General features: G+C 42.9%; 3 protein-coding genes and 1 long non-coding RNA gene across 9 annotated transcripts; 2 read left to right on the forward strand and 2 right to left on the reverse strand.

Annotated features, from left to right (window-relative positions):
* Nucleotides 1-28,279: 28,279 nt before the first annotated feature.
* TPK1 (thiamin pyrophosphokinase 1) lies at nt 28,280-236,160 on the forward strand. 6 transcript variants are annotated; one of them, XM_060280546.1, is made up of 11 exons: nt 28,283-28,707; nt 28,796-28,881; nt 33,334-33,405; nt 49,588-49,660; nt 63,166-63,240; nt 106,698-106,767; nt 134,934-135,006; nt 159,590-159,685; nt 164,544-164,690; nt 189,119-189,230; nt 233,826-236,160. In XM_060280546.1, exons 7-11 carry the CDS (start codon nt 134,974-134,976, stop codon nt 233,954-233,956), a joined length of 519 nt encoding a protein of 172 aa, XP_060136529.1. In that variant the 5' UTR covers nt 28,283-28,707; nt 28,796-28,881; nt 33,334-33,405; nt 49,588-49,660; nt 63,166-63,240; nt 106,698-106,767; nt 134,934-134,973; the 3' UTR covers nt 233,957-236,160. The 6 variants fall into 6 exon arrangements, 5 of the variants coding, with proteins under 5 accessions (XP_034957248.2, XP_060136529.1, XP_060136527.1 ...); XR_009558356.1 differs by lacking the exons at nt 28,796-28,881; nt 49,588-49,660 and adding an exon at nt 228,794-228,868 and having other exon boundaries at nt 28,282-28,707; nt 233,826-233,931; XM_060280544.1 differs by lacking the exon at nt 49,588-49,660.
* LOC132592840 (uncharacterized) lies at nt 78,013-78,385 on the reverse strand. Its single transcript, XR_009558357.1, has 3 exons — nt 78,338-78,385; nt 78,152-78,248; nt 78,013-78,065 (listed from the first exon to the last, which is right to left on the reverse strand). It is a non-coding gene; the product is annotated as an uncharacterized LOC132592840 (long non-coding RNA).
* On the reverse strand, nt 235,850-242,953 carry SEC61G (SEC61 translocon subunit gamma). Its single transcript, XM_035101369.2, has 5 exons — nt 242,836-242,953; nt 242,448-242,535; nt 241,373-241,472; nt 236,486-236,588; nt 235,850-235,983 (listed from the first exon to the last, which is right to left on the reverse strand). Exons 3-5 carry the CDS (start codon nt 241,464-241,466, stop codon nt 235,974-235,976), a joined length of 207 nt encoding a protein of 68 aa, XP_034957260.1. The 5' UTR covers nt 241,467-241,472; nt 242,448-242,535; nt 242,836-242,953; the 3' UTR covers nt 235,850-235,973.
* A 3,334-nt stretch (nt 242,954-246,287) lies between these two features.
* On the forward strand, nt 246,288-253,055 carry LOC118077672 (trichohyalin-like). The gene is made up of 2 exons (XM_035101370.1): nt 246,288-252,344; nt 252,711-253,055. The coding sequence occupies exons 1-2, from the start codon at nt 246,288-246,290 to the stop codon at nt 253,053-253,055; spliced, it is 6,402 nt and encodes a 2,133-aa protein (XP_034957261.1).
* Nucleotides 253,056-288,358: the final 35,303 nt, after the last annotated feature.

Here is a 288,358-nt window from a genome sequence, read left to right on the forward strand (position 1 = left end):
CCCACCAACCCTTGACAAAGGAAGCTGGGAAAGATTTCTGGAGGGCAGGTTTGATCCATAGAAATGGAAAGCGTTAACCAGCATAAATGCTGGTGGTCTTTTCATTTGACCTGCAATTTCATTCTACCCTTTGTGTAGGATAAAGACACAGCATTTCTACTTGAACTATAACTGCATTTGCATGTAACTGAGTACTGGTTGTGGACTGGGATGAGATTCAAGGAAGGAATTTAAGTTGAACTTTGTTGTAACCTGAAAGCTGTCAGTAGGAAGTGTTCTAGTTTAGTCTTTTCCCTGGTGTTTCTTTATGGAGACCAGTCATAATTTATATCATGGATGAAGGAATGAAGGAAACAGTAGTAAAATTGTGACAAAAGATTGACTGGGTGCTAGTTAAGATCAAGCAAAAGATGGGAATACGGATAATGCTAGTTTTCTAATGAATATGAATATGAGCACATTTTCTTTCTGTTCTAATCATGATAAACATTTCCTAGATGAACTATTCAACAGATACTTTCCTGAAGAATGTATGTACTGGAGAAAAACCAAACCAGTTATAATATTTGGGTTATACATAATTAATTCTATTTGCAATGCTCAACATATATCTCAGAACATTAAGTTGCTTCTCTTTTCAGTCTTGCTGTGGGGATTTTTTAAAGTCCCTGTGGAAGCAGCCATGAAAAGCCCTAAGGGTTGCTTCTCAGGCTCCCTGACAATGCGCAGAACAGACACTGCAGAGAAACCATGCTCTAAACCCAGCTACACTCAAATATACACCAGAAACAGAGGGTCATTTATGTGCTGACACCAGCTGTAAAAGGTGGTACTGTAATAGCAGAAATGGCTGCTGCTTCCTTGGGACTGCATCCTTGGGTGGCCTTGCATGGCTCCTGCGGAGGTTTCTTCACACACTCCCAGACACTGAAGAAATCTTGCTTGCAGATATGAACTGCTCCCCAAAGATCATGAAAAGTACAGCCTCTCTCATTAGCCTCATTTAGCAGCATTTTAGTGCATGGGTACTGGGGCCATAACCAGAGCTCACCCACTCAAGAATAGCTTGGCCAAACCCTCCAGGACAACCTTCTGCCAGGCCACACCAAGCTGTGCGGTATCTCCTGACACTGCAGAAGAGGACAGTGGGGGGTGGGAGGTGAGTGATCAGGTTGTGGCAGCAAGCAGGTGGGCGAGGAAGTGGTCAGCAACAGGGAGGGGGCAAGCGATGGGGTCAGTGGGGTAGTGGTGGGTGCCACAAATTGCCCTCCATGCCTGCCAAGTTGCTGTCAGAGAAATAAGGGACCGGGCCGGAAGTAGCAGACCAGAAGTAGCGCTGCCGCCATTTTGTAACTGGCGCCAGAAGTCGTACTGCAGCCATTTTGGAACTGGGCAGAGCAGCATCAAAAGTCATTTCTGAGCATGCTCCGCCCAGTTCCAAAATGGCCGCTGTGCCAGAATAAACCAGGGAAAAACAAAAAAATCGTTTTTTCAGCTAGGAACAGCTGGAAAAACGGGGGTTTCCCGGGGAAAATGGGAGACTTGGCAGCTATGTTGCCCTCCCAAAATATTTTGGGATATGCTTATATTAAGACATGGCTGTACCTACAGTTTGTGGTACGAAAGACTACATCCTTGTACAAATTTGTGAAAGGATGGGAAGAGTGCAGCTTATAAAGCTGTCCCATAGGTAATGCTTAGCTGTGAGTGGATTGTTGATTCCCTGGACTGCGCTCAAAGGATGCAATGGAAAGCTCAGGCCTCTCCCACCAATTGCCAAGCAACCCCCTCAAGCAGGCTCCTTCACAATCTGAGCATTGTGATGAACAAGCACTAATTCCCCTCGAGAACTAATTTAAGCAAGACTTTAAAATCCTCACTGGTTCTTTATTATTAAACTAATGAGTTTTGAAGTTTATCACTGTAGGTCCTTCAAAATATTTTCCCCATGACAATGTATTTTGTGGTACTCACCCCGCCTCTTGAACAAGGGCATGAAGCCCTTGACCTTTCCCACCCCTCTGGCGGATGGATGTCCCATCATCAGATAACAGCTTTCCATATACTTTGCCCTCTGAAAATAACTGTTTAACAAATCTCCTGTGCCTCTCATGGCCTCTACTTCTTTGCTATCATTTTTGGTGAACCAATTTTCTCTTTTATGTCAGCTGGAGATTTTATATATCTATATCTATACAGTGGTACCTTGACTTACGAATTTAATCCATTCTGAATGCACATTTGTATGTAGAAAAAATTGTAAGTCAAATCGCAGTTTCTCATAGGAATCCATTGGAAATGGATTAATTTGTTCTGGAGCCTAGAAAAAAGCCCCAAAGCCGCAGAAAAAAACGGCCGCAGCAGTCTCGCACCACGGAGCAGGAAGCGCAACAGCGGCAAGGGCAATGGTCCGGCAGGAGGCCAGCAGGGCAGCCTCCCTCGGCGAAGCCAGCAGAGCGGCGGTGGCAACAATCCTCTCGCTGCCCGGATCGTTGCCCTCGCCACCGCCGCTCTGCCGGCTTCGCCGAGGGAGGCTGCTTTAAAGCCGCGGAACAGCTGGTTGGTGGTCGCATCTCAGCGCTCCGCTTTTCGCCCGCCGCCGCCATGAGCTTCCTGCTTCTTTGAGGGAGCCTTTCATCTGGCCCTCTTCACCGCCGCTGCCCTGCTGGCCTCCTGCCGGATCATTGCCCTTGCCGCTGTTGCGCTTCCTGCTCCGTGGTGCGAGACTGCTGCGGCCCTGCTCCCTTCAGATGTCGAAAAAATTCGTTAGCCGCGGCCATTTTTTCCCTTCGTAAGTAGAATATTTCCTAAGTAGAGTCATTCATAAGTCGAGGTACCACTGTATCTATATCTAATCTCTATATTTCTATCTCTATCTCTATCTAATCTATATCTATATCTATATATCGATCTATGAAATAGCATTGTTAGCTGAACATCTGCTTGGGAAATCCTACTAATTTTGAAAAATAAGTGAGGGAACAGCTGGCTGGGCTAGGGAGGTGATCAATGCCTGTTTGAAGGAGGCATTGGTAAAACCACTCCTTAAGAAACCTTCCCTGGTTTCAGAAAACCTAACTAACTACTGGCCAGTTGGTAATCTCCCTTTCCTGAGCAAGGTTCTGGAGTGGGCGGTCACAGACCAGATCCAGGTGCTTTTGGAAGAAACTGGTTTTCTGAATCTGTTTCAATCAGGGTTTAGGCCCAGTTTTGGCACAGAAACTACTTTGGTCGCCCTGTATGATGACCTCTGTCGAGAGAGAGAGACAAGGGAAACATGTCCCTGTGAATTCTTCTCGACCTCTCAGCAGCTTTTGTTATCATCGGCCATGGTATCCACACCCACCTGCCCCAAACTTGACTTCAAATATGTTTGTACTTTTTGTTTAACAGCAGCAGATAAAAAATTCTAAATAAATAATATGTGATGCCCTGTATGGGGCAGGTAGAGACATGGCTTCTGGTGTACAATCAGGAGCCTAAAAGTGGCACTCCCAACCATGCACTGGCAAGGGAGGAAGGCTGTCTCTGCCAAACAGCCACTAGGCTCTGGCTGCAAGCTCTGCTTTTTTCAGGGATCCACTGTGCTTCAGAGTCCCCCCCAGCCACCCTGCCCCCCATTATTGAAGGGGTTTGCGAAGAGCTGAGCCTGGCTTGCCAAGAGCTCTCCTCAGTACATTGACACACGGATGATCAGCTGATTGGCGATGCCTTTGAAGTCCCAACAATGACGTCCTTGTGACGTCAGGTTATTGGCAGGTGGTGCCAATTCCTACCTTTAAGAAAAACAGTTTAAACGGGTTTTCTAGCTGCATTCTTCTCGTTATCTGTAGCATCATGTGAGCCTTAGGGTTTTGTTTGCTTTTTGAAATTAGTAGTAGCCACTGGAGCATCCAATCTGTTTTGATTCAGGACTGCAGCACGCGAGGAAAGGAGGCCCAACCAACAATCCCAATGGCGACAAAAGGGGCAAAACCTTGATGGGTGGTGTAAGCAGCAAGAGACTGTTTTATACTTACAAGCTGGAGGTGGACCATGATCCCAGAGCCCCAGTTTTATGGTCTGCAACATTGTCCAGAGGTGTGGACAGCATGCATGTTCTGTGGCTGGATTCCGGCCAAAGTCTGTTGAGAGAACTGTTTCTCTCTCCTTTCTGCAAAGTTACAATGGAAAATCATTCTCATTTCAGTATGCAGGCTCTCACAAATAACTTTTTTTTAAAAAAAACAATCTCAGTATTGTTTCATCCTTTCAAAGTTCAGGCTCTCTATCAACAAGGGCATATCAACCTTTTAAATAAAACAACAGAAGTCGCTTCTTCCAGAACTATCATTATAGTCTTGAGTTCTTGACAAACTTGATTGCAGCTGTAAGGACAGCTCATTAATTTAATTAGCAGCATAGGGAGTTCACTTTTAAATATTTTTTTAAATTTAAGCAGGGTTAGATTTTATAAATAAATGATAATAGTTTTTTAATAATATCGGGAGCTCCTTTGTGATTCAATTTATTCAGATTAATTTATCCTTAAAACTTCAACTTGAGTGTCATTCTGATGCCTTTTATTACCATCTTTGTTCCTCTAACAATTGCCTTTAACAGCAGCATTAATAGAACAATCCAATCTGTGTCTGAGGCACTGCAGAGTGTTTGGATGCACCACTGCAACTATATCCCCACAGGCCAAGGTAGAAAGATGAGGCGGAGGTAATTCACCACGTTTTCACTGTGCCAGATCCATGTTGGCAAATCAGAGATGTCAAAAGTCAGGCTCCTTTAGGACCAGAGGCCACTCCCAGTCACCAGTCTAGCTGCCACAATCTGGGTCAGTTGTAGTTTCCGAGTCACCTTCAAACGTAGCCCCACTTAGAGCATGTTGCAGTACAAGCAGGAGATAACTAAAGCATGCACCACTCCAGCAAGACAGTGCGCAGACAGGTAGGGTTTCAGCCAGCATACTGAAAGACAGGCAGACAGCCATGCTGGACACAGAATTATCCTGCGCCTCCATGGACAGCTCTGAGTTCAAAATGACTCCCAGGCTGCACACCTGGTCCTTCAGGGGCACAGTTACCCAATTCAGGGCCAGAACTTCTGTCTTGGTGGAATTCAAAGTCAAACCATTAGCCACCATCCACTCTCCAACCACTTCCAGATACTCACACAGGACCTTCACCGCCTTCACTCGTTCTGATTTAAAAGATAGGTAGAGCTGGGTATACTGATGAACACCCAGCCCAAACCCCCTGATGATCTCTCCCAGCAGCTTCATAAAGATGTTGAAAAGCATGGAGGAGAGGACAGAACCCTGAGGCACCTCATAAGTGAGAGCCCAGGGGTCTGGACACTCATCTTCCAACACTACTTTCTGGACACAGCCCAGGAGGAAGGAGCAGAACCACTGCATAACTGTGCCCCCAGCTCCCAACCCCCTAGAAGATCCAGAAGGATACCATGACCAATGGTATCAAAAGCCACTGAGAGATCCAGCACAATCAGGAAACAGCTTTCACCTCGGTCCCTAGTCCACTGGAGATAATCGACCAGCACAACCAAGGCAGTTTCAGCCACATGATGGGGCCTGAATCCTGACTGGAAGGGATCCAAATTGTCTGCATCCTCCTGCCATGCCTGGAGTTGCCCCATGACCACCTGCTCAATCACCTTGCCCAGGAATGGAAGATTTGAGACTGGGTGATCATTGTCCAGCAGATTGATATAGAACAGTAGATTGGTTTACTAGTTTGGACAGGATGTTGGGTTTCATGTAGTAACCTTTCAAACATGTATGCACCCAGTCCAAAATCCCACTCTACGCTAGGATGCACATGGAACTCCTGTGTGGGCAGGGTCTCTCATTCACATGGCAATGGAAGGGACATTCATTGTGGCTGGGTGCACTAGAAACTGCATCTACAGCAGATTGCTAACACAGCGTGTGAATAGGCTGATTTGCACATGCAATTATATCACCTGTAAAGTGACTTGGGCCCTGCCTTGAGGTCTGAGCCTTTTTGACATCAGAATCTCAATCTTCAGCCCCAAGGAAGCGCTATGAGTGGTGAATAAAAGGAAGAGAAAGCAGGATGAAGGAAAGGTGAAAGAACTGCAGAGCTTGAATTATTTCCATCCTCTCCACTTGCTGTTCAAGTGGGAAATTACAACTTTTATTGCTATGTTTTTGTCTCTTGAAGACAAAACTGTATTTCACAACTGCAGAGTCACCCTCATTGTCCTTTAAAAAAATGAAATCACCTAACCTATTTTGCATGGCTCAGAAAAGAAATGGAGGTAATGAAAAACAGAATTATAGTAGCTTCCTCTTCATACATTTTGTGCTTTCTTTTGTCATTTTAAATTCTGGAAGATGCTTAGCCAAGCAAAGGCTCCAATCACTGCAAACTTGTAACTAGGCCAATTTGTTCCAAACTCACCAGGAGAGGATATAATCTGGGATTATGGAAAGCTGATCTACCCATAACTCATGTCTGGCTACACAAACACATCTCACTGAGTGTGACAGAAAGTGGTGGAATGGATTGTACCACATTAGATGATAGTCCTCTACCTTGGGCTTCCTATTTTGAATGCTCCACCACAAAATTTCTAGAAACAACAACACACCAGGAATAAAGATCTCAGCTCTTTGCTCTGTTTTTCTTCTTTGGGAGTGTTTTAAAAAATGTGACTACCCACCTGCAGTCAGAATTGATACAGTTTATTCTACTCACCACCTCAATTTGCTGCATGTGCAGCAGTCAAATGGGTTTTCGTGACCTGTGCTTTTAAATTGGTGAATAAAGGAGATAGATGTGGGTAGGCAGCCTGTATCTCCTGCACCTGTAAACACCTATCTTAATAATGGCATTTAAATCAAGATGTCACAACATCTCAGAAGCTTGCAGTGCCACACTAAGCTGTTTGATTATGATTCCCCCCCCCCGCTTTAGCTTGGCTGCAGCCAAAGTCACCCCCAGACATTTGACCAATTTCCATTCAGACGCTGCTGGTGAATGCGGTATTCTTTATATGTCCGGGAAATTCCAGATGTATGGCAGCCCTATCTGTGCTTTGGGAGTCCAGTCCATCACATTGTCTCAAATGGCTGCTGTGGCTAAGTTTATGCTCAACTTTGGCCTTCCATTCCTGCCCTCAGTGTCCATGCACTGGTGATGTCCTGTCTGGACTACTGCTATGAGCTCTACATGGGGCTGCTATTTAAGTCAGTCCAGAAGGTTCAGCTAGTGTAGAGTGTGACTCCTAAGTTGGTGAGTGGGGCAGCCAGGTGGGACCATGTGACACCAGTCCTGAATACACTGCCCTAGCTGCCAGCGTGCACTGATCTACACACATAAAACAAATTCATGCACAGGCATCTTCCATAAACCCAACCGAAACCCCCAAAGTCCCATGGCAATCGGCAAATGGTAACAGGGGCAGGATCATGAAATCTGGAAGTCCCTAGTCATGAACCAGCACATGGGCGGTGGATACAGATTCAGTTGTTCTGACTCAAGGTGTAGCCTTATTATTATTATTATAAAATTATCCTCCTGGGTGATTTTAATGCAAGAGTTGGGTGATATTTTGATCTGTGACCTGGGACTATTGGGAAAGAAGGAGTTGGAAACAGCAACCAGAACAGAATCTTACTTTTGATGATATGTGCAGCACACAACCTTGTTATTACCAACAGACTCTTTCGACAGAAAAATAAATTTAAAACTTCATGGAGGCATCCTCGGTCAAACCACTGGCATAGAACTTCAGTATGCTGATGACAACGTAGTGTGCACATGCTCAGAGGATGACCTCCAAACCATCCTAAATATATTTGCAGAAACTTACTAAAAGCTTGGCCTATCACTCAACATCCAAAAAACCAAAGTGCTACACCAACAAGTAGCACTTTGTTGGTGTAGCACTGGTGGGATGAGTCTCATGACTGGAATGTAGTAATAGAGGGATACAATCTATTTAAGAGAAATAGACCAAACAGGAAAGGAGGAGGAGTAGCTTTATATGTTAGGGATATGTATACCTGTTAAGAGATCCAGGATTTAAAACTTCAAAGCCAAATTGAGAGTATCTGGGTCAAAATTAAGGGAGAGAAAAACAACAGTGATCTCATTGTGGGAGTTTACTATAGATCCCCAAGCCAAACTGAGGACACAGATGATGCCTTCCTGGAACAGATGGCCAAGCATTCCAAAGGAAGTGAGATAGTAGTAATGGGGGATTTCAACTATCCTGATATTTGTTGGATGTCAAACTCAGCCAAGAGCATAAGGTCGAACAGATTCCTCACTGGCCTTGCAGACAACTTCATTGTCCAGAAAGTGGGAGAAGCAACAAGAGGATCAGCCATTTTAGATCTGGTCCTAACCAATAGTGATGACTTGGTTAGTGGGGTAGAAGTGGCAGGATCATTAGGTGGGAGTGACCATGCTCTTCTGGAGTTTATTATCCAGCGGAAAGGAGCAACCAAGCATACTAAGGTCCAAATTCTAGACTTTAAGAAAGCCAACTTCAGAAAACTTAGGGAAACGCTGGGTGAAATCCCATGGACAGTAATACTAAAAGGGAAGGGAGTTCATGATGGTTGGGAGTTTGTTAAAAGGGAGATATTAAAAGCACAACTTCAGGCAATACCAATGAGACGGAAACATGGAAGGTGCCTAAAGAAGCCAGGCTGGCTATCTAAAGAACTTTTGACTGAGTTAAGATTTAAAAGGGATATGTACAAAAAATGGAAAAGGGGGGAAATCTCCAGAGAGGAATTCAAACATATAGCCAGCACGTGTAGAGACAAAGTCAGAAAAGCTAAAGCACAGAATGAACTCAGGCTCGCCAGAGAGGTTAAAAGCAACAAAAAGGGCTTTTATGGGTATGTCCGTAGCAAAAGGAAAAACAAGGAAACAGTGGGGTCACTCAGAGGAGAAGATGGTGAAATGCAAACAGGGGACAGAGAAAGGGCAGAACTCCTCAATGCCTTCTTTGCCTCAGTCTTCTCCAAGAAAGAAAACAACGCCCGACCTGAAGAATATGGAGCAGATGATTCAGCAGGGGAAACACAGCCCAGAATAAGTAAGGAGGTAGTACAAGAATACTTGGCTAGTTTAGATGTATTCAAGTCTCCAGGGCCAGATGAACTACATCCAAGAGTATTAAAAGAACTGGCAGAGGTGATTTCAGAACCACTGGCAATAATCTTTGAAAATTCCTGGAGAACAGGCGAAGTTCCAGCAGACTGGAGGAGGGCAAATGTTGTCCCTATTTTCAAAAAGGGGAAAAGAGAGGACCCAAACAATTACCGCCCAGTCAGCCTGACATCAATACCAGGAAAGATTCTAGAACAGATCATTAAGCAAACAGTCTGTGAGCACCTAGAAAGAAACTCTGTGATCACTAAAAGTCAGCATGGGTTCCTGAAAAATAAGTCATGTCAGACTAATCTGATCTCATTTTTTGACAGAATTACAAGCCTGGTAGATGAAGGGAACGCTGTGGATGTAGCCTATCTTGATTTCAGCAAGGCCTTTGACAAGGTGCCCCATGATATTCTTGTAAAGAAGCTGGTAAAATGTGGGCTAGACAATGCTACCATTCAGTGGATTTGTAACTGGCTTACTGACCGAACCCAAAGGGTGCTCATCAATGGCTCCTCCTCATCCTGGAGAGTAGTGACTAGTGGGGTGCCACAGGGTTCTGTCTTGGGCCCAGTCTTGTTCAACATCTTTATCAATGACTTGGATGATGGGCTTGAGGGCATCCTGAGCAAGTTTGCAGATGACACCAAATTGGGAGGGGTGGCTAACACCCCAGAGGACAGGATCACACTTCAGAATGACCTTAACAGATTAGACAACTGGGCCAAAGCAAACAAGATGAATTTTAACAAGGAGAAATGTAAAGTACTACACTTGGGCAAAAAAAATGAAAGGCACAAATACAGGATGGGAGACACCTGGCTTGAGAGCAGTACATGTGAAAAGGATCTAGGAGTCTTGGTAGACCACAAACTTGACATGAGTCAGCAGTGTGATGCAGCAGCTAAAAAAGCCAATGCAATTCTGGGCTGCATCAATAGAAGTATAGCATCTAGATCAAGGGAAGTAATAGTACCACTGTATTCTGCTCTGGTCAGACCTCACCTGGAGTACTGTGTCCAGTTCTGGGCACCACAGTTCAAGAAGGATACTGATAAGCTGGAACGTGTCCAGAAGAGGGCAACCAAAATGGTCAAAGGCCTGGAAACGATGCCTTATGAGGAACGGCTTAGGGAGCTGGGTATGTTTAGCCTGGAGAAGAGAAGGTTAAGGGGTGATATGATAACCATGTTCAAATATATAAAAGGATATCATATAGAGGAGGGAGAAAGGTTGTTTTCTGCTGCTCCAGAGAAGCGGACACGGAGCAACGGATTCAAACTACAAGAAAGAAAATTCCACCTAAACATTAGGAAGAACTTCCTGACAGTAAGAGCTGTTCGGCAGTGGAATTTGCTGCCAAGGAGTGTGGTGGAGTCTCCTTCTTTGGAGGTCTTTAAGCAGAGGCTTGACAGCCATCTGTCAGGAATGCTTTGATGGTGTTTCCTGCTTGGCAGGGGGTTGGACTGGATGGCCCTTGTGGTCTCTTCCAACTCTATGATTCTATGATTCTATGATTCTAAGTACAAAATAACTCCTCTGCGGCGCCACAAATCCAACTCAGTGGTGTAACGTTGGAAAATGTTGATCACTTCTCCTACATAGGCAGTTATCTTTCCACAAGGGCCAACATTAATGCTAAAATCTAGCATCGCCTGAGCTCTGCGAGTGCAGCTTTCTCCCTCAACTCACCATGCCATACCCACCAAGATGATAAAACGGAACACTTGGCAAATATCTCACGCTAATGCTGCTGAAGCCAACCTTGGCTTTTGAGAAAGGGACCCACTTGCAGCTGGGTCTTTCTCTAAGCTGAATCCAAACATGTGGATGGGCTCCTCAACACCTGGCCCAAGCGTTTGTGCCATTTCACCATTTTTTTTTCCAAATTACACCAACAGTATACAGTTGGCCGGGGACTTGGGAATGCCCCTCTGTGCATATCAACAGTTAGGCACGGTTCACATGTTAACTCTCTCTTGATTCCCCGCAGTGCTTATTCCCATTCTGCTCAGCCGACATGCCCCCTTCCTGGAGCTTCTGACTGGGCTCAGGATCCAGCCTCATATGTGCCAGTGTGCTCTGCACCAGCATCTTGTGCATAGGATTATGCAGCCAGTCTCCAGATCAATGGAATCACTCTTGAACAGCTGAAGTTTATGAAGACCAAACAAACATGGTAGAGTGGTGAAAATGGATCACCTACATCTAAGCTAATCCTTGTGGTATTTATTTATTTAAGAAATTTTATATCCTGCTCTTCCACAGTAAAAATTGCACTCGGAGTGGCTTGAATCATTTATAAAATAGATGCCATATCTTCTAAACAATTGTATATCACATATTTTTATGACAATACATAATAAAAACAAGGGCTTCTCTTTCCTCCCCTTAAAAAAATATTGTATTTTTTAGCAGAAAACAGGGATAACAAGCTATAAGAACAACAGAGGCTTCCACTGGTTCAGAAAAAAGGATGTACATAAGAAACAACTAGAGTTAAAACCATAGCTGCCAAGTTCTCCCTTTTTTTAAGGGAAATTCCCTTATGCTGAATAGGCTTCCTCGCGAGAAAAGGGAAAACTTGGCAGCTATGGTTAAAACATCCAAGTAGCTAAGGATCTACAGAACAAAAGGGTAAGGGATCAAAGGCAGAACCAGAATTATGATGAAATGTCACAATAATTTTCAAATAAGTCATATCTTTATTGGAGAAATAAAGTTCCCTGCATGGTGACCACTTATGTGAGTTATAAGAGTCCATTATGCAGCTGTGAAGTCCTTAGATTCAGTTTCAAATGGCTGGTGAGCATATGGCTTTCTCAGACAAGTTACAGCTGAGGCATCTTTCTGTCTCTAGACTCCCACCAGGTAGGCAACCACTAAAACGGAGGGCACAAGAGGTTTCAATAGAATAAATGAATTGTCTCTTTAAAAATAGATAGCAGACACAAGGCAAAGGCCAGGTCCCTCTCTCTTACACATTATAGAGTTCTGAGCGCATTCTAACATGGCAGGAAGGTGGGGTGTGCAACTGAAACTTGATTTCACAGATGCCCTGCATAATTTGTAGAACTTCAAATGTGACCCATCATCTACATTTTGATTGCCCATGTCAGCACAGCTGATATAACCCATCAGCCTAGACGAATTTAATTCGTTCCACAGGTCTTTTCTTATAACGAAAAATTCGTCTAGCGAATCCCATAGGAATGCATTGAATTTTTTTTGAATTTTTTTTTGCCCATAGGAACGCATTAATTGAATTTCAATGCATTCCTATGGGAAACCGTGATTCGCTAGACGGATTTTTCATAAAACGAATTCGTCTAGCGAGGCAACCTCCGCTCGAAAAATCCTTTCGTTAAGCGGAAATTTCGTTAAGCAGGGCATTCGTTAAGCGAGGCACCACTGTAGTTAAATTGCACTTGTGGATATGGATGCCTAATAGGTCTCTGAGTCTCCCCTGATACGCTACATTTTCAAAGTTGACTTGTTTCCCATTGGCCCTATCACAGAGGCACAAATATAAGGGGTTTGGGTTGAGCATGGTGTACAGAAACTCCCATTTATTTCAGTTAGGTTTGCAGAGAAAAACCTTTCAGTGGATTGCACCCAAAGCGATTTTATTGTTTGGGAAACTACTATAGAAATATTGGGAAATGAGCAACTGAGATTTGGCTGTGGAATAAAGCTTTCTGATGAATCAGACCTTTGCTCCATCCAGTTCAGTATTGTCTTCTCTACTAACTGTCTGATAGCAACTCTCTGGGATTTCAGGCAGGGCTCTTTTTCCAGTACTACTTGGAGAAACTGGTGACTGAGCATGAACTGCAGCTTTCCTCCAAAGCTCACTGGTGACCTTGGATAAGTTGCTCTCCCTGAGCCCAACCTGCCTCACAGAGTTGTTGTGAGGATAAAATGGGAGAAGAACTACATGTGCCACTCTAAACATCTATGAAGGGTGGGATAAAAATGTTATAAAAACTGGAGATGCCAAATATTGAACTTGGGAACTTATTCAAGGAATAACTTATTCAAGAAAATGGCCTCGGTCCAGTATACCTGAAGGAGCGTCTCCACCCCCATCGTTCTGCCCGGACACTGAGGTCCAGTACCGAGGGCCTTCTGGCGGTTCCCTCGCTACGAGAAGCCAAGTTACAGGGAACTAGGCAGAGGGCCTTCTCGGTAGTGGCACCCACCCTGTGGAATGCCCTCCCATCAGATGTCAAAGAGAAAAACAGCTACCAGATTTTTAGAAGACATCTGAAGGCAGCCCTGTTTAGGGAGGCTTTTAATGTTTGATGGATTTCTGTATTTTAGTGTTTTGTTGGAAGCCGCCCAGAGTGGCTGGGGGAACCCGGCCAGATGGGCGGGGTATAAATAAATTATTATTATTATTATTATTATTATTATTATTATTATTATTATTATTATTTTATTATTCAGTGCTCTGTATGGACTGAAAATTCAATGTCAATGTTATCAAACAGACCATGCCTCGTCTTAATGATCTGCAACAGTATGTATGCAAAAAAGCCAAGCTTCAGATATGACCTAAAACAGGGGTCAGTAAACTTTTTCAGCAGGCAGCTGGTCCACTGTCACTCAGACCTTGTGGGTGGCCGGACCATATTTTGAAAAATAATAATGAATGAATTCCTATGCCCCACAAATAACCCAGAGAGGCATTTTAAACAAATGAACACATTCTACTCATGTAAAAACACGCTGATTCCCGGAGTGTCCGCGGGCCGGATTTAGAGGGCAATTGGGCCGGATCCGGCCTCCGGGCCTTAGTTTGCCTATCCATGACCTAAAATGTTACATTTCACTTCTGATGTTAATTCTAATTTTGGCTTCGTTTTACTGGAAAACTACTGTGCTTATTTTTTTTTTCAACCAAACTGGAAGGCAAATGGTTATATATGTCAGAATGTTCTATTCCAAATTCTTATTTCAAGAAATTTAATTCAAAACCATTCAACTCTGTCTGGATTGGTTTGATAAGGACAGGCACCCATTTATACAAGTGCATTTATGTGAAATGCCTTTGCTTCCTATACACTAAACACACCTCCCATTAGTGTATTTAAGGGAAATGCAAGCAAGATGGTAGATAACAAAGTTGGCATTTGTGGTTTAAATTTGAATAGCACAGCACTTTGAAAATTAAACTCATGGGAGATAATAGGAGTGATCCATAGTTAGGATTTCACTTGTACAGCCAGAGGTGACAGATTATTTGGTGAACAATTTACTGAGTGCCTCCTTTCCTAACATGCCCATTGCAGGCTCATTCTATTAACCTTAATAGGTTTGCTTTGAAAGCGCTTTACTTGGAAGATTAAAATGTAAACTCCATCATATGTCAGTGGAGAGGGAGCCTAAGCCACTGAACTGAAAAGGGAACGCAGCACATTCATCAGGCTTGCATTGGGAGCAAACAATGGAAGCTCCTGCAAGAAGCAGGTGGATGACTGAATTTATTACCTGCTTTTCACCAGCAGCTCCCTGGGCGGGTTACAACAATTTAAGACTGTGAAAACAAAGTACAGCCCGAGGAGTAGATGAGGCATTCTTCCTTTGTTTCTGTACACCAATGGAAAGCCAGCCCAGCCCTTAGGCCAGGCCAGGCCACAAGAACCTCCAGATCAGGCATCCCCAAACTTCGGCCCTCCAGATGTTTTGGACTACAATTCCCATCTTCCCCGACCACTGGCCCTGTTAGCTAGGAATCATGGGAGTTGTAGGCCAAAACATCTGGAGGGCCGCAGTTTGGGGATGCCTGCTCCAGATCCATGGGTGCCCCACTGCCTCCACCGGGGGCACAGATTTTGGGCAAGATCGCTTCTATTTGAGGTGAGATTTCATCCAAATTCACACAATATCAAGATCTCTACCAGCAGATATGCCTCAGCTGAGGGCATATTTGGCAGAATGGTGTTGCAGCACAGCCTCCCTCCCTCCCTTTTTATAAGCAGCTGCCTTCCACCTGCCCACAGAGGGTGTGGGCTTGAGTATGTCTGAGAATAGGATATAATTTGGCGGGGGGGGGGGAGAATAAGCAAACCATGGACTCACAGGCCCAAAAGATACACAAACTGAGTGGAGATTTGTCTGCCTCTTCCCGCATATGCAACTGCTAGAGTGTGAGCATCCATGTGGAGGAACCAAATAGGCATAATTACTCTGCAAGGACTGTATTAGTTCCTGGTCAGTTCTGGACCTACAAGAGGAGTACTGCAACTTCTCCGATTCCTAATTTTGCATGAGGAAACATATTTCATATTTTCAGGAGGTTCCACTTGCCCTTTAAGAATAGGAAAACCAAATTATTATGCTAGAACTACCCCCCTCCCATTATAGGATACTACACAATTTACTTAATGAAAGTAGACCACATTTAGAATTTGTGGTCATGTTTCTAATAAATGGTTCCATTAATACTTAGCTAATTTTGCTAGAATTATCTGGTTAATTTGTGCAGAATGTAAGGCTGTCATTAACACTCTATTTTAGCATTACAAAAACAATTAGGCAGGAGGAGCTACAGGAAAATTAGCAAAGAAGAAGGATGTACTTTGACATAAATGAATATGCAGTAATCATACAGTGCTACTAAAATGAATTCACTGTGAATACCATCTGGATCTAGAGCGTTTTAAGTTATGAAATTTGCCAATATGCAACTATTTTATCATAACCAGGCATAGATCATAACTCTTTGTTGCAAGTATGCAGACCAGATCAAACATGACTGAACAATATCTATTTCTTCCTTGACAGTAGCCCCAAGACTATCAGTGGCCATTGTTCATCACCCATACAGAGGCACTGAATTCTCCTTCACAGATTTTGCAAAGTGTGTGAGTGCCTGGAGGCGGTTGGAGGATGGATGGCGGCTAACAGATTGAGGTTGAATCCTGACAAGACAGAAGTACTGTTTGTGGGGGACAGGAGGCGGACAGGTGTGGAGGACTCCCTGGTCCTGAATGGGGTAACTGTGCCCCTGAAGGACCAGGTGCACAGCCTGGGAGACATTTTGGACTCATAGCTGTCCATGGAGGCGCAGGTCAATTCTGTGTCCAGGGCAGCTGTCTATCAGCTCCATCTGGTACACAGACTGAGACCCTACCTGCCCGCGGACTGTCTCCCCAGAGTGGTGCACGCTCTAGTTATCTCTCGCTTGGATTACTTCAATGCGCTCTATGTGGGGCTACCTTTGAAGGTGACCCGGAAACTACAACTGATCCAGAATGTGGCAGCTAGACTGGTGACTGGGAGCAGCCACCGAGACCACATAACTTGGTCTTGAAAGATCTACATTGGCTCCCAGTATGTTTCCGAGCACAATTCAAAGTGTTGGTGCTGACCTTTAAATGGCCTCGGTCCAGTATACCTGAAGGAGCGTCTCCACCCCCACCGTTCTGCCCGGACACTGAGGTCCAGTACCGAGGGCCTTCTGGCAGTTCCCTCATTGCGAGAAGCCAAGTTGCAGGGAACCAGGCAGAGGGCCTTCTCGGTAGTGGCGCCCGCCATGTGGAACGCCCTCCCATCAGATGTCAAAGAGAAAAACAGCTACCAGATTTTTAGAAGACATCTGAAGGCAGCCCATTAGGGAGGCTTTTAATGTTTAATAAATTATTGTATTTTATTTTTTCTGTTGGAAGCTGCCCAGAGTGGCTGGGGAAACCCAGCCAGATGGGCAGGGTATAAGTAATAAATAATTATTATTATTATTATTATTATTATTATTATTATTACATCCCAAGATTTATAAAACTAGAACTGTGGGTGGATGCATGTTTGGCAGCCACATACACAGGAAAAAACAAAGGTCCCTGCTCCAAGGAGTTTATAGTCTAACTTTCAACAGTGGGGAAAATACAAAGGAAGGAGAAAAGAAGGGGTCAACTGGAATCCATGTGATTCCATCGAGACCACCTGGCAGTGACTCTCCAGGGTTTGGGGGATGATCATTCCCAGCCCTGCCTGGAGGTGCTGGGCACTGAACCTGGAGGCTTTCAAAGCAGATGCTCTACCAGTGGAAGATGCAGTAAACTGGACGGTGCAGAAACTGGAGGAAATAAAGAAGTATTAGAAAGGCAACTACGGATGATCTGTGCAACGCACAGCCCATTCTATGCACACTTGAATTCAGCCACCAGAACAGGAAGAGGACAAGGTTGGACGTCTCCTTCAGATTGAACCAGAAGGAACCTTGGTGGTAAGTGACTAATATTCCAATGTCAAAACATTAAGACTCTTTTCAACTGGGCACCATTTTTAATACAAAGGCTTGATGTCAATTACATAACAATCATTACTATAACTGTGCATTGTAGCATCTATATCAGGGATGGGGCATTCCCAATGATGTCAGGTGACTGACACCTGTCAAAATATAGTGACCAAAAGGAGGTTGCTGTAGCCACCATTGGTGCAGGGAGCATTGCCTCTAAAGGGACATACTGTGACCAACAAGGAGCTCCTTAGAAACCTGTTTTGGAGATGCCAGCAGAAGAAAATGTCTGGAGGATGTTCTGCTCAAAGGAAGTGGCTCAAACCCTAACCACTTCCTTCCAAAGAAGAAAGCAAGCCCCCCAGGGTAGTAGCACTTGCAAATGAACAGTCAGAAGCTCCCAACTGTTCCTTTCTAGCCTCGTCAGTACCTTCCACTTCACCCCCAAAGGGACCTTGTAGAGTTGGAAAAGGTTCAGAAAAGGGCCACCAAAATGATCAAAGTGTTGCAGGTAATCCCCTTTGAAGGAGGGTTGCAGCATTTGGAATAGAAGTTTATAAAATTATTAATGGCAATGGAGAAAACGGACAGAGCCAGGTTTTTTCTTCCTTTCTCATAACACTAAAACTTGTGGACATCCAATGTTGGAAGACTCAGGACAGATAAAAGAAAACACTTCCTCACGCAGCACACGGTTAAACTACGGAACTTGCTCCCCTAGGAGACAGTGATAATGGCTACCAAGTACCAACCTGGAGCTTTAAGAGAGGATGGTACAAACTGAAGCAGGAGGGGGCTATCAATGGCTAGGAGCCAGGATGGCTCTGCTCTGCCTCCATAGTTAGAGGCAGCAAGGCTTCCGAATACCAGCTGCTGGAAACCACAGGAGGGGAGAGATGCTCTTGTGCTCATGTTCTGCTCCTGGTTTTCCCCAGGCATCTGGTTGGCCACAGTGGGATCAGGATGTTGGAGTAGATGGGCCGTTGGCCTCTTCTTCTGTTGTTCTGTTATATTCTGATGTCACATATGACACCAGGTGTGGGACAGGTAAGCATGGTTTGTGGGTGGGGGGCAGCTTTGCTGGCCAAATTGGGACTAGTATAGACCCAGCCTGCTAGTTCTCCCCTGATGAGATATATAGGCCTAAGTATTCAAAGTACTTCATGAACACAGCTGGACTTTATTCTATATCAATATTGCACAGATGAAATACATAATACCTTCTATCCTTTTATCATCATATTCTCACATTACTTATAGTGCTGTATTCTCACATTACTTATTACACCTTACTCTCACATTTCTTCAACCTTTTTCTCTCTTGGTTCTCATGCTGAGGATCACTGCCTGAGCTCCCCTCCTCCATTCACATATTATTAAAGGCTCTTCTCAGTTTGCTGTATGCTGCATTAATTAATGGATTCTGATCACCAGTAAGTTAATGTATGCAGCACCCCCTTCAACCTGTTCATGGGAGGTGAAAAAATGTTTCTCTCATTTACCGTAATATGAAAAGCTTGGGCTCCATTGTGAAATGGTCTAGAAATGAGCCAGTCCTTTGTAGGGAAAACCCAGACGTCGTCCTCCTGCAGGAGACCCATCGAAAACCTCAGCTTTCTTACAGCTGAAAGGCAGATGGATCAGGAAATGCGTTTGCTCCCCTATGGCTTTCAAATCCTGCAAACTGGCAATTTTAAATGTGAAAAAAATGTCCATTCCTCCACAGGCCCCAGAATGAATGGCAAACCTGCAACAGTATGTTTGCAGATGATGTCTTGCTGTTCTTAGACAAACCTGCAAAGGTCAGACCAGCACTCCAAACCCAGTTAAATGGGTTCCAGAAGGTGGCAGATCTGGAAATTCAATTCTGTAAAAGTGGAGCTTCTCTGTGTTAATATTCATCTCTGCTGAACAGAAACATCAGCTATCCAACCCAATACTAAAATATTGCAGCTTTACATACTTAGGAAATCTCATTAAAAAGGAAGTTACAAGCATCTTTGTAAGGTTAACTTTATTCACTTGCTGCATACTGTGCAAGAATCTTGCTGAAAGAAATTGACTTTCTTGGGTAGGCTAGAATGTGGTACTTAAAAGGCCTCTTCTCCCCAAGTTTCCTTTTCTGTTTCAGAGTTTACCTGTTTTGTGGAAGAGGAAAATACATGTAGGTAAATAAAGCACTTTGTGCAGAACAAGAAAGAATGGGGGGTTTGGAATACCAAACTCAAAATTATACTTTGTTGCTTTCCAATTAAGGCCACTAATCAAATACTGGTTTTCCCAGTAGTGATGTATGGAAGTGAGAGCTGGACCATAAAGAAGGCTGATCGCCGAAGAATTGATGCTTTTGAATTATGGTGCTGGATGAGACTCTTGAGAGTCCCATGGACTGCAAGAAGATCAAACCTATCCATTCTGAAGGAAATCAGCCCTGAGTGCTCACTGGAAGGACAGATCGTGAAGCTGAGGCTCCAATACTTTGGCCACCTCATGAGAAGAGAAGAATCCTTGGAAAAGACCTTGATGTTGGGAAAGATGGAGGGCACTAGGAGAAGGGGACGACAGAGGACGAGATGGTTGGACAGTGTTCTCGAAGCTACGAACATGAGTTTGACCAAACTGCAGGAGGCAGTGCAAGACAGGAGTGCCTGGCGTGCTATGGTCCATGGGGTCACGAAGAGTCGGACATGACTAAACGACTAAACAACAACAACAACAAATCAAATCACTAAGGAATGAGGAAGCTGTAAAGGATATGATTTGGCTTTTGTTATTGCCTAACATTATTTTGCAAAGGAAGGAGAGGGGAGGTGAAGGATGAGAATTCAGACACACTGATCTCAGCCAAGGTCTAAGAATGGAGAATCTGGACCCTTGCCAAAGGGGTGGGATCAATTATGTCTTTTTCTTTCCAAAACGAGCCACACAACCACATCCCTTTACCAGTTCATAATCAGGAGCAGGCAGGCTGGAGGTAGACTTCTTGTTTGCATTCTGATGAGATCCAAGGCTGTGGCTATGGGAGAAGCAGGGCCTTCTCGGGTGTTAAAGCTGAGCCCCTCCATCATAAGTTCAGGTTGTATATATGTGTAAATAAACCATCTATCCTAAAGATACCACAGTCTCCGCTGAGCCTCTTTCCAAGGAAACCGGACCCTGGGAATCTTTCACTGCTTGACTATTGGGGTGGCATGCAACAATATCCTTCCACCTTATTCCACATTCTTGAAAATAAGATGTGGACAACGAGCAGCTGGAAAGCTTATTATGACCCTTGTTAACAGTTCTGTGTCGCAGATTTAAGACTAAGCAATTTAGGCTGCAATATTATACAGTGGTACCTCGACTTACGAACGACTCGACAACCAAATTTTTTGACTTATGAATGGGGATAATGGCTGCGCGCTTACAAATGTCTCGACATCCGGAAAAAAAACGCGGCGGTTTTAGATACGGATTTTCGACTTATGAATTTTTAGATAGGATTGCTTCGACTTATGAATTTTTCCATTTTCAATGCATTCCTATGGGAAATCGCGTTTCCAATGGCGTTTTTCCACTTACGAATTTTTCGACTTACAAGGCACCATTGTACACACTTAACCAGTGTGAGGGAGAAAGCCCCTTGGAATTCAGTGAGCCTTCCTTCTGAGTGGACATGGGTAGACATATACAGATACTGAGATATAAACTCACTCCTGTCCATATAAGATGTTTATGTCACAATAAACATGTTTGCTGGTTGTTGCATTCAGTGTAGCCCTAACAGACAGGAGTGCAGTCCCTGAAAGCGTTTAATATATTCTGGTGGAGTTCAACCCTATAAATGTCTACAGTCATACCTCGGGTTGCGTACGCTGCGGGTTGAGTACTTTTGGGATGCGTACTCCGCGGACCCGGAAGTGTTTACTTCTAGGTTCCGCCGCGTGCACATGCGCAGAAGCATTCTGTGCTTCGCGCATGTGCAGAAGCACTCTACCGGAGCTTTGCGCATGCGCTAAAGTGCCACTTGGGTTGAGTACTTTTTGGGGTGCGAACGGCACCCTGAAACGGATTGGGTACTCAACCCGAGGTACCACTGTACTTAGAATCATGTCTCATAGAATCATCATAGAATTGTAGAGTTGGGACTCCGAGGATCATCTAGTCCAACCCCCTGCAATGCAGAAATGTCAACTAAAGCATCTATGTCAGATGACCATCCAACCTCTGCTTAAAAGCCTCCAAGGAAGGAGAGTCCACAACCTCCTGAGTTAAATGAGTAAGTGTGTAATACTGTAGATTAAGAATTTGGGATTCATTTTGAGAAGTTTGTTTTCTACAGCAGATGGATGCAAGTCTCACTTCTGCTCATGAACAATGACCTTTCTTGCTGCACTAGCAATAATGGAAGGTCTCCTGCATGCCAGGAGCACTGGACAATGTAATTTTCCTAGTGCTATTATAGTGGCACTTAGAAAACTCCATGTCTCACTGCTCTTGATGCACAGCCATAATGGTGTGCCAGGCAGCAGAGAGGGGAGGAGGGAAAACTCTTGCCCTCCTGGTACATTCCAGAGCTGCTGCCACTGGAGCAGCAAACCAGGTAAGGGTGGGAGGGAGCTAAGTAGGTAGAGGGGAGTTGGAGGCTTACCAGGAAGGTGGAGGGAGAGAGGCGTGAGGGCCTGGAGGTGACACGGCCATGCTCACCTCTGGCCAAAGCAAACACTTCTAGGGCACAGTTTTTTGGGTTTTTTAAAACAAACCAATAATAAATAAACAAATAAAGCCCCTCCCCAACCCCCAGGCATTTCCTATAAAATGCAAAAAATCCCCCCAGATGGGGATGTGGCTCCCCAAAGAGGACATTTCCGGGATTTTTTGGCCATATGGCAAGCCTAATAAACAGAGAGATATTATGAGTTAGTGGGGAAATACTTTTTTATTTATCTGAGCCCCATTCTGAACCTGACTGGGGATATTCTTCCCATTCCTAGCAGAAACAAGGAGGGTGGACTCCTATGAAGATAGGTAATTGTTACTCTTATACATTCTAAAAGTAAAACTTGTTTTTTTTCCTAGAAAAATAGGTGTTGGTACTCACCATGAAGTTGTCACAATAAGTGTTACACTTTTTCACACACACACACACACACACACACGCTGGTACAGTACGGTCTACTCTTGAGTACCCCCTGAAAAAAGCACTGCTTGTAGGGATGTGTGGGTTCCTCAGCTATCAGAAGTTTGAGAAACACTGTGCACAAAAGAACTAGAAGGAGCATGTAAAGACTTGTGAGAAGGTTCTTACAGGAAAGCCTGGGAGCAAAAGGACAGGCGAAAGAGAGAGAGAGAGGTTCCTTATCTTTGTGAGTTTATTAATTCAGAAGCCCTTGTTTGTAGCACAGGCCTTTTAAGGATCCTTCTGTCAGCCTGCTCCCCCCTGACTGATTTCCGGTGTGATGAATCTTGCACTACTTTAACTAGCTGCAGTAAGGATACAAATTGCACTCCCCAAAATAGCTGGCAGCTCATCAACCATTGCACCCAGGCTACGTTGCCCAAACCGGAAAAGATTTCAGCAGAAAGAAATAAAGCATGCAAACAAGTGGAAGGAAAAGGAGGAAGGCAGTTTCTCCTCAGAGAGAGCAAGACCTAAATAAAACCTCCAAATTCTAGTAAGTTGACACTGCTAAGAAAACACAGGCAAGGCAGGGGGAGGTTTGCTCTCCTCCCAGACCCCCAAGTCCTTTTCGTATAAAGTGAACATGTGTTTCATTCTCCTTGCTTGGAGGTTTTTATGCAGAGGTTGGGTGGCCATCCCTCATGGATGCTTTAACAAGAGATTTCTGTATTGCAGGGGGGTTGGACTAGATGACCCTCAGGCTCCCTTCCAACTCGCCAACTCTATGATTCTGTGATTTGCACTCAATCACCCCACATATCTAATTTGGCTCCAAGATGAAATGGAAGAGAGAGGGAGGGTGGAGAACAGTCATGCTCCTCTTTCCCTGTAGCTTCGGTGCAAAGTGAGTGTCCCCCCCCCCCCCCCGCATGTATAACATCACCAACATCCCATCGTAAACAGACTGCAAGTTTGGCCTTTCTGCCAGGCTCACTTCTTTGAGACCTTATTATTAGTTAATAATAGCAATACTGTTAGCTTGGCTGTTTTATTTTAGACAGACATGGTTGCCTGCAATTTTGGTTTGCTAGCAATAGCAGCTGCCATTGGACTCTGCAAGCCATGCTCCTCTGCTGCCCTCTGCTGCAGAACTCTCTATATTTCCCCTACTTTGCAAACGAAAGGAAAAGAGAAGCTTGTCCACTCCCCATCCCCTAAGACAGAGGTTTTCAACCTTTTTGAGTCCACGGCTCCTTTGACCAACTACATTCTTTCTGTGGCTCCCTTGGAGGGCTCAGGAGCCGTTATCTCACCCCTTGCCTGCAGAGCTGTCAGTCTCTCAGCCCTTTCCGAACACCCTCTCTTGTGGAGTGTTCCCGGGTGATATGATAGCCATGTTCAAATATATGAAAGGATGTCATATGGAGGAGGGAGAAAGATTGTTTTCTGCTGCTCCAGAGAAGCGGACACAGAGCAATGGATTCAAACTACAAGAAAGAAGATTCCACCTAAACATTAGGAAGAACTTCCTGACAGTAAGAGCTGTTCGGCAGTGGAATTTGCTGCCAAGGAGTGTGGTGGAGTCTCCTTCTTTGGAGGTCTTTAAGCAGAGGCTTGACAGGCATATGTCAAGAATGCTTTGATGGTGTTTCCTGCTTGGCAGGGGGTTGGACTGGATGGCCCTTGTGGTCTCTTCCAACTCTATGATTCCCTCAGCCTCCTCTCTTCTCCATTCTTCTCTGGGCAGCTGCAGCTGGTCTCTGAACTGCCCCCTCACCCAAAAGAGAGGTGCCTCCCCACACTGTCCCCCAGGGGCCTGGGAAGCACCCCCTGCCCAGCCCCAGAGGCACCATTTGCCTGGGCTGCTGCAATAAACATCTGTGCAAGCCTTTGGGATGCAGAGGCGCAAGAGTGTATCAGAGGAGGGAGGGAAAGAAAGAGGGACAGAGGCCAGTGTTGCCACAGCACACTAGTTGAAAACCACTGCCCTAAGAAGTCATTGCTACGAGAAAGGGGACCATCAAATTATGGCTTCATAAATTGGTATTTGCACAAGCTTCCGGCAGCCAGTTCACTCCTCCCTTCTCACAAGCAGCCACACAAGCCAGGAAACCAGAGTTAAGCAGAGATTCCAGTATGAACTGGGAACTCTGCTTAATGGCTTCTGAACAAGCCAGGATACAGGAGCCAACTTTAAAGTATAACTTCCTAGCTGCTTGCTAGGAAGCCAGATGCCATCATTTCTGGTTCAGACTACGATGAGCTGCAGCTTCCTGGCTTGACTGCTCACTTGCAGGAAGAGAAGAAGGGAGGGGAGGCAAGCAGTTGCCATGCAGCCTGTGAACAGCTCAGCTTCTTCTTCTTCTTTTTCTTCTAAATGCTTTTCATTGGTTTTTCAAAAGGAAGATGAGAACATAACCCCCCCTCACCCAATGTCCCCCCCCCCAAACACAGATTCCTATGAGGAAATGTGACCCCAGAGTTCAGTGGCTGCCACTGTAATTGATGTTCTGTTGAGTATGTGATGAAAGGGTACAATTTCTTTACATAACTCAGTTTATTACGCCCAAATGTAGTTTTCCAAAGTTTGCAAAATCGTGTGAAGTAATGGACCACGGGAGGTCAAATCAACATTACCCAAGAGGGAATCAAGTCATTGTGGGAGGAAAGGGTCCCCAATTTGAATCATGCTGGGTGGGTGCAGAGCTTAGGAGACCCCAAAGGGCGGCTCCCACCACTTCTTCCCTAGGAATGGGGGACACAAGCAGCAAGTACCATACTGCGGCTGTGGCAGTGGGCAATGCACTTCTTGGAGGCAGATCTGCTGCCTCTATGGATCCAACTGCCCAAGTCACCTCACCTTGCCTTCTGGCTGGGCCGGCCCTGCTTTCTGCTGTGAAAAGCTTAAAAGCAAACTGCTGTCAGTCAATGACACAAAAGCAGACCAGGCGGAGTGGGTGGTGGGTGGGACTGAGATAGTGGCTTGCCTAATGCCACCTAACAAGAGAAGTGATGTTTGAACTTGGGCCATCATTCCTATTCTTTGGCTGCAGTCCTATCCACTTCTTAAGGTAAAGGTATCCCTGACCATTAGGTCCAGTCACTGACAACTCTGGGGTTGCGGCACTCATCTCGCTCTATAGGCTGAGGGAGCCAGCGTTTGTCTGCAGACAGCTTCCAGGTCATGTGGCCAGCATGACTAAGCTGCTTCTGGTGAACCAGAGCAGCGCACGAAACCTGCCCACCGGAGTGGTACCTATTTATCTACTTGCACTTGACGTGCTTTCGAACTGCTAGGTTGGCAGGAGCTGGGACCAAACAATGGGAGCTCACCCCGTCGCAGGGATTTGAACCGCTGACCTTCTGATCAGCAAGCCCTGGGCTCTGCGGTTTAGACCACAGTGCCACCAGCGTCCCACTTCTTACCTGGGAATAAATTCCATTGAACTTCTGAGAAGACGTGTTGGGATCGCATGGCTACCGACCAGACACATTAAAGACATTCAAAGATGCTGCCTTTGTGAAATAGACTAGGAAATGCATTGCAAAATTAAAAGGAATATTACCTGTAAAGATCACCCTTGTTCTTGGAAGAAGTAACATTATCTTTGATTAATGTGTACTACATGTGTGAACTAGCATTTAGAAGCCTTTGCATTACAGTATGAATAATTGAATACAAAACAACGTAGTTGGTGGATTAGATCTTAAAAAGGGTTTACTGATCTAAAGCAATGACTCCTACAATAGATAAAAGTCTTGTTGTTTTTAAAGCCAAAGGAATGAAAGCATAGATGGTTGTGAATGAATAAAATGCAAAGTAAAACTCTGTAAAAGGCAAACTACATTAAAAAAGTGAGATGAAAAACTGAAGTGACTCCCATAACTTAACATGCAACTGAGCCATCTGAGTGGGGCAGAGTTCTTTACTTGCAAAGCCTAATTATCTCTGACGGAGTAGCTCCCAGACTGCGGGGTGACTGGTAAAACATATTAGACTGTCAACAAAGTACTACTAGCATGTCATTAGAAATAAATATGTAACTGAAGACACCTGTGATCTCAAAGCAGTGAACCACAGAGGAGCCTGTTTGCTGCATCTCTGCATGATAAATTGCTCTGGCTTTCCTGCATCTCAGCCTCCACCAGGGGCAAGTAATTCTGCCCAGTCTCGGCATCAGATGCAATTGGAGCATTTGATCACTTCTGACACAGAGACTGCACAATTAGACACTCTTTGAAGAAGATGCCTGTTGTGTTTCTGCATGAATCACCATTCTGTCTTGGCCTCCTTCCAGCCCCCAATGGGGTGTTATAAAGAAGTTCTGTTGTAAGCTGATTTTGTTCTCTTAAGCACCCTGAAAGTATACCTTTTCCACCCCCGAAAGAAAAGTAGAAAAGAGCATGTCAACTTCTCTGGGCCTCTGAAGTGATTTTTACTTCATACCTCAAATTCGGCCCTCCAGATGTTTTTGGCCTACAACTCCCATGATCCCTAGCTAGCAGGACCAGTGGTCAGGGATGATGGGAAGTGTAGTCTCAAAATATCTGTAGGGCCAAGTTTGAGGAAGCCTGCTTCAGAGCATGTTTTTTTGTAGCACCCTTGAGCTGGAGAGACCTGAGACAGGATCAGGCAGTGTCATTCCTTGAGTGCGGATTCCCTGCTTCACATATTGCTAAGGAAAGGCACTTTTCCCCACAGAGGTTTCGCATGTCAAGCACTTCCCACAGGAAAGGCACCAATACATAATAACAATAACAACAATAATGAAAACTGTGAGAATGATCAGTAACCTGAGAGTGAATGCAGTGGAACTTACGAGTAAAAATACTTAGACTTGCAGTACTGCACAGTCTTTACCTAGTTGCCTGGGAGCTTACTCCATTGAATGAATAGGACTTACTTCTCAGTATAATGCAAAGGCTTTTAGTATATGACTCAATTTACAATAAAAGAATAAACACTCCATGGATTTACTTTAATTAAAGAATTTAAAGTGGACTGGAGGGGTAGGTCTGATCTCTCCACCACTTTTAACTGATCCCCAGCCACTCTGGGCGGCTTCCAACAAAATTTTAAAATACAATAGTCCATCAAACATTAAAAGCTTCCCTAAACAGGGCTGCCTTCAGATGTCTTCTAAATGTCTGGTACTGTAGTTGTTATTCTCTTTTACATCTGGCGGGAGGGCGTTCCACAGGGTGGGTGCCACTATCAAGAAGGCCCTCTGCCTGGTTCCCTGTAACTTGGCTTATCGCAGCAAGGGAACCTCCAGATGGGATTGGACTAGATGACCCTTGGGTTCCCTTCCAACTCTACAATTCTATAATTTTATGAATCTGCTTTTCCAAGCCTGGGCACCAGTTGCTTTAAATCCCTATGCAAGCCGCCTTTTAGTGCACACTGAGAGCAGGGCCACATCCACAAACCATACCGGTAAAACACTTTTAGTGCATGACTTTCGCCTCCAAAACATTATTGAGACCTGCAGCTTCCTCCTCACCAAGCTACAATTCCCAACACCCTTAAGAAACTAAAGTCCCCCGCATTCTGAGGGTAAGAGGCATGAGCGTTAAATGTATGATGTGGAGAACGGGGCCCCCGGAGAACGCGTCAAGCAGCACGTGTGAACCCGCAGCCCGGGAAGCCTCTCGACTCCGCTCGGCTGCGCCTTTAAGAGCTGCTCCGCAGAGGCGGGGCTCTGCCGGGTCACGGCGCTGCAGCCCTTTATAAGCCACCCCATCCCTTCCTTTCCCTTCCTGCCACTGGCTCTCTCTCTATAGGTTCAGAGGCATCCGGGAAGGCAGGAGTTGCCATTCTCCTCTTGCATAGCATTTTGCTTTGGCTGCAATTGATTTGGTTTCGTTGCGTTTCCATGGAGCAGATGCTCTGCGTTCTCCGCTAGCTGCCTTTTTTGCTTGCATAGCTCGCCCCTCTGTTGCTGCAATGCAAAAAGCAGCACAACTCGCTGCTTGCATGCAAAATAACCCTCCCCCTCTCTTTTCCCCGCTCCACCTTCTAGTTGCTGCTCAGAAATCGAGCGCCGAGCCATAGATGACTGTGGCGATCGGTGCGATCGTCTCTCCGCGCCTCTCCCCTGGCTCCTTGCAAGCGGCGCCCTGGACTCTCCAGGTGCCAGAGGGAGCAGCAGCGAGAGAAAGCGGGTGACTCTGGGCAGGCAGGCAGGCAGGCAGGCAGGCAGCACCAGGTAACCCCCCCCCCCCGGGGCAGAAATACTCTCCTCTTGCCCCTTCCCTGTTTTTGTTAATCGGCCTCCCCCCCCCACTTTTTCAAAGGGAACAGACAACAATGAATAAGCCAGCTCGATGGTTTCTGCCTTTTGCAAGTTTAAGCTCCTCTCCGAACTCGCCCGGGACTTCGAGTGAGTTTCTTCTCTCCGTCTTGCGTTTGGCTTTAAGGACATAAGGGAAGCCCCGCTGGATCCGGTCAGGGGCCCATCTAGTCCAGAGCCCTTTCTGCGGTGGTCTCCAGCAACTGGTGTTGGGATCCATGGCTGCTTCCGACTGTGGAGGCAGAGGGCAGCCCTCGTGGCTAGTAAGGTAGCTGGTAGCCCTCTCCTCTAATCCTCTTCTGGAGTCATCCAAGTTGGTGGCCGTTGAGCGCTGCCTCCTGGTCTAGCGGGGTCTCTGCATCTACTTCCTTGACTAGTGAAAATATTATCATTAACTTATACCCCTCCTCCTTTAGCTGAGATTCCTGTGTTGAAGGGGTTGGACTAGATGGCCATTGGGGTCCCTTCCAACTCTACAATTCTATGATTCTTCCCTGACAGGGACTCTCTCACACTCCTTCGCACTCCCTACGCACCCTCCCATCATGGCAGGTTGGGAACATGTCTTAATGTCCACACAGAGAGGTGTCTGGGCTCAAGCCCATCTCTATGGAATGGAAGGAGGAGGGGGAAAGAAAGTATCTTGCTTCAGTGCTCACGCTTACAGAAGAGAGAACTTTGCGAGGAAGTATGATATTTGCAGATGTACAGAGGCTAAGGACAGTTGTTTAAGAGGATGCATTGCATTCTGAATAGAATGATGGGCAGCCTGTTTATTTTATTTTTTATTTTTTTAGGGAAAAGTCCTGGCACCTTTAAGGAAGGATTCAGGATTCTAAAGGAGTAGTTGTGCCTCCCCTTCTCCTAAAAGCTGTTAGCCCCCATGGGAGGTTCAGGAACAGCAAAACACAAACAAAACAAAAAAATCAGGAGATCCAACCTCCTGCTTGAGAATTGAGGTTTAAGAACAAAGGCTCTCCTTGGAGGGGGTTGCATTAGAAGCAACAGCAACAGCCAAACAAGCTGTGTTAATAAGGTGGTATCTGTACCTGTATTCTCTCTTCCCCCTCCCCCTCTAGACTAAGATTGGGGAGATTCAGGTTCAAATCTCCATCCAATCATGTACAGTTATACCTTGGGTTGCACACACTGTGGGTTGCGTACTTTCAAGTTAAGAATGCGGCAGACCCGGAAGTGCTAACTTCCTGGTTCCGCCGCGCGCACATGCACAGAAGCGCCACTCTGGATACGTACTTTTTGGGGTGCGAATGGCACCCCAGAACGGATCAGGTATGTATCCAGAGGTACCACTAGTTCACTGGACAACCTTTTAATTTATTACTTGGGCTTCACTACAAAGTCCCAGGGCAGGTTACAACCATTGCTTCGGTTTTATGTTTTTATATTGTTGCAAACCGCAGTGATATATTTTTATGATGCAGTGGTGCATAAATATTTTTATAAACAATAAAACAAACAATGTAATATGAAAGATAGATTAAAACAAATTACCAAACCAAACAACAAACAACAGCAAAGTTGCTTTGACGTTAGAATGGATAGGGGCGGCACTGAACTTCTTGGAGAAGGGCTGGGATAACATTGCAGGGGGTGGGGAGGTAGCTTTTGGCGGGTGTGTGGTCCTATAAAGCTCTGGAGTTGCAGTTGATTTGGCTTTTCCAAAGGTGTGAAAATCTCATGCTCTTCTCCCCCCCCCCCCCCGGCCCAATTGATTGCCATGATGCTCACATACTTCTCTTTTAGCTCTGGAGTTGGCTTGGCAGTTTGAGGAATCAGTTGGGCAGATTTCACTGTTGGGCTTCTAGTTGCTGGCATATTGTATTCTGCATTGTGTATTCTGTTACGGACAAGCCCCCCACCCACCCACTTTTTTTGGTATTAAGTGCTTCCTGCCCACATCTCTTCACACATTCCCTTGTGTTCACAGTTAAAATGCTAAAATTCAGTCTAGCTGTTTTGCTTTAGGGCACTGAACCTTGTTGCATCCAAAGTACCCCTGACTTCACGCATTTGTCCCAGTTGCAGTGTTGGAGAAACCAATTGTTTATTGGTGGACATGCTGATATTTTACAAGTCACAGCATGTCAACTCTGCTGGTCTTGTTTTCAGAACTGTGATAGCCATATAATTCTATTGTCTTGTGCGCATCTTTGAGTTTGGATAAATACAGGAGTTGGTTTATTGTCCCAAGGAGCATAAGGTGGTGCAGCTGATGGTCTGAGCCCTCCTATCACTGCTGTCTCTATTCAAAAAAATTGTAATGCTTTAGAAACCTATTTGACCAGAGGAGATGACAGTAGAAATTAAGATATTATAGACCAAGGGTCCCCAACCTTTTTAGGCACCAGGAGCATGTTTGGAAATCTAAGAAGCTGTTGGGGCATTTGAAAATACCAATTTAACAGAAGTAAAACTGGTATGCTCAGCCCCCCCCCAAGCCCAACAACAACAGGAGAAGCACCTACACACAATGCAGAAATGAGACAAAAAGGAAAAACAGGTCATCACCCCCAACAAGCAATGCCTCCAAAAGAGTGTTTTAAACCTAAATTTAAAACAAATAGGAGGAGCTGGAAGGGACGCAGGTGGCGCTGTGGGTTAAACCACAGAGCCTAGGGCTTGCCGATCAGAAGGTCGGCGGTTCAAATCCCTGCAACGGGGTAAGCTCCCGTTGCTCGGTCCCAGCTCCTGCCAACCTAGCAGTTCGAAAGCACCTCAAAGTGCAAGTAGATAAATAGGAACCGCTACAGTGAGAAGGTAAACGGCATTTCCATGTGCTGCTCTGGTTTGCCAGAAGCGGCTTTGTCATGCTGGCCACATGACCTGGAAGCTATACGCCGGCTCCCTCGGCCAATAACGCGAGATGAGCGCGCAACCCCAGAGTCGGTCACGACTGGACCTAATGGTCAGGGGTCCCTTTACCTTTAGGAGGAGCTGGGAACCTTGGCATCTTGATGGATTGATGCAGAAGGATGAATACAGTTTTGTTCCTATGACTATAAAAAAGATTGCAGTCATTTTCATTTCAATCAGTCTCATTTACCATCTGAGTCAATCAGTCAGAATCCATATTGTCTAGTAGATAAAAATACATTTTTATTTTATAATGCTTAATTTCTTGCTATTTGTACCCTAGCCACTGGATTGGTGGCATTTAAAAAATCCCCCAAAACATAATTATCCATGAAATAATAATAAAGTGGGGCTTTTACTCAATAGATAATTTTAATAAATACAGTCATACCTCGGTTTAAGTATGCTTCGGTTTGAGTATTTTCAGTTTAAATACTCCGCGGACCTGTCTGGAACGGATTAATCCACTTTCCATTACTTTCAATGGGAAAGTTCGCTTCAGGTTAAGTACAGACTTCCGGAACCAATTGTGTTTGTAAACCGAGGTACCACTGTAATTCTAGTTACAGGTAGGTAGCCGTGTTGGTCTGACGTAGTCAAAACAAAATATAAAAAAAATCAGATACCAGAAGAAGCTCAAAAAAGCTCGTACCAATGACTTGGTCTCTAAGGTGCTACTGGAATGATTTTTTGTTTTTGTTTTAATAAATAAGTTTAGTTGTTAACAACTAAGGGCCTTTTGTATTCTTTTCTTTATTGCACATATCCCAGAGTTGAGCATTAGCATTCAGTATATGTTCCTATATTAAATGGCTGAAGGATGGTGCAGGTTAGGGCCCGCTTTTCCCAGCAACTCAGACTCCTTTTTTCCACCTAGCCCAGCATTGTCTAATCAGCCTGGGAACGGTTCTCCTGGGACCTTCTGCATGCAAAACACCTCTGCCACTGAGCTATGTTCCTTCCTTTAAATTGGGCCCAGAAATTCAACTGTTTGGGAACTGGTGCCCCTAGACTGCCAGTGGAGATGCACACCAACAGCAAGCTGCGCTGAGTGCCCACCTCCATTCATGTCATGGTTCCTAACCCAGCAAACATGTTGATTTGGAAATAATGTCTTCTCTACAGAAATCACATCTGCTTCTGTAATGTACTCTGTTTCAACAGAGCTGTAAATACATTGCTCGTGCCACCTTTATTATTTTGCTTATTATTCAGTTTTGCTTTCAGGTGGCAAGTTACTTCTATAAAAATCAATATTTACCAATTAAAAATTGAACCCTCTCAAGCTTGGTTCATTCATTTCGCTGCTTCCCTGCTCCTCCAGAACTCAGATTTTCCAATCCCTTGAACTGTGTGTCACACTATCAATCTGGCTGATGCCAAATGTACGTATAGATTAATCTCTTCACACTGGAATGGGCTTCCTGCCACCTGCTATATGTAACGGTCCATGGTTCTCTGTAAATCTGCTTTAAATGTATTTATTTTTAAATCAATATTTGTGTGTGCCTGCAAATTTGTGGCTATTTCTGAACTGAGCTTTTTTACCCTGTTCATTTTCTCGTGAATATTATGCTTAGGGTATAGTTTAACTATAATTAAAATATTGAATGAATAAGTGAGGTGCATGAACTGTGATTTTTAACACTCTTTTTTGTTTTGCTTTAGTTGTAAAAGTACAACATTAAGAAGCTGCTATGGATCCTGTGTTTACTCCACTGGAATGCCTGCTTCCCACTGGTATTGTATCTACTGCTTACATTTCTTTTAAGAGGGTTTTTGTTGAAATGCATCCTGAATACAGCACATTGAAAGGCTGCTTTAGTGATGGGTTTTGTTACGTAATATTTGAAGAGAGTCAGCCTTGCAACCCTACCACAAATGCAGAATCTGGTAGAATCAGTGTTTCATTTTAGTTATTTGTTATGAATTTCTGCACTAGCCCTAATGCAGTTACATACAACGGGAGGCTGTGCATATGGTTTGGGAGTAGACTTTAACCATTTTGATTTTCCTGGGTAGAAATGGTTGGGTAGACTGTCTTTCAAAAGCAGTCTTCATGCTCCCATAGCCATTACAGGGGAATAGGGGATAACTAGAATGATTCTTCTCAACTTCAGGAGAAAACAGTCATTTATTCCCCATTCTGTGATTTGCCTTTCATTCCATGATATTAAAGTTTAAGAGCTGCTTTGAGAGCTTATCCAAATGGTTGAATTATCCAGCTCATAAAAATCATTGCTCTTATTTAAAAAAATTAATTGGGGTGATGGTTAGACTTTTCCCCACTAGATTCAATATGAGTTAAATGAACAGAGACACTCTAAGCAGCCCATTGTAATGCTTTGGGTCTTTAACTGAAAAGCATTTAAAACAATTTATTTTATTTTCCAAGTTGTTGGCCCATCTCTGCTACTTTCTTTTATAGAGGCACTTCATTTAACTGCGGCTATTTCACCTGCCTATGCATTTCAGGTAGCTGGAACTTCCTTCATGGGTCTTTAATCTGTACCACATGTTTGTTGTGCATGTCTGAATTAATTAAACTTACTCATTTCGGTTTATAGCTTACAGGCTGTCATCCTGAAGGAATTGCAGCCCCTAAAAGTGCTTAATGTCAAATTATTTTTGACATAATTAGCTACATTCTTTCTAATGCTTGTAATGGACCAACCAATAGATGGCCAATCCGTAGCACATGTGCCACAAATAACTCCAAAAAGTAGAGGTTTGTGGAATATGTGAGGTGGCCTGATTTGCCAGAGAGTCGGGTCTCCATCCTTGACAACCTTTTGTGTGCCCATGCGAGAGGGGGGAGGGGATTATTGCTTTGTTTTTGTTTTTATTATGTATTTTGCATTTTTATCTTGTATTTTTATGCTGTGAACCACCCTGAGATCTAAGGATGAAGGGCGGTATACAAATTTAAACAAGAAGAATAAGCTGAAGGTCATGCAGTGAGCTTTCTGGCAAAGTGTGCGTTGAACCACCATCTTCCTGATCATGGTTGAACATGCTAACCACACCAATGTTACTGCTATGTGCTGTGGGTAGAAGCTTTTGTTGAAATAGACCCAGGACACTTAGTACTTTTGCCTGTGAGGTGTATGTCAGCCAGGAACTGGAACTTGCCAATGTGGAGGCCTAGTGAGCCAAATTTCACTCATGGACCAGAGGTTTCCGACTGCTGCTCTAAAGAGATGGTTGTCTCAATCCAGGTTTTGATGGGATTTCTGCATCTGCCACTTTTTTTGTTGACCCATGCCAGCTCTTATAATTACCTGCTATTCATTTGCTTTGATTTGGGCAGGGGTAACATCCACTATTTGCACTTTTGGGGACTGAGCAGTGAATTAAAACACTGATTGATGTATCTTAATTTTGTGAGAAAACTCTGTATTTTTGCCTGTGTTTGCAAAAAGGTGGGTGACAGCAAAAGCTGCATTTCCAGGACCTGAAGGGAAGTAGGGGATTTTGCTTTTTGTTTGGCAGTGTTGAACTGCCAATTATAAATGCCATTAAAATAATCTGACATCTAGTTATTTTTAAGGATTTTGCACAAAACTGTATTTTGTAATGCAGCTTGCAGAACGGAATAATTATTAATGGAGCCAGGCTTTGGGGTGATTTGCAGTTGCACCCCATAAACCTTTCTAGATTACAGTCCTTACAATCGCCAGTTTACTTGGTGGTTGAATTCACACTGAACAGACGACTGCTTAGGCCATCCTTCTAGTGGTTATGCTGCACCAGAAGGGATGGTTCACAATTTGCAAATGGTATAGTAAAGGATGGATAGGTAGCAGACAATGTTCCCTGCCTTATTTCAACCAGAAGAAATGACCTCTTAAATCCCACCAAGAGTTCTGTCTTGCATACTTTTGAATTTGTGGCTAATATGTATTGAAAAATCCAGCGATCCATGGGGCAGATTTAAGATTATCTATGTGACCCATGTCAGATGTAGTCTAAAACTGGGCTTTGTCCAGACTGAAGGTGGATTGCACCTGGAGTACCGCCATCATTCCCCCCTTCTCTCTGTATGTATTTCTCCTTCAAAAATACACATAGAAAAATAGAGAGGGGAGAGAGATACAAGGGACAAGATGAGAAAAAGTATTAAGAAAACCAGCAGCGGACAGAAAAGGGAAAGGAAGAGAATTACTGATATAAGGTGTCAATTATTGAGACCTCCGTCTGAGCGCCGTAGAAGAAGGCTGAAAATTCCATCTGTCCGACACCCACGGGGAAATTTACGAGGCTGTGATGGGAGTAGCAGCCTCCCGAAGTCTTCCTGGGGGGTACGGGAAGATGCAGTCTCATCCGCGGATGCCCGCCACCAGCTTCGACTTCGGAAGAGGCTGGGGGCACTGGATGGAAAGCCCCCGTGGGAGCCTGGATCTCCCGGACGCTGATTCTGCGAGCGTTTTGGACTCCATGACTTAAGAGAGAAATTAGATATGAGTCGTGGACATGCTCCAGACAAAGAAGGAGATTTATACTGCAAACTACAGCCACTGAGAAAACAAAAGACACCGAGGAATGTCTTCATCAGATTAAGAAGGTATGCGATGAAACAGAAAGAGGGAGGTTGACACTCTATAATTGTGCTTTACTATTTACTTACCACACCTCTCTCTGGATGAGCCGTTTTTAATATTTTCAAAACAAGCGAAATTGGCATGTCAGACTGTGTGAATTGGAAAATATATATAATCAAAGTTTGTAATTGGGGATGTGTTTGGAATGTGGTCAAAGTGTCCCTAAATTTATGGACATCAGAGAGAAGCAAGCTCGTTAGCGGTTGGAAACCTGTCAAGAAACATCTGAGATATGACGCAGTTACAAAAACAGCTTCCGCCATTTTAAGAGACAGAGCCGGCCATAATACCAGTCAAAGGGGGAGGGAGCCATAAATAAGACATTAGATTTGTGTATAAGGTTGTGACCTGGCATACCTTCCCTGGAAAGACTGCTGCGGAGAACGACCCTGGGAAAAGTGTCACAGAGGCTTTCACATCTGATTGTTTGTGGATCGTGGTTGCCAGCTGTGAAGAAGACCGGAGGATTTATGGACGGACTTGGCAGGATGCCAGCGTGCGAGGAGACAGTGCTAAATTTACAAAAGGGAGCTATAGTATAAATTCACACAGAATCAAATACGGTTTGATCAAATTTGCTTGCTGAAAGGAACTCAGTGACTTGGAAAAAAGAAAGAATGCTAATAATAGATTATGGAATAAGATCTGGACATTGTGGGAAAGAAATGCAGCATTATAAGAGGATTAGACCTTCGGAGTCTGGAGCATGGGGAGTCGATAAGTTTGTATAATTTGGCAGAGATTTGGTTAAAATGTTTAATTGATATTTGTATAATTTATATAATTGGAAAATGGATTAAATATTTAAATTGGAAAATCTAATAAAAATGTTTAATAAAAAAAAGATATAAGGTGTCAATTATTAACAGTGGATCCAGTATTGCAGGTTATACTTAATGCTGAGCTCCCTTCTTGTATCCACCTTTCCTTATGTATGGGCATTGAGATGAAAACAACTTTAGCACCTAGACTGAGCACCCAAGGTACTTCTTCTCTCCCCCTCCCAACCCCCCTTCCCTGTTCTTTATGGAAATGGTTCTCCTGAATAGAGTTATACAGAGTCACTGACATAGCTTTGGGGTGAAAACAAATTCCTTGCTTTATTGCCTTATGAAAGTGCTTCAAGTAGTTTGATGCAGAGCTTTACAGCACTAGTGTTATTAAGTTCAGAATATCAATATGAGTGAGCTTCTGTGACATTTAAAAAGATCTCTGCAATACTGTTAATTTTGTGTTATTGGTGGTTGTACAACTCTTGATAGATTAAAAGGGGGGAAAAAACACCCTGACATTCTCAAAAGTGGTTTGCAGTGATTGAAGCAACACTGGAGACCAAATTTGAGACAGCAGGCCATGTACTCAGTGGTCCTGTGGGAATGAGCAGGGCCTTCATTCACGCTGCAACCCTTAAGTGTTGTGCCTGCTTAACACCTCTCAGGCAAAGTCCCTTAAATAACAAAGGTGCAAAGGTGACTTAGTTAAAGTTAATAGCAAAACCTTTTAATTATATTATAGTCAGCTTGCATGGTGAATAATACAAGCATGCATTTCCTGCCCCTGTTCCTTGTTAGACTTTTCAGGTGTGTGTGTGTGTGTGTGTGGTTCTCACTTCAGAAATAGTGAGAATAATACCAACTTTACAATGCCCTTGTCTGAATTCTGTAAAATATTGGGGAGTTTAAGAACATCTCAGTACTGTACACTCTTCTCTGAAAAACTTAGCTGTGAATATACAGTGGGCCTGATGCTTACTAGATTCTGCATCCCCCCCCCAAATGTTCATATATTTTGGAGCAGTCATCTCCAATCTTTTGACAAGGCATCACTTTTAACTCCATCCTGCCACACGGAACCCACTTTTCCATTGCGTGCCGTTCTGTTTCTCCCGCTCTGTCTCTCTCCCGCCCTTCTTTCTCATGCTCTTTGCAAAAAAGCTTTTTTTAAAAAAAAAAAAAGGCAAAAGAAGGTGGCAATTGTGTGCCTCATGCAACACACCGTAAGTTGGTCTGTAACTCAGTTTGGGGTCTCAACCTAACAAAACCCCATAATGTGTAATGTTTCTCTGCATAGTCACTTGGAAGTGATCCCGTAGGTGGCTAGGAAAATAGCTACCTACATTACTAGTTTACATATAACTAGTTAATTACTGATATAATGCATTCAGCCTGTGTGTTGTAGTACAGCATAAAGTGTCCGCATCTAGATTTGTAGCCCTTCCCTAGCCAGAGTTTAGATATTCAGAAATAATACCCAGCCATGGCTAAGGAACACAAATAGGGCTTCTTTGGGGAAATGAGTGCAGCTAAACTAATAAATCTTCTCAGCCAGTAGGCATAAAAATTTGATCGGGAACACATTAGGTCCTTTGATTTTTCCCCATTTTCTGAAAACTTGATAGTGTCTCCAATGTTGCCGTAAGTTTCATTTCCTCCCCCAAACAACTGTACTGCTTTTATCAAATAATTGGTGGGTTTATAAGCATAATTTTACTCTGAAAAGTGATTATGTGAAAATAGAGTCTACCTTTTTTACTGAATACCAAGTCTACATGTGTATACCGCATTGTCAAAAACCACTTTCTTGAGAAATGAAACTAATCTGTTTAGAGCTTAGCGAATGGGTGCTACTAAATGAGGAGCATTATCTTACATGGAGCAACATGGTGTTGAGCTGGAACATTTGTCTGCCTTTCACTGACTCTCACCTCTATCCATGACCCTCCTGTTCCTCACCTGTTAATTTTTACCACTTTCATTCTCCATTGCAGTTGCTCTTTATAGGAACTCTCCAGCCTTGCGCCTGAGCTAAGAGGTATTTCTCTGCCTGAATGGAATAGCTTCTCAGCCCCTTCTGTATCTAAATTGAATGTTGAGTCCTCAAGAAATACATACATGGGATAAAAGAGGGAGAGAGGCATAGGATTGAATCCTGAGGGTTAGTCTCACCCGTGGAAACAAAGTAAAAAATTAGTGATGACTGACTTGATGCCCCATTGATTTCAGTGAATGCTGTTGCACTACTTTGGTCTAAGGAGAGGTCGCACTGAAAAATTGGTACCATACACACATGGAAACTGAACATCAAGTTCACAATTCTTTTCTCTGTTAAGTCTGTAAGTTGATTTTCAAAAAAAGCACGATCAGTGATCACATTTGTAGCATGTGCTTTCTCCAAGGAAGTCAAGCTATGCTATTCTTTGGCACGTGGGAATCTATTCCTGAATTCAAAGCACATCATTTTATGGATAGTGCGCATGTGACTTTTAGTCACCAAGCACAAGAACAAAATGGCCCAGGAAGAATCGGACTCTTGCCAGCAGAAGCAGCCATATCTTGATGTTCATTCTGTTCGTGAATGGCAGGGCTCAAGTGTTTTCAATAAGCAGTTCCCAAGAACAAAGAGTACCTTGTACTTGTACAACCTTTTTAAAAAATCCCTGGCCGAATTCTTCAGCAGTGGCTGAGATCATCTAAACATTATGGAGGGAATTCATAAAGCTATTCTTGTGGTCATCCTTCTAAAAACAGGGAGGAGAATCTCGGGAATTTCATTGTTTGCTTAGCAGATCTCCTCGGCTGATGGCTTTTTATAATGCTTCCCAGTCTGCAGTATACTGCTTTTGGTCCTGTAGATGTTTTGCCTTTTATTGTGCTTGAATTTGTTTTCATATTCATGTCTTATTTTTCATTTCACTTTTAATTAGTTTCATTATATTTGATGGCAAATGTTTAGTTTATCTCCACTGTTAATAGCCTAATTGTTTCTCTTGCCTTAAGTAATATCTCGTTAACTTTATATGCCATCTTTTCCACATCTGCAGAATTAATTTCCTGTGCATGGAGTTGTATTTAGTCTGCAGTGTTTTTTCCGAAACTTTCCTAATTAGCATTTTTATAGCTGCATTGGGTTTTTCTGTTAAGAATTAAGCTTCAGAGGAAACTTAATAAAATAAGTATTATCAGTTGATTATCTTTTTTAACACCTCTACAAAGCTGGAAATTGTTTTGGGGGGAAATGTTTGCAGAATTAATAGACAGTTTTAAAAAAATGCAGTAGAGAAATATTGGAAATGCGAAAATAATTATTTTTATTATTAATATATTCTGGTTGTCTGATTCAGTAACTTACGTGTTTTCCAGGGAAATTAGATATGTTTCAGCATTTACATCTTTACATAGTTATATATTTTAGGGCCTTTTTTGAATTTACAAAAGAAATGATTTTTCCTAGAACAGCAAACAGATGTTGCTAATGCTTAGGCTTCATCCTTTGCAATTCTCTCAGTTCTTAAGACCTCGTGGTGCATAGACACAGAGCAAGTGTTGGCTCATAGCCCTGCCATCATACTGAGCTTAAGCCGGGCTCTGTGGGTGCTAACTAGCATTGATGGCACGAGTGTAGATATCCATGCTGACACCGTATCACGCCTGCACAACTGACCTACCGCAAATCAAATCACTGGGCCACCCTATGTTCTTGTACTGAGCATGAGATTATCAGTTCTTGCCATCTGAATTGAAGAACATATATCACAATTAAAAAAATAGTCTCATCTTTTGGTAGTGAGAAATGTTTTTCAAACTTAAGCTAGTCTATGAAGGCAAAATGAAAATAGCACTTGCTGTATACAGCCCAGAAGTATAGAGGAATCCTTTAATTTTCATCTGACGTCTCTTGAGCTTTTTCACTTTTCTTCCCCTTTGAAAAGTGTTTCTCATTCAGACTTTATCACCAAGCGGTTTATGCTGCATTAATGTGTGACTCTTTAAAGCAGCAGTCTTCTTAATTGGTAAAGGTAAAGGGACCCCTGACCATTAGGTCCAGTCACGGACGACTCTGGGGTTGTGTACTCACCTTGCTCTAGAGGCCGAGGGAGCCAGCGTTTGTCCGCAGCCAGTTTTTCCGGGTCATGTGGCCAGCATGACAAAGCCGCTTCTGGCAAAACCAGAGCAGTGCACGGAAATGCTGTTTACCTTCCCGCCGGTGCGGTACCTATTTATCTACTTGCACTTTGACCTGCTTTCGAACTGCTAGGTTGGTAGTCACCTATTTCCATAACATGCATTGTGTGAAGAAATGCTTTCTATTGTTTGTCAGCATCCTGCAAATCTTATTCACTGGGAGACCCCTTGGTTCTAGTGGTTATGTGGGGGGCACCTCCATTTTCTCCATTGAACTGGAGAAGGAGGCACCATGCAATAATTTTAAAAACCCCTCGCTTTTGAATTTTTCAGGGGCTTCCAGTACTGTCAGCCAGGGGTGAGATTGGCAGGCACTGTGCTTTGATAGCTTCCATGCTTTCTGAAGGGGAGACCCAGAACAGCCGTGCCAGAAAACGAAAAAGAAGATTGCCTTTGAACCAGCTTTGTTGCGTTGGATAGTAGGTTGCCTTGGCACTTCACACTGATATTTTGCTTCACTTCAGATCTGAAGTAGAGGTTTCCTTTGGTGCATTTTTTGAAGCTTTGCATTGCTTCTCTACTCATTATAGTGGAAAAATCAACAAATGCCTATGGCGTTTTAATTTTGGGGCAGAATTGGGTGAAATTTGTAGGCACACTAGCCACTTCTGAGGAGATGAAGCCTGCCAAATTTCAGACAAAGAGGCATGACCCTCCGCTTTTACTTGTGGTGAAGAGGCAAAGGGTTGGGTGGGTCAGAATTGATTTGACTTCCCTTCCTGTCTGTAGCGCGTTCTCCCAGAAACTCACTTGGAACGCTATATTTACTATGCTCCCATTTCATTCTTGATAGTGGAAATGTATGGAAGTATTCACTAATGTACTGCTTGGTACATGCTTACAGCAGTGTGTGTGTGTGTGTGTGTTTTGTCACACAGCAAAGAACAGAGTTTGAGAGATGCTATCTGATTACGCACATACACATAAACACTGCAAATAAGTGAAACATGAAAGTGAATGAAACTAGGGTCAGGTCAGGGTGGGGGGTGAAGGAAAGTGACTTACCTAATAACTAACAACACAGATTATATTTGAGACAGCTATGGACAAAGGCAAGATTAAATAAGGTGTGTGTGTGCGTGCAAGAAATCAAATAGGAATAAGAAAGGAAAGGAGAAAAGAAAGCAAGGCAGTAAGTGCACAGCCAACCACTAGGTCCGCAAAATAAAGAGTTGCTCCTAAGAGAATCGATTAAACTCTTTCCACATCCCTTCCAAGTCCTTTTCAAAGGCATTTTGACTTTACATAAAGAAGGATAGTTCTGGTAAAATCATTTGCCTGATTGGAAGCTAGAGCTGTCAGTCACAGAGCTACACGCCCTGCCGCCACAACCACTGATTGCCTCTCTCCACTCTTCTCAACTAGCATTTTCCATTTATAGAAAACTTGGAGACACTTATGGGAGATTTTTAAAAAGATATCAAACCGGACAGAAGAAAAAGCAAGAAACATCCACCTGAATCTCTGAGATGTTTCCAAGGCCTCAGGACCAGCTCACGGCCTCCAGCTCTTTTGTGGCAGCGTTGCTTTAGACTCTGATACCTCCCAAGCAGGGCTGTTCCTTGAAGCCCTAGTTCTAACCTTAGACCTTTGGCATGTGGGGGTGCCGCAGGATTCTGCCTTGTCTCCCATAATGTGTGACCTCCACATTGAATCACCACATGAGGCTGTCGAGAGATTTGGTGAAAAGTGTCACCAGTAGGCTGATGTGTCCTTTTCATTTGATCCAAGGGAGACAGAGGAGGTTATGATCCATAAAAATCCATAAAAATGAAGGGAGGAGATCTGTGATCAGACCATACACTTTCTTTCTTTTTAATTCAATAGCAGCCACAGGGTCCCCTGAAGCCTGTCAAGGCTGCAGCACCAGAGAAAGGCGCTTTAGTGCTCAACTGTTAGGTTGGTCATGGGGCACATGATAAACCTTTTGTTCAATGCTTCAGAAGCACTGAACACAGAGTGTACCAAACACTTTGCACTTTGCTTTCTGTTTGCTTTCGCTTTTTGCAAACAGATCTAGATTCCTTTCACAGAAGTTTCTATAGAATGGAAGGAATGGAGTTATAAGCAAAGGAAACAGATAAGCCTTTTTGCTGAACCCATGCATGTGTTAGCAGCTGTCTTTTCAGTTGTTCAAAAGAGCTGAAATAAATATAGAAACAAAGAAAGCAAATCTTTTGGGAAAGAGTGAAATGTGATGTGGGGAAGAATGGTTTAATTTTCATTCCCTGTCTTGTATCCATGTAATTCCTGAGCTTTGAATATTCAAAGCTTTTGTGTGTGTACTATAAATACTGCCAAAGATTTCAACACCAATTTTAATGCACATATGTATAAAATAATTAGACACCTCTCATTTCAAGATTTCATAAAACTAGGCAGGGTGTTGTTCACTTTGCATCTCGCACATTTCTCATCGGAGAGAGCCAGTGACACTTGTTTACTGAACATCCGCATAGCTAAATGAAAATGAAAATGTATTCATAGCTGCATATGTCACCACGATGGTCTGGATCCATAAAAAGCTTATATTAAATATGCATCACAAGAGAATTAATAACAGAGTGTGGAGCTCTGTGGTCTCTAGGTTAGTTACTGTTTGGAGCATTGCTTAATGAAGGATTTACTTGGAACATGGAGTAGGATGTAGGATTTTTATAAAGTGGTGTGTGTGTGTGTGTGTGTGTGTGTGAGAGAGAGAGAGAGAGAGAGAGAGAGAGAGAGAGAGAGAGAGAGAGAGAGAGCCTTTCTTCTGGTTTCCCATGTTGTTTTCAGGGGCATGCTATCAGGATCTAGTGCCAAGCTAGATGTGGACATTAGGTGTTTTTGCTTCTTTCATATAACAATCTTTCTTTTTCTTTCTTTTTAAATGCGAGTATATTTGCTTTGGGAGGAATGCTTCCATTGGTGCCAAAACTATGCCCCAAGAATTCTGACTGAAGAAATCAAGTCCAGACCTGGTTCCAGTGATCAGGCAGAACATGTCAGTCAAAATGGCCCAGCATTAAGAAGCCAAGCACAGGGATTCTGAAATGTCAACCCCAAAATGTGGGCTAATTAGATGTACAAAGTGAAGTTGTTACACCTCTAGATGGTACAGAAGTAACAAATATTCTCCATCAAATGAAACACACTATCTATAAAGTAGCCCTCAGTCAGGTACAAACTGTGGAATCCAGGCAGAAGTCATTGTGTAACTATTGTGGGTACATTTATTGTGTGTGTATTTCACTATGATATGGAAAATGTGTTGCTGGTGAAGGTGATGTAGGTCAGAGGAGACCAACCAGCATTCAGTAAACAAGTAATTCAGAAATGCCCCATATCAAGAATAGTGATAGAACTACAAAAGTTAGCAACACTTGCTTAAAAATATAGAGCAGATCTCAATTGGGGGAAATGGTTTAAAATATGGGGCCTTAGGCATGAATAACCAAATCTCCCCTTTGGTTTCCTTGCTTGTAATGGTGCTGAGAGCATGCCCCTGGAATGGTATTTTAGCATTTTGATTAAGTGATAATGAGGAGAACAAAATGTAGCACAATAACTTTTGAGTTATAATACGAGAAAATGTATTCCGAACAGGCACTTCTTGTTCTCAAAGATCTGAAACTTATGTTTTATACATCAGAAATAATTTCTAACATGCATATATACTGGCCTTTAATGGCTTGGCAGAACCAAGTAGAAAGTTCAATTTTCTTTTTAATTGGTTCAAATAATTCACAGGGAATGAATTAAAGAAAGAGACCAAGGTGCAACTCACATCCTATTGAAGTCAATAACACCTATTTAATGCCAGGGCTTGGAAGTTAATACCTTTACAAGTTGAGGAACCACAAAGATCCATGTGGGAACTAAGCCTTCCTTCTCTCCCAGAGTACTTGTTGGACGGAGGGAGCTGGTTGTGGTGGGAGAACAGGGAGTGTGGCTCCCCAGACCAGAGCTGCATAGTGTGCCAAATGCTTGTGTGTTAACTCCCTTACTACACTGTATTGTCCTCCATAATCCTGAGAGCTGTGGGGCTTTTGTCAGAGTTTTGAAAACAATTTGAAAACAAATGCTTTTTTCCTAAGCTTAGTAGCAAGGGGAGGGCTAGGGGAGGGGGAAGGTTTCAAACTTTCCTCTCCCTGCAAGTCTGCCTTGTTCTGCTCAGCTGGCGGGTGAATAGCTGAGGATAATAAAAAGGAGTCTGAAGTGCAGAAACAGTTAATTTTATCTGGAGGTCCTCTTTCTTCCTGCCTTGGCTGATCAGCAGGAGGGTGTGTTGTGGGTCATAGAAGATTGGGTAGCGGGGCAGAAGCAGCCCAGGGGGTGCAGATTGCACACCTCTGAACAAGAAATAGAAAATAAGTCATGTTTTGTGGAGACAATACATACTGACTGAAGAATGTACATATTGGCTAGAGAATGTACAAAATTGTCAAGGTACAGTGGTGCCTCGACGTACAGATTTAATCCGTTCCGAAGGCACCTTCCTAGGTCGAAAAGCGCCATTGGAAACACGATTTCCCATAGGAATGCATTGGAAACAGAAAAATTCGTAAGTTGAAGCAACGCCATCTAAAAATTCGTAAGTCAAAAAAACCCAATCTAAAACCGCCGCGGTTTCCATTCAGATGTCAAGAAATTCATAAGCATGTGGCCATTTGCCCCATTCGTAAGTCGAAAAATTCAGTTGTCGAGTCGTTCGTAAGTAGAGGTACCACTGTGTTGACATTCCCAAAAGGCCTAATGGAGATTATGTATATTGATTGGAAAATATGAACAGTTGTTTCTGGAAGGATTATATGCACATTCTCCATGAGGCCAGGTGAATATACACATTGGCTAGTTGTTATATACATGAACTGCTCAACATGCATTCCTACACACACAAACATGTGTGTAATGCTATGTGGTAGTGGTGGGGACAAAGAAAATCTATTTCAGGAATTGAAAGACTCCATTAGTTCAATCAAGTTTTACAGGAATGCCAGCATTGTTGTTGGCTTTTAATATAATTCCGATGTCAAAATATGGCTTCTGAATTATGAAGCCCACATTAGACATCTAATACATGTGTTCTAAAGTTTTAGGAAGAGAAGGAGAAGGAAGAAACCCCTGCAAATTCACCATAAGCAAATACAATTGATGCTTTTATTGAAGGATAAAGAAAAGGTGGTGGAGTTAATTGCATACACTTCCAAGTCACTTTAGAACTACCAGCAGGAAATTAGCTGTTGTGCAAAAACAGCATGAAATGTAATTCAGAACAGCTGTCTAATTTATCAGCAAGAACAAACTGCTCATGTTCTTAAACTGTACTCAATTACTCCATCCACCTTTTTTGACCTGTTCTGCCAGCTAATATTTGCTTAAATCTCAAAGAAAGTTTGTCAGGCTTTTTTGAAGTAAGCCAAGAAGCTCTGAGTCTTCTTTCTCCTGTAATATCCAGTTCATTCGTGTTTGGATTTATTTCCAATTCTGCACCTCTAGAATCTTTGCTGTGGGGTATGTGGAATTCTCCACTTAATTAAAATTTCGCCCTACCCTTTCTCTAGGGTGTCCCACCCTACAGCAACCCCCAAAGACAGATTGGGCTCAGATATAGTGGCTGGTCCAGGGCTGCCCTGTGACCTTCATGCAAAGTATGGATATGATAATCTCTTGGGCAGGCAGAATCAAGGCCTGGAGGTGTTCCAGAGCCTCAGCACACCTTTTTCTTCCCTTTGAGAAGCATCACCACACATGCGGAATGACCACTTCCTCCAGTGGCTCCTGCTCATACTTCACTATACATGCTCATTGCTATGTGCACTGGGGGGCCAGGATTGTCCCCTTATTGTTTGTAGCAGGATTGAAAATATCCTTCAGTTGACCACATGCACACCCTTCTAAATGTGACCACAAAACATTGAGATAAAGCTATATCTCTCACTTGCTTATTGGGCGCTAAACTGGAATGTTTTCATTTGCTCTGGCCCCTGACTCTCTTCTCAGTGTTTTGCTTTAAAGTTGCCTTTATTTTCACTCTCTCTGGCAGTGCGACAATGCAAAAGAAGACAATGAAAAGTGGTTCCTTCTCAGTGAATATGTGGATCTGTGTATGTTAATGAGTGAGAAGGTTCAGGAAAAGTTCCAATTTGAGGATTGTTCTTTCTAAGGGACCTTTTAAAAAGAAAATGAAAGCCTCAAGAGACTGTTTATACAGCCAAATTAAAGTAGTATGTTACATCGTTGCTCTGAAAGTGTTAAGAAAAAAACAATTTTTCCAAAGATTTTTCTTAAGTAGCAGGCTTAATTCAGAATACAAAGCAGTGGAACAATCTTTAAGCAGAAGATAAAATGCTTCCTCATTCAGTTCTCAAAAACTCCAGGGAACGGGAACAGAGAAATTCCACCTGGCCAATATGTAGCACCCTACACCAAAGGTCAAACCCTTCAGGGAGATCTATATACCTTAGACCAGTATCTATTAAACTTGGGTCTCCAGCTGTTCTTGGCTCCCACTACAACTCCCATCATCCCTCACCACTGGTCCTGCTACTTAAGGGGTGATGGGAGTTGTAGTAGTCCAACAACAGCTGAGGACCCAAGTTTGTGAAACATTGCCTTAGACGCTTAGAGGCGATATGCTGGCTAGCCTGATATCCAGGTACCTCAACCTGTTTCAGAAGCCGTTATTGAGATGGTGTGAGGGATGTTACATCACCTCCAAGGTGAGACAGGCCATTAGATGGGGGCTGGCATTAGGGCTGAGCGATGCTCCAGTTTATTGACGATTAGCATATTGTGGTATTTAGTTGCTGATATATCACAATGTTGAAAACCAGCTATAGCCTGGCCCTACCTGGCATATGTGGTTGACCTTCCGCTGCACTGCTGCTGGCAGCTTCTGAGCCTTCAGCTGGCTCAGATGTAGATCCTTCCGCATCCTGGTCACTTATCCCCCAAGCACAAACAGCAAATCAAGACAATAAAGCAAACCAAAAACAGCTGAGAGTGCAAAAGAGTTTAACCCTTTGCCAGTACAAGGAGGAACAACCGCAAAAACCAATTAACCAATCTCCTCTATATACAAAATTCTTCTGCAGTAGGTTTCCCCAATAGAAAAGTTGATAAAGATAAGCTCCCCCCCCATCACATTAGAGCTTGGGGTTATACAGTGACTTTGGATGGCTACATTTCTTTGAGGTCCCTGGTTCTAGACAGTGTGGACTTCAGATCTGATAGGTGAATTCCAGGTCAGTGAAGTGTTCAGATAATATTTTGGATTTAAATTTGATAAAGTCTTTTTGTCTGTTGTCTTTGTCCATGGAGTTTTCTTGGCAGGGATACTGGAGTGGCTTGCCAGTTCCTTCTCCAGGTGGATCACGTTTAGTCAAAACTCTCCACTATGACCTGTCCATCTTGGGTGGCCCTGCATGGCATAGCTCATAGCTTCTCTGAGATAGGAACATTAATTTTGAATTAGGTCTGAGTGCAGTAAGCATGACATTTTGAGTCCCTTTAAGACTTAGGGTTTTCAAACACTTTTAGGTGGGCCTCAGTGCCATAGTCTACCTGGTGCATCCTCACTTCCCTGCCCTGCCCTGCCCTGCCCCGCCCCGCCCCGCCCCGCCCCCTGGCCATGCCACAAACCTTTGGTTCGACCAGTGCCAACACCAACAGTTCACTGGCTGCTGTATAAAGATGGCCAGGAGATGGAAAAGTTTGGAAGTGGAAGGAAGGAAGGAGGGAAGGTGCTCTTCCTCTGAAGGAAGCTTTGAAGGAAATTGGAAAGAAAGATAGAAGGTTAATATTTATTATCATCACTACCAAAAAATTGGAAATGGAGAGGAAGGGGATAATAGAGGAAAGCTATTAGAGGAAGAAGCAGTGAGGACCAGGGAGGAGAAATGGAAGAAACTGGCATTATGGGCAGTTGAGCATGATAGGAGAATAGAAGAAATTACAGGAAATGGATAATAATACTTTGAGAGCTATGTGGGTGGTTGGGAAGACAGAAATGCAAAAGAAAAAAGCTTCACTTGGAGTCTTTGGGTCAGCAAATTCTACTTAAAATGGGGAAGCTGAGTCACAGTATTTTCAGAAAAATGTCTGTACTTAGCTTGAGGAAAGCTGAGATATGCAACTCCTTGCTGCATAGAAGACTCCATAGCCATTTTTTTTTTTAGCAATTTCTAAAGATCAAGACCAGTAGAAAGTAATCACCAATTGGTGACTGATTGCATTTCTATCCCACCCTTTTCTGCCAGTTGCTGCCATTTTGTGAGGTAGGGATAGCAGTGGAATCTGTTGAAAAAGAACTATCACTGCTGCCACGTGGGTAGTCCGTGGGTTAGCATCAACTAACAAAAATTTTACTCTATCTTCAGGATTAATTATAGAGTTGGGTATGATTTGCAGAATCGCATCTCTAAAGCCCGAATAAATGGGACAACAGAGGAGGTAATGTATGAGATCCTCTTTAATTTTCATGGAGCAAGGGCATAAACGGTGCTCTACTGAGTTTTTTGTAAATCTACCGGCCAGGTATGCAGTTGGCAATGTTTGAAACCAGGCCATAGTGAAAGCTCTCCGCAGGGTGGGATCAGTGCTATCCACCATGTATGTAATGAATTTTAATATATTTTTAATTATTGTTGTGTAGATATTTGTGTAAAGGCACAAAGGTCCTCACAATAAACTGATATGATGATGATGGTTATCCATTAGTGTGTGCTAGAGCTGCTAACATCTTCTCTGGCATCTATCAAGGAGCTAGCTAGAAGCAGCAGAGACAGTAAACAAAGGATGTTGGAGGAAAATCACCCCCTATGGGAGATTGTTTTAAAGTCACTGGGAAGTGCTGTCTTCAAAATACACCTTCAGTTCCTCCTAGATTGCTGGAAACAAGAAGTTGCCTGTGGGAGTAGAAGCTTTGCTTTGTAAGCACTTGTGCAACTGTTATTTCTTGGTATAATCCTTATAACTAATGTTCAGAAGCATGCATCTCTTTTCTCATGCATCATCATATACACTCACAGTTCCTTCTTTCCAGTCAAAAGACCACTGTTTATTTTTGTATCCTAACTTATGGCGCCAGAATAGCTGATGTACGCAGCAGGATCCAACGAGCTGAGTTAAGCCATACCCAAGTACCTGGGACTTTGAGCTTTCATGACATAGCGCAAGTCCAGTTTCAAAAAATTTGTTTGCCATCTGGCATTAAGAAATTGATTCCTGCGAAACATAAGCCCTTAAAGCTTTTGCCCATGTGGAACTAGTTGTATAACTCTTTGGTTCCTGGCTATACATCATGATAAAGATTACTCAATCATGACCTGCAAAATATCTGGCTCAAAGAGATTTGCATGCGCAGGAACGGGGAGGGACCGTGGCTCCTTGACAGAGCACCTGCCTTGCATGCGAAAGGTGCCTGGTTGAATCTGTGGCATTTCCAGCTAACAAGGATCAGGAGATGGGAGGAACTCTGCCTGAGACTCTGGAGAGCCACTGGCAGGCAGAGGCTACCTTGGGCTCAGTGACCTGGGATAATGCAGGTTCTGGAAATGTGAGCGCTACCACATGCCCTTGCCCTTCCTGGCTCATTAAAAAGGCCTTGCCAAGTGGGTAGAGGGAGTAGCCAGCGCCTCCATAAAACAAGGCAGAGTTCCAGCATGCCTAAAGGCATCTCTCTGTATTTTAAAATATTTGTTTTTATAATGTTTTATAATAGTTTTGAACTGTTATCTTTTATATGTTCTTAGCTTTCTGTGTTTCATTTGTGTTCGTTTTAATTTTTATGAACCACCTTGAGGTGGGATATAAACATTATAAAGCTAATACTAATAAATAACTTACTCATGCACCGGGATTTCTCTTCATAAGAACATAAGACAAGCCTGCTGGGTCAGGTCAGTGGTCCATTCGATTCCTGGAATAGCCAGGCTACCTTCCTGGTGAGGCAACGGGCCATTAAGGAAACAAAGGAAGTGGATCTGTGCTAGAAAACCATGCTGTGAAGCCCTCCATCGTAGGCTCTGGTTGTATATATGCGTAGACACCACAGTCTCTGCTCTTCCTCATTCCAAACGAAACACGAACCCGGGGAAAGGACCTAGAACCCCTGGAATCTCATACCACTCTGAGAATGGGTGGCATGCAACGGTATTTTAATTTGTAAAAGTGGTTCTGGAAGGGAGAGACACCAGGCTGATGGAGATAGTTCCCCTATTAAAGGCTCTTACATGTGAGATGCTCTCACAAAGAGTAGGGGGAAATAGTTCAGGCTAGCACTGGTCAGCCTTGTCCACCTCATATTGAACAAGGGTCAAGGAGTGGTCTGCTGATATTTGAAGACAGAAAAATATTTGGGATAATTTGAAGTGTCTGAAGTAGTCAGGGTAGTAGCTGCATTCCAGAGCCCACTTAGTAATGGAGACACAAAATTGACAGGATTATATTTGATTTACACAACATAATGCATTATGATCCTAATTGTGCTTGAAACTTCTTCACCTTGTATATGAGGGAAATACCTGACTGCTTTAGCATCATTTCTTAGGACGACTCACATATTGTATTGAGCAACTCTGATTCTTTGTGATCCATGGCTATCCCATTTGGTATAAGAAAATGATTAAAATCCTGATTTAAACAGATCTGGAATTCATGACCATTATATCTGCAGTGGGTATCTGAGAAAGTGGCAATGTTTCAGGTCCCTATATTTGCTTTTATTATACTAGCATTTGGTGCCAAATTAGGCATTTAAATCACCTTTTTAATGCTGAAATAGCTAGATTTCTGAGAGAAAGTGAGAGAATTGGATTAAATGATTCATCTGTGCATCTGCGAGATTGCAGTTAGCACTTTAGCTGATCTCTTGCAGAATTACAGATTTATTCATTTAAAACAAAAAGGTCGGGATTTTTTTCCTGGACAGTATAATATTTGGTTATTAGGCTGTTTGCTATTCTGATGAAGAAGAAATTAGAAACAATAGTTTTGTTTTAGTTTTTTGCTCTCATCCATCCTCTCCATATTGTTTCTACCTTTTTTTGGCCGAAGTGGTTGAAACTGTAGGCAGAGTAGCCCCACAAAAGTGAAAAAGGCCCACTAAGTTGTAGGCAAATAGATATAGGGGCATATGTACTGGCCACATTAATCATTTAATGTTGATTTTCTTTAAAATGGAAATGCCTGTAACTTTTTTTATTTGGGGGCAGACACTACAGCTCTGAAGAGGGTAAAACAGGAATCACAAACTCCCACAGTGTTTTCTGGGTGTTTGGTTTGAAAATTGTAGACATGAGAGAGGTTCTCCTGGGTAAGAAACCTGCCAGTTTGCAGAAAAATTGACCTTGGGGCTTTTAAAAGTTGATTTTTTGAGGTGACAGAGAGAGAACTAAAAGGGATTTGATTTTCGGGTCAAGTCATTCCCTCTGATTACAAGCTGTCAGTCAAAATGGAGCTCTTTTCCGTTCTTCTCATCTCCCTGTCCTGGCACCTTCCTTATGCCAGGATAGTGAGATGAGAAGAACGAGAAAGAGATCAATTTTTCTCTTGCAAAATTGAGAGTGTTGGTAAACTAATCTCCTCTTATTATAACTAGCCTTGACTATTGGGAAGAATTTCCCTATCGGATCATAGCGTGATCTTAAACTAGAGCGGTAAGTTTAAGTTTTTCAGGGTTGTTCATCTCTCTCCCCACCCCCACCCCCATTTATGATAAGCACGGAGACATCATTTTGCTTTAAATGCTTATCTGCAGTATTTTTTTTTATGCCAGGATCCTGAGATGCCACAGAGTCCTTTAGGAGTCCCTGTTTTGAGCAGGCAGCTATGTAAGGGTACCGCTTTGCCTCAGAGAAGGCAGCCCAGTTCAGGTCAGGATTCATCTGAATCCGAATCTCCATCATCAACAGCAATGAAACATTGGCTAGCTAGATCTTTTAGCTTTTTTCGTTGGACGAGTTAGTATGAACTCAGCCTGAATAAATAAGCAAAAGTATTTGGAGTATGTGGTCTTAAGTGTCAGATGAGGAATTTATAACCAAAAGGAACACTTTTCACTGACGGATGATGAACAACAAAGACACTGACAGTATTAAGTGCCAGAGTTTCTCTTTCCCTCATTGATTTTTATTGTGTTTATTGTTTGGCTCCCAGGCATATGTACTTTCATTTTCCATTAGTACAACCAATACTCTCTCTAGAGAGTTGAGCTGACATAAGTAGCACCCATTTCATTAAAAATGGCTCCCTTTTCACATAGCACAGCCTGTGATTATTAAAAAATAAAAGGTAAAAAAGGAAGCTGACATTTGTTATTAGGCCTCAGAGCTATTAAGTTTTAAATGCCATTTGTTTTTCTTTTCATTAAATAGGCTTTTCATTTTTAAATCCTTGGCTCGAGTTTTTCTCAGCGATGCTTTTTCTTCATGGCGTGTGTGTGTGTGTGTGTGTGTGTGTAGATTTAATATAAGTTTCTTTTTACTTTCCTCTTAAGGAAGTCACACACACACACAAATACAATATTTAATCAATGTGAAATTTTCCAACAGCAGTCTCAGGTGAACTTTTGAACCTCAAGTTATATCTGGGGAGAGATGAGGGGGAGAGATTGGGAACAGCCGTTGACCCATCTCTTCCTCTTTGTTGCTGGCGGTGCCGGATACTCACACAATAATCCCCCCCCCCCAGTTAGAAAAGTGATTCTTCTCTCCCAAGGTTACAGGGATCCAGTGTCCAGTAACTATGAAATCTCCTGGTTCAGTTGTTCACTTATTTCCAAAGGAAGGGAAGTCCTAGAGTGGCTAGTAACCATTCAAACAACAAACATATTAAGGTGCCATGGAAATACTGTGAACATGGAATGCGTGAAAGTACAACTGTATCTAAACAAATACATGCACAGTAAACATTATATAGACTGGATTAATGAACCGTTCAACAAGTGGCGTGAGATGAACTGGGTGGAATGTTCTTCAAAGGCTGTGCCTGTGAATATCTCCTTTATCCTGAGTAAACTGTTTTGTATGATTGGCTCTTTGGACTGATGAAGCGTGTAGCGAAATCTGTAATATATCCGGAAAACAGGTCTTCTTTCGCCCACCTGTGATTCCCATCAGGGTGGTGCTTTGATTCGCCTTCCCGTGATTGATCCATGCACACGGCTTTGTGTTTCAACTCAAAAGCCATTGAATAACATTCCAACCAGTTAATATTTGATAAGCAGTTTTGAACATTTTTCCTATTCTCCTTTGAGCTATCCTCACCGTTGTGGCGGCATGGGGTTGCCATTCCGTGTTGGGACTTACACCACTTGTTGAACGGTTCATTAATCCAGTCTATATAACGTTTACTGTGCATGTATTTGTTTAGATACAGTTGTTGTTTGGTCATTTAGTTGTGTCCGCCTCTTCATGACCCCATGGACCATAGCACGCCAGGCACTCCTGTCTTGCACTGCCTCCCGCAGCTTGGTCAGACTCATCTTCATAGCTTAGAGCAGTGTTTCTCAACCAGTGTGCCTCCAGATGTTTTGGGACTACAACTCCCATCATTCCTAGCTAGCAAGACCAGTGGTCAGGAATGATGGGAGTTGTAGTCCCAAACCATCTGGAGGCACACTGGTTGAGAAACACTGGCTTCGAGAACACTGTCCAACCATCTCGTCCTCTGTCGTCCCCTTCTCCTTGTGCCCTCCATCCTTCACAACATCAGGGTCTTTTCCAGGGAGTCCTCTCTTCTCATGAGGTGGCCAAAGTATTGGAGCCTCAGCTTCAGAATCTGTCCTTCTAGTGAGCACTCAGGGCTGATTTCCTTAAGAATGGATAGGTTTCTTCTTGCAGTCCATGGGACTCTCAAGAGTCTCCTCCAGCACCATAATTCAAAAGCATCAATTCTTCGGCAATCAGCCATGGCACCTTAATATGTTTGTTGTTTGAATGGTTGCTAGCCTATCTCTATTCTAGCTACCGGTATTATTCCAGTAAATGTGGTTTTATATTGACTAGCCAGTTTGTGGTGTTGTTTTGTTTTGTTGTATCACAAGTAATTAAACCATTTGTATAGAATATACTTTTTTGTACCAGGATACATAATCTGGAGGTAGTATGAAGAGTGGCCAATAGCCTTTTCTTGAAAACATTTTTTAAAAGAATCAGCCACTCCATCTAAATTTAAACAGAATCTTGAAGTGGACTTTTCTGAAACTTCTGTAAACTTACGCCTGTCATCTTGCCTTTAGCCATTATTTCCTCTCTCCCCAAAGACTTGCAACTTATGCGGAAAATACAGTGGCACTTGGAAAATTTCCCTGCTTTGTCCCCATTATGCTGAACAACTCTGGGTGTTCTATGAATATTTACATCATTATTAATGTTTCATATCTTGTCCCTTACGGTAAGGGTCTTACCACATATGAGTATTTACCATAGTCTATATGGCTCTTTAAAGCATGTTCAAAGGCAATATATATGTGCTTGTATTTAATTCCATCATCTTTTCTGAAATGCAGGGTAAAATTAAATAATTCATTATCTCATGTTTCCTGTTATAAAAATAGTTCCATAGGTACTATACCTTCTGTGACTTCCTTTGCAATGTATTTTCTAGACAGAATTCCCCACCATCCAGTGAATTGAAACAAAATTAAAACTTCAGGGAAGGCTATGTCTACTTGTCTTTAACACATTGCAAGCTTTAAAGAAAGACAGCTTGTGAAGTGCTAAAATAATATCCCTTTACTCACGTGTAAATTCAGTGGCTAAGCAACTCCAAACACATTAACAAATGCACACACAACAGTCAACAGGGAGCAGTGTTTCATTGTTCACCTGAAGAGCAAGAATGTCTTTACCATTCCCAATGATCCCACAAAAGCTAGGAGTTAGGTGGAGGGGGGATTTATAAAGAGGAGAGCTGATGTGGAGAGGAAAGAAAAGAATACCCATTTCAACAAAGGATTTTTTTTTCAAACCTAGCAAAATTCTGCAATAAAGGCTTAAAAACTAGAAATCACAAAATCAGAATAAAATTACCATTAACTCTTAGAATACTTTCCAGCACGCTATCTGTCTTTCAGAATCAGTTTGCAACACTTGGTCCTACTCTAACATGACCAAGAAATAGATTGCTGGACAGGAGTTGGCAGGCAAAATCAGGCTTGATATCGAGACTCCTCCTCACTTTCCTAGTTTTCTGGACTATTGGGAGTCCTCCTTAGGTTGTAGGTGGGAGCTAAGAATGAAATTCTCAGGATTATTATTCTTTTTTTTGGGGGGGGGGGAATACTAAATTACATGCTTGAAATGGATCATTCCAAAAAGAAGACCCACAGCCATTAAAACAGGCTTGAAGGCATGCAAAATGACTATGCACCTGGGAATAGTCGTGGGAAGTAAAGCAAAGTCAAAAATGCTTCAGAGTAAACACAGCTAGGATAGTACCACAAAACCTTGTGCAGTACCTGTGGGCAATGATTGTGTGACGGGGCTGTTGAGAATGTGCAAGCTGGCTCTCCCTCAGATGCCAGTGCATCTTGCCCTCCAGTTAATACTTCATTGGCATCAGTCATGTTTAAAAACCCCTTCAGACTAATGCAAATCAGTTGGGGTATGGCCAGGGCATGCACACCAGCATCTAGCACAGAGCTTTCCAAACTTTTCATGTTGGTGACATGCTTAAACTAGCCCCTTTTCTGCCCCAGGAGGAGCATGGGGAATGTTCGTGCAACACACCTACACATGACAGCGGATACATGAATGTGTCATGACACACAGTTTGGAAAGCTCTGTACTAGAGGCAAGAAGGGCTCTTTTAGGAAATGAAAGTCTTCTCCAAATGAGAACAAAGGGGAATACAAACTTTGGCAAAAGAAATGAAAGCAGAGGCACACATTGCAAGGAGGAGAAGAAATTACTTAAATACATTAAGAGCAGGAGACTGGCCAGAGAAGTGGTTGAAGGGCAAGGGAGTCAAAAGTGTGCTGAAGGAGAATAAGAAGACTGTGAAGCTCAATGAATTATTTGCATCTGTCTTCACAGTGGGAGATGCATGGTAGATCCCAGTGTCTGAATGGGATTTGAGAATTCTTACAAATAATCTTTGATTAAGTGCACTTTGATTAGCTACACACCCTTGCTCTGTAAATAGAAGCACGTTGATGGTTAAGGCTTCACAGGATCTCTAACATTACATAAGGGGCAACTGAATGGACAAAAATACTTTTAAAATGAGAGGTTATATTGAAATATGCCATTGCTGAGGAAAGTGTGTGTGTGGCATTTGTGTGGCATGTGTAGCCAAAATGTAAAAGAGAAAGCCTCATATTAGATTTTATGTCTGTTCCCCTTGCACTTAAGATTTATTATTACCTCCTCATGCTGCAGATGACTGGATCTTCTCGGTCGGCAAAAGCTGCAAGTAAAAATAAAATAAAAATAAAGCAAAAATGCACTTAAAACAGTAAGAGGTTACCTGAGGGAACACCTCTTTCTCTGTATACCTCAGCAATTGCTGAGGTCAGAGATACATTATCTCAGAAGAATTTCACATACCTGAACTTTCAAGAGCTGAATTTGTGTTATATTGTTGACCGAATCAAAAAGAATTTATTGTTGTTGAGTGTGGGTGTTTGGTAGTCCTTTCAACTGCAGAACATAAGCGGAAGTAACTGAGCTGGGAATCCCTGGAAGCCAGGGTGTTTAATGTGCTTTATCTTTTCCCTGTTGGCTCTCCTTTCCCAATGGCTCAGGGCTGATGCACCATTTCCTGCCCCATGGGTGAGAGATCAGTAAGCCCACATACTTATCTCTCCTGTGAATTTATTTCTCCTGCCTCCCCTCTTTCAAACGCTGGTATAAACCTAACCACGATTAGCATTGGTTTTTATGCAGAGATGAAGTGTTAAATGTGCTTGATGTGGAAAAGGAAAAGGAAAGAAGAATTCACCTGGGAAAGAGCACATAGTCCTCCCCAGGGTGAACCTCATTTCTTAACCTTGATTTTTTTAAACCTGGAAACTTACTTATACACTTGATGTTAGGGTATAATCAAGTCTCTGTTCTTCTCCTGAGATAAACTGCCAATAACCATATAATCAATAATAATAATTGCCTTCTATCTCAGCAACCATCTTGCTTTCCTCTGTATTTCGTAATCACCATTTTCATCATGGGTGATGAAAGCTGAGCTCATCATTCAGATGCGGTATCATCAGTGTTTCATACAAGTATTCCCTACTTGGCTAAAAATACCTTGACTATGCATCTGATATTTGCATCTGCTCTCTTTGTGGCCATGTGACATAGACCACTTATAGTTGTGACAGTCAGGTTGTGTATCCACAGCAGTGACCAGAGGAGGAATGACTACAGGGAGGAGTGCAGAGAGAAGAAGTGCAATGGTCCACCTGTAGCAGCACAACCGGACGCCTTTATCTGCCCCACCTGCAACAAAACTTGTCTCTCCTGCATCAGTCTCTTCTTTCGTACCCTATCCATTGTCCAGAATGCTCAGTGCAGCATTTTTACTGCAACCTTGTGAAACAGATGAGAGAAAGTGACTTGCCCAGTTCCACCAGCCGCATTTCATAGCTGCATAGGGATATCCAAACCAGGGTTTCACACAGACAGGGGCACCTGGCCTGCGGAGATGCTGGCTAGGGCAGCTGCAGGCACTTCCTGCTCTATTTGGCATATAGCAGAGCAAGTTTCAGTGGTGGCTGAGAATGGATGACCTTGAAGGCGAAAGACAAGGCAAATGGGAAATTGCTTGCATGACAAGGGGCTGTCTTTTAAGGGTGGTCCGGAAGCTTCTCTGAATGCAGAATGCGGCAGCTAGGTTGCTCAGGGGGCTTTCTTGCTGCATTTATTGATGGCCAACATGCACACTGAAGGGGGTGGGTGTGGAACAGGCTTATGCATGCCCAATATCTAGAATCCAACCACCCCACCCGCAAATGGGGAGTTGCCTATAATGCCTGTACTTAACTAGTGGCACTTGCTGCCAGTTTGCTACTCAGCCTAAGTTTAATGTTCTTTTATTGGGACTAGTATATCTAAGAGAATGCCTCCTTCTGGGGCACTAAGATGTGCAGAGAAGGCTCTACTATCCATGGCACAGCTTGGAGAAGTGCAACTCATGATTGTACAGAGAAATGCCTTCTTTGTCAGCACCTACCCTATGGAAGATGGGAGCCAGGTGGCGCTGTGGTTAAACCACTGAGCCTAGGGCTTGCTGATCAGAAGGTTGGCGGTTCAAATCCCTGTGGCGGGGTGAGCTCCCGTTGCTTGGTCCCAGCTCCTGCCAACCTAGCAGTTCGAAAGCACATCAAAATGCAAGTAGATAAATTGGAACCGCTACAGCGGGAAGGTAAACGGTGTTTCCATGTGCTGCTCTGGTTTGCCAGAAGCGGCTTTGTCATGCTGGCCACATGACCTGGAAGCTGTACGCCGGCTCCCTCGGCCAATAATGTGAGATGAGTGTGCAACCCTAGAGTCGGTCACGACTGGACCTAATGGTCAGGGGTTCCTTTACCTTTACCTTTACCCTATGGAAGACTTCCCCTTGGATATTAGGGGTGCTTCCAGCTTACCTGAAAGCAGGCCTGATTACTGCAATTGGTGCTAATATTTTACTATGTTATGACTTGTTGCTGTTTTACTAGTTCGAAGTCAGCTTTGTACTCTCTGGAGTGTAAGGGGTATGGAAATAGTTGCAGAATAAATCTCATCAGCTCAAACACTCTGGTTTCTTAGGCTTCAGTCCTGTGTACGCTTACATAGAAGTAAACTTCCACATAGGATAGCACTGCAAGTGCACACAGGATATGAGGAGCTTCTCTTCCCCTCGCCCCCATTGTGTACTTGAATATTGGGCTTCTGGATTCTTGAGGGGAAGGACTGTTGCCAGCAATTCACACCTAACATCTTTTCAAACCACCAGAATCTCACTTCCCATGTGACAGAGAAAAATAGTGGGGAAATAGAGGCTGATTTATCAGAGACAGGGCTACAAATAGGGACTATCTGAGGGAAATGGGGACAACTGGAATGCATGCTAAGATGATGGCCTGAGGCACTGAAGAACAGGAAGAAATTTTTATACAACACCTTGGGGTAATTCGGAAATGCAAAGTCCCATTACATGCATTCCCTATTAAAACTAAGTGTTGTATTTACTCTGTGGAATTGAAGCATGAAATATCAAGTATCCATTCTGTATATTGCATTCTCTGACTTCATTTTGTAATGTAGATACTGTTATGCACTCCCACTTCCCAGAGCACAGAGATGTTTCGAGGCAGGACGATCTGGGAAAACACTGGAGACCTTTTTGTATTATTTGCTTCATTTACAGCTATACAAGAAGACCGTAAAAGAAGGTAAACAGCCTCCCTGGTTACGCCTCTGATTTCAGCTAGATTTCTACCCCTCTTGATGGAGTTCTGAACAATATCCTAGAATGGCTTTGCAAATGTAAAACACACACCTGAAATCTTCTATCAACATGACATTTAGATGAAAGCAAGCAGCTTATGTAGTGCCAAGCAGCCAATTTGTGAATATACCATGGTTGGGGTATATGACATGTGCCATGTTCAGTTCTGAGTTATGTCTGGGACCTGCCTCATGTGCCATATCATGCAATGTGTGGGGAGGGGATGCTGTTTAAGGTCCATATTTAAGTGCTCTTGCTCTCATGGAACCAGTTTTGTAATTCTTCAGATCCAGGCTGATAGTTGGTAACTTACAGTGCAGTCCTGTATGTGCTACTCAAAAGTAAGTCCCACTTTGTTTGGTGGGGCTCACTCCCTACTAATCATCATCAAACTTTATTACGGTTGCAAATCAGCATAAGATAAAAATTAACCACATAAGACCTAATGAGGAAAGGGATAAAAGTCAAAAGTGATTATAACTCACATACAATTAAAGCAGATAGAAACAAAATAAAAGTGGTTAAATGCGACTCTAAGGGAGGGAATTATGGGCCTTCAGTTTAGTCCTGGTTTGTGGCACAAACCATCCTTCGACAGATGTCCATCATGGCAGCGCAAAATCTAGCAACAGAGGATGTGATATCTAGGTTTTCGACTTGGAGTAGTAGGGAGTTATAGAGTTGTTCTGTACGTCTTGGGAATTTGTGTAGTATAGGCAAGATGAGCCTAGCACATATATCTGTATAGTATTGGCAGTGAAAAAAGGCATGTTCTGTTGTTTCCACTTGCCCAGAGCCACATGGACATTTCCTCTCCTCCTAAAATGGCCTTCCTGGGTGGCTGAAGGGAGGACCTGGCAATGGGCCAGAGGGAGAGCCCTTCGCTGTTTTGGAATTTCAAGGTTGGCTATATATGGCATCTGGGGATGGGTTGTCTTCTGGTTTCACTGATTAAGAATTTCGGGGACCTGGCTAGATCTGCTTGGCGTTCTGTATCTTCTATGTTCTGTTTAATGGTTTTTCTAGCTTCTTCACACTCCATGTCAAGTACAATCAGCAGGGTGAAGCCTAGAGTTATGTTTATCACTGCATGTTTCCATGTCATTTGGAAATCATCCTTAAGAGTTAAGGAAGCAAAGCCACGCAGGAGGAAGGATAGTCTCAGCCAATAATTAAGTGTGGCAAGCCATACTCTGGCCTCAATTCTTATGAATCCAGTTTCAAGATGTATGTTAGCATTGGAGACGTGTTTAGGCACTTGTAGGGCTGGTCTCAAAAAATTCGATTGTACCAGTTCTAGTGGTGTGCAGTTGGCAGAGGGACCTTGTTGAGCACCATATAAAAGCTGTACCATCTATTTGGCTTCTAACAGTTTGAGGACTGCAGGTATATTATTTATTTATTTATTTATTCATTCATTCATTCATTCATTCCTACCCCGCCCATCCGGCTGGGTCTCCCCAGCCACTCCCTACAATGTACATGTGCAATCCTGTGCACGTAAGTGGGAGTAAATCCCATTGAACTTGGTGGGACTTCTGAATAGGCAAGCATTGAAGTAGTGTCTTCTTCCTTCCTTCCTTCCTTCCTTCCTTCCTTCCTTCCTTCCTTCCTTCCTTCCTTCCTTCCTTCCTTCCTTTTACTTATGTCCTCCCCTTTCCTCCATAGAGCTCAGAGTACAGTTTGCATCTCACAGCAATCCTATGAGGTAGGTTTGGCTGAGAGAAAGAGATAGTTACTTGCCCAGGGTCACTTGGTGAGCTTTCTAGCTGAGCAGGGCTTTGAACCAGAGTTTCCCCCAGTGGCACAGTGTACTTGCATAGCCAATAGGTGCTGATACCTGTACTGGGTTCATCATACCCACCTACCTTTCCTTGGAGTTTGGTTTGCAGCAAGATGCCACCATTGAAAATGTCCCACAGTGTCCTGGAACAATGCTACTTTGGTCATTGCAAGAAATCTAAAATGGCTCACTACAGATCATTGCACTAGCGAACCTTCTGGTTGGGGGTAACAGATGTCAGGGGCTACCCAGGGGGGCACTTTATTGGAGGGACCTTCAGATCAGGAGCCAGTCCTGTCCCCAAAGCTAAACCTAGCACCCCAGCACTGCAGCACACCACCCAATTTCACTGTAACAGGAGAGAGCGCTGTAAATCTGGTATTTTGAGAGCTCCTATCATTTACCCTTCATATTATGAACACTGGTCTTCTGCATGTTGTATTAATGGCAGTACAATGGACCCCTGTTTTAGTTTTAGACTGAATGTCAGTAGATTACTAAAACGTACCCACGAAGCTTTTTACCCTGCTTTAAAGTAAGCATAGAATAGATGAAATAGATGAAACTTAAAGCAAAGTGGTCCTTTCCAAAGTCCTTTCCAAAGTGGTCCTTTCCAAAATATACACAATAATGCTGCAGCTTTTCTAGGGTTCCTGGCTGTACAGTATATTAGCTAAAAATGGTTTGTAGGGGAATACCAAGTAGTGCAGGGAATTAACAATACAATCTTTTCTTGCAGGAAACCTGAAGATTTGCCTTCTGATTCTGAACCAGCCTTTCAACAAAGGTCATTTTCACCATCTGTGGAACCGAGGTAATAATAACTTTATGCATCTCTCCACTTGTTTATATGCTGCCTGGCTTAAGGTACTTTCTGCCCAGCAGTTTCCCATACAGCAGTTTCCATTAGCAATATCAACTGTTCAGGGCCTGGTTTGAATCCAGGACCTAGACCTCACTGAGGTGGGAAATCTCTTCTCCGGGATGTATTTTTTTTCAGGGTGTAGAAGGGGTTCACGTGTTGGAATGGCTCTTCATGCAAAAGAAAGGATCTGCACAGATAACATGATGGGCATGTCAGAAAGGAAGCTCAGCTAGAGCGCTTCTCCCCATCATCTGGTTTTCCATGGTGAGGAAAGCACTCAGTTATATGAACCTACACTCTGAAGTGGTATCACTGTGACAAGAACTAGGACAGAGAAATATTTCCCTTGTCACCCTGTGTAGCCAGTGAGCTGATTATGCAAATTCGGCATATCTTATTCCAGTGGGTTCTTTATGGACTGATAAGTTACAAATGCACTTGTGTGATAAAAAGATTCTCAGGAGCTTTTGATTGCTAGTTTTGTAATAAACTACAGTGGATCAATGTTCCATTTATAATTTAGGGAATATGTGTTTCTGAAAGGTCACCAGCAAACTCTGCTGGTTTAATTACAATAGAAAAGAGAGCTTGTAATCTTTATCATCAACACTAGGAGCTGGTTTCTCCCCCAATTCCCTGTCAGAGATCTGTATGATTTGAATAAGCAATGTAGAGCTCAGAGTCTTTGGAGATATATAAGTCATGGGGTGCTTGAAGCTATTTCCTCTTTCCATGTGAAAATCAATGCTTGGTAGGAATTCTTGCCTTCAAGAATTCTTGCAATATTTCAGAGCTGAGCCCAGAACCTATTTCTAGCAGTCATTTATTGAGTTTCGAATATCAGGGCAAAATTGAGAGCGGGGCACAGCAGGATTTTCAGTGAGATTAAAAAAGAAGTTGGCTTGTTGCAAGATCTGTTTATCAGAGCTGTTTATGAGAGCTGTTACAGGCTGTTAGCAGGCTGCAGACGCTGCATTTACTTAAGAAGATGCCCTGTGGAACTTGGTGGGGCTTACTTTTGAGTAAATGTGTATGATCAGGAAGCACCCCATTCAAATTTTGCCTTAGCCATGAACTCACTAGGTCAGGTTACAGGTAGGTAGCCGTGTTGGTCTGAGTCGAAGCAAAATAAAAAAATTCCTTCAGTAGCACCTTAAAGACCAACTAAGTTTATACCGTATTTTGGTATGAGCTTTCGTGTGCATGCACACTTCTTCAGATACCAAGAAGTGTGCATGCACACGAAATCTGAAGAAGTGTGCATGCACACGAAAGCTCATACCAAAATATAAACTTAGTTGGTCTTTAAGGTGCTACTGAAGGATTTTTTTTATTTCACTAGGTCAGGGTTGGTGTCAGCACTTGGCTCCATTGGGCTCTGCGGCTGAGAACCTGCCCTGGCTCTTTATATATCTCTTTTACAGAAGCCTGGCCCTCTGAGCTGGGCAACTGGTTTTCACTGTCACAGACTCCCTAGAAGGTGGTGGACTCTCCTTGGTTGGAGGTTTTCGAGCAGAGGTTGGATGGCCACCTGTCATGGATGCTTTAGTTGAGATTCCTGCATTGCAGGGGGTTGGACTAGATGAGCCTCAGAGTCCCTTCCAACTCTGTGATTCTATGCATATTGAAGAGCATGAGTAATATAATGCATAACTTGGCCCAGAATGAACAAGGGATTGCAGCTCAGGACACTTCAGAAGCACAATGTTGTTTGTTATTACATTTCTATCCCACTTTCCTCCAAGGAGCTCTAAGGGCACATGCGGTTTTCACTCTCCTCATGTTATCCTCGCAACAGCATGGAGGTGAATCCCCTGGTGAGCTTCCTGGCTCCCAATTTCTAGTACAACACGTGATGACTCTCTTGTTAATTAGCCTCTGTTGCATTTTAATGTGGTGTTGAGGGTATTATCAGATTTTTCTGGAGGTTTGGTAGGCATTTTGTAGAGTTCTCTGAAAGCGGCCGTGGTGGTGAGTTGAAAAAGAAGGGACATCTTTTTGATCCCAAAGAGGCTGTAATAAGTGACATTTCATCTCCACCATGCACTCACCATGGTTATGTCCGCACTTGGCCTATTTGGGTCGTATTACACACAGCAGTCCAAGGACAGGATGTTTGTTTAATTAGTCTTCTGTATTATTTTAAAATGAGGGAAAATGAATAATTAATCATTCCCTTTCTGGTGTTTTGAAATGCTGACCCCTGCTGATCCTTAGTTCATCGTAACAATTGCAGCAGAGAATTGCTTTGAAGTGTTTGAGAAAGGGGCTAATGAATGATTGCAAGTAGAATTTTTTTAAAAAGGAAGACAATTGCAGTACTTTTTACTGCTGAAGTGGGACACACATCCTATGGAGGACTTGCATTGTTAAGAATGTTTTTGCTGTATGGAAGTGTTTGATAGTAGCCTGTATTCTGCTGCCACCAAGTTTTATTGAAGATATTTGGAACATTCCACTGAAGTGACTGCTGTTGGTGGGATATTGGGAGGCATCCATGAAAAAACTTGAGGCAAATAGAGAATAGAGAAAAATCAACGCACCAACAACAACAACACCCTTCATCTGAGGATCACAGGGTGGTTTACAATATAAAAACACGAAAATACATAACGTAGAAACAGTCAAACAAAAATACTCTCCCCAAATTTAGAAGGCCATAGATTGTTTAATCAGCCCAGTGCCTGGGAGAAGAGGAAGATTTCCACCTGGTGTCTATAGAAGTGTGTAATGAAGGCGCCAGCCGGACCTCACTATGGAGAACACCCCACAAATGGGGAGCCTCTGCAGAAAAGGCCCGTTCTTGTGTTGCCACCCTCCAGACCTCACGTGGAGGAGGAACTCAGAGGATGAGAGCAGGGTTTGAGTTAGGATATAGAGATGCAAAGACTCAGCAAGATAAATGAATAAAGAGCAAAACTGCAACATTAAGAGTAAAATGAGTAGTGTTCTAGCATGGTGCTGTGAGGCTGAAAAACAGAGTCACAGGCCCAATGCAGGCGTGAGCTGCCCAAACTCTTGGTTTTGCTTATACCATTGGGAACATCCTGCAGACGTGAATTCCTGCGCTTGTCTTCCTGCCCATTCTTCTCGCCTTGCATGTGAATCCCCCCCCCCCCGGTTCAGTTTTTGAATCAACTGTTGGTTGCATGGTATCAGCAACAACATTTTTGTTAGCCATGGTTAGTGCTATACTCATTGATTTTGAAAGCTTTTGTCCTGTGTTTTTTACAATCTAGGTTTCAAAATGGCTTAGGATGATAAAAATATGCAATATAAAACATGAGTTTAACCTCAAAAGTTTAAAATTTATACCAAGAACATCAAGGGTGTGTGTGGAACATCAGAGAAGTGTTCCTGATGCAGATGCTTCTGGACCAGACCCAAAAGCAACCCCACTTGGAGGGCATTGCAGTGATACAATACTGAGCTTACCAACACGTGACTTGCAGTGGGGAAGTGATCCCTATGCAGGAGTGGCTGCAGCTGGTGAAAGGCATTCCTGTGCTTCAAGGGACAACAGTAGTTCATGGACCACCACCAAACTATGTACCTGCCCCTTCTGAGGGAGCACAGTCCCATCCAGGACAGGCAACTAGCCTGCCTCCCAGAGTTGAGAACCACTCACCCACTTAGAGGCAGATTTGCAAACTTTGGGTTGAGCTAACCATAGTTAGCAAAAATGCTGATTCTAACAGTTGAGGTGGACAAAGGCCCACTGCTATCTATTTTACTTTTGCTAATTCCAATTCTTTAATTGCACCTTGAAGCACTTTGTTTCCATAGCCAAAATGTCTGGAGGGTCTTCTGCAGTCGCTGGAACCTATTTGAGATGGACTACATACTTTCAGATGTTCATTTATTCCTGACCTTGAGAAAAGCACAAAATATCTGCATTTATACCACCACAGCTTGTTGTATAGTGGTTTTATCTGTATCTTTAATAGCTTTTTTGATCATGGATTGCTATTTTATGGCTTTTTTTCCTATGCTGTCAACACCAGACTTTTAAGAGGTTTGATTGTTTTATAGCTTTGGTTCTAATAAATGAAGAACTTAATCACGGAATGTTTAAGTGGGCCATAATAGCGGCAACTTTATTGAGCTTATTGATTGATGTAGAACCTTTAGTTTCTATGCTGCCTCAAGGAAACCTCTCATTAGCGGCTTCTTTTTTGTTTGTTTTTTACTCAAGACAGCTGACCACTGCATGTGGAAAGCCTGCTTGCACCAGACGCAGTTCCTCCGGTGCTGCTGAACTGGAAACGGGAGGTGGGACTTTCCCCTTCCTGCCTGGTTCGGCTGCTGACAGGAACACCCATAGGTAATGTAAGGTGCATTTTCGAGTATTCCAATAATATACCAAATACTCAGCAAAGTAATAGACATGGGAGGAGGGGGAAAGAGCAATGAATGATGAGTCCAACAAAGGGGACGCCGTGCGGAAGGTTACAGCTTGTGAAGAGAAGCTTAGCCATGAGTCTGGTTTGGACAACACACCTAGCTCAGCACAGCGTGGCAGCAGAATGGACCAGGGAGAGCAGAGCAGCTGAGAACTCGGTTTCTAGGACCCCCCACGTTTGCACAGGCTCACTAAGTCAAGGTTTGGTTTTGCATGTTGGACATGCCAAGCCAGTGAGGTGAGTAGGAATGCACAGGGATTTCTTACTGGAGCCAGCATGACAGTCGACAAGTGTGAGAGAGTTTCAGACGCATCGCAATTTCTGTAATTGGGATAATATGAATGCATAGGAGAATCAAAGAAGCTGAATCATTGTGAGAAAGCATACAGTGGTACCTCTACTTACGAATTTAATGCGTTCCGAACACACATTCGTAAGTAGAAAAAAATTGTAAATCAAATCCCATAGGAATGCATTGGGAGAAAAAATTCGTAAGTCGAAGCAACCCTATCTAAAAATTCGTAAGTAGAAAAAATCCTATCTAAACTACATCCAAGATGGCGGGCGGAGCTCCATTCGTAAGTAGAAACATTCGTAAGTAGAGTTATTCGTAAGTAGAGGTACCACTGTAGTTCTATTCCCAATACCTGACCAAAGTTTGGGTGGTGCTGGGAGGCAGTAGCAACGGGGTTCTCCCACAGTTGCAGCAAGGAACCCACCCATTTTTCTGGGAGTGGTCAAGAAATAATACTCCCCTGCCCCGCTTTCAAGTTTAAGAGAATTAAGTGTGCCTGTAAATTCAGTCTGGAAAAATGCGCTCCAGGTATCAGAAGTTTGAAAAATACTGATCTAGACTTTGGTATGCTAATGTCTTCAGCCCTGTTGACCTTTTCCTTGGAAAGGGGGGAGCAAAAACGGCTCAGCAGGAGACATTAAATAGCTTTTTTTTGGCAGTGACTTTTGTAGCAGATTCCCCCACCCCACTTTCTTCTTGAAAACCTCCATCTTTCCAAATCTCTTTAATTTTATTGTCTTCTCTTTACCTTTGTAGAACTGAAAGAGTGAGGCTTTACCTGTATTTTATCCAGCACTTTTATAGTACCCTGACACTCCTAGCATTCACCTTCTGAAATCTCTCATAGCAGAGGGAGGGGGCAGGAGCTGGAGTTGGAGCTGGATAAAGTGTTGAACTGCATTTGGCAATTTAGCTGACACAGTTCATCATCTCAAACATGTTCATTGCAAATCCCGCTCTCCCCACTCTGGTAATTTAAATTACAACGCATAATTAACTTGAGGAATTCACTACTGCAGAAATGAGGAGATGGCAAATAATTTAGATGGTTTTAAAAAAAGGATTAGACAAGTTCATGGACGAGAGGTCTATCAACAGCTATTAGCCATGATAGCTAATTGGAAGTTCCATGTGTGCTCAGTGGCCACAAAACTGATTTACTTTTGAGGAAAGAAACTGAAAGTTGGGTGAGAAGAGGAATGGAATGGAGCATGCTTGACAAGAGGATGGAACAGCAACAATCCACACTGCAACACTTTGTTGCAGGTCCCACTTGTATATACCAAATCTTGGGGGCATAACCTTCATGTCCGACTTACAAACTTCTCTAGAGACATCTGACTTGAGACTCTTGGAAATACAGTCATACCTCGGTTTAAGTATGCCTCGGTTTGAGTATTTTCAGTTTAAGTACTCTGCGGACCTGTCTGGAACGGATTAATCCACTTTTCATTACTTTCAATGGGAAAGTTCACTTCAGGTTAAGTACGCTTCAGGTTAAGTACGGACTTCCGGAACCAATTACACTCATACCTCAGGTTAAGTACGCTAAAGGTTGAGTACTCCACGGACCTGTCTGGAACAGATTAATCCACTTTCCATTACTTTCAATGGGAAAGTTTGCTTCAGGTTAAGTATGCTTCAGGTTAAGTACGGATTTCCGGAACCAATTACACTCATACCTCGGTTTAAGTACGCTGTTGCCTGTTAGCTGAATAAAGTTTCCTGTACCAAGCATCTCATCCGGATAGAAGGCCTCGTACTGGTGAAGCTTTAACATTGTTCTGCCTCATCGTTTTTATTAATCTTAGGCAAATTTCTCTTATCTAGATAGGCAACATATTTTATCTTTTTGAGCTATGACATTTCTAAAATGAAAAATCTGGCTGTGAGTGGGTCACCATTTTTCAGCCAGATAACGGTAGTTTTTGAAATATAAGCCAATATGTCTGCCCTTTTTTCATAGATTACTTAAAAGCAAATGGGCAAATATATAGAATGTCGTTTCTGCTTTATTCTTACTGTGTGCAGAAAAAAGGCATAAAGATGTGTTTTTCCCTTTTATCTGCTGAACCTGACATCAAACCTCAGTATGTTCTCATTAGTGTTCAGCTGTCATGTACAGAAGATGAACTTATAAACTTCATTCTGTGCATATAGACAGTAATGATTTTAGCAGCATTCCTCATTCACAGGAGCTTGGCAACACATTTGCATCCCAGGCACATCATTAAAAGACGAACAAGCATTTTAAAAGCACCAGTGCAGAAAGTGGCTCTGTGTATCATCCATTCAGATCACAGAATTTTGGTTTTCTTGTTACAGGCTCAGATTTTTATTTTACAAAAATGAGGCTCGTGCCACTTTCCTTGATGTAAAAAGTTCCTTCCACTGATTTCTGTTTCCTTGTAATGAGAGAAAGCGAGCTCTGCAGAGTATTTTCATAATCTATCCTCATTTATAAATATGCAAGGAGAGCAATTCAGGCTTTGGGACATCATATCATCCAGGGGAGCGCCATGAACCTCCTTAGCAGCATGATGCCAGCAAGGTAGCATCTCCTTTAACCAAACTCCATCTCCCTCTCTCCCTGCCCCCTCCAAAGGTGAAGGAAACTGCATTGACCCAAGAGAAATTCAAACATGTTTTCTTTTCAGTTTCCACAAGCTGTGGGAGCTTTGGTAGGGGAGGGGGAGTACCCTTGCAAGAACCAAAAGCCAGTGCCCCCCTTCCCCATTGTTAACTATGGGCATGTCATTTAAGGACGGATTTTTTTATTTTTTTGCGAATTTGCTCAATGAGGGCTTCTAAAAATATGTTATTGCACATGAGGAATCCAAATCTGCAATTATTTTTATGATTAGTTGATGATTAGCTTGGTAAATAGAGATCTGTTTGAAATACACTAAAAAAAGCCAAAAACTCGCATTTTGAAGCGAAGTTAAAGTTTTTAATCATTTTATACAAGCGAAAATATAAAAAAAATTGTTTCCAGCTGTAACAACATATCATTACTTTATCTTATAACGTCCTATTATAGTAAAAAAAGAAAATAGAATAATAAATTAACAACTTCAAGGGCTGGTGTCACATGATCATGTATCTGTTGAGGGCCCACATCTGAGTAGGAGAGCCACTGGCAGAAGCCCCCTGGACCATGCTCTTCAAAAGAAGTGTACACTCTTAAAATTTGATTCCTGTAGAATCTAAAGGCCTGCTCTTGATCCTCACAAAGATGGTGTCAGACTTAGAGAAACCATATTCCATGCAGGTCAAGACTTCTGTTCATGTAATGGTTCTGAAGCAGGAGAATATATAGTATTTCCATCCTTCCATCACTGTGATAGAAGGGTTACCATAATGCTTATTATCCATGCTACTATTGAAGGAACTAAAATCTTGTCTTTCTTAAAATGTGGCAATCCTTATCTTAAGATTGGGTGCCTGTCCAACAGCCTGAATCGTACACTGTCAGAATGCTGTTTTTGCACCCCCAATTTATCCAATAAGGAAAGACCGACTGAACTTTGGTAGCTCTACTTTACAGTGTATTTTTAACACCTCCAAGTAGTTTATCCAGTCCTCTGCATAGACTTCATTATCGTGTTTATCATCATAACTATTCTTCAAAGAAAACATGCTTTTCTCCTTCATGGGAATAAAATTCTGTTTGCAAAGGGTGGGAGTGAGCAACAAAGGGACACAATTCTCTGCTGAACCACACAATTATTCTGGTACCAGAGATGCTCTGTAATATATTCAAGCAAGACCCCAGCCCCCAGTCTCCAATGCAACACAGAAGACAATTGCTAGGGCTGGTTAGATGTCCTCATGCCACACCATTCTATCTATCTCGGATAGACGATAAATCTTGTCAGAGCATTTCGGCTTTGAAACGCCAATGACCTCAGTGGGTGGACTGGTGATAGAAAGCAAAAAAGGTATCACATACTGTTGTATAATATTAATATTAATAGTACAGATAACTACAATACATATATAAGAGAACTACAATACAGTGGTACCCCACAAAACAAATGCCTCATTCAACGAAAAACTCACAAGATGAAAGCGTTTTGCGTTGTGAGAGGCGTCTCGCAAGACGAAGTTTCCTATGACCGCGCTTCACAAGATGAATAGGAACGCATTAACTAAATGGGTAGACCGGGTAAACCAAGAAAATTTTAAACCATGCTTCACAAGATGAATTTTTTGCTATACGAAGCAACTCAGAGAACAAATTAATTTCATCTTGCAGGGTACCACTGTAACTTGTAATCAGTTTTAGGCACTTATCAACATCTGTTTTCATGAAAATTGGGGAATAACCTATACGTTTAAATGACAGGAAAATTTAAATAAATGTTTAAAAGTAGGAACTTTTCACATAGATATTTACCAAGCAAGACCTCAATATTTACAAGGAACCAAAATAGATTTCAAATTACCTAATCATACCACAACTTTTTAACACCCCTCAAATCAGGATTTTTAAAGATGGAAAATTCAACACGCCCTACTATGTTAGGATAATCCAAGGAAATTGGGATTCTGAAGGCTGGTTGGGATTACTTGTGTGTCACAAATACCACTACCTTATGCAAGGAAGTAAGCAGCCCTGGGCCCATCTGTGACCCCTTAGGTCAGCGTGAAGATCCCAGTTTAGTTGCTTGCTTTTATTTCAGGACAAGAAACTAACCATAGCATCCCATCTTTCTCACTTCTGTCTGCCTTTCTCACTCATGAAACTTGTTCGCCTACAACTTTTGCAAGTTGTGAACCCTCAGTATTTGCATGGGAACTTTCCCCCTTCCTGTTTTGTTTCCCACAATTCTGCTGGACTCCTACAGCACAAGCCTCATACTCCATTTTGGGCAAAAATGCTACGTATCTTTATTGCCATGTTATGATTAACTCTATTAAAGTCATGGTCAAGGCAACGTGGTCATTCTGTAATGTTGCATAATTAATATTTAGTGTTGATTATGTAATATATTTAATACTTCTCTCTGTATAATAAGCATGTAAGAATGGCATCACACAACTCCACTGGTGGATTTGTAGTGTCTCATCACAATCCTGAATTTGCATGATAGGGAAGCAAAAGTCAAGGCATGATATCAGCACCAACAGCAGTGACCATAGCATGAGAGCTAGAAGAGAGAGCTACTGAGAGGGAAGAAGTGGTAACTTAAAACAACAGCAGTAAAGCAAGTTTGAGTAAAGCATGGTTGGGGTGAAACCAAGAAGAAAAGGCCAGTTTTAAACCACAATAGAAGTTTGAGTCAACAGGGACAGTAACTTTAGTGTTAATCACTTGCCTCCAGTAAAGATTCCCAGAGTAAATTCCCAACTCTGAGAACCCATGTGAAAGGTATATGTGAACATATAAGCAAATTTGGCAACAGAAGGTGCTGTGCTTGCGCCCACGCCCCGCCCACAGACCAGCATAGTGATCCTTCTGGAATTTGTCCATGGAAGGAACTTTCCGGTCAAAATAATTTGATTTCACTGTTTTTATTTGTTTAAGGTATTGAAAGTGCATTAAAGAATGATGTTTAAATCTTTCCTCAAAGTGTATTATGAATTTGTATGAAGTTGGCGTATAAAGGAACCCGCATTTGTGGACTGGTAGATAAAATAATTCATTTCAAGAAGATATAAGCATCTTATAAATCTTAAATGCAAAATGCTTGTATACATTTTCATGCAGTATACAAGTGTTGGAATCAGTTTTGATTCACAAACTGAAAGCTGATGCAGAGCTACCATCATGATAAGATACAAGTAGTCTCTAAAGAGAACTGTAGATTTCGTTCTGATATGGGTCACTGAGCACCATACAAGTTTATGTTTACGGTTCAACAAAGTTTATGGATATTTCGGGGGCAATAAGAGGCCAACTGCTTGTTGCACTGGTGTATGAATCTGTACAGCTGTCTATTCTTCACGTTACCTCCTTATTTTGAAGCACAGTTTGTGAAGCCAGAAATCAGGAATGGCCGCTTACCCGGGACAGAGGTGGGCAGCAGTTGTGACCTGGCGCGGCGCTTCCCCCTCCTTCAGAAGCCACACCATATGCCTGCCTGGTTCCCACCAATCTGGCAGCCTTGGGGGGCGGGGCAGTTGCAGCGGACTTGCAATGGAGGAGGCTTCACTGATCTGCTCCAAGAGAACAAAAGGGAGCCAGCACTGCTCTCAGAAGGACAGTCACCCCCAGAGCATCACCCACCCACCCAGCCCACCCTCTCATCTTGTTTTCTTGCAGACTAACATTTTCTTTCCAGGCATGCGGACATTGCTATGGCCGTACAATGGTTGCTGTCTTCAGGGGTGGGAAGGAATTTTCCCTACTCTGCAGGTTTTGCCTTCCCCATAGCAATTGTCACAACTTTGGCAGTTTAGGCTTTGGGACAAATCCTTTAGTCTAACATCTGAAGAAGGGCTGAAGTGCTGACTCACCTGCTTTCTGCAGCAGTGACAATAGGGTACGCCATTAGAGAGGTCATGAGGGGAGTCTCTGTCCTCAAGCACACAGTGGAGGGGCCATAGAGTCCCCCACACCGATGCGGTGAGGGACCAGCTGTGTTTTGCATTGGTCCCATCTTCCCTAACTGGCCCTGCCATGCCTCAGACTCCCAGCAGGGGCTGAGAAGGATACACACCCAATGCCTATGCCAAGGCTTACCTGCATCTGAATTCAATAAAGTTGTGGCCAATTTAACCCCAAATATATGTTGTTGTGCCTTGTAGTTATATAAATCATTTAATGTGTCACCACGAATAGAAGTTATTAATATTGCAGTTGTTGTATAAGGGATTATTATTATGACTAATACAATTTTGGGACGCAGAAATAAAGAAAATCTTTCCTGCCTGGTTACTCAGAGATCATGGATAATCAAGCATGTAGCTTATATGCAAGCCTGGCTTATCTGTGCAACTCTTTCATAGATGACACCAGAATTGCCTTCTGATCCAGCCTCCCCTCAGGTCCTGGATTGTTTGTGAATGAAATGCTTAGATAACCTGCTTGCATTTATATAGCTTGCCATTTTCAGGTTGCATATGTATCCAGCTGGTGCTTCCCAGGGCACACACTTCCATGTTTCCATCTATTAACCAAAGGATGCTATGAGTTAAATAACCTCTTTGCTTAGAGTCTATCTTAATATGGTTCAACTCCACCGCTGGGATAGCTCAGTAGACCACGAGCCTCATAATCTCTTGTGGGTTTCAGCTCTACATTGGGCAAAAAGATTCATACATTGCAGGGGGTTGGACTAGATGATCCTTGGGTCCCTTCCAACTGTACAATTCTATGATACAATGTTATTCAAGACAATCATACTCTGTAAACATACCAAGTTGCTGAACTCCAGACATACACCATGGTTCTTACAAAGTATGTAAGCAAGCAAACAAAGGATGAAAAAACAAGCAATCCAGTTGATTTTCTAAAGAGGAGATCCACGCACACAGACACATTTTTCAGAATGCATTTTTCAAAGAAGCAACATTCTGAGAGTGCTTTTGTTGTCTCGGGTTTCCTCTGCCAGAATCCTGTAAAATCCATGCAGTGAATAGAATTTATTTGAAGCCTAGTAGCAAAGGGCATTTGCTGAGTATTTTTTAAAATTCCATTGTGAGTTTCTGATTTTGTTTTGCACCTTTCTAAAGTAGGACAAATGATTCTTTCTATCAAAATTGTCAATAACTAGACTGGGACTGTTAGAAAGCAGTTGTGCTAAGGACCCTCAAAAGTCCCTGGACACCTAAAAAGCCCTTTTAGAGAGGCATCACCACAAATTCTGTTCAAGACTTTTGTAAGTCTTTAAAAAAGAAATTGAAAAGTAAGACCTTTATAACTAAAATGAAGGCAGAGGAAGGTAGATCAGGTTTGGTACAGCCATATTTCTATTAATAAAGCACTCTTTTGACAAAAGAGAGTGCTCTTTTGACAAAAGAGAGTAAACAAGAGGCTACTTTACACAGTGCATTTTTACTGTAGGCCTAAATTAAGTGTATATCTAAAAATGTTAGCTGTCAATGAAATAAAGATGAGTTGCCCCTGGTATGGGACAGCTGCATATTCCTGCATTGCAGGGGGTTGGACGATATTATTCTTCAGTTCCCTTCCATCTCTACAATGCCTGACACAGAAGTCAGCCTGTGCCTTAAATGAACCACTTCAGGCTGTGAGTGCACATAACACATTCTTATACATAGAAAACTACCGTGTTTCCCCCTTTTTAAGACACCGTCTTATAACTTTTTTCCCTCAAAAAAACACGGGGTGTCTTATTTTCGGTGGGGTGTCTTAATTTTGCCCGACTTCATTCTGCATCCCTCCACACTGCCCACGATTCTTCTGCCCTGGGGTCAACTCACAAACCCCCCAGCTTCTCTTCTGCCTTCATCCAGGAGTCTTTTCCAATGCTCCAAGCTGCAGCCGCCAGTTCCGGGCGGCGGGGAGGCAGACCTCCTTGACCGGACCAGACGGAGGCCGCTGGCTCAGGTGTTCCGCCCGGCCCGACAGGGCGCTCCAAGCGCTCGGCGCTGCGGAGCGCTTGGTGCGCTTGGCGCTGCAGCCGCCAGTTCCGGGCGGCGGGGAGGCAGGCCTCCAAGACTGGGCCAGGCGGAGGCCGCTGGCTCAGGCGCTCCGCCCAGCCCGACAGGGCGCTCCAAGCGCTCAGCACTGCAGCCTCCAGTTCCGGGCGGCGGGGAGGCAGACCTCCTTGGCTGGGCCAGGCGGAGGCTGCTGGCTCAGGCGTTCCGCCCGGCCCGACAGGGCGCTCCAAGCGCTTGGCGCTGCGGAGCGCTTGGTGCGCTCGGTGCTGCAGCCGCCAGTTCCGGGCGGCGGGGAGGCAGACCTCCTTGGCCGGGCCAGGTGGAGGCTGCTGGCTCAGGCACTCCGCCTGGCCCGAACGGCGCTGCGTAGCGCTCGGCATGCTCCACGCGTAGGGAGAACGAGGAGCTTTCGGCTTGGCTTTCCGTCTCGGAAAACTTCACCAGGGAGTGGGGAACTGGCAGCGAGGAGCCTTCCCAGACGCAAACGCCAGAGGGAAACGGAGCTTCCCTGTTTCTCTGCGCTGCTGCTGCTGCTGTGGTCGCCGTCTCCTCCTCCTCCCGCTTCAGCAGCCCTCGCCGCGGCTTCCCACCTTGGCGCGCACTGGCCTCGCCAGCAGCCACGCACGCACGCACGCATGCTACCATCCCTCCGCACGTTTTCCCGATCTCAGCCTCGGTGCTGGAATTCCCCCGTCTTCGCCCAGTGAACTGCCGGAGCAGCAGCAGCTGTTCCCATTAACGGGCTGCTCCCCCATTCCGGCCGCAAGCAACGAGCTTCTCTCTCTTTCCTCCTGCTGCTTGTGCCCTTGGTGCTCCGTGCGGCACTGCTGCACGCTTTATCAGTGCTGCAGCAGCCGCCGCCGCTTCCGGGCACCGACCCGGCAGGCTTCCTCCTGTTGCGGCCGGTGTGCTGGGTCCCGCTAGCTGGCTGGGGTGCTCGGTGGTCTTGCTCCGCGCGGCGCGGAAGTATGGCTTATTTTCGGGGTATGTCTTATAGTTCTCAAATGCTTAAAAACCCTGCCATGTCTTACTTTATGACTACGTATTAAAAAGGGGGAAACACGGTAGTCATTCAGTGTTCCCTCTCTTTCAGGCTGGAACCCTTCTCTCTGCTTTCTATGTGTAAGGATTTGTAATATTTTTAAATTTTATTTGCTCGTTTGGAGACTTATACAATACAAGCAGCACGCAAGGGCACAAGATTCAATCAAGTTTTAATCAAGTATTATTAGTACAAAAGGAAAACAATAAGAGAACCATATACAAACGCTAACACAGAAGCCAAAACCAAACGTCAAGCAGATAGCATATACCGTACAAATAAATACCGAAAGGCAAACCAGTCTTTATGGTCTTTGAGGCTATGTAGTGGTCAGCAAAATGGCAGCAGGTCGAATGAAGTGTCCATGGTAGACAGGCTGCCGGCGTTTTTCGCCTGTTTTGCCCATATGACGGGCTTCTTCAGTAGTTTCTCCTTCTGCTTTCAGTTATGTTTAATGCATTCACTGGTGGTATAAACCAGGTCTTATTAGTATTCGAACTAGATTACTAATATACATCTAAACAAACAAATATCAAAGGCAGTACTTACAATTCGTATGAAACCACTTATCTTGGCTTAGGCCACAATGCTCAAGTTCTTATTTCAAAAGGTTCTCTCATGCGGCTTTGATACATTTACATATTCACTGGTGATATAAATCAAATTTTAATTATTATTTAGACTAATACAGTAGTACAATTTCTAAAATACATGTACATATAAAGAAATACTTACATTTCTTATATTCAGAGTTTTCTTAGTTTGAGCATGTATTGACTAAGCAAAAATCCTGTGTTTGGAGCACACTTATATACAAAAGGTTGGTTCACAGGTGATAGTAATTAGGGATGACAATTGGGGGGGGCAGAAGAATGTGAGTACTGATAGCACTTACAGTATCTCTATAATTTCTGTATGTTAAACTGCTGGTGTGTTAGTTTAAATGAATACAGAAAGGTCAAGATCTGAATTTAAACCGTCCGGTTGTAATGTTTTAAACATAAAAATCAATTTAGTTTCTTGTTGTCTCAATATTTTTGAGATGTCCTGCTTGTGGTATTTCTTGGGTGTATACTGCCAAATGCCAAAAAACATTAAGTCAGAGTCACTATGCTTCATTTGTAAAAAATGAGGTGTAAGAGGAGCTTCCATCACTTTATTGCAGATGCGTGATCTGTGTTCCCCTATGCGTACCTTTAGTGACCGTGTAGTGCTTCCTACATACAATTTGTTGCAAGGGCACCGTATGCAATAAACTACGTTCTTAGAGTTGCATGTGGTCATAGAGTTGATTTAAAAAGTGAACTTAGGCTGAGTAACAAGGGTTAGGCTTGCTCATTCTCATTCTTCATGGTGCTGTGGGCAGAATTGTGCGCCTTCATCTGCAGTGGGTAATGCAAGTAAAGGACGCACTAGAAACCTCATGTTCAAAAATACATCCTGTTGTGCAGCTGCATTATAACGGCTTCTGCATGTCTTTATTGAAGAAAATCAATATGCAGGAGCTTATGCCACTGCTTGTCGACTATGTCAGAGGTGGTAAAACCTTTCATTTTGACCATACCTATACAAGACTGGTCTTCTGGTGATCCATTTTTTTCATTGCTATAATTTCCTATTAGAATACTTAATTTGTTCTCTGATTGGCTGATGAAATACTTAACAATGTTGCATGTCTCTTTACATGGCCTTGAGGAAGATATAGTATATGAAAACAAAATACAAAAGCTAGTTCTCCTTTTCAGAAGATGAGTGAAAAGCAGCTATATTCTCCAAAAAATGAATGAGCACCATCTAACAGAGTTAAAAGAGCTTAATTTTGACTGGATTGTGTCTAGGATTTTTTGGTTTTAAGAAACCCAGGCTGGTGCTAGGAAATGGCTTCTCTTTCCTTAGACTTCCTAAGAAAGCAATGTATTTGGCAAAGGAGTGTGGGAGAAGGGCAGGTTCTCCTGAAAATAAAAGGCCATTTCAGATATCTAAAGAAAAGCTAAGAAAAGAATCTGGAAAGTGGTTATGTGGATTGTTGAGAGGGTGAATGAAAGAAAAGGCTTATAAATTGTAATTCAATAAAAATTCAGAAAGCGTCTCTTGCAACGTCGCTTTAATGCTGGCACTCTTATTAATAATACTTAATTACTCTCTTTGGCATTTACACACTGATTTTTGTTCTGCTTCCTTGATTTCATTAGTGCTTATTTGCCATAATTAAAACCCTTTGCAGAGGATTATAAGGGAAGTGAATGCAAAAGATAATATAAATGCATCCAATAATGTAGGCTTTCAACTTCTATTTTCCAGTACACAGGATTGCTTTGTTATTGTGTCATGTAGATGGCGTTAGTATACTACACTGAAGATACTGCTCATTTGTGGCACCACGTTTAATGAAGGTGCTTTCACAAAAATTGCAATTCAGATCAGAGAGTATAAGCAGGAACACCTTCTGGGTGAATAAAGCTTGACCTAGTCCTTAAAAGCGAGAATCAATGGGGTGGGAGGGGTGTGGGTGTGATTTAATGGGGGTATGAAGTCTGAAGTATTGAATCTCATATTTGATAATGCTTTATGTCAGATGAAATATACGGTATGTAAGAACTTCGACATAGTGGGAAGACCTGAGATCTACCTCTCTCTCTCTCTCTCTGTGTGTGTGTGTGTGTTTGTGTGTTCTTATTACTTCATCACGCAACATGGTTGGCTATCTTGTCTTTAAGACAGCTGAACTCTTTTTTCAATTTCTATCTTGATAAAATTCACCATTATAGCTAAGCAATACTTAAGGGTTGGAGAACAGCCTTTACCAAAGGTGTCATGGGCTTTGAAGAAACTCGATCTCAGGACGCAAGGGAGAAACATGATAAGAGGAAGGCATGCTTGGCTAATCCACACCGTGATCAACTCCCGCCTGGAAACCAAAGTCTCCACTGTGGAAGGACGTGTGGATCCAGAATTGGCCTCCACAGTCACTTACGGACCCATTGTTTAAATAGTGTTTATGGAAGACAATCTTACTCAGCTACAAGTGATCGCCAAAGAAGAAGAAGACTTAAGGGGGGGGGGCGCGTTCCTTTTCTTTTTATCAGACTGTGCCTGATGTGTAAGAGATCTGTGATCTACAGAAACGTATTTCAACAGCCCTATAGCTTTAATGTAAAATATATTTGAGGTGCTGTAGAGCAGAGTGGCTCTATTCAAGTTCTCAAGTTTTCACTGGCCTCAAAACTGATGCATTTTTTAAAAATTTTGATTCCAAGGGCACATAATGCAGCCACAATTCTGAAGCAAAGTAGGTTTAGGACTGGGAAGTCAATGCAGGCCACACTGTGTTCCATCAGGGAAGAAAGTTGGGATTAGTATATGAAAATAAGTAAAATAAAACTATGGCGTATCTTAGAAAAATAAGATACGACGCAGCTGCTGGGGCAGGAGGTAAAGAAACTTGTCTGCCCAGCAGCATTTATTTCCTGCGTCAAAATACTAATACTACTACTACTAATAATAATTTATTATTTATACCCCGCCCATATTATCTGCAATGGGATGATCCAGCTTCTGTAAGAGTTTGTGTATCCGGTCCCCAATAGTGCTCCTCACACAAACACCAACAGAAAGTAAATTAGATAGAGACATACAATCTGGTTTTAGGATAATTGTCCAGGCCAGCTCAATTGTAGTGGGAAATTGAATCTATCAGATTTCTACAGCACATTTAATTTAGATTAATGGAAATGTGGTTAATGAAAGAATATGTAATTCAACATTTAGCGCAATACTACTTTTCCCTCTAAAATAACAAGTGATCCACAATTATTCTTAAGTTTGTGTCCAAACACACTAGTTCCTGACACATTGTAAACGAATACCATTTATAAATTAATTAATTTATTGTAATTGACTGTATTTCTTTGTGTAGCTAATTTTATTAACTTAGAATTATAGTGATAAAGTTGGAAATAAAGTTGGGTGGAGAGAAAAAGCTGGTTGGAAGGCAGCACCAGGAAAAGGGAATACATTGGTAGTCCTCAGCAAAAATGAAATGAAAGTTCACAGTAGGATTTCCAGGGTGTTTCTTAATGAGCAGAATCCATGAGGCTGCCTCACCTCACAGCTTTTCATTGTGCATTAATCACTTAATAAGGCGTGCTCCGTAGTTTAGCAAACCACTCTGAGACATTGACAGTTCCTGATTAATTCTATTTTATTAGTGAGAAAGCTACCTCAGTCGCTAAGCTGTAGCAGGTGTTCCAGCTCACAGAACCCCTGATGGATTGTGGGTAGGGGCTGCCTTGGGTCTAACTGGGAACAAAAGCTGGAATATTGTAAAGGGCAATAGGGCCTTGCAGGGGACCAGCGGAGGCTGGCAGGGTTGTGGCAAACACAGGCTGTGTGCAATTTACTGTTTACTCCAGCTCCACTGCTGGTGTTCAAAGTTGAGTACACACGGTGTTAGCCACAGTCTATATGTATCCCATAGTTTCTTGAGAAATGCTCCAAAATGAGCTTCTGTCCAATTTGAAAAGTTGCTCCATTGTTAAGCCGATGTGTGTACATCTGAGGCAGCCGTTGAGCCTGTGAAGATAAGAGCTTCATGGAACAGGATTTTTTTTGGGGGGGGGGGGGAAGCATCGCAGGCATGGAAGAAGAAATCTTGCAATGAACATTGGGTGAAGACATCCTCTCTCTGGTTTCTACATTAATGTAAAAATGCAACTTGAAACATACAGTGGTGGGGAGAGATTTCCTCACTGCATTTTAAACCAGTAGCTCAGTCAGTAGAGCAGGAGACCTTTAATCTCAGGGTCATGGTTTGAGCTCCATGTTGGCACTCACGATCCCTTCCACTTCTACAATTATATGATTCTATTAATTTTTGCTTCAAATGAATTTTACATTTCTGTGAACCTTTTAAGCCTGGGAGGCTGAAAATGTTTTAATAATCAAACTGAATAAAATAAGTACAAGCAGTGTAGCTATATAGTGTTCTGTTAATTAGAACCAATTAAACCAAATAAAATCCCAGTCTTGCATGAGTTTTGCATTTTTATCTAAGTATGTGAAAGCATTTTATGCACTTTATATAAAATGCTTGGAAACTCTTTCGTTCCAGTGGCATAAGACAATTTGAGGTGCCTGCGTACTCACAGAAGCTTAGAAGTAAAATAACAAAATGCACATCCACTGTAATAATAACAACTGTGAAACAAAGAAAGAGAAACAGGAAAATAAGTAGGTCATCTATACAAACCCATTCTTCTGATTCAGTGAAACAGTAATTCAACAGGCCCAACATTTGGAGTCCACATGCAGTTGTGAAGGCTTAGCTTTGTAGACTAAAAAGGAAATACAATGGAGACCAGCTAAGGTCTGGCCAGAGTGCCATTTGTGTTGCCTTCACGCAACACATGCACTGAGAGATGCTGGTGAAATAGATTTTGTTGGGCTTTTTCGTGTTCTGTTATTTAGGAGTGGTGAAACTGACGTTTGCTGCTTGTGATAGAGTTTTTCGTCTCTCAGATTTATGTTACTGTTACTGTTAAATTTATTACAGTTATCAATGTGTACAAATGTTTAGAGAGCCAGTGTTGTGCATACCGGTAGCTGTCAAGCTCTCCCTTTTTTTTAAGGGAAATTCCCTTATGCTGAATAGGCTTCCTTGTGAGAAAAGGGAAAACTTGACAGCTATGGTGTGGTGTAGTGGTTAAGAGCGGTGGACTCGTAATCTGGGGGACCGGGTTCGCGTCTCCGCTCCTCCACATGCAGCTGCTGGGTGACCTTGGGCTAGTCACACTTCTCTGAAGTCTCTCAGCCCCACTCACCTCACAGAGGGCTTGTTGTGGGGGAGGAAGGGAAAGGAAATTGTTATGATGGGATAATTGTGGATAGATTTATGTATGCGGATTATTGTAAAATTTAATAAAAATTATTATTATTTTTAAAAAGGATATTGTTAGCTGCCTTGAGACTCCTTGGGGCAGTGATAAAGCAGGATATCAAATCCAAACTCTGCTTTAGTTTTGTACCATTGTATTGAATATTGTGTAATTGAATGACTGCTTTCTTTCTTTATCGTTTTAACCAAAGGCAAATCTTTCCCCGCCTCCTGCTCTTGTCCTAACAATAAATGTCATTAATCCTTTATTTATTATATCTTTTGGAACAGCATGTTCAGAAAGCATCTCCACTTGTTGATACACATCCATCTTGAAATCCGTGTACTGTATACAATATCTTTATGGGCTTTGTACCATTCTATAATACTTTCTGCATGGATTCCCATCATATCTTCCTTTATTGCCATCTTCGTTATAGTCCTTCTTAATGGCTATAGCTGATTGATGTCAAAGTTCGCTGTCTTTTCATTATCTTTATGCAGATATTCCGTAAATGCTTTTCTACAATATTTTCTCTTCCCTTGCTGTGTTTCTCCCTTCCTGGTTAGAAGTAGACTGTCTTCAGAAAGTGTTTTAATATGAATTTTGTACAGTATTTTCAGAAAAAGGAAATCCAAGACACACTGGGGCAATGTTGTGTTTATGGAGCATCTTTTGTGGGGCCATTTTAAATAGTCTTGTTATTTCCACACACACACACACAAATCAATAGTTCACTTGCTTCCATATACAGTACCAGTTTTGGTATATGGAGGGGGAGGGGGACCTGGCATCTCCCAGTATTTTAGGAGATGTTGTAAATAGGAGGGGGCCAAATCTACCCACTCTTGCACTTTGATCCAGAGACATCTGTCTCTAGATTTGCAGCTGCTTCCTTCCTGTAGTTTCCTGCCCTTTAGCAGGTTTCTGGAGCATCACCTCAGTTTCCTGTGCATCAATGAAGCTGTTGCCCCCAGTGCCAGGTGCTCTTTTGTCGTTTGTATTGTTTTCTCCCTCCCCAGGTGTCCCCTAGTCCCTTGCTATGTGTGGCAGTATTATTTTTGTTTATTTCAACTGCATTGGAAAGTATTCTTTATTTGCATAGCAATATCTTTTTGAATATCTTTCTATTATACATTAGCAGGAATATAGGTAAGCTAACATAAGGCTCTCCATTCAGCAAAACTGTAATCTTTTTCAAATCGCACAGTTGTGGCTAAAGAGATGCAGTAGTGGCAATCAATATTGTTTCCTTGCTTCCAGTGTAAATTTACACAAAATACAAGGCAAGTTGCTAAACTTAAATATAGTAAAACTTAATCATGTCTTTCTTCTGACGAGCTCTGCAGAGTTTATTTGCAAGCAATTTTATTTTGGACACAGTAATATATGAAGCAATAAGCACTTATGAGTGTGAATTGAAGCCTATAGAGGTAGAAAAAAACAATGTTAATGTCCTTGAGAGGACCAATCTTCCTTATACCAATGAGTACAGTAAGCCCGCAACTTAGGTGCATTTAACTTGTGCACATTCAGCTTTATGCACGTGGCAAAAAAGGGGTGGTGGAAAGGGGACAGGGTTCTCAGGAAAATGACTTTGGCAATTCCACCTGCCACTGAAACCAATGTGTTTTGATTATACAGTATTTTGGCTTTGGAGCCAGTCCCTGGAACGTAACCTCCACATAAGTTGCAGGCTTACTGTGTTGGTCATTGGTTGACTGGATCAGCTAAAGTTAGCAGGATGGACACTTGACTGTATGTAGAGGATCCACAAAAATGGAAAGCTAGTCAATCTATAATAATTGATGATCTCCCAGAAACCAAGGAGCCGATCAGTTTTGGGGTGGGGTGGGGTGTAGGTCTGTTATTTAGATCTGATGTTCACTACCACCTCCTAGCATGGGAGCAGCAGCTCACACTGAAGGAACTACCCCAACATAGTCATGTGAGGGGCAGCTGGGGGTGCCTTGAGCTTTGGTGCAACCTTGCAAAAATCCAGGTTCAGCACACACCAGTGCTTGTGCATACTGGCATCTCTCACGTAACTGCCTTCACGTTAGCAGTATTCCCTCAGCACATCCAGTAGTGGCTATCAATATTGTTTCCTTGCTCTACTGGTGGTCGTGAAATTTGCCTCCCAGTGATGACTTCTAGTTTCCTTAAATGACGAAGTGTTGATGAAAAGCTAATCTTTTTGACTTGGCCATGAATAATGAGGGGATCTTTGTATATCACATCTGGAAATATGATCATGTAGACTATATTGTAGAAATGGGCAGAATTCAGAAATTTCTGTAAATGCAGAATAAAAGTGGGCAAGCCTGCAAAAGTAAAAAAAAAAAACCTCCTGAGATTTGTTGTTTGTGTGGCTTACAACCCTAAATAAAAAACCTCAGAAGGAATATTGAATAGCTTTGGTTATATGGAACAATTATTTAGAAATTGTGAAAGAGTATCCCTGTGGCTAAAAGACTCTGGTGATGCCTTGACCATAGCTTCTGACTGAGACATAATATTCAGTAGTGCTGTGATTCAATTCCGAAGGCGGAGAAAGCTGCCGATCCCACGATCCTTATGCAGGAAAGACTGTTCCACCCTAGAAATGCTCAGGAATGCCATTTCCAGCTAAAGACTGGCACTGTGGTGCATCTTTTGTGGCTTCCTCCACTGTCAAATGGGAATGGGAATGGCTTGGGAAGGGGGGAGAGCTGGCAGAGGAGGGTGGGGTCAGGTAAATCCTGTTCCCAGCCTGAGCAAAGCCATAATAATAATAATAATAATAATAATAATAATAATAATAATATGTTGTTATTATTATTAATACCCCGTCCATCTAGCTGGGCCTCCTAGAAAGGGACAAGATATTTCAAATGGCCGAAATTCACATTCTTGAACTTCCATTTAGCTAAGTGAATGCACTAAGCAGAATTGTTCAGAAACCTACCGTATTTTGAAGTCTTCTGTACACTGGAAAGCTTGTAGGGGCCAGCCCCCTGCCTCCACCCCCGGTAAGTGTTCACTGTTCAGCTTTCTTTCAAAAAGGTAGTTCAGCCCTTCCACTCTGCCGTTTAAAGCAGGGATAACTAGCTTAAGCCCTTTTTAAAAAGTCATTATTTTTTAAAATGTATTTATATCCTGTATCTTTTGCCCAAAATGATCCCTATGCATTTTCCATAAAATGTAAAGATCAGTAAAAACAACAAGAAGAGGTGCTCTGCAAGTGCAGCAGCAGTTAAACAGCATAAACATTAGTAAAAACCAGAATAATTAAAATACCTAAAATGTCCAGGCAAATAAAATAAAATAATGATGTTTTTTTTAGCATGCTAGAAGATCAGGACATAGCAGCCATGCAGGTTCAGGCCAAAGGCATATATAGTCCAGAATCCTGTTCTCAGTGGCCAAGATACCTGACTCTGCCCCAGGTGAGCATCCCTGCAGAGTTTCTGGTCACTGTTCACCTCACCTCACCTCTGAAGGTGGCAAGGACCTGAAGGTTGCACAGTTTCAGATAGTGTGATCCTATGCAGGATCCCACTCCAATTCCATGGACCTTATTCTTGTGTAACTGTACAGCATTACAGTGTAGTCTGTTTCTCCTAAAATAAGACGTAGCCATAAAATAAGCCATAGCAGGATTTTTAAGCATTCAAGGAATATAAGCCATACCCCGAAAATAAGACATAGTGATAGGCGCAGCAACAATGCCAGCCGCAGCAGCAGCAGGAGGGGAAAAAAATAGGACATCCCCTGAAAATAAGCCATAGTGTGTGTGTTTTTTGAGGAAAAAGAAATATAAGACGGTGTCTTATTTTCGGAGAAACACGGTAGATCTTAGTATTTGGGAAGGTTCATATTAGGCTTTGGGGGTTTATTTTCTGGGTGTTTTTTCATCTCTCTTCACCCCCACTCCCCGGACCCCTCATAACAAAATTTCTGGCTACGGGCCCAATATCTGATACAAACTGTCAGATAGATGGTGAATATCATCCTTTCCCACTGGCTCTGCTGGCTGGGGCTGATAGGAGTCCAGCACTGTATTTCCCATCCCTGATTTATTGAGATAGACCGATTATTTCATCTGTCCCTATGCTGGATAAGGGAAGCGGGTGGCATTGTGGTCTAAACCACAGAGCCTAGGGCTTGCCAATCAGAAGGTTGGCGGTTCGAATCCCTGCAACAGAGTGAGCTCCCATTGGTCGGTCCCAGCTCCTGCCCACCCAGCAGTTCGAAGGCACGTCAAAGTGCAAGTCGATAAATAGGGACCGCTCCAGCAGGAAGGAAACGGTGTTTCCGTGCACTGTTCTGGTTCGCCAGAAGTGGCTTAGTCATGCTGACCACATGACCTGGAAGCTGTCTGCGGACAAATACTGGCTCCTTCGGCCTATAGAGCGAGATGAACGCGCAACCCCAGAGTCGTTCGTGACTGAACTTAACGGTCAGGGGTCCCTTTACCTTTACCTTATGCTGGTTAAAGGAAGAAGAAATGGAGAATCTCTGGTCCTTAAAACATTGTGTCATGAGGTGACCCAAGAGACCAAGATGGTGGCTTTGGCTTCCAGATAGACTGGCTTCTTTCATTCTGTGCAATTGGCGGCAGTGCTGTCTGTCAGTCTGCTTTTGGAGTTAAATACTGTATGGTTCTTTCTTATTCCTTGAACCTGCTTGCCTCATGCTGTGTTTTTTATAATTACTTAATTCTAATGACTTCTTCTAATATTTCTTAAAATTCAGAGGTCTTTGAGGAAGGTTTACAAATGGACTCCAAAGGGAATGTAGAGTGCAGTTTTGTATGATTGTGAATGCTTTCTTTTAAAGTTTCCTGGTAGCTTTGTCCTTCATTCTCTGATTAATTTTTTCATTACTTAATGCTGACTCTGCTACATCTGCACTATGTTCACTGTTGCTGTTTATGGGAAGCAGAGTTACAGCTGCCGTAAATATAGAGAACTTGCAGGAGGAGGAAGTGGTTGTGGAATAAACAATTTATTTTCATGTGCTTGGGATTACCACATAACTCACAAGTGTCAGAGGAAAGTGGAGTTTAATGGTCATCCTTAGCACATTAAAAGCAGATAGAATTGTGTACTGAGACTCTCTTTGTGTGGTTATTATGCTAATGCCACCTTTAATTTAGAATTATGATGAAGTATCATCTCTTTATTACTCCGACTTAAGTAATCAGGTAGGAGTTTTACAAAAAATATTTGCATGAAATAATATAAGGATAATTATAAGCTGAGGTGAAATCAGGCCTGAAGTGAATGCTCAACATCTGCTTTGTATTGCCTTAACGGGAATAGGATTGTTTACAGTGCGATAGTGATCTTATATGCTAGTTAGCAGTTTGCTCTAATCTTGAGGATGGTTTACGTGCAATATTGATGGCCTAGTTCTTACAAAGCGCAGATGAGACCTTTTTTCCAACTCTTGTCATTTCCCACTGCAGGAAGAAGCACCTGTGATTAAATTCCTTCCTCCCGTCCATCCTCCCTGCATACTTAAAATTAAAAGCCTCCCTGCGTACTTAAAATTAGAGACTGCTAGGCTGGCATCTAGGGACCCAGGTGGCGCTGTGGTTAAACCACTGAGCCTAGGGCTTGCTGATCAGAAGGTCGGCGGTTCGAATCCATGTGACGGGGTGAGCTCCCGTTGCTTGGTCCCAGCTCCTGCCAACCTAGCAGTTCGAAAGCACGTCAAAATGCAAGTAGATAAATAGGAACTGCTACAGCGGGAAGGTAAACGGCGTTTCCATGTGCTGCTCTGGTTTGCCAGAAGCGGCTTTGTCATGCTGGCCACATGACCTGGAAGCTATACGCCGGCTCCCTCGGCCAATAATGCGAGATGAGCGCGCAACCCCAGAGTCGGTCACGACTGGACCTAATGGTCAGGGGTCCCTTTACCTTTACCTTTAGGCTGGCATCTAGCTTTTTATCTGCGTAGATTATTGATTAATTGAACATGGAATAAAAGGCACATCATGCCCTTCTTTCTTTTCTACCCTCTCCCTCTTCATGGCAGGTTTAAAGACACAATTGAAAGAAACAAAAGTATTCATTTCTAAAACAGTAATACATATTGCTTGATGTCAAGATTATTAACATAAAATATTTTGCATAATCAACTCCCATCACAATGGCATGTTTTAAAAACAATCAAACATGAACATGCTACATAAGTTCAATTTTTATTAAAGGTATACTGCAACAGTCATCAAGGTATATAATCTAAGATAATAACTAAATTAGAAAAATATGATAAATACAAAAGTAATAAAATAAATTTGAAATGAATTGGAGAGGAAGAAAAGAGATATGACCTCTACTCAGCTTAGTTTAGATCTTTGTTTAGCAAAGTATGCTTGAACATGCTCCTTTTGGATGGCAAACTGCAGCAGAGTTGAAATAAGAAAAAAATAAATCTTACTAGTTCAACTTTACTGGTACGGCATCCCTAAAGTGTTTTCCATTTTTTTGCATGCATAGCAAGGATGTTCTATGTATAATGATTTTGGTTACATATTGTTACAACATAATATTAGTAAACTTTATTTACAAAGAAGAAATAAAGAAAAAAATACAGGGACAAGGTAAGTAGATGCAGTGAAACAAATCTCTTAAGTCTATCTTGTGATCCACCGTGTCAGACTCTAGCCGTCTCCTCCTGAGCTGCTCTACAAATTTGTCACTGTACCATAAGAAAAACGAGTAACCAAGAAGCAGGAGAAAAACTCAGATAAAGTACAACTTTATGGCTATGTTTCAATGCCCTCCCCCACCACTTGGCATGCATTGCCAAATAAGAGCTTGGTTCCGATTTGTGTATGGCCATGAAGCTCTTTCATTGAATTTGGATCAGCTGCTACCTCTCAGTCCAACTTACCTCACAAGTAGGGCTGGGCAATACCTGGTTTTCAACATCGTGATATATCACCAGTTAAACATTGTGATATACTGATATATCATAATGACTGAAATAAGGATGGAGCTATGTAGAGGCGTTGTCTGGCTTCATGTTTTTTCCTGCATGGTGATTTTTGCCAGCGCCTGCCCTTGTGATTCACTGGCCCCTGCAGGAGGGAGGGGAGAGCTGAGCCGGCAGAGTTAACAGGGGCTGCAGGAATCAAGAGAAGCATTGGCTGGCTTCACGGTTTTCCCCACATCATGATTTTTGCATAGCGCACACAAACAACATGATTTGTGATATATTGCCAGGTTAAAAATTATGAAATGATATCACGATATGGACTTCAAACTGGTTTGGGACGATATATCAGCCAGCCCTGCCCACAAGGTGCCAATGGGACTAAAGGAATAATAATAATAATAATAATAATAATAATAATAATAATAATAATAATAATAATAATAATAATAATTTATTTATACCCTGCCCATCTAGAGTGGCTGGGCGGCTTCCAACAGAAGAATAAAATAATTGATTAAAGATTAAAAGCCTCTCTAAACAGGGCTGCCATCAGATGTCTTCTAAAAATCTGGTAGCTGTTTTTCTCTTTGACATCTGTTGGGAGGGCGTTCCACAGGGCGGGTGCCACTACCGAGAAGGAAACTAGGGTTGCACAGGATGTCCTGAGCTCTTTGGCAAAATACACAATAAACATGTCATAACAAATTAAAAACAATTAAAATAAATTATCTACAATATTAGTGCAACTGGATTGTGAAACCTCATCCATACTCCTAGCTTTAAATTAATTTCCCTTCGCATTACGGAAAGGTAAAAGACATGCCCACAATTAAAGGCATTGGTGTTAGAATTTGTATTGTAGGGACTTCCAGTGCTTCCCTCCTTAATGAATGCAGTTCCCACATTAGCGGAGATTGTTTGTGGAGAATAAACAAGGATTATTTGGGAGTCATTGTCCTTGCAAGCTCTCCCCATGGCTCAGGGGGAGTGAGCTTCACTCGCATATTGTCTCAGTACCTGGTTCTCGCTCTGGCATGGAATCTGAGAGGCACGAGACACTGAGTGTAAAAGCGTTTCGGATATTGGTAATCCACCAATGCAGCCATTAAGAGCAGAGGTTCTACTGATTATTAGGATGAAATTGGCTCTTAATTTTCAGACGTGTGCAGGATGAAGAGGTCAAGATTACATACTGCCAAGTGAATCAGCTACTGGGTTGCAACATTTCAAACTGGAAATAATATTTCCTTCGTTGAAAAATAGGAATGTAAGGGAGGAAGGGAGCTTTACCCTTTTTTAATTATGCTATATTTGCTGTATAAATTATTTAGCAAGCCTCCTCCCTAAACAATAACAGAGAAAAAACAAGAAGAGAAAAAGAGAACAGTTAGAGGTCTAAGAATTAGAAGATAAGGAGAACTGGAAACTCGCCCAGAGCTATAGCTAGATGCCAGATTATTCCTTTACTCAGACACAAACAATAAAGATGGCACAATGACACAGCTTGAATTTCAACAGAAGAAGAGAAAGATTGGAAAAGTGGAAGCAGAGATGCTGTGCAAGACATGATTAGAACAATGAAGAAGCAAACGGGAAAATAAACATCTCACACAGGGAATTTACAGCATACAGAACAAGCCCGGCAAACAGCGCCCGCCGATCTTCGGCCCTGTGCTGTGTGACGGGCGGGGGTGGGGGGGAAGCGGAGATCGTTCTCCGCTCTCCCCCCACCCCCGCCTGTCACCGAAGATCGGCGGGCGCTGTTTGCTGGGCTTGACAAGCCCGGCAAACAGCGCCCGCCGATCTTCGGCCCTGTGCTGTGTGACAGGCGGGTGGGGGGGGAAGCGGAGATCGTTCTCCGCTCTCCCCCCGCCTGTCACCGAAGATCGGCGGGCACTCCTTGCTGGGCTTGACAAGCCCGGCAAACAGCGCCCGCCGATCTTCGGCCCTGTGCTGTGTGACAGGCGGGTGGGGGGGGAAGCGGAGATCGTTCTCCGCTCTCCCCCCGCCTGTCACCGAAGATCGGCGGGCACTCCTTGCTGGGCTTGACAAGCCCGGCAAACAGCGCCCGCCGATCTTCGGCCCTGTGCTGTGTGACGGGCGGGGGTGGGGGGGAAGCGGAGATCGTTCTCCGCTCTCCTCCCACCCCCGCCTGTCACCGAAGATCGGCGGGCGCTCCTTGCTGGGCTTGACAAGCCCGGCAAATAGCGCCCGCCGATCTTTGGACCTGTGCTGTGTGACAGGCGGGGGGGGGGAAAGCGGAGTTCGTTCTCCGCTCTCCCCCCACCCCCGCCTGTCACCAAAGATCGGCGGGCGCTGTTTGCTGGGCTTGACAAGCCCGGCAAACAGCGCCCGCGTGCACTTTATTAAAAAATAAGACATCCCTTGAAAATAAGCCATGTTGTGTTTTTTGAGGAAAAAATTAATATAAGACATGTCTTATAATATGAGAAACACGGTAGAGTAGAGGAGGCATCATGCAGCCTGAAAGAGCTTTGTGAGGTTTCTCCATGCTTCCTTCCATTTGGTCAGAGGCCTCTGATGTCTCAAACTGCACATGCATGTAGTGGATTGTAGAATCCATTGTGGATGTTGAAGGCCACTCCGGAGTTTCGACAAAACAAAATGGATTCAAAACTTTTCATCCTTTGACCGGATAAATGCTGAGCAAATTAATAAAGGAAAATGCAAGCTACGCTGTTGACAAAAATTCCCTTAGTTTCATTTCCCATAAAAGTACAGTTAGCTCTTACGTTGTAAATGTGTTTTCTCCCCTTGAAACAGATAACTTATTTTAGTAATAGAAAAATAACAATGTTTGTCATGCAGGATGGAAAATAATCTCAGCGGGGCTACACATAGTGTATCATACAGTAATTGAATTCTCGTTTAATATGGAGTAGAAGCCTAATACTGTTCTTGAGATGTTACTGCTGGGTTATCAAAACCACATTTCAGACAGAACAAGTTGATGGGTGCGGTTTTAAAGCATTTTATTAACAATTCCATTACAATATCTCCATCAAGCCTTAATAATCACAAGCAGGTTCCTTTTAATTATGTTTAATGTGTTCCACTCATAATTTCTTTGTTATTTCTTGGGATGACTATGATTTCCTTAATGTATTCTGCCTTCCCCCCCCCCCCAAGTAGGTATGAAATTGCTCTTGCAATATCAGCAGATAAAATTCCTCATACCAACCAGGCATTATCCACCATCTCCTGATAACTGATCTTGCCATGTTCTTTTCCGGGTTTGAGGGGACCTGAGCTACATGCCCCCCCCCCGTGGACTCCCCTTGTGGGCTTACCCTCAATGCAGGTTCACTGGGTCTGACAGGTGGAGCAGATGACGGAAAGGTTGCCACCCTCTGACACCCCTCAAGGACCTGCTGTTGCAGAAGACCTTTGCCAAGTCAACCAGAAGGAAGGCATGCCACCATCATTTAGCAACCTGACTCAACAGTGGGCATTGTTGCTCTTCAGTTTAGTTTCTAAATTGACCCCTTTGGCACCTGACCTAATAAAACAAAGCTACACATCCAGCAGAATCCTAGGAGTAGTTCTCAATGATTCAGACAGTAAGTCATGTGTGTGTGTGTGTGTGTGTGTGTGTGTGTGTGTGTGTGTGCATCCAAGCTTGCAAGCAGGGCTTTTCCCCCGCCAGAACTCAGTTCCAGCACCTCTCAGGTGGGCCCCATTGCCCTTCTAAGAGAACAAGGGAGGTGTTCATGGTTACTTCCGGCACCTTGCAAGTAAATGAGAAAAAACGTTTGAATTACTCCCCGTTTGAAAAACAAACACCGCATATGTTAAAAGGATTTTAGCATTACTGCTGTTCAAGGGTGCAATCTTAGCTAGATTCATTTAATGATGATTGAATTTATTATTATTTTTGCAAAGTGCCTTGAATGTTTTGTTGAAGAGAAAGGTTTTTAAAATACTAAATAAATGAATATGCTGCCCCTCCAGAAACTGTTGCCTAAGGAGTTACTTTATGATAAAACTAGTCCTTGACCAAGTGATGCAAATCCTGACATACTATTTCCGTAGCCTATCAGATATTGTTACATCTCACTGCCTCTCATCCACTGGACCAGCTGCAGCAAGAGCTGATGGATGGATGCCCTGCAAATCCTGTCAGACTTCACTAACTCACACCTGTTCTTCTACTCAGGAATAGGATAATATTTTTGGCAGGTCCCATAGATCACTACCAGATCTTTCTTTCTTTCCACTTTTTCTCTTGTCCATATTGGATTGTGGTAGCACCTGATTGCTGGCTTTTCAGACATCTTCCAGAGCTTATAGCTCCCCTTCTGCAGTTGGTAGCTGTGCCCGATAGAGACTGAGGGAGACATGTAGAAAAATCATAAGAGCTGCTTCAAACGCGTAATTGTTGTTTGTAACTGCCTACATAACAACATAACAGGTGAAGAAGACAAATGTGGGTTTTGTAATATGTATTACACAGGTATGTTTGGTGGAGAATGAGAATTAGCTGCATATCTCTGTATATAAAACAAAATAAAAAAAATTCCTTCCAGCAGCACCTTAGAGACCAACTAAGTTTGTTATTGGTATGAGCTTTCGTGTGCATGCACACTTGTTTTGACTATAGTCAGTGTCAAACCTGAATTTCCCCGCACATAATTTGTAGATTGGCCTCAAAACATGTTTGTGTAGATTTGGTGCTAAAAATGGTAAAAATCAGATTTCTGCCCGTTTTTCAAAAAGCCATAAATTATGTGTTGTGGCAATATTTTAAAAAAAACAGTTTAAACTGGGGCAGTGGGGGGAAGAGAAGGAGCTATGATCAGCCCAAGACATTTTGGTACTGTAGAAGGAAAGGCTGAAAGCTCTGCATTGACCAGACCATGTCATTACCGAGGAGACAGGCTTAGTCGTTGTCTGAGGACTATCCCTGCCTCCAGGTCTGGTTCTGGCCGAAAGGATACTGGAATCAACAAGGGACCTGAAAGTGTTGCTGTGTAATGCCAGGTCAATGATGAATGAAACCACTACCATCCACGACCTGATTGTGGATGGTGGATTTGACCTGGCATGTGTGACAGAGACCTGATTGGATGAAGCAGATGGGCCTGTCCTCTGCTTGCCCACCAGGTTTCTCTTACGCACAGCAACCCAGGGCATGTGGGCGGGGAGGGAGGGTTGCAGTGATTTTTAGTGCTTTTTTACCCCACTTGGAGGACCAGAAAATTCTGCCTAAAATGTCACAATAACCTCGAGACATACACCTGTACTTAGCTTGAGGAAAGCTAAACTATGGAACTGCTTGCTGCAAGAAAAATGCTTTGGTAAATAGTGTAGCCATTTCCAAAGATGAATGAGTTATCGCTAGAAAATTGCCAGCTCATTACGCCACACTCTGCCTCCATGTACCACCTGCACTTGGTAATTTCCAGCTATCTCAATTCTTCCCACGGGATGGAAAGTATGACTAATCCCTGGTGTATTGGAAAGTGAATTGGAGTTATGTGTGTAAACCTAGTTTTCAGACCATCTCGGGTATGAAGCTCACTGAACGGCATTGGGCAAGTCTCTGCCGATTTGTCTAGCTTACCTCACAGACGGTTGTGTGGCTAAAATGCATATTGCTCTGAACTCCTTGTATTAAAGATTGAGTAGCACACAAATGCAATATATGAATAAATAACTGGAAAGGACACCAACAGTTTCCACTTCACCACAATCCAAAAATGTATAAACAGAAAGAAACATATGTAACCTTTTCACTTTTTCAGAAAAAAATAAAAATATCTAATAAATTGTAGGTAAAGGGGAGTGCTGTCATTCTTCATTGCAGCAATAAATACGAGCCTACAGGAGTCTAAGGGAAGAATAAATAAGGACTTACCCACCTCCTTCACCCCAGCTATTGATTTTGATTTGCTGAAAGAGCACCAAGGAAAAGAAGTTCTTAGGCAGAAAGGGCAGCTGTTCAACCAGATTTTTAAAACTCTTATTCTCTGTCATGGGAAACAGTAGTAGATTGAGAATTGTGGCTTTTTAAAAAAGCTTTTACAAAGATGGAAATATAGCATTTGTATTTATTACATCAGAAATATAGACTGTTTACCAGAAATACAAAAAGGAGCTAGTCTCAAATATTTGAAAGAAGCCCATAGAGAGATAATATGTTTGTTTACTGAACAATAAACTACCCAATGCTAATGTGAATTAGGTGCTGCATGCCAGATCCTGCAGGGAGCACAGATCAAGGAAACCTTGTTTACCGCAGTCACCTGCCCATTCCATATTCAGAGATGCATGTCTTGCTTTCGCTAGCCTTCCTGATTAGTGCAATAAATACACCAGGGTAACGTAATGGCAGCCTCAGCCGCAGCAAACACTGGCGCTATGTAGAGCGAAGCAACCATAAAACCGGCCGCGTTGCTTCTCCCAGGATGTGTAATTTACAAGATGGTGGTGTTCAAAAATATGCAGGGCTGTTATCCATTGACAGCTAGCATGATTAATTGCTCGTGGTCTTTGAGCAAATTCTCTGCAGTAGGTATTAAGGAGCATGCTCCACAGTTGATTGTAATGATTTTATGTGATGAATTTCATAACAGGCTTGTTGCTTCTGACTGGCATGATGTCTTCCTTCCTTCCAAATTCCTAGAGGGGTTTTACAACTACCATGTCATTGAGCTGCATAATTAGGAATGTCCTGAAATATTTATTAAATTTATATATCTGAAGATGACAGGTGGTTTACAGTAATGAAGGCACCAGGCATGCCTCCCTGGGGAGAGCATTCCATAAGTGGGGAGCCACCACAGAAAAGGCCCATTCTTGTGTTGCCACCCTCCGGAGCACTTGTGGAAGGGCCTCGGATGGTGATCACAGGGTCCAGGTTAGTTTGTATGGGGAGAGGCAGGACATTTCAAGAAAATCTTTACCCTGTGATACACATTCTCTCAGTAGCAGCAATTTGTGGGTGACAAAATGACAAAAACTGTCCACTCCGATTGAAGCTAGGAAGCATTGCCTTCTGATTTGACTTGGTGATGCCATTGGATCTGGCAGCATGGCACTGTTCTTGATTACATGGAATGCTAAGCCAAACCATGGATTGCTTAGCATGAGCAATAAACATGAGGCCCTCATAGCCTCATGTGGCAGCCACTTGCCCAGTTATTTTGCTGTGGCAGTGTTGAGCTGCCATGGTTTGGTTTAGTGTGTTGTCTGAACCCAGAGCTGTGGTTTAGTGCTCTACTGACAAACTTTGAACTGCAAACCACAGGATAGCCCTTGGCTACAGCTCATGGTTTGTCTGGAGAGAGCTAAATCACGGCAGTGGAACAACCAGGGAGGAGGAAAGTGGTTGTGATTTTCTCTTTCATGGGAGGGTGGGCTCCCCCCCCCCGTAATGGTGTTGTTGCATCTACTCTCGAGTAAAGATGCCCAAGTCCGTGCTGGTCTTTAACGGTTTTATTGTGCTGCGCATAATATTTACAGTGCAGAGATAGCAGAAAACATGACCTCCTAGTCACTTGCAGAATCTGGGAGTGGACGTTTCCTGTTGCGTGACCAGCATAAGAGTTTGGGCACCCCGAAACGCTTCCTCCCAACCTTACGTTTAGTGGTGCGCCTTAATTCGGGCACCAGAAGGGCCTGCGTGTTCCCTTCTACCTGCTGGTCCAAGCGGTGCATGGGCTCTCCCACATCACTGAGCCTTGCCTCCTCCATCCCGCTAACTTCCTCATTCCCCCCACCTGACCGGCTGCTGCTGCTCTCACTGGGCGAAGTGCTGGTCAGCAGGATTGGGGGGGGGGGAGAGGTTCCCTGTAGGAAGGTCCCCTGACAACACCCATTCTGCTTTCCTTTTTCTGGCAAGCAAATGCCTTTTTTGGTTAGGCAGGCCTTTGGCCTCTATTGGCTGGTGCAGCAGGGTCTTCTGAGGGTGGGGGTTGTACATTTTCTTTTCTTTTGTTGTCATTGTGCTTTTAAATGGTTTTGAGTGTTCAAATTCATCACTGTTTTAGTAGGGTAACAATGTTTTTCATATTGATTTCATATTGATAGATTAAATATTGACTTTGAAACATGTTTTTAATTGGATCTGTTATCATTCGTGTTGTGAACTGCTTTGGGGCCTGTTCTGGGAGAAACGTGGGGTATTAGTAAATAAATATTCTCTCCAGGAGTCTGCTCATTCACATGAAGCCATGGTTTGGTTTGGTTTGGTTTGGCTTAGCATAGCGTACGAACTGAGTCATTACGCCCCCCTCCCCCCGTCTCTCTGTATGTGTGTGTTTTAAAAAAAGACTATCCAGAATAAGAATAATGGCTCCTGCCCTGACTTGGACTCAATATGTCTTCCCATGAACAGATCTGTTTGGCCGCAATTTCTGATTAGCTGAGATTGCTTCTGCAAGAAATCAACATTTTGCTTCAGTAGGTGGTCCACTTTCCCCCAAGCTGCAAACAGGGGCAGGGGCAGCTGCTGTGACCAGGCAATGGATAGTATTTGAAAGAGGTAAATGGGCAAGGGAAAAATCATGAAACACTACTCTCTCTCTCTCTCTCTCTCTCTCTCTCTCTCTCTCTCTCACACACACACACACACACACACCCTTTTGCAGTACTATTTATACTTCATTATAATTCTTATAGCAGAATGCATAAGGGTGTATGGTTGTAGGTACCAATATTCTTCGAGTGAGCTTCTTGTAGCTCCATTGCATAGCAGCATGGGGTATTCTATATATATATATTTCTTAATAGGTAATGATGGTCCAATTTGAAGGCCCCAGAAGAGGAAAAAAAGCTCTCCTCAATATTTAACACAGTTGAATTGTGGATCCAAAGCAATGAGAACATATCAATGTTGAATATGCCTGGAAGGCAAAAGCATACAGCCATGTATTAGATAGTCACAGATTAGCAGTGGTCCATGAGGAATCTTTAAATTTACCATTTTCAAATGGAACCAATCTACAGAGTACTGTAATTGAAATAAGCAGTTTCTGAACTGGCAGAGAAGGTTGGGAAAGTCTGAGCTTGACTTCACAGGGCTCTGAATAATTGTTTCCTTACTGAGCTGAACTTTTGAGCCTGCAAGGACATGATAACATTTAAAAGCTGATCTAAACATTATGCAGAATGAAGTGGCAGACTAGGGGGTGAAATTCTTCAGATTACAGGTGTGTGCCCTATTTTTCACTAGCCCTATACTAAAAAAAAAATCCTGCATATCATAAGCTCAGATATCATGGAGAGGGTCACTCTAAATATTTCTCCTTGATTTGCTAGTTTATTACTTGCAAGGAACTGGAGAGATACCCACTCCCAGAATAGTATAGTATAGAAAGCTGCAACTAATTCTTCATAATGTGTAGATTGGCTTTTGATGATGTTTCTTTGCCTGCATGAAATTCTCCATTTAGTCTACTGATTGGATTTCTTTGCCTTGGGTTGATTGAGACTATCAGAGAAGGAATTTTATCTCCCTCACACATATATTGAAACTGGGCTCAGTTTTCTTTAACTGCCATTGAAAAAATAAGGTTGAGAATTGTTTGTTAGAAATCTTCAGCCGTATTTCAGTGCCCAGTATCCCATCCTGGGAGCTTCGTTTGAGGCCAAATAAACAGCAAGCCAAGACCATAAGTAATCTAAATTGGACCTGGAATATTCTTCCGTATATGTCAAATATTGAAAGCCTTCCTATTACATTTCATTCCTCGACACAGGATTTTGTTTTTTACATTTGTGCAATGTTTGAATCTTGTCTCTTCTTGTTACCAAGATTCTGTCACATTTTATGTGACAAAGAACTAAATCTTGAAACAGGACCGTACAGATAAGGTGAAGCTGGTTCTTAAGGGTTAGTGGCACATACATGAGGTCCCTTGCTTTCACACACATTTTGCCTGTTGTAGTGACAGGAATTTTTTAAATTTATTCTAAAGAGGAAGTTGACAATTTCAAGCACGTTCTCTTCCTTCTTATTTCTCCAGTTGCCCGTTTTACCTTCCTTCCTTTTTATTTATATACCTGTTATTTTTTCCGTGTTCTGCCTATTTAGTTCTCATATTCTTTCACAAACTAATGATGTGTCCTGGGTGCGCAGCCATGCATTGAAACAAACTATGTGCATATGAGAACTGAGTGAGATCTGAAAGGAGAAATTGCCTCCTTTGACGTGCTCTGCAGGAGCGTACCAACTCAATAAAGACCTTAGAGGAGAAAAAATATACAGGCATATGTGAGGTGAACTATGGAGTAGAATGTACCCTGTCAATGAATTAGAAAATATATTCTAGAAAACAATTCTGTGCTGGCTAGAATATTCTGCTTGCTGTAGTATATCTTTTCTATCCATAGTTTGCATAGTAGCCTCTTGCAACTAAGGTATCTTTTCAGGTTAAAATTCTTCATATGAAAAGCAGGTTATTTTGGATTATTATTCAGCATAATATTAGTTGGGTTAGATTCATCTATATAAAAATATAGGCATTGTGCACGCGGATGAAACAGCCTTTCTCTGTAACCGCTGAACTGTAATGTAACAAATTTGGCCACAACATTCCATGCCCATCAGTGAGGGATCTGGCATAAAAAAATTCCAAAAAAGCACAGCTTTCACACCTAAAATAGTGAATAAACGCAAAAAAGTGGTGCCCACTCTGAAGACTCCAGCAGCATCCAATAGAAAGGCAGATTGCACGCTGTCACCAGCAAAAGCTCTGAAGGGCGGCGCCAAATAATGGCATCATCAACCGAGCAACTGAAACCACCAAGGCGGCCATTACCAGACTCCTAGGCCCCTGCCAGGCCCCCACTAGGCCGGAGGGGGGAGAGGGTGAGCGCCTGAATCGCAGGCCACAGCACGGCAATGCGTGGCCGGGTCAGCTAGTGTATTATAATATTCTAATCTGCTTTTAAGAAAAATGGAACAATACGATTTTGTTACAAGTTTTGAGAGTTCAGTGGAAGAAAGTCATAATTGACAATAGAGTGGGGGTGAGTCCTGGGGTAGGAGATTTGTAGTGAAATGTAGTCTATGGCGATAAGAAACTGTCCCTTTCAATCATTTGTAGTAGCGTTAATGCAGACTGCATTATTAAATGAATACTGCATAAACATACAACAGCAGAAGCTAGATTTGCCAATTTGCCCATTGTGCTTAGTTCAATTTATGAAAACAAATAAAAGTAGGAGAACCTGTCAGAGCTATTTAAACAGTGTTCCCCTCCCCTTTTCTAGGGGGTGGTGGCAAGATCACACTATTGAATCTGCCTGCAAAATATGTGTTTGTTTGACAGCTTGAAGGGGGGAGCAGGGGGGTATATGCTCCTGCTATGCTGCAGCCTGTCTTCAGGTTGCCACCATCGCTGGGCAAGTGAAGAGGGGAGCTGGCCACAGACCCTTTGCTCAACCAGAGGCAGTGACAGCCTGCAGAATGGACTATGAGACAGACTGGGGAAAGCTCTTTCCCCACTACCGCCAACCTTCTTCCTCCACAGTTGTCAGGAACTGGGATGTAGGTGGAGATAGTGTCCTGCTGCTCCCATTTTCTGTTCACATTTTAGTATTTCCATGAAGTAGAAACCAACATGGGACTTCTATATGTGTGGTGTTTTGACCCAGAATGCAGATGGGGCAATTCAGGGTCTGTTTGCTGCATGCACCTTTCAAGGCAATATGCCATATAGGCTCCTGTTTAGAATCACAGCTTCTGCTTTGTGTTCCTGCAGCCATGGTTGCAAAGGAGGGTTTGTGTGAATAAATTCTGAAATATAAGAAACCAGCTGGTGAGGAAATAACTATACTTATCACTACTACTGGCTATTGAAGCAGAAGTTGATCTTACACAGTCACTTTAAACCAGCCCTGCATCAATTGTGACCCATCAAGCTGAGAAAAGCCCACTAGCCATATATTATAGCCTGCCAAAGATATGGCAGCCCACCTCTTGTTTACAGTCCCAATAAAACAGCAAAAAGAGGAAGTTTATGAAGCCCCTGGCGGTGAGCTGCAGGTGAGCTGCAGTAAATGGCAGGTGAGCAGCAGTAAGTTGAAATGAGTGTACTTTTCCCTCTACAACATTCACAGTGAACTACCAAATACCGGTATGTCTGATTTCTCTGATATTTTCCTCTTTAATTTCTTCTCTCTCTTTCTCTCATTTGTCGCAAGTTGCATCATAGACAGGTTTCTTCAGTTTTAAAATCTGTGTGATGGAAATTCTGAATCGCAATTAAAATCACTTTTGGCGGGGGGCCTTCTATCGTACTCTGAGTTGCTTGTCTTCCTGTTGTCAGAAATCAATAAAGCCGCTTGGGGGGTGGCGGACAAAGAAGCAGGCAATGAAGAAGGAAAAAAAGCCATGATCAAAACTTGGCGTTTGTAAACACTCAAACTGAATTATTAAACAACCTAATTTTAAAACTTCAGAAATGCTGTCAGAACACAGGCATCTGCATCTCACTGACAGACTTAAATAATTGCCTTGGGGGGAAATATGAATCTGCAATTCACATTTTCAATTGGCTTTTTAAATTGTTATTTGATTTATATGTTTTCTTGGAATGACTTCTTTACATGTACAATACAGCACTTATACCACTTTTGTTAGGTCAGGAATTAGCTGCTTAATAAAATGTCTGAAAGTTCAGATGAAGGAAAGTGACACCTTTGAGTTCAGAAAAAAGACTGGGGAGACAGGCATGATAGAAGTTTATAAAATTTTGAACTTGGGAGAGAGGAGGGTAATTATAAATTTTAATTCTTTTTTCTCGAAATATCTGAACACAGTGAAATGGACTGACAGTAGTAATTTCAGTATTAACAGAAGTAATTCTTCACACAATACACAACATGAAATTTACCACTGCATGTTGTCTTGAGGCTGAATTGTGTCTCGAGAGTCTTTTGGGGACCCCTCTTATTGTCCTGGAACTTTAGGAGGAACATTAGGTAAATGAATTTAGATTAGTGTCTAGTGGCTCTAGTTTTACCGCTGGGACAAAATTTATCCTCGGCACCCAAAGAATCTGTGTCTGTCACTGCTTGCTGGCTATAGGACAGTTAGGTGTAAAAGGGAGAGATTGAACTGAGTTTCCAAGTTACAGCTTACCCTGCTTCCCATCTCTAACTGCCTAACTGCTCACAGAGGGTTAGCATTGATTGATTGGTTGATTTTACGTATATGCCATTTTCCCACAATGAGCAATGCCTAAAGTGGCTTACAGCAAACATCTGAAATATTAGAGTAGACAACATTGGAAATTCAAGCATTAAAAATGCAGAACATGTCAGTAAATTCAAAATAACAAAACCCAACAATTTAGCAAAGACATAATAAATTCAATATTACGAAAGAAAACCCACACGGTGTGAACTTAAGTACATAAATACAAAGCAAAAATGAGAGTTAACAGAGAAAAACGTTTCTGGTACCAGTTTTGCTGCAGTCCAAGGAGTCTGGCTTAAACACAGTTCAGAGTGGAGAGTAATGACATACAGTTGACTCCTGGTCCTCTCTTCCAGAGAAGGCTGACAGCAGCAAAAAGCAAATGTTGGGGAGAGCAATGCTGGTCAGTCTCTTCTCCTGGAAGTATGAACGGCTGGTGCAGGTCTTACTGCATTTTTGCAGTAACTAGGCTGAAGAAGAGAACCAAGGTAGCTGCTGCCTTATCCTTTTGTGAAGCGGCATTGTGGAACTGGCAGCAACAAATAGAAATTGAAGATAGTACATTGGAACTCGCCTAATTGGGAATATGAAGTAGCAGTTGGGTAACCATTTCACGTATTGCTAGCTTGCCATGGAGTCTCAACAGGAACCTGCAGCCAACCATGGTTCCTTGATGAGTGAAGCTTATGTGATACTTGTGTTTGCAGTGTTTTTCACTTTGATCTGTTGTATTTTTAGCTAAGTACTTAAGGCTTAAACTTAAAGTTCTCAAACTTTTTTCTCTGGACCACACTTTCACAATAAAAAATTGCTGAATGCCTCACTGTTTTTTTTAATTATTATTATTGATAAGAAATACATTGGAAAACATAAGGTAACAACTCCTAGTACCAGTAGTGCTTGATTTACAGCATAGAATACAACTGCTTTATAATATGATCATGAGGCATCCAGAAAGTATAAAGCAATGCAGATAAATAGTAACATGAATTATTCCCAAAAATATAATTATAAACAAGCTTTTTACAAGCTCAGTGAGAGGGCTGAGCTTGCTTTTGCCAGGTAATCTAGGTCTAATTTGAGACAAACTCTCATCTCCTCATTAGTTCAAAGAAGGCTTTCTCTCTTCTGATCTCTCACATTTTTCAGAGTGGAAAATCCCTATTTACAACAATATGTCATGGAGAACTTTAGAATAGCCATTGCTCTTCTCCAGCACTGTTCAAACAGCTATTCTGGATGACAGCTATGATGGTCCTCAGTATCACCTGATGCTCTTTAAAAAAATATTTTGATCCTGTACTACACTGAAATGTCTGAATGGTTCTTTGATTGTCCTTGATTCTTTCTGCCATACTTGCCATCCCTATGCCCTTTGTGAACCCCTGGCTTAAGGCATCTTGGGAGAACAGCTAAAATGCAGTGTCTGAAGTGCTTCTTAATGAGTTCACTCAGTACATCCCATGATAAGTAATCATGTTACCAAGCAATGGAAGCGTTTATTGCCAATGGAAGATTGTAAGCAATATAACATCCAAGGCGCGTGTATTTATGCAGTCTTCTGTCTTGGCCAGCAAACTTCTACATTACAGCACTATTGTAAGAAATAATAATAATACACATGTATGAATTATTGCTGAGTTTCCAAAGACTCTAACTCTGAGATCATTATTGATAATGCAGCCTCATCTGTGGAGTTCTAAAGGGCATCAAAAGTAATCAATTTGTATACTCTGTTATTTTTCCTTCCCAGCTCTCATTTGTGAAAGACTATTTATAATACTTGCTGTTTAAGAAAACCAAGCACAATTTGAGCCATAGCTATGAAAATAATAGTTATTGACCCTTTCCCCATCAGTTAACTGCCTCTATTTAGCGAGAAAACCTTTGGTTCTAGTTCATACTGATGTGAATCATTAACATGCTAGGAAAAGATCAGTACCTTGGATAATTACTTGCTTACAGTACTTTTAAAGTACTGTACAGAAAAACTGAAGTGCTAAGAGCAAAAATATTCGAGGAAATCCAGTTAGCAAAAAAAAATTAATTTCTGGCTCTCCTGGATGAGCAGCCTATATGATCTATCAGACTTTTTTCTGGTGCTTTCAAGAATTAAGATGGTTACAGGTAGGTAGCCGTGTTGGTCTGGGTCGAAGTAAAATAAAAAAATTCCTTCAGTAGCACCTTAAAGACCAACTAAGTTTTTATTTTGGTATGAGCTTTCGTGTGCATGCACACTTCTTCAGATAAGAATTAAGATGTTTCAGACGACCTCGTAACTTATAAAGGGAAATGGCTCCAGCTGTGCTGAAGTGCTGTTTTTTAATATAAAATATTTGATGTGTATTTTAACTATGTTTGGTGTAGGGACAATTATTACTTTTCATTATCTGTTGAAACTGGAAATGAAAGCCTTAAGGATTGCCAAAGCCTTAAGGCAGAGCTTTCCAAACTTTTCATGTTGGTGACACACTTTTTAGACATGCATCATTTCGCGAAACAGTAATTCAGTTTTACTGGCAAACCAGAGGTTAAACTAACCCCTTTCCAGGCCCAGGAGGAGCACGGGGAGCGTTCGTGCGACACACCTACACACTGCAGCTGACACACTAAAGTATCGTGACAGACAGTTTGGAATGCTCTGCCTTAAGGACTGCTGAGGCCTCCTGGCCAATGCAGCTTGTTTCTCCGTTTCAACATTGTGGTATATTGTCAGATCGCGATGTTTGGCTGGTGATACATTGCAATGTTGAAAAGCTGACATTGCCCAGCCTTCACAGGCGCCATGCGTCCCTTTACAGTAATGGCTGGTGATACCCAGGTGGTGCAATTCTCTCGTTCTTTTTCTTTCACCACCAATGTTCATTATCCTTGTAGTGTTGACTGTATTTTAATTTATTTTTCTTTTTAAGCACGTTGCTATGTTTTTCTTGTGTTTTTCATCATTTTTGTAAACAGTCCTGGAAGCCCTGCTGAAGGTCAGTACGTACATCATTTAACGAAATAAGTATTTCTGTCATTTCGGCACGGAGCTATACTGTGCTGTAGGAAATATTTCCATGTAAATAAATTTGTTCCTTGGTTATGATGTCAGGTTCTTGACAGCTTCTCCCTTTCCTTCCAGCTGTTCTGAGAGCATGTGCTGATGGAGGTGCTAATCGTCTGTATCATATCACAGAAGGAAACCATGAGAGGTACATCCATAATAATCTGTGCAGATAATTTCCCCCTTTTTATCTTCATGATGAACTTGCATTTGCAGCTTTCTAAAAGCTCTTGGCTCCATTGGGTTGTCCCCCCCTCTTTTTTGCAGGGAGGGGGGTCAGAAACACAGGTCATGTTCAACATGAGGCTGCTGCTGCAACTGGCATCTCCTTGTCAAGTCCTTCTGTTCTCTCTTGTAACATGTTGGATCACTAACCCTCTGTTGTGATGCTGTCATATTGTGTGTTTTCCTGTCCTGCCACCAGCACTCAGTGATGTGGAGCAAGGGACACGGAGCACACAGTGTGATGATGTCACAACACAGAAAAGTTTTACTACACATGATGCGAAAGAACTCTATGTGGGATGCCATTTTTGTAACTCTGCCTTTTTGATTCAAGCAGTAGGTTAAATCTGTGCCAGAGGATCTTCCTGTGCTAACAGAGCCCAATGATAAATGCAATAAGTTATAACTTCAATAAAGATGACTCCAGATAATCCTTTTCCTCCAAGGTGACAAAAGCTGTCACTGACTTAACAACCTTGCCCACCCATCCCAAATGGTTTTTTAATGTATACTTCTGCATAAGTATTTACAGTTCATAGATAGTGAAAGAGTCTTCCACCCATTGTAGTGTTGCAAAACAATGTGTTTGATAACCATGGGGTTATCAAATCCATTTTTTATTGTTCTAGAGGAAGGTTCCACATGAGTAGCAAGTATCCTGATAACAATATGAGTTATTGTAACTTTATTAAATTGTATTAATTGTTTTAATGAATCTGTTGCTCTTGTTTGCTTTATTTATATGCCATTGTGTTTGATATTATAATGATTGCAATGTTTGAGGTTTTAAAAAATGCTAGTGTGATTATTGTGAGCATTTTTGAGCTCAGCATTTATCGTTGGAAAAGCGGAATGCAAATATATATCTTAATCTGAAGATCTCAGGGCAGATTAATATGCTGTGGCATATTAAATCAAATAAAATCATATCAAGATTCACCTAGCAAAAATGAAGTGATACTACAACTCTTAATTTTTTTAAAGCACAAATTATTATTGTTACAGTCATACCTCAGTTTAAGTACGCTTCAGTTTGAGTACTTTCAGTTTAAGTACCCCGCGGACCCATCTGGAACGGATTAATCCACTTTCCATTAATTTCAATGGGAAAATTTGCTTCAGGTTAAGTACACTTCAGGTTAAGTATGGACTTCCAGAACCAATTGCACCCATACTTTGGGTTAAGTACGCTTCAGGTTGAGTACTCCGCGGACCCGTCTAGAACGGATTAATCCACTTTCCATTACTTTCAGTGGGAAAGTTCACTTCAGGTTAAGTACACTTCAGGTTAAGTACAGACTCCTAGAACCAATTGTGTACTTAAACCGAGGTACCACTGTATTATGTATTTATTTATACTGTGGTACCTCGGGTTACAGACGCTTCAGGTTACAAACCCAGAAATAGTACCTTGGGTTAAGAACTTTGCTTCAGGAGGAGAACAGAAATCGCACGGCGGCAGCAGGAGGCCCCATTAGCTAAAGTGGTACCTCAGGTTAAGAACAGTTTCAGGTTAAGAACGGACCCCCGGAACGAATTAAGTTCTTAAGCCAAGGTACCACTGTGCCCCACCTTTTTTCCTGACAAAGGTCCAAATATATAATTGGTTGTCTTTGAAGGAGCTTTCTTCTAGAATTGGGAAAGGATTTATGTAATTTTCTCTTCCATAATTACTTGTGAGGTTGGCAAGTTGCCCTTTTCTCCCTCCTTCTCTTTGCATCTTTATAGTGCTGCATTAACTGACAGGCTTAAGGCACATGGAGGAGGTATCATAGGTGATGAGTAGGAATGTTGCTTCTGAGCCCAGCTCTTAACTGCTAACCAATTTTATTATACTATGCTAACCCTTTAAAGTGGTATTTAAATCCTCATAGAAGAATACAGGTAAGGAATCATGGCTCTTTTCATTCTGCTACTGTGTTTTGCATAATAGCTCTCAGTGTAGCAATTATGGGAATGATTTGTGCAAAAGAAGCACTGTGCCTGTGAAAAATATATTTTCCCCTTCTGCATTTAATAATTCAGAATCTCTGTGTAATATTGCGACCTCTAAAAGCATGGAGTCGTGACAGCTGATTTCTTAAGCGGACCCAGCTTTTAAACTGAGCTCATCGCTGAATGGCCAGTAACATCCACAAATAATGACAGAGGCAGAGGGCTCTTGTTTAAAGCTGCCTTATCATTGTGAATGGCAACACAGATTTTGGCAGGAGCCTCCTCTTATTTATTCATTAGAGTTCTATACTGCGGTATCAGAGTAGCTTGAAGCAATTTTTCTAAATGTTGAGAGTCCTCACCCCTAGAGTCTCATGGTTTAAAGCAGGCATCCCCAAACTTCGGCCCTCCAGATGTTTTGGACTACAATTCCCATCAACCCTGACCACTGGTCCTGATAGCTAGGGATCATGGGAGTTGTAGGCCAAAACATCTGGAGGGCCGCAGTTTGGGGATGCCTGGTTTAAAGGGTCCTTATGGAGTTCAATCACTCTATGCAAGTCGCTCCGTCACAATCCTTCCCTTACACAATCCTGTTTGCATGAAGTGCATAAGAAGTGAGTTTTGGCAAAGTCTCTGTCACAGGTTGCAAAGCTTAAACTTAGGTTACATCCACACCATACATTTAAAGCACATTCATACCACTTTAGTTGTCTGGGCTTTCCACAAAGAAACCTGGGAATTGTAGTTTACCTCCAACAGCTGCAACTCCAGTTCCTGGGATTCTTTTGGGGGGGGGGGAGCCATGACTTTTAAAGGGGTATAAGAGTGTTTTGAATGTGTGGTGTGGATGTGACATCAAATAATTCCATCTTCTCCCCGCTTCTTATTTCTTATTTTTAGCTTCATTAAAGTGTAATTCTGAAATGTTGGACCCCCATCAAACTGGTGCCAAAATTTTGTGCTTGTTTTTGTACTGCAAACTCTGTGTTTGGTACCTCATCCCAAACTGAGTAATTGATACTCAAACTGGGGTACACAGGTATCCCTCCAAAAGCCAACGTTGTTCGATTCACTCCAAAACTGTGTCAAACTTTGCAATAGTTTCTAACTCTTCTGCATCACAAATCCTGCTCCCAAGATGAGGAATTGATCCTAAAAAACTGAGTTCCTAGTTCATGCCACTGTAGTTAACTGCACTCAAAATCTGACAATGTCTGATTGGCTCCAAGCAGTGCAAAGGTTTGGCATCGCTTTGGAGTGAATCAGACAATGTTAGCTTTTGAGAGGGCACCTGTGTCCCCCAGTTTGAGGATCAATTACTCAGTTTGTTGAGAGCTATAAAACATAGGGTTTGCGATACAAAATGGCACAGAACAAGCACACAACTTTGACATTGGTCTGGAGGGGATCCAAATTTTCACAGTTACACATTAATGAAGCTCTCATTTTTCTTTCTTTCTGCAAACCTTCTTTGCCTTCTGGGCCCTTCAAACCCGGATTTAAAAAAATGTGGGGGGGAGACCCCTTTGCTTTGTTTTGACTGGGGTGAGAGAGTTCTTCATGACATAACCATGTAACATTATTTCTCTGCTAGGAAGGTGAGGTTGGGGGCTCTGATGATACAATTTAAGTTTGACATCTGTGTCCTATAAATGAGCCAGAAGTGCCTGGTGTGCTGCGAACCCTTTGGACCTCAGCCCCTGCGCATTTTCCTAGCCACAGAGACAATCTGCTTTCCTGCATCTGGATTTTTTTTTGGTAGCCAGGACTTCTTTGGGACAAACATAATGCACTCTGCAGACAGAAGCAACTGGGAAATGTTTTAGATAGCTCATTTTATTTTCAAACCCTTTAATGCACACTCTACAAATACCACTCTTATGGAATAAACATAATTATTTTAAAACTCATTAATGCACACTATACGAATACCACTCCTATGGAAAGAATGTAAATTATATGTTAAATGAGTTCTCATGAATCTAAATACGGTAGGTAATTAAAGAAAAACTAGATGGTTGTATCACAAGTGAATAGAATTATTCACTCTTCATAGACTTGGCCCTTTAAGCATTCTTACCGGGATTATATTATATCATCAAAGTTTGATTTTTGTACAACAAATCCAGCTAGATTTTGCTATTTGCCTTTAAGGAAACTAAGCCTGCTGAAAATATTATTAATTTACTTTTTTAACATGTTCCCCTTAACTCTCATTTCTCAATGCAGTTTTATTAAAGGCTTGTCTTCTCAGAGAACACTGACAAATTAATTAGATTTTTTGAAAGAAAATGAAAAAAAACCCTCAGCTTAATCTCCTCTTCTTTAATTTTCTCCCCCAATTCAGAGACCTGTTACTTTGATATTTTTGAAGCATGCAAAAATCCATATACTATTTATTAAATAGTACCCACTGTTTCTTTTGGGAGGTGAAGTGGTGCTCACAACTAGGAAGCTGCAACTCTTGACTCCAGGCCAGTGTCCCCTTGCTTTACTGGAAAAACCCTCCTTCTCCAACAATTACCTAATGTTTTGGAGCAGAAATACATTTTGATTTACTACTAATTAACTGTGTGGGTACAGCAGCTTTGGAGCACACACTGATAACTCCTCATGAGCAGAGGCTGTCACATTCTGTTTAATATTACAGACCATTGATATATAATGGGGATCAGGGGGGCCAACTTGAATCCCACAAAATTGATCACATGGCACAGTGCACACATGCCATTTGAATGGCAATGGGGGGAGCAACCCCCTCAATTGTTTTATTGGGAGGACTGAAGACCCCCTTGATCCCTAGGAGTTGGCTATGATAGGGATGAGCACATAATAGAATCATAGAATTCTGAAGCTGGAAGGGACCCCTGAGGCTCATCTGGTCAAAAACCCCTGCAATGCAGAAATTTCGGCAGGCATCCTATGCTGAGTTTTGGGGCTATCTTACTTAATGTAGAACTCTGCACGTGTTAAGTCTGGCAACACTTTTACTTCTAGCTTGCTGTTGATTTTTGATGTTCATATTAATTATATGCAAATCATTTGCTCTTTGCCCTCTTAAAATTAATATTGGGAGGTAGAACATCATTATTCCCATTTTAGAGAGAGGGGCTGAACAGTAGTGACCTTTCCCAGAGGTGACTGAGTAATTTTTTAACTTGGGTCCCCAGGTTCATCTCAAATATTTTTTGCAAGACTATATTCAAGGCCACTTTCTATGCTACACATCTGTATCTGCAAGTCTGCTTTCATGCAAGACAGGATATGAATTAGTTTCCTGGTACGTGTATTGGAGTGTGTATGTGTGTGTGTGTGGTGTGTGCATGTATCAAAATACTTTGATATGGCAATTCCCAGTTCAGAAAATATTAAGGATGGAAACTAAACTAATTTGCACCTCCTCGTCTAGTATATCGTTTGGAATGTAATTATCCTCCAAAATTTAGAAATGTGAAAAATCCAACCATGAGTTTTGTATAGGTTTGTGCTGCTTTCCGCTTACTGGGTCATCCATGGGGCAAGCTTTTGACCAAAAACTGACAGAGGTAAAATTTCTGTTTTAGGTCACTCTTGCCCAGGACTTCTGTTGCTGGGAATCACCTCTTTCTCTTTAACCAGAACTAAGAGCACCCAGTTGTTATGGCCTTGCTTAGGGGAACATGTAACTTTCTGCTCATGATTTGCTTCCTATTTCTACATTGTTTATTATCCCTACCTCTTGACTGTATAAGAATAAGTGGGGTAAATAGAAACATACTGCACAGTGTTATTGATTGTAGATTTCCTGGTTATAAAATGGAGGATGTGAAAGCTGAAGGCTGTGAGAAATGCAATTACTGTTACATAATTCTCCTTTCTATATCTTTCAAAAAGGGCCTTATTTAAAAGGCATGAGTGCTGGTGTTTGAAACCCATCTATGAAGCGCCCTTACTGAATCACCCTGACCTTGTTCTGGATAAACGTTTGAATAAATGTTCATTAAGCCCATACAGTAATGTATTTTATTATTGGCAGTAATATGCATTAGTGGGCCTGCCAACCTAGCAGTTCGAAAGCACATCAAAATTGCAAGTAGTTAAATAGGTACCGCTCCGGCGGGAAGGTAAACGGCATTTCCGTGTGCTGCTCTGGTTCACCAGAAGTGGCTTTGTCATGCTGGCCACATGACCTGGAAGCTGTACGCCGGCTCCCTCGGCCAGTAAAGCAAGATGAGCACCGCAACCCCAGAGTCATTTGCAACTGGACCTAATGTCAGGGGTCCCTTTACCTTTGCCTTTATGCATTAGTGCAGGCACCCCCAAACTTTGGCCCTCCAGCTGTTTTGGACTACAATTCCCATCTTCCCCGACCACTGGTCCTGTTAGCTAGGGATCATGGGAGTTGTAGGCCAAAACATCTGGAGGGCCGCAGTTTGGGGATGCCTGCCTTAGCGGGATGTTTTTCTTTTTACAGTTTTACACTCCCTTTCCAAAGTTCATGGTGGTGCAGTCAAACAGGTAAAGACAGTTATAGATGTTGAATAAAATAACACACAGTACATAGGAACAACTCTCCTGGATCAGACCAGAGGTCTATCCTAGTACAGTACTCTTCTCCATTCTGGCCAATCAGATGCCTATGAGTTGCCAAAGCAAGAAATTATTTGCCACATCATGTTGATGAGTTGGCTAATAGGTTTTCTGCTTTATGTATGCTGATCTGCTAATGTTTCTTAGGCTCCATTTGGAAAAACACCCTTAGATGATGAAGTAGCTGAACCCCGGGCAGGACTGTGCACATAAAAGAGCAAGGTTTTGCAGACGGGGCAGACTCTTATCTCAGTGGCTTGTATTGAACTCTATAGACCACAATCACTACACATCCAGAGATCCATTTCAGGCCTTCCAACACTCTCCAGTTCGTCACAATGATCAACTTTTGCTAAATTAAAGTGAAAGTGGGATCACCCCCACTGTTTTCTGAATATGTGGTTTCCCTTTACGAAATATGAAAGTGGAGTTTGTTTATTTAAAGTGCTAGCAATTTTTAGAATCTTATACTCTTTTTCTTGGCTTTTTATTAGGTATAGCTTCTTAATAACTTACGGTATGTAACTTCATAGTAAATTGTATTCATTTGAAATACCAATGTTTGCCAAATCATTGAGCTTAAACACTGCAGACTTAAGCAAAGGTTAGTGCTTGGCATCAAGTGACATTTATTAAAGGTAGTAGGTCAACAAAATTGTTAAGCTGTGTGAGCATATTAGACATACGCAGATTCAAAATGAAATTAAAATTTTGAAGAGATTATGGAAGGTAAGATGGAAGGTACATTTGCTAAGAATTTACTGTGGGATTCTTGATATTAAAAGGCAAAATAACAAGTAATCCAGAAGAATGCATTCATTTTTAATTATTGAGTAAGCCAAAAATTGGTGCTGGAGGAGACTCTTGATAGTCCCATGGACTGCAAGAAGATCAAACCTATCCATTCTTAAGGAAATCAGCCCTGAGTGCTCCCTGGAAGGACAGATCGTGAAGCTGAGGCTCCAATACTTTGGCCACCTCATGAGAAGAGAAGAATCCTTGGAAAAGACCCTGATGTTGGGAAAGATGGAGGGCACTAGGAGAAGGGGACAACAGAGGACAAGATGGTTGGACAGTGTTCTCGAAGCTACGAACATGAGTTTGACCAAACTGCGGGAGGCAGTGCAAGACAGGAGTGCCTGGCGTGCTATGGTCCATGGGGTCACGAAGTGTCGGACACGACTAAACGACTAAACAACAACATAGCCAAAAATTTCCAGTCTGGTAGTCATCAGCTGCCCTGAACCAAAGAGCTAACAGTTATGTCCTATTTATTTTAGGACTGAAGACCAAAGTCTTGTGGGGTTTCCCCCCTTCCAGATCACATAGCGCATATATAGATCAAACAGCTGAGTTTACTCAGCGGTAATAATATTCCATGAAGAATGTTCATAACAAAACAAAACCGAAACCAAAAATGCTATAAACTGGGGTGTGTGAGAGAGAGAATAGTTGAGGAAAGTAAGTCTTGCATGTTATTAGTTATAGTGTTGTCTATGCTCTGGTAACCTCAAGGTTAGAATACTGCCATGTGTTATATGTGGGGCTGCCTCTGAAGACGGTTCAGAAACTTCAGCCGGTGCAGAATTCAGCAGCTAGGTTGATCACTGGGGCAAAATGGTTTGAGCGTATTACACCCAGGGCTTTTTTTCCCCTAGAAAAAGAGGTGCCAGAACTTGTTGACCTTTTCTTAGGGGAGCACCCACCCAAAATTGTTTTTTAGTGGGGAGCATCCGGCCAAAGTTGTTGAGCATTGGGGGGGGGGGAGATAGCCCCTAAAAACCTTCATATGCCACCACCCTCTGCCACACCGCACCAGTCACCATGCTGCCCACAGCCTCCATCGCGCAACACAGACTGCTGTGCCACCCACAGCTGCCATCACTCAACACAGAGTGCCATATGCCCGCAGCCTCTGGCCCGCAGCCCTGAGCGATGTGCCAACGTGCCATAACAATACAGAGGTGCGGAACACACCAAAGAGGTGCCAGAACTCAGTTCCGGTCAGTTCCGGCTGAAAAAAAGCCCTGATTACACCGATCCTGGCCAAACTGCACAGACTGCCAATTAGCTTCCAGGCCCAAGTGCTGATTTTGACCTATAAACCCTTAAACAGCTTAGGGCCACAATATCTCCCCATATAAACCAACCTGGACTCTGCATTTACCATCTGAGGCCCTTATTTGTGCCCTCTTCCACAAGAAGTCTAGAAAGGGCCTTTTCTGCAGCAGTTCCCTGTTTGTGGAATGCCGCCTTCATTAGACATCTTTAGGCCCCAGGCAAAAGCATTCCTCTTCAACCAGGCTTTGGCTGATTAATATTCTTCGGTCTTTTACGTGTGTTTGTGGGAGGGGGGTTATGTTTTGTTTTGGTTTTAACTATTCATTTTGTGCTTTTATTCTTTATTTTTATCTTGTGAACTGTCCTAAGATCTTCAGATGAAGGGCGGTATATAAATTTAATAAATAATAATAATTACATGAACTGCATACCTAAATTAAATTCACATCCAGTTGTACATTCCAGCACAAATGCTGTCTTTTCTGAACCTCATTGCTTTTAAAAGAATGCACACTCAAAACCACATCCCATCTATATCAGGATGCACATATGTATTCCTGTCAGGATCCCACCTGACCCAGAATCTGGGGAGAACCCCTGTGCAGCTGCAGAACTGGAAGAGCCTGGAATCTTATGGCTGTTATCACCTGCCTTGATCCCCAGTGGAGTGAAGGTGGCAGCATGTCCAAACTGGAGGCATCCTCTTTAGAGGTTGACCTGAAGCAGCCTGTGTCCAGCAGTTGTGAGGTAGGCCAGGGGCCAACACTAAGCCCTGAGCAGCAAAGATCCGGGCTGAAGGTGTAGGCTAAGTCAGCCACCAGCATGCGCAACAAGGAACTCCTCCTCAGGAGTAAAAGAATACTCGTGAGCAAACTGCTCCTTGTGAATAGACTACACCTGCAAGCAACACTTGTGCCTTGTAACAGTGTTCTGCGTGGATCTCCAAAGACTCAGGTTTAAAAACATTCAGTTCCAGGCCCATGGCCCTAGCACAGCATTTTTACACCAGTTCCCCTGCCACCTAGCTAGCTGGTCCCCCTCGCCCTGTATTTGGACCTTGGGCTGTTTTCTGACCTTGCCCCTGAGTTTAGACTTCGGACTGCTATAACACACTGATTCTGAGCAGGAGAGTTAGCTCCTGCTAACTCTCAGCTGCTGTGCCCATGTGCCACCTGGAATCTCTGTAGGAGTGCCTGTTCTGCTGCCAGGAGGCTCCGTTGCTTGGGATAAAGCATGGCCCATTGGGTGGCCAGGAAGAGGAGGAGCTGACAGGGAAGATACAAGTCTCTCGGTTGCTTCTAGGCTGTTACTGGGTTAACAGATCCCTGTTGAGTTGCTGCTGAATTTCCTTGCTCAGCTCTCCAGTCTCTTCCCCCTCTCCACCACCTTATTGCTGTTCAAGGGCAATTCCACCATGGATTGGGATGTACATTTGAATGTGTATTCAATTACATATTCCACTGAAGGCAATGTTGTGGGGATAGGGAGCTTCCATGCTCATATGCACACACCTGGCTTCGGACCTGCAGTCCTTTATACTGGGAGGGGGCATTTTCCTTGCAGGTTAAAGGATCCTATGGTGAAACCAGGCCCTGAGAGGTCCTACTCCCATGGGTTTCTTAAACTTCCCCATCCCCGTTTAAAGGGTCATATGGAGGGAGAAAACCAGAGAAGGGGGCACTTAGGTTCCTTCAGCCTGACTCCCAACAGGTAAAGACTTGCAACTTTGCACTGAACTCTTTACTAAACATTTCTTTGCACTGTGCACCACTCAAACCTCACTGATCGGTGAAGCAGGAATTTTTATCTATAAAGTAGGACTTTCCTGCATACCTGTGAGATTCCCCCAGTCTATAAGCATACTCTCAAGTGCATAGGAAATAGCCCAAGTACAAGGTGTGATTATGAGAGTACACATAATTCAGATTATTTAGAGTTTTATTTCCATGTCTGTATTAAAAAAATGAGTACATATGTATGTGTGTGGTTATGTGTGTGCACACATGTGCATATATGTATATATGTATCCATTCTCCTCAGCCTTTTTTCCTCTCCCAGCTCTGCACAGTTTTTTTTCCAAGAAGCAAAAGCATTTTAGCTCTACCTTAAAGAATTTGCATTGAAACACATAACCTCATTTTGAGAATCTGCTTTGAAATCTGTTAAATATATTGTTAATAAAGTCAGCATCTTGCACATTCAGATACAAATGGATTTTTCTTTAAGCCTTTTGCAAATATTTGTTTTTAATCTGATTTTGTTATTTCAATTTCATATATCCTCCTCCTTTGGTTTATTCATTTTTAAATGTTGTATATTGCAATTCCCTTGCTGAAAATAACCTCTAGAATGAATAACTGACACTTTTATCTCTCACCAAAGTTGTACATTGAAATTGGTAAATAAGAGCTCAATAAAAAGTGACGCTTCCTTCCCACAGATTTTTCCAGTTAAAGGATTGGTCCTTATTCTGTATATTTATTGTTACATTAAGCTGCAAACTTTTATGCATTTATTCAGTAAAGCTTTCATAGTGTGCACTATGGGAAATATAGTTTCTAAGAACTTTCTGTTCTTGAACTTTGATACAGAAACTAAGTCTTAGCTGGAGGTGGTGATGGTTAAGCAGTAGAAAGGTAAAGGTAAGGACCCCTGGACGGTTAAGTCCAGTCAAAGGCGACTATGGGGTTGCAGTGCTCATCTCACTTTCAGGCTGAGGGAGCTGGGGTTTGTCCACAGACACCTTTCTGGGTCATGTGGGCAGCATGACTAAACTGCTTCTAGCGCAACGGAACACCATAATGGAAAGCAGAGAGCACTGTTTACCTTCCCGCCACAGCAATACCTATTTTATCTACTTGCACTGATGTGCTTTCGAACTTCTGGGTTGGCAGAAGCTGGGAAGGAGCTCACCCGGTCGCAGGGATTCGAACCACCAACCTTCTGATCGGCAAACCCGAGAAGCTCAGTGGTTTAGACCACAGCGCCACCCGCATCCCTGGTTCAGCAGTACTAACTAGACACCATTGTACCTTTAGATGGCTCTTTTATTAAAGAATAGCAAAATGTCCATCATGGAGAAGCGGAGGCAGAAAGGGCTTGTAGAAGAGTCTATATGAAGACTATTAGAATCTTGTGGGTTTCTAAGGCACCGGAAATCACTGGAGTTTATCTCAGTCCAATGCTGTTTCCAAACACTGCTTTTCTTTCCCCATATGAATCAGTCAGATGTTAATTACAGCCAACCAGCAATGAAGGACAGAACATAAAATAGTACAAAACCACAGCATTAGTAAAAGGGATAGGAGCCTGACACAAATGCGTATAAAAAGCTGTTTGCAGATCCACATCTGTCTTTTGCAAAGAGTAGTAAATACATCTGCATACCTTATTACTTTACCCATGCGCATGAATCCTAAGAGCATTCCTCTTACGCCAACTCCAGCCTTATGCACCCATCCTTGGAAATGATTTCCCTTCCTAATGAACGAGACCTTATTTCCAGCGAATGTGCTTGGAACTGAACTGTTACTGTTAATTTGGCTTGTATGCTACATGCTTTAAACCTTGTTTATTAAGCAGCAGTGTGTGTCTCATTACACACTTCTACATTTCATTAAATCTGAGGCAAAATTTCCCCATGGAACAATATTGCTAATATTCCCAATGGCTTTGCAAATCTGCAGAAAGGCCCCAAGGTCAGAATTTCTTTTGGAAAGGTTAATTAAGTCTGAAAGAAAGATATTATGTGGTGATTAAATTGTAATGTGGTGTGTGACACAGTACCAAACGGGAAAGCTGAAAACACCTACAAATTTATTGTTTTATTACCTATTCTATTATAAAATTACCCCTGGGTATCCAGAGTAATTTTTATTCTTTCTCAACTTGCTTCTGACAGAAAGGGGATTGAGTGGTCAGCACTCTGCCACACATATATAAAATGATAATGCATCTCTGGAGGAGTTCAAGGAACTTTAATAACATTCCTGACATATTTAAGAGAACTTTCATCAAAATTGCCATGGCTCTCAAGCTGGGTAGCACCTCATTCCGAATCACAGTGGAGTGTGCTACTTAATGCAGGCACATATAGGAAGGATGTCTTGCGATTTTACCTTTTTTAAAAAAAAAATCACATGAAGTTATAGCATCTTATTCACAGCTCATTTTAAGAACTTCCAGAGTATTGACTTCCCAGGCTCTGATGCTTTGAGATTTAATATTTCAGTATTTAGAGAGAGCATTGGGCACACAAGCTTAGCAAAGGGGAAAAATGTTAATCCAATGTGGGTTTTCGTTTTCCCAAATCAAGGGTGTAAATCAGATCCGATATGGTTCACTGCCTAGTGTGCCCAGACAACATATTTCATTCTGTCTGGAGCTGTTGGTCTGCTTGAGTTCTCCTTTAGCGTATGTGAAACATTTGTGTTCATAGCACAGAGGTCTTCCATTAAATAGTAGTTTAAGCTTTTTCACTGGTAAAAATTAAGTCCTTGGCTTAATTTTAAGCATTTGCTTCAAAATATATAGCATTAAGGACAGTTTTACATGCACCATCACACAGTAGCCCTTAGAGTGGATCACTCAGTTTGCAGGGTTGATGGCTGCAGTTGATTTTACATGGGGCACTATTCTTTAATATCTTTAATATCTCCATATTTCTTTTTAAAATGAGTTCCAGTCTACAGCAGGGGAAGGGTTGCTATTTATTTACATACATACATACATACAATACATACATACATACATACATACATACATACATACATACATACATACATACAGTCAGTGAATGCCTAAGCTTCATTTTATACTTTCAGACAGAAGATGTTGGAATGGTTCAAGTCTCTCCTCTCCAGGACATAGAAAGTCTTCATTGTAAACCAAGCTTTCTGCATGAATGCCTGGTTCTTTCTACCCTCTTCTTCTTTTCTTTCTAAGGATGGAAAATCTCCTTGTAGTGGATCCAACCACTTATCACCAATTAATAATGCACAGACTTACCCCACTAACTGCCCCCTATTAAATATAGTGAGGAGCACACACCTCACTGTACACCAATTAATACAAGGTTTTACAAATTTACCACGGGGTGTCTACAGTGAGTTGTGGGAGGGAAAATTAATAAGTAGAGTCTCAGGGAAAAAATCATCAAACAAACAAGAAAAGTTTATTAAACAAAAAGAAAGTTATGAAACAAAGTGTGTCACGAAATGTGGTCTTTCAGGTAGAAGTTAACTTATTTACTTTAGTTACGGGTAGGTAGCCGTGTTGGTCTGACGTAGTCAAAACAAAATTTTAAAATTCCTTCCAGCAGCACCTTAGAAACCAACTAAGTTTGTCATTGGTATGAGCTTTCATATGCATGCACACTTCTTCAGATACACAGAATTTTTTCATTTACTTTCATTAACTATAAAATGTCTCAGGCTTAAACACAGCGTACAGTCACAGCTTCTCTTAACCTCTCTTTACACAAAATCAGTTATACTTCTGTTTCTGTTACTTAGTCATATGACAGGTTGTTCAGTTAAATACTTTTAATACAACACAACTTCCTTCACAGATTATACCCTGGTTCATGAGGGTATAATCATGAGGAAAAGAGGGGCACTTTTCCTCAGTTACCACTCCTGAGGTATTCCCAATGGTATAACAGATCCAGGGGATCCCCTCACCCCTTGTGACTGGCTTGGGAGTCTTCTGTACCTAGAAGGACTCTCCTCTCCTGGCTAGATGGAGACCCAGGGAGCCTGAATTCCCACAGGTTCTACCTCTCCCGGTTCAGTCACAACCCTCCCAGGACACTCCTGTTCTCTCTGTATACCTTTTCTCCCAGACCCTCAACATGGTCTCCCTATCCAAGCTGTGAGGCTCTGTCCTCTTGCTATGGATAGTCTCCTCAGTGTGTATGTTTAACTTCACTCAGAACCAGTTCTCCCTCAGTCAAATCCTATCCCAGTCCCCATTTCTCCAACTGAACCTTAGCCCTATCTCTTCTTACATCCACCCCTATCTAACTCTCCCTCAGAAACTGTCCCTTTTATACTCCCTCCCAAAGTGCTGCTCCTCCCCCTTCTGTGGCTAGCCAATCAGAGAGAGGCTCCAGCCCTCTGGTGGCATTTCAGGGGCACTGCACCGCCAGACTGGCATGGCTCTGCTGTCCATCACACTCCTTAGGCCAGGGCTTTGTACAATCAAGTGCTACTATAGATGGTCCAGTTCACGGTGAAAGTTAGCCGCACATAGTTCTGTTACTTCAGCCCTCTGCTAATTACGTGTCCAGGCTACTGTGGTCCCTGGGTCGTGTTCCGCTTGAGACACCGGCTCCTGGAGGGAGAGAACAAGAAGGGGTGCTGTCGGCTTCCCAGTTTCGGTGAATGTCTCAACAAGGGGTGCCAACTTGAATAAAATATGGGGGGGCAGGTAAGCCATGCCCTGCATGATTGATCACATAACGCAGTGCGCACACACTGAATGGCTATCAACTTGTGGGGGCACCTCGCTCAAATAACTTGGGGGGCGAAGATCCCTCCGCTCCTAGGAATTGGCTCCTATGTGTTGGTGGTTTCTTTGACTAGAGCAGTATCAGTAGACATAAGAATGAAAGTTGATGTAGTAGTCAATATTCACATTTGTCAAGGAAGCTAATACTGCATACCAGCTCCTCGGTGATTTCTGCTTACTCCATCCCTAGGCAAGAAATTCCAGCATATATTTTCTTAATCTTGATGCAACATCACAGAAACTTGGGTCACCAGTTAATAATGAACTGCAAGACAAGATTTGAGCAGCAAGTACAACCTGCTAACAGATGTGCAAGAGTGAGCAGAAACCAGGCAAATATTCTACTTTGGAAAATGCCAACACACTAAATAAATTCTGTCATGTATAACCTATATATTCCCATTTTGTGAATGTAGCTAACTCAATGCTATATTACTAGTGGAAAATAATAATATCCTAGTTTTTGGAAACATTTGTAATCTCGCAAAATCAAAAATATGATACAAGAGCGGTTCTCCCTGCGAAAAAGAAGCAGCATTGTTTACAAATGTTGCAATTAGGTCACTTTATGCCTCACATTGCAACACATTTTATTACACAGGTCTTGATGTAGAAAATTCCTGTAGTAGTTTTTTCCAGCATCCAAACATCCAAAAAAAGTATTCTACTTGCACATCTCCAGTAACAAAATTGCCCGAATAAAATAGGTATACTTTCTAAATCTACGTAATTATAATATATCATTGAGAAAAAGCCAGACTCTAGCACTATTTTTTGTTGTGCACTGCTTTGCATAGAGCAATATACACATTTACCTATTAATAACCATCCCCTCTTCTTAGTGATCCTTGGAAATTGAGGTATGCAGTACAAGAGGGAGGGATTGCTGGAGCCATCATTTCAGCCCTTCAATCTACTACTGTATAGTTAAATTCCCAAAATGCTTTGAGGGACCTAATGACCACTAAAAGGTGTAGATATATCCATTGTCTCCTGCTTGTTGCAGGTCAGAATTGACCCAATAGGACCTTTTGAACAAGTGGAAATGCTTCCAAATGTAAGTTTTCCTAGTAAGTCAGCATTTATATTCTCTTTAGCAGCACTGATGCATATTGAGGCACAGTATTAAAGCGACAATAGAGTGACAGTTATCACTGCATTCATGAAGAAGTAGTGATTCAAGACTTGGATCAATGGACCTTTGCTGCAGCATAATAGCATAGTTCAGAAAACCTTGATAAGGTTATTTAAATAATTCTCAGTCAGCAAATGAGTTAAGCCCATACTTATCTTTAAGAACAAGGTTAAGTGTTTCTTAGGTTAGTGGAAGTAGCAGTTTTCATTAAGCAAGTGTTAAGTTTGTATTTTAATTAGAATCTAGCATGCTGAACTAAGTTTGAGTGGAGAACCTTAACTACCGCGTATATTCCGGTGTATAAGACGACTGGGCGTATAGGATGACCCCCGACTTTTGAGAAGATTTTCCTAATTAAAAAAGTAATATAATAATAATAATAATAATAATAATAATAATAATAATAATAATAATTATAAAAATTTAATTATACCCCGCCCATCTGGCCGGGTTCCCCCAGCCACTCTGAGCGGCTTCCAACAAAATATTAAAATACAGAAATCCATCAAACATTAAAAGCTTCCCTAAACAGGGCTGCCTTGAGATGCCTTCTAAAGGTCTGGTAATTGTTGTTCTCTTTGACCTCTAGTGGGAGGGCATTCCACAGGGTGGGTGCCACTACCGAGAAGGCCCTCTGCCTGGTTCCCTGTAACTTGGCTTCTCGTAGTGAGGGAACCGCCAGAAGGCCCTCGGCGCTGGACCTCAGTGTCCGGGCAGAATGATGTAGTCATGTAGAAAGAAGTAGTCTTATACGCAGGAATATACAGTAATTAAAATGAAATCTATATAACTGAAATCAAGTTTTCAAAGCATTTCAGTAGACCAGTGAATATTTTTTAATGAACAGATTTAAAACTGTTCACATAACATTACAGTTGTCTGTGTTTGTTCATTTGCTTGTTCCTTAACAGCACTGTACATCAGGGTAATCCATTTTATCCTCACAACAAGCCTATGAGATTGGTGAAAGATAGGAGCTGGTCCAATGTCACCTTATGAGCTTTGTGGTTGAGTGGGGATTAAAGCCACTCACAATTCACTGTCTGGGCTTATATTCATAATTTAGTATATTTGACCTTAAAAGTCGAATGTCAAATTGAATTAGATATTTGACTGCTTATGGTATGCCCACCAAGTGAATGTTTGAAATCTGCAGCCTAGTTTATCTTGGAGTTAGGGGAAAGAACAAGAAATGATTGATCTAATGGTTGCTGACATCACAATGACCTTTATCTCTGCATTGAGAAAGACTTTTCCTTACTGCTGCTTCTGGGGAACAGGCGAGCACGAGGGCACTCTAACAGGTTATCAATATTAGAAGGTCCTCAAACATCGTATTTTACCTTCCCCTTCTCATCTTCCAATGCTGTCTCTCCTGCCTTTGCTGATGGAGAGTTTTAAAAGCTGGACAGACTTACTTGCATGTGGAAACCTGCAATTTATTTTAGAAATAGCCCTTCTAGAGGGTCAAAGATATTGCCGAGTATTGCAGAGTGAGTCAAGTGCACAGTGTAATAGCTTTTGTCAATGAAGAGACGGTTCACACAAATTTGCAGCATGTGAATGATCATGTATATTGCATAGCCACACAAGAGAAATATTAGTGCAAACGAGACAGCATACAAGAGACAGCTACAGCCATTTCCACGATTGTAGATGTACTTTTTCCAAATACAGTGGTACCTTGGTTCTAAAACGCCTTGGTACTCAAACAATTTGGAACCCGAACTCTGCAAACCGGAAGGTAAGTGTTCTGGTTTGCGAACTTTTTTCAGAAGCCAAAAGTGCTCCGTTTTGAGTGTTATGTTTCCAATTTGAGTGCCACACTTCCGTTTTTAGTGTTATGCTGAGGTCTGTCTGTTTTTGCAATTTATTTTGCATTTTTGTTTTTGCAGCTCTTTTTTGTTTTGTTTTTGTGACTGTGTGGAACCCAGTTCAGCTATTTATTTATTGATTGATTGATTGATTGATTGATTGTCTGATTGCAGTACATTGTTGGTTTTGGAATGCTTTGGTTTTGGAACAGACTTCCAGAATGAATTAAGTTTGAGAACCAAGGTACCACTATACACAAAAAATAGAGGTTTTCTCCATTTTCAACAATCTGATTCACACTGACATTTCTCCGTGTGCTAACATATGGAGAGAAACATGGAGAAAGCAAATGCAGCTTCCCTGTGTGAGCTAGTCCTCATTAGTCACACAAAAAACAGTGTTGTATATTGGTGAGGTTGGGAGAGTGCGTGGGTGGGTAAGCAGTGAATAATCTTACCCGTGCTGTGAAATATTGTTCTCTGAGGTGCATAGTACTTTGCATGCCCACACTATGGCAACCCAAGGGCCTTCATTCCTCCTCTTCCGGCATTTAACAAGCTGTATGAATAGCCCCGCCAGGGCAAGAATTAAGTCTGTTTGGGAGGGGAATATAGGGAAGATTAGAAGATGCTGCTCCTTCCTCTCATAAATGGAGCCTCTACCCTCTCCTCCCTGGCATAGTGCCAGATTGCGCCTTTAGCCTTTCAACTATAATATTGCTTTTGACCATCCAGGGACATTCATATGCTAGGTTTTGCAATCCATGTAGCTTGTTATGTAGACTAATCATTATTTGCCTAATCCAGGCATAGGCAAACTCGGCCCTCCAGATGTTTTGGGACTACAACTCCCATCATCCCTAGCTAACAGGACCAGTGATCAGGGATGGGAGTTGTAGTCCCAAAACATCTGGAGGGCCGAGTTTGCCTATGCCTGGCCTAATCATTGTGTTTTTAGCAGTTTAAGTGTATCTGTAATAAACAAATTACCATTATTTTACCTTCCATTTTTCAATAATATAACCAAGGCTTTTGATATCAGAATACCTACTGAGTGATCTTCCCCCTCTGCCCCCAAAATATATGCAGACCCGGACATAAATGTTCCATTTTAATAATTTCCTGGATCAATCAACTCCCCAGTTAAACAATTCTGACTATGCTGTCAGAATGCTAACTACCGGCAAGAACTTACTTATTTTCCATAAAGAATTTCATTACATCTAGGTCACTGTATATCTTACACCAAATTCAATAATTCTGCTAGTAGTGTACCATTTTGGTAAATGATTCTGTGGCATGCATTTGCAAAGTATTCTTATAGGCGTAAACATATTAAATTCATAGAGGGGAACCCCCTAGATAGCTTGAAATTAAGGCAGATACAGCTAATCTGGTCTAATTTTGTTGGATAGGGTTCAATTGTTGGAACCCAAGTATGTGGATAAGATGAGTGGCATGCCCAGCCAACCATCAGTGTTGGCTTCCCTTCTGCAGTTTAGGGATGCTCATATTAGTCCAGGTGGCTGTGAGTACTCTCTGGAGAGAGAGGGAGCAGTCCTCGCCTCTTTAAAAGTGGCATCAATTTGCTAATTCCTGAAGAAACATCTACAGAGTGGTTATCAATATTCTCTTTCTAAGCAAGGCGTTTAAGAGAGTGGCAACCAGTCAACTCCAGTCACTTCTGGATAAAAATACTTTTCTAGATCTATTTCTGTTGGGTTTCAGGCCTAGTTTTGAGATGGAAACTGCCTTGGTATCCCTGTGGTGACTGTTGCCACGGAAGAAACACAGGTGGCATGACTGTTGATTTTGCTAGACATGAAACTGCCGGGGGAATCATATGGAGATTTGGGCTGTGGGGTTGCCAGTACCTAGGTGACATCCGCGCTAGCCATCATTTCCATCAGATGCGCATTAGGCTGTGAATGCCCTGAGTAAGGCCTGGATACAGTGATGGGCTGGATGAGTGTGAACAAATTTAAACTCTGTCCTGAAAATATGGGCATACTGTTTGAAGTTCTGCTGGGGAGGGGCATGAATGGTGTTCAGTATGGTTTGCAAGGGATTGCCCTCCCCCTAAAGAGGTAGGCTTGCAAATTGGGGGTGCTTTTGGATTCTGCATTGTCATCAGAGGCTTAAGTGGCCTCTGTGGATCAAAGTGAATTTATTAGCTTCGATTGCTACTTCAGATGCAACTATATCTGGATGGAGATAGCCTAGTCACACTTGTTCATTCTCTAGTATCCTCCTACCTAGACCATTATAGTACATCAAGCATAGTCAAACTCTGCCCTCCAGATGTTTTGGGACTACAACTCCCATCACCCCTAGCTAACAGGACCAGTAGTCAGGGGTGATGGGAATTGTAGTCTCAAAACATCTGGAGGGCCAAGTTTGCCTATGCCTGTAATACATTGTACATTGGTTTGCCTTGAATAATGGCCTAGAAACTGTACAGTCATACTTCCGTTGACGTATCCCTCCAGTTACGTAAACTTTGGGATACATAAGTGGCAAATCCGGAAGTATATTTCCAGGTTTTTGCCACATGCGCAGAAGTGGTCCCTCCGGTTGCAGAAACCTCGGGATCCGACCGGAGCTCCGGAACGGATCCCTTCTGCAACTGGAGATACCACTGTAGTTGGTTCGACATAGAGCCATACAAGACTAGGCATTGTCATATTATGCCTATACTTCAGCAGCTGAGCTCACTCCCAGTCAGTTTGTGAGCCCAATCTGGTTTTAGCCTATAAAGCCTTGATTGCTTTGGAACAAGATTAGCTAAAAGTTTGTTCCTTCATGATATACCACCCAAAGCTTAAGATCCTCTTCAGAGGCCCTGCTCAGTGTGCCACCACCAAGTGACTTGAGGCAAGCTAGGAAGGAGAGAGCCTTCTCAGTCATGACTGTAATGGTGTAGGTAGCTTCCTCACGAGTAAGCAGCTGCAATCCCTGCGTTTGGTTTTTACAGGGTTTTATTATATACATATGTACAAGACAGAGCATCAAAAAGCATGACTGTACTAATCCAATTCAGAATCCGGAAGCGCCCCCCTTCATGATTTCCGCCAGCATAACCCCCGGGGCACCCTGAACCTCCTCCATTGGTCCCTCCTCTGTTGGGGTGAGGGTGCTGGTGGAGCATCCTCTCCGCTAGAGCTACTCAATTGAGGGATCGGCGCTGTGGCTCCTGGAGCCTCCTCCTCTTGAGCGCTTGGGTCCGCCCTCTGCAGCCCTCCCTCTGGAGCTCCCATCTCCACAACATCCCTAAGGGTTTGCATCTCCGCCTGAGCCTCAGTCCCACCTTCCAGAGGAAGCTGCCAGGTGCTAGGCACTGGGGCTCTGGTAGCATCCGAGAACCCTCTCTCTGATCCACCCCTGGTGGTCCCCTGACACTGACACCCTGGTTATGAAAGTAGCTTCTCTAGAGAGGCTCACTTGGCATCTTCTTGTGAAGACCTTTTCATTCTCCCACACCTTTTAAACATGCTTCAAAACAAACCCCGGTCCTTCACTGCTTTTACTGTGGGTTTTTAATTGAGCTGTGCAAATTGTTTCTTCCGTCTCTGCCAGGGGAAGTTTTATGTATTTTTATTTATCTTTGTTGCTCTCATTGCTGTAAGTTATATTCTTAAATATTGTATGATGTTTGTTTTCATTTTGCAAGCCACCCAAGGAATTACTTTGAGAGAGATTAGGCTTTTAAATACAGTGATATACAGTAACAAGTCAAAGATCTCTGGTAATAGGTACATGGAAGTCATGAGAAATTCTATTTCCATGTGCAACCTATTTGTGCCTCTTTAAAAACCAGGGACATTGTGAGGCATGGTACTATCTGGGGCAGCATTTTATATTTCAGATGTGGGAGACAAGGTTCTCAGCAAGGTTTACAGGCCTTCTTTTGGTTTATTCAGGATTAAATGAGATGGGTGGGGTGGAAGCAGTGCATTTAAAGAACATTTATTGTGTTTATTTTTTTTGTTTATTTTTACACTGCATAGTAACCGTGCATGTTGTCCACTTTCAGTCTGAGGTAGCACGTCAATGAATGTAGCTAACCACAAAAGTGCAAGGTTAAAACCTACCATGAAGGGTTTTTTAGTCTCGTTCACGGTGGAATTCAGATTGTCAGACTCAAGGCTGCTGCTGCTGCTGCTTCCAGAACTTATCTGTCAGATTAGCAGGTGGTCTCTTAACTGGACATAAAACAACAAGATTTGGGGCCTCTATAAAAACATGAGAAATATATTGCTTCATAGAGAAGAGTCTATTTTCACCAACCATTATGTGGACAATGAAGACTTTGTACAAATGTGCATAAAGTGATTTGTGGGTGGGGAACTGTAATAAACAGATGCCATGAGCCCAAGAGATGACATTCCATCACTGGGTGTGGACAGGTCCCTAAATGTAGATTGGTCCAGGTAGACCAAATCCTTGCATGTCATTATGATGGATGGCAGTGATTTAACCAATCTTGACCTCTATTTGTGCCAAGTGAAATAGAGTCCAATCTGATTGTGAACCTTTGCTCAAAATCCTCAAAAGCACAGCTAGCCTCATTTAACATGACTATTCTTTTAGAATTTGGCTTCAGCTATAACAATTAATTTAGGTAATCAGTGTGATTAAGTGATTGATATTTTTGTAGAAGTGAACTTAAAAAATACCCACTGTGAAAGACTGCAATGATTGAAAAAATAAATCATCTTTCTGCATCTCTTGATTGGTTATGTGCATTTAAAGATGACCTTCCAAAAAACAAATGAGATGTCTGTTACTTAGTCAACTGTTACCTTCATTAAGGAACCACAAAATGGCATCTATATATTTGATAGCATGGTATTTATTCCAGGGTGTGTTTGGACTGATTAACTCATTAGTTAAAAGCATGGGATTAAAACATACTTAACCGTTTGGTAACCCCAGTACTGTTTTTTTTTATCGTGATCAACTCCCACCCGGAAACCAATGTCCCCACTGTGGAAGGACGTGCAAATCCAGAATTGGCCTCCACAGTCACTTGCGGACTCATTGTTAAAACCGTGTTTATGGAAGACAATCTTACTCGGCTACGAGTGATCGCAGAAGAAGAAGACGAAGAGGAAGAAGAGGAAGAAGAAGAAGAGTTTTTATATTGACAGGAGTAGTTTGGTTCCTGGATGGCATCCACCTGTCTTGGGAGACAATGGAAGAGTGCACTTTCCATGGGGGGGGGTAGAGCCAAACCTTGGAGAGTTACAGTGCCTGCTATGGCTGTAGAAACCAATGTGGGAGAGACATGTTTTATTGCCGCTGGGGTAGATGAAGGCGCCCAGTTGTGATTGCAGATGCACCATGGCGTCCCTTCTCTCTGCTCTCCTCCCAGTGGTCATTCCTCCTTTGGTCACTGCTGCAGATACATGAATGATTAAACAAAATAATAAAATTAAATGATCAAAAAACCTTTCAGTTTAACATGTGTTAAGGGCTTCCCATGTTCACTCAAGCTGCAAAATGCTAATAAATTACCCCTGCCAAGCTAGCTCCCCCAAGCTTAACAAATGCACTACAGTATTTAGGGAATATTGATGTGGTATGCTATGCTATCACTTGCTTGGAGTTGAATAGCTGGCTGCGGCAGAGCATTGGACCGAAGTCCCAGATTAGACATGCACTGGAATATACGCATGTACAACTGAAACTATCATTCCATGTTGGAAGCATGCAACTAGCAACCAACATTGTCCACACAGAATTGGAAGGAACCTTGACAGTCATGTAGCACACAGTTTGCCTCCATGGTAAAACAGTGATTTTCTGGCTTTTGGGGAACTTGAGTTAAGATGAAAAGCCCTTAGCTCAACCTGAAACAAAATGATTTTCTTGTTAATTTAATTATAGCATAATTGTTCCTGGATAATATGACATTGTTGGTCAGAGATTTGTCAGAATTCAGGATAAAGTAATGATCTCTTCTTCACTAAACTCATACCTTGTTAAACATAGTTGCATGCCTCATCTTGTCATTGATTTAATCAGGGGTGGAAATTGGCATTTACCCATTACAGCACCCTTCCATTATAAGCATTAAATGTGAAAGGGAAGTCCTAAAACAGGGCTCCACTGCTAGGAGTGGGAGTTTGGCCTGTGTCCATTGGCTGTAATCCAGATGTGCTGTTTGTTTGTTTGTTTGTTTGTTGCATTTATATACCGCCCTTCCTCCAAGGAGCTCTGGGCATCATGCATGGCTTTGCTCTGATTTTATTCTCCCAACACCCATGCAGGGCAGGCAATGCTGAGAGATAGTTACTTCTCCAGAGTCACCCGGTGAGCAAGGATTTGAAGCTTGGTTCAAGCCTGTTGGGCAAAAGATTCCTGCATTGCAGGGGGTTGAACTAGATTACCCTTGTGGTCCCTTCCAACTCTATAATTCTATGATTCTATCCACTACCCTGCACTGACAGTATGTGCACAGTAAGTGCAGTTGCCACACCAAGGAAACAAAGTCATGCTGGTTGGATTTTAAGTAGCGCCTCCATGCTTTCAACTGTTTCCGCATACTGACTGCAGTATTCCATGATACTTTCTATAGACTGTACCATGGATCATTGTAACTGCTAATTGGGAGGAAAATAGATTGTACAAGCCATGCCAGCCTGCATAAAATTTATAAGCTGATATAGAATACCAAGTGAGGTGATTAAAGTAAATTAAATACCCCAGCAGCACAGTTATTGTGTTGTTTACTGCAAAGATGACATATATTCAGGAGATATGGCATTGAAGGTTTAAAACAGAATAGAATGCCCACAGGTCTTGAAGAAGGATTTTGTTTGCTTATAGGCTTTATGAGTCCCAAACATGATGCTTTGTTAACTTTTAGGGGTACTTATTACTGGCATCAAGAAAAAAGTAGAAGCAGAGTAACATAATACCTGTAAGGTTTCATTCCACTCCTGACATCTCAAAGGCCAGGTTCCAGAGATCTGCGCACCATTAACTGTAGATGTGCAGACTATTTTCAGCCTTCAAGCCATAGCCTCTTTTTGCTCTCCAAAAAGCCACACTGGAACTTTTCATACCCTTTCAGAGGCATTGCCAGAGGTTTGAGTGGCTGTCACTGGCTCTAGAGACTGGCATTGGTGTGGGACTGGCGTAGTAGGTATATGTTTTAGTTATGTGGAGGGGATGCGCTTAAAGTTAAAATAGTTCATAATAAAACATAGATTAACTCAACCTTTCCTTGTTCTGAATAGTTCTTGTCCAGGGAGTCATTAAGAAAATGAAAACCAAATAAAGTGCTCAAATACATAGCATATTATTTGAATGACTAATGTATAAAAGACCATGTAGTTAGGAAGGGAGCACACATATTATTCCCTTTCAACAGAATGAAACACAAATAAACCTTGATAACTGTTGGCTCATGGATGATCAGCAGTTGCATAGGGCTCTTCAGGATTTTTAAGGGAACTGTAGGTGTTTATGAAGCTTGCTTTTGAATGCTATGATAGGAGCCCTGCAGTATCCTGTCTGTTACTCTTTCAGTGTTCCAGTCAGATCTGAAATCACATTCAGTGGCAAGAAAAGCTTAATGGAAAAGATATGCCATTAAGTGAAGAATTGAGGCATAATTGGGACAATTAAGGTGCCAAAAAAAGCCCCAACAGCCCTGAGGGATTACTGAATTGCTCACTTTTGCATTTCCTTTACATGGGACACTTTGATAATCTTAATCTTAAACCTAACTTTAGCATTAACACAAATGTTGAAATCCTATTTTTTGGAGTCTCAGAACTTTTCAAATTCTTTTTTCAAATCCTGTTTTTTGGAGTCTCGGAACTCCAATGGTTATGTTGTTAGTCTTAAGACCCAGAGAGGGCCATAGGTTCCTCATCCCTGGTCAGGTCTTCACAGATTTCCTCCTTGTTTCAGCCACAGCTACATTGAAACATATATTTCCATCTTAAAATTCCAGCCTCCAAAGGTCTGTGTCTTCTGCATGGAAAGTTCTCCAGAAGGAAGAGCAAGTCAGGCTGGCTTTGCAGTCCCTCTTCTGAAGAAGTGAAGGTTAAGGCAAGAATAAGACTTGCCTGATTCAAAGCAGGAGGTTCCATAGAATCATAGAGTTGGAAGAGACCACAAGGGCCATCCAGTCCAACCCCCTGCCAAGCACGAAACACCATCAAAGCATTCTTGATATATGGCTGTCAAGCCTCTGCTTAAAGACCTCCAAAGAAGGAGACTCCACCACACTCCTTGGTGGCAAATTCCACTGCCGAACAGCTCTTACTGTCAGGAAGTTCTTCCTAATGTTTAGTTGGAATCTTCTTTCTTGTAGTTTGAATCCATTGCTCTGTGTCCACTTCTCTGGAGCAGCAGAAAACAACCTTTCTCCCTCCTCTATACTTCTTCCCATTTTATATTTCTGACAAGTAGGCAAAAAGATGAAAGGACGTAGGTGGTGTGTGGTCTAAACCACAGAGCCTAGGGCTTGCCGATCAGAATGTTGGCGGTGAATAGCAATATAGAAAGGTGGTATACAAATTAAAAGTGAACATGCATTAAAATACTGTGAGGTTCAGATTTAATGCCCATGGTCTGGTGTTACAAGAACAGGCTCTGAGATTGAGATTGTGTGTGCATGCAGCGGACGCCACTGAGACAGGCAGAGCCGTACTTTGTTTGCTGAGAACGGCACAGCTTCTGGACTTTGCAGCAGTGCATTAAGGGCTTATACATAACTTCCTTTCAATCTCTAGGTAGCTGTAAGCCTTTCTGTGAGCAGAAATGTAAGTCACTGCAGGTTAACATTCACCAGAATATACATGCAACTTCAAATTCAATTCCAAATGTTCCATAGCAACAAAATAATGTTTTCCAAAACGTGTTGAAAAACTACCTTTCTGCAAGTACACGGTGTGGGGTGGGAGAAAATAGGATATACTACTCTAGATTTTTCCTATTGATGTAATCAATGATGCTTCCTGTGCTATACATATGTGGGGAAACTCTATCTACCGTAGTTTTCACTCCATAAGACGCACCTAAGTTTTTGAGCAGGAAAACAAGAAAAAAATATTCTGAGCGCGGGGCAATGGCGAACAGCCTGCCCACCACTCCCAAACCTTCCCCGGGGATTCAGGGGAAAGGGGAGGCTGCTAGCGAGAGCCGCACAGAGCGTGTAAGCAGCTCTCGCTTTTCAGCGAGCCGGGAGGAGGGACGGACGGGGCTGCCATCCGTCCCTCCTCCCAGCTCGTTGAAAAGCAAGCAGAGTGGGAACCGCTTACAGGCTGTGTGTGAGCAGGAGGCGCGGTTGGGAGAGGCTGCTCCCCCCAGCGGCCGTGGAGGAGGAGGGAGCAGCGTAATTTAGGGTTGCTCATCCCTCTGCTGCCGCTGGGAGCCATGGATCCAATGGCAGTGGCATCCCTCCACTTGAGGGATCCCACTGCCGCCCATTGCCTTCGCTCCATAAGACGCACAGACATTTCCCCTTCATTTTTAGGAGGGAAAAAGTCTGCCTCATGGAGCGAAAAATATGGTAGTTTCTTGCAACCCTGGAAACCCAGCAGGGAGAATAATATCTGGAGACTATGCTGCTTATCCATGGTAGAATTATAGGAGAGCTGTCTCTGTGACTGGGTGGATTCTTTCCTTCCTTCCCTAATCATGCTGATGAATACACAAACATGCCTAGATCCTATGAATTATAAAAGAGACGGAAAAGCAGCCCATTAATAAGATTCTGAGTGAAATGAATTGTGATACCTGCTATAATTTTCACTCGTTTAGTATCTTCAAGGATAAATGTTACATATCTGTGCATCAGTCGGGCTGATCTCAGTCCAGTAACTAAAAATTATTATAGTCCAAGACATTAGTTTCTTAGAAGCGAAGATTGGAAATTTCAATCCATTTTATTGATGTTAACTTTGGAAAAGGACATCGCTGTTTCAGTCTTGCAGCCACCCCCACCCCACCCCCCGAAAGCTCTCTCTTTTTTAAAAATTCAAGAAATAAAGTGTGAGGAGGTTAATAAAAAAAAAATCTAACTAAGTATTACTTCTTTCTCAGCTTTTTGCCTGATTACATCAGTGGGGACTTTGATTCTATTATGCCTGAAGTAAAGGAGTATTATACAGTCAAGGTAAGTTTTTTAAAAATAAAAATTTCCTAGAAATCTTCTTGAACACTCATTTTGTTGCTCTGTCGCCTGGCATGCTTGGGAAATGCTTCTCCCTATAGCAAAATGTTCTAAATAACAGTTACTGGGTTACTGGGTCTCAGGTAGAAGCAAATCAGTGTATTTCTGGTATATATCACTTTCTTGTGAGCCATCACACCATTCTGTCCTTTAATCTGTGAATTTACGGAAATCACATCTTAAATATGTATTTTCTCTCAAAACACATGCTTCAAAACATATATTAACAGGCCTTTTTTTGATCTAAGAACTGTGTTGGCATGTTTGGGAAGTGAGAAGCTCAGAGCAGATCAGTTTGTGTTAGAATTCACAGTATCAAATTTCTGGAGCATCCCTGGTCAGGGCTGGCCCTACGATGAGGCAGAGTTAGGCATATGCCTCAGGTGAAGGATGCTGAGGTGTTAGGAGGGACCAGAGCTGTGAGTGCCATGTGGCCCCTATGTGAGCCTGTCCTTTCACCAGTATTGGAGTAAGATTCAACTACTAGTCCAGTTGGCTTCTGTATGTGCCCCCGGGGAGGGCACCATCTTGTCCTTCGCCTCAGGCAGCAAAATGTCTTGAGCTAGTCCTGTCGCTGGTCAAGCGTTCCTCAGTGAGCATACTGCAAATGACAGACCAGCATCCCTTGAAGCAGTATTTCCCAATCTTTTTGCGGCTGTGGCCCCCTTCCGACCTTGTTTCCTTCCTGTGCCCCCCCACCCTGTCCTACCAGTAGAAAGGTAGCCATTTAAATATTTTGTTTGTAAATGGAACATGTTTTATTCATAATTTTATAATATATACAAAATACAATTCCATAAAATGGTAAGAACATGATGGGATATTGTTGAAGCAGAAAAACAGATCCAGAAAGGACCCCAAGGGTCATCCTTCTAGTGCAACCGCTGCAACGTAGGAAACTCTGGTAAAGCATCCATGGCAGATGGCCATCCAACCCAGTAGCGTAGCCAGGGGGGCGCCCCGGTGGCACTTACCTTGGGGGCGGCACATTGGAGCCCCAGGCGATGCACAAGTCCAGGCAAGCAAGCAGGTCCCCTTTCCCAGCCCTACCCATTTGCACCCCACACCGCCCATACCTGACCTGGGGGTTCTGGATCACCGGCTCTATGGGTCAAAGCAGGAGCCTCTGCAGTCACCCTCTCCTGCCGGAAACAAACCAGACTCCTGGCAGAGTTGGAGTTCCAACAGATATTGGGACATTGAAGTCTCCCATGACTACTATATCTCTTTGAATGTTTGGTAATCTGCTTTTTGAAGTCATAATCCAGTCTCCAGTCTGTTTTGGCAGTTTATAGCAGACATCCACAGTAGGGTCACTGTTGTTTCTCTTTCCTACAATTTTTATCCATATTCCCTCAATCTACTTTCCATGCTCCAGGTCATGGATTTCTTCACAAGTGTTCACATTCTTTACATATAATGCTACTCCTCCTCTCTTCCTGTTTGGTCTATTCCTTTCGAACAAGTTATACCCCTCAATTCCTACATTCCACTCATGAGTCTTATCCTACCAGGTTTCAGTAATGCCTACCTGTATTAAAAGCTCCAATTCATCTTGTTTGTTTCCCATACTTTGTGCATTTGTATAGAGACAACTGAAACCATGAGTCGCTTCCTCCAGCTGCCTTCTTCTTGTGATTTCTTGCCCTAAAGCAGGTTTCAAGAGCACCACCTCAGTTTCCTGTGCATCAATGAAGCTATTATCCCCAGTACCATGAGTTCCTCTGTCCCTCTCCCTGAAGTTTAAAGCTGTCTTGAAGCAGAGACCTTGATTCAAGAAGCCAAACCCTTCCTGAAAACACCACCTGCACAGCCAATTATTTCCCTCCAGTATTTTCCTCTCTCTTCCTGGACCAAGACTTTCAACAGGGAGTGATGAAAAGACTACCTGTGCCCCAAGTCTCTTCAACTCCCTGCCCAGAGTCTCATAATCCCTTGCTATATATTATAGGCTGGTATTATTTGTACCGACATGAATCAGAAGGAAGGGGTGGTGATCTTGGGATTGATCATGAATCTTTGCACCTGGGAGATAGCACACCTCCAAGGAAATCCTGTTTCCTCCTCACACTACTGCCTCTGTCCCCTCAGTAGGGAGTTACCTACCTGCACCAAATGTCTCTCCCTCCTCTCGGGAGTGGCAGGAATTGTTCTGTACACTTCCAAAGCCTGCTTGGAATGTTCTGTTCTTAGGTCTGCTACTGCTGTTCTTGAGTTTTCCCCTTCTGTCTATTGGAGCTTATCTGAATATTATTAAGATAGGTTACAAAGGGTGGAACCTTATGGTTTGAGTACTTCCTATTCCTCCCTCTCAGCTTGCCTTCTCTAGACTGCAATTCCATTTCTCTGATGTCTCCATGGAAGGTAGCTAGGTATCAACATACTCATCTACCATCAGTAGCCTAGGATCTGAAGGGCTTAGGTCAAGAATGGAAAAAGACTCCTCCAAGTCCATCCCCTCCTGTCTCTTTCACCTCTGGGGCATGGCAGGAATTCTGCGCACTACCTTTCGCAGCCACCTTGGTGTATTTTGAGGTTGGCAACTGCTCTCCTAGCTTTTCTGGAAACCAGAATTGGTGTCCAAGGTGAGAGCATGGAAGCAATTTTGCAGCTCCAACAACAAAGCATGGCTCGTGACTGTCCTATTTCTGTGTGTCACATTCCTCCATTTCTTGCACTGGGTGATCTTCCTGCTCCCTAGGGGCACCCAACCTGTGTTGCTGTTCCATCACAGTCCACTCAGCTCTGTTGAGAAACTGCATGTTGTCCTATAGCTCGAGGTATGGCTAGGCGGGCCTCAAGGTCTGTACCTTCTCTTCCAGCAAGACAACCACCAGTTTGCACTTGCTACAAGTGTACTGCTGCATGTTTTGCGGCAGAAAGACAAACATGGCACAGCTGTTGCAGGTCACTGCAGTATAATCCAAGTAAATTCACTTATAAAAACATAACTTGCTGGGAAATGTAATATTCCAAAGAGACTTTCACTATGGAGGGAATATAGGCACCAAAAGTATCAAACCTGCTGTGTCATTAATAAATACATTAACACCACAGATAGCTCTGTCATTAATCTTTCTCTTTTGAAGGCCCCCCAAAGATACTTGGTAGAAGTAGGCTTTCAGTGAATCTTTATGTCAACTTGCTTTTTAGTCAAATGTCAGCAAGTTTACATGAAGATTATATAGCAGCTACTATTAGTCCTTTGACAGAGTATCAATCACTTGGCAAATGGTGTACACTTTATTTTTCTTGATTTCTGCTTATCTTTTCTGGTTATTATGTGAAGAAACAGACTGAGAGTGTAAAGCTGCTCAACTATGAAGTTTTATGGGATATTAATTACTGTTGAGTGACTTTCAATGGAATGTACAGTGGAAGTATGAAGTTTTTTCTGGAACAGAAACACGCCTTTTCACGTATTGAAAAAAGTTTGTGATGGCCTTCAATTTAATAAATAAAATTTGCTATAATTTACAGGGAAATATTACCTATAACATTTTCTTTTTTAATTTCCTGTTACAATAGCATATTAAGACAGGGGTTCACAGATTCTAGCTAGGTTTTTTGTTTTTTTTAAATGGCCATTATTTCCTAGTACCCAGAAGGAACACCCCACCCCACTATGAATAATATACACGCTTAGCAAAATGCAATTAATTATTTTCATTAGGTTAAGAAATAGATAAAGTGAGTTTTTTTGTTTTTTAATAAATGATGTAATTACTTAACTTTCAAATTTTTCATCCTTTTTTTACATCAGAAACAAAATGTTTATAAAAAATTGAAATACCATATGTAGCATTTAAAGTTGCTGATTTTAAAGCCAAAAAAGTGAGAATGTATGGATCTCAGCAAAGGATGCTGCAGCAAAGCCCTGTAATGACTTGTTTCCATTCAGCCTTTCGCACACAAAGGATTGATAAGTGCTGTCTGGCAAAGACATGGAGAAATCAAGAAGTAATTATCAGTGCGATAGATATCTCCCCAACTTCCAAAAGGTGTCAAACTATCTACCTGACTGAGAAGACACTGGGCAGTAACCATTTTTAACCACTATGGGAACCGTTTGGGATATGAATTTACAAAATAGACTGGACCTAAACTTCCACAGAAGCGCTTGTTTATGTGCAGTGTGTGCAGGGATGGAGGCCTGAGTGTCCAAAGATGTTAGAGGCTATCTAAACCCCCCAGTTTTTCTCCAAATGGATTAATTTGTATTAGAGGTCATTTACCCAATTGGAGGGCCTCTGAAGCAGCTGTTGGCCCTTAGTTGCTAACCCAGAGGCAAGAGTCATGTGTGAGAAATTGGGGGCTGTATCAGGAGCATGTACTGGGAGACCACTTAGGGCCTGGGTTGGTCCTTACAGATGTTGCTGAGCTACAAGTCCCATCCTTAACTGCTCTTAACGGGTTTACACTTCCTCTAAAATAGCAGGTACGTAACCTGGGGTACTCCTGAATCTTTGCTGTTGCTTGAGCTTCAGGTGGCCTTGGTGGCACAGAGTATCTTCCAACAACTTTGTCTGGTGGCCCAGCTGCGCTGGTATTTGGACAGGGATAGCCTAACTCAGTGTTTCTCAACCAGTGTGCCTCCAGATGTTTTGGGACTACAACTCCCATCATTCCTGACCACTGGTCTTGCTAGCTAGGAATGATGGGAGTTGTAGTCCCAAAACATCTGGAGGCACACTGGTTGAGAAACACTGGCCTAACTCAGGCATCCCCAAACTGCGGCCCTCCAGATGTTTTGGCCTACAACTCCCATGATCCCTAGCTAACAGGACCAGTGGTCAGGGATGATGGGAATTGTAGTCCAAAACATCTGGAGGGCCGAAGTTTGGGGATGCCTGGCCTAACTTCTGTCGTCTGTGCTCTGGTAACCTCTGCAATGTGTTATATGTGGGGCTGCCTCTGAAGACAGTTTGGAAACTTCAGCTGGTGCAGAATTCGGCAGCATAGCTGCCAAGTTTTCGCTTTTCTCGCGAGGAAGCCTATTCAGCATAAGGGAAAATCCCTGTAAAAAAGGGATAACTTGGCAGCTATGTTCGGCAGCCAGGTTGCTCACTGGGGCAAGACGGTTTGAGCATATTACATCTATCCTGGCCCAATTGCACCGACTCTCCACTCCCTTCTCCACAGCACTGGACCAAACGAGCCCCGGTGCCTGCTTACCTGTGTCTTGTGAGCGGCAGGCGCTGGCAGCAGTGGGACAATGAGTGGCGCACGAAAGGGCTCCGGAGAGGGGCAGGCAGCAACAAAGCCTGCTTACAATGGTGGCTGATCGAGTGCTAACACTGCTGCTACTGGCACCAACAAAGCCCAGGCCCCTTCCTCTCTACTCTCGGCAGGACGTGTAGAAGCCAGGAGGAGGGAGGGAGGAGGTGCCGCCAAATGCACACGCAGGCACAGCCCGAATGATCAGATCCTCGCGGCAATTCCTGGACTGTCCGCGGGCCGGTTCCAGAAGGCAACTGGGCCGGATCTGGGCCTTAGTTTGCCTACCCATGATCTGGAGAGTCAAAGGTCATTTCGCCCTGCCCCCCAACCCATCACAACTGACCTTTGACTCTCCAGATCATGGGTAGGCAAACTAAGGCGCGGATCTGGCCCAGCTTCCCATTTTTACAAATTATTTTTGTCCAGACCTTTATTCTCTCCCCACCCCCCCATAAAAAACTTTTTTTGGTTGACCTAATGTTTTGTATATTCCTATTTTAGTTACTTCATTTTCCTTTTAGATATCTAGCTATTGCTAATGAATATGTTTTGTTACATAAAGTGTATTGATGAAGAATTGGTATTTCATTCACTTTGGAGCAAATTCACATATTATTTGTTAGTGTATCTGTCAGAGGGTCATCGTGGCTACTCTAGAATAACTCCGCTTGAGTTCAGTTTGTCTTTAAAGACTTTTATTGTGCCAAGTATTTACAGTGCAGAGATAGCTTAAAACATGACCTCTCATTCTGAATCAGAATCCGGCAATGGCGTACGTCTGCTCTTATGCCAGCAAAGTAGTTGGGGCACCCCAAAACGCCTCCCCCTTGACCTGCGTTGCGGTTCTCTCCTTAACTCTTGCGCCGGAAGGAGCGATGCCCTCTCAGTCTCCTCCCTGTCAAGGCGGTGGAAGGGCTCTCCAGCATCCTGGAGCCCTTCCCTTCATCTCTCCTCCCCTGAGCTTTCCCATGGTTCTGCATGCTGGCTTTTCTCTCCCTCCGAGTCTTTTCCCCTCCCTCCTGGCTGCTTCAGACCCACTGCTGCTCCCTGTGCTTGGCGAGGTGGACGTTAGGATGATGGGGGCTGGCTCCCTGTAGGGAGTCACCCTTAAAGTATCAAAGTTGAGATCTATTCACAATATATGTATTAAATTTCTCAGCTTGCAAATATTTCTCATTTACACTTTGGCCCCTAAAGCAATTCACCATCATGAAGGAAGACAAAAATAGAATTCAGTAGAATAAATAACAATATAGTTCCCTGTCCATCAAATATTATAATCTTCCAGTGCACAAGAATGTAATTTAAATACTTTCCCCCATTTTATATAGTTATCTAACTATCCAAAAAAAGAAAGAAAATAAGCAGGCATTTGTTTCTGCAGTTGGAACTAAAGGTAACTTCATTTTGCATACAAAAATCTAGCAGTGCAGCTGTTCCAACTGAGTTCAAAATGGTAGAATAAGAAGAAAACAGGGTGGGAGGATCTGTAAAAAAAAAAAAGTAGCATTCACATTTTGTAATGTCAGCTCCTCCTGTTGTTACAAATGGGCTAAAAGCAGATGCTTGCATAAATGGTTCTATCTCTCCTGCATGGCAGAAGCACTCCACAGGATGGGGGCTAAGCTTACAGCATGTCACAGACTGGGTGAACGCAGAGGAATGGTGGGAGGAATCATCTGGGGAACTCCCAAGGGAAGAAGGCTCAGAATCCGGGGATTGGTGGTGGGATGACAATGAGTGGTCTGAGGGAGAAGACTGGGAGAAGGAGGTGTCAGAAGCCGAAGGTGGCTTAGTGTGCTAGAAGAGTCTGTGACAGAGAGAAGTCCAGAATCAGGGGCAGAAGCTGAAGCAGGAGAGGAGGAAGGCCAAGAGGCAAGATGAGTCTGGCAGGTGAAGAGTCACGGGTACAGCAAGCTCCTCTCCGCACCTGGTCTCCCAGAATCAGGAGAGGAATGAAAAGGGCAGAGGGAAAGTTAGCTTCACGCAGGCGCAGTCTCAGATTTCTTTGGGGAAACCCTGGAGAGGAGGGTTTTAAGCAGCTGTGGGGACGTGGGGACCTTCCTTCTCAGCAACTGCTTCATGAGGGCAAGCCTTGCCTCAGAAGAGTTGCTGTGCTCATTAGGCCTGACACTCCTCTGCAAGTCCTGTTTTTGCTAATAAAGAGTAAACTCCAAGTTGCTTGGTGTGATTTAGTGCTGTCTTGCTCCTTTCGCAGCACTAGTGTGTTGGTAGAGAGGGAAACCGGAGTGGTTTTTTGTGTGCATTAGTAATCCTTGGTGTGACTGTTCCAGTATCGGATGGTCCGTGTGAACTGGAGTTGGGAGCGATATCCAAAAATCATTGAAAACCATCTAACAAAACCACTCAAAACATACCACAAAAATATATGAAAGCAGATGAAGAGCTGGTCCAGAAGCCAAGAGGACTAGAGGCCATAGTTCTGCTACATTTGCTTCTTTGAAGTCTCTCAGCCCCACCCACCTCACAGAGTGTTTGTTGTGGGGGAGGAAGGGAAAGGAGAATGTTAGCTGCTTTGAAACTCCTTCGGGTAGTGATAAAGCGGGATATCAAATCCAAACTACTCTTCTTCTTCTTCTTCTTCATGTGGGGTTTACTGTCTTGCGTGCTTGTAGTGCAGCAGCGAATAATACTGAGTTACTCATTTTCAGTGTTTATATATTACCATTAAGATTTGAGTTTGGGGTTTTCAGGGAAGTAAAATTTCTATTCAGCTTCGAACATGACATTTCATTCTGTTTTTTAGAAAATGCACATACTTCTCAAGTTCTCAAAAGTTTGGTTCTTATGTCAGCCTGCCTCCAACTTTATGTGATTCCTTCCTCATTTTAAAACTTTGAAAGATGTTCCCCATTTCTGCATTGGGTATGTTTTCCTCGCTCTTACAGCTGTGCCATTTCTCCATTTCCTCTCCACCCCAATCACCTTATGGGTAATTGGCCCATTAAAGATTTGCAACCCTAGTGTTCCCTTTCAGCGGCCTCAGAATGGTCATGAAACTTTGGGAAACAATGATTCTTGACAGTTTATAGGTGCTTTCTAGTAAAACATCATCTCATTTAATACACTACATTTTTAAATATTGGCCGCAAAATCAGTGACTGTCCCGGGTGGCAAAAGCCCTAGCTATGCCACTGCCTGGCTGGATCAGACCAAAGAGCCCATCTGGCAGCATCCTGTTTTCACAGCATCCCATCAGATGCCTATGAGAAGCTTGCAAGCATGACCTGTGTGTGATGGCACTCTCCTTGCCTGTTCCTAAATGAGAAAATACAGTTTCCTTTATCATCAAAAACAGGTTTGGGTCTTGCAAGATGTTCAGATAATATTTCTTTAGCAAGCTGATGTAAATTGTATACTTACACATTCATCAACACAAAATGAACACTGTTGTAATTAGTAGCACACAGCCAAAAAAAATCATTAATTGAGTCCTTCTTTGAATATGAGTTCTGAAATATTCTGCTCTTTGGGACCAACATTGGCTGCCTTGAAATTTAACTAGTTTTCACTCAACAGAACAAACCAATTTGCATCCCAGGTCTTGAGCACCTTGCATGGCTGTCTTTGTATTTGAAGAGGCTCAGTCATGAACTAATTCCATTCAGTTTCCCTTTTCAGATTAGGCTGTCACTGGTTAAAGCACTTCATGTATCTAATTTGCTTTCATTGTCATGCATTTCAACTTTTTCTGTACATCCTGTATCTCAAACTGACAGAGAAAAATGTATTTTTAAAAGGAGACATGCAGCATGAATGCTCTCTGTGCAAAAGAAACTTGGCTGAAGCTGCAATCCTGTGTATGCTTACCTATAAGTAAGGCCTGTGGAACACAGTGGGAGTTCCTTTTGAGTAAACATGCTTAGAATTGCAAGTGTTAATCCTTTTGGCCTTTTTTGCCTCAAGCTGTGCCTGATCTGCACAAACAGGAGGTAAGTTGCAATAGTAAACAGCTGTAAAACTTTTCCTTGATATACAACTAGAAACAGCAGGTGATTACATGACTGAATGCTTCTCCATATTAAAAGTTTGTGTGTGCATGCACACACACACACACACACACACACACACACACTGCACATAGAAGAACAGATGTCACAGCGAAGGGTTCTCAGAATTCTCCTTGAGTTTTTTATGGAGCAGCATCCAGTCTAACCCTAACTCTTCTTCCTGCAAAGAGATATGCTGTTCATCTCATGGTTATGAGAACTAAGCCTACTCATTACAGGAAAAAGACAAATTTCAAATCACAAAAGTCCTAAATTCATCACATCAGCAAGAAATGTTGAACAAGTGTCACATTGGCCTGTATAATACATCATTTCTAAGCATACATGTACATAGAAATGGCATTGTTTTCAGCATTAAAAATACCTAGAAGAGTTAAACCCAATGGCATTTTCAGAAATAATGCTGATCGTTCCAGTAGACCTTACTCTACAATTATAGATTTACCTTTGAGCTTATCAAAACCACCTTTCATTAATCTATCATTTAGTTGCCCCTGGGAATTGTAGCATGTCAGTAGATGCCTCCTGTCTCAGTCTTATCATTCCAAGCATGGATTCAGCTTCATTAAGATGTGAAATAAACCTGTTATCAGTTGGACCTCACATTCCACAAACATGGTAACTTATAGTCTTTCCCCATTGAACTCAGTGGAACTTTGTCAGTGCAGAGGCAAATACAGTGGCTTGAGGTTGCTGTCCTGTACACACCTTTCTGGGAGTAAATTTCATTAAACTCAATAGGAATTACTTCTGAGTCAGTGTGCATAGGATTCCATTGTTACATTTTGAGAAATTCATGTCTTTTCTATATCAAAGTTTATTTTGGGAAATTTAAACCTATTACGGTATGTTTCTTTGAGTAATCATTAGTTGAGTTTTAGTATTATTCACTTTATCAATATCTCGTTTCAGGGATTTATCATGGCATAGTTTTGTTTTTTGCGCTGATTATACATTTCTATACAGGCTGCTACTTTAGAAGAACATTCTTCGCTTTTCTGTAATGCTAGTACAGTAAACCTGTACTGCTTAGATTGGTAGCAGTTAGAGCTTTCCTACTAGTTCTTTTGGGTACTACTTCAATTGAGTTCACTTTGAAATAAATTTGTATTTACTTCTATATGATTGACTGAGTTGAGTTTGTGATCGTTGGGTATATTGGGGAAATGAATTAATTTATAATTATAAATTCAAATTTCATATCTTTTAAATTAATTAATTGTGTTGATTGGTGGGTGCATTGGGGAATTCAGTGGATTTATATTTATGAATAAATACAGTTCTATTTAATACCTTTTGGAATTAATTCATTGGGTTATTGATTGGTGGGTACATTGGGAGAATAAATGATTTATGCTGCCTTCTTTTATTCTGGCACATTTGCGAATTTGTTTAAAAGTGTTACTGAGTTCATAATAGTTTTTTGTCATAATGGCTTATCAAACAATGGAACCTAAAATTGCAACAATGATCAAGGGGGGCTCCCATGATTTTTTCCGTGGTTATAAGGGGGTCGTCATACCCATAAAGGTTGGAAACCACTGGTCTAACCTACATCACAGAATTCTTGTGTGAGTAAAACAATTGCTTCCCACATATATGTTATGATACTAATGATAAATAGATAATAAATAATTCTAATGGTTTGATTAAAAAACCAATGGTTGTCATAAGTCAAGCCACATATGATGTCAAAACAAGTACAATTTGTTGAAGGGGCTGTGTGAGATCTTCTCCAAAGGACAACATGAAATTGTCAGGTAGCTCTTAATTCTTGAAACTTTGTTCACTTTTAAGTAATTAGAGAGATAGAAAGACTAATGCACCCTCACTGTCAAATTTGGGGATGAAAGTTGGCAGTGAGGAAGAAAAACATGACTCAGAAACTGAATGGCTAGGATCTGCTGTAAATAAATATCTGTGTCTTCCCACCATTTAATTTTTGTAGGGATGTTTTAGCATATAAAATAATGTGCCATTTCAGGTTAATTTCTGCCCTGCAGAACTTCATGAAACACTCTTAATGTTGACTAATAACAGCAATTTGTCATGTGAACCTATCAAAATAATTGGCTGTGCTTCATCGGCAACGGCTGATCAGTCTGCGTAGCAATACCTTCTGTCAGCAAGATGATATACAGTAAGTGCACAGATGTTATTTACGGTATCTCACTAATTCTTCTTGTATTATGGGCTGTATTTCTTCTTGCGCACAATCAGCTTGCCGTTTTTAAAATGAGCCCTGCACAAGACCTTCAAATCATTTCCAAATTTATGGCAATAAGTGGGTACTTGAACGATGCTTTAGATGCTTTAAATCATGTTTCCTTTTGAAGTGTGTAGGAATTAGCAAAGTTTTTAATAATGTTGGATTGAGTGATAGGGACAAAAGACCCTTCTGAAATGTACCATGGGTAGTTCCTATTCTAATTATAAAAGCTTCTTAACAGAATGCACAGAAACACACAGTGTCGGGCAAATTATTGAGCCCGAAGGCTGGAGCCAACTTGTATGTTTTATTCATTCAGAATTAACATCCTTTGCACAGTGTAGATGAGAGTTTTGCAAGCACTAGAGTGTGCAAGGAATACTATTCTATTCCAAGAGTGAGTTTCCTGATGAAAGTCCTTGCCTAGTCTGCACTTGTACTGGAATGAGATTTTGGAATCTTGAGGTGATTAAATGGATTTAAAAAAGCAGGTGGGGGTTGGGATTCGCCTTTTGAATGCTACCCTACATTTTAAAAAATCCCAGCAATTAAAATACAAACAACACAGCAGGGTGGGGGTGACGTTTCCAGCCAGATGATGTCGTTTATTTCCCGCTAACAGGAAGGTCAGTTGGTACCCGTAGGAAGGTCAGTTGGTACCTGATGTGGAAAATTTCTTGTCACCCCCCCCCCAACATGGTTTTATTGTTTTTTTGTTTTGCCTGCAAAAATGGTTTTACGTTATTTCATATTTTCTTACAAAGGAATATGGATTCTGAGCCTCTGATAACAAGTCGGCGACTATGGACAGATACTGAAATCTACAGGATGGCTTGTGTTTTGGCTTGTGTTATTTTATTGAGATTAATTTTAAAAGACCTGCAAAGTGGTTTTCCAAAAACAAAAAACAAAAACACCACAGCAGTAAAATCAAGAAAAAATAACAATCCTATCTTAAAACATACAAAAGCTAAAATATTAAGGTTAAAATTACTTCAACTTCCTAAACATCTAGGTATGCTTGCCTAAAGAAGAATGCTTTTAGCAGGTTCCCGAAAAGAGTCTAGCAAAGGCACGTGCTTTGTTGAAATTTCAGCCTTCACGACATAGGAAAACAGCCAAGTAAACAGCTATTTTCGTGGAGGAGGGTCAAGATATTAACTGATATGCATGAAATTTCATATGTAGCTATATAATCCCTAGTGTAGTAAGATAAGACCCTTGGAGCAGGCTTTTTTTTTTAAAAAAAAGGTTTTTTATGAATTGCCCTAGTAGGGCAGTAATTGTTCCTTGATAATATGTCCCCCCCCCCCTCCATGATGGCACCGCCCCCTTTCCTATGCCCCTGCTTGGCTCTGGTTCAGAGAGCGTCAGCTGGTACAGGATATGGCAGCCAGATTGCTGCCGGCCCTGTATGTCACCCCCCCCTCCATGATGGCACCTGGGGCGCCCCCCCCCCACTCCCCCTTTCCTACGCCCCTGCATAACAATTGTTATGCCTTGTGTCCTGGGACTCAACCAAGTGAAACCAGAAACCATTCATAGAAGTATAAATGACAGGACAATCTGGTTTGGCTATGGTTTGAACTGTTTCAAAAATAGCGTCAAAAATAGCCCCACACTAAAAGGGGGAATTATGAATCTGACCACCTTGGTGCATCGTTTGCAAGAGGTGACATAATGACAGATAACAGGAGTTCTATCAGTGATTGATATTTTCCCCCCATTTTTTTCTTTTAAAGCAGGAATGAAAAATGTCCATATTTTGCAGTCCATTTTACTCTCCAGATCAGGGGTGAGCAAACATTTTCAGCAGGGGGCCGGTCCACTGTCCCTCAGACCTTGTGGGGGGTCAGACTATGGGGGGGGGAGAGAATGAATTCCTATGCCCCACAAATATCCCAGAGATGCATCAAGGAAATAAACAACTATTTGACTTTTACCAGATATCTGAAGGCAGCCCTGTTTAGGGAAGTTTTTAATGTTTGATGCTGTATTGTGTTTTAATATTTGGTTGGAAGCTGCTCAGAAATAAATGATGATGATGATGATGATGTCAGGTATACCAAGGCCTTCTGAGAGAGATGTGACAGTAAAACATGGAATAGTTTGATTTCCTACTACTTTTGAGAACTTTTTGGTAAGGAAACTATAGGAAACCCTTTTACCAAAATGGGGAAACATTTGATTAGAATTTCGTGGGTTTACTGGATGTTCTCTGTGGCGCAATGGGTCACTCCATCTGGCTGTTAACCCCATTGCAGGGGGAGTTGGTCTAGATGACCTTTGGGTTCCCTTTCAACTCCGATTCTATGATTCTACTAGAGGCTAGCTATGACCCATGGCCTCCCTCTTTAAAGCAGAGTTGGTTCTATTAGGAGAAGTGCACAGATCTTTTGGAGAACATAATGTACAATTCTTTTTTATATATTTCATTTTCATTCTCATCTATCAGCCAAATCTTGTATGTGGTTTGAAAGAAATGCTCAGTTTCTAATACTATTATCATTATTGCTCCTCGGGAGGTCCATTAAAATAGGATATATATTTTTTCCATTTGATTAGATTGCATTTAGCTAGCAATTTCAATAGCTAGCTGTCACTTCCAAAATACTGTCAAACTCTTATCTACTTTTATTGTTGCACTTCTGTTATTGCAACAATAAGATTAGGGAAGATCAAAATATAGAAGCAGAATGTAATTGGTATCAAGCAGAATATTCTGTAATGTCATAGAATGGTGATTGATGGGTATGCAATATGCAAACATAAAATGTTAATATATTCAATTTATTGGTACGTTTGCTAGAAACTGTAACAGGTAAAAACTAAGCCTTTCTAAGCAGGGGCGTACCCAGGATCAAAATTAGGGGGGGGCAAGGGGCGGGAGGGGAGGGGCCACAGTGGGAATGTGGGCGGGGCTACGTGGCCTGCGCCTCCCAGTTCTTCCGAGGAGGCGGCCCCAGGCTCCCGCTCCCGGCACGAAGCTCCAGAGGCGTGCGGGAAGCGCAAGCTTGTGGCTGCCTCCTCCGCGCCTCCAAGCTGTTTCAAGGAGGCGGCCCCAGGATCCCGCGCCCAGCACGAAGCTCCAGAGGCGCAGGGAGCGTGAGCTTGTGCCTGCCTCCTCTGCGCCTCCCAGCGCTTTCAAGGAGGCGGCCCCAGGCTCCCGCGCCCGGCACGAAGCTCCAGAGGCGCACGGGGAGCGCGAGCTTGTGCCTGCCTCCACGCCTCGCAGCTCTTTCAAGGAGGCGGCCCCAGGCTCCCGCGCCCGGCACGAAGCTCCAGAGGTGCACAGGGAACGCAAGCTTGTGCCTGCCTCCTCCGTGCCTCGCAGCTCTTTCAAGGAGGCGGCCCCAGGCTCCCCCGCCCAGCACGAAGCTCCAGAGGCGCGTGGGGAGCGCGAGCTTGTGGCTGCCTCCTCCGCGCCTCCGCCCCTCCCTAGAAGCAGGGCTGGTGGGCGGAGGCGGAGCCCAGCCCAGCGGAGCGCGAGTTCAGCGTTCCCGCCTGCCGCGCCGCGCTCTCTGGTTCCCCGCCGCGCTTGGCCTTGCCAGAGGGCGCGCCGGGGAGCTGGAGGGAGGGTGCGGCGCGGCGCGGCGGGAATGGCGAACTCGCGCTACGCCGGGCTGTGCTCCGCCTCTGCCCACCAGCCCTGCTTCTAGAGTAGGGCAGCTGCCCTAACTTGCCCCGTGGTGGGTACGCCCTTGTTTCTAAGCCCTTTGGTGGAACTCAGCTTTGGCTGCGTTTTGCCCATTTTTTGTTTATGGCTGCCCTGAAATGCTTCCCTTAAAAAGTGAAGAGTTTGTTTTCTCTTAAAGTTGCTAGAAGCCCTTCTCAATGTAAAAAAAGGTAAAGAACCCCTGGACGGTTAAGTCCAGTCAAAGGCAACTATGGGGTTGCGGTAGTCATCTTGCCTTTCAGGCTGAGAGAGCTGGCGTTTGTCCACAGACAGCTTTCTGGGTCATATGGCCAGCATGACTAAACCCGTTTCTGGTGCAGCAGAACAGCATGACAAGTGCCAGAGCACACGGAAACACCTTTTACCTTCCTGCCACAGCAGTACGGTACCTATTTATCTACTTGCACATCGTGCTTTCGAACTGTTAGCTTGGCAAGAGCTGGGACAAAGCAACGGGAGCTCACCCCAATTGCTGGATTTGAACCGCCAACCTTCTGATTGGCAAGCCCAGGGGGCTCAGTGGTTTAGACACCTTTCTCAACACTAGTAATGTACAGAGGAGCTTGCTTTGTTTTCCTTTGGCAGAAAATACAGTGGTACCTCTACTTACAAATGTTTCTACTTACGAATGGAGCTCCGTCCGCCATCTTGGATGTGGTTTAGATAGGATTTTTTCTACTTACGAATTTTTAGATAGGGTTGCTTCGACTTATGAATTTTTTCTCCCAATGCATTCCTATGGGATTCGACTTACAAATTTTTCCAACTTACAAATGTGCATTCGGAACGCATTAAATTCGTAAGTAGAGGTACCACTGTCACTTGAAGCATCCCTGCTCTTTATAAAAATCAATGGTGGCACCTTGTTTTAAGACAAGCAGGTATAGTCAAGTCCCTGAATGGGACACCAGTGGGATCCCTATGTAAGAACAGTATGTGAATATTTTTGAAAGTTCAATAGTCTGATATTCTGTCTTTCTGCACACATTATATTCCTTCAAGGACCTTGTGAGGCATGTTACATGGTGAGAGCTGGTGCCTTAGAAAGCCCTTTTATGCCATGTTAGACTATTTGTCTAACTGACCTAGTGTTGTCTTCTCTGAGTAGCAGTGGCTTTCCTGAGTCTGGAGGAGAGGTCTTTCACATCACCTACTGGATCCTTTTAACTGCGTCATGGCTGAGTGGGCATTTGAACCAAAGTCCCAGTCCACTCCACCCGAGCAGCACCACTGACTTTCATGCCAGCAATAGAATAAATTAAAATATTGTATCAAAAGACAAGACTCACCTACCCTTCACTGTTGTTGTTTTTTAAAAAAATTCCCTGCATATTGAAATTGCAATGCAACAATGGGAAATTCAACACTTTTAAATTAACATTTTAATTACTCTTTATGTTTCTTGATTTCATAATGTGTGGCTAAGTTAATAAGATGAAAAATTGTGGAGGAATGGAAGCCCACTCATTGTGATGTTTCGCTGAAATATTTGTTAAAAAATACATTGAGCTTGATTTGTATGCCCACAGTTAATTTGCTTTAAGTATGTAGAGAATTCCAAAAATGCAGCATTCAGAGCTGGAGATGAAAAGATTAGTAATAGTGAATGCAATGCATTGCCGTGCAACTCATGTTCACAGCCCAATATTCATACGGAAGCCCTTTCAAGGATTACACTGACACAGATTTTTCAAGTAATTACTCTCATGGGATGGAAGACTTCAGCTAGCTCAAAAGGCATTTGCTCTTGAAATTCATTCCTGTGGATTTGCTTTTCAGACATATGGCTGCTCAAGTTGTAAGATCAGTTCAATATTTTGGTTACACTCTAAGAAACAGACTTTGATGCCAATCAGGGGCTTCATTTTCTTTTTATAGTATAATAGATTATATATAGGGACCCAGGTGGCGCTGTGGGTTAAACCACAGAGTCTAGGGCTTGCTGATCAGAAGGTCGGCGGTTCGAATCCCTGCAACGGGGTGAGCTCCCATTGCTCGGTCCCAGCTCCTGCCCACCTAGCAGTTCGAAAGCACATCAAAGTGCAAGTAGATAAATAGGGACCGCTCCGGCGGGAAGGTAAACGGCGTTTCCATGCGCTGCTCTGGTTCGCCAGAAGCGGCTTTGTCATGCTGGCCACATGACCTGGAAGCTGTCTGCGGACGAACGCCGGCTCCCTCGGCCTATAGAGCGAGATGAGCGCCGCAACCCCAGAGTCGGACACGACTGGACCTGATGGTCAGGGGCCCCTTTACTTGGATTCCATATAGAATAATAGATTACATTTCAAAAGGTGCGGTAGTACAGCAGTAAAAAAACAAAAAAACACCCTCAGCTCACCCTGTTTCTTCCACCTAAAAAGAAAAATTAAAATTGCTCTTTATATAGTAATGCACTCACACAAAGAAATATTAATGATAGTCCAGATACTGTTGAACTACCATATGAACATCAGTTGTCTTTTCACTGTTATTTTCCTTGTCCAGTCCAATAACATATTTTGCTGTTGTTTACACAAATGCAGACACAAAGCTACTATCAGGAAGCCAAAGACACCATTAAATACCTCAGAGTCTTTTAAGGCGTGAATCTCCCATTGACACTAGAAGAATCTGTGCATATTTATATTTCACAGTAATGTACTCCACACTATTTATCTTCTCTTGTTTCATGTACAGTACACCAAATTCCATGTGGAGTCTGAGATCTGGCCTATGCAGGCATTTCAGCTATACCAAAACATATTTATTTCATATACATATGCACCACTTAATATTTCAGATGGTCTGCATTATATTATGATCTGATCAATCTTCTATTGATTTAATCTAACGTGAGTAACATGCCAAGAACTCCAGGGGATAACGGTATGTAGATTTGTATTGGCTTGAGTTGAAGGCCCATCTTTAGCATGGATTGCTGTATAGCTTTGGGTGAGCCTCTCTTGTAGCCTCTGTTCCTCGTATGTCAGATGGGAGAATTAAACACCACCCTCACAGAGTTTTTATAAGGATGAACTCGAGAAGGACTGTAAATTATCAAGCACATCCAAAGAACTATAGTACCGGTTGTAAGGTGGAGACCCATGGAATTTTGCAGACATTTGGTAGACCAAAGGCATTGGAAGACCATTTGCTCATGCTTCACTGGGAGTAGATTTAAATCCTGTGTTGGGTGAATGGAAGCATCCAGACATCACTTTCAAAATCAAGGTAAAATCTGTGGTTGCGTAAATTCAGCAGGAGTTCAATGAAATAATCCAAAGTATAGAATAAGGGAACATGCAAGAGAGGATGGGAGCTGAAAGCAAGGAATACAGGTGGGTACGGAACTCCTGATTTGTAGGCAATAGGTCCCTAACATCTTGGTGTTTATATATGACTCCTAGCAGATTTAGATATTACTTTGTGAACTAGTCATAGCTTGAGAAATAATTGGCAGAAAGCGGAGAGGTTTTCTACTTCCTAAAGCTGTGAATCACATTTGGATAACTTCTGCACCTAACCTAGGATTTTTTAAAAACTCCTGTTTCACTGAAAGCTAACAGACCCAGATTTCTAATGCCAGGAACACTTGCACTTAAGAAAGAAGTTTAGAAATCTCATGGGAGACACGAATGAATAACAAGAATAAAGAAAGAACAGTACTTAAATACCTAATAATAATAATAATACTCTGCCCATCTGGCTGGGTTTCCCCGGCCACTCTGGGTGGTTTCCAACAAGAGATTAAAAATACATTAAAACATCAGTCATGAAAAACTTCCCTAAACAGCATGCAGCAATCAGTGTGACTGGTACAGAGCTAGCACATGCTCTGGTTGAATTCCCCCCACCAAAAACATTCTGCATCTATTGAAGTTTCTGAACCGCCTTCAAAGGCAGCACCACATAGAAGATGTTACCATAGTCTAATCTAGATCTTACTTGGGCATGTATTAATTAGAGAAGCTCCAGTTGTCCTATATAGTGTTGTAGCAGGCGTATTACCGGTAGTCAATTTGTAAGAAGAATACCTAGCCTGACACTACCTGTGCTTCTGCAAACTGCTGAGTTCAGGAGGACCCACAAGCTATGAACTTAGCCCTCTAAGGGGAGTGCAAGCCCATACCTTAGCCACAGCAATTCTACAGCAGGTCCCAAATACACCCCTTTATCTCCTGTTTCAGTGGAATGATTAATGATTTTCTGTTGGCATCGGCCTGTCTCAGGAGACAATGGAAAAGTGCATCTTCAGGGAGGAAGTTCAATGGTTAGAGAGTTACAGTGCTTGCTGTGCCTGTAGAGACCAATATAGGAGGGAAATGTTCTGGTGGAGTGGGAGCAGATGAAGGAGTGCGGTTTTGCTGCTACAGGTGCACCATGGCTTTTCCTCTTTCTGTGTTCCTCCCAGCAGTCATTCCTTCTCTGATCACTGCTAAGGATACATGACGCTGACTGGTTGTCTCCAGGCACTGCAGTCATTGGGATTCCCAGAAGGCAGTTGATGGTGCCAGCCTTCGTGTCAGATTTGCAGACATCTTTATAACACAGAGTTGGCCTACCAGCATGCCTGTTGCTGGAAGCCAGCTCCCTATAAAGCACATCCTTTGGGATCCTGCCATCTGGCCAAACTAGGTCACCACACTCTCCTCCTGTAGCACCAGTGGAACTTATTTGGCAATTTCTCAATCTAGCCTGGAGCTTTCTTGTGCATATCACTGACTGAGAAAGTGGCACAAATAATTTCTGACAGAATTCTTGGATGTGTGTAGCCCCCTGTGAAGTTTACATTGCAAGAATTACATTGTTTTGCTGTCCTTCATCATGCAACAGAATTTTCAGAGGAAGCATTACAATTAGAGACTTCAAGTTGCTTGAATGCACCATCACTGAAATGCTGCTAGAGTTAACGTTTCACAGGTGGGGGTATAATTGAACCCTTTGGTAAGAGTAATTGGAGATTTTCAAACAAGTTATTGTACTACTGTGCTACTGTTTGGTGTTTTCCAAAGTTAATGAAATTGTATCCCCTTTCCAAGCAAACTAACTCTTCCATGCATTTCCCTAGAAATTGTTGTGGGTACACCTGCCCAGCTCCTACATCTTCTTCACCTGCCCAGCTCCTTAACCATGTGTGTGCAGCATTAATCCTCTGGCTCTTACACATCCAAGTCCCCACACCATTTAATCTCCCACCTGAAATAGCTGGGAAGGAAGGTGTGGGAGACTCCCTGGTCCTGAATGGGGTCACTGTGCCCCTGAAGGACCAGGTGTGCAGCCTGGGAGTAATTTTGGACCCACAGCTGTCCATGGAGGCGCAGGACCATTCTGCCTCCAGGGGAGCTGTCTATCAGCTCCATCTGGTATGCAGGCTGAGACCATGCTTGCCCGTGAACTGTCTCGCCAGAGTGGTGCATGCTCTGGTTATCTCCCACTTGGACTACTGCAATGCACTCTACGTGGGCCTAGCATTGAAGGTGACTCGGAAACTACAACTAATCCAGAATGTGGCAGCTAGACTGGTGACTGGGAGTGGCCCCTGGGAACATATAACACCAGTCCTAAAGGACCTTCAGTGGCTCCCAGTATGTTTCTGAGGACAATTCAGAGTATTGGCACTGACCTTTAAAGCCCCAAATTGTGTTGGCCCAGTATACCTGAAGGAGCGTCTCCACTCCCAATATTCAGCCAGCACACTGAGGTCCTCCTCCTCCGAGGGCCTTCTGATGGTTCCCTCACTGCGAGAAGCGAAGCTACAGGGAACCAGGCAGAAGGCTGTCTCAGTAGTGGCGCCCTCCCTGTGGAACGCCCTCCCAGCAGATGTCAAGGAGATAAAGAACGATAAAGCCCATCATCCAAGTCATTGATAAAGATGTTGAATAAGACTGGGCCCAAGACAGAATCCTGTGGCACCCTACTAGTCACTTCTCTCCAGGATGAAGAGGAGCCATTGATGAGCACCCTTTGGGTTCGGTCAGTCAGCCAGTTACAAATCCACTGAATGGTAGCATTGTCTAGCCCGCATTTTACCAGCTTCTTTACAAGAATATCATGGGGCACCTTGTCAAAGGCCTTGCTGAAATCAAGATAGGCTATATCCACAGCATTCCCTTCATCTACCAGGCTTGTAATTCTGTCAAAAAATGAGATCAGAGTAGTCTGACATGACTTATTTTTCAGAAACCCATGCTGACTTTGAGTGATCACAGCATTCCTTTCTAGGTGCTCACAGACCGTTTGCTTAATGATCTGCTCTAGAATATTTCCTGGTATTGATGTCAGGCTGACTGGGTGGTAATTGTTTGGGTCCTCTCTTTCCCCCTTTTTGAAAATAGGGACAACATTTGCCCTCCTCCAGTCTGCTGGGACTTCGCCTGTTCTCCAGGAATTCTCAAAGATTATTGCTAGTGATTCTGAAATCACCTCTGCCAGTTCTTTTAATACTGTGTCAACCATTCCTCAGTAACTTAGCCAAGGATCCTATTTAGGTGACCCTGAGAATCTGAGAATTCTAATAAATATCCTGTGATCCCAACAGACAATTCTGTATTTACTCAAATCTAATGCTCACCATTTTTGGCCAAATTATGTTGCGAAAATTAAGGTGTGCATTAGATTTGATGGCACACTTACATTCGCCAGCAAATACTTTTTTTGGTTTCAAGGTTTTGAAAATTGAGGTGCACATTAGATTCAGTGGCACATTAGACTCGAGTAAATATAATATATTTGCAAGTCTGGATTTAGTTATCTTATCTGCTGGCAGATAATGCTTTACTTTTTGAATTTCTGGACCTATATTTTTTAAAGCTGTCAGCCTTTGTTTTATTAGCCTTTCCTGAGCTTTAAATGGTATGTTCAGACTCATAATATAGGGGGGTTCACTGGTGAGGACCTAATTTTCTTATCAGTCACTACAGTACAAGGTAAAAGTATGAAATGAATCATATATGGATAGAGCCACAAAGCCTTTAAAGAGACCTTGAAGTGGTGGGTGAAGGAGACTCTATAGCAACTGTGGTTCTTACTATAATTTATGACGCTATATAGGTGTTTTGTATCCTTGAAATCTCATTGAATGGCAACTTTATATGGTGGACATGCTTCACTATTCCTTACTCAGCTCTTTAGCAGCAGCTTAGGAACTGTTTGAGCACTGAATTAAGAGATGCGAACTTGTGTATTGCTCCATTTTAACATAATCTTGACACCTATAACTTAGTGCAGTATATAAGGAGTCTTGTTTTTTAAAAAACGAAAAGAAATACTTAAAGCAAACCCAAGCTATAGAAAAATGATGTTTTTGTGCCCTCTGATTCAAGCATTCCATAATAGCTGAGTTATAGGTAGGGAGCTAAAATCAGCAAATGGTTCTATGCAGGGTGCTGAGCTTCAGAAACTTAGCTTCCTAAAAACCTTGGTAGCTGAGCTGTGAAAGTCATGTGAGAGATGGAGCTTCACAAGCTCCTCCAGTGGAGGTTGTCCTTTTCAGCGTCCAGCACCTCAGCCATTCGCTGTTCTCATTATGAGGCGGGACCTGGAAAGAAGCTCCCTTTTTCTGTAGAAAAAAATGGGAATTATTGTCAATGATGGCAGTCTTTGGAAGTAGATTTGCTGCTCCTTTTCTTATAGTAAGGCACCAGCAGTTAATTTTCTGCATTTAAGACCTTTTGCTATTATACTTCTTCCACAATAAATATTAATAAGATAAGAGGACCAGAGTTAAGAAAGTGTATTTGATATTTGATATGAACACCTTTGTTTATGCTACAATACAGATAAGGAAAAAGAATTCACATCAAAGCATCATTTTATATTGCAATGCAGATCATCAGAAGGCATATTCATTTGTTTGTTTGTTTGTTTGTTTGTTTAATTTATATACTGGAGGCATTAGCATTAGTAAAAATACTAGATATACATTTACTTTTTAAAAATTGATTTTCTGGCCTTTTTTGTGAAATACTTAAAATCACAGTATGAAAATTAATTGCTTTGGCAATGTTGAATTCAGTATTTACCCTGGCCAAATCCACAAGAAGTTCCTGAGACACTGTAGTCCTCAAATGATTCTTAATTAACTTGAGTTTGCTAAATGACCTCTCTCCGGAATTTACTGTTGCTGGAACTGTTAGTAGTATTCATATGCTAACACAAACATTTGGAAACAGGTCACCACATCTGTACTCTGTTAACAAGTTTAATGGCTTTAACTGCATTTACAAAAATTGCTTCCTGTACTGAGGGTAAAGATGAAGCTTTTCTCTCCACATCACTTTTACATGTTGGCAGAAGAGGAAGCGGGGGGGGGGGAGTGTGGCGTTTCACCTCTAGAGGGTCTAGCAAGAGTTAAGTTGCAAGGGAGGTAAACAGCCAATAGGAGCTCTCCAGGCAGAAGCAGGGGTATATAAGGAGAAGCAGGCAATCAGAAGGGGGAGTTGATGGGAGAGGAGGAGAGGATTTTTAGATAGAGAGAGGGATAGAGAAGCTAGTGAGTTGAGCTGTGGTGCAGAATCTGTAAGAGTAATAAGAAGGGAACTTCAGTCAGGGAGGAACAGGGGAAGAACTAATACTAAAGGTTAAGTTTAAAGAAAAGTACTTGAGAAACCAATAATAATTTCTATGCTTGTAAGATCATCCCTTAAATAAACTTAATTGTTTTGTTCACTGTTTAATTCGTTCCGCGAGTCAATTCGTTTTGCGAAAAATTCATCTTGCAAATCACGGTTTCCCCTAGGAATGCATTGAAATTTCTTTTTTTGCCCATAGGAACACATTAAATTTCAATGCATTCCTATGGGAAACCGCGATTTGCAAGATGAATTTTTTGCAAAACGAATTCGTCTTGCGAGTCACCATCAGATCGCAAGACGCATTCGTCTTGTGAAAAATTCGTCTTGCAGGACATTCGTCTTGCGAGGTACCACTGTATAAGAATGTTTACCCTCCCTCTAGTAGGCCACAATGCATGCCTTATCCTACAGCATCATACATAATATTTATAAATGTTGATTGCTTATGTATTTAAGGTTATGAGGTTTCCAATGGTGCTCCTGAATTTAAATTCATTGAATCTTGTACGTTCAATAACAACCAATTAATTTAAAAAACCCACATGCCTATATTGGGTGGGTTTTATTGGGTTTGGTAGGTCACAAGTAGCAGAAACCTGTTTTCTGATGTCACAACAGCCACAGAATTGGAGACTTCATCATGGAAAATACATATTGAAATGTATTTTTAAAAGCTTGTCTCTAAATGGAGTCTGTATTTTGAAAAGAGTACTTTCTATACCGAGACACAAGTATCAAAGCATCAGAAAGCAAGGAAAACAATTGTGCTTGGTTCTGAAGGTGGGCTTGATCCTGAACATCTGCCCTTTTCTTTCTGCTATTTTATTACCTCTCGTAGGGGTGTGAACTCATAGAGACCCCAGATCAAGACTTAACAGACTTCACCAAGTGCCTTCAGATACTCCAGCAGAAGATAGAAAAGAACAACTTGCAGGTAAATACACATTTTGTGGCAGTGAATCTTTCTCCCAATGTTCACTGAATGGCACAGCCTTTCGAGAGTCTCTTGATGTTTTTCCAAGTCTAAGGCTCATTTATATTGTGTTAAGTCATGTGACTTGAGGTAGAAAGCCAAACAGGCATCAGCTACCTAAAAAGATGGCTCTTTTTATTATTTATTTATAATATTTTATTAATATATTTTAAAAAATAATCTAAACAAAAACAAAACAAAAAAGAAGAAGAGAAAAAGAAGCATACCTCTTTCAGAGGTAAATCGTAACTTGACCAACACAGAGAAAGGTAGACCCTCACAGCTCTCTCCTGGGAGCTTCCATTTCTTTTCCCAACCTCCCATCCTGGGAAATCTTTCTTTCCCTGCCTCTCACACAGAGTCCTTCACCAACTCCATCTCCTCCATCTGCAAGTTAACCCTTCCTTAAACCCTGAGTAGAGGACTGTAAACAATACAACAGACAAAGCACAAACAAAACAAAAAATAAAGGGAAAGATAACAAAAAGCTAAGAATATTAAAGGAAGTACTGTAATAACAGAATAATAAGTTACAGAAAAAAGTAAGAAAAAATGAATAAGTAAAAGGGACTGCCAACTATTTGTCTGTCAGTTATATATACAAGAGTCCCTCAAAATAGTAAAATATTCAACCCAGAGTAATATCTAGCTGACCCTCCATCTGCTATGCAATGTTTCCCCAGTTTTTTTTCAGTTTGGGCGTCTCAAGTTCACTCTTTTTTCATTCCAAACAATAATTCCAAAAGAAGTTATCTAATACTTATTGTAAGTAAAATAAAAAAATTCTTTCAGTAGCACCTTAAAGACCAACTAAGTTTTTATTTCGGTATAAGCTTTGTAAGTAAGTCAGCAATAGTCTTCCTCCAATCCAACTTTATCTCCAATATTAAAAAAAAACATTCATTCCTTGTTCTTTATTCTCTCAAGAGTTTATTTGCTGTGGTTATGTAATAAGAGAATGATCCATACTTGGTTACGTATTTTATAGTCATTAATTCACACCCAAATCCATTTCTTCCATTTCTTTCCAATCCCATTTCAGGTTGGCCATGATTTTCTGTCCTTATTTTTTTTAGAAAAATATGATTTCCATTCCTTCTCTTCCATTCTTTTTTGAAAATTTTTGCAAGAGGATTGGTTGCTTTTTCCTCTGAATTCAATCCAAACTGTACACAGAGTCCTTTCTTTCTCAACTTTGTCTCTGCTGACACAGAATATTTTTTAATTTCTCCTTACATGAATCTCTTCCCCACCTTCAATATCATAGCTCCAACATGATATTGTTCCTGTCCTTCAGACATCTGTGTAAAGCCATTCTCTTGGTCTGGCAAATCATCATTAGTATTTTTTCCTGAGGGACGCGGGTGGCGCTGTGGTCTAAACCACAGGGCCTAGGACTTGCTGATCGGAAGGTTGGCAGTTCGAATCCCTGCGATGGGGTGAGCACCTGTTGTTCAGTCCCAGCTCCTGCCCACCTAGCAGTTCAAAAGTACGCCAAGTACAAGTAGATAAATAGGTACTGCTCCGACGGGAAGGTAAGCGGCGTTTCTGTGCACTGCTGTGGTTTGCCAGAAGTGGCTTAGTCATGCTGGCCACATGACCCGGAAGCTGTCTGCGGACAAACACCGGCTCCCTCAGCCTATAGAGCAAGATGAGTGCACAACCCCAGAGTCGTCCGCGACTGGACCGAACGGTCAGGGGTACCTTTACCTTTACCTTTATTTTTCCCAGAAAACTGTAAATCAGGCATCCCCAAACTTCGGCCCTCCAGATGTTTTGGACTACAATTCCCATCTTCCCTGACCACTGGTCCTGTTAGCTAGGGATCATGGGAGTTGTAGGCCAAAACATCTGGAGCGCCGCAGTTTGGGGATGCCTGCTGTAAATCTTCTTCAGCCTCTGCTTCATTCAATACATTTCCATTGAACATTTTCTGTTTCCACTCTTAGTTCCTTTAATTGTTCATCAAATAATTGCTGTACAGCCCTTTAAGCCAGCCACTGGGTTGTATTTCGAATGAAAAAGATAGCTCTTGTGACAGAGAATGAAATTGGAAAGACATCCGAAGTAGAAAAGTGTAATGGTCGTGGGGCCCTTTAGTTACCCTCACATAGCCTGAGTAAATGCATGTTCCGGGCATGTCAAAAAGGTGAAATTTCTTACTGTGTCCTGGAACTCTGATGCTATATTTATTTATTAATTTCATAAAATTTATACATCACTTGATCGTAAGAAAAACCCCTCAAAGCAGTTTTATGAAAGATAAAACAATAAAATCAAGCAAAATTCACAACCCTACTTTAAAACAAAATTTAAAATACTGAAACAGATTAAAATTACCTCAGCTTTTTAAGCATCTGGGTAGGCTTGACTAAACAAGAATGTTTTTTGCAAATGCCGAAAAGACTACAGTGAAGATGCCTGTTTGGTATCAATAGGCAGGGAGTTCTATAGTGTTGGCACTGCTACACTAAGCACTAAATTGTGTTACTGACAACTCACAGGGACAAAAAGGGCTGTGCTGGAGATATGCTCCACACGTGATCATAGCAGACCCTCATTTAAAGACATGAGGCTCACCCTTGTTTCTAACTTTATCTACCAGTTCTTCCATTCATTTTGCACTATATTACAGAATCAAATAGTCAAATCACAGGGCTTTATGCCACAGTGCAGAGGTTTAGAAGAGAATATTTTTAATTGCCTCCATTAAAATCCTCCCTGGGAGCAATTGGCAGAGTTTTCTTTTTTTATTTCTCTGCTCCCTTGATAGTTCTGGATTGGAATGCAGTTCTTTTCACTTTTGTTACAAAGCCTGCAGAATTTCATTGGGCCTAAATAAAGGTTGGTGAGGCTTTTCGTGGTATGTTGCTTTATAGACAAAAGTCAAGTTAGTCTAAATTTAGAGCTTTGGCTGGGCTGGGGAAAATTTTGGTGACAGTCAAAGCCTTTGACGTTACACAAAAGATTCAGATGTATTCCAAGTCACAAGTATATTTTCATGCAGCTTTGCTAAGAAATAATAAAATGCTAGAACCACAGGACATCTTATGAAATAGTTCGTTTTAAACTTGCTCCATTTTATATAACAAAAGGTAAATACTTGTCTTACACACAGGAGTCCTCCATTTAGATGATCTCATCTTTCCTTGTTGGTGAAAGCTTTCAAGAATAAATCAGTTAAGGCTTAATTCCCAAGTCTTTCTTTTTATTGTTTCTATTGCTTTCATACATACATTTTAGACTTTGGTTGTTGTTGTTGTTTTATAATTCTTTCTTCACTCTCTCACATTCCCCCCCCCCACACACACCTTTACAGAAACTGAGCCTTGCACTTATATTAGACTTACTTCCATTGCTTTCTGTAAGGGTACCTTGGCAAAAATGTACTATTCTTTAATTTTATTTCTCTACATTGTTCTACAATTGCAGTACAGTTCCGTAAAAGGGTTTAAGTGTCAAACTCTTTATACACACACTCCATGTTATAAACTGAGATATGAAGGCTAGGAGCTAAATGGCACCTTAAACCTACGTTATGGGTGCAACAACGGAATGTCTCGGTGTGATTTTTTTATAACAAGAATACAAAGCTGGAAATGAATGAACTGCAGCTAAAATATTATGTTCATAATATTATTTTTCACATGGTCTAGTCCTTCCCCTGCCCACCACCTAATACTCTTAAGAGAGTCTCTTCTCCAGTCTTCAGAGAGTAGCTGAAAGTGGGGAAGCAGAAAAAAACTCCCGCTTTCCTTCCACTCTGCAGTTTTAATCTGAAATCTTAGGCGCTGTATTGCGCCCAGAGCTCAGAAACTGCTCAGTCATGAAATTCCCTATCGCAAAATGCGCCTAGAACAATGGGAGTTTTGAACACTGCACACACTGATTCCAAATAAAGTGTTAACCATAGGTAATGTAGTGCCCAGTCCTGGGGCTTTAGCCATCAAATATCATTCACTCTTGCATTTCATTGCATTTAGTAATTTATAAGTTCCCTAGTGAAGTTCTCCTTTCTTCTTCCTGTGTGAGTTATTAATTTTCACCAGGTGTTCCTTTATGCCATTATCATTTATTATGTAATTACATATTCATACATACATACAATTACAACAAATAAAGGCTTGACATATCTCGCTTTGCATGTCATGAGTCTATCTCCTATATTGGTTTCCCCTTTTAAGTTGAATTACTGAAATAAATGCACTTTACGATGATATTCTAATTTTTCGAGTTTCACCTGTACAGTAGATGGTGCTATATTATATTATTGTTGTTAATAGTAAGAATAAGAAATGCATAATTAGTATCTGGATGGATTTTTAAATATATCTGTATTGTGTACACCTCTATGTGCTGTGCAGTATATCTCATACAGAGATAGTACATTGAGTCTCCCTGCAGGATTGCCACCAGTTGAACACTAAGCCACTCAGTCTCAAGAGGTGAAAGAGTCTTACTGAAATAATAAATAATAAGTGCTATTTTTCTAGAAAAAGAGGTGCCAGAACTCAGCACGAACACCTCCCTCATACTCTTAGAAGGGCAATGGCATCCATCTGAGAGGTGACAGAATTGAGTTCCAGCAAGTTCTGGCTGAATAAAAAGCCCTGCTAAATGGGCCCAATCTGTTCAGCTCCCTCTCCATCTTCCAGGTTCTCTGAATACTCTGCAAATAGTGTGCTAGATATTTCTGTAACCTCTTGGGCATCTCCTTAAACTGTATTTCTGCACTTTTTACATATATAAGTTATCCAAAGGAAAAGTACAGCAGATGCTCTCAGTGATATTTACCAATGTTTGCTTGTGTCTCTTTTAGATTGACATGATTGTGACGCTGGGTGGACTCGGAGGTCGCTTTGACCAAATCATGGCATCTGTGGAGACACTCTTTCATGCAATTAAGATAACACCCTTTCCTGTCATAGTTGTTCAGGAGAGTTCTCTAATATACTTACTTCAACATGTAAGTAAAATGAAGCAACATTTTTCGTTTTGGGGGGGGAAAACCAGTCTAAGGCAGGCATCCCCAAACTTTGGCCCTCCAGATGTTTTGGACTACAATTCCCATCTTCCCCGGCCACTGGTCCTGTTAGCTAGGGATCATGGGAGTTGTAGTCCCAAAACATCTGGAGGGCCGCAGTTTGGGGGTGCCTGGTCTAAGGATTCTGTTGGTCTTATAAAATTATTTCACCTTCACTAAGACTTATGTCTATTCCAGCATGGAAATCAATATGTATCATCAAAGGCAACCAATGTGTTTTTTCCATCTATTCAAGTTTACAATGAAGTTATTGATTCAGAAATAAAAGACCAAGGGCATGATTCAGCCAAAGTTCAGTTATTTTTCAGTCCCATTAATTTCAGGGGAAGAGATTTAAACTCCTCTTGAATTCTTCCACTGATATCAGTCAGACTTCGAAAAGGCTTAGCTCCAGCTGGATGTTAACTAGATTGTGCTATGGAACATTTTCTGCTTAATTTAAAGTCAGAAGTTAGGGTCACTCAGGTCTCCCAGTAGCTGCCTCTGTCCTTCTAGTTACTCCTCAGCTTGGTGGCCTAGAATGAAAACTCCCAAGAGGGGATATTAGTATTATTATTATTATTATTATTATTAATTATTTATACCCAGCCCATCTGGCCGGGTTTTCCCCACCACTCTGGGCGGCTTCCAACAAATACCAAAATACATTAAAATATCACAGACTAAAAACTTCCCTAAACAGGGCTGCCTTTAGGTGTTTTCTAAATGTCAGGTAGTTGTTTATCTCCTTGACCTCTGATGGGAGGGCGTTCCACAGGGCGGGCGCCACTACCGAAAACGCCATCTGCCTGGTTCCCTGTAGCTTTGCTTCTCGCAGTGAAGGAACCGCCAGAAGGCCCTAATGCACACTAGAGTAGCATTAGCTCATTCTTCAGACTATTTGTGTTCATGGAGCTTGCAAAAAGATTGGCCATGTGTTTGAGGCAGGTGACAGTTCTCCTGCTTTATTCTGTCTCAGAGAACCACTGAGCAAATAGTGAACTGGTTTCCTTTGAGTCAGATTCCCTCCCTGCCCCTGATGGATACTGTCTGAGATACAACTTCATCTGTGAAACAACGTGCTTGGAAGAACCACAAGATTTGCACAAGTAGAAAAAAGTTTTAGAAAAGAAAACCTAAGGGGGTGACTATCCCACAAAAACAGCCCAATGAAGACTGGTTTAACACAGGGGCCATTATTGGACAGTAGTAATGGAAAAGAAAAATGGAGCATGGTGGGGGGGAAGAGGGATAGTGGAATACCCTGCTTGGGAGAAATGGCTGGCTGGAACCCTGAGCAGGAGCTCTCCTTTTAGACAGGAGCATTTTGTTGCAGTATAGTTACTGACCAGAGACTATACACTGACATTCAGCAGTAAATAATGTTTCCTCAACTTATGAGACCCTCAAAGTTTTAAGAAAGATGCTGAATATAGGAAGTAATTTGCTATTACAGTGAGATATTACTATTATAGTTATTTGCAAAGCAGAAAAATCTAGAAACATTTTTATGCAAATTAATGTCTGAAGGGGAATTGTGATGCAGTTTGAAATTAGGGAGTAGTTTACAGGGAAACAATTTGAACACATCGACACTAAATTAAATTCAGATGGCTTTGGGGGGAGGCTGGTTAGAACCTTTCAAAGAGTCTCAACAAGTGAGTGCTGCCCCATTCAGAACAAAAAAAAATGGTTGGTTTCACTTCAGTGTTGTATTAAGGCACCTAAATGGGTTTTGAAATGCCACGTTAAAAGTTTGTGGGAAAGGATCATGTGAAGCAATAATGAAACCACTAACAGTTTTGCAAACTGCCTCATTATTAATAATTGTATCTTATGTGTTACCGCTTAACTTCAGAATGCCAGGCTGTTATTATGTTTAGCTAGCAATTACCGTGTTTTTCCGTGTATAAGACTAGGTTTTTTTTATCTTAAAAAATAATGTCAAAAATTTGGGGGCGTCTTATACAGTACATGTATACATCCCCCCATTTTCTTAAATCAGAGTCCCCCAAAATAGGAGGCGTCTTATACATGGGGGCGTCTTATACACAGAAAAATATGATATTTACCATCCTCCACTTTACTCAGTTGGTAAATATGCTAATAGGGAATCTTCAAGTAGAATTTATGATAATCTTATTTCCTCTCAGTGGTCATCCTTTTTGGAAAAAATATGTTTTCATCCCTGAGTTGCAAAGTAAACCTTGAATAAGGTGGTACAATTCTGTTGGGTGACCAAAATTAGAAATGAGCCTTAAATGACAGCTGTATGAGTGATGAATTGTCACAAGTTGTGGAGTCTCAAGTGCCACAAAACAGACTCAGGTAGTCAGTAAAATACTGGAACATTGTTAATCCAGCCAGTGGATGGGCAGTCTGGGATATATCTATACACCCAGAACAACTAGTAATCTACTAAGATAAATACAGCTCACCATCCATGCATTTATTATTTCTTTATATACTACATTTAGATACTCCCTTTCTCCTATGATGGTAAGGGAACACCTAGCTACTTTAAATTAAATCAAATCTCCAGGCCTTGATGAGCTGCACTCAAAGGTACTAAAGGAGTTTGCAGATGTAATCTCAGAGCCTTTGTCCATAAACTTTGAGGATTCAGGAGAGCAGGTGAGGTCCCTGGAGACTCAATGTGGGTAAATGTTGTCCCCATCATCAAAAGAGGGAGGAAAGAAGACCCAGGTAACTACTGACTGCTGAGCTTGTCATCAAGGTCCTAGAACAGATCATTCAACAGTCAGTCTATGATGTGATGCTGTGATTGCCAAGACCGAGCATGGGTTTGGAGAACAACTGTGCCCAAAGTAACAAAATGAATTTCAATAGGGACAAATGTCAGATTCTACACTAGGCACTTGAATTCTGGTGCTGGAGGAGACTCTTGAGAGTCCCATGGACTGCAAGAAGATCAAACCTATCCATTCTTAAGGAAATCAGCCCTGAGTGCTCACTGGAAGGACAGATCCTGAAGCTGAGGCTCCAATACTTTGGCCACCTCATGAGAAGAGAAGACTCCCTGGAAAAGACCCTGATGTTGGGAAAGATGGAGGGCACAAGGAGAAGGGGACGACAGAGGACGAGATGGTTGGACAGTGTTCTCGAAGCTACGAACATGAGTCTGACCAAACTGCAGGAGGCAGTGGAAGACAGGAGTGCCAGGCGTGCTCTGGTCTATGGGGTCACGAAGAGTCGGACATGACTAAACGACTAAACAACAACAACACTAGGCAGTAAGAACCAGCTGCACAATTATAAGATGGGGGACACCTCATGTAGTGGACCTACTACTAAATGCAATTAAATGTAGCAGATCCCACCGCTAACTGCTCCCAACCACTGCTCCCAACTGAACCTACCACAAGGTACACCAATTAATTAAAATTCTAAATTACCACAGTTTATCTTTTTGGCTTCTTGTGTGAGGGAAAAATTGGTGATTTGGAGTCTTAGGCAGAAATTGAACAAATAAGAAAGGTTTTATTTACAAAACAAAATAAAACAAAGATGGGTCAGGAGCTGTGTTCTTTCATTCAGTAGAAATTAACTTATTACTTAAACTAAATCTAAAGATGTTGCAGGTGTTAAAACAAAGTAGTAAATGCACAGCTTCTCCTAAACTACTGTTGCTAAAAAAAAATCAGTTGTTGCACTTCAGGTAGATGCTCAGGTTTCTAGAATAGATGGTAAAATGCTTAACTCAGTTTCTGTTTCTTCCCTCTCATTCCTTTACTTAGTTATGACTTGTTGTTGTTTAGTCGTTTAGTCATGTCCAACTCTTTGTGACCCCATGGACCATAGCACGCCAGGCACTCCTGTCTTGCACTGCCTCCCGCAGTTGGGTCAAACTCATGTTCGTAGCTTCGAGAACACTGTCCAACCATCTCGTCCTCTGTCGTCCCCTTCTCCTAGTGCCCTCCATCTTTCCCAACATCAGGGTCTTTTCCAGGGAGTCTTCCCTTCTCATGAGGTGGCCAAAGTATTGGAGCCTCAGCTTCACGATCTGTCCTTCCAGGGAGCACTCAGGGCTGATTTCCTTAAGAATGGATAGGTTTGATCTTCTAGCAGTCCATGGGACTCTCAAGAGTCTCCTCCAGCACCACAATTCAAAAGCATCAATTCTTCGGCGATCAGCCTTCTTTATGGTCCAGCTCTCACTTCCATACATCACTACTGGGAAAACCATAGCTTTAACTATACGGACCTTTGTAGGCAAGGTGATGTCTCTGCTTTTTTAAGATGCTGTCTAGGTTTGTCATTGCTTTTCTCCCAAGAAGCAGGTGTCTTTTAATTTCGTGACTGCTGTCACCATCTGCAGTGATCAAGGAGCCCAAGAAAGTAAAATCTCTCACTGCCTCCATTTCCCCCCTTCTATTTGCCAGGAGGTGATGGGACCAGTGGCCATGATCTTGGTTTTTTTGATATTGAGCTTCAGACCATATTTTGCGCTCTCCTCTTTCACCCTCATTAAAAGGTTCTTTAATTCCTCCTCACTTTCTGCCATCAAGGTTGTGTCATCTGCATACCTGAGGTTGTTGATATTTCTTCCGGCAATCTTAATTCCGGCTTGGGATTCATCTAGTCCAGCCTTTCGCATGATGAATTCTGCATATAAGTTAAATAAGCAGGGAGACAATATACAACCTTGTTGTATTACAGTTAAATACTTTTAACACAGCACAGCTTCCTTCACAGTTTAACACTTTGGTTCATGAGCAAGGGGCACTTTTTGTCAGTTACCATCCCATTCCTGAGATATTCCAATTAGTCTAACAAACCCAGGGGGTCACCTCACCCCTCTTAACAGGCTTGGGAGTCTTCTCTACCTAGAAGATCTCTCCCCTCCTGACTGGAAGGAGACCCAAGGAGACTTTATCCTCACAGCTTCTACTTCTGCTCAAACTCAGCCCTCCAGTTCACTCCTGTCTGAATACTCTCCCAAGACACTCAACAACACCGTCTTCCTATCTAAGCTACGAGGCTTAGACTCAAATTTGAACCAACTCTCTCAGACAAACCCTATCCTAATCCCCATCTCTCAGAAACTGCTCCTTATATTCTCCCACCCAAAGTGCTTCTCCACCCAACCCAACCCCGGCTAGCTGTCGTGATAGCCAATCAGAGAGAGGCTCCAGCCCTCTGGTGGAATTCTGAGGCACTGGTCTGGCTCTGCTGTCCATCACACCTGGCTTGCCAATAGTAACATGTGAAAAGGACCTAAGGGTCTTGGTGGACCACAAGCTCAACATGAGTCAACTGTTGCAGCAGCAAGAAACACTTATGCTAGGCTAGGCTTCATCAACAGAAGTAAAGTGTCATGATCAAGGGATGAAATACCAGGTAGTACTGCTCTATTCTGCCTTTGGTCAGGCCATATCTGGAATACTGTGTCCAGTTCTGGGAGCCACAATTTAAGTAGGGTATTCACTAGCTGGAACATGTGCAAAGGAGGGCAACCAAGGTGATCAAAGATCTGGAAACCAAACCTCCAGATGTTTTGGACTACAATTCCCATCTTCCCCAGCCACTGGTCCTGTTAGCTAGGGATCATGGGAGTTGTAGGCCAAAACATCTGGAGGGCCGCAGTTTGGGGATGCCTGGACTAGATGAATCCTGGAGTCCCTTCCAACTCTAAGATTCTATGATTCTATGATGGGGTAGGGGAGTGAACCTGGAAACAGTACATTGACTGCTGCTTTTTCCACAAGTTGTGCCCAAAGTGGCTTACAGCAAACATTCAATATCATCAAAATACAAATATACGAAATGCAGAGCAGATGAGCTCCATCCTTGAATCCTGTTCCTCACTGCTCCTGCACACATCTGGGACTAGTTTGTTTCCTGGGATCTTTCTGGATCTACGAATAAACACAGTGCGATAGGTACTTGGAATTCCATATGGTTTCCTTGCCATAGCGGATAGCACTAGGGTGCCTACAGTCTGGAGCACATGAGCTTCGAATTCACATAATGCACAGAGGCTATCAATTTTGGAGCTCACTCCCACCTGCTGAGCAGAGCAGCCTTTGTATATTGAATTTCAGAGCATGCTCCTGTTTCTGCTTCTAAGTCACATGGATTTCCAACAAATTCATGAGCAAACTGCTCATTAAAATTGCATACCCACTGTGGCTTTTGTTTTTTGTTTTTTGCATATATATATACTTATTTGACGTGTCTTTTGAAGAAAGTTAGGGGGTTTGAGATTACAGGGGAGGAATGCAGCTGGTGATTGTAACTGTTTCAAATTTAAATCATTCCTGCCTTGTGTTCTTAGATTTTATATTTTTAAATACATTTTTGTAAAAAGATTAGATGGCTATCAGGGTGTTGCAGTCCTTCTATGGGAGCCCTGTTATTTAAAGTTGAATATATAGCCAGTGTCCTTCTGTTAGAGCATTAGGAAGTATATATGTATATATAATTTACATACAGTACCTGCATTTTCTGAAATGAACCGGAGAAAGAATTTAGCAAAGAGGTTATGGGTCTGTTCTATGGTCATTTTTGCACAAGCCCTAATTGGGAAAAACTCTCTCTTATCTCATTGGGGGATGAACAATATATATTTCATAGAGTACAAAGCAATAAATGGCTACTGGTCACAATCACAATACAGTAGTACCTCCAATATTGGTGACAATATGACTGAATACCAGTTTTTGAGAACGTGAGTGGGAAGAGTGCTATTAAACTCAAGTCTGGTTGGTTACTGAGAGAACAGGAAGCTGGAGTAGATAGGTCTTTGGGTTGGAACCAGGAGGCCTCTTCTTAAGTTCCTGTGTTTGCAGGGAATATTGTCACATAGCAAGGGCTATTCCATAAGACTACCTAAGCAGTTAACATTCCAACTAGTCATGTTTAAAACTGTAACTTTCAGAATTGGTGCCTGAGCTCGCTTGGCCTGTCTGCTCCCCTTTTCCTTGTGTGTTTTGACTTTTGCCTGAGAGCAAAGATTGGCTTGCTACTGAACTATGAATACTGCTCTGAGAGCCTTTTATGATAAAAGTGTGGGATTAAAAATGCTTTCAGTAAATGAATAGTATTGTTGTGCACATGTCTTAGTGCAAATGCACACTGAAGTTTAAAAGCAGGGCCGACTCTAGGCCCAGGTCCAGTGGCGCGGGTCGCCAGGGCGCCAGGCCACCAGGGGTGCCGCTGTGCCCGCTGAGAGGCGCGGCGGAGACTGCCCCAGGCGCGCCAAATGCAGCCCTAGGCGTGCCTCTCAGCTGTTCAGCGGCTTCAGGTCGCTCTTGGGAGGCGCACAGGCCTGGGGCTGCCTCTGCCGCGCGCAGGAGCGTCGCAACAGGGGGCGGGCAGCGCCCCCTGGCCCAGGGCCGGCCCTACAGCCAGGCTGGATGGCGCAGGGCGCTGGCCCTCCAGGCGGCAGCCGCGCTGCACCCACCCGCCACGCTGGGAAACGGGGGGGCGCCGGAGGGATCCGTCGTGCCAGGTATGCTCAAGACGGCCCTGTTTAAAAGAGATCTATTGCAATGCTGTGGAACTGCACTGTACATGCTCAGAAGGATTCAGTTTGCCCTGGTTCCATCAGCACACATTGTACGCAGCATAGGTCGCAGGACCAGCGTGTCATGAATGTTTTGTTATTTTAACCTTTTGAAAGTCACTTTAAGGCCTTTTTTTTGTATAAAGCAACAAATAAATTAAATGAATGCAGCTTACACAGATTGCTTTTCACTTTGTACAGGGAAGTATTCCCACCCACCCCTCAAGAATACTTCAGGTGTCCCTGACTATGTGTCCCCTGAGCCCTCACATGCACACAATATGTCAGTTCATGAGGGTCTGTCCTTAGATCAAGTGCACACAGCCAACTAAGGAATCTACCTACTCTTCAGTAAAAAGCCTTTAATTTATTTTCATGATGCAGCAGAATGCCCACAGCATCTGCTGCTTCAAGCAATCAGTCAGTCAAGATGATGCAGAACGGGTGCATGTATGGTTAAGAGATTCTGGATTACCTTCCCATTGCTCTTTTGCTCCAGGGTTGCTGAACTCTCAAAATATGAAACTGGAGTTATAGTTTACTGCTTCCCCAGAGCATAAAACCCCACATTTAAATGGGACAGGAGGCCTCAAAGGTTGTATTTTTTCAGTCCATAAATTGGGTGAGGATCAATTTCAACTGCCTGTGTGAAAAATGCACTTGGGATCCATTTCTGTCCATCTTTTAGGGGTGGAGTGCAAAATACATTTGGGAAAGAATAGGGTTATATCTTTTTAACTTTATATGTGGAGCTTTGTTTTCTTGGAACAGAGAGAACAAATTATTCTTTTCCTCTCTGCAGTCTTAGCAATTTTCACATCTACTGCATAAAGCTTTGCCTGCTTCTTATTAGTATGGTATTTTCCTCGGGCAATTTTCATCAAAGAAACTGGCAATTCTCTCTCTCCCCCCCCCCATTTTCTTTTTTTAAAATTGAGCCTTGTGCCAGAGAACAAGGGGTGAGAAGAAGACCTAAGAAATCATAAGATATTACCCCTGGCCTTCAGCTTCCAAATGTGCATCTCATCAAAGGCTTCCTTGCAATTCATGGTCAAAGTGTTAAACTGCCTTTCGGGCTGTTACATTAATAGCTGAAAGTTTCAAAGTTAAAAATAGCATTTTGTTTCTCAGAATTCCCACTTTTAACATTCCATGGGGCTCATTCCACTTTTTGATCTGCTCCTGCCTTTTTCTTTCCCCTTTTTTGTTATTCTGGCTTTCATTTTAAAAGAGAATAGAACAAAACGTTTGAGCCACCTGCGTCTTTCATTCCTCTTCAGATTCTCTCAGCAAAACCGCTCTTGCTCAGAATCTGTCTGGGTTACTAGAGAAGGGCCTTAGCCTTAGGGGCAGGAGAGTATGTGCTATCCAAATTGAAGACTCTTAATTTCATTGGCACTCCCAGCCCTCAGGTCCCCTGTCCGAGTCACTGGAGAGCTGCTGCCAGTCAAAGCAGCAGCTGGGTGCACTAGATTGGGTACTCAGAAGTTCATAGAATTGTAGAGTTTCATGTAAAATGAAATCAATAATAAATAAATGAATGAATGAAGAGAATTGTAGAGTTGGAAGGGACCCCGAGAGTCATCTAGTTCAACCCCTTGCAATGCTGAAATCTCAACTAAAGCATCCATGACAGATGGCCATCCAACCTCTGCTTAAAAACCTCCAAGGAAGGAGAGTCCTCCTCTGAGGGAGTCCATTCCACTGTCAAAAAGTTCTTCCATGGTGTTTAGATGGAATCTCCTTTCTTGTAACTTGAAGCCATTGGTTTGGGTCCTACTCCACCCACCCACCGCCCGCAGCAGTAGAAAACAAGCTTGCTCCTTGACAGCCTTTTAGATATTTGAAGATGGCTATCATATCTCCGCTCAACCTCCTCTTTCCCAGGCTAAACACACACACACCAACTCCCTCCACCTTTCCTCAGAAGGCTTGGTTTCCATACCCTTGATCATCTTGGTCAGCCTCCTCTTCACACATTTCAGCTTGTCAATGTCCTTTTTAAATTGTGGTGCCCAGAACTGGACACAGTGGGGTGGGGTCTGGCCAAGGCAAATAGAGCAGGACTATTACTTCCCTTAATCAGGACATTAGGCTATAGTTGTTGGAATACCTCTCCCACCATCCATTACCATTGGCTAAGCTGGCTGGGGAAAGCGAGAGTTGGAAAACAAGAACATGCGGGGGCCACAGATACATCACTGATATCACTCAGCATAAGGAAGCTCCTTAAGTTTATATCTAAATAATGTGTATATTTGTAATATTTATAATGGCCCTGAGTATTTTATTAGCTTCTCCTACAGCTTGCTTCATTTGCTGGAGTCCTCTGGAGCTATTTGCTCTGCTGGCCTCTTTTGTGGTCCGCTTGCTGTCTCCTTGTATCACACTGTGGCCTGGATTGTGTAGGCTGAGTTGTGGGCTGAGTAGATGGATGAAGGAGATAATATCCTTCCTACAACAGTGAACATGGGTGATGATACCTTTAAGTCCTTTACAACTCCATGATTCTGAAGCATGCCAAACATTTTGTGGGTAGTCACAGTTGTTGGCATCCATCTGTCTCAGGGCTTCTGGAGGTGAAGTCAGACCCCTGTGTTAGCAGCACTGAAGTGACCTCGCCTGGGCAGTTTGTATGGAGGTCCTGGGCTGCTCACATTACAAGACCCCCTTCTTGGCCTCACTGATATGGTCCAAAGGAAAACAGAACGATACATTTGGCACCAGCATGGCCGCAGGAGTCCCAAGAAGGAGGCATGCAAGGCTTCATCCCACTGTCTTAGGGACTTCACTCTGGAGTTGTGTAGGGTTTACTCCTTAGCCTTTTCTTTGCCTGAAGATGTCCCACAAAACAGGTATTTACAGTATTGTACACCTACATGAGCAACCAGTAGACAGAGCAATGGTATAATTGATGCTTAATGTAGACTTTCTCCAAGACTGGATGCAGAGCAGAATTTGCCATACACCAGCTTTCTTTCTTTCGTTCTTTCGTTCTTTCTTCTTCAAAAAGATAGGGGCAGCTGAAGAATAACTATAATTATCATCATTTATATCAATTTCAATTTATTTGTTTCTTCACATCATTTCTATCACACATTTTGGAGTACTGAAAGTGCTCCCTCACATTATTATTTTTCAATATTCATTACAACATTTCTATCAGGTAGATATTAATTTTATCCCTTTGTTGCAAAAACTGAGATAGTGGATTGCCTATGGGCTCAGGATAGTACCGGTAGGTTCATCTTTCTTGATACTCTGTTGAGCTAGTGATCCGAATCTCACCTTATCAGTTCATTGGGTGGCCTTTGGCAAGCCATCTGTTCCTCACAAAGTTGTTGTCAGGATTGTTGTCAGGTGTGGAATGCTGTAAGCAGTGGTTCCCAATGGGTGGTTCATGCACCTCAGGGAGTCCATGTAACCCACCCAAGGGGTCCGTGGCACCATTCACATAGCAAAAACTACCATGGAGATATCAACATTTTCAAAAGTAGGGGGTCTATGGCTTGGCTTTTGAAAAAGTTTAGTGCTCATTTCCTGGTTAACTGCTTCGGGGGGGGGGACACCATTTGCAACCCTGTTAACCCAAAAAATCATAAGGGGTTTGCACTGTAATCATGGATGCTGCTGCTGCTGCTGCACGATGAAATTTGGGGCCATATTCCAGCATGCAATTTTTTTTCCTCATGGGAGAATCACGGGGGAACAATTCCTGAGGTTTTTACATGGAGCCCAAGTAATAGTTATTATTTATTACATTTACATTATGCTTTTCTTGATGCCTAGGATATGCCCCAGAATCCTCAGCAGGCAATGTGGAAAGGGTTGCCCTGAATGTAGAAAGCTTGAAAAATACAATCGTAATCTATAGCAAAGTCTGTAGTTGACTGTGTCTCATGCCACAATACCCCACAAATTAAATATGATGAAATGGAGCCACCTTTTAAAAATATTATGAGCATTGATCAATTTGGCAAGGGCAATCATTTAAATGAAGGAGTACGCAATAGGCAGTAGGTATCATTATCTTGTTTTTTTCCTAGAACAGTAATAAAAGGGTAGCGCAGGTTTCTGTTCCTGCATGACTTATAGCCATACTCAGTGTGTTCCTTTCCAACCATCCATTTTATTCCTTCATACAGAATAGCTACAACTCTATGGTTAATAACTTCCTCTTCAAAAATACATGTTCATTTCTTGGAAACACATTATTAGGTATATAATGAAACAAGTTAAAATGTTATTTCTTTGCTGGATAAGATTGGGGGGGGGACTAATAAGCTTATTCCATGCATTTCTGAATATAACTGTGGGAGGTTGGGAGAAGCTGGCTTGTGGGGGAATGATGAATATTGTTTTGTGAACCTAACATGTAATTTGCCAGGAAAGGGTTTTGTTTCATTCTTGGAGGTTTCACTTGGCACAAAGCTAGCTGTAGTTTGTGATCTATATAGATTATGATGCCACTGTAGCCACATGCAGCAAGTAGGAATATTCATGAATATATAACTAGAAAATACACTCGCCACAAATCACAGCTTTCAAAAAGTGTGCCTTACCTGATCCTCTGATCCTTTACTCTGAAGTCAATCCTACTATGTTCGATGGGACTCCCTTCAATGTAACTGTGTATAGGATAATAGGCCTAGTATTCCTAGGATGCAATTCTGCTATCAGCTGTGCACTGTCAAATCCCGCTACCCTGAAAGACAACATTTGGACAAAAACACTAGGCACAGAATTTATAGTTTAGTATTGATTTCCTCTATGTGTCTTTAAGAAATAACATTACAGACTGTTTTTGTTTCCTTACAATATGTTTCTTCACTTTTGTGTTGATCAGGTTGGTATCTGATTATGTATTCTCATCTTCTGCCCACCATTTAATTTCCTTTAATCTGTTTCAGAAGTAACAGATTTAGAAAGCACAAAGGATCCAATGGACCAATGCAACTAGTTAGAATCATAGAGTTGGAAGAGACCACAAGGGCCATCCAGTCCAACCCCCTGCCAAGCACACACAGAACACAATTTTGGAATTGTGCTTCTCAGTAAACAGATTTTTTGCACATAACATGTTATTTCTGAAACTGAGAAAACCTTCAGACACTTTTTATGATCTGGCAGTGGTTTGGACGATAAAGCAACAAAAAAAGTCCACAGTCCTAAGCTAGTGCTAATGAGAGCTTCTCTTCCCATGCAAATCATAGGCACAAAGGGCCTGATCCACTTTGGATTAAAGCACATACACCCCTCAACACTGCCACAAAGGTACTGATATTTTCAGGGGCAGCACACGTGATTACTATTTAAATGCACAATACTCAATGGTGTCTTCATCTAGTATGGCCCTTTGCCTAGGTCTGAAATTGCCAAGGGGTTTCAGTTGCGTTGGGCCTATACACATCCCCCACCACACACACCTTAATGATGGCCAATTTATAACAATAGGAGTAACAAGAAGGGCAGTGCCAAAGAATGCTCCAACTACCGCACAATTGCGCTCATTTCACAAGCTAGCAAGGTTATGCTTAAAATTCTTCAAGGCAGGCTTAGGCAGTATGAGGACCAAGAACTCCCAAAGTGCAAGCTGGATTTCAAAGGGATAGAGGAACCAGAGACCAAATTGCAAAAACACCCTTCCATCAGATGTCAAGGAAATAAGCAACTATCCTATTTTTAAAAGACATCTGACGGTGGCCGTGTTTAGGGAAGCTTTTAATACCTTTAATGCTGTATTGTTTTAACATTCAATTGGGTGCCGCCCAGAGTGGCTGGGGAGACTCAGCCAGATGGGTGGGGTACAAATAATACATTATTATTATTATTATTATTATTATTATTATTATTATTATTATTAGACTGTGTCAACCACAGCAAACTATGGCAAGTTCTTAAAGAAATGGGAGTGCCTGATCACCTCATCTGTCTCCTGAGAAATCTCTATGTGGGACAAAAAACTAGTTAGAACTGGATATGGAACAACTGATTGGTTCAAAATTGGGAAAGGAGTACGACAAGGCTGTATATTGTCTCCCTGCTTATTTAACTTATATGCAGAATTCACCATGCGAAAAGCTGGGATGGATAAATCCCAAGCTAGTTAAGATTGCCGGAAGAAATATTAACAACCTCAGATATGCGAATGACACAACCTTGATGGCAGAAAGTGAGGAGGAATTAAAGAACCTTTTGTTGAGGGTGAAAGAGGAGAGCGCAAAATATGGTCTGAAGCTCAACATCAAAAAAATGAAGATCATGGCCACTGGTTCCATCACCTCCTGGCAAATAGAAGGGGAAGAAATGGAGGCAGTGAGAGATTTTACTTTCTTGGGTTCCATGATCACGGCAGATGGTGACAGCAGTCACAAAATTAAAAAACGCCTGATTCTCGGGAGAAAAGCGATGACAAACCTAGACAGCATCTTAAAAAGCAGAGACATCACCTTGCCGACAAAGGTCTGTATAGTTCAAGCTATGATTTTCCCAGTAGTGGTGTATGGAAGTGAGAGCTGGACCATAAAGAAGGCTGATCGCCAAAGAATTGATGCTTTTGGATTGTGGTGCTGGAGGAGACTCTTGAGAGACCCATGGAGTGCAAGAAGATCAAACCTATCCATTCTGAAGGAAATCAGCCCTGAGTGCTCACTGGAAGGACAGATCGTGAAGCTGAGGCTCCAATACTTTGGCCACCTCATGAGAAGAGAAGAATCCTTGGAAAAGACCCTGGTGTTGGGAAAGATGGAGGGCACAAGGAGAAGGGGACAACAGAGGATGAGATGGTTGGACAGTGTTCTCGAAGCTACGGAGATGAGTCTGACCAAACTGTGGGAGGCAATGGAAGACAGGAGTGCCTGGTGTGCTCTGGTCCATGGGGTCACGAAGAGGGTGCCAAGGGTGGACAAAAGGAGGCACATGCAAATAAAGCTGCATGGAAGAAAAAGGTTACCAAAACATTCCATAAGTCCTTTCTGCAGCATTAGATAACTGACAAAAATGTACTTGCTTGATAGACTTTAAAGTGTAAGTAGAAATATATTCCTCTTCTGCCACTATGCTGAAATCTTACATGGGTTTCACAAACCCCGCTCTATGTAATGTAAAAGTCACGCTCCATTAATTATTTGACATCTTCCTATTTCTTGGTCATAAATCCTACTACCTTGTATTACAAACTGCTGTAAAACTCACAGATAAAAGATAATTGATGTTCCATGTATAGCCTAATGTTTCTGTACTTCTGAGAAACACAGTAGCAGAAAATGAGAAAAGTACATAATTGAAATATTCAGCTATTCATTCTGACCACAGCTAGCAATGATAAGTATGACTCTGAAGGGACCAATGTTCTTCAGAGGAGGTTTATCCTAATGGTAATTGACATTACACTGAGGTCCAGCCCCAAGAGCCTTATGGCAGTTCCCGCACAGCGAGAAATGAGGTTACAGGGAACCAGGCAGAGGGCCTTCGCGGTAGTGGTGCCCACCCTGTGGAATGTCCTCCCATCAGATGCCAAGGAAATAAACAACTATCTGACATTTAGAAGACATCTAGGGAAGTTTTTAATGTTTGATGCTTTATTGTGCTTTCAATTTTGTTGGGAGCCACCCAAATGGGCAGGGTATAAATAAATTATTATTATTATTATTATCATCATCATCATCATCATCATCGGAATTTCAGGCATAAAAAGGCGTGGGTTGTATGAACTGCAATTCCAGTATTAATGATAATTTTCATCATTCAGAAGTAGCCATGATTATTATTATTAGTGGTGGTACCACATAATTCTGCTTTTTTACAAAAAAAATAGTCTAAATGGATGAGCACATTATGAATTCCATCAAAGAGAATGTCTCTTTCTGGGACTTAGGGGGACAAAGATCACCTGCATGTGCAGTACACATTTTGAGGGTTTTCCTTGCTTATGCAGTAGAATATGACAAAGTGGGGAAACGCTCACCACACATTGAGTAGGCTTTCATCTGAGCAATTTGAAAAGCTTTCTAAGGTCCAATTCCAACAGGCTCCCAAGACAAACAGCTCGTCACAGTATGAAACAATTTTTGGATCTACATTAGATTTAAGGTGGGTAGCTGCTTGATTGAAAACTGAAGCTTTTACCATATCCAAACCATCACGCACAGTCTAGCTTACCATTTATCTGACCATCAAGTTTACTGTATGTGGGATTTGGGATAATAATAATAATAATAATAATAATAATAATAATAATAATAATTTATTATTTATACCCCACCCATCTGGCTGGGTTTCCCCAGCCACTCTGGGCAGCTTACAACAGAAAAATGAAATAAAACAATCTATTAAACATTAAAAGCCTCCCATTAAGTTGGTGGGGGAGACTATTTGGTCGTGATTCCTGTACCTCCAATGTAAAATGGTATAGCCTAACAAAAAATTTACCACGTTTTGAGCAATATGTCTAGAAAGCCTCAAGTTATCAGTCTGCTTACAGCACTACACTATATCAAATTTCATATGGTGGGGTGGGGATTGACAGTTGTGAGATACCAGGCCAAAATTGTGACCTCTAGATAAGAGCAAAGACTTCAGCCCAGCTCTGTTCAGAAACAAAACTCTGTGAAAAGGAGGGTTGACATGCAAGTTTTGGCTCAGAAGCCAAAGGAAGCTAAATCTGTAGTTTTGGGAGGATGATATTTTTGCACTCCTGCCATTTCTTTGTAATTTGCTCATTTGTAAATAAGTCAAATATGTTTTAGGTATGGAAAAAGTCACTGTACTTCATTTCTTCAAAAGGAAACAAACTACACAAAAGCTAGCTTTACATTTTCCACCTCTCAAGGGATGGAACTAAAAGGAGGAGTGCAGCCTGTGACCCACAGAGCCAAACACAGCTGCTGCAGTCATGCATGGAGGACCTTTTGCTTTTGCTGACTGCCTGGGACTGCAAAACCAAGGGGACCTGATAAGACATAGTAGCAGCTGTTCTACAATACATCAGTTCCACTTAACTGATTCATCAAAGGAAAAGATGAGATAGCAAAGATCTTCTGGCTGGGCACAAATGTTGCTTAGTTCTTGAGTCCCCACCTGCTTTCTTAACTGGTGCAGTCCAGACACTGGCCTCAATGAGAAGTAGCCATATGCATGTGAGTCCTAGAACAAAATCCTGTAATTTGGGGAAATCCTGTTCCGGTTTCCAGCTAGTCATGCCTGCCTCTATGCTATCCTGTTCCATTCCCACCCACCCACAAAAAACAAGTCAACATTCTGTGCCCACTGAGCATGCTCAGTCCTCTTTGAGACACTTTTGGATTTCCCCTCCTCTTGTGATTTTTATTCCTAAAGAATTCGGCAAAACTCCAAGCCTGTTGCTACTTCTCTCTTGTTTGTACAGTAGTTGGTTCCATTTTGGATCCTCACTTGGAGAATTGAGATTTCTATAAGTGTTCAGGATTAATTCTTTCTTTGCTGTGCTTTAATTTGTATCCCCATATCACCCTTTGTAGTGAGAGGACAAAAATGAAATGGACTCAAGAAATCAGCTTCATCTACAATTCTTTTCTGAGATTTTGTATGACTGCGGGACTTGCTCTTGTGTAATCCGTTCTGCTTTGTTTTGTTTCCTTGTGCTGGATCACAAAATAATTTCTAATAGCCTTTGGTGATCTTCTGATATTGCAGTCTAATTCTGTAGGGATAATTAATCAGCATTATGGTTATGATGATAAATGAGATGCCAGAAAGAAACAGATTCTGCTTTAGGAGGCTTGTGCATTTTGAGAAAATGGTCTCTGCTTGAGCTACTATAATACATCCAGCAGGAAGTCACTATGAATATAGTAGGGTCAGAGACATTTGACATAGTTGTGATTTCTCCCCAAGCATCCTATTCCATTATTGTTGAAATATATGACTTAAAATTACAAGGGGTCTTATATGACTGTGCTGAAAGTTCCTGATACTGCATTTTCTTACTTGAAAGTAAAACATTAGGAAGAACTTCCTGACAGTAAGAGCTGTTCGGCAGTGGAATTTGCTGCCAAGGAGTGTGGTGGAGTCTCCTTCTTTGGAGGTCTTTAAGCAGAGGCTTGACAGGCATATGTCAAGAATGCTTTGATGGAGTTTCCTGCTTGGCAGGGGGTTGGACTGGATGGCCCTTGTGGTCTCTTCCAACTCTATGATTCTCTGTTTCTAAATGCTATAAATATTATCAGGGCTGATTTCTAAGTAATTTGAAATCCAAAACAAATTTTAGTCTTGCTCCATCTTCCATGTGGCAGCCCTTGATCATCTTGGTTACCCTCCTCTGCACACCATACTTCTGTTGATGCACCCTAGCATAGCATAAGCTTTTATTGCTACAACATCACACTGTTGACTCATGTTAAGCTTGTGGTCTACTGAGACTCCTAGATCCTTTTCACATGTACAGCTCTCAAGCCAGGTGTCGCCCATCCTTTATTTGTGCCTTTCATTTTTCTTGCCCAAGTGTAGTACTTTACATTTCTCCCTGTTAAAACTCATCTTGTTTGCTTTGGCCCAGTTCTCTAATCTTTTAAGGTCATTTTGAAGTGTGATCCTGTCCTCTGGGGTATTAGCCACCCCTCCCAATTTGGTGTCATCTGCAAACTTGCTCAGGATGCCCTCAAGCCCATCATCCAAGTCGTTTATAAAGATGTTGAATAAGACTGGGCCCAAGACAGTAGATCTTCGAGTCTAAGTGTAGAACCTAACATTTGTTCCTATTGAAATTCGTTTTCTTAGTTTTGGCCCAGTTCTCCAATCTGTTAAAGTCATATTGAATCCTGATTTGTCTTCTGTGGCATTAGCTACCCCTCCCAGTTTGGTGTCATCTGAAAATTTGATAAGCATCTCTTGAGTTCCTTCATCCAAGTCATTTATAAAGGCGTTGAACGACAATGGCCCATTTCATTCAGTTTGGACTGATTCACACAAGGTTTCTAGAGAGGACATTGTGACTAATGCACTCCTCTCCTGGTCCTCCTCCAGCTGCACTGCTGTAAGCTAAAACATGGTTTGGCATGGCATGAAAGCTGATAAGGGCTCATGGTTTGTCTCACTCTCCAGAGCTCATAGGATTGAATGCTCCTCCATGCAAACAATTCCCTCTATACAGAAAACTAGATGTCAAGAGTAGAATTCTGGTCTATCCAATCACTTGGCATCTAGTTTTCTATATGCAGCCACTGGGGATGGTGGCGTATGGAACAGCATTCAGTCTTGTGAGTCCCCCACATGGTCTGTGAAAGGGTATGGGCTTGCCATAAGAATATTCAATATTTATATTCATAGTGGTGCTTCCAAGTCCCATGTATGTAATGAAATGGGAGAGGGGGTGACCTGTGTAGAAAAGATGAAATTCAGATATATCCTTATGAAGAAAACCTCCAAAGACATTTTTTCTCATTCAACTTTGTGCCACAGCGTGGTGAATAAGTTATGAATTAAAGCCTTGCTTCCATTGCCACATGGCTGTTTCTCAGTCTAACCCCTATACAAATTTGCTAGTCACAAAAGCCACTTTCAATGAATAACTCCTATTCCTTCAGGCTTTCTAATCAAAACTATACGTTAATGTGAGCAAAGCATAAAAATGAAGTTATATGAACAAAATCCTATGAAAAGCTCAGTCTTGTTTTGGTTAAAATGCTTTTTTTTAAAAAAAAACGCGCACACACGTTTAGATGTTTTCCTCAAAAGGCTGAACTTAAAAATTGATCTTTATTTTCCATCACCAGCGATGAAATGAAAACGGAAAAAGAACTGAATCAATTTTTCTGATTGATCAGTTTTTCAAAAATGGTTTAATAAGACAAAAATCAATGGAATCACATTATATAACATGATTTTTATCAGCAGTTACATTAATTAAAGCATGGTCAGACTTGGCTCCGGAAGAAAAAATGTTAACGCTCTATTCAGGTTTTGGTGGTGGTATCTCAGCAACTAAAGCATAAAAGGGAATAATTAGCCACCTTGGCAATGGGTATTGTTTTGCTTTTAATGTTAAAACCTGGAAGTGCTTCTGCTCCACTGTATCCTGACTTACCTGTGACTCCCTGAGATATTAAATCAACACTACTGCAGGGGTGAATCTAGACTGCAGACTACTGGTACAATTGCACTGTAGTCAATTGAGCTACAGTCTACCAATTTTCTTCATTGCAAGTGTGATGCCCCTCCTTACTGCATTTCACTATTTCTGCTATCCTGTTTACTTCATGAGAAATCACCCATGAGATTTTTCTCTAGGTCCCTAACTAGATTTGAGGCTCTTATAAGATATGGGAGGCAGATGTGGAATGTGAAATAGATGCTGAAACATGGAAAAAATCTATAGACTAGGAAACCAGCAAGATCCATTTTTAAAGCATATGAGGGAGAATACAATTAAAGTGTATTGTCAGTGGTATATAATTCTGGTTCAGCTATCACATATAACTTCTGGCTGAGACTGTTGGCAAGTCTCTGGGCTCCTGAACACTTAGTACCACCTTTAGTAGGAGTGTCTAGTAGTGAAGGACTATCAATGATAAATTGCTAACATATTGGGGATCCTGTCGCTGCTATCTGTCCATAAGGATTCAAATGTGGATATCAAACCCAGAGAACTGTTAACTTTTTGGTCAATGGCCACCAGGCTACTGATTGCCCAGAAATGGAAATTGCCGCATGATTTAAATATTATGTCTTGGCACAATAATTTATGGAAGATTACTATATCTGATAAGTTTACACACAGGTTGAATGGTGTTGAAAGGTACTGAAAACGCAAATCTTTTCTGCCGTTTGGTGGAACTTCGTTACATATGCCAATAACAGTAACATACATATTTGTTACCAATGACATCATGTGCAGGATTCCATTTTGTATCCCCCCCCCCACTTTGTTGGTTTTTTAAAAAAAGAATGTCTACAGCTCTTGCTGATTTATCTCTGACCCACAAAGCAGCTTGCCTTAGCAATACTTTGAAAAGAGTTCATCCTTGGACTTTTGTGAGTTGATTACAACAAGGAGTTAAGTGGGAGACTGAAAATGCCTCTCTTTGCACCCTTGCAGTCTAAAATGGGTTCCTATGTAGCTAATATCATTTGAAGGTTTTGCTTGATGGATCCTAGAAACTGTAGAAGGTGTGTTGGGCCTCTGCTTTTGAACACTGTAGTTTATTATGCAAAAGATAACCCTGGTATCTTCTTCAGCTCTCGGCTGGCATTGCCCTTGCTTGTTAACATTTTAAAATCCTGAATAATTTTTACTAAATTTATTATTTAAAATACTAAGATATGTGCTAATTACTTGCTAACCTTTTCTTCCGGTGACTTTAGAAATGAGTATTCTGTCATTCTCTTCTTTTTTAGCAGTCAGAGTCACTGTGAAACAGAAAGAGTATCTCAAGTTATGTAACAAATGTCACCAAGCATGTGTGTGTATTTTGTAGGCAACTGTTGTTGTTGCTCCCTCTTCAGCAAATTTGGACTTTCTCAGAATAGCCAAAACAGAGAAATTTTCAGAACAGCACCTCAGTGGCTTTTTTGGTATGCTGCTTAAAAATGATGCTTAGGATTTATATAACTTTCTCTCCCCTACTCCCAGCACTTCATACTAAAGCAACCCAATTTGTATTTCATCATCATCATTATTACATTTCTATACTGCCCTTCATCCAAAGATCACAGGGCAGTTTACAAAATAAAAACATAAAAATAGATACTGTATGTGTATGTGATCGACATAAGATTGAAACCAGGAACTTTCCAGCTGCAATCCAAAACTCACTTGCTAATGAATAAGATCTGCTGAACTTCGACGCACTTTCAAGCAGTCAAATATGAGCTTGTGTGGCACAGAACTATGCTGCACTGGTTTCCATGGTGTGCTGTTGCACCGCAATCCTATGCCTTGGTATCAAGTTTATTGCTCATAGCCAAAGGCTGCTGCAATGTAAACAATGTCATTCAGTAAAATATATACAAATTTGGTACAAAACTTAGAACATTTACATTATCAAAACATGACCTAATCAGCACAAAGCTATGGAAACACTTTAATATACCAGTTGAAACATTAAATAATAAAATTTATAAACCAAAATCATCACATGGCCACTGATGTATTAAAAGAAATATTAAACAATACAATTGATAATTGTGTACAACTTTGGTGAGAGATATGCATCTTGGTATGGATGGGGTCAGATAAATTCATCTCCTTTGCAGTTAATAGCTACGCAATCCTATGCATGCTTACAGTATGTAAAAGTAAACTCCAGTTAGCTCAGTGATGCTTAACTATAAGAACACATGTAAGCGTGCATAGGATTGCAGCTATATCCCCATATACTTTGCCTTACTGCAGGTGGCAAAATTGTTCTAGGAAGGTAATTGTTCTAGGAAGGTAAGATTCACAGGACAAGCATGTGGCAACATCAAGACCTTTGGCTTCAGTGCACCTAATGTGCCTGAGGCCCTGCCATTCCCAGTGTAAGCAGGACAACAATGGGCATAAAACAGGAGTGAGGGCTTCGTAAATGGGCGGAAGGTGAACTGGGTGCTTAGCAGCTGGAGGAGGAAGATGCAGGAGGTTAACATGGGGGTAGATTGTGTGCAGGGGGGTTGCACAGAAGAAGAGGCACATGGATATGGGAAGGAGGCATGGACCTGGGTGTGCAGGTGAAATTACCGGTAGTGCAAAGCAAGGCTTCAGAATAGAAAAGAGGCAAATTGAGAAATGGGATTGGGAAGGTGAAAAGTGAGCTTAGTAGTTGAATGGGGTGGGGAATTGAAGCTCTAAGGGGTGGCAATAGCTGTGGGGTGGCAAGCAAATTGAGCAGTGGTGCAGCCCTTAAAAGATACAGTATAAGGTTATAATTTCAGCTTACATTGCATCATTGTTCACAATAATTTCTGCTTCAGAGGTACCTCCGGTTTCCCGTGAACTCACAAGCTTACAAACTCTAAGCAAAAACTAACAGAAATAACAAACTCTCGTCAGCTTTCCACTCCATTACAACTCATTATCACCCCAAAGGGATTGTCCTAAAATGCACAGTAAAAACTAGTAATTTTCCTATATTTTAAGTCATACAAGGGATTTCTATTGCAGCCATAAATTAAGATATATTTTTAAAAGGCATAGACAGTATTTTCTCAAACCCTGGAGAATTTTAAAATGCTGTTTATATGACCTCATTTGACATCCATTGTACTGATCCTTCCGGGCTGAGTTTATAAATATTTGTAAACCTAAGATTTTGTGGAACCTATAAGTAAGAAAACATAAGAAATGGCCTCCTGGATCAGATCGGGGCTTCCTTGAGTCCAGCCAGGTTCTTCTGGAAAGCTCACAAGCAGAGCTGTACCCAAGTCTGCCCACTGTTTTCATGGAAAAACCACTGGGTTTTTTCCTACCTCTTTCACAAGTAGGGTGAAAATCTCAATGGTTTTTTCCCCAGTAGTCTTGTGGGTCCTTTTTCTTACTGCCTTGCCCCACATTGTGGCACAGGGTTCTTCACACACGGTCTTCTTCTTTTTTTGCACACTTCCTAGGATGCCCATGTGACCATGCAACATTGCAGTCTAGGTAGTGTTGCAACGAAGAAAGCCTGTGTGTATAAAGAGCCCCATACCACTGTACATTTATGCGGGGCATTTTAAGCATGTTGCGGTGAGAAGCAGACTCATCAGTCATTTTTCAACAGTGCATATGTGCACCCTAACGCAAAATTCCTTCAAATTTCTCCTCCCCAGCCTCTACTCTCTCAGATTGCTAAGAATAAAGGGAGTGAAAGGTTCAACACAGCACTAGCATGAAGACAAGAGCCCTCCCCATTGTCTCACCCCCCCTGCCCTGGGCATGGAAATTCATAGCTATTCTACCACTTAATCTAGTGATTCCAATTAGCTATGGTGGCTATTAGCAGGGGTTTTTTTTGTCTTTCAAATTTCAGCACATCCTGTACAAGGCCAAAATTTGGTGTGTGTCCCCCTCCCAGCCTCTTGCCTTCCATTCTGCTCAGTTCAGCGCCCTGTGCAGCAAAGCCAGTCATGTTGCCCTAAGTCTGCTTCTGCCGCTTCCAACACCGTTGACCACATTATCCTTCTGGAGAGTTGGAAACACGATGCTTCTGTGTTTCAACACTGACCTCCAGGGCCATTTTCAGAAAGTAGTGGGGGTAAGCACTGTTTATTGCCATAGGAATTGTCCTGTGGCATCTCTCAGGGCTCCGTCTTGTCCTCATGCTGTTTAGCACCTATCTGAAACCACGGGGAGTTGTCATCCCTGATGAACTGCTACCAAGAGGACCCCCCCCCCGCCACGCTTTACTCTGGCCTTTAACAGTTAAAAGTATTTTTGTGGGACCTACCTCTTCTGTTTTGTTTAATCGGTAATGTGCTGCATTTGTTAGGAACTGGTTTCCTTGCTTTTGTAATTGTATGCACTGTTTGACTTGTATGCTGATATCGTTGTTGCTGCCCCTGGAAACTTACAGTGAAAGGTGAATAAGAAATCAAATAAATAAATCTGGTGGCAGCCATGTCTCCAGACCCCATTAAGAGTTTAGATGGAATCAACTGAACATGTCATGTTCTATTGGGAGGAACCCAGGCATCACTTTGACCCTAATCATCTCTTGGTTGAGTTTAAGAGGGATTTCTACCAAACGAATTTGCATGGATTTGCAGTGTTAGGCACATGGTGTTCCACATCACAATTTAACGACAGTGATGTGCCTCAATCTGTAGCTTCTTTTGTGCTTAAAAGTGTGTTGTTTACATAATCATATGCTTCCTGATCAGTGGACACTAAACCCAAGTTCTTTCTGTGTTACAGGGAAAACACAAACTACGTGTAAACACAGGACTAGAAGGCAACTGGTGCGGCCTCATTCCCATTGGGAACTCTTGCGACTGTGTCACAACAACAGGCCTGAAGTGGAATCTCAGTAAGGAAGGCATTTTGCTACCAGACATATTTTTTTCATCCTTTTAGGACAGTTTCCCAGATTCTCCGGGGAGGGGGGAGGGGTGTTCTGTGTCGGAAGAGAATATGTGGCAATGATTTACTTCTAGTTTATTATGTAGGTGCCGAAACCACCCTATCAGCCCATCATTGCATTGCGAGGAAATTGCATTTAGCCTGAAAACAAAAGGCCAATTAATAGTAACTGAAATAGTACCATTCTTCTTCCTGCAGGCAAATCTAATATTACCAGTGAAGTACTAAGTGTAATTCGGCATATCTCAAATGTTTTCCAACCTCCGTGAAGCACAGCATTTCTGCCATGGAGAAGCCTTCTTGGGTTTCCAATCACATAGAGCAGGCCTACAACATACAGCTGTGTGCCCATTACTGCTAAATTTGAGGCTGCTGGGGGTTGGCCAGGAAGTTTACTGAGTATTGGGGGGGGGTCTTATAAGACCTTTGCATGCTTGCTATTTGTAGGTTGAGGATAGGAAGAAAGTTCATGTTTGATGGCATTTCCAGTCATGTGGGGGGGGGGAGGCAGAATAAGGTTCACGGTATATAAACTTGCATCATCACAGAGAGAAATGTGTTTGCCTCCTGAGAATTCTATTTTTTCAGTAAAAGGTTTGTTGAGGTCTTGATATGGTACCCTCTCCAATGCATTACTCTTCAAGGAGAGCAGGTTTCTAAGGCCTAAATCTCATACTTTACAAGCCATAAAATTGACAGGTAAATAATAGAACAATAGAGATTATTAAAAGCCCCCCCCCCCTTTGCCTTGAACTGCTTGTTTTATGTCATTTGTTTCTCAATTCTGGGGAAAAAAGTATATGGCTGGAGGTCCTTTTATCATAGATAGTTCATTGAAAATAAGAAAGGCAAAATAGGAAAAATAAGATGCTATTTCCTCTCTCATTTCTTATTTGCCCCCCCCCAAAAAAGCTGCAGGGAATAAATTTGTGGTTTTCTGCTCCTTATCTGCTCCCCTATATTGCAGATAGCTATCCCAAACAGGCAGTAGATTTCAGTATATTATTTTCAAAAAGATGGGTGAAGGAGGAGGAGGGGGCAAGTTCTACACATTTAAACCAGTCATGCATGTGAACTGCAACACTGATTCAGATCTGTAATATGCTCCTTTTGAATGGGGGGGGGGGTTGTTGTGTGCGGGTTAGCCAGGTGTTGATGGCGACACACATGCAATGTATAGCATTGTTTCTACACATCCTGGAATGAAAGGACTAGGCAATAAATGTGTGGAACTATGAGTCACAAGCTTATTGATTTACATGGATGATCTGTAGCATTTTATTTAGTTGAAAGACAGCCGCTCTAGACTTGGTGCAAGTGTCCTTGTTACCAAAATACTAGGAACCACCCTTCCTCCCAGTCACTTGGGATGGGAAACACTTGTCTGGCTGTAAACACTGGGTCAGTGCTATACCAGGCCCTCTTCTTCATTTCCAACATACCTGAGAGATTTGTATAACCCACCCATTTTGGAGTCAGTGAAACTGCCAAGGAGGCATCTCACTCTCAAGTTCCCTCTGGCAAGTTTTTTTATGGGTAATCCAGTGCTCGCCAGTCCAATGCTCAGGGTGCTTAACATTTGTTCACTGCTTCTCTCCACCCTTCAAGACCACACTGAACCTGGTTCTTGTGACCTGTTGATGTGGGGGAAAGAATTTTCCCAAATGAAATCCGTCCTTTGCATAATGGGCATGTGCTGAGTCTGATTTCGAAGTAATCATTCCAAGTAACATGCTGCAAAACCCCTTTTCTAAACAACATCCATCTGGTCAGTTCACTGTTTAAATCTTTTTGTCCAGGATACTGTTGGTGGTGCTAAGTAGCAGCTGATGTTTGATGTCATCTATTTTTCCTCTTACTTTCAATATCTGAATGTTGCATACTAGAACTGCAAATGTCATACAGTGCTGTGGTTTTAGTAGAGATAGATAATATAGTTTGTGTATAAAGTTCGTATATAGAGAGATCTCATTTGAGAGCTTGCAGAATAGTAATACAGCAAATACATTTTACAAATGACCCTTTAGAAAGCAACGGAATACCAAATAGAAATAAAGAAAATACAAGTTGATGAGAATATTAATCAAAAATGAAATCTATGCACTCTCCCTCCAGCAATAATAGGAAATGAAACTGGGTGTCTTGATTACATGTCCAACTCTATGGAAATCAATGAATGTTAGTTCAGGCTAGACTTCTCTGTCTCTTTTTTTTTTAAAAAAAAAGGTGTAATGTGTGTGTGTGTCTACAGTGGGCTTCCCAAGCTCAACTTTGCAGGCAGAATCTCTGAGTGCAAAGACACTCTATAGAAGAGAGAACTTCCTAAAACATGTTTTGTTTTTGTGACACACTTGTTTTTCTCTTTCTTGGCAAGTATATTTGGTGAGCTCTTTATGTTCTTGAAAACTTGTTTCCTGGAAGATGATATAAAGTGATCTTTCCAACACAGAGGGTTGCCATATTTCAAAATGTGGACACCAAAGCTTTTGGGGTGGGAGTTTTGGGGTTTGATTGTTTGTTTGTTTGTTTGTTTTGGCAAAATATCCAAAAATCAACATTTCCAATATGGGCTGCCATACACACAGGTTTTTGCCGCTTTTTGAAAATTCTACCCGGACACCATTTTTGATGGGCGAATCCTGGCTATGTCCAGAACAATCCAGACATCTGACAGCCCTACAACACAGAAAACAAACATTGCACACTGAGAAGAGGCATTGTATAGATGATATTTTATCATTCAAATAAGAGCTTGAATTTCAATCAAGAGCTCAGTGTGAAATGTTTGGGCCTCAGTTACATAATATGCAGATATACTCCAACATATTTCACATTTTCAAGAGACAGAAAGTTTCCTGGTAGACACAAGTCCCCATTTACTTTTTGATCTTGACATACTTCTGGTTTCAGCACTGTCCTCCAGGTTTCTAAAAAAATTAAGTTTCTATGTGAATGACAATTGCAAAGTATCTCTAGGGCACATTTGGAAGGGCATGAACATCATAGTGAAATGCGCTGTGAAGTCTGCCATTTCACATTTTAAACTGGTGAGGTTCATTTTGAATTGTTACATATTACAACGTATGTTAGGCAATCGTGTTTTTGAACATGTCCTTTAAACTGAATAATAAACACTCAGGTGTGTCTAAGACCTTGACTGAGTAAAAAGAAAATGTCAGGGTGTTGCATCCCTCCCCCCTCTCTGTTGCCTATATTGACCTACCCAAACCATTGCTAAAGAATGGATTTGAGTGGTAGCTCAATGGAGATCAGATCCATTATATGGTTAAACACTCTATTCCACATACTTATTTTTTAAAAGGAAATAGTTATGATCTGTTTACTATCATGCCCTGCTTTGTGCTCTGGTGAAGGACAGAAGATGATTTAGTGATGCGAAATAGCAATGGGAGAAGAGTTCAGATGGTAAACTTTGGTGTGTGAGGATGGAGACCAGTCGTCAGTGAAAAAGCACATTCTTTTCATCTAGAAGTCCTATCACCAACCTACTTGGAATAGTAAGCAGTAACCAACTTAAGTGAAATGTTCCCTTAGCAGCTACTTGATCCAACCTGTCCACCATCTGTATTTGATTTTGTTTCGTTTTCAGTTTATTAGTCAGAACGCTTTGTTTCAAATCCCTTATAGCAGCCATTTGCTGCTCTCTCAGCCGCAGTTGTTCTTTAAGTAAAAGACAGTCACACCTGATGCCACGGCCATGGTCTCTCTGGACCCTGGAACTCAGCAATAGAGCAGCTGCTTCATCTGCAAATATTTTGTTATGTGTCTTTTGGGGGACCAATCAGTTACTGCATGGTGAAGCCTATTTGAAATACACTTAAGCAGGGCAGATATTGCAGTCATGCCAAGGCTGGTCTTGTGCAGAGCAGTTGTAGCATTCAGAAAGCCAGACAAATGCAAAGTAGGCCTAAGCCTAGAATTCAAGGCATCAGATACAGGGTTGCCTAGAGGTCTCTCAGCTAGCAGTGGGACAGAACTTACAGGTGAAACTCGGGAAATTAGAATATCGTCAAAAAGTGCATTTATTTCAGTAATGCAACTTATTATTATTTTTTCTTTTAATTTTTACAAATGCTTTCTTTTGGAAATTCCACAGTAATAAAACAAATAGTTACAATAATACAAAAATAAACATCGCTATTACATTTCATTGATTACAATCCATTTATAATTGACCCGCCTAACGACAAATAATTACAATTACAACAAATAAAGGCTTGGCATATCTTGCTTTGCATGTCATGCATCTATCTCATATATTGGTTAATAATAATAATAATAATTTATTATTTATACCCCGCCCATCTGGCCGGGTTCCCCCAGCCACTCTGGGCGGCTTCCAACAAAACAGAAATTCTAAAACACAGAAATCCATCAAACATTAAAATACAGAGATCCATCAAACATTAAAAGCTTCCCTAAACAGGGCTGCCTTGAGATGCCTTCTAAAGGTCTGGTAGTTGTTGTTCTCTTTGACCTCTAGTGGGAGGGCATTCCACAGGGTGGGAGCCACTACCGAAAAGGCCCTCTGCCTGGTTCCCTGTAACCTTTCACCTTTTAAGTTGTGTTACTGAAATAAATGCACTTTTCGACGATCTTCTAATTTTCCGAGTTTCACCTTCAGCAGGACTGTTGCTTCATGTGCCTTTGCAACATGCTCTAAGACAGACTGTGGTACTGTATTAAGGATAATACCTTGTGCCGTGTCGCGTCCTGTGGGATACCTGGGACACCACCCTTTTTGGCCCTTAGGCATTGTCATAGGAGTTTCCACTGAGTAGATTAGGGTGAAATGGAGAATACTCTGAAGCATGCTGATGACTGGAAGAAGAAACAGAAACCAAGGAGATTGCAGAAAGGATGGAAGTAAAAAGAAACCATGCAGAGAAGCTTATGGAGGAGAGAGCAGCCATTATCTTCGATAGTCACACAGCAGGCTTACTTACACCTGCCTCCCAGGACCATCTGAGTCAGAGCAGGTCTGAGAGACTCTGGGTGCCATTGTTTGTTTGTTTCTTTTGTTTTGTTTATAAGTGTGTAAGCAGCCTTGTACCCAGCGTTGCTTGGGCTTTCCAAGAAACCAGAAAAGCAGTGCAGTTTTGAAAGGTTCAGTCCCCTATCTTGATTCAAATTGGCATCCAATTGTATCCAAAGACAGACAAACCTTGCTCCTTGATCTCAGGAACAGTTATGCAAAATTTGGTTAAAATAAGTGCAGTTTTCAAAAGTTCAGTTCACCATCTTGATTCCAAATGGCATGCAATTGTATCCAAACTTGCTTCTTGATCTCAGGAGCCATCAGTCAAATTTTGGTTATGATCTCTTAAGAGGTGTCGAGATGCAAAGCAAGCATGCAGACAAGCAACTTTCCAAAATATAGAGTAGATTTTTTATTTATAAACCACCAACTCATAAGAAAAACATGATGTTTTTCCAAGATGGCTGCACACACAGTTCCAGCGGCTCAGTGCTTTTCCTTTCATTCAATTTCATTGTACTATGTACAATGACAATAAAGTATCTATTCTACTCTATTCTATTCTATTCTATTCTATTCTATGTTGGTACAATAAAATCATTAAAATCTATTTTAAAAAATGAAATCATAAAATATAGAGTAAATGGCCAACACTGAATCAAATGAATTCTCTAGAAATGCTTGGCCAAACAATGGGGACTTTCTAAACAAAATGTTACACCCACAAAGTGTTGGACTCCATCCTCACTTGATGTCTTGCTTAGAAACCTAATGTGAGTGGTATACTGACCTAGGTTGTTCCTCTTGCTTCTGTTTAGCGTTTGTCGCCCGAGCCAGTTGGGAGACTGCCCCAGGGCAAGGACAAAGCCAGTGCACACATAGAATCATAGAATCGTAGAGTTGGAAGAGACCACAAGGGCCATCCAGTCCAACCCCCTGCCAAGCAGGAAACACCATCAAAGCATTCCTGACATATGCCTGTCAAGCCTCTGCTTAAAGACCTCCAAAGAAGGAGACTCCACCACACTCCTTGGTAGCAAATTCCACTGCCGAACAGCTCTTACTGTCAGGAAGTTCTTCCTAATGTTTAGGTGGAATCTTCTTTCTTGTAGTTTGAATCCATTGCTCCATGTCCGCTTCTCTGGAGCAGCAGAAAACAACCTTTCTCCCTCCTCTATATGACATCCTTTTATATATTTGAACATGGCTATCATATCACCCCTTAAGCTTCTCTTCTCCAGGCTAAACATACCCAGCTCCCTAAGCCGTTCCTCATAAGGCATTGTTTCCAGGCCTTTGACCATTTTGGTTGCCCTCCTCTGGACACGTTCCAGCTTGTCAGTATCCTTCTTGAACTGTGGTGCCCAGAACTGGACACAGTAGTCCAGGTGAGGTCTGACCAGAGCAGAATACAGTGGTACTATTAATTCCCTTGATCTAGATGCTATACTCCTATTGATGCAGCCCAGAATTGCATTGGCTTTTTTAGCTGCTGCATCACACTGTTGACTCATGTCAAGGCTACATGCCCGGCTACTATTGAGTCCGGTGGTGCAATCAAATATGTGATTGTTCCCAGCATGAAGAACAACACACACAAGCCATTAAATAAGGCTAAACTGCTTTATTGTGGCAAAATGCAGAGTCTGTCTCTGTTTGCCCAGCTCAGATATTCAGAGCTGTTCAGCATGGCTGCCGCTCTCTAGCATAGCAGGCAGTGAAGAGAGAACAAAGGAACAACAGTTCCACTTCAGGAACAAAACAGTAAGACAAACATCCTGTCTACGTCACATCCACTCTGTGGGAATGAAAACGCATACAGTCATATGATAAACAATAATCCGATGACTGCAGGACAGGGAATGAATCTCAACATCCTCCCCCGATTTATGAAATGTGCTGCAGTCCACCTTCGGAACTACCTGCAACTGGATTTGGCATTGGCCTTACCATCTTGCACTTCTGATAAGTCATGGCGTCATAGCACTTTGACTACCAGGAAATTGCACAGTTGGCTTTGTGGGACTTGAACCCCAGCCATTGTTCCTGTTTGTGGAAACAGTGTTGGTACACACATTCCTACTAAGGAAATAGCCTCATTTGCCTTCAGTAGCAGTAAAGCAGTAAAGTTCTGCTGGATGAAATATAATTGCCTCTGGTCTATTTTTTGAGGATCCTGCAACGTGTTAAGTTTTTACTCTGCTAACAAACTTTGGGGTTCTGCTTTGGATCAATATTGAGTAGAATTTCCATGACATAAACACCCCGACATGCAAGAAAAGGCCATTTCTAGAGCCACAGCATCGTGAGCAGACATGTAAACATCCTTACCACACTGTGACATTATTAAATATAATGTTTTATTGAGTGTGTAGCCCTCTTTGGATCCATGACAAGAAATGAGATAGGTCAAATATTAAATACGGAAATAAATTGCCGTTTAAAGGTAAAATATTTATTCGGCACTCATATGCAAATTGCTGATATGGTTGTTGTTGTTATATTTATACGTAGAAAGAATCTTTGAGAGGCTAATACACTATTACATTTAAACATTTAATACCAAAAATGATAATAAAGCAGAAAATAATAGCCTTTCCTCCCTGTGAATTAAGCAACAACAATACACATTATTCAGTTCTGTGATAGCAATCAAAAACCTTGGTTTCTCAGGCTCAGCCTAGGAATGAAGGAATCATTGGGGGGAAACCAGGTGCCAGATTCCCTCTAGGAAGTGGTTGATTCCAAACTGACATGATATGAAAAATAGCAGTATTTCACACTGAAATTCTGCTTCCATATTTTTTCCTTGAGTTTCAAAATCATTAGGAATGGTGAAGCTGTAGCATTTATGATCCAATACCATGCAAGATTTCATGTAGTTAAATGACATTATTTGCCGTTTATGAAAAATATATCTTATTATAACTGTAAATTTGATTTCTTACCTTTCCTTCACCAGAAGACCCTAAGTCAGGTTGCAGTAATTTAAAATTCAATATTAGAAACAGTTCAAAACAAACATACATATATATTTCCTGGCATTTTACAACAACCCTACTTTTCCTCATTCTGGAGAGCCAGTTTGCTGTAGCAGATTACATATCTGACTTGGATTGGGACAGCTGTGTTCAAATCCCCATGAAACACGCTGCAGGAAAAAGCTGGAAGGAAGGGACAAGGAGGCGTGCTTTGAGGAGTGCATCTCTCCAGGTACTCTGGCCTGCAGCACCTTCAATATCGAAAGACAATCCTTACTTTATAGATGTAGGATTCCATATTCAGATATTGATTTATTCCATGCAACGTGGCTAAACTAAAGTTAAAAAAAATAAAATGCAGTGCCTACAGTTTACATCTTTATCAGTTTACAAGGGATACACCGCAACAGCATTTAGTCATAACATGCTTTCCTTGTAAACCAGAAGTGTAAAAATCTGGCTGTGGGGGGGAAACAAGGCTATTCTATCTAAATATGGAAATGCAGGTACATGACAGCTCCTAAATATTACTTTTCAATATTGAATTTTCTTTTGGCTAGAACAGAGCAAATGACACTATAAATCTTAAGTGAAAGCCATTAATCTTCAGGGTTTTTTCTACTCGTTTACACTAAGTCTGAGCTGAATATTCCCGTTTAAGAGACCATTCATTCATTAAAAATATTTCTTTAAACAAGTATTCATCCCCTGCGAAATGGAGCGGGGGGGTATTCTTTGTGGGGGAACTTGGCTGCTCGCCGCAGAGAACACCCTGCTGCTTTGGGAACAAGGAAATTGAGAGCCCTCACCTTCTTTCCCAAGATCACCCCTGAGAGGGATGCTCTTAATGATGTAGCATTGAAGGGTTCACTGAGAGTGCCGGCAAGCAAATAGACAGAGGGGACCCAATAGAACCATTTTTGGCCCAGTGGACAAAATCTTTTCCCTCCTACCCCCGGGAGCCAACCTTGAAAGTAGGCAGGACCACCTAGGTGCCAATCATCTGACACATCGAAGTTGGGTGAGGGAAGACAGTTTGAAGAGCTTACTCAGCTCTTTGTGCAGCTTTGCAAACCCCTGACAACCAGCTGCATTTGAAAAGCGCTAGGCATGGGATTTGCAAAGCACTCTGTGTGCTGCTTGCCTAACACCTATCAATCACTCTTTGGGAATCTGTGCACAAAGTGCTTTGCAAAGTGACTTTTCTTTGTTGTGCTGTCACTTTGCTAGTTTTTAATGGTGAGAACAAGCAATCCACTATTTCAGGGTGGGTTCCTGTAAAAATACAATTAAAAATCATACAGCATCTAGCACAGCACATTACATCACATTACAACAGGGATAAAAACCATCAAGTGGGCCGCCAAAACTTTCAGCAATTTTCAAGTGGTCCCTTGCGGTGGGAGTTTGGGAACCACTGTACTATTCTAATTTAGATCAGAAGTCACCAATTAAGCCTGCCAAACAAGTCTGGCAAACTTGCTTCACCTTTGGCAGGGGGCTGGTGAAGCGATTCCCATTTGTCCTGCATTTCCTGACATTTGTCGATAGAACTAGATCAGGGGGCCCAATCTTTTTTCAAAGAGGGCCAGATTTGATGAAGTGAACATGCGTGAGGGCCGACCAAAGTTGTTGACCTTTTTTAGGATTGAAGTTGTTGAGCTTTTTTACCCCAAGAGATAAACTGCCACAGGGGCCAGATTAAACCGACAGGTGAGCCAGATTTGGCCCCCCGAAACAGACTTTGGTCATGCCTGAACTAGATAGTCTAGTCACAGCCTGACAATGAGAGTTTCGTACAGAGGGGGAGGATTTGCTTTTCTCTTGGTTTGGAAAGGCTTTCTTGCTGCGGAGCATGTCCCTTTGGGAGGGGTGGAGAAGTGCATTAGAGGGTAAAAGCAGCTTAAGAAGTGGACAAAGGCATATGCATGCACACATGCTCTATGTGAGCAGCATGCACAGTGCTTTGATCCCCTTCCCTTAAAGAAGAAGAAAATGAGGGGGAGGATGGAAAGGTCATCTGAACTCTGGAGGAAGATTTGGGAAGGCATCCAGGCAGATGCTTTCCTCTGTTGGAACTAGTGAAATGGTCTGATCCAGAAGGTCCCCTCTTACATTATGTGGTATCTCTCCTGATTGGCTTTCTGCTCAAGGGCTCTGTTTGTAAGGCAATTTTCTAATCAGCTGCATGAACATTCATCAAAGGGAAGGCTTCTAATTTTGAAGCAGAACAGCTGGAAATCAGGCACATAAGGAATGTTGATAAAGCTGATATTTGAAAAGAAGCAGAAGTTTGACAGACGGGGGGAAATCAGATATTTGTTGTACAAAGCAAAGGTACGTTGTCAAAAAATGCCATTCACACATTATTTATCAAAAGGTTTTTCCACATCTTGATTATGCCCTTATTATCACATTGTAGTCCCTAATCAAATGCTGATTTCTGAATGAGAGTCAGTTGTCCTTTTATTCCGTAGTTAACAGCTCTGAAATTTGCTAGCAATTACCTTCAAATTAAAACTCCTCTTTGCAAAGTATCGCTCTATTTGTAATCATCATTCTATTTCACAGCAATCATAAATTGAATTATCTGATATTCCATAAAACAAGATAGACACCTCAAATCCTTACCATTCCCCCTACATTTTCAGATATGGTTCCTTCCACCACCACTCACAAATTTAAACCTTAGGAGTGGAGTTATGCATGTTTTTGGTATAGTTTCATTGTAATGTAGGGTGGATCTACACATGGGGGGAACTATAAATAAGTCAGAAATGAAATCAATATAACAAAAGAAAAATGCTTTGGAAAAATGCAAAGATTTTTTTTTCACCAGTGCCATCTGGTGTTACATGGTAATAACACAATCAAAATGTTGTTTATTTTACTAATGTAGTTCCTTCCTCTAAAAATTTATATGGAGGTAATAGATTCAGGACAGACAAAAGGATGTCATTCATTCCTTGCCCAAGAAATGTGCTGTCGAGTAGCTTATGTGGCTTTTTAAAAAATTAGACAAATTTGTAGAAGATAAGTCTTTCAACAGCAATTAGCCATAATGTTTAAAGTGGTGCCCTTGGCATATATACCTCTCAGCACCACATGCTGGACAAGAGAGGAAGGTTTTCACCTTCTCGTAAGCAGTTCCGAGAGGGAGTAGCCATGCAGTAATTGCTGCTCCCCAGCCAACAGAAAGGGCCTGACTATCTCTTGTCTCCCTCTGGTGCAGAGGAGGAAGATCTGCTGCTTTTCCCTTTGAGTAAATTGCTGTTTTGTCTGCCTAGATCCATACAGATGCAGAAGTGGCCTTCCACATGTGATCCCCCCCCTGAATAAAGACACAACCAGGTTCTTAGGTTTCTTATCCAGAAGGAACCACCAATCCCTCTGCAAGCCCTCTTCCTTCTCTCCTTCCCTTTGGATTAAATGATCTGCACTGTAAGATTCGGTCTCTCTGTTACATTCGTAGAGACCTGATATCCCAATGCGGACACTGTGGTGTTCACCAAGTCCTTCTGCCCTTCCCCTTTTTTAATCTTTATTTTAAAATGAGTGGCTGTTGGGCTTGGTAGGGGGGTCTGCTTATTTTGTTCATGTTTCAGTTTGGGGTGCATGTAGGTGATTTGTTTGTTGAAGGAGCGGGGCTGAGCACCAGTTTTTCTTTGCCAGAGTTACTGTAAGTTTGAAACAGTACATTAAACAACATCATATGGTGCAAGGCGATACATGGATGGCAGTGGTACTTTAAATTCAATACTTAGCCCAATAGGTCCTGCCATAAAGTGTTGGAGGAGTTGTTGCAGCGTATGAGTTAGAAAGCCAAACCACTTCTCTCCAAAGTCGTTGGCCAAACCTTTTTCCTCTTGTCCCATAAGTTTTTCCTGGAATAGTCATTTGCGTGTCGAGGCCCCATGACCACCCCATTCCCTAAGGATTAAATAACTAGACATCACACTGCATACTGGTTTTATGGGATGACAACTTTAATGGTTACAGATGTGACACTTTTGCCAATGGCATAAGGATAAGTAGCTGCATATATACCACTCCACTCCAGCCCATCTGCTGGCAGTGACATGAAGGGTAAAGTCAACTAGAAGGGACACCTTATGACCCACATCAAATCTAGGTATCCCCTAAGTGGTTCCCCTTGGATGAGTATGGCTCTGGCCCCCGTTTGGGTATTGGACAGGAGACACTCCTCTTGGATCATTTTAACAGGATACCCTTACCCATGGAGGGGCAGGCGGAGGCTACAACCTCTCCTCCAATCCATATCTAAGTTTACCCAATGCCTATCTGCCTTTCAAAGTTGTGAGAATTGCTGTGAGGTAGGCAAAAGCCAGCTGGCTGGTGACAATTTGCCAGGTGTGAAAATTCCTGCCCACCCCCCAAAATATGGCAGCCAACAAACGTCCATTGCAAACCGTCCACGAAAGCCCTAAGCTAAGGTGGGAGGACCAGTGCGGTGAAAAGAGGCCAGGTGTCCAGGCAGGCCTGGAATTTATCCTGGCCCTGGGCACGGGGCCAAGTACTGCCATTGGACAGTAGATCCTGCACCCAGGAGAACTCCCTCAAAGTCCTGCCACCATTGGCCAATTTGGCAGCAGGCAGTCAATCTGTCCTGCCATATGCCGGTTCATAGGTGAGGCCCATGGCCCGCCTGCAGAGCCAGCCACCAAAGAAGGCAAACAGACTTGCCAAAGATTTCTCATACCTTCTGGTTAGGGAAAGGCTGCTCCTAGTTTTCTGCTGTTGACTCACTTACTGTCTTGCTGCAACTGTGCAGAAAATTAGCATGCCCATCACAAGATAAACTTGTCAATTGTTTGGTCTAGCCCAAGAAGGTAGTTCTTTTGTGTAGTGAATTCCAAGTTTGTGCCAAGCACGATAATCTATTCCTCAAAAGAGCGCTCTCTCTCTCTCTCTCTCTCTCTCTCTCTCTCTCTCTCTCTCTCTCTCTCTCGGATGCTGTCATGGATGCTTTAGCTGAGATTCCTGCATTGCAGGGGTTGGACTAGATGACCCTTGGGGTTCCTTCCAACTCTACTGTACTATGATTCTATTATTCTTTCTCTTTCATTTTATTTTAGAAAAATTCTGTGCAGTACCACTACCTGCCTGGTATTAACAGTAGGCAATTAGTGATGAAATCACCAGTTACTGGTAGCTTTCCAGTGTTGTTTTCAGAAGCTTAATATTGTGAAATGATCTGTGATTCTGAGTGAGCATTCTTTACATATTGTGTTGGATGCTCTGTTTGGATTAGTTTTCACTGCCTTCTGGGGGAAGAAAACCCCATAGTTTGACATACACTGCCATCTACAGAAAAAGTTGTGCAGGCCATATAGTATGTCTGCTACTTTTACTACACTACAAATGCCATCTGTGGTCACAGTGTGTGATGAACCTGCACAGTCAGAACATTTATCAGCTGCATCGTCATGGTCAATAAATGCTAAATTAGAATCTATAAAGTGTGTTTGTCAGTGTACCCATGCACAGTGTGGAGCTATTTCTATACTGTTGGGAACCAGAATGGAAATCATTAATTGTTTCAGTGCACCCCGGGGCCTGACCTTACAGCTGTAATGATGTGTTTAATTGTAGACGTGTCCCCTTTATGGAAGGAGGTCTGGCTATGCTGCCTGCCTCACTTAGGGCCTACATCATTTCTGAGCAGCTAGGAGCATGGCTTCATGGAGGGGCACTTTCCATCTCGAGCATGCTGGCAGGGAAGGGAACGGTCGAGGGCAAGTCCGGCAGGGAATCATAGAATCATAGAGTTGGAAGAGACCACAAGGGCCATCCAGTCCAACCCCCTGCCAAGAAGGAAACCCCATCAAAGCATTTTTGACATATGGCTGTCAAGCCTCTGCTTAAAGACCTCCAAAGAAGGAGACTCCACCACACTTCTTGGCAGCAAATTCCACTGTTGAACAGCTCTTACTGTCAGGAAGTTCTTCCTAATGTTTAGGTGGAATCTTCTTTCTTGTAGTTTGAATCCATTGCTCTGTGTCTGCTTCTCTGGAGCAGCAGAAAACAACCTTTCACCCTCCTCTATATGACATCCTTTTATATATTTGAACATGGCTATCATATCACCCCTTAACCTTCTCTTCTCCAGGCTAAACATACCCAGTTCCCTAAGCTTGCTTCAGTTTATAGAGAAGCTTATTTACTGCAGTGATAATCCCACCTTGCAGCATACATGGTTTCTTCCCCCATCCTCCTAATTTTCTTCTGGGTACAATCCTGTGAGGAAGTTATGCTGAGAAATAAATGACTGCTCCAAGGTCACTCAGTGAGCTTCACGGCTGAGTGAAGGTTTGGACCTGGGGGGGCCACAGTCTTGGCACATTACTCAAACCCAGGAGTTCCCCAAATGGACCACCAGCAGTCCCAAAGTGCCATTCGGTTGGTCCACAGTGTCGGGATTTCTGGTTGAAGACGGGAGGCAGCCATAGCTGCCAAGTTTTCCCTTTTCTCGCGAGGAAGCCTATTCAGCATAATGGAAAATCCCTATAAAAAGGGATAACTTGGCAGCTATGGAGGCAGCGCATCCATCACATTACATATTCATGTTGATGTTAATTGTATTTTATTGCTGGTTTTATTTTTACATTGTAATTGGGGTGGAATGCAATATATAAGAAATCAAAGAAGCAATAAAAATACAATTAAAATTTAAAAAAGCATCTAGCACAGCACATTACAATTGGTAAAACAGGCAGAAAAATAATTAAGTGGCCTGCTAAGACCCAACCATTTTCAAGTGGTCCATTGAGGGGGGGGGCAGGAGCTTGGGAGCCTCTGCTCTGACTGCTACATCACACTCTGTCTACCACCATAACCCCCTGTCACAAATCCATGCCTTGAAAGGTCTGCGTACTTCTTCAGTGACATTTATTTTTTGCAGCTCTACAATTTAAAACCCACATTTTCTTTGTTTGGGTAAATTGCATCTGAAGAGCTTCCAAGTCCCCCCTTTTCTTTGGTTTTTATTTCCTAATCAGAGGTGTTGAGCAGTTGGGATTAACAGTATATACTTTGCAGGAGCTCGTTTGCATATTGCCCAAATAGGCTGTGTACAGATTGAGCTGCTAGGTTATTATAGAGCTCTCTCACAGCTATTCTGAATAAACTGCGATAACTTTAAAACATCAGTTGTTGTTATGTATAGAAGTTCGGGTACTTTCTCTATTTTTAAAGCACCAGGATGCCCAAACATCTGGCCCTGGCTCCAAAGTTGGTGGGCAGCAGGGAGAACTGTAGGCAGTTTTCCAGAGACATTCATGCAGGAGCCCAAAATTCTCTTGCCCCAACAACTCAGTTGAAGCTCCTTTCCCCTCGCCAAGTTTATTCAGCGGCACTGGCTAATCCTGAATATAGTGCATTTTCCTTTGATATAGACAACTTGTTGGTGAATGAAGCCCATCGGCTTTCGTCTTTGCCAGCTGACTGCCAACATTTGGTCTCTCTGCCCACACTGAGCTGCTGAGAATCATAGAATCAGAGTTGGAAGAGACCACAAGGGCCATCCAGTCCAACCCCCTGCCAAGCAGGAAACACCATCAAAGCATTCTGCTTAAAGCCTCTGCTTAAAGCCCTCCAAAGAAGGAGACTCCACCACACTCCTTGGTAGCAAATTTCACTGCTGAACAGCTCTTACTGTCAGGAAGTTCTTCCTATTAGGTGGAAGATATTGGCAATATTGGTAGTTAAAATGGATTGATGATGATGAGTTGTCTTTTTTGTTGCTGAGTCTGTGTTTTTGTGATATTCTTAATCAAAATTAAACCTGAAAGGAGACACAATTAAGTTCGAAGTGCAGCAGCGTTTTAGGATAATTACGTTGTGGCAATCGCCAGCATTTTCATTTTTTAGTAAAGTACTTTGGAACTACTTAAGCATGGCAGTTCCTGTAGCCTGAGATTAGATAAATGGATGCAAATGGGAATTGTAACTGATGAGTGATTGATGATGGCTCTGTATGTTTGATACTGTACACCCTTGTAAATGATTCCTTCCCCTTTGGAGGACAGAAACTTGTAGGCAACAACTTCTTGTCGCTGTTTGGTGCGTTTCTCTCTTGTTGGCTTCTTGGGTGTGGGCATTCAAATACTCCACTTCCAGCCTGAAGTGTTACCATCCAGAGTTCTAGCAATTTAGGCTACTGCTTCACCCATATGGGTCACCTCTCATTAGCAGTATTTTTCCCATTTAGAGGAGGGAACCCTGTTACCAGGAATGTCCTTTAACTCTTGGTTCATTGTTGCATGTTTAACTACCCATTTAATGTTATCTGCTGTTTGCAAACCTCTGGGCTCACTGCTTTGGCAAATTCAGGTGCCATTAATCTCTCCTTAATTTAAAAAATAATAATGTTAAAGTTTTGTTCCAAACATAGTAGACAATGTAACATTTTAATGGAGAAAAACTATTTGTTAATGAAGTGTTCTCTGTAATTAAACATCACAACTTTGCTTTATTTGTACTTAATAGGTATAATAATGTTTGCCTGTTGCTTTTTGTGGGAGCATCAGGTGTTTAATTAGTCTATATAAACTGTGATAAGGTCCTAGGATATGACACAGCACCACAACTAGCAACAGTTCCTGTTAGCATTTTATTAATAAGTGCCTTACATTTGCATTGCTTCAGAATAGTCTTCGGTAGTTCTTTTAGAACACATTTTCCTCGCAAACTTTATTGGCTTTAATTTGTCTTCCTTGCTCTCTGAGTTTAGTTTTGCTTTTTCGCCATTAATATGATTTGCATTTTGGAAAGCTAAAAGCATTTGGCTTTTAGAATAATTTTAATGTGTGCTAAGTATCTTGCGTATTAAATGTCTCTTGGTTATGCAAGGTAAAGGGCCATTAGAACTCTCTATCCAATCCTGAACAGGAAGGAATAATTTCTTTCGCTTTCTTGACTTTCTTGAAGACAAGTGTGGGGCTTAAAATATAGCATGGAATTGTATTTCTGTTAACTTTTGTAAACTGTGTCAAGGGCTGTTTGGCTGAAAAGGTGGCCTAGAAATAATCTATAACATAGCATTTTACATTACAATATATTCAGCGTTTGCCAATTCCTCTGTTTATTCCTCCCTTTTGATAACAATTGCAGGAGTTGAGATGCAGTTCTTGAGATGCAGAACTGAACTTGATTTCATAATGATGAATCTTAACATTGAATGGGCTATCATATTACAAACAAACAGGATGCAAAATGGGGAAATTAAAGGGCTCATTTCTTCTGCAGAACCAATACCACAATGCCAAAATGCCACTTCTCTCTTCGGGATTTGCATCCATCTGAGTGCCTATTGATGAGCACAATCCACAGGAAGAACTGTGGCCTTTATGCCTTGCTTGCAGGGCTGTTCTTACACTCTCTTACAGCTTGCATATGAGGGCTTGTCCCTACAAATAAGGTTTCTTTGTAAACCTCATGAACTGAGCTGAAGAAGTTCAGTCCTCCTCTGGAGAATGGCCAACATGGAGGTTGGGTGCAACTTTAATATTGTTTGATATTACAGTGGTACCTCTACTTACGAATTTAATGCGTTCCGAATGCACATTCGTAAGTCGAAAAAAATTGTAAGTTGAATCCCATAGGAATGCATTGGGAGAAAAAATTCGTAAGTCAAAGCAACCCTATCTAAAAATTCATAAGTAGAAAAAATCCTATCTAAACTGCATCCAAGATGGCGGACGGAGCTCCATTCGTAAGTAGAAATATTCGTAAGTAGTTATTCGTAAGTAGAGTTATTCATAAGTAGAGGTACCACTGTATTTTAATATTATTGAGGGAAGCAATGGGTTTCCCTCCTACTCCTTCCAGTTAATTCTTATCCTGTTGCTTCCTTTATCCACTGTGCTGGAAAGCTCTGGTAGACCAGAGTTTGGTGATGCCATGCAACGGGATTCCACCAGAGTGCTTGGCTGTAGCCTCCTTCTGATTGGCTGCAGGTACAGCTAGTCAGAGGGGGTGAAGTCAGCACAGTTGAGGGTTGGGGTGCGTAAGATCCAGTCTGAGGAAGATGTCTCCATCCAGAGAAGGAAGTCTCTGGGCTTAGTTTGAAGCTCTTAAGTCTTCTTAGGATTATACAGACAAGAGAAAAGCTGGGAAGCAGATTTGAGGACAGGACTAGAGGTGTGAGGAACACTCTACACGAGTCTCCATTCAGTAAGTAGGGGAGGGATCTTCTGGAAAGAGACGAATCCCAGACCAGTTATGAGGGGTGTGGTGACCCTCTGGGTCTGCTATACTACTAGAGGAGCCTCAGGAGTGAGAGCTATAGAAGGTTGGGAAACTGATAGAAAGTACCACCTTGTTTAAGAATGCAAGTATTAACACCTAAGCTGTACCATCCCTCCAATTAGTTTAAGGAAATGAAGAGAATATAAACTGTATGTTTCCCATCTTGTTTAGAAGCCAATAACATCCATTGGGGTGGGGTGTGTGTGAGAGAGAGGGGGGGGTTACTGTATCTTGAAAATTATGTCTCCTGACACATCTTTTATTTCAACAATTTTGTTGTAAAATTAAAAACCTTTTTCCTGTTTAACTTCCCTAAGTCTCCAAGTGCCAGTTTTCTTTTAAAAAGTTAAAATAACCAGTAGTAAGAGGGGTCATGCCTCATCCACCAACATTAGAGAGTTCATCATTCAACATTAAATGAGTCAAAATTTCTCATTGGACTTGTCCTACAATAAAGGAATTTTAGAAATGAATCATATAGAAGACAAGACAGATTACATATAAACTCCTTTTTGACCCACTGGTGATTCTTTTTTGGTATTTTAAAACAAGAATCTTCAAGGAACACCAGAAAATGATAATTTATCTTCTGATGGCTGCCATAATGAGTCAACTAGAAAAAAGGAGCTAACAAGCTTTCAATGCCTATTAAAGCTGTGAATGAAAAGGAACAGCAACCATATTCATTGTTCCCACTGATTTCTTTCTTTTCAGCTCTTCTTCGTTCAGCAGTTCCTACTCACAACAAAACCTGCTAGGTGAGAGCTGCTAATATGTGAGGGCAAAGACCATTTTTAAGAACAAGATGGCTTTGTATTGTGAGGTACCAATGGATATGGACAGAACCAGCCCACCCGTGATGCCAGGGGAAGCAGCCACCTCAGGTAGTCACAGTGCAAGAGGCAGTGCTCTGCCCCCCCCACTGCCCCCGCCAAAAGGGGGGAGTTCTGGCACACAGTCCCCAGCCAGAGAACCTAAGTGGGCAGCAACACTTAGAGGAGTTCCTTGGCTCCCACCGAGTTTGGCAGGAGCCAGGGCATTGCTGCGCACTGATTGCTGCTCGGCTCCCACCCACCCCACCCCCATGCCCTGGTAATCGCTGAACTCAGTGGGTGCCAGGGCACTCTTCCAAGTGTTGACATGTTTTCATACAAGGCAATATAAACAGTTACTACTTGATCAGTTAAGCCAGCTGTAAAAAGGCCTGCATGTGTAGAGGGGGGATTTAAGAAAATACATTCCTGCCAACCACCGCAGAATTATGATAAAACTGTTTTGCAGGGTATTAAATATCTGAAAATGTGAGACAAAGCACAACAGCTTGGATTGCCTTCTGTTTCCTTTTCTATTTATTTAGTGTATGCAATTTGTCCTTAATTTAATAACTTTGCATTCACTGTGTTTCTAGCACAGTGTTGCCTTCTGTACTGAATTCCATTTTCCCTTGGCTCTGGTTTGAGCCACTGACAAGGGATGGCAAAGAAAACGAAAACCCAAACTGAAAAGGTCCTAAATAATATTAAAGTGAATTAAGTACTTATCTATATGGCACCATCAGGGTACATCTGGGTATCACCAATGTGGGTGCCCTGCTTATACCTTCTATGGTGCCCACAAAGGGTCTCAAAAGATAGCACTTCAAAAACCCATGATGCGCAAAAGAGCATTTGCTCTTCATGCTTAGTTCATATTTGTACCAATTTAGCCCCTCTTATGTTGAACAAACTGCGGGAGGCAATGGAAGACAGGAGTGCCTGGTGTGCTCTAGTCCATGGGATCACGAAGAGTCGGACACGACTAAACAACAACATTGAACATGTCTACTTATCGTTGGATGCTAGGATTAGACACCCATTTGGCCTTCTCTTCTGAACAAAGGAGAACTACAAAGATCTCTCTGTGAGCAAATGCGGCAGTAGTAGCTGATGTCTGTAACTTTTCTGCCCACTGATGGCGTGGTCCTGTTTCTCATGTAGAGATGAGATCACATGCAGACATTCCCAAGTTTATTAATGATCCCTTCAAAAAGATGGTCTATGCTTTAGCATTGGCTGCAGACCCTTCCATGGACGCCCTGCAATTAATGCATGGTCCTTAGCTACTTCCACAGTGGCCTATAGGACAATTTGGTTACGACAGTGGGGTGTTGACACTGCATCACAATCCTTTATGATCTCATTACCTTTTCGGGGTCCAAACTCTTTGGGGAATCTCTGAAACCTCACCTGGTGGATACTAGGGATAAGAAGGCCCTATCTTCTGCCAACAAGCCTAAGGAAAAGTCATGCCAGACTCAGTTTTTTCATACTACCCAACAATTTTCCAAGTCTTGTCCCTTCTTTTCCATTCGGAATAGAGGTGATAGGCATGATAGGGTGCTACTTGCACCTCCTCCTTCAGATCAGGAGAGTCTTCCTCTGCATTCTCAAGGCCCCCAAAAGAGGGGAGGAAAATATTTCCGCCTGACTTGGCTCCCAGTAAATCTGCCTCCCCAGGGGGTGTAATGCTGTCAGCCTTTGTTCACTATTGGGCAGGTGCATGCTGGAGATAGTATTGATAGTATGCTCTCGAGTTTGCTTCTCATCCACAAGATATCTTCATCCGCTCTCCTTGCTTAAGGCATCAAGAGAAAACTCAGATACTCCTACTGGTGACACATTTGTTGAAAATAGGGGCAATCAAACGCGCAGGTCACACTCGGAGCAAGTCAGGGGTTTATTCAGTCTTCTTTCTGGTGCCATATTATAAAATATTTCAAGAATGCAGATAGATCTGAAAATTAAACAGCTACAAATCTACAAAGTACTGATGGAGAAACCTGAGAGTCAAGCTGAATCTCTGCTTGAAGAATGTTCCTCAGTGGGCTTCCTGTTTCCGGTGGTGAGAAATAGTTGACTCCCACACGATCGGACCTCAGCCATGCCGGTAATTCAGGGTTGATGTGGGGGTAATTAGCCCTGGCAGACTCCCCAGGGTGGGGGAGGACTGTCTCGTAGACCCGCAGACCGTTCGAAATTATCAGCTTGCGTCAAGGTGCAAGTGGCAGGATGCTGGGTCCCAGAGCACGACATGGCTGGCACTCTCCGAAGTCACTCTCATAGCCGGAAATATCTGTTTGATGAAATAATTAGATTTGGACAATAAACAGACATAGTCTGGACTGAAGAAGATTGAGAAAAAACCTGTAGAACTGCACAGCCCCTGGTGTTTAAGCTCGGACTTCAAAGAGATTCTCATCATGGTGTTTGGATTACGGAGGTGATTGCTTTACTTAGACTTGAAAGACTTGATAAAGATAAAAAAGAAACAAGATGGTGCTTGTTAATATGATGCAGCACGGAAAATTGAGAATTCCTCCCTTTTTCAAGAGAAGTGGGAAATACTTGCTAACTGACTTTATAATGACTTGAGATAACAATTTGAGATAACATGCAGTGCATCTGTTTGCAGAATTTCTTCATTATGAGCGAGAGAGAAAGCTAAATGGATGTCTAGCAACCCCCCTTCTAGGGCCCGGGGGGGGGGGATTGTGTGGTCTCCAGGAAAGCTGATCAATTGCCAAATGACTTATATCTGTGGAATACAGTTCATTTATATTGCAATATTGCAAACAGTATTTTCAACAATTTATAACTTAACAATCTGGAAGTTACTGCGTCATTAAATTTCAAAACGACAGGTTTGGACATCAGCCTGGATTGGAATAATTTAACAACTTGGGAGTTGCTGCATCATTAAACTTCAAACAATAGACTTGGACAACAGCCCGGATTGGAAGATTGGAATGAAGTCAGGAAAAGCTGTGCTGGCAAATAGACAGTTGAATATATATATATACACAAATAAAGCTATACTCGATGGATGAAAGGATATATGATTTCTGACATGATTGAGAATCGCATACCCAGGGACGGAGAACTTTAAAGCATTAAAATCGGAATGTGGAAAATATGAGAACAACAAAGAAGGCAGGAACGAAGATACTATAGATATACTTCAGAGGTCCAGACTATGGGAAGCCTGGAAAAATTAATAATAATTTGGATTGTAATTTGGTTTTTTATTTTAGTTTATTGTTTTTGATTGGATTATGATTATGATCTGATGGATATGTTAATTGGCTGTTTTTATTGGAAAATCAATAGACATGTTTTTTTTTTAAAAGAAGAAGAAGAATGTTCCTCAGCATTGGACTTCTAGTTGAGGTCAGTTGGGCCACTGTAAAACAGGGAGGGGGGGTGCTCTCAGTGACCAGGCTGGGACATAAGGGTTCAGGCAGCCCTAAGGTAAGTTATTCAGGGCTTGGTAGCATATAAGCAGCTGGTGCAGATGTTATTGCAGAGGTGTCACATGCTGTTGGCAGTCTGCCCCCATCTAAAAACTGTTCCAATTCCCTGACAAGTTGTTCCTTGGTTGGAAAATGTTAAGGGAGAGTTGTATTTTGTTTTGTTTTGAATGTAGGGGATCATTAGGAATGCAGTTCAGCACCTGCTGTCTGAAATGGCGGAGCCCAGCAAGCGCTGCATTGCACAACTCTTCCAACCAGGCATTTCAGCTCCACATCTGATGTTCCTGGTGCAGCACTTGAAATGCACCATCTAGTATCATTTCCTGATCTCTGTGGGCAACCTGCTTTGTTACGTTTACAAACATGATTGTAATATCATTAAAGATTAAATTACAGATTGTTTTAGAACGCTTATCATTAATTTGTGCAATTCTGGAGACCAAGCAAACAAAATAAAACATGCCGTGGACATTTCCCATGTAGCAAAGTCCACAACTAGCTTTTTTAAAATTTAAAACAATTGTCTAGAAATCAGTGCAATCAATTATGGATGTTTATTATAATTTTTAAAGGTCATTTCTGCAAAAGCCAAGATAATGCTGCCTTTAACTGCTGCTACCCAGTATGATTTGCTAGAGAAGGATAATTAACAGTCCGTGCTTAATAGCAGGCCTGTTTGGACTCCCCTCTGTTCAGAAATCAGTGTTGTGTGTTGATTAAATAGCTTAAATCCACTCCTGGATTCCCAAGAAAATGGACAGGGACCGGGGGGGGGGGGAGAGATGGTAAAAAGTTGAGTAACTAAGACTGTATTTAAAATGAAAACAAGCTTCCCTTGCTTATTTGCCGGCTTTCTCTTCTTCCTTTCCTCCTTTTAAATGTTTGTCCTTCACCATCTTGTGGGATGTAATTGCACGTGGCTTGTTTGTTTTATTCAGTAAATCCATAAGGAGCATTTAGATAGAGGAAACAAATGACCTGGATGCAGGCAGAGTTTGTGCTCCCCCTGCCCATCATTTTTAGCATTGTAGGAAATAATTAAGCAACTTCTGTATGGCAGACCCACAATGGCATGTGACCTTCCAAGCAGATTATAGCCCCCTAGGTGTAACTTGTGACCTATCAAGTGCTTGGACAATCATGCTGTCTACTACTGGAGCCTGCCTTCGCATGCAGGGAAAGTCCCTCACTCACGGAGGGTTTGAGACCCATTGACTACCCTCACCTGGTTTAGCCAGCCATTCGAAGCTGGCTAAGCAGGGTGTGGCTTGCTCTGCTTTCCAAGGCCGAGGGGTGGTGGTCTTGACACCTGGGCAGTCTAGGACCTTCATATACATGATTCTGGCTTGTGGCCTGGTGAGGTCACTTCAGTGCTTTGACTTCACCCCTCCATTGTCTCTCAAGAGAAATAGGTGCCAACAACAACAGGAGGTGCATCATGTAAAGCAAAGGGACTATATTTCAATTTGTTGGATCACAAATTGGTTTGTTGGTTTGCTCTTTATTATTTAGATAGCACTTCATATTTATTTATTTATTTAGATAAATATTTATTATTTAGATAGCACTTTAGAAAGCACTTCATATTTCAAAGAAATTATCTAAGCAGTTTACAACATTCCAAAAATATCACAGACAGAAATCAAATCAAAAGAATACAGTAAGTAAAGGTAAAGGACCCCTGGACAGTTAAGTCCAGTCAGTGGCGACTATGGGGTGTGGTGCTCATCTCACTTTCAGGCCGAGGGAGCCGGCGTCCATCCACAGACAGCTTTCTGGGTCATGTGGCCAGCATGACTAAACCACTTCTGCCGTGACGGAAACCAGAGTGCGTGGAAATGCAGTAGGAAACATACATTTTAGAGCAGTACAGACAACAATTAGATAACTCCATGTGATGTGTGGTATGGTTAACAGATATGTGAGTTCCCTCTGTCCCTTATCAGAGATGATTAGAGAGTTACAAGCTCAGTGAACATGAGGTTGTTTCTTTGACATTAAAAATAATAAGAAAGTGAATGTTAGCACTAATGAAAGGTTCCACACAGTATTTGCCTTGTAGCACCCTCATTTCTGTGCCAAAATTTCACAATTGTGAATTGGAATATAAGCCATACCCCGAAAATAAAACATAGTGATAGGCACAGCAGCAATGCCGGCCGCGGCAGGAGGAGGAAAAAAATAAGACATCCCTTGAAAATAAGCCATAGTGTGTTTTTTTGAGGAAAAAATAAATATAAGACGTGTCTTATAATATGAGAAACACGGTATGATTCATGATCCCTCTTTGAGCATCCCCAAATTTAACAAACCAAAGAATGGCAAAGCAGTTCAATTGACAGTACAGTATCATTTCCTGAGATTTGTGTCAGAACTTATGAACACAGCAGGTCTTGGATCCAAGGTGCAGTTTGCAGCTAGGGCTTATTTCACACAGTGTGCTGCTTGATTAATCAAAAATATGTTGACTTAGTGATCTTCATTGAAAATATTGCTATGAAGTGATATGGAAGTTCTATGCCTCGTGATTAAGCTGTGATTGGTATGGTGGCTCATTTAAACATGCTAGTTAGCACTTGATAGATGATGAATGAGTGATGCTTGTAGTCATGTAAAGGTGCAGTTGACGCTTGCCTTAATAGAAAATGGGTAGGGTTTTCTGTTTTTGTTTTCATTTAAGCAGCATGATCAAATGTTTACCTATCGCCATAGGTCACTCCAGACATTTCTTATATCTTGATACCTACTAGAGGCAAAAGTGGATTTAGCATGGTGCAGTAACTATTGTGTTAGACTAGGACGGGCATGACCCAGGTTCATATCCTCACTCAGCCACCAACATTGGGCCTGTTGCTCTCTCTCAGCTTAAACTACTGGTACTCCACAGGGTTTTGTAAGGTTCAAATGATGGGGTGTGAGGAACCATGCATGTTACAAAGGTGGGATATAAATACATACAATTGGACTATATATTCTAAAGATTATATCTCAATAGTTGACCAAATAATCTTCAAGGCAGCTTACAACATGTTAGCAACCCTGTGCACATTTACTTGAAAGCAAATCCCAGTGTTCTGAGGACTGCGCACTAAAATATACATGGAAGTACTCTGTACCCTTGTGGATGGCAGAGGTTAAAAATGACTTCTGTAGTTATGGTGCAACTGCCAGTTACTAACTGGGGTGGGGCAGAGCTGGAGCTATTGGGGGGGGCTGGCCGGAGTTTTTGCCCTGGGTGAAGCCTCCAGAGGGGCGCCATTGAGCCTCCCATTCTGTGTATGAGTGTACACAAATGGGGTGTGTGTGCCAGACTGGGTCTTTGACTGGTGAAATAAGGCCTAGTTTTGCCCCTGGGTGTGAGGTTCCCACAGCTGGTCCTTCTCTGTCTCTGTCTCTCTATGCCCCCACTCCCAGGAACAATGTGGAAAGAGGAAAAGGCTACTTTTCCTCTTTGCACATTGTTCCTGGGAGTGGGGGCATAGAATTTCCTAAAGTTCCTTGGGACTGTGCCTAGGCCAGAATGTCCTTCCGCTTGCTTAGCTAGTCTCCGGTGCGCTCATTGTTGCAGTCTGATACATATTTCCATAGCAAGAAAACTTTCTTAGTTCTTTGCTACTTAAAAAGGAAATTGGGACAATGTTATTCATGTGCTAATGACTGCCTATTCAGCTTGACACTTACTTATTCCAAAACTTGACATTTAGTTTAATGGGCACTGATGGGCATATCATCTCTGCAAGCACCGTGAATTGAAGGTGTCTATGTTGGCCGAAAGTCACTGTGATGAACAGAAACTTGAGTATACACCTTTTTTTTCCTTTCACCTCTTAGAAACCCAAGTTTTATCCAAGGCAGCCTCCAGTGGAGGCAAGGTTGGGTTTTTGCCAGAATTCCCCTACTGACTCAGTATCCAGCACTCCAACAGAGCAGCTATTTATAATGTTTCCTGAGAAAGTTGGATCTCACAAGCAGATGGTAAAACTGTGTCTGGACCATATCACCTTGGCTACAGGATCAAATGATCAGATGCTCTTCTATTTATAAAAAAAGAGTCTTGTACAGAAAACAAACATATAAGAGAGAAGGCTCCGTGGGTATGGACCCAGTTTTCACTGAGCTGTTCCTTGAGGTTTCCCCCAGTTTTTTTCCTAAAGTGTTTTATACTTTGGCAACTCTTTGAGTTCCAGCTGATACCTCCCTTTTGTGCATAGGTACACCTGGCTTGCTTTGGCTACATAAGCAACAGCACTCACAACCTGAACATCAGAAATCAAAGGAATGGTTATTCCTTTTTGCTGATCTCCATCTTCCTACTGTGGCCATAGGTTGGTAGGATGTGACAACTGAGGATCTGTATAAAAACAAACCCAGACCAAACGGCCGCTGTGGGAATGTGGAGCAGCCAGGAAGCACAACTGCAGTTGTGAAAATATGATTGCCAAATCCAACACCTGACAAGATATTAAGTCACAATGGATGGGGAAAGTAGTTCTCTTAAATAGAGGGAAATAAGAAAGCATCTGAGGCCTTTATGTTTCAGAGAGGGGCAGGCAGGGAGACACTTGTGATAGATGTTTATGCAGTTATAAATTATCTCCCATAATGCTAGAACTTGGGGGTCACACTCTTGTATGTGGGGCTAAGGCTGTATTAATTGCATTTTTGTACAACTCAGAGCTGCATTCATGAGGGCTACCCATTGATGTATGTCAAGCAGCCCCACATTCTCCATATTCTCCACAAACAGAGCAGAGCAGCATTTCATCCATACCACATAATTGTTGGTATTCTGACACATAGCATCACATCATATCTGAAAGAATGATGGACTGTAGCATAAAACATGACAAGACTAATGGAACATAACATGGATTATTACAATTTTTACTACTATGGTAAGCTCAAAGAATTGTCTCCTCTACATGCACATGGTGCTGTTTTATTGGAAACAGGGCCTGGCTGAATGGTAGAGCACATGCTTTGCATTCCAAAGTTTGAGTTTCCTTCCCCCTCCATCTCTGGGAACAGGCCAGGCAAAGACTCTGCCTGAAGAGATTCTCACAACATTCATGAGAGGATACCAAAATGTGTGAGAGAGGTGACAATAGGGATGAGAACCCTGATGTGGGATGGGATTGTATGGCAATGCAATGGAAAGAATAGTGGGAGAGGAATAAAAGAAAATCCATATTTTGGATTTTCTGGCCCAGCCTTTGGGTATGAACTTCCAATTCCTCCTCTGCACATAGGTACAAACTGCTGACTCTTAAATCTATCAGAAGGCTAGCACTGAACTGGCAGGTTCTAAATCCATGATTCATGTAGGAGTGGGAAGTCTTAAGTGGAATCATTTTTGTGATTTCAGAAATTGTATTGCTTATAATTTTCCCTGCTTTTCTAGCCCTGCAGAGGTTTCACCGCTGGGGGATGCAATGTGCTGCTGGCAGGCACAGGAGTGATAAAATATATTAACTAAAGGCTTCTATAAATTTTTTGAAGGCTCCTATTTGTTTAATCGTGGCTCGGGTGTACCAGGACTGCTATGCCCAATAAAGACATAGGAAAGAATGGTGAAAAGATTATATTAATGCCATGATGAATTATCACTGTTCTGTAGATGCATAAAATAAAGCTACATGTTGTCATAAACCTGCACATTTTTCTAGAGAGCCCTTTTAGAAGGAGAGGTTGAACGGCCCGTTCTGGCCCTGTACTCTACTACCATCCCATTGGCACAACTGTTGCTCCCTCCACACCCTGTCACTATTAGTATAGTAACTGGGGGAGTGGGGAGAGTTGATTTACGGCCACTTTTAAATCAAGAATGGTAGTTGTTAACCTTTTCCTCCGTCCCATGCAGGCATCAAGTCCTAATGGATGCAGGTAATATTGTAAACATTACCATGGAACATGCATTGTTTGGGGAGAAGATGTTAGGATTTCATAGTAGATTCTGTTCCACCTTAAACAGGAACAGGCTTGGAAGAGGATGTTGAATATGTTTGTTGTACTTTTGTAATGTTAGTTCTCTTGCTTTTGCTTTGCTGATGGAGATGGTCTATCTTCCGAGATGCTTTAGAATAAACGCTTGTATATATGCAAGGACTTCTCTCTGAGTCTTCCATTGCTGCTGCTGCTGCCAAACCACGCTAACGCTGGAGATGAGCTCTGCAGATAACGTGTCCAGACTCCAAGGAGCCTGGATCGTGTTACAGCTGGCTACGGGAGGCAGGAGACACCCGGCAGAGAGGCTTACCGGGGGGCTTGGTGGCCCAGGTCTTCTGCGGTTTTGCTAACAAAAGACAGCATCATGTCTGATGCCATTCCATGGGGCTATAGAAGAGACATGTGTCATTTCGTACTCAGATAGCATGGACTGAGTAAGTCTGTTTCTCATGGCAAAACACAGAGAAATGTATAAGAAACCAACAGGCAATTTTTATATGTTGGTGCTGAGACTATGAAGGTTGTGAGAATGAAGAGGTTTCAAGATTGGAACATAGGAAGTTGCCTCATACCAGGTCAGACACTTTGTCTGTATAGCCTGTAAGTACTGTTTACTTTGGGTGCAGGTGGCTCTCTAAAGGCTCAGGCAGAAGGTCTTTCCATCACCTGCTACCTGATCCTTTTACCGTAACTGCAGATGTCAGGGCGTGAACTTGGGACTTTATGCATGCAAAGCAGATGCTGTACCACTGAGCTACAGCCCTTCCTCCAATATGGTCCGCCTCTGAGCTATCGTCCCTCACTGAAAGAATGACCATAGTGGCTAGGATGAAAGCCAAATTCACTTCACACAACAGCTTATGTTGAGAGTCAAGCTCTCTTCTTTTTATAATAACTAAGATTGTTCTTGCTGCTGCATCTCCAATAGAGATAGACAAATCAACAAATCATAGAATCATAGAGTTGGAAGAGACCACAAGGGCCATCCAGTCCAACCCCCTGCCAAGCAGGAAACACCATCAAAGCATTCCTGACATATGGCTGTCAAGCCTCTGCTTAAAGACCTCCAAAGAAGGAGACTCCACCACACTCCTTGGTAGCAAATTCCACTGCTGAACAGCTCTTACTGTCAGGAAGTTCTTCCTAATGTTTAGGTGGAATCTTCTTTCTTGTAGTTTGAATCCATTGTTCCGTGTCTGCTTCTCTGGAGCAGCAGAAAACAACCTTTCTCCCTCCTCTATATGACATCCTTTTCTATAATTGAACATGGTTATCATATCACCCTTTAACCTTCTCTTCTCCAGGCTAAACATACCCAGTTCCCTAAGCCGTTCCTCATAAGTCATTGTTTCCAGGCCTTTGACCATTTTGGTCTCCATCCTGGGAGATCATCTCTTCCCTGCATCTCACACAGGGTCTTTCACCAGCCAGCCTTCACCTCATTAATTCAGAACACAACAAACCTTAAACAAAAGCAAAGTAGATAAAAGAAGAAAAAGAAGGGGGGGGAATGGGAAAAAAAGAGAAGAGAGAAATAAAGAGGACTTCTGATTCTCTGCCAGTTGTATTTATAAAGATTATTCAAAGTGCTCCAGGATGCTATCCAGCTGTAGTCCAGGATAATATCCAGCTGCTCCTCATTCTTCTAGGTGATGTTTCCCAATCTTAAACCTGACATCTCAAGTTCAATCATTTTCTCTTCCACACATTTCCCTTCCACAAATGTCAAGAATAGCCTCCCTCCAGTCCAATATAATGACTTTTATCACCAAAGAATTCCAAAAACCCTTCCTCCATGCAGCCAATCAGAAGCTGCGTTTTGGTTTTCGAACGTTTTGGAAGTTGAACGGAGTTCCAGAATGGATTCCGTTTGACTTCCAAGGTACAACTATATGTCATTGATCAGTGTTCCATTAAAAGGCAAAGTAAGTTGCATGTTTTCCTTCCTTGGTCAGTTAGATGAAGAGATTTCTACTGCAATAGCACAGTGTGCAAGATATTCTCCAGCAGTGTGTTGTCGTGATTACCTTCATTTTAGTTTACTTACGGTAAATAAGCTAGGATCCGGAAGTTCCCTTCTGCTCCTATTGAGGGGGGGGGTGTTGATTTTAGTTGATGTCCACTTCCACTCAGCGTCTCGCAATCCTCAGGAGCAGTTTTCAGGATGGTTTTAGGGAGCAGTGACAGATCCAGACTGTATTATTGTTGCTGTTTCTCATTGCATTTCAAACAGTTCCCCTTACCTCACCCACCCACATAGCATGTTATTCTCTCAACAACCCTGTGAGGTGGGTTAGGCAGAGAATGACTTCCCCAAAGTCATCCAGGGAGTTTCATGATAGAGTATGGATTTGAACCTGAGTTTCTCGGTTCCAGTCCAACTCTGTACCCACTTCCTGACAGTGGGCTTCTAATGCTCTTATCGCATGGGTTGGAGCACTACACGGGTCTTCAAATCACAGTGGTAGTAGAAAATGCAGAAAAGCAGCTTCCACACAGGAAATATAAAGTATACATTGATTAGAATGAAGAAGATACATAAAAGACAGGCTTGTTTACTGCTGCGCATCCTGTCTGATGCACCCTAACCAATTTCTCCCTTTAAGTAATGCACTGTGACATTTTGGCAGAACAAATGACCCTCATCTAAAGACTAATAGAGCTATGCATGGGTATTTCAGCAGAGGCACAATGAGATCCAAGTTCTTCTATTTGTCTATGGATTGAGATGTCCTTTATCTAGGATATCTGTATCTTTGAAAACTAAGATAATTATTGAAGAGGGCACTAGGCAATTTAGGAGGATCACTGTCTTCATATGACAGAAACTTTGCAGCAAAGCACAGTAATTTATGATGATAAATTGCAGCTGTCAGAATGTCGAGATCACTTCATGGAATTTATTTCCAAGCTCACATTTTGAGTATATGTGGTGGTGGGATTTCCAACTCCCACCCCTACCCCCTCCTGTGTGAATTGCACAGGAAAGTAGCACGAAGTATTGATAGCCTTCTTTCCAAACTGCCATAGCACAACTGGGGTCAAATTAATTCCACTTTGCCTTAATGCAGAAACAAAATGACTTCTGTCCTTCTGAAAGACAGCTGCAGCAAAAGAGGATGACACTCTTAACTTCTAGATCTGCTGATGGGTTTCAAAGCCCAGTTAAGCACATGAACTAAGTCCCATTTGGCCCAGCATTCTGTGCTCACTGCAGTCAACCACATGGCCATGGGAAGCCCACAAGCAGCACCCAGGTGCAATGGGGCTCTCACCATCTGCAGTTCCCAGCAACTGGTGTTCAGAGACATACTACCTCCATACCATCTGCCTTGGGAGAAGGAGAGACTAAGGAGGAACCCTACACAAATCAGGAGTGGAGTCCCTAAGAAAGTTGAATGGTGTCTTGTACACCTCCTTCCAGCTTATTTCTGCAGCCAAGCTGGTGCCAAACATATTTCTCTGCATTCCTTTGGACCACGTCAGCGAGGCAGGCTGGGGGTGAGTGTCTTCTGGGCAGCCCAGGACACACAGCTCAGGCTTGCACCCCAGTGAGGTCACTTCAGTGCTACTAATGAATGCAGTAAAAACAACACGGGAGGCAGCAGTTGCTAGGTACCAATCTGCAGCTACAGCGGGTGCTGTGATACTCCAGAGCTATGGCTTCACCCTTGGAGGCACACTCCATTGTCTCTCTAGAAAAATGGATGCTAACAGCTACTCCAGCAGTACAGGTAGTATAGAACCAATGATAGCCTCATCTTCCCTGAATCTGCCTAATCCTAAACCTTCAGAGTCGGTGGCCATCACTACATTTTGTCAGTTTGGGTTTTTTAGAATTTTGTATATGTTTCAGAATGTTTTTGCTTTGTTTTCATTTTTAAATTGTGGTTTTGTTTCCTGCCCTGCGCTCCTACAATAAATAGTAATAAGTCATGCATGATGTTAGGTGTAGCAGGTGGGCATGCTGTAGGGATTGGTCCATAAGGACAAATGGGGCACTGCCCCACAAGCTCAGTCTGCCTTCATCCAGCCTCCTGCTTCCTCGTCCATCGCGTCAGTGTAGAGGATGGAGGAGGATGGAGACAAAATTAGAATTAGTTGGCTCTGCCTGTCATTGAGTCTTGCTGCTGTCTGGCCTACCACTCTCTCTTTTTTTTTTAAATATATTTTATTAATTTTCCAATTAAAACCAATTATATCACATTCATTATTTCAAATTATACACATATATATATCAATCAAACCGAATGTTATGCCAAATCGTCTAAAGAATTTTTTATTTGGGTTCCCATGCTTCAAGAAATTGGGGATTCCTCGCAACCGTCCACTGCCGTCTTTCTGGCCTACCACTCTCAATGGGCACCAACCAGCACTGTGGCCTGGCAGGTGAAATGGGGAAAAACAAAAGAGCACCTAGAGTTCTTAGATATACTGGTAGAATTTCCTGACACTGGACATTTTGGGAAACTGTCTGGACACAGCCTGGCTATTGGTGCTGGGTGAAAAGATAAAGGTTCTGTGCTCTACATCCTGTGCACTCCTACTGCTGGTTTGGGAAGCAGTTGCACACAATGTGAGTCACAATCTGAGCTTTCAAGCAGGTGTTGCCCATACACTTTCAAGCATGTTTTCACAACCATAAGGACTAGAAGCTTGCTGACATTCTGAAAAAGCTGAACTCTGCATCTAATCCCACATTCTATTTTTTTTGGTGCACTTTTGTATACTTAGGGCATAAACACAGACCTGGCACAAATATTGCTTGAAACAACCTACAGTGGTACCTCTGGTTACGAACTGAATTCACTCCGGAGGTCCGTTCTCAACCTGAAACCACTTGTAACACGAGGCACGCTTTCGCTAATGGTGCTTCCCACTGCTGCCACGCTGCCGGCGCGCGACTTCCGCTCGCATCCCGGGGCAAAGGTCGCAACCGGGAGCATCTACTTCCAGGTTAGCGGAGCTTGTAACCCGCAACATTCACAAGGGGGACAGTACATAACATGAGGTTCATTTAGTCCCTTTCCAACATTTTTGAAGCTGGGCTGAGCTTTTAAACACTTGAAAATTCAGCCCAAATTTGAGGTGTTGTTTGTTTTCGTAGCCACTGTCCTCAATTCATATATTGAGGCGAATGACATTTTGGTACCACAGGGCATGTAGCAGCTGGGTGGGGCAGTTTTTAATCAGGAAAACAATGGGGGGAAAGGGGTTAAGAAAATCTTCCAAACAGATTGCCCCCCCTTCTATCAAGTCCCCTCTCCTGTGCAGTCATGTTCAGTTGAAACTGCAAGTGAGAATAATGGAATCATCAACATGCCCAGTTTTGTGTTGTTGACAACAGTTTATTGCTTGTTATCAGTGTTCGGGTGTGTGTATTCTTGGGCATTTAGCAGGTGCCTGAAGAGGAGGAATGGGGGTGGAGAGATGATGAAGAGCCTGGTCTGCAAATCAGGCCCACTTGACAGGCACTCGCTATGGGCCAAGAAAGATTATGCCTGGGGAGTTTATTTCCTTGCTTTTCAATTGCACATGTCACTGCCTTTTCACCCCACGTGCCTGAAATTAGTCAGAGTTGACAGAAATCCAACTAATTTCAGGCACTTGGGGTTAAAAGACACTGAAAGACGGGAATGATTTGATTCAGCCTGTCATTGTTTTTTTGCACTTCTATTGCCTGATTTCTGGGTTGCCAATTCCCACCCTTGGTTTTACTTAACAGTTTTGGAAGTTTAGGTTGAAGCTGAATTTTTACACCAGGTTTATGGTTAAACTGGAAGCCAACCTCATGTCCTCCATATCCTGAAAGGGCAGGCAGAACGAACCCTGGCATACGGTTGCACAGACTCTCCAAGTCTACCTGTTTTCCAGGGACATCCCTGACTTAGAGAATCCATACTGGTTTCTGTTTTGATTCTGGAATGTCCCGCTTTTCCTTAAGGTATGGAGTTATTCAACCCCCGATCTGTCTGAAGGCAATCCTGTATAGGAAAGATTTTTAATGTTTTAATTTTATTATGTTTTTATATACAGTATGTTGTGGTTAGAGCAACCCAGTAAGATGTGTGGGGTATAAATAATAACATTATCATTATGGAATGGGAAGTCCCTATTTTCCTAGGAGAAATGTTGGAGGGTATGGTTGCACCGCTATGTGACTGCAACCCTTCATCTTGAAAGTGTTTGAAGGGTTTGGCTCTTAAATCTTTGTGTGTTTAAGTTGTAAACCACAGTGTGACGAGAGGTGGTGGATGAGCGCCCAGGTGAGCCATGGAGGTTTCCTAGAATAGGCTGCTGCAGCACTCCAGCTCTGCTGGGTCCTCTACCTGCCAGCCTTGGTTCGCCTGCCTCCAGATTCAGAACCCCAGGCTGGCTGGTACTGCCACTGGCCACCTTTGGCTTCCCTGTCCAGCTTGAGGACCTGCTGTTTCACCCAGCCATTAGAAATAATAAAAAGGTCTCTTTGGCTATGTCTGGAGTAAGAGGAAGGACAAGCCAGTGGTGGGTCCTCTGCATGGAGAAGACGGGGAAATGCTATTGGGTGACAGAGAGGAGGGGAAACTACTTAACACCTACTACTGTTTTCACCGAAAAGGAAAGTGATGCCCAACCTGATGATAACAGAATAAATGATGTAAGGAGGGAGCTGCAGCCCAAGATAGGAAGAGAAGTAGTAAGGGAACACCTAGCTACTTTAATTGAATTCATCTCTCCAGGGCCTGATGAGCTGCCTCCAAGGGTACTAAAGGATCTTGTGGATGTAATTTCAGAAGCTTTGTCTATGATCTTTGAGAAATCTTGGAGAACAGATGAGTCCCTACAAACTGGAGGCAGGCAAATGTTGTCCCCATCTTCAAAAATGGGAAAAGGGAAGACCCAGGTAACTACCAACTGGTGAGCTTGACAATACCAGGGGAGGTCCTAGAACAGATAATTCAACAGTCGGTCTGTGAGCATTTCAAATCAAATCAAATACCTTTATTGGCATCACAGTATAAAACATTTCAGGTCACTGGGATAATTAAAAGGACAAGGGTGAAGTGAGTATTTAGAAAAGGATGCTGTGATTACTAAGACCCAGCATGGGTTTCTCAAAATAAGTCATGTCAGACCAATCTGATTTCTTTTTTTGATGGAATTACAAACTTGGTGGATCAGGGGGATGCTGTGGACGTAGTGTATCTTGATTTCAGTAAGGCTTTTGACAAAGTCCCCCATGATATTCTCACGAGGAAGATGGTAAAATGTGGGTTTAACGAGATAACTGTTAGGTGGATTTGTAGCTGGTTGACTGACCAAACCCAAAGAGTTTGGTTCCCCATCATCCTGAAAAAAGTGACAAGTGGGGTGTCACATGGTTCTGTCCTGGGCCTGTTGTTGTTCAACATCTTTATAAACAACTCGGATGAAGGAACTGAGGAGATGCTCATCAAATTTGCAGATGTCACCAAACTGAGAGTGGTAGCTAATGCTGTAGTGTAGAAGGAAGAATCAGAATTCAAAATGACCTTAACAGATTAGAGAACCGGGTGCAAGGTAACAAAATGAATTTCAATAGGGACAAATGTAAGGATCTGCACTTAGGCAGGAAGAACCAGATGCACAAATATAGGATAGGGGACATCCTATATACATGTCAACAGGATCTAGGGGTCTTGAATCAACATGAATCAACAGTGTGATGCAGCAGCAAAAAAAGTGAATGCTCTTTTAGGCTGAATCAACAGACATCTAGTGTCCAGATCAAGAGAAGTAATAGTACCACTCTATTCTACCTTAGTCAGACCACACTTGGAATACTGTGTCCAATTCTGGGCACCACAATACAGACACCTTACAAGTGATAAGGATACTCTGCTTCCGAAGAGGATAAAGATAGATGCAGTTTCTTTCCTAACAGGAATGTAATGGTTCAGCTTATGCCAACAGACATTTTAAAAAATAGATCTGTTGAGAAGAGAGGGATTTCAATGCTGTTGGCAGTATGCGCCAATCCGTTTCTCCTTCTCATACTCTATCATTCTCCAACTTTAGGCAGAACAGTCTATAAAATATAGAACTGGTACTTGTGTTGTGTGCATGTATTTATTCTTTTTACTTTTTTTAGTGAGAATATAATGCCATGTTTCCATAAACCCCATTATCTTCTCAAAAGTAATGGCATCATTTATTCTTAAAAGCTTTGCAATAAAGCTCTTGGTTATGAGATTTAATTTGATCAGAAGCTGTTGCGCATAATCTGAGCTTTATGAGCCAAGCAGCAGAAAGTGGCTCTTAACCTCCTGTCCATCCAGCACCCACAAGGCAGAAACAGTCAGCCAATGTAAGCTTGGCTGAGGGCCAATTTGTGCCCCTTGTAAACCTGTGACATAAGGGAAGTTGGATGGCATTACAAATTTGTTCCACCTATATCCAGAATATTTCCCAGGGATCTTACCATTTATTTTGTGGCTGTGGTTTGAAAAACTGTTCTAAAGAACCTTTGGGTCCTTTTCGGAAGCTCATCTGGGATTCCTCAGTGAACGGATTGATACTCGTGGACAAGCTTCTCTAAAAAAACAGCCTGTCATCCTTTGCAGTGGGCAATAGCAGTGGAGCACTGGGTGTCCCCACAGATTTATCAATGCAATCTAGAATACACTTCGCCACAAGACGAGAACAAACACACTGCAAGGGATTCCTGTTCAACAAAGAACTTGCCAATGGTATACAGTGGTGCCTCACTTTACGAATGCCTCGCACGACGAAAAACTCGCTAGACGAAAGAGTTTTGCGTTGCACAAGGCATTCATAAGACGACAAAATTTTCTATGACCGCCACTTCATCTTACAAAGCGCGGCCATAGAAAGCAGCAAAGGAAGATCAGCTGTCAGTGCGGGAAGCTGACAGCTAATCTTCCTTTGCCAGGGGGGACGGAGCCAAAACGCAGCGGTGCGGCGGCTGCCCCTGCCTGTCTTCCCCTTGGCTCGGGGAAGACAGGCGGGGGCAAGCAGCATCCGCTGCGATTCGGCTCCGTCCCCCGGAGCCACCGCACCACCGGCACGGAGCGCAACTTCGGAGGCAGGCGAGAGGCGGCGGGAGGTCTTCCCCCACCGCCGCCTCTCGCCCCGGGCACGGAGGGCAACTTCGGAGACCTCTGAAGTTGCGTTCCGTGTCAGGGGAGGCAGGCAAGGCGGTGGCTGGGAGAAGAGAGCTTCTCCCCCCCCCCCGCCGCCGCCTTGCACACAGCCGGCATCGGACGGGGCTTCGGAGACCTTCTCCGAAGCCCCGTCCCATGCCGCCGCCAGTCCCCCAGAGCCTATAGGAACGCATTGATTAAGTTTCAATGCTTTCCTATGGGAAACTGGGCCTCGCTAGACGAATTCGTTACATGAATTAATTTTGTCTAGCGAGGCACCACTGTATTTCGGTCACATTGTGCATTACCATAGGGTTGAAGATCCAACAGGACTGGCATAATTTGTTTGTTTTATTTACAGTATTTGTATATCACCTGGGGCCAATATATTTCGGCACCTGAGGTGAACCACAAAATGACGCCCCTGCCAGGGAAGAAGTGGGGAGTGAAGATCTGCATCAGGAACAAGGATGACAGGCGAGGGTAAAGATTGACTTGCAGTGTGTTCCTTGGAGGCCAGATCTCCTGCCTCTGGGTGGGCCGGCCCTGATATCGCCCAATAAGCAAGCTTCTCCAAAGTGGCCTCTGAGTAAGGCCACTTCAACTGGCTTTCCTCTGAACAATGTCCAACACACCCACAAATCTGTTTCCAGTCTTCTCCTCCTAAACTTTGTGAGCAGGAGAAGAACCCACAAGGAGCAGGGATGAAAACTGGCACCTTTTAACCTGGGAAGAACTCCCCAAATTACCCTTCTTGGGGAAATGCCTACTAAAGCCAGGCTGGCTCATAGCAGCAGGCATGTTAGTATCCAGATGCTTCCCTTTACTGAGTTCCACAAAAGTGGATGGTTTCACTCTCTTGTGTTGAGGACAGTAAAGTATTCTGCTTGGGGACTCACTGGCAAGGATCCTGGATGAGTGTTAAATTCATGTCCATTCAGAGACACACTGCAAATGTGCACACATGGAATATGCAAGCTTTTGCTCCACACACATAATCATATTGTGTATTTTGATAGAAAATAAAACGGTTGAGTGTTATTCTTCTGGTACCCAGTGCCTACAAAGGCAAGCTGGTGCATTGCTAATGCATCCCTATTTAAATGCAGATTTTGCTCCTTTCATGAGGACTCTCCGAGTAAACTGAAATAGGCAAGCAAAAAATTGTAATTCAATATTTTCACTTTACGCGTGTTTCAGCTTATTGATCGTCATTTTCTGACATTTTATAATGCCTGAGTTCCCTCATGGGAAAAGATGGAAGTTGTGTTCATTTTACTAAAAGCTTTTAATTAATTATTAATAATTTCAGATATTCCAAATGTCCAGACTTGTACAGGCTCTTCTACCTATTTATTCAGTAATGGAAACAACCAGAGTTTTGACCTTTTGTGTGCACAGGAAGTACGGTAGACAACTTAAGGGAGAACTGAACCTTAGAACAGTGTGAGGTTGTGTGCTCTGAGGTCATTCAGCATAATACTGAAGACAAGAGTCTTCAGAACTACAGGCTTCTGTACTAGTTCACCACTGTGTGGCAGGAGTGGGGAACAGGTTCCATTCTTCCTTAAAAATTGCTTCATTTTGTTTTCTTTTTAGTTGTTCACCACAAGAGATGTGGTCATTGAAATCACATGACAATTGTAAAACAAATCATTTCTACTAACCCACAACTTGCATTCAACTCCATTGAATCTTTTTCTTTGATCAGCCGGTTGACCGGTTTTCGGGGGAAGAATATATTCATTAGCATGTATACAGTATACAGCAGTTCATATGGGAGGAGTTAAGCCTCCGGGTGCTCAGAAATTATTTCAGAAATTATTTGTTACCAAAACAATTATTTTCACAATCTCCATCTCCATTGATTTACTTACTGAAATGTTTTATGCTTTCTATACCTAGGTGGCGCTGTGGGTTAAACTACTGAGCCTAGGACTTGCTGATCAGAAGGTCGGCGGTTCGAATCCCTGTGACGGGGTGAGCTCCCGTTGCTTGGTCCCAGCTCCTGCCCACCTAGCAGTTCGAAAGCACATCAAAATGCAAGTAGATAAATAGGAACTGCTAGAGCGGGAAGGTAAACGGCGTTTCCGTGTGCTGCTCTGGTTCGCCATGCTGTCTGTGGACAAACGCCGGCTCCCTCGGCCTATAGAGCGAGATGAGCGCCACAACCCCAGAGTCAGACACGACTGGACCTGATGGTCAGGGGCCCCTTTACCTTTACCTTTATAAATGTATAATACAATGGTGGTGTTTACCATATTTTTCGCTCCATAAGACGCACTTTTTTCCTCCTAAAAAGTAAGAGGAAATGTCTGTGCGTCTTATGGAGTGAATGCGTGGTCCCTGGAGCCGAATTGCCAAATTTCTTTTTTCTTTTTAGAAAGAGCTAAAGGCTAACAAGAGGGAATGAGCACGTTGAAAGGAACCCGCTCAGCAACTGATTGCAATAGATCGGGGAGGGAGATAAGGGAGCTAGCTCCCTTCCCGGCCCCTCTGGGCCCCTTGTCTAGACCTCAATTGTTGTCTTCAGAGGGAGACATGTGACTGGCTGATTAGATTATCTGTCTGGAAACTAGAAATGGGTCCCTTTCCTTTCCTAGTGAAGCTGCAGAACTGTGAGTTGAACCCATAAAAACAGGATTTTTTCCCTTTGCAAGGAAACTCAGTAACTTTGAGCTGATCATTTAAAAATGGAGCTTTCCCCCTTTGCAAGAAAGATGCACAGCTCTGAGCTGACCCCATGGGGCTTTTCCCATTTGCAAAAAAAAAGCTTCCTCAAATATTTAAGGGGGGGGGCAAAGGCACCTAGGCCTCTAGGAGTTGGCTGCTATGCCTAGGACAATTCTCCTTTAAAAACTAGGTGTGTCCTATGGTCAGGTGGGTCCTATGGAGCGAAGAATACGATACATCTTTTCCTCATTCGTTCATTCATTCCTTTGATTGTTGGTTTCTGTTATTTAGTGTTCAGTTTGGGATATACTTTTGTGAACATCACAAGTTATTTTGCAGTCAGCGTGCACATATACATGTTGAAATATGAAAAACTTTCAATAATGGGTTATTTTTTATTCAGATTGTAAATGAAGGATCCCTTTTTTACAATTACCCCAGGTTTTTTTAAAATTAAAAAAAACACCACTTCATGTTGAAAACTAGTACATCAGGCAGAAAAGTTCTACCTTAGCCTTTTTCCTGATAGCCTTGCTTTCTATCCACAGGAAGGTTGTTGTTTTTGACTTCAGGGAGCATACAAAAACAAGTTTTGCAGTTGGTACTCCAGCTCAGGAAGGACTCTTACAGACCCTCCAAGTGTCCCTATTTTCCAGGGATGTCCCTGATTTAGAGAAGCTTTTCCTGTTTCTGATTTGATCCTGGAATGTCCCACTTTTCTTTAGGGTGTCCCTATTTTCACCAGAGAAATGTTGGGAGGGCATGCTTTTAGCACATGTAGATTTCATGTTTCTTTCCTACCTCTATTGTTTTTTTTAAAAAAAAATGGATTCATGCCAGCACAGCTCTCTTCCCAAATCACCTAGCAGTCCTGTTCACACCAGTAGACTTGGCATCATGACTTCCTCCCTTTTCATTTGCCCCTTGTTGAACTCATATGGTATGTTGGAATCAGTAATGTGCTTTTGCTGTAAATTCAGCCATGTCGTGTAATATGTAGCCACCATGGCCTTTTTTGAGAAGCATTGCTCAAAAGGTGTAAGCGTGTTCTAATTGAGGCATATTTTCACAACCTCTCCAACCATGTAGGCTAGAAATTTTGTAGAAGATTGTAAACATGGTATTCTAAATAATAAATCTCTAGTGATCCATGGAAACCAGTAATTTGGGACAGCTAAACCCAAAGATACTCCAAATGGTGCAAGCACAGCGGGCCTTTCTCCCCCTCCTCACATACTCTGAACGCATGAAGGGCTTTTGTTTCTTTACTTTTTTTGTAAACTACCATTTCATTTTCATTGCTAGCAGTGTGAGCAATTAAGTACCCAGTTCAAATGTGGCACTGGTAGTGAACTTGCTGGGCCACTTGACACAAACAAAAAGTATCCTATTTTACGGGGGGGTCGTAAGAATTTGTTAGATAATGTATGCAGAATGCTTTGAGCACGCTGAAGGTTTTAATACAAATCCCAAACATTATTAATTTATCCAGTTAAACTACTCAAGAGTTGATATTGTGCTGCCACACACCTTGTGAAACAAGGGTGGGAAACTATGGCCCTCCTGAGGTTGGGGGAGCATGGCCAACAGCCAAGGATGGTGAGGCTGCATCTGAGAACCACAGATTCCCTGTTGCTGACACAAAGCATCACCACCAAACAGCTCTGTGCCAAAAATATTGACAAACCATTTTTTTTCACTGGTAAGCCTTGCTACCTCTGCTTAATCCTAGCTGGTTGGCTGGTTGCCTGGCTTTAAAACGTGCTCACATGTTACAGGTACTTAGACATGTGTTGCTGAGCATGAAAACACTTGTTTACATGAATTATATGAATTGATAGCAGCGGTTATTTCTTGTAGTGTTTCAGTAAACTGCCCTTGCGGAAGAAAAACTGCTTGGAGGGAAAGATGAAAGGCGCCACCTACTGTTCACTAAGAGCTATTGCTGCAGGAAACTATGAATCTTAGCCATAGCGAGAGGATGCTGCAGAAGCTATTGTTTGGATGCCCCACCTAAAGTAGATATTTAGAATCAACTGTAACCATTCCTTCCAGACATTGCCCCACGTCAGGCATTAACACTTAGGCTAACTTAAACGTGTAGTTTATGTAGATGACTCTAAACGGCACCATGCAGACACTTTCAACTGGTTGACGGAAGACTGCAGCGCAACAGCTCATGGTCAGGAACCGAAAGAAAGCACTGTATTGGGCTGGATTTGAGCCTGTATGGTGGGGCAATTAGTTCAGTAAGCAATGGAGGACCTGTGGGCAGAAGGGTCCCTATGACCAATGGGCAGAATTCTAGGTGAAGGACAAGGGTAGGCATGTCATCCCTCAATCTATACCTCTTTCCCACCAGAATTCATCAGCCTCACACTCACATCACGTGTATTTATAATCTGCTTTCCCTCGCTTTCTTGCACTCTTTTTACCACACTAATCAGCCTCCCCCTTACTTCCTATCACTAAACCCCCGTTTCCCCGCTCCACAATGTCCATTCCACATCATTCCCTTTTTCCTATTTTTCAGATATAGGCACATATGTTCTTAAAGCTCTGTAGAGCAAAGCCTTTTTATATTATGTATAACCAACAACACATAAAAAAATTAACTGGTGTCCCTTACCACGCTGAAAGGTTTGTTACTCTTATAAATATGTCTCATCTCCTACTCATCTCCTTCCCTGGAAGATATCCAGGGAAGTGTGTTAAGTCAGTAGTCCATAGTATTATCCTTTAATTGGTTACATAACGAGTTCCACTTAAAAGAGGTCCAGCCTCAAATAGTTACCCTACATGCCTCCATGCTAGGAGGAGGCAACCTTTTCCTCCACCACTTTTACAAGAAATGTCAAGGAAATAAAATGCTATTTAATAGGACACAAAGAGTAATGGGGCTAACAAGATCTTGCAGCATATTTTTATAGACCCTTGTCCTCTGGTTAGCAACTATTTTTTAGGATGGACAGTCTTTTGAATTGAGTAGGATTGAAGGGCCAGCGACACTGACTGCACCGACCCACTTCCACATAAAGCTAGATTGCACTACACAACAGAAAAACAACAAAAGGACAAAGCCCACCAGTACAAAAATCTTATGTCGTTTTATTGCACTGATTGCCTTTGTCCTTTTGTCGCTTCACTCCCACATGAAGTAGGTGAAAGCAAAGGCTTTTTAACCTTTCCTCTCATCCCCAGGGACAGCAGCCACAGATGGAGCCCTCTTGACCCACTTTAGTTGCTGCTCACTCGGCCTCTAGCAGACCTATTTACTTCTTGCTCTGAAAGTGGGAAGATGCTTTGCCTACATTTCGGTGCCAGGCAGAAGATTGAGACTAGTTATCTGCTGCTCCAGGGGCGAACACTGAACCCAGTGGGTAGAAACTGCATGAAAGCAGACTTCTGTGAGGCATTGGGATAAATTTCCTAACAGTAAAAGCCGCTTGGCAATGAAACACTGTCAGGGAGTTGCTGAAAGCATTGAAGCAGAGACCCATTTGTCAGGGATGTTGTACCTACATTGAGCAAGGAGTGGGTTAGAGATTACCTCCAAAGTCCTTTCCAACTTCTGTAAAGGAGACGACTTTGCCAAAACCTCCATCCAATGTACTGGTGATGTACAGGGAGCCATGCTGGAGGCTTGGATTGGGAGCCTTGGGGGTCCGATTCATCACTTGAAATGCCAGTTGCCTATCCCTGCTGTAATTTATGTGGCTAATTATCTCAGGGCAAACAGAAGAATCATGGAATTGTAGAGTTGGAAGGGATCCCCAGGGGTCATCTAGTCCAGCCCTCTGCAATGCAGGAATCCTGCCCATAGCCAGACACACTGACACATGGTGCCACTATTATGCTAGACTTTAGATGGGCTAAGAACTGCCCCCCCTAAAAATGAAGTTCACATGGGTAGATAGGGAAACCTATCGTAACAGCATGTTTTCACCACTCCAAAAACTAGTGCCTGGGACTCCTTGGAGGAAGTCATTGACAATCAAAGTGCCACCATGTGTTTGCAGAACTGATCAGACACACTTCTATACTTTCAGGGGGCTGTGGGGAGCTTTTATTATCATGCCATCATAGCTGTAGACTTCTATGTCCCATTTATGTAGGAGTAAATTCCATTGAACTTTGAGAGCCTGAATAAACATCTTCAAGGTCATGCTTACACTGCACCAATTCTACTGCCTTTATCCCCATTTTTGTGTTCGTTCCAATTTCAGGAACTCTTGTGCTAACCCTTCTTTTTCATTGCTTACAGATAGAAGCATTCTAAAGTTTGGGACACTCGTCAGCACTTCAAACACTTATGATGAGTCTGGAGTTGTGACCATTGAAACAGACAAACCTTTGCTTTGGACAATGGGCATCAAAGATAAACGATGTGCATAAACTCTCAGCAGCTATTTTTGTTCAGCCCAAGCCTTAAAGCAATGCTTCCTGGGAAAATGTCACTGCACTATCTAAATCTAGATTTCATGCATTACCTGGTATGCAGCTTCAATCTATAGAATGCCAGGGATTTTAGTTTTTTGCTATTTGAGCAATGCTGTATTGTAAGCTTTTTTTTAGAATTCTGAGCATTGATGTGTTTTTATATATACTGTGCAAAGGATTTTTTTTAAGATTGGAAGGGCTGATAATGTGATATTTATATCACTTGATGATATAAAAACTTACAGAATAGAACACTGTATAACTGTGTTCTGAAAATTTGATAGCTCTCTTCAGCAGAACACAAACATTCAACTTGCCAGTGGGCTGGAACAAGTAGTGCGCACCCCAAGCCAAAACCCACAAAATAAGTTGCCATGATAATATAATAACCATGCATGCAACCTCTGTTGCATTCATCTATATTTAGCCCATAGTGTGTGTCAGGAGCCAAATACAAATGGATGCTCACTGATGACAGCTTGAATGCATACATCACGGGCTCCAGGGAGCACTTTTGCTTGTATTAAAAGGGGATGGGGAGAGGCAGGCACACAATGAAAATGTGTGGGATTCAGACGACTCATTGATATTGAAAGATAACAGGACTGCTCAAGATGCCCTGAATACAGAACTGGAGAAATCGAGAGATACATAGCCGCCCCGGCACCTTACCTCTCCTTTCTCCTGTCAAAAAACACAAGAAGGGCTTTTACACTTGCCAGAAGCGCGGCATTGCCCACGCCTGTGCTGGAGGGGCTTTACAAAAAAATCCCATACGCCCAAAGACTCTGCGTATGCCCATTGGGGGAAGTAGGGAGCCCTGAGCATTTGTTCTTCAGATGCCCCCTCTATGAAGAAGCTCGAAGGGAGATCCTGGACCCCATACTGGTGGGCTTAGCAAGCCTCCCGGAAAAGCAATTATACAACCTGCTCTTGCTAGGCAAAGACCTGAAAACAACCAGGGCGGTCGCCAGATTCTGTGCCCAAATATGCAGACACAGACTTTCTTCCCAGCCCGTCTGATTTTTCCCTCAATGGCACCCCAAGCGAACTAGGCTCAGCTTTCTGCAGCCACTATTTTAAGGGTTAAACTTTTAGCACTGTTATATAATTAATAATTTTCTTTTAAATCTTGTTCAAAGCAACTTTTATATGTTATGCTCCCGGAAACTGTTTTTCAAAGGGATCCGTTTTATTTTTATTTTATTGTACTTCTAAGAGCTGGTCCTCGACCGTAATAATAAATAAATAAAAGTGTGGGATGTGGGGTGCCTCCCTATTAATTACAATAATCTATAAGAAACAAAAACAATTATTGAGCTAAAAGAATTATAATTGCCAAAGTTTAAATGAACAGTCTGTTTTTAAAAGGGAAGACGGCCTAATTTAAATTCTTGCATTTAATAAAGGCTATATACAGTTCGAAAGCACGTCAAAATGCAAGTAGATAAATAGGAACCGCTACAGCGGGAAGGTAAACGGCGTTTCCATGTGCTGCTCTGGTTTGCCAGAAGCGGCTTTGTCATGCTGGCCACATGACCTGGAAGCTATACGCCGGCTCCCTCGGCCAATAATGCGAGATGAGCGCGCAACCCCAGAGTCGGTCACGACTGGACCTAATGGTCAGGGGTCCCTTTACCTTTATATTTAAATATCAGACTTGTTATGTGCTGCTCAGTTTATTCAACTATTGATGCTCCCCCCAGACACTGAAGAGATTGAATATTTCATAAAACCAGATTTGACCTCAAAGGTTACATCATTCAGTTTACTAAGCATAAAGCCTTAAGTCAGTGACTGACATTGGCCTACACGTGCTTACATTAACCAACTAAGAAGCCACACCAGTTTTACTTTAAAATATGTTTATAACAAGTAGCAAAAGATGATTTAGGAAGATTATGCCAGAAAGGCCAGAATGTTCTCTTTTGTTACCACAAGCAAAATCAAGTTACATGTCTTCTTGATGCATTCAGCCACCTCTGTAAAAAAAAGACAAGAAAAAAAGACAACGTAACCACAGAGGCACTTAATAGCATTTTACTGTTTTGTTTTTAAAGTAATGTCCCCCCCTTTTTTAAAAAAAAAATCAAAAAATCTAGTAATGTCCCCCCTTTTTAAAAAAAAATCAAAAAATCTTTATTTAAAGTGTATCATCCTATTTGTTTTTAACCAGCATGCCTTTCTCTTCTGTAAGCAATAGAAAAGTAGCCTGCCTATACTTTAAATAAATAAGGTAAAAGGGTTAAAGGACCCTTGGGTGGTTGAGTCCAGTTGGAGCAGGGCGCTCATCTCCACTTTCAGGCCGAGGGAATACAGAGTGCAGATTCAAAGATTATTTAAGTATGTCAGTGCATACAGGATTCTAAAGACGACACCATGAGAGCCAGAGATCACAGCAGAGTGCACAAAAATCCAATTTTAGGACATTGCTCACAAGTTGTTGTTTAAACCAGCAATACCAATTATGATGCATGTACTTACACAATGATGTTGTTGATTGGAATATGGATCAGTTTTACAAAGAAACCAATAAATCCCATTATTGCAAATCCTATTGCTGTTGCCATAGCAATCTTCTGGAATTCTGGAATTTTAAAAAAATGTATTTTTAAAAAATGTACTCTTAAATGAATTTTGAATAATTACAACCAAGTGTGTTTTTATATTTAGCCAGAAATACTTGAACAAGGAGACTATGAAGTTTTTCTGATTTAAATCTGGTTATTATTATATAGTTATCTATATATATAAAAATGTAAACTAGCCATGTCAGTTAGTATCCATGTTTCACCAAAACCGCTTGACCGATTGCGCTCAAATTTTGATACAATGTCGCATGTGAATGTGAGAGCAAGCCCATACCTGGACCAGGTAAAGCACCAAAAACCACTCACAAATCAGACAAAAGTGCATTTTGGGAAAAGAACCAGGTTGCAAGCCAGCGCCCTCTAGCGGCGGCTACACTGGTACTACACCTATAGAACCTTCCCTCTCAACAGCACCTCAGCTGCTGGTTACATACTAGGCCGAAGCCTTTACATACTAGGCTGAATGGAGGTACTGACTCGCCTGGGGGGGGGGGTTGGTGGGAAGAAGGGAGGATAGGTCAGGACACAGTGGGGCCAGTCACAGGGATGACCTGGGGGGGGGAGAGGGGGTGTGATACGTCATGCAACGGGACAGGTTGGGGGGGGAATCACAGGGAAAACCCAGGGGGTGGGGGGAGGAGGGGTGGGATACATCATGGATCGACACAGGGTGGTGGCAGTCACAGGGATTAGCCACGGCAATGCGTGGCAGGGCCAGCTAGTTTGGAAATAAAAGTGAATATAATGCAAGAGTTTGGTCAAGTGGCAGGATTTAAATTAAATAAAAGCAAAAATAAATTGCTATTAAAAACATTAAAGAACCTGAAAGCAAAGAAATAATAGAGATGGTAGGGATAGAAGCATATAAAAAGTAAAGTATCTAGGAGTATGAATATGAATAACAACAAAAAATATAAATATTTTTAAAGACAATTATGAAAAAAATTGCATGAAATTAAAAGAAATATGGAAATATGGAATAGGATGAATCTCTAATGGGAAGAATTGCAACTATAAAAATGAATGTACTTCCAAAGATGTTATTTCTCTTCCAAAACTATTCCAGTAATAACGGGGAATCCCTGCTTCAAAGAATGGCAAAGAGTGATTTCAAGATTTGTCTGGAATGGGGGAAAGCCAAGGATAAAAAAAAAGATACTAACAGATGTGAAAGAAAGAGGCAGCTTTTCACTTCCAGACTTAAAATTGTACTATGAAGCTGCATCCCTAATATGGATCCGTGATTGGATCAAGTTAGAAAGGGAGGAAATAACGGAACTGGAAGGACATGATAACAGGTTTGGATGGCATTCTTATCTATGGTATGGAAAAGCAAAAATAAACAAAGGGTTCCATAATCATATAATAAGGAGATCATTGCTCAAAGTGTGGGGAAAATACAAAGACTATTTGAAGCATTGTCACTTAAAACATTGCGGGGAAAGGGAGAATGACCAACATATAGAGAACTACTGGTTGAACAGGAGGGGAAACTAAAACTGAAGGAATATGAAGAAATAAAAGAACATCTCCAAAGTTGGTTGCACCATAGACAGCTAAAGGATATCCTTAAAGAGGACAATAAGAAAGGCTTTTCATATTCAGTTTCCAAATTCCAAAAGGAAGTGATAGAAGAAAATTCGAAACTACTAAAAAAGGCATATAACATCCTTTTGGACTGGGAAACTAAAGATGAAGAAGTAAAATCAGTAATGATTAAATGGGCACAAAACATACCAGTAGGTCACAATATACAATTTGAAGACTGGATAAAATTGTGGAAAGTAAATTTGAAATTTATGGATTGTATATTATTGAGAGAGACTTATATGAAGATGATGTATAGATGGTATATATCACCAGTTAAATTGGCAAAAATGTATAAAAATGAAAAGAAAGAATGTTGGAGATGTGAGGCCGAAGGTACGTTTTATCTTATGTGGTGGGATTGTAAAAAGGTAAAAATGTACTGGGAAATGATATACAGTATAATGAACTGAAGAAAATGTTGAAAATAACATTTGTTAAACAACCAGAAGCTTCTTTTGCTAGGTATTTTAGGCCAAGATATACCGAAAGAGAAGAGGACGCTATTCATGTATGCTACTACAGCGGCAAGAATTCTGATAGCACAAAATTGGAAGACTGGAGAAATGCCAACCAAAGAACAATGGCAAGAAAAACTAATGAACTATGTAGAATTGGCAAAACTGACGGACAGACTTCAGGGGGGAAAGACAATAGTGATTTTGAAAGAGAATGGGAACCATTTATAGTATATTTGCAGAAACAAAGGAAGACTATTGACTTGATGGCAGGATTTAAATAAACACTCACACCTTTACTAACAAAGAATATGTAGAAGATAAAGAAACAATATAGTGTATCTCTTAAGAAACAGCAGTGTATAATAAGGGGGAAAAAAACCAGAAGTGGAAGTTGGGGGAAGCCCAGGAGGGGAGGGAAGAGGGAATGTAATATAAATGTTATGGATATAAAATGTATGTAATGATAGAAAAAGAAAATTGAATAAAAAATTAATAAAAATAAAATAGAAGTGTGTGACCATCACCACCCTGCCTATTCACTAAGCACGTGGTGGAAGACTTCACCTGCTGGCCTCCCCCTCCCCTACTTACAAAATGCCTACACTTTCAGAGTTAAAGGGCCCATGTCTCCCATAACTTACTAAGTTAGAATCATAAAATCATAGAATGGTAGAGTTGGAAGGGACATCAAGGGTCATCTAGTCCAACCCCCTGCAATGCAGGAATATCAGCTAAAAGCATTCATGACAGATGGCCATTCAACCTCTGTTAAAAACCTCTAAGCAACGAGAGTCCACAACCTCCTGAGGGAGTCTGTTCAACTGTCGAACAGCTCACACTACCAGAAAGTTCTTCCTGATGTTTAGTCGGAATCTCCTTTCTTGTAACTTGAATCTAAGTCCTACCCTCCCATGCAGGAGAAAGCAAGCTTGCTTCCTCTTCCATGTAACACCCCTTCAGATATTTGAAGATGGCAATCATATAAGCTGCTCCTTATATGAGCACCCTGAGCACAATTCCCACCTTGTATCCTTTAGTCTGTCAAACGATTCCTGGACCAAATATGTATATTGCTGCAGGCAAAGACATTTTCACCCAGTAGCAAAATTGATGTGGCAGCTAAGAAAATGCAAGCCAGGTTTTAAAAAAAACATAGGGGTGAGTGGAATGTGTTTTTGTTTCACTGCATTTTTAACGTCTGTATATCTTATTGAAGAAGGACAATGCATTGATTAAATTAGGAAGTCCCCCCCCCATTTTTCCATTTTTGTGTTTATATTAGTTTGCTAAATACATCAAAATGACAGCTTGCTTTATTTATACTGTGGTGACCTATGGCTTCAATAGTAAAGTTTCTATATCGATTCACATTGGGTCCTGAATGTAATTGGGGATCCAGGGATTATCAGAATTCCTCTCAGGGTTAGAGGTTTGAGCCCCATGTTGGCCAAAAGATTTGTGCATTGCAGGGAGTTGGCCTAGATGACCCTTGTAGTCCCTTCCAATTCTATGATTCATGATTCTATGCACACCATTGACAGTGGTACTGAATGCCCAGAACTTTTGGGGGGGGGGATCTCCCTCTTGAGCAGAGCTTTCCAAACTTTTCATGTTGGTGACACACTTTTTAGACATGCATTATTTTTGACTAGTAAACAAGAGATTAACTAACCCCTTACCAGCCCCTGGAGGAGCACTGCAGCCAACACTCTTAACATGTCACAACACACAGTTTGGAAAGCTCTTCTCTACAGGCTAAGTATGCCACATGTGATGGCACCTCAAGTAATTATTAGATCTTCAAGAATTTATGCCTACGCTGCCACTATTTTCTATCTTGTAAGATATTCAATGATCCTGTGGTGCTGAAGTCTCCTGCAGTGGCTGACTGAGCTCCCTGATGTTACAGAGGAGCTAGGCAAGGAAGGGAGGAGGAAAAGACCCTAAAAAAGAAGAGTGGTCCACAAGAAATAGATGAAGAAGAGAAAGTCAAGGGAAGAGGTCTGCAAGACATAATAATCACCCACATCATGGGCTTAAGATCTCTAACCAGATTCCATATTGTAACTATACACTCAATCCGAATAATTTTTTCAGGGTCTACAATTTTGTCAATCTGTGCTCATTACAACTTTCCCTCACCAAACATGGGAGGGAGCAGGGTGTTATCCAACATCACATTGAGCTAGAGGCCCAACACAGCTGCATGGAGTGAGATGGGTTGGGGAGGGAGAGTGGAGCTCTATCCTGTCACACCAGGACTAAGAAAGCCTTGTTCCTTTCCAAGTAACTCCAAGGCTCAGAGATGTATGACAGAGAGCAACTGACCTTCTCTGGGCTCAGGGGGATGGGCATTCTTGCTGATGCTGTGTTCTTACAACATAATATATGCTCATCAGTGTCAAGATGACAATCACACTTCTAGACCCTTGCTCAGAATCACTATCCTCACCCCATTCAAAAGCAAAGCCTCTAGCCGTCTATCAGACACCACACTGTTGCATAGCTCTTAGACATATGAGCTCAGCTATATATTTTAGATGGTTTGGTTTTTTTGTCTGTTGTCTCCTCTTTAAAAAACCTACTAAATATTTTACCAACAAATGAAAATATGATATTAAACACAGGAACTTGTGTTTATTGTCATCTTGTCATCTACAGGAATAACTTATTACATTTTATTCTACTCTGCAATGTCACAAACTCATTCAGTGTTTTCTTTGTGGCTTTACCTTTCCTATCTGGCTTTGTGCATCGTTTAACAAGCCTGATAGAATCTTTCACAAACTGACGACTAGGTTCCACAAACTGCATTACTTGATCCATGATATCCTGCAAGAAAAAGAACACACACACCAACTTATTAGGATTTTTTTTCCATATGGAATCATTCCAAGTCAGTCTTGGAAATTGCCTTCAATTCAAACCACAAAGCAAATAAAGTTGCTCTTGGAAGTTCCCAATTTTTGTTAGCATTTTTTTTAACTGGTAAAAAAACCCACAGACATTATATTGATGTTCACTTAAAACAATGCTAATATACCCCTGCATCTACAATGTCTTTTTAGATACCTCCAACATGTACCTTTAATATTTTTTTGTCGCACCAGTGCACAGTGATAATGAGCTCAGGGAATTTATTCATTTGTATGAAGCTATCGTGCAACAGTAATGCACGCATTTTACACCATCATCAATTATGGTTAGCCAACAGTGAGGCTCCCAAGCTTCATGACTTTCCCCTCATTCAGTGTAGGAATATTCACTTGCTCAAAAGGAGGCAAATCTACAATATATTTTAACATTTGGGAGAACATGGAAGTATAGTTGACCAGAGTGGAGAGTGGGGGAGCAGTGACATTTAAAAAAAACCTGGTGGTAATGTAATACCCTAAACTTCCACCCCTCTCCCACCCCCTTATTACACATGTCTGTGTCCTGAAGCCAATTGCACAGTTTAGAAAAAACACTGCACAGTTCATGATTTAGGCTACAAACCTCCAGAAGTGCTTAGTATCAAACCTCATATTTAGCCAATGTTTAATTAGAAACACAGCGAGCCTAAGTTTCCAGTATGTGTGTAACGTGATCAGATGTGCCCTCACTTTTCTTACCCTCTTTGTTTTTTTGGGGGGGGATGGGGGAGAAGATCATAGCAGCGATACATGAAACGTCGCATGATATATGCATGGGAGACACACAGCATTTTCAGACGCAGAAATGGGGCAATCCCACCCTTCCCTCCGGCTTTTTCTTTCCCCGGCCTTCTCCCCCCACCCGCCCTTTGCAGACGCTGCTTAGATTCACCTTGAATTCGTCTCTGTGTTTTCAACCCCGATCGCAGCTTGTTAGGCCTTCGTTGGCTTTGCTTTCTGCGGCTGCCTCCGACTTTGACCTGAGCAGGAGAAAACAGACCCACCTCACAAACGAGCTCCTTTAAGGGAAGCAACAAATGCAGAGGCGGGGGGAGCCCCAGACTTGAAGTCCTCTCCTCCCCCCACCCCACTGCGGGAGGGGAAGGGGCAGAAGGGGGTCGGCTGCGGTGACTGAGAGGGCGCGCCAAAGAAAGCCACTTCGCACATGCCCAGGGGCTACGTGCTGCTCGACAACTCGGCTCTGGGCTCCCGTTACTGTACTGCTTTCCCTCCCGCCGCCCGCGCCCCCAACGACACAACTCCGCTAAAGACTCACTCACCGACTTGTTGGACACGTAGCAATACGAGCAACGGAAAGGGGAAGCGGAAGCGGAAGCTAGAGACAAACCTTGCGCCGACGACGAGGAAATGGCGTCACGGAGCGGCTTCCGCTCGAAGGGGACGCGGCCGCGATCGCTTTCTGAGGAGACTTCCGGCTCCCAAGCGGCGCAGCTGGTTGTCGTCGCCGCATCTGTCGCCGTATTCTGTGGCAGAGTCATGGCGTCCTGCAAAATTGCGTTTTTTGTTTTGTTTTTAAAGCTAGGTAAGGACGCCTGCTTTGTCCTAGGAGGTTTATTACACGTTTGCCGAAATCTAAAGAAATTGGCATAGGGAATTACCGTGTCCAGTGAAGAAAGGATGTGCCGTGTTGTTGTTGTTGTTACAATATGTTTATTTTATATGTTTATTCACACACACACACCTTTTCCCTGACAGGGAAATTAGAACAGTTAAAAACATAATGGGGGAGGGAACAATCATTTAAAATAATAATAATAATAATAATAATAGAATTAAAACTATATATGCATGTGTGGATTCCTACCACTTATATGTAGCCCTTTGAGAACCAGAGAAGGTCCCAGCGCAGCTCTTAAGAATTAGACTTACGCCACTTAACGATTTGTTGCTATTTTCCAGTGAGGTTCAGTCACATACCGGAAAATTCAGGTTGCTCAGTTAAAGTTGATTTGGAGGTCTTGTGCAACAACACACACACACACACCCAAATACATGCACAATTCAGACTTTATGTGATAGCAAAGAGACAGTTAAATGTGCAGGAAACTGTCAGATGACATTTGCTGGATGTAACATTGTGTAATCTCTCTACAAACAAATCAGGATGAGTGCCCCATTTTATCTGTTTTGCAATACAGATTAAAAATAAAGCAAATATAGTCTAATCTTAGCGCTCATCTCGCTTTACTGTCCGAGGGAGCCGACGTTTGTCCGCAGGTAGTTTTTCCGGGTCATGTGGCGAAACCAGAGCAGCGCACAGAAACACCATTTACCTTCCCACCTATTTATCTACTTGCACTTTGACATGCTTTCGAACTGCAAGGTTGGCAGGAGCTGGGACCGAGCAACGGGAGCTCACCCCATCACAGGAATTTGAACCTCCGACCTTCCGATCAGCAAGCCCAAGAGGCTCAGTGGTTTAGACCACAGTGCCACCCGCGTCCCTAAATGCGTCCCTAGCACCTTAGAGACCAACTAAGTTTGTTCTGGGTATAAGCTTTCGTGTGCATGCACACTTCTTCAAATACACTGAAACCGAAGTAACCAGTGGGAGGGTGGGGTGGGTTTTTTCTCAGAAGGATAGTAGGAGATGGGTGGTTTTTATTTATTTCAACTGCGTCAGACCAACACGGCTACCTACCTGAATCATGTTATCACTAGAAAGCATTCCAGATCCCCCTTTGTCCCAGAACACCCAGTGAGCCTTAAAAGTAGGAGAGCAAAGGGCTCAGAGACAGGTGGCCCTAAGCGACAACTGTAAGGTGGGTGGTGCTGTGGAGGAAGGAGGAAGGAGGAGAGAAGGTGGGTGGAGCAACACCATTACTCCAAGAGGCTGCATTTCTAAACCTCTCTCTGTGAATATTGAATAAACAACATTGTTAAGAACTTTCCTTGTCTTATACATTCCTGGCAACCTACTGTGGGGGGTTGGATCCTCTGAACCCACTCTGTTCCAATATCCTTATGTCTTAGACATCCTCGCTTCTTGAGGAATTATTCACAAGCTTATTCACAAGCTTAGTTATATCAGTTTATTCAAGAGCCACTTTGATCAAATTGATAGTACTTGGATCTCTGAAAATTTTAGACCTAACCATAATTCTCAATATGTACAGTTTTGTGAGCTCCATTCTGAATCTGGCCACCCAGATTCAGGTTTCCCATGTCAGTCCTGGTGGACTGTTGCAGCCCCAAATAACAGAAATTATATGCAAGTCAAATATTAGGGTATTTTTTTGATATTTTATCTTCATTTAACAGTCGTCGCATCTCCATGCATTAAAAAAATTGCTTCAAACAATAAAGACCTGTAAGCCTAAATATGCCCTCAAAGACCACATCAATTTTTTTTAAAAAAAGTCTATTAAAACAAACACAATTGCTCCAAATTGTTTTAGGCCAATGTCCAGCATTGCAAATTATTATTATTATTATTATTAGTCACCCGTCTGACTGGGTTGCCCCAGCTACTCTGGGTAGCTTCCAACAAAATATTAAAAATACAATAAACATCAAACATTAAATTTAGGGTTCCTTCAAATGTCTTCTAAAAGTCCAATAGTTGTTTATTTCCTGGACGTTTGATGGGAGGGTGGAACAGGGCAGGCATCACTATCAAGAAGGCCCTCTGTCTAGTTCCCTATAACATCACTTCTCTCAGTGAGGGCGCTGCTGGACCTCAGTGTCTGAGTTGAACAATGTGGGTGGGCCAAGGCCATTTAGGGCTTTAAAGGTCAGCACCAGCACTTTGAATTGTGCTTGGAAACGTACTGGGAGCCAATGTAGATCCTTTAGGAATGGTATTATATGGTCCTGGTGGCCGCTCCCAGTCACCAGTCTAGCTGCCGCATCCTGGATTAGTGGTAGTTTCTGAGTCACCTTCAAAGGTAGCCCCACGTGGAGTGCATTGCAGTATTCCAAGTGGGAGATAACCAGAGCATGTACTACTCTGGCAAGAGTCTTATTGTTTTCCAATCTGGCATTCAATTCCTTGGTTCATCGATTATTCATTTATTCATTAGCCAACCTTCACCCTAAGGTCCCAGGACGGGTTACAGAATTAAAAAACAGTATTTAAAACAATTTAAAGCAATGCTGTAACAAACAATCTAACAATGCTCACCTAATGGCAAGTAGATAACCCTGTACACAGTATATTCATGTATCATTGTATAAAGCATATCAGTTCCTGAGTTACAATGAAGTCAGAAATCAGTGTCTCATGATTTTTCAAGAAGAGAAGCATGATGCTGATGGAATATTCCAGAAAGTGAGCAAGCTGCAGTTTTCCATCTAATGATGTAAACAACTTCCTCTTTTTGATTGTAAGCATTTTTGTGCAGGTGAAAAATCAGTAAAAAGTACTATTCCTACCATTAAACATAGCATATAAATGAAAAAGAAAGGACTATAGGCGATTGTTGACATTACAGTACATGACTTTAAGAACTTGCCTCAAAATTCCAGTGATGATGAGGCTGATGACATCACAAAATCTCCCTTTGTTATTGAGTCTTTCAGACTCAGTTTTGGCACATTTAGAAATAGTTGTAGATATAGAAGTAGGGCAATGGCAGAGAGGAATTATGAGGGCTTTTTTCCATCAGGCCACTCAGAAATGTAACTAAACTCTCAAGCCAGTTTCCATAAATTCTTCCTTCCTTTCTAAGGCCAAACTATCTCCTGCATCTGTTAATCTTTTCCCCTCATCATGGATCCAAGAAAAGTTCACAGTGACACACATGACCAGGTCAAGCCTTACTTGAACTTAGCTAATTGTGAAGATCGACTCTTCCTTCGGGAATCATTAGAAAACATAAATAATTCCTTACCACAAACAACAAACAACATTTGTGCAGGTGAGGCTGGTGATAAGCTTCTGAAAGATCCAAGCAAGGAGAACAATTCTAAGACTTGTAGTGAGGAAACGGAACCATGTCGGAAGAACATCCACGAACTGGGATGCAATAGCCTGAAAGTAACTGAAGAGATGAGGAATCAAATCAATGAAAAGTGTAAGGAGGCTTTTGAAGTCCTAGCTAAAGGTGAACTTCAGAAAGCAGTTCATTTGTTCACTGAAGCCATTGAGTTGAATCCACACATTCCTAGTTCCTACATTAACCGGGCCAATATCTTTATGCAGTTGCAGGAGGCACAGGCTGCCGTTAAAGACTGTGACATAGCCATTGAACTGAATCCCAAATCAGCAGAGTCATTCAGACTGCGAGGGAAAGCATTCCAGAATTTGGGGCGTTGGGAAGAGGCAGCCTGTGATCTTGCTTTAGCTTCTAGACTTGCGTATGAAGAAGAAGCCAATGCTGTGGTAAGAAGATTGAAGTTAGGGTTTCAAAGGATTTCTGAGACACGTGCAAAGTATGCCTTAAGATACAAGGAATCTGAGTTACTGGAGCAGGTTAAGAATGTAGAAGCAACTTCAAAGGATGATGCAGAAGATCAGACAGAGAAAGATTTTAGCACACCATTGGAGAATGAAACAGCAAATGGCAAACTAGATCATGAGGACGAGTTCCAATACATGCTAAATGAAAATGTGGAGACAGTTGAGATGTGGAAGCAAACCAATGAAAAAAAAGAAGAAGCCTTTGATGCAGTGGAGAAAGGTGAACTGCAAAGAGCCATTGAGCTGTTCACTGAAGCTATTGAATTAAACCCCCGGTGTGCCAACTTGTATGTGTGCCGAGCCAGTACCTTTCTAAAGCTGCGTATGCCACATGCTGCCATAAGCGACTGCAATCAAGCTATAAAAATAAACCCTGATGCAGCATTACCATATAAGTGGCGTGGGGGGGCATTTCATCTGTTAGGATACTTGCAGGAGGCTGCTAAAGATCTTTCTTTGGCCTGTCAGTTGGATTATGATGAAAATACATATGCCATGTTGAAGGAGGTAGAAGCAGAGACCCAGTCATTCACTCAATGTTGGAGAAAGCATGAAGAAAAATGTAATACAGAATCGTTTACGGAAAAGATGGAAATGATGAAAGACACCCTTGTGGGCCCAGAGAGTACACAGGCAAAGTTTCCATTGAAAACACCAAAACACCAAGAAGAACAAGCAAGGAGTAAACTCTCCAAAGAAAAGGAAGTTCCATATGATCATGCCCAAGAACATGAACCATTTATTCTTTTTCCAGAGGAACAATGCAAAGCCTATCCTCTGTATGCTGCAGAAGAGGAAAAAGGTCAACTCATAGCACATGAAAAATACGAAATATCTGAAGTTCAGGAACTACAGATTCAGAAGGGAACTAAGTGTGATCTTGAATGCATTAAATCAGAGAGTGAGGAGAGCGAATTGGAAATTGATACTGAAGAGGTGATTGAACCAGATGAAGATGTTCCTCAAGAGATGGGAGATGAAAACTTGAAAGTAACAGATGAAATGCGAAAACAGGCCAGCGAAAAGAAAATAGAAGCTATTGATGCAATCAATAAAGGTGAACTTTTTAAAGCTTTAGATCTGTTCACTGAAGCTATTAAGCTAAACCCACACCTTACCATTTTATATGCAAACCGAGCCAAGGTCTATTTGAAGCTTCAGAAACCAAATGCTGCAATTAGGGACTGTGACAAAGCCATACAGATCAACCCTGATTCGGCTCAGCCCTACAAGTGGAGAGGAAGAGCATTGCAACTACTTGGTTACTGGCAGAGGGCTGCTAAAGACCTAGCCTTGGCTTGCCAATTGGATTATGATGAAGAATCCTATGCCATGTTGAAGGAGATACAGCCAAAGGCTCAGAAAATTGCCAAATACTGGCGAAAGCATGAGCGGAAACTTGAGAAAAAGAAGTACAAGGAGCTTCTGGAAAGCCTTCACAAAGTTTATGAGAAGCATGAAAGTATACTAGCAGGGTTAGAAAGTGATGGCAAGGTAGCCACTGAAGATCGGAGAAGGGTTTGGAAGGAAACCATGAAGGAATGGCAGGGAGTCAGACACACCGTCTTGAGGAAACAGGAGGGAATGCCCCAGGAAGAGGTGGGAAGAAGTCTGCAAGAAAGTATATGGATACAATATAGATCTTTTGAAGAGCAGACTGATGAACAAGAAAACTTTCAGCAGAAGCTACTGGAGGAGCAAGAAAGAGTTCAGCACAAGGAAGTAAAATACCAGGGAACAGTCCAGCAGAAAGAGATGGAGGAACAGTTAAGAGCCCTTCAGCAGGAACTTGAGGAAAAGCTTAGAGCTTATCAAGAAGAACTGGATGAAGAGGAGAATTCTCTGAGAAGGTTATTAGAAGAACAGGAAAAATCGCATCAGAAGTTACTTAATCAGCAAGAAAAAGCTTACAAAGTGATCATAGAAGAGCAGGCAAAAGCTCAGCTGCTAGCTCTGGAGGAACTAGAAAGAGCTCAGCAAGCAGCTCTGGAGGAACTGGCAAAAGCTCGACTGACAGCCCTGGGGGAACAGGAAAGAGCTCAGCAACAAGCCCTGGAGGAAGAGGAGAGAGCTCTGAAAGCTCTGGAAACTGCTCATAAGCAAGCACTGGAAGAACAGAAGAAAGTTCATGTGGTTGCCATGGAAGAACAGAAACTGGCACACAAAAAATCTCTAGAAGAAAAGATTATGGCTGAGGCAGCTCTGGAAGAACTCCAGAGAACTCAAAGGAAGTTTCAAGAAGAGCGAGAAATGGCTGAAAAGAAAATAATTGAAGAAAAAGAAAAAGCTCAGAAGACCCTAGAAAAAATAGAAAGTGCTCAAAAGAAGGCTGTGGAAGAACAGGAAAGAGCCCAGAAAGCCCTAGAAGCTCTAGAATTAGCTAATAAACAGGCTCTGGAGCAGCAGAAAAAAGCTCAGATGGCCATCGTGGGAAAAGAGCAAGCACAGAAAAAATCTCTAGAAGAAACAAATATGTCTGAAGCAGCCCCGAAAGAACTATCAAGGGCTGAAAGAAAGGTCCTGGACAATCAGGAAATGAAAGAGAAGAAAGCAATGGAAGAAAGAAGGATGCTTCAGAGAGCCCTAGAAGAATTAGACGTTTCTAAGAAGAAGGCTGTGGAGGAACAAGAAAGAGCTCAGAAAGCTCTGGAAGCTCTGGAAAGATCTCATGAGCAGGCACTGCAGGAACAGGAGCAAGCACAGAAAAAAGCCCTTAAAGAAAAGAAGATGGCTGAGGCAGCTCTAGAAGAACTCTCAAAGGCTCAGAAAAAGATCCAAGAAGAGCAGGAAAGGGCTGAAAAAAAAGCAATGCAAGAAAGACTGACACTTCAGAAAAGACGAGAAGAACTAGAAACTGCTCAAAAGAAGGCATTGAAGGAACAGGAGAGAGCTCAGAAAGCTCAGAAAGCTCTGGAAAGAGCTCATCAGCAGGCACTGGAGGAACAGAAGAAAGCCCAAGTGGCAGCCATGGAAGAGCAGAACCAAGCCCACAAAAAAGCTGTAGAAGAAAAGAAGATGGCTGAGGCAGCCATGGAACAGCTCCTAGAGATTCAGAGAAAAGTCCAAGAAGAGCAAGAAAGGGCTGAGAAAAAAACAGTGGAAGAAAGAGAGGTACTTCAAAAGACCCAAGAAGAATTAGAGTTTGCTAAGAAGGCAGCCCTGGAAGAACAGGAAAGAGCTCAAAAAGCTCTGGAAGCTCTAGAAAGAGCACATCAGCAGACACTGGAGGAACAGAAGAAAGCTCAAGTGGCAGCCATGGAAGAACAGGAATTAGCACAAAAGAAATATCTAGAAGAAAAAAAGATGGCAGAGGAAGCCCTGGAAAAACTCTTGACTAAGGTTCAAAAAGAACAGGAAATGATTGAGAAAAGAGCAATGGCAGAAGAAGAGAGAGCTGAGAAGACTAAAAAAGAATTAGACATTGCTCAGAAGAAGGCCCTTGAGGAGTTGGAGACAACTAGAAAAAAGGCCAGGGAGGACCAGGAAAGAGCCCAGAATGCTCTGGAAGCTCTTGAAAGAGCTCATAAGCAGGCACTGCAGGAACAGGAGCAAGCACAGAAAAAAGCTCTTAAAGAAAAGAAAATGGCTGAGGCAGCTCTAGAAGAACTGTCAAGGGCTCAGAGAAAGATCCAGGAAGAGCAGGAAAGGGCTGGGGAAAAAGCAATGCAAGAAAAAGGAGTTCTTCAGAAGAGCCGAGAGGAATTAGAGATTGCCCAAAAGAAGGCACTGAAGGAACAGGAAAGAGCTCAGAAAGCTCTGGAGGCTTTGGAACGAGCTCATAAGCAGTCATTGGAGGAAAAGAAGAAAGCCCAGGTGGTAGCCATGGAAGAACAAGATCAAGCCCAAAGAAAAGCTCTAGAAGAAAAGAAGAGGGCTGAGGCAGCCATGGAACAACTCCTGAGAGTGCAAAGAAAGTTTCAAGAAGAGCAGGAAATAGCTGAAAAGAAAGCAGTGGAAGAAAAGGAATTACTTCAGAAGGGCCTAGAAGAATTAGAGTTTGCTAAGAAGGCAGCCCTGGAAGAACAGGAAAGAGCTCAAAAAGCTCTGGAAGCTCTAGAAAGAGCACATCAGCAGGCACAGGAGGAACAGAAGAAAGCCCAGGTGGCAGCCATGGAAGAACAGGAATTAGCACAAAAGAAATATCTAGAAGAAAAAAAGATGGCAGAGGAAGCCCTGGAAAAACTCTTGACTAAGGTTAAAAAAGAACAGAAAATGACTGAGAAGAGAGCAATGGCAGAAGAAGAGAGAGCTGAGAAGACTAAAAAAGAATTAGAATTTGCTCAGAAGAAGGCCCTTGAGGACTTGGAGACAGCCAGAAAAAAGGCCAGGGAGGATGAGGAAAAAGCCCAGAATGCTCTGGTAGCTCTTGAAAGAGCTCATAAGCAGGCATTGCAGGAACAGGAGCAAGCACAGAAAAAAGCTCTTAAAGAACAGAAAATGGCTGAGGTAGCTCTAGAAGAACTGTCAAGGGCTCAGAGAAAGATCCAAGAAGAGCAAGAAAGGGCTGAAAAGAAAGCAATGAGAGAAAAAGAGGAAGTTCAGAAGCCCCTAGAAGAATTAGAGATTGCCAAAAAGAAGGCATTGGAGGAGCAGGAGAAAGCGAAAAAAGCTCTAGAAGCTCTGGAAAGAGCTAATCAGCAGGCACTGCAGGAACAGAAGAAAGCCCAGTTGGCAGTCATGGAAGAACAGGAACTAGCACAAAAAAAGTCTCTAGAAGAAAAGAAGAAGGCAGAGGCAGCCCTGGAAGAACTCTTAAGGACTCAGAAGACATTCCAAGAGGAGCAGGAAAAGGCTGAGAAGAAAACAATGAGAGAAAAAGAGGAAGTTCAGAAGCTCTTAAAAGAATTAGACATTGCTCAAAAGAAGGCCCTGGAGGAAAATAAAAGAGCTCAACACAAGGCCTTAGAGGAAAAAAGAATAGCCCAGCAGGCTATGGAAGAGCTGGAGAGAGCACATGCTAAGTCTATAGAGGAACAGCAGAGAGCTCAGATGATGGCCTTTGAAGAACAGCAGAAAACTAAGATGATGCATATTGAACTGGAGGAAACTCGGAACAAAGTGTTGGAGGAACAAGAAAGAGCACAAAAAAGAGCTGTAGAGGAACAAATGAAAGCTCATCATATTATAGAGGAATTGACAAAAGTTCAAAAGTCAGCTCTTGAGGAACAAGAAAGAGCTAAAAAGGCAGCCCTAGCAGAGCAGCAGAGAGCCGAGAAGATGCTTAAGGAGCTGGAGGAAAGACACAGAAAAACCTTGGAAGAACAGGAAATCATACAGAAGAAGGCCCTTGAGCAACAAGAAAGAGCCCATCTTGCAACAGAGGAGTTAGCAAAAGCTCAAAAGTCAGCTCTTGAGGAACAAGAAAGAGCTAGGAAGACAGCCCTAGCAGAGCAGCAGAGAGCCGAGAAGATGTTTAAGGAGCTGGAGGAAAGACAAAGAAAAGAACGGCAAAGAACACAAAAGAGGACTGTTGAGCAACAAGAAAGGGTTCGTCTTGCTATGGAGACATTGGCAAAGGCCCAAAAGTCGGCTCTGGAGGAACAAGAAAGAACCCGGAAGGCAGCCCTAGCAGAGCAGCAGAAAGCTGAAATGTTGCTTAAGGAGCTAGAAGAAAAACAGAGCAAAGAACGGCAAAGAATACAGAGGAAAGCCGTTGAGCAACAACAGAGGGCCCATATTGCCACGGAGGAATTAGCAAAGGGTCGAAAGGCAGCTCTGGAGGAACAAGGGAAGGCTCTAAAGAAGGCCCTGGAAGAACAGAAGACAACTGAAAGGGGCACAGTAGAATTGGAGGGAGCAAAGAAAAAGGCCTTGGAGGAAACAGAAGCACAGAATAAAAATCCATCACAAATTCAGGAACCTGCTTTTAAAAGGATTCATGAGGCGTGCAAGTTCATACAGAAACTGGGTGCTATTGAGCCAGAAGCAGCTCATAGAAAGCTCTGTATTGAGCAAGGAAAGGCTCGCAAGAACCTAGAACAGAGAGAACACCAGCAACCACAGAAGGGCCTGGAACATGACAAGAGTTCACGAAGACCATTTTCAGACTCTGTTTTGGACTTTTTCCAAACAGATTAAATTCCAGAACTCTGATCCTGAATGAGGGTTAGGGAGGGGAAAATATGGACTGAATTTGAAAGTCATCTGCAGGTACTGTGTTAATGAAAGTAAAACTGGGAAGGAAGGAAAAAAGAAGAGAAATGTTTCTATTTTTAAAGTGTCCCCATACACACAATATTTTTTTAAAGGATTAAATCATTCCTGTCCACACAGCAGCACTGGGTCCTCAAACAGATAGTCATGAACTTAAGCATATCTGGCGCCGTCTTAAGTATATCCGGCACCGTGGTGCAAAGATCTCTCTGGCACTGCCCCCCCCCCATTTCCCAGAGTTGTCGACCTTTTGACTGGCGGGGTGGTATGACGTAGGCCCAGGACTCCTGTGATGCAGGGGGCAATAACCAGAGGCGTAGCAAGGCCACCCCACCCTAGTGGACTCCAGGGAAGCTTACCAGATGCCACATAGCTGCTCAGAAAAGGAGGGGTGTTTTCTTTCTTCCTGCCTCTCAGCATCCTGTCCAGGTCCTCCACACCAGGCGTCAGCAAACTTTTTCAGCAGGGGGCCGGTCCACTGTCCCTCAGACCTTGTGGGGGGCCAGACTATATTGGGGGGGGGGGTTGAACAAATTCCTATGCTCCACAAATAACCCAGAGGTGCATTTTAAATACAGTGGTACCTCAGTTTATGAACACAATTGGTTCCAGAAGTCTGTTCATAAACTGAAGCGAACTTTCCCATTGAAAGTAATGGAAAGTGAATTAACCTGTTCCAGATGGGTCCACGGCATTCGTAAACCGAAAATTTGTAAACCGAGGTGTTCATAAACCGAGGTTTCACTGTAAAAGGACACATTGTACTCATGTTAAAAACATGCTGATTCCTGGACCATCTGTGGGCCAGATTTAGAAGGCGATTGGGCCGGACCTGGCCCCCGGGCCTTAGTTTGCCTACCCATGCTTTAAACCCAAGGCCAATCCAGGAAAAGGGAAGTCAAAGCAACAGGAGGTAAACAAAGTGATCTTCTTTGCTGCTATTCCTGCATCGCAGTGGGGTTGGAGTATATGACCACACTGGGTCCCTTCCAACTCTACGCTGCTATGATTCTAAGGCAGGGAACGGCTCTGAAAGTCAATATGCTATACATTTAAAGCACCCCACAAAAGAATCCTGGGAACTATAGTTTACAATCTGCACTCCCCAGCACACCCTTAGCAAACTACAGTTCCCAAAATTCTTTGGGAGAAGCAATTACCTGTTGCTGGAAACCACAGGATTCCAGAGAGCTCTTGCGCTTGCGATCTGCTTGGGGGTTTCCCACTGTGAGAACAGGATGCTGGACTAGATGGGCTTCATCTAGGCCATTTTATGAACTTAAGTTGTCTTCTTAAGCTGCTGCTGGGGATGAATTTAATACAAAGTTTGGACTAGAATCTTGGGTTATTGACTAGAATCGGTACTCCGAAATCTTGTGGTATCAAATAAGGACTAGAATCTTGCATACTCCTAATAATAATAATAGGCAATGATCTGTTTGGGGCTTGGTGGCCCCAATACTGAAATGAGTCCTGCATTGGAGAACCTCCCTTCTCCCAGATCCGCATTTGTTCTAAGGGGGTTAATAAATTCCTGATTCACCCCTTCTGATTTGCATGATGTGAGTGATTTTCTGGTGGTCCTGGGCCATTGCATTCAGGCCTGCTCTCCACCCCTTCTACCCAAGAACAGAAGAAGAGTCCCGCTGGAGCAAATAAGGAAAGCCTCTCCTTCTAACCCAGCATCCTGTTCCCGACAGCGGACAGCCTTGACACCGCTCTCCTTGCCCCATGGAGAATTGCTAAGTGAAAGGCACAGGGTGCGGGTGGGGAGATTTCACCTGTGTCCCTGCTAAAGAAATAACTTGGGAGAGAAAACCGAGCCAAGAGACTGTCCCACAGTGAGGAGGGAGGACAAGGAGACACCCCCGAGACGAGGGGAGGAAGAGGCTCCCTTTCCATCGCAAATCAAGCTCCCGCACCTACCTTTAAAACAATGGAAAGGGAGCCTCTTCCTCCCACATCGTCTTGGGGGCGTCTCCCCTGTCCTTCCTAATATTTTCCTCTGCTCAAATGCTTCCCTACCACCCGTGGCAGATTTATTTATTTATTTATTTATTTTAGAAACACAGAAATGTTAGATATTGGGGGGGGGCACTATGTTCGTTTAGATGTGGATGAACAGAATATTTAAGGAACGATTAGAAAATGGGTAAAATAAAACAATTGACTTCTTAGGTTGAGTATTTTCAAGATTCATTCTGATTCAAATAAACATTTCAAACCCTTCTCTAGGTGAGAGCCTGTAAAAAATAGCTAGCCTCTTTCCCTTGCTCCTTTCCTCAGTCTATATGAGGTAAAGGTAAAGGTAAAGGGACCCCTGACCATTAGGTCCAGTCATGACCGACTCTGGGGTTGCGCGCTCATCTTGCATTATTGGCCGAGGGAGCCGGCGTACAGCTTCCAGGTCATGTGGCCAGCATGACAAAGTCGCTTCTGGCGAACCAGAGCAGCGCACAGAAACGCCGTTTACCTTCCCGCTGTAGCGGTACCTATTTATCTACTTGCACTTTGACGTGCTTTCAAACTGCTAGGTTGGCAGGAGCTGGGACCAAGCAATGGGAGCTCACCCCGTCGCAGGGATTCAAACAGCCGACCTGAATGGCAAGCCGTAGGCTCTGTGGTTTAACCCACAGCACCACCCGCGTCCCTAAAAACACATTTAAATAAAGTGAAAAATCAATAGGCTTAGGAGTGATTAACTTGGGTTGGGTTGTGGCCAATGTATAACAATATAATCCACCTTCCAGCTACCAGGGTTCTGCTTTTTACATGAATAGAATGTGTGTTTTTATTTAAAATGCATCTCTGGGTTATTTGTGGGGCATAGGAGCTCATTCATTATTATTTTTTCAAAATATAGTCAGGCCCACCACATGGTCTGAGGGACGGTGGACCACGGCTGAAAAAGGTTGCAGACCCCTGTCCTATACTCTGGCATATGAGTTGCCAACATGATTTTATTTGTTTACTAGCTGACCCGGTCACGCATTGCTGTGGGTTTTTTTTGGGGGGGGGGTATTGATGTCATTTATGTTTTGAATGGTAATGGTTACATTGTAGGGAGAGAATTGCCAATTGTATTATTGAGTTAATTCTGATCCTATGGTTTGCATTGCCCCCCCCCCAAATATTCCTCCTAAAATGCTTCTTAAAATGCTTTCCTCTTTGCCTCTATGCCTCTGTGTGTCAAAGTGCAATGTAACAGTGAGACTTGCTATCAAGGCTAAGAGCTGACCTTGTCTGGATCACAGAAAAAGGCTTATCAGTGGACGCACGTCCAGCCTGATGCTGAAAGCTGCTAGCTTGATGCATAGTCGTATTGAAGGCTTTGCTGAGGCATCATGTGTTTATGAAAAGGACAGGATACGGATCTTCCTTATATGTACTTGTGACCCCCTTGCATGCGCACATTTACAGAGGAGGGGGAAAGGAGCCCAAGAAGTGTATAAGAAGCTTTGCAAATTTGTGTTTCTTTACTCTTATCATGAAACATGGATCACCGAGAGTCCCTTAAATTTAAGGATTAAATTATTTCTTTGAATTCAACCCCCGGTGTCATTATTTACTGTCTCTGTCCTGCCTGGGCACAACTTAAAGGACCCTTAGTAGCTGATAAGGCTACAACATAACTTGTTTTTGGTTAGTGTTTCGATGTAATATGCTTTTCCAGATGTATGAACTTTGTCCTTGGATTTGTTGTTTTAATTATTTTTGTTTTCTTATGATTGTTTGCTGTGCCTGACTCAGGGTCCTTGTTTCCCAGGAAAGGGGGAGGATGTGTCCATTCCCCCCTGGACTATGTGGTTCCCCCCCCCATTGTTGTGCCTCATCCCTGTGTTTACTCCCATCCTGTAGTGACCCATGAGGTATCCGTCCCCCCTCCCCCCACCCTGTGGCTCCCCCCACCCTACGTCAGCCCATGAGCTATTTGGGCCCCTCCTCCCCCCACCCCCCACCCAGGGCTCCACTCGAATAGTATTTAAAGTATTTAGATAGTATTTAAAGTAGAGTAGAGGCCTAGTTTGTAGGCTGTAAAGTAGAGCCAAGGCCTAGTTTGTAGGCTTTAAAGTAGAGCCAAGGCCTAGTTTGTAGGCTTTAAAGTAGAGCCAAGGCCTAGTCTGTCGGCCTTGGCTTGGGCTAGTATTTAAATGTGAGCCGAGGCCTCCACCCTGTATCTCCATTCCTTGGCCCTGGCCTGACTCTGTGGGTTGTTGGGTAATGGCCACCTTGGTGGTTTCAGTTGCTCGGTTGATGATGTCATTATTTGGTGGCGCCCTTCAGAGATTCTGCTGGTGACAGCGCGCGATCTGCCTTTCTATTGGATGCTGCTGGAGTCTTCAGACCTTCTGCTGGTGATGTCTAATTTGGGCATAACTTTTTGTGTTTAATCATTATTTTAGTTGTGAAAGGTGTGGTTTTTTTTTGGGGGGGGGGGAATTATGCCAGATCTCTCCCTGATGGGCAAGGCATGCTTTGCCCTAATTTGATGCAATTCAGTTCAGCGGTTACGGTGCAAGGGTGTTACCTCCGCGCACGCAGTGTCTACATTTATATATATATAGATTGATAATTCCATGTGCTTCAACTTTGGGGTTCTTTGATTAAGTAGCCTGTAAATAAGTGAGTCTGTAGCCCAGCAGCCACACCCATTTTTATGCCGCTCCACAAATTTCCACTGATTTTGGTAGTAACAGCAAAAAAGGTGAATAAAGTGGACATGGCAATAGGGTGAGCATAAAAACTTAAGCCACCCTGCCCAGAGGACCCTGAGGGGGAGGCAACTCACAATCAGATTATCATTTCATGAGCTGGAAGAGGGTGATAACTCCTCCTCAGCTGATCTGCATCTGTAGATCAGCAGAAGTGGGGAGGTTGTGTGCCTGCTGGTTTAAGTGTGTGTCCTGTGTGCACATGAGTGTGCGTGGTGGTCACACCCACTGTTGGCAGACAACCCCAGGAAGGTTGGCCAGGCAAAAGCAAAAGTGAGCTGCTCCTGCGACACAGGCCTCCACTGATACGCAGAGCGCTGTATGTCCACAATATATTTCTGTGAGTCTGGGCTCAGGATCCAACTTCCACAAGTCAACAATGTCATAAATAAATACAAGTTATGAACTCTGTATGGCAGAAAGCTCTACTCAATATTCATTAAAATGCCATTTCTATTTACTACCCTTTGCCCTGATTATGACATATACTACCCACGTCTGTAGTACAATGGATCAGTGCATCTAGCTATTAACCAGAAGGTTGGTGGTTCCATCCCACCCAAGGATGACTGTGGGCAGGATTCCTGCATTGCAGGGAGGGTGGACTAGATGACCCTCAGGGTCCCTTTCAGCTCTACAATTCTTTGATTCTACACTGGGAATTGGCAGGATGGGGCGACTCTTCTATGGAAATGGCCTGAATAACATAATCCTGGGAAATTAAGCCTGCATTCTTATGCACAGTTGCCCGGGAGTAAGCCAAGATGAACAGAGTGGAGCTGACTTCGAAATGAACCTGCACTGGTGTGCACACCAATAAACTGCTTCCTTGTTTTAATAGGTTCCTTCCCTATTATGCTAACAGACATGCCTTTGGTTCTCAGTCCCACCCATTCAAAGGGGCACTGCCAATTGGCCAATTAGTGCTTCAGTTGATAAATTATCTGAGGAAGCTGATTAAAGCTTGCAGCACAACTAAAGCTTGTACTTTATTTATACTCTAATGACTGAACTGCTTTTTGTGTATGGAGAAACATATTAAGAAAGTGTGAAAAATCATAAAGGATAAATATTATGTAAATCAGACCTTAAGTCTTTCTAACTAGCTAATTAATTCCCTACTATATTCAAAGGAAGAGGAAGTTAATCTTTCAGTTGCAAGTTGTCACAGTGGCCGGAGCGGACTACTTCAGAGTAACGACGCTACGCAGCTCTGCATTTTATTCTTTTATTGGTGCTGCGTATTTACAGTGCTTAAGTCATTGCTATTTACACGGAGTGATGTGGTCAGTCGGTTTCAGAACCTCCTAATGGCTTTTGGCGCGTCTTTCTCCAACACAAAAGCTTTGGCAGACCCATCCTCTTTCCCCTCCTCTTTCTGCGTAATTCCGGAGTTGGGGGGATGGGTCTCCCGCCCTTATTCGCCCCTTCCTGTCCCACCTGGGACCCTGGCTCCTCTACCTTGCCTGAGCCTCGGACACGACTTCCTGCTTCCCCACTGGAATCGGAACTCTCTCTGCTTCCCCCTGTGCTCGGGGATTGGCTTGAACTCAGGAGGGGAGGGACTTCGCGATATCCCCTGTCCCTCACATCCACCCCCCTCCCAAGCTCTCCTTCACCCCTCCCCAGGTCCCCCCCAGTTGTCGGTGACGACTGGAAGCCTAAGAACTCAGTGCTTTCCGAGCCCGTTGGTGTGAACACCTCCCCCCAGTCCTGCAAGCCCCCCCCTTCCGCCTGGGAGGACGGGAATCCCAAAAAGTCTGTGGCGTCAGAGCTGGTGGGGGTAAAAATGTTCTGCCAATCTGCTCCTTCCTCTGACTGGGTGGATCTCGGTGACACCCATACCTCATCCTCTGGTTCCTCAAACTCCGCTTCCCAGCGCCATGGTGAACTGCTCTCCCGTGCTTCCTCCCCCTCCCCCTCCCTTTCCATGTGCCAGGGCTTGGGTCTATGGGGAAAGAGGGCGTGAAATTCTTCTACCAGGAATTCCTCCTGTATCTGAGTGGCTGGGACCCATCCATTCTGGGACGGTGGAGCATCCTCCCATGCCATGAGGTACTCCAGTCCCCCCACCCCCCACCTTGAATCCAGGATGGCTGTGGCCTCATTGAGTTGCTCCCTGCCTTCCCTCTCCCCCCCCTCCCTCAGGGGTTTGTTCGCTGTCTCGGAGCCTGCTGCTTTCCCTGTACGGCAACAGCAGCGATCTGTGAAACACTGGGTGCACCCTCATGTCCTCTGGCAGTGCCAGCCTGTATGCCACCGGGTTGACCTGTTGCGTGACCGTGAAGGGGCCCAACCTTCTGGGCGCCAGCTTTTTGCATCACCCTCTGATGGGAAGGCCCTCCGAGGACAACCAAACTTTGTCCCCCACCCTAATGACCTCCCCCGGTCGCCTGTGGCGATCTGCCCCCCTCTTGTACGCTTCCTTGGCTCTCTCCAAGTGTTCTCTGAGCTGCTGGTGCACCGTCTCCAGTTCCTCTGCCCAATCCTCAGCCTGTGGGCCCTCCTCCTCCTCCTCCCCCTCCCTCTCTGGGAAAGATCTGAGGTCACGCCCGTAATTGGCCTTAAAGGGCGACACCCCTGTGGAGACGTGCACCGCATTGTTGTAGGCAAATTCTGCCAGTGGCAGGCGATCCACCCAGTCCGTTTGCCTCTGGCTGACGTAACATCTCAGGTACTGCTGCAGAATGGCGTTGACCCTCTCCGCCTGTCCATTGGTCTGCGGGTGTCTAGCCGTCGACAAGCTGACCTCCACCTGCAGGAGGTTCATGAGCCGCCGCCAGAACCTGGAAACAAATTGGCGGCCACGATCCGAAATAACCCTTAAGGGTAATCCATGCAGTCTGAATACGTGATCCACAAACAGTTTGGCTGTCTCTTCTGCAGAGACCGCCCTGGCACACGGTATAAAATGGCACATTTTGGACATGAGGTCCACCACCACCAACACTGCGGTCTTGCCCCTGGAAGAAGGCAGATCTGTGATGAAGTCCATGGACACCACTTCCCACGGCCTGTGTGGCGTGGCTAAGGGCTCCAGCAATCCCGGTGGCGCTGCTCTGACCACCTTTGCCCGCTGGCAGGTGTCACAGCCCCTTACATAGTCTCGAACATCTTCCCTCACCCCTGGCCACCAGAAGTGTCTCATGACTAGGTGAGTGGTTTTGTCCCTCCCAAAATGACCCGCCGTTGGGTTGTCGTGCATCTGCTTGAGGACCGTACGTCTAAGCTGGGTGGTGGGCAGGTACAGTGCATCCTTGTAGAAAAGCAGCCCCCTGCGTTCAGCAAAGTCTTTTGCCTGCTCCCCCCCCCTCTCAGTTCTCTGAAGATGCGGTTGGCAAATTCATCCGCTGCCGTCAGTGCTGTGAGTTCTGCCTCGCTCACCACTGCTGCTCCGCAGGACCATGCTGACGGGGGGGAAATGTGCCTGGGTGCCGGTGGCGCCTCCTCCTCCATGTACTCTGGCTTGCGGGAGAGGGCATCCGCCCTGACATTCTGCTCTCCCGGGATGTAGTGTATGGAGAAGTTGAAGTTCGAGAAGAACTCTGCCCACCGTATCTGCCGCTGGTTGAGCACCCTGGCAGTTCTCCAGAACTCCAGGTTTTTGTGGTCCGAGCACACCTGGATGGGGTGCTTGGCGCCCACCAGGAAGTGTCTCCAGTGCTGGAACGCAGCGTGGATCGCAAGAAGTTCCCGATCAAACACCGTGTAGTTTCGCTCTGGCTGGGTCAACTTCCTGGAGAAGGCACAGGGTCTCCACTCTCTGTTGGCGTCCAGTTGCAACAAAATGGCGCCCACAGCTTTATCAGAAGCATCTGTCTCCACGCGTAGGGGCGCGTCCTGAACCACGTGGAACAGGTTCTGGTCTGAGGCGAACACCCTCTTGAGGCTTTCGAACGCTGCTTGCGCCTCTGGTGTCCACCTGAACTTCTGCTTGCCTCTCAGGCAGTCAGTGATGGGAGCCGTAACGCGAGAGAAGTTCTTGATGAACTTCCTGTAGAAGTTGGCGAAGCCTAGTAGGCGTTGGGCATCTTTGCGCGTCCTGGGGCTGTGCCAGTCCAGGATGGCCTGCACCTTGTCCTTGTCCATCGCCAGCCCCTTGTCTGACAGCTTGTAGCCCAGGAAGTCCACCTCCTTGGTGTGAAACTTGCACTTCTCCAGCTTCACATACAGGTGGTTCTCCTTCAGGCGCTGCAACACCTCCCTGACATCTTTCACATGCTGCACTGGGTCATTGGAGTAAATAAGGATGTCATCCAGGAAGACCAAGCATTTCCTGAAGAGGAGGGACCCCAGGACGTGGTGCATGAAGGCCTGGAAGCATGCTGAGCCCCCTTGCAACCCGAAGGGCATCACCAGATATTCAAAAGAGCCCAGAGGCGTGAACATCGTGGTTTTCCATTCATCGCCTTCCCGGATCCTGATCAAGTTGTACGCCCCCCTCAGGTCTAGCTTGGTGAAAATCTTGCCCCTGCGTGCCGCTGTCAGCAGATCATCCACTCTGGGCATGGGGAAAGCCACTGGCTCTGTCACTGAATTCAGCCGTCTAAAATCCACCACAAGACGGCGCTGTTGCGTGTCTTTCTTGTCCACCCAGAAGACCGGGCTGCCCCCTGCTGCCTTGCTTTCTCTGATGAACCCCCGCTTGAGGTTCTTGTCGATGAAAGCGCGCAGATCCTCCAGTTCCTGGTCTGACATGGCGTACAGCTTGGCTGGGGGTATAGTTGCCCCTGGCACCAGGTTGATCTGGCAGTCAAAAGGCCTGTGTGGGGGTAGGTGGTCGGACTCCGCTTCGCTGAAGACCTCCTGCAGGTCCCAGTACGGCTTGGGTATCGCCTCACCCCCTTTGACGTGCATGGTGGCCACCGTGGCTATCGGAGGCCCCTCCCCTGGTTGGTGCTGCATGCAATGTTCCAGGCAAAAGTCCGATCCAAAAGTGATGCATCTCTGGTGCCAACTGATGGAGGGGTCGTGGCGCGCCAGCCAGCTCATGCCCAAGACGATGGGGGGGTCTGAGATGGTGGTGACGTTGAATGCCAGTGTCTCCGAGTGCCTTCCCACCGTCATTTTCATGGGGGGGGTTTGATGAGTGATGGCCCCTCCCAGCAGCTCTCTGCCATCAATGGTCGCCACGTGCAGAGGAAAATCCAGCTGCAGAAGCTGGATCTGGTGCTCTTCTGCAAAGTTCCTCGAGAAGAAGTTCGCTGACGCCCCACTGTCAATTAAGGCGAGGACTGTCAGGGGATAGCCATTTGGGAGCGTGAGCGTCACTTCTAGAACCACTCCTGCTCTGGGAGGGGTGGGCTGGCTCTGCTCCTCTCTGTGCGGGCGGGTGGGCTGGGGCTGTTGTCTGCTGACTGTGCCTGGCTGCTGCCCCTTGTCTCCTGCAGCCAGGCTTTCCCGTTTCCCTGCTGTGGTGCTGCGTCAGTGGGGGAGGGCACAACCGTTCCCGCCTTTCCTTGCCACTCCCTGCGATGTGGGCAGTCTCTGACGAGATGCTGGGGGGAGTTGCAGAGAGAGCAATTCCCACCCCTTCCCTCCTTGCGTCTTGGCGCCGCTGGGGTTTGAAAAGCCCCCGCGCGCGCGCTATCAATCTGCATGGGTTCCTGGTCCTGACTGGCCCCAGGCGTGGCTTGAAAGGGTTGTTGGGGGAGTGGCTTCTCCTGCGACCGTGGGAACCAAGCCCGCTTTGCGCGCGTTGCTTGCTTGTCGCTCCACCGGGATTCCTGTCTCACCCCCACCGCCAGAGCCGCTTTGCTCAGCTGATCCATATTACTGGGCTTTGGACCTCTCGAGAGCTCATCCTTCACCTCCTCGTGCAACCCCAAGTAGAACGCCGCTTGCATTGGGGGTGACTCTAGTTCCCACCCCAATCTGTGCACCAGCATGGTGAATTTCGCCCAATACGCGCGAACTGTCATATTTCCTTGGCGTAAATTGTGAAGTTCCTCCTTAGTCTGGTCCATATGACTATCGGACGAGTACATCGTTTTCAAACCTTCTAGAAATAGTTTGACATTCTTCATGCAAGGATTCTTTGTTGCAATTAACGGTCTTAGCCACTCCCTGGCTGCCCCGGTAAGGTGCTCCACAATAAACGCTACCCTGTGCTCATCATCAGGGAACTCATCGTGGTGCAGCTCAAGAGCATACACAATCTCAGTCTCAAAGCCCTGATATTCCTTCGGGTCTCCATTAAACTTGCTTACTAGCGTCCCGGCTCTCCTTCCTGGCAGCACTTGGACTTGGGGTGCCCCTCCCGCCTTGTTTTTCTCTGCATCCAGCTTGTTTTGGAGGTCTACCGCCACCGCCCTTAATTCCTGCTCTCTTTCCTGTAGCGCTCTCACCTGTTCCGCAAGTTGTAGCCGGTCGTCCTGGACCTTCTTAGTCTCTTCTTTAGCTGCCTTCAATTCCCCCTGCGCCTGCAGCGACAGCTGCTGCAGTTCTTGCTGGGCTTGCTCCGCGATCTGCCGCCATCTCTCCGCCTCTGACACGCTCATCCCGGCAACTCCAAAGTAGCCCAAAAAGGATTAGGAGGTTGCTGTCACAGTGGCCGGAGCGGACTACTTCAGAGTAACGACGCTACGCAGCTCTGCATTTTATTCTTTTATTGGTGCTGCGTATTTACAGTGCTTAAGTCATTGCTATTTACACGGAGTGATGTGGTCAGTCGGTTTCAGAACCTCCTAATGGCTTTTGGCGCGTCTTTCTCCAACACAAAAGCTTTGGCAGACCCATCCTCTTTCCCCTCCTCTTTCTGCGTAATTCCGGAGTTGGGGGGATGGGTCTCCCGCCCTTATTCGCCCCTTCCTGTCCCACCTGGGACCCTGGCTCCTCTACCTTGCCTGAGCCTCGGACACGACTTCCTGCTTCCCCACTGGAATCGGAACTCTCTCTGCTTCCCCCTGTGCTCGGGGATTGGCTTGAACTCAGGAGGGGAGGGACTTCGCGATATCCCCTGTCCCTCACACAAGTGTTCTATGAATCTATGTTCACTATCAAGGTGATGTCTTGAGAAAACTTATTAATGAATTGAATGTGGTGAATAATGAAGCAGGTTGCAAAGGGTTTAATCAAGGTGCCATTCCTAGAGATTAGATCAGATGGTGTGGGCTGGGTGGGGGTGAAATGATGAACAGTCAGGCAAAATAATCCAACTTGTTGCTTCCTGGCCCCATTATCATTGTTGTTGTTGTTGTTGTTGTTGTTGTTGTTGTTGTTGTTGTTGTGGACCAGTGTTACCACATCAGCACATTTCCTTATCATATTTGACAGTTTGTCATTCTTTGTACTGCCAGTTAGTTGTTAAAACTACAGCAAAATGTCAGCTAAGTCGGTTGGACTTCCTTCTAGGAACTCCTGAAGTCAAGCTAGTGCTAAACGTATTACCCTGCATGGGCGTAGGCAGGGGGGCAGGAGGGGGCAGCTGCCCCCCCTAGAAGCAAAAAAATTAATGTATTTTACAGACCATAACCAGCACTTTTCCCCTACAAAAACTGAAGTGGAAAAGGCTTTGCTTTAGCAAGAGCAGCTAAGTCTCCGCTTGCTGGGGGGGGGGGGACCAGCAGTAACAAAAACACATCAAATAAATAAAGCAAAGTGGCTACCAGTAGTTAAGCAGTTAAGACAATGGAGCATATATCCCCAGGCAAGATTTGATAGCTGACCATTTCACCCTATTGTTCTTAAGTGGGACTTGTTAATGAGCATTCAGGAGCATTAAGAGTTCTATTGGCGATTTAATGAGGGTGCAGACTCAGAGGATTCAATTTGACTAAGGTGACTCTGCAAGGCTAAAAGGAAGTGAATAAGAAAGGGGGGGGGGCTGTAGCTTTGACAGACACAGTGATGTTTATAAAAAGCATTGGTGTTCCAGTCTGCCCCTCCTCCTGCATCTGTATACTGTAAATCAGGGGTGGCCACCTCCCAAGAGACTCTGATCTACTCAGAGTTTAAAACTGGGGGTGATCTACCCCCTTTTGGGGGGTTCAGGTCAAAGCTGTTGAGTTTTTTTTTAAAGGAAGGGAAGCCCTGTTTTGGGGGGTTTAGGTCAAACTTGTTGAGCTTCTTTTAGGAGGGAGGGAGGCCCATTTTTGTTTAGGGCTTCAGGTCATAGTTCAATTTTTTTGAGGGAGGAGGAAAATTTTGGGTGAGCTTTTTTTAGGGGTGCCAGTGACCTACCAGTGATCTACCACAGACATCCAGTGATCTACTGGTAGATCACAATCTACCAGTTGGACGTGCCTGCTGTAAATGAAGCAGAGAGAAAGCTACTTACAAGGCTCCTGTACATGCAGAGTTCCAGCATCACAGCGTCACCCAGAGGCACCCACAAATATGAGTTATCCCTCTCTCTATTTCTTCCTTCCTTCCCTCCCTCTTCCATCCTTAATAAAATAGGGGGGGCAGATAAGCCCCACATAGAAAGCCCATCAACATGGGGGGATGACTCTTTCAAATACGGTATTTACCAGTAATTGGGGGGGGGAGAGGCACCTAGGCCTCTAGGAGTTGGCTGCTATGCCTAGGAGTAGGACAATTCAAGAAAGCAGAACGATGCATATGGTATGGTAATATATCAATAGAATCGTAGAATTGTAGTCGGAAGGGACCACAAGGGTCATCTAGTCCAACCCGCTGCAATGCAGGATTTTTTTCCTAAGGTGGGGCTTGAACCATGGTTGAAATATTATGCTGATATGCAGCAACGCCTCGGAGCTGTCGTAGCTGCGGCCATGCCTTGCCCCGCCCTCGCCCGCCCTTCCACCCCCTCTCGCCTGCCCGACCCTCCTGTCCTCTTGCTGCAGAGTTCCAGCATCACAGCGTCATCCAGAGACACCCACAAATATGAGTTATCTCTCTATTTCTTCCTTCCTTCCCTCCCTCTTCCATCCTTAATAAAATACGGGGGGGCAGATAAGCCCCACATAGAAAGCCCATCAACATGGGGGGATGACTCTTTCAAATACGGTATTTACCAGTAATTGGGGGGGGGCACCTAGGCCTCTAGGAGTTGGATGCTATGCCTAGGAGTAGGACAATTCAAGAAAGCAGAATGATGCATATGCTATGGTAATATATCAATAGAATCATAGAATTGTAGTCGGAAGGGACCACAAGTGTCATCTAGTCCAACCCCCTGCAATGCAGGATTTTTTTCCTAAGGTGGGGCTTGAACCATGGTTGAAATATTATGCTGATATGCAGCAACGCCTCGGAGCCGTCGTGGCTGCGGCCGTGTCTTGCCTCGCCCGCCCTGCCACCCCCTCTCGCCTGCCCGACCCTCCCGTCCTCTCCAGCCAAGCAGGGTAGCCGCCAACGCTACCAGCCCCAGAAGCACAAGGTGGCCGCTGCTGCCACCGCCACGATGTCATCAGGCCCGTTGGCCCTTTAGCCCCGCCCACTTTGTGGCCCCTCCCCTTCTGTGCCTTGGCCCCGCCCCTGAACGACCATGGCTTGCCCCCCCCCTAGTTTTGATCCTGGCTACGCCCCTGTTACCCTGCTTTTCTTGGGTCACACAAGCAAGGCTGAAGGGGGAGGAGGGCTGTTGCCTGGGCAGTCCAGGACCTCCATACACACTGCCCAGGCTCGCACCCAGAGGAGGTCACTTCAGTGCTGCTAATCTAGCGGTTTGACTTCACCCCCAGAGGTGCACTCCATTGTCTCTTGAGACAGAAGGAAGCCAACGGGGAAGTGAGAGATTAAATAAAAACAAACCAGTGTATAATTGTTAGATAGGTAAAAAAGGTAAAGGGGCCCCTGACCATCAGGTCCAGTCGTGTCCGACTCTGGGGTTGCGGCGCTCATCTCGCTCTATAGGCCAAGGGAGCTGGCGTTTGTCCGCAGACAGCTTCCGGGTCATGTGGCCAGCATGACAAAGCTGCTTCTGGCGATCCAGAGCAGCACATGGAAACGCCGTTTACCTTCCCGCCGGAGCGGTCCCTATTTATCTACTTGCACTTTGATGTGCTTTCGAACTGCTAGGTGGGCAGGAGCAGGGACAGAGCAATGGAGCTCACCCCGTCGCGGGGATTCGAACCGCTGACCTTCTGATCAGCAAGCCCTAGACTCTGTGGTTTAACCCACAGCGCCACCTGTGTCCCTATTAATTGTTAGATAGCAATATAGAAAACCGGTTTGCCTGTCTTAACATTAGTAGAATGTGGAATAGAAGATAAGAAGTGAATGCATTGGCCATTCTAGTAGTAGAACCAGTAATGTACATATATAGCTTAACAGCAAATATAGCAAAACTATCGCTAGGTGGCAGTCTTACATCAGGCAACCTACATACAGATGAGAGCCTTGAAACTGTTCTTGTTACAAATCCACTCCTGTCTCCAGCCAGGCAATACTGAGACTTTAGGATTTAACTGAAAATGTTTACCTGCTTTCCTTTAGTCTGCAGAAAAACAAAAGTCAGTGATAGTTTTCTCATGCTAATATGAAATAGATTAGTTCTGAACATTTCCCCTAGGAGGAAAGGCTAAGTTCTGAGCTTTCTATACTTTAGAAAAAAGGCCTGGGACAGGACAGGGGATGGGGCTACAAGGCAGAGGGGCATAAAACATATGGTAGCTGTCAAGTTCTCCCTTTTTAAAGGGAAATTCCCTTATGCTGAATAGGCTTCCTCGCGAGAAATGTTTTCCTGCTGTGGCCAGTTTAACAGGCACCTGGGACAGCTTGATTAGGGTGATGACCATCTGAAAAGCACCATGCTTTGCATATTCATTCGAAGGTAAAGGTAAAAGGACCCCTGACCATTAGGTCCAGTCGTGACTGACTCTGGGGTTGTGGCGCTCATCTCGCATTATTGGCCGAAGGAGCCAGCGTACAGCTTCCAGGTCATGTGGCCAGCATGACAAAGCCGCTTCTGGTGAACCAGAGCAGTGCACGGAAACGCCGTTTACCTTCCCACTGTAGTGGTACCTATTTATCTAGCACTTTGAGGTGCTTTCGAACTGCTAGGTTGGCAGGAGCTGGGACCAAGCAACGGGAGCTCACCCCGTCGCGGGGATTCAAACCGTCAACCTTCTGATCGGCAAGCTCTAGGCTCTGTGGTTTAACCCACAGCGCCACCCATGTCCCCTATTCATGTGAAAGTAACTCCTAATACATTGGCTTTCAAATGCAAGAAAATAGCAAAGTAGTGTGATGTGTGTGTGTTATAAGGAGGGATCTAAAAATAACTGAAAGTGAGGAGTATCGTTTGTGTTTCTTTCTCCGTCTACCCCTCCCCACTCTTCCTCTCTCCTCCCAGGCAACCTCCCTCCTCCTTAAAAGTCACCCAGCTTTATGGGGACAGGGAGAATGTTGCAGGAAAGGGCCATGTCTGCATGTGTGTCCTGTGTGTTTCTTGCTTTCCTTCCCCGCAATAACAAAATATTTCTGCTTCTGATCTAAATTTTATTCCCCCCCCCCAATCATGTGCACACTAATTTCAGGAAACACAGGCTGGCACTGCCATGTGGAGTGTGTCAGCTCAGCCCTGCAGAGCAGTGGCACTGCTTAGGTTCCTGTCAACAAATGCGCTCCCACTTACATACATGCAAAAAATGGTGCCAAAAAGGGGCTTCCGTTTCTGTTCTGCACCAGGAATGGACACCTCACTTGACATAGCAGGGAGATGCAGATAAAGATAAAGAGAATGGTGGGGGTTAAACCATTGGGCTTGAGAGGAATGGGCTTTCATCCACCATTTGCCCTGAGGTCTGGAATGTGAGGGCAGGCAAAGGCACAGGATTGGCTTGAAAGTAACAGCACGTGCAGAGCTTTACTGCTACTGAAGGCAAATGAGCATCATGGTAAGAAATCCAATACATTCAGGATTGGCACTGTCCATAAGAAATCCAGTTGCAGCAGACTTAACTTAAACTTGAAATAACTTATAATAAGACTAAACCTTAACACTAAGCATACATTATACAGAACACACCAGTACTAGTCAAGAACCTCTTTTGGAATCGGACATAATATAATATTTATATGGTGGCTGGATTTAACATAATCTGCTCATTTCTACTCATTTCCCAAATGCTGAGTAAACCACAAGCAGCTCCACCCATCTGAGATTCATGGTATGCTTTCCAGAGCAACAAATGTGTCTTCCAGGGAACCTTTAGCCCCCGGTTGTTTCACGGACTATTGACCCTGTGCCACCACTGCTCCGCTCCCACCAACAAGGATCCCCTAGTAAATCACTGAGTCTCAGTCAGGATTTAAGTTAAACAAATAATCAAGAGTTTATTTCAAACAGCAACAAGCTTTTGGTATTGGATATACTGTTACACGTTATCCTCTCAATCTCAACCCTGTCTTTATCTCACTCTAACTCCTCTACCTCACCACCACCAACCCTCACGACCACCAACCACCACTCCCAACTGCCAACTCTAAACTGCCTCCAGCTTCCTATTGGTCAGGAATGGGCAAATGCCACAGGCACCTTTTGTATTAGAAAATAAGCACTGCTTGAGACTCAAAAAACACTTTTCAAGTCAGACAGGCTTCAAAACTGTTAATGACATTCAACAGCCTGAACATTAAGTCCATAGCTGCCAAGTTATCCCTTTTTTTAAGGGATTTTCCCTTATGCTGAATAGGCTTCCTCACGAGAAAAGGGAAAACTTGGCAGCTATGATTAAGTCACTCTTGTCGTCTTGAAAAATGAGTGTGGGCTGATAAACAACTTAGAAATCTCTGAGTTTAGTACAGTTGCATTTGTGTCATGAGCATAGCCAAGGAGGGGCAGCTGCCACCCCCCAAAATCAATAAAAATACATAAGCTACCGGTTCTGCCCCTGCCAACAAAAGGCCTCCCCAGCAACAAAAATCCTGGCTACGCCTATGAATTGTCTGTGCTTTTATGTTGCAGGTCAGGGATTGTTTTCATTTAATTCATTTTTTCAGGGTGTGTGTGTATTTTTTAACTGTAAAATATTCCCATTTTTATATCGGATAAGTTCTTGAAGTTCTTGAAGTTTCTGTGTTTGTACCACAGAAAAGGGAGTTTATCCTCAGTCTCTTGTAAAAGAAAATGCTTTCATAAATGTGTCTTAAAATTAGCAGCTGTTCTGAAAAGGTTCAGGAAATTAAAATTGTGATCTATGTACTGTATGTATAATAATGTATTAGATGATTAATTCCCTGCCTTTTAATTGATTAAATTGAATTATTCATTAACTGAATAAACATATTTGCAGCTTAGCAAACTGCAGCATACACACTATTTTGAGATGTAGAAAGAAGTGGGAGAGAATTTATAATCAAGGCCTACCATTCATTGTTAATTGGGAAAAGCAATCTTAAATATTCATGTCACCTCCTATTATTATAAGACATCAGAACCAAAATAACCTCAAAACAAATGTGGACTTAATTCATGCTCATTTATTAAAATTTGCTCTCAATTATCAAATTGCCATTATCAATTAATAAACTAAAGCTTTAGTTGATTGCTGCACTTGGGAAATATTTTGAACCACTATGTGGTTCAAATGTATTTTAAATTTTTGTTGGAAGCCGCCCAGAGTGGCTGGGGAACAAATAATAAATTATTATTATTAGTAGTAGTAGTAGTATCTACATTTTGCCTAGGCTTTTGGAGAGGTTCGAGGTTTATAGCGTAGTTGAGTTGCTGCCACTGCAAGTGCTGTAATTTGTAATTAAAGTTTGTGTTTTGACATTTTAATCTTATTATTTCATTTTGGTTTAGACTGCATATTTCTGTCCTAGCACCTACAAATGAAGGTAGGATTACCAGTACATTAAATAAACAATACATCTCACACATACACACCACTAATGTTCCGTAGACCTGGGAGTGTTTCCTCAGTCAATGCCACCATATGCAGCACTAAAGTTTGCCTCTCCCCCCCCCCCCGCCCCTCTCTCTGTCCAACATCACAAAGCTAGATACAGTATATGTTTCTAGCAAGAAGCAATGGGTGTGAACTTATTCCTCCATCTGCCATGATTTCCACTGCTGAGGTTTACCAAGCCTGAATCACTTTACTGGAGTGGTTCTTTGAATTCAGGCTTCTTTCTTATTGTTAAGGTTGCACATCTCTTGCTCTTCAAAAAAAAAAAAGGACCGCATGGGCATTTCTCTAACTACAGGCTACATGGAATAAAGTGATGACCTGAAGGGCATTTAAGCACCAGGGTTCTGCATTTTGAGTTTTCATAGAAATGCTAACGAGAAAACATTGCCTTTCACTCGGATCGTGGCAATTCAGTGGTGGTGGTGAGATTATTTTAAACAAAACACGTGTTTAGATTTGAACATGAAACTTTTCAAGTCCTGGTATCTGATATGGGACTCCAATATATCCAGCATGACCTGCTCACCTGGGAAGTCCTTGGACAGTCTCAGGCAGCTGCCACCAGGGCTGGTTTATGCTTTGGACTTTGGTGCAAAAGTTATCAGAATTTAGACAGCAAAAATAGCAGTTGTGCAGGGGTTTTTTAGCAAGAAAGCAGAGAGACTGAAATGGAAGAGTCAGACCCATGGGTGTAGCCAGGATTTTTGTTAGGGGGGCAGAGGCCTTTTGTTAAGGGGATGCAGAACCTCACTTTGCTATGTATTTTTATTTATTTAAGGGGGACAGCTGCCCCTCCCTGCCCCCCTTGGCTACACCCATAGCAAGACCTCTACTTTTCTATGTATTTCAGGTCAACCCAGCCATGTAAATGGGTGTATTCCAAAAGAACAGTGCCACATACGCACATTAAAGCTTAAAAAGCAAGCTGTGGTAAAGGTAAAGGGGCCCCTGACCATCAGGTCCAGTCGTGTCCGACTCTGGGGTTGCGGCGCTCATCTCGCTCTATAGGCCGAGGGAGCCGGCGTTTGTCTGCAGACAGCTTCCGGGTCATGTGGCCAGCATGACAAAGCTGCTTCTGGCAAACCAGAGCAGCGCACGGAAACACCATTTACCTTCCCGCCGGAGCGGTCCCTATTTATCTACTTGCACTTTGATGTGCTTTCGAACTGCTAGGTGGGCAGGAGCTGGGACCAAGCAACGGGAGCCCACCCCATTGCAGGGATTCGAACCGCCGACCTTCTGATCAGCAAGCCCTAGACTCTGTGGTTTAACCCACAGCGCCACCTGGGTCCCCGCAAGCTGTGGATTGGCCCTCAATGTCTGTATATATAATTACGAATGTGCAGTGTTCATTTTTCCACTGCTAGACAGAATGCAGTTCTGCATAGCTTAAAGCACCAATTGCAATGTCTCCTATTGATCCACATTTTTTAAAAGGACACTTTCTACTATTGTAATTTTTAAACAAGTGTTAGTACCAATTAACTAGCCTAGTGGGATTGTATTCTTTCATCAAATGTCATTATTGGTCATGTCATATTAGAATATAAGTTCGGACATATAGATTCAAAAGAACAATAGGGAATTGAGGGTATTCATTATTCTATAGTTTCTTAAGAAGCAAATGTCCACAGAGCTAATTAAGAAGGAAAGACCTTGACCCAACAACTTCCAAGCTAGCTTTCTGTTTCCAAGCTGTTTTAAAATATTAATTGTATTTTGGAATGAATGCCAGAAAGAAAGTAATGAGCTAGCTAGCCTTGAATTAGTTTTCACTTTAAATTGGACCTTAAACATGATACAAGTTGCTACCATTTCTGCTAGCTGAGAGTGCAATGTTCGCAATCATTGGGGCTGGATCCCTAAACATAGAAACATATTTACATTATAATTCTGGCCCAACGGCTTGGCCCACAGCAGCCAGGGTGCATTTTTGAGTAGGGGTGCAACTTGGAGCCTGGCCCAGGGGTGGAGTGGGAGAGAGGGGGCGGTGGCAGCGTTTTTGCCCCTCTCCTGCACTTGGCTGCCCAAGTGCAGCTCCGCTCCTGGGTCAGGTCTGACCCGGGAGGCAGAGAGAGGAAGGAAAGTCCATGGCAGCCTTGCCACCCCACTCCTCAGCTGGGCAGTGTGCCTGGCTGGGCTGGGCATAGCGGGCTCCCTTGGGGGCGCTTGGCGGGAGCACCCGCTCCACCGTTGGGCGTGCTGACATTGGGTGCACAAGCCCCCATGGCGTATGTGGCCCCACACAAAAATTTGTGGGTGCCCTGCCCCTTCATGGAGAATGTTGTGAGATCCCACACACTCAGTGCCTATGCTATAATTCAGGTGGCAACAAACTTTTTCAGCAGGGGGCTAGTCCACTGTCCCTCAAACCTTGTGCAGGGCTGGACTAGATTTTTTTTGGGGGGGGGATGAACAAATTCCTATCCCCCACAAATAACCCAGATATGCATTTTAAATAAAAGCACACATTCTACTCATGTAAAAACACCAGACAGGCCCCACAAATAATCCAGACCCTTTGACAATGGTAGGTGCAACTCAGCAGTGATTTGTTCTTTTGCTTGGTTATTGTTGTTGTTGTTTAGTCGTTTAGTCGTGTCCGACTCTTCGTGACCCCATGGACCATAGCACGCCAGGCACTCCTGTCTTCCACTGCCTCCCGTAGTTTGGTCAAACTCATGTTCGTAGCTTCGAGAACACTGTCCAACCATCTTGTCCTCTGTCGTCCCCTTCTCCTAGTGCCCTCAATCTTTCCCAACATCAGGGTCTTTTCCAAGGATTCTTCTCTTCTCATGAGGTGGCCAAAGTATTGGAGCCTCAGCTTCACGATCTGTCCTTCCAGGGAGCACTCAGGGCTGATTTCCTTAAGAATGGATAGGTTTGATCTTCTAGCAGTCCATGGGACTCTCAAGAGTCTCCTCCAGCACCATAATTCAAAAGCATCAATTCTTCGGCGATCAGCCTTCTTTATGGTCCAGCTCTCACTTCCATACATCGCTACTGGGAAAACCATAGCTTTAACTATATGGACCTTTGTCGGCAAGGTGATGTCTCTGCTTTTTAAGATGCTGTCTAGGTTTGTCATTGCTTTTCTCCCAAGAAGCAGGCGTCTTTTAATTTCGTGACTGCTGTCACCATCTGCAGTGATCAAGGAGCCCAAGAAAGTAAAATCTCTCACTGCCTCCATTTCTTCCCCTTCTATTTGCCAGGAGGTGATGGGACCAGTGGCCATGATCTTGGTTTTTTTGATGTTGAGCTTCAGACCATATTTTGCGCTCTCCTCTTTCACCCTCATTAAAAGGTTCTTTAATTCCTCCTCACTTTCTGCCATCAAGGTTGTGTCATCTGCATATCTGAGGTTGTTGATATTTCTTCCGGCAATCTTAATTCCTGCTTGGGATTCATCTAGTCCAGCCTTTCGCATGATGAATTCTGCATATAAGTTAAATAAGCAGGGAGACAATATACAACCTTGTCGTACTCCTTTCCCAATTTTGAACCAATCAGTTGTTCCATATCCAGTTCTAACTGTAGCTTCTTGTCCCACGTAGAGATTTCTAAGGAGACAGATGAGGTGATCAGGCACTCCCATTTCTTTAAGAACTTGCCATAGTTTGCTGTGGTCGACACAGTCAAAGGCTTTTGCATAGTCAATGAAGCAGAAGTAGACGTTTTTCTGGAACTCTCTAGCTTTCTCCATAATCCAGCGCATGTTTGCTATTTGGTCTCTGGTTCCTCTGCCCTTTCGAAATCCAGCTTGCACTTCTGGGAGTTCTCGGTCCACATACTGCCTAAGCCTGCCTTGTAGAATTTTAAGCATAACCTTGCTAGCGTGTGAAATGAGGGCAATTGTGCGGTAGTTGGAGCATTCTTTGGCACTGCCCTTCTTTGGAATTGGGATGTAGACTGATCTTCTCCAATCCTCTGGCCATTGCTGAGTTTTCCAAACTTGCTGGCATATTGGGTGTAGCACCTTAACAGCATCATCTTTTAAAATTTTAAATAGTTCAGCTGGAATATCATCACTGCTTGGTTATTATTAAATGGATTTGTAGGCCACATTTTATCAGTGCTGATACCAGGGAAAGGCGTATATGGTGTATAAACCTAGCGGGTAGAGGAATTTTTTCAGCCAGATGGCAACATCTAGTGGTGTGCCAACATCTCTGGGCAACATCCCTGAGGCCACATGCTAGTGGTGTTCGGGCCAGAAGCAAAAAGGAACAGGTCAAGGAATGTTACTCTCATCTTTGTACAGGAGGTTGCATTCTGGAGATTTCTGCACCACTACCCCTCTCTCCATCCAGTTTATTAAGCATAATCACATCTGCCATGTATGAGCTAGTTGAGATTCCTTCATTGCAGGGTGTTGGACTGGATGATCTGTGGGATCCTTCTATGAAGGAAACACGCCAAGCAGGCAAAAGCACTTGAGGAGGGTTTGGTGTAAGGCTGGTGAGGGGCTTAGCCTGGGTAGAGTCATAAGGGTTGGACAGAGTGGGTTGGAGGGCTGCATTCCCACCCCTGTAATAGAATTAAATTAAAACAAATCCTGAAGCTGAGGCTCCAATACTTTGGCCACCTCATGAGAAAAGAAGACTCCCTGGAAAAGACCCTGATGTTGGGAAAGATTGAGGGCACTAGGCGAAGGGGATGACAGAAGACAAGATGGTTGGACAGTGTTCTCAAACCTACGAACATGAGTTTGACCAAACTGCGGGAGGCAGTGGAAGACAGGAGTGCCTGGCGTGCTCTGGTCCATGGGGTCACGAAGAGCCAGACACAACTAAACAAAAACAACAACAAAACAAACACAGTTATTTCCAACATTAGTTGCATTCAGGCCTTTTCAGCCCTCTGGACCAGTTGCAAGAAGGCAAGTAGGTGTGGGACCATCTAAAGGCAGACTGACCTTGGTGGGGCAGTGCCTCCTTTGCCCCCCCCCCAAATGCATAACCCATGATGAAGAAAGCAGATACATTATGATGAATAGCAATGATTAAATAGCGCTCTTGTACAACAAACCTGCTTCCATCACCAGCTCAAAAGATGTTGGGGTTGGGGGGTGGGGTTTGTTTGTTTTTTAAAAAAAATATATCAGCCTTTTTGCAGTTTCCCTCTGTCTCCAGCCTTTAACAACCTGTGTGACTGTTGATTCTTTCTTCAAGGGACCTTTTTTACATGCAAGACCAGACACTACACTGAATGGCAAATCCAGACTCGAAATCTGCAGAAGTGCTTTAGAATGACATGTAGCCATAAAAAGGTAATTTGAATCTTAGCTAACCTGTGTGCTGTGGCAAAGAGAACGATGAGAACTTGGAAGCAATCATAGGAGAAGTATTTATATAAAACAAGATCAAACCAGCCATTGAGAAAAAGAGGCAGGGAGACAAAAACACATTTCATACGATGAAGGGCCATTGCCAATTTTATTATCCCACAGAGAAATAAATCCTTGTTTCCTTTCACTTCCAGCTGAAATCTTGTACTATTACCGGTATTTCATCGCAGCCATTTCCTTTTCAATGATTCAACACCTGGTGATGGGGCTCAATGATCAAGTTAAAAGGAGATGAATGATCAACATACGGTACTGTATAACAGGATTAAACCCCCCCCCCCAATCCATTCTTTATTTTGCATTTTCTGTTCTATGCAAACACTATGCACTTATCTGATTTTCTCTAATAAATAAATCTAGCCAACCAATCTCACCTTTTGAAACATTTGGGTGCCAGAAGAATGAACTGATGGTAACAGAATAGTTTAAAATTGTGTAGCAGTCAGTGCTTCTGATTACTCTGCATTTAGACTAGTACTGGGATGAATCTTTTGATGCCTTTCCCCCCAGTTGACTGCTGGTGGTCAAACTGAACATGCCCTCAAAATGGTTGTGAGAGAGAATATTTCAGAAATGTTTCAGGGGGAAGGGATTTTGCACTGCACTTATTAAATGTGCACTTGGCTATGTGCTCTTTATTCCTCTGCTCTTTCAAAAGTTTTGGAGCCTTGCTGAACTCTCAGCATTCTGGATTCCAGCCCAGTTGTACTTCCTGGAAACCTGGTTTATAGAATCATAGAATCACAGAGTTGGAAGAGACCACAAGGGCCATCCAGTCCAACCCCCTGCCAAGCAGGAAACACCATCAAAGCATTTCTGACAGATGGCTGTCAAGCCTCTGCTTAAAGACCTCCAAAGAAGGAGACTCCACCACACTCCTTGGCAGCAAATTCCACTGTCAAACAGCTCTTACTGTCAGGAAGTTCTTCCTAATGTTTAGGTGGAATCTTCTTTCTTGTAGTTTGAATCCATTGTTCCGTGTCTGCTTCTCTGGAGCTGCAGAAAACAACCTTTCACCCTCTTCTATATGACTTCCTTTTATATATTTGAACATGTCAAAGTGTTAAAGTGTTATTATTCTACATAGGAGGGAGACCTCAGGGTTTTGACACACAACTGGTTTTCCTGGTGGCTGGTATTTTTTATTTCTCTTTCCCTTTCTCAAGTGCACACACCAATCCGATTTCTAGCCTGAAGTCACAGTGTAATGGTCTGTGTGCAAGCTTCCTATATGGTATTATTGTCTTAATGATTGCTAGACGTATTGTTTACACCTTTAGTGCAACACTGTAAAATTCCCTGCAATTTTTAACATTTTTTTTTAAAAGTAACCTAAATCTTCTAGTAGTTTTTTTAACACCAATTCTACACATTTCATGTTGTTGTTGTTGTTGTTTAGTCGTTTAGTCGTGTCCGACTCTTCGTGACCCCATGGACCATAGCACGCCAGGCACTCCTGTCTTGCACTGCCTCCCGCAGTTTGGTCAAACTCATGTTCGTAGCTTCGAGAACACTGTCCAACCATCTTGTCCTCTGTCGACACATTTCATACGCATCACAAAAAAAATTAAATAACAAAACCTCTACAATAACCAAACCAATTCCAATACTAAATTTTATCACACATATTAAAATTTAACTAAAATAAAATACATTTTTATGGCAAACCTCTCTACCAATAATTTTTCTTGTTTAATCAAAAAAAAATTATCGCCAAACCCTAAAACGAGATTTGATTAAACTGCTTAATTATCAGTAAATCATAGACAACAACACAAAGAGTAAACATAACTACAATTTTTGTTCAAACCTTTGTTAAAATTTTATACATTTGTCAAACCTTTGGCCTGAAATCTTCAAACAGCCCTAAAAAACTTGTTAAGTTTTTACACAAATTATGTTACCTTTGTCAGGACCAAATAACAAACCTTTTATTGTGATTTATTATGCTTGTCTGGACTAGAGTACATTTTTACAATAATAATAATAATAAATTTGCTTCATATATATATACCGGTAGATTAAAATTTTGATGTCTTAAACAACCTTTATTATACTTCCCAGGACAAAAAAAAAGTGTCATTGTAGCTTATTTATTTTAAGCGCAGCACTGAAGGTGCTGAGATGAGGAAAGGGAAAACCTCCACAGACAAAAGTCTTGGTCCTGAACTTACTGTTGTTGTTTTTTATGAAGAATGATACTGTTGGTTTTGATTTGTTGGTTGGTTAGTCAAACCTTTCTGACCTGCTGGTTTTAGAAAAACAAGGGGGTCGTTTCTTGTTTTTTAAATATAGTGTGGTATTCAAAAATCAATCCCTTGGCTGCAACCTGAAATGCTCCTAGAAGCTCTGTATGTTATAGCAGCTGCACCACTTTCTGTTGTATAATGTCCACACTCCAGATACCAGTATATGCATTTTATACCAGTTTAACTGCCATTGCCTTCACCATTGGATCTTGGGAACCATAGGCTGGTGAGCAGCTAAGAATTCATTGTTAAAAATACACGTGTGTGTGTGTGTACACGCACATACACACACATTTTAGAAGTATAGTGTGTACACAGCCAACAAGTCTTGCATATTTCACAGAAAACAGTCCAAGGACTAGGCTGTTCATTTGTGAGCAAGTGCAGAAAGAGTTAATATTCAGAAATTGTTGCAGTCATACTTAGTTCTCAGTGCTTTCCTTCTATTTTTTTAAAAATCCAGTCATGTTGAAGCTTGTGTTCACTGCAACAACATCTGGCAGCATTGCTTTGTAGTGAACGCAGTCCCACACCTTGGAATGTAGCTAACGGAGTAAGGAGAAATCTTAGCCTGGTTCCCACACTCAACAAAAACAACCCCGCCTTTGGGGGCAAAAAGGGGGGATTTCCATGTGAACAGCTTTACCCTCACATTGCAGCAAGTTAGCAATGTACCCAGCCTGTTTAAAACAGAGGAAGGAACATTATTGTTATTTTACAGGGCATGAATTTGTAATAAGGATGTATGAATTGTAGATTAAGAGTTTACGTTGAAAGGCAGTGTGCTCTAGTGGCTAGGGTGCCAGACTTGGGGTGGGGAAACTCAAACTGGGAGGGGTAGCCAATGCTGTGGAAGGCAGAATCGGGAGTCAATATGACCTTAACAGATTGGAAAACTAACAAAATGAATTTCAACAGGGACGATTGTAAGGCTCTACACTTAGTCAGGAAGAACCTGATATAAGATGCACCTGGCTTACAAGAGGAGTACATGTGGAAAGGATCTAGGCGCAGGGGTCAGCAAACTTTTTCAGCAGGGGGCCGGTCCACTGTCCCTCAGATCTTGTGGGGGGCCGGACTATATTTTGGGGAAAAAATGAACGAATTCCTATGCCCCTCAAATAACCCAGAGATGCATTTTAAATAAAAAGACACATTCTACTCATGTAAAAACATGCTGATTCCTGGACCATCCACGGGCCAGTTTTAGAAGGTGATTGGGCCGCATCCGGCCCCCGCGCCATAGTTTGGAGACCCCTGATCTAGGGGTCTTAGTGGACCACAAGCTTCATATGAGTCAAAGGTTCATAACTGAACCTTTTCAACAGAAATGTTGTTCGCTTCACATCTTAAGAATGAAACCCCTGTGTATGTTTGGCACAGTTCTTTTCAAATGTTACAAAAGCAATAGGGTTGGGAAGAAGAGGAAGAAATCTAGAGAAGAGTACAAGCACTCAGCTTACATAGCACACCTCTCTGTAATATTTACAGAATACAATGGGAAATAATTCTCTATAATCCCTAAAATAACACTCAGTGTTTGATTTACAATGCATGCTCTCTGGTTTGCTCTTATATCATGCCCGGCACTTTGTTGTGTGTGTACTCTTTGAGTTCAAGACTCAAATTGAATAAACAATGCAGGCTGCAGAACAAAAGGAAAGCTGAGCACTCTGCTCTGTGCAGCCAGATTTGATGTCATGTTACAATGCATTTTAGGCACACTTTTACCTGTACAGAGCCTTTGTTTAGACATAACCTACTGCACACATTAAACCATAAAAAGTATCAAAGTATAGCAAACAATTCAAACCACTTGCAAAACCCCAATCAATTTAATATGAAAAATAATCACATCTAAAGGATCAGGTGTGCTGACTCCAGACGTTGAATCACAACATTGCGCCCGGGCATCACACATGACATCACAATGGTGTTTTTTAAAATGGTTATTATTAAATAATTTATTGTTTACAAAAGTATGGGCATTGCCTCTTTTTCAGTTACATTTGCTATGAAACATTAGTATTGAGTACAGTATAAGGTCGTGGAAGAAGAGGGGGGAGAAGAGGGGTGGTGGTGAAACTTATATTCTCGAAACTTATATACCTGTGGGGTTTTGTGTCAGTGTCAGCTGGACAAGTTCGCTTTCTAGTGAAGTTCTCCCTCCCTCTAGGTCCTAGATAATCAGCTGAGAGTTAACGCAGCTCTCTCCCGCCTCCTCAAATTGGCAAGAATTTAGATAAAATAAAATGTTTTTTAAAAAAACAAAAATTAAAGAGGAGCAGTAAAAAAAAGTTTAAAATGAGCAGGGGGGGATCTCAGCCCCGGAGGCAGCCAAACAGATCCCGGAGGCCTGAAGCGGAGGAAAGCCAGCATCCCTCACCTGCTGCCACCGCAGGAGGAAGGCCAGAGGGCATCAGGAGAGCCCACGGCCTGATCCAGGCCCGGCCCTGATGGCTGGCGCACCTGCGGGGATCATTCCGGGAGGAAGCAGCTGCCGCCCGAGCCTTTTCCCTGCCCATGGCAGCCCGTGATGAGCACCACGTCCACTGGTGGGCAGCAAGCAGGCGGGCGGCACCGAGGATCTCGGGGCGTGGGGGGGCCTGGGTGAGGTTGGAGGCCACTGAGGGCAGGAGGAGGAGGGAGGGTTGCGAGCGTGGCTCCTCCTGCCCCATGGCCTCCTCCTCCGGCAAGGGGCTCTATCCTGACCTGGGCCTGGGGGGAAGGAGGTGGAGGGAGGCCTGACGTACTGACTGCTTACCCTGGACATGACTTCAGTCATTGCTTAGAGCTAGTGACCGGTTTCCATTTACAAACCAGCATAGCAAACCTCTGTGCTCATGCACAGCCAAAAACCTAGGATCCCACACTGCTTCTTCATTTGGAACAAATTGTCTGTTATTCCCATTTTAATCCTAGGGCATCTTTGCCCAAGCATTGTTTTCATGCTCTGTCAAGTGGGGCTGAGTCCAGGACCTACCTACCCGCTTGGTTTTGTTTGCATGCCAATTCATTTTGGCATAAATAGGGCCTAGTTTTTCTCATCTTCTCACTAACCCAGCTTAATACTGTAGAACGTTGTGCCATATCCTCACCCCAAGACAAGTTCATCCTCCTCATTCTGAATTTGGGGAGCTACAAAGTTCCTAATTTATTCCATAGGCATGTGTGTGAAATTATCTAGCTTCCTTTTTTCTTTCTCAAATCCTCCTTGAGCTTCCTATTCAAATTCTAAACTGAGGTCAGTCATTATCTATCTCTCAGTCTAAACTACCTCACAGAGTTGTTGTGAGGATAAATGTGGTAGCCCCTTCATAACCACTGTGATCTCACTGCACAATTGTGTTTAATACCAATTCCTAGTAGAAATGTCCATCACAATGGTGTGTGTGTGTGTGGAGTACAGACACGGAGTACCAGACTATCCAGTTTCAGCAGTAGAGGAGGGAAAGTTTGGGCACTGCCCCAGGGAAATAGTTCATTTTTCCCTATAGGAAAAGCTAAGCATTGTGCCTTCTTCTTTCTGCATAGTTCCATCCTAGGGTTGTGTTTCTTGGTCACCCTCGTGTGACCAAACATTAAGTAGTACAGTAGCTTTTACAAATACCATATACGCAAGACACCTTTGCTACTTTTGTTCACCTTTGAAGAGAAAGCAGGGGGCAGGGGTGCAAAGAAAAAGGAAAGTCCTGTATTATTTCAAAGGTTAAAGAGATGTGAACTTTCCCCCTTTATGATATTATGAATTATTTAGAAAAGAAAATGAGAGACTCAGCTTTATGTGAATTATGCAAACCTCCCTGTGGTTATAGGAAAGCTTCTTTCTGAGCAGCAAAGCTTTCAAAATTGTACAGCATGCCGGTGTGGAAACTGAAGCAATTATTATTCTTTTCTACTTGGCACTGTACTTTCCTAATTTGGGTTCTGATGATTATTATTATTAGGTAAAGGTAAAGGTGCTCCTGACCAACAGGTCCAGTCGTGTCCAACTCTGGGGTTGCGGCGCTCATCTCGCATTATAGGCCGAGGGAGCCGGCGTTTGTCCGCAGACAGCTTCCGGGTCATGTGGCCAGCATGACAAAGCTGCTTCTGGCGAACCAGAGCAGCGCACAGAAATGCCGTTTACCTTCCCGCCGGAGCGGTCCCTATTTATCTACTGGCACTTTAACGTGCTTTCGAACTGCTAGGTGGGCAGGAGATGGGACCGAGCAACAGGAGCTCACCCCATTGCAGGGATTCGAACTGTGAACTTTCTGATCAGCAAACCCTAGACTCTGTGGTTTAACCCACAGCACCACCTGGGTCCCTATTATTATTATTATTAACCACCAAAATACTTCAAACTTAATAAAACCCCACACTTAATAGTATGTGTAATTTAAAGACAACACCTGAATTATTTGTATAGCAAGGCCTCATTCTTGTTCTGGTCACAATTTGGTGCATGTCACTTGTGCATAATAACAACAACCTGTGCACTCACGTGTGCACACCTCTTCATATATATATATATATATATATATATATATATATATATATATATATATATATATCCTCTCAGTAGTCCCTTGCTTGTTCCCATCTGCATTAGATGTGCTGATAATATAAATGCAGATATATAAAGTTCATCTTAGGGACAGCCCAGCCAGGCACTGAGCTCAGGGGCGCCCAAATTCACTAGTTCTCATTATTCCCTTCTGAACACCCCACTCACACACTCTGCCCTAATTCCCATTTCCCTTACCTGAGCCATTATTTTGCACATGTTTTCATTGTTCATCTTTCTGCATCTCCCCAAGACACAGACACTTGCATACAATTATCCAAGGTTTTTGTTTGTTTGTTTTTAATGTTCCCCTTCCCTTCAACTTTATTGCACAGGAACTCAGAAGGGGCATCTGAAAGCTGAACTGCAAATTAAATGCTCTGTTGCTTCAGTCTCTGGCACTGTCTTTATCCCATAGCTTAAACTATGGGATATTATGCAATGAAAATGTTTACACCGTGATAGGACTTTTGTCTTGTATGGGGTATTAGGGGAGGGATAGTACATCTGGTGGGGGACACATTGTGCTCCTTCTGAGGCCGTTTGGTCCACCTCTGGTCCCCACCCTGCACTCAGCTCTCTCACCTCTCTCTCGCCCTGGGAAAGTGCTTCAACTGGCCAGCTAAACCAAGTGAGGGGTGCCAATGGGTCTCAAACTGGGATATCTTTGGGAGAAGAAAATGTTAAGAAGTAAACCCTCTATAAAAATAACTAACTATGCAAGGCTGAAATCAGCCAACTCCTTCACACAGTAGCATAAGCTCCTGCCTCCCCCCCCAAAAAAAAGACAGGTCACTGCAAATACGAACTGCTAGTCTCAATTTCAGTAAAATTGGAAATGTGGTGGAGTATGATTTAAGAGATGTTTATCTTTTCCTTTTACAGACTGTCTTCATTCTAATACCAGAGAGCAGTCATAGGGAGAAGAAATACAGTAAGTAAGTACATGAGTTTGACCAGGGGTAGGCAACCTAAGGCCCGTGGGCCGGATGCAGCCCAATTGTCTTCTCAATCTGGCCTGTGGACCGTCTGGGAATCAGTGTGTTTTTACATTAGTAGAATGTGTCCTTTTATTTAAAAAACATCTCTGGGTTTTTGTGGGGCATAGGAATTTGTTCATATTTTTTCCCAAAATATAGTCTGGCCCACCACATGGTCTGAGGGACAGTGGACTGGCCCACAGCTGGAAAAGGTTGCTGACCCCTGAGTTTGACCAAACTGCGGGAGGCAGTGGAAGACAGGAGTGCCTGGCGTGCTCTGGTTCATGGGGTCACGAGGAGTCGGACACGACTAAACGACTAAACAACAACAACAACAACTGTATTAGTTGCAGTAATAACTAATACGGGGGCGGGGGCGGCTTAAATTCGGAACCAAACTCTGCGTGCCCGCCTCCTGGCACTACCGCCCTGAACGGGAGATGGCCAACACCGGCTCGGGGAGGTAGTGCCAGGAGGCGCGCATCCAGCATGCTCAACGCCAGCCCCAGCCGCCCCCGCCCCCCGTCCCTCGTTCAGGGCAGTAGTGCAAGGAGGTTGGCCACACCCGCAAATAAGCCTTGAATTTTAAAGGTGCAGCTTATTTGAGATGCGTCTTATATTTGGGCCAATAAAGTAATGTGCCACCATTGTTCCATGGACCATTTGATTTGTGGCATGAGGAGGGTGTTTCTTTTCACACTTAGGAATGGGACTGAATGATGCATTAGGGAAAAGGTGCCTGAAGTGCCCCAGAAAGCAAAAACATTAGTCAACAAATCAGTTGCTCCTCACAACTTTTTGCAGCAAGTTTTACCCCTTCCTGGTTCTCTTTTGTCAGATGCATGGTAGCTAGCTTGACCTTTTTCTGGGAGAAAGTATTTTCAATAAAGTTCTGGAAATTCAAAAGATGCAGCAATCTATGCCTCTATTTATCAATCTCTTCTTTTCAGTAACTCTCTTATTTATTGCATGCCTGAATTTTTCTTAATTGGTCTTTGAGGGATTATCAACTCTAGTTTAACAATCACTAGAAGAGGCTTAAACAACAACACCCCACCACCCTCTATCCTCACCAAAGACTAAAGCTTGTTAGTGTTTAAAATGAAAGAAAGAAAAGCCAAAGAAAGAAAAATCAATCCAAAAGTTAATAAGGAAAAAGTGGTTGCTTGGCAGCTTTTCATAAGACAATATCAATCACAAGCAAGATGAAGGTATCTCTTCCTCTCTTAGAATAATTCCTCTATTAAAGTCAGTTTTTTACGCATGTGACTACAAGTACATGAAATGAATGAGCCTAATGCCTTGGAAACAAGAAAGTCCCCAAGGTCTTGGGCCACTTATTATGATAAAAGTGACCTCCTCTTTCAATTGCAGGTAAAGTGAAACTATGAACTGTCTTGTCAACTTCTCTCCAGCCTCATTTAAAGGTGTTAACTTTTCAAATTCATTACTGCGACGTGGTGCATTGGCCACTAGTGTGGAATTTGTTTTTGTTATTTTTGAAGATTGATTGATCAATATTAACAAGCAAAATGGAATCTTTGTGATCAGAGGCAGGGCAATTCTGATCTCTAGATATTGGCATTGTATGGATAGTATAACATGTCTTGCCTTGTTGTTTAGTTGTTTAGGCGTGTCCGACTCTTCGTGACCCCAAGGACCAGAGCATGCCAGGCACTCCTGTCTTCCACTGCCTCCCGCAGTTTGGTCAAACTAATGTTAGTAGCTTCAAGAACACTGTCCTACCTGCCTTTCATGCCACCCTCCAGAGTGTGAGCACAAAATAAAGCATACTTTCTTTAGAAGGAGTTTCTGTGAATATGGTAGCATATGCTAGGTGAGGTGGCTCATTTAAGATTGAAACAGATGCAAATAGAGACAAATATTTAAAATAAACTTCCCACTCATTTTCTTTTTAAGGGTTTTAATTGATTCTCAGTTTCCCAAGTGTTCTCTCCTCCTCCTAGTGCTAAAATTTAGTCTACCCTTCAAAGTAAATGCATTGGTCTGACATGACCACAAACCATCATAGGTTTCTGCGTCTGTGCCTATGACTGCAGTTAAAAAGTTATCTGGAAGGAAATTCCCTGGACAAATAAGTAGATTACTCTTGCTTGCATTTCACAACAATAAGTACAACTCAGAAACAATTATCCATTTTCAGTAAGGGAGACATTCCTCATGAGATAAGCAGCAGAAGCGTCTGAAAAGACCACATGAATTAGGTCATCAGGAACAAGAAGAGGGTGAACTGAGCTTCCCATCACGAATCCATTTCTGCTTGGTCTGCGCTGTGTGAGAAGCTAATCCAAGCACATTCTTCAGACAACAAAACTTTTTCTCATAGAAGACAGAAAGGCATGGTCAATATTCTCACTATGATAAGTTTATGCACCCTGATGTTACCTTCACTGGGTGCAACTTTACGAGAGCCCCGTTTTTCCATTTCCCCAAATAGTTCAATTATCTGTTGCCTTAAATGGTCTATAAATGTTGATTACTTACCTCATTTTCTAGTTATTTCTACTAAACGTCAAGCTCCATAGCTAGGCTTCTTATAGTTGAACTTGTTTATTAGTGTTCCTTACCTAGGAGTAGCAGTCACCCAGTGGCATCGCAACAGGGGGTGGGGGTGGGGCGGTGCGCTCCCGGTGGCACGTCTCCGGTGGTGACAAGGTGGTGCCCCACCATGGTGACGTGAGCAGCCATCGCGCCACCGCAGCCGCATGTGGGGGATCCTCCCAGCTGTCCTCCCTCCCCAGCTCGCCATGAGCGGTTCCTGCTTTGCTGCTTTACAGCGAGCCAGGGAGGGGCAGACAGGAGCCATGGTTCCCCCTCCCTCCCCCCCCCGTTTGCTGTAAAGCGGCAAAGTGGGAACCGCTTACAGTGAGCCGGGGCCCCTCTCCCAGCCTCCCTGCCACCCTGGCTCACTGTAAGCGGTTTGCACGCGGGGGGCCACCTGAATTATAAAATTCGGTATTTGAATGATTGGTATTAATTGTATTATAATTTGGTATTGTTATAATGAGGCTATTATTGAAAATTAATAAAAAATATTATTAAAAAAGAAATACATATCTCCTCCAGGCTTTCCTTCCAATGCAGCACAATGGCAGTGGAAGGGAAGGGGGGGGCCCTCCCTCCTCTTCTTGCTTTCTAAGCCAGAAGAGAATCTAGGGGCTTGTAAAGCTCACCTCTTCTTTGAGATGGGCTTTGACAAGCCTCTGAAGTGCTGAGCATGAGTTTGGAGTGCTACACTAGCACCCCAGATTACAAACAAATAAATTGAATGCTTGACAGAAGAGAAGGAATGTTAGACCTCAAACTGACTTGGCCAACTACTACAATATATACTGATTCCAAGGAATATAGCCTAATTCCTGCAAGCTGCGCTGAAGTTGACCATGTATTTTGTGCAGGTCATCTTTTTCCGTTCAGCCTCGGTGTCACACTGCCATCTGCCTTGAGTCAGGGAAATGCACAAAGGGAATAAAGTGTTATTATAGACCTGGCACACTGCCCAGTGCATTAGGTCAGCTTGAAATGTTGCACTTTTAGATGCTTACAA

The sequence above is a fragment of the Zootoca vivipara genome, chromosome 12, assembly GCF_963506605.1.
Source record: "Zootoca vivipara chromosome 12, rZooViv1.1, whole genome shotgun sequence".
NCBI lineage: Eukaryota > Metazoa > Chordata > Lepidosauria > Squamata > Lacertidae > Zootoca > Zootoca vivipara.

What these genes read in the sequence shown, in the direction of transcription:
- TPK1 (XM_060280544.1), top strand. Translation starts at nt 33,363, where the DNA reads ATGGATCCTGTGTTTACTCCACTGGAATGCCTGCTTCCCACTG. An exon ending in GGAATGCCTGCTTCCCACTG is followed by an intron (nt 33,406 to 63,165) that starts GTATTGTATCTA and finishes CTTTTCTTGCAG; the next exon opens with GAAACCTGAAGATTTGCCTT. An exon ending in ACAGAAGGAAACCATGAGAG is followed by an intron (nt 106,768 to 134,933) that starts GTACATCCATAA and finishes CTTCTTTCTCAG; the next exon opens with CTTTTTGCCTGATTACATCA.
- SEC61G (XM_035101369.2), bottom strand. Translation starts at nt 241,466, where the DNA reads ATGGATCAAGTAATGCAGTTTGTGGAACCTAGTCGTCAGTTTGTGAAA. An exon ending in CACAAAGCCAGATAGGAAAG is followed by an intron (nt 236,589 to 241,372) that starts GTAAAGCCACAA and finishes TTAAAATTCCAG; the next exon opens with AATTCCAGAAGATTGCTATG.
- LOC118077672 (XM_035101370.1), top strand. Translation starts at nt 246,288, where the DNA reads ATGGATCCAAGAAAAGTTCACAGTGACACACATGACCAGGTCAAGCCT. An exon ending in CTCTTGAGGAACAAGAAAGA is followed by an intron (nt 252,345 to 252,710) that starts GCTAGGAAGACA and finishes GAACAAGGGAAG; the next exon opens with GCTCTAAAGAAGGCCCTGGA.